The 288,358-nt window shown below is 41.4% G+C and overlaps 2 protein-coding genes, 3 long non-coding RNA genes, 2 other non-coding genes and 2 pseudogenes across 10 annotated transcripts in view; 1 reads left to right on the top strand and 8 right to left on the bottom strand.

The window, feature by feature from the left end:
• Akap6 (A-kinase anchoring protein 6) overlaps positions 1–3,423 on the bottom strand; it is a 441,797-nt gene extending 438,374 nt beyond the window's left edge. The window contains 1 exon segment of the mRNA XM_052738516.1: positions 3,234–3,423. The gene's annotated coding sequence lies outside the window, so the exon portion shown is untranslated.
• A 51,515-nt stretch (positions 3,424–54,938) lies between these two features.
• On the bottom strand, positions 54,939–55,855 carry LOC128110611 (aldo-keto reductase family 1 member B1-like; annotated as a pseudogene).
• A 42,008-nt stretch (positions 55,856–97,863) lies between these two features.
• On the bottom strand, positions 97,864–102,011 carry LOC128110475 (uncharacterized). Its single transcript, XR_008218221.1, has 3 exons — positions 100,868–102,011; positions 99,374–99,510; positions 97,864–98,493 (listed from the first exon to the last, which is right to left on the bottom strand). It is a non-coding gene; the product is annotated as an uncharacterized LOC128110475 (long non-coding RNA).
• Positions 102,012–102,298: 287 nt separating this feature from the next.
• Positions 102,299–102,405, top strand: LOC128111404 (U6 spliceosomal RNA). The gene has a single exon (XR_008218642.1). It is a non-coding gene; the product is annotated as a U6 spliceosomal RNA (small nuclear RNA).
• Positions 102,406–103,005: 600 nt separating this feature from the next.
• Positions 103,006–103,112, bottom strand: LOC128111403 (U6 spliceosomal RNA). Its single transcript, XR_008218641.1, has one exon. It is a non-coding gene; the product is annotated as a U6 spliceosomal RNA (small nuclear RNA).
• Positions 103,113–139,248: 36,136 nt separating this feature from the next.
• Arhgap5 (Rho GTPase activating protein 5) lies at positions 139,249–222,373 on the bottom strand. Of its 4 annotated transcripts, none has more exons than XM_052738513.1 (7): positions 222,265–222,373; positions 203,785–207,670; positions 174,774–174,921; positions 151,159–151,236; positions 148,536–148,667; positions 146,415–146,520; positions 139,249–141,927 (listed from the first exon to the last, which is right to left on the bottom strand). In XM_052738513.1, exons 2-7 carry the CDS (start codon positions 207,502–207,504, stop codon positions 141,600–141,602), a joined length of 4,512 nt encoding a protein of 1,503 aa, XP_052594473.1. In that variant the 5' UTR covers positions 207,505–207,670; positions 222,265–222,373; the 3' UTR covers positions 139,249–141,599. The 4 variants fall into 4 exon arrangements, with proteins under 4 accessions (XP_052594473.1, XP_052594472.1, XP_052594475.1 ...); XM_052738512.1 differs by lacking the exon at positions 222,265–222,373 and adding an exon at positions 222,028–222,115; XM_052738515.1 differs by lacking the exon at positions 222,265–222,373 and adding an exon at positions 221,613–221,730 and having other exon boundaries at positions 174,774–174,918.
• LOC128110743 (5'-AMP-activated protein kinase catalytic subunit alpha-1-like) lies at positions 156,056–160,662 on the bottom strand (annotated as a pseudogene).
• Positions 222,374–236,321: 13,948 nt separating the features above from the next.
• LOC128110741 (uncharacterized) lies at positions 236,322–254,785 on the bottom strand. Its single transcript, XR_008218306.1, has 2 exons — positions 254,511–254,785; positions 236,322–240,256 (listed from the first exon to the last, which is right to left on the bottom strand). It is a non-coding gene; the product is annotated as an uncharacterized LOC128110741 (long non-coding RNA).
• Positions 254,786–259,865: 5,080 nt separating this feature from the next.
• On the bottom strand, positions 259,866–267,548 carry LOC128110740 (uncharacterized). Its single transcript, XR_008218305.1, has 2 exons — positions 262,973–267,548; positions 259,866–261,277 (listed from the first exon to the last, which is right to left on the bottom strand). It is a non-coding gene; the product is annotated as an uncharacterized LOC128110740 (long non-coding RNA).
• Positions 267,549–288,358: the final 20,810 nt, after the last annotated feature.

Genomic DNA, 288,358 nt, shown 5'->3' with positions numbered 1-288,358 from the left:
GCAAATATCTTAAGATTAACAGAATACTACAGATCTGGCTAATAAGACGGGTACAACGAACTTGAATCTCCAATGACTCTGGCAAGACCCACTTTTAGTGAGACTCCGTCATGCCTACTCTCATTCACGTAGCCTTTTCCATACACAGATCCAGCTAAAGCAATGTGTCGAGCCAGGGTGGTGGCAAAGGTCTGAGCGTCAGTTCCACGTTACTTAAACACCTATGGTCAGGGTAGGTATTCACAGCTGACCAAGATTCACGCTCATCCTTACAGTAAACTGATCTGCGTGGAGTGAGGTTGCATTCCACCTGATCTTCCAATCAGAATTAGGAGGGGTGGGGCATGTGTGAGAAAGTAGGAATGACTAAAACAGTTAAGGTGTGGTAAAACTGGAGGGGCTTAGAAAGCATGCAGGCTTTCCAGCCAGAATGCTCTGGCTTGGAATCCCAGCCCGGTCGTTTATAAGATATGTGACTTTTGCCCAATGTCTAACCTAAGAACTGATGCTGTAAAATATGAATACCAGCGCCCAGTCTTATGAAGAGAGACTGTTACCTTCTGCCTCGTAATGTCATCTGAAGAGCTAAACAAGCCAATACACAAAGCTTGGTCCAGTAAAACTGATAAATAATGAGTTGAATAAATATTAGTTATAGTTGCTATTATGATTATTATTTTTACTAGCCCCACTATGGCCTAGTTATCTGGAAAGAATGATTGAATTCATCATAACTTTGTAATTCAGTAACAAAATCCATAACTAATTGCAGAGAAGAGAGTAACTGCGTGTGAGACTTACACAGTCTGAACTTGGCCACATAGTCAACATGGTTTTGATAATATTGCAGTCATTATGGCACAACAAAATACTTGAAAAATCTAGAAAATTTCACTGAGGCACCAATAAATCCAGCCATGGAACAGTTTCTCTCTCCCTCCCCCATACACACACACACACACACACACACACACACACACACACACACACACACACACCATCCCTTGGGGATATATTAAAGCTACAGCAACTGAAATAACCTTCGCTAGTAATTAAGACACAGCTAATCAGAGTGCAAGCCAGGCTGTGGCCCTCGAAGAAACAGAACACCCGGGTGACAGCTCCTGCTATCAAGGCTTTGTTCTCCTGGAGCAAAAAGCACAAAAGCATAAAGTTGAGGAACTGTAGCTGCACGCTGTGGGGGCTGGGAGGATGACAGGCTGGCCTGCCCTGGGCGGATGTTCCACTAGCAACTGTGCAGCAGCCCGCACCCACCAGGGCCCTTCCCCACCCTCCGAGCATGACTTCACTTTTCGAACACTGCCTTTAAGGAATCTGGGCCCTGTGACTTCCAGTAATTGTACACTTCACCCACGATGATGCAGCTCAAAGCACCGGTGGACAAAAGAGGTAAGAATTAAGTCACGAGAAGAAAGCCCGTTCAAACACTGCCTTGAGTTATTTTATCACAACTAGCAACGCATGTTGCCAAACACGTCTTTTCTCACTGCTTGTCATTGGAAGCAACACTTCGGAGGGAGTCTGATGGGTGCTGGGCATGGTGTCCAGACTTGTACTTCAGCAGCCAGGCACACTTTCCCTTCCCCCATCACCATCTCGCTCCTCCCCTTCACCTTAGAGCTTCTGGCTGGACTGTGTTCACACCCAGCAGTCCCAGCAGAGCTTTCTGCTCACACTGCGTCATTAAAAAAAAAAAAAAAAGCAGGCAGTGAACATCCATGCTCCTAAGTGCTTGGGAGAAAGCCAGGCTGAGTTGATTACCTCTTCCATTCCATACAGCTGCATGCCAGTCAGTCATACATGCCTAAAAGACTGGGGACAGCATGTGTGTGGTGTGGGATAAACAAACTCATTAAAATGCAAGCTCTCCCACTTGAGCTAGTGCCTAATGGGACTGAGAGGCTCAACTCCACAGGAAAATAAAAAATCAATCCAAGCTGGCTAGAGATGTTGCTGTTCCTGCTTCTTGTGATGTATCTGTTTCCGGCTCCATCAACAGTCTAACCTAAATGAAAAGGAGCGAGCGCAAGGGTGCTATTCTTTCCAGTAAGACTCTATAAATAAAAACTGTGAACGGGACCAACCACACTGAAACACAAGACCACTCCCTGGCTGTAAGCAGGCAGGCTGATCAACTGAACTGACAGGGGCCTTCTTTCCCTCCCGGAGTAGACATCACTTGCACCAGGGAGATCCATTTCATTTCCCAAAACAAAAGGCGATACACTGTTCCCTACTGGCCTCTCAGACTTGCTTTTAGAAAATAATACAAGTGAAGATGCTTAAAGACGAGCTCTGGATTAACTGTAAACAAGGCATGTTTATTATTGAGTACTCAGGGTCCAGTTCCAGAATTGAGTTGATGTTATGAGTGCAGAGATTGGCATTCCTAACAAGTATGAAGGACCCTGACATTTATGCATCACACCAGTTTGGGGCTAAAGTTAAGCAAGAGACAGCAGTACCACCGGCCCTCCCAGAGTCTCTCGACTGGTTATTAGTGACTCTAACTGCCGCAGAGAGATGTGTTCCTCTCCCAGTAACAAACCAGCCTGCAAACAACTCCAGCTACAGCCCCTAACTATGGAGGACATGAATTGAGGACATTCTGTACAAATCAAAGGACATAAACAATTTATTTCATCTGGTTTCAGTCTTTATGCTTTTAATAGATTCTTTCTTGAACATGCAAGAGAATCCCTTTCACATGGTGGTTATGTCAAATGCTTATTCAGCGCTCATTCCTCGCCACGAAGAACCTGAACCCCAATGGAGGTAAATCCTGAATTCCATTCTGCAAGTCACTAAATATTTCATAAATCACAGAGGCAAATGGGACCAATTAGCCCTGCCCCATAAAAAAGAAACATATCTTTACAATGTTAAAATACCATGAACTACACATTTTAGAGCTTATGGAGGCTTTTGCAATAGAAAATTATCCTCTGTTTTTTTTTTTTTTTTTTAATCCAGGAGAACACTAAATATAACAGGCGGAGATGGCGTAAGAAATCCTTACACTTGGATTCTTACATGATGCTTACAGGCCTTTGTCTTAACACAGCAGCCTGAAAACAGAATTAGGCAAAACAACCCTCCTTTTCTCCGATCCGTTTTAAACAGACAACATCCCCCCATCTCTGCTTTAGCAGCCGCCCCCGACTAGTCAACGAAACAGCCATGCAATTAAGGCCCGGGCATTTAACACTCACCATCTCCTGCTCCGGGCGTCTTCTTTTGATGTTTACAGCACATCTGTAGGATGCAATACTAGGAGATGCCTTGTTTGACCTGCTGCATGATGCTGTGACATCAGTTCAGATGATGCAGCTCATTATGGGAAAGACTGCTGTTGCTATGGCAACTGGGATGTGCTAGGAATCCTTGCTGCATTTCCAGTGGAGCCTGAGACAATACGGAAGCTCTGTAAGAAACAGACAATATGCAAAATCTAGTCCAAAGGAAGAGGGTTCCTCATTGGACTAAAATCTGTTGAGTTTAAAAAGGGTTTTCCTAGAGGAATTTGGGGAAAAAAATTAAAATCACCTCTTTATTTGTTGCTACAGACCTAGAGAATAAGAATGGGAGTGGAATGTACATTCAGCACTAAGAAAATACAAACTCATATTCATGTTTCCCTATCAGGTGATTTGATCATTTCTTCTCTCTGGCTAGTGACAATACCTCTTTAAAAGTTACTAAAAAGAGTTTTAGTTCCTGTTCAATCAAAGACCAAAAGAACAAAGCAAGGAGAGAAAAAAAAAAAACAATTTAAAATGCAATAAACAGCTGACCAAGTGAGCCTGGTTCTCAAGAACACAGACTAATAATTCTCAAAACACGGGCCAATCCTCAGCCAGCTAAGCCTGCCCTGATGGTGTTCCCTGATGGACAGCAACCCACAGAACTTGCAGCTGCAGAACTCAGCTGCCACCTAACCTTCAGGGGCAGTGGGAAGGGGTTCCAGTCTAGGGACTGTTCCCTTGTCTGACAGAGAACAACTCTCACTCACAGGCAAAATGCAAGTATCTTTGGGGGTTTAAACACAGAACAAGTGAAAGACCTGTAGAAATCTCTTGTCAGGGCCACTCCCAATGCTGGGATTTGCTGTTCTCTGGATACAGTAAGACTGCCTATCCTAGAGACCACTCCCTCCCCTCCCCCACTGGGCACATTAAAAGAAGACTCAAGAAGGGATTTCTCCAGTTAGTCAAAGAAAAGGAAATCCAAAGTAATTACTTATTTCCACTCTGAAGCATAAACAAACATCATGCTGAGACACTGAGGCGAACTAAGCATGGGACATCTCTCGTATATTTAATACTTGCAGGCCACTGACAGAGAAAGGCAGGATCAAACTGACCTACAGCCATTCCATCTTTACAACTCTGAAGAGAAGCAACCTTCTGAAAACCCAGTATCTAATGAAGCAATTGTATCGCCCCCTCCTCGCTGAGATTTTAAACAGCCCTGTTCATCAGAAGCCTGGAGGGTGGGGCTGGGGAGACAGAAGGAACTAAGGCAGCCTCCCTGTGAAGAGAAACTGATCAAATGCAGGAGGGGTGCCAAAATCCTAGCAGGGTGCACAAGCAGCTTTACACAGAGCAGCCCTGCCCTGGATGGGAAGCCATGATTGTTCTGGCATTCCCTAATCAAAGAGAAGGAAGGGAAAAGCAGGAGGAGAAACTGTCTCCACCCTCAGCAGTGCAGCAGAGCTTGACTGCCCTGTCTTAGACCACACAGTGCACACACACACACACACACACACACACACACACACACACACACACAGGTTAGCACGGAGCCCCTGTAGAGCCAAAAGCACTGAGCTGGGGCTCAGCCGATCCACCTGGGATGCTATTCCCCCTAGAGTTCCTGTGTGCTGCTGCCCAATCCAGGAACCTCTCTGGGGCTCAGGGGTTTCATCTGAGGGAGGATGGACTTAGCTAACAATCATGGTTTGCTAATACTACTAAAAACGCTTCTTTGATGATACAGAGCAAAGCTGGACTGCCTCCGTGGCGGTGGGGGTAGGGGGATAAGAGGCTCAGAGTCAAGACTCTTGGGCCCTTCTTACCACAATTACTAACCCTACATACTATAGAGTACCACGGGCCTCTCTGAAGAACTCTTGGGCCTCCACAAAAAAAAAGTGTGAAAGCCATAGAGCTAGAACCAGATTAGCCTTTCCAGAGAAGAAATCTCAAGGCCCTGTAAAGAGGAGAGGACAGGCCAACAAATGTACAGATAAACGATAATGTCATTTTACCCAGTCATAAGGAGAATGAAATTATGTCATTTGCAGGAAAATGGGCAGAACTACAGATCAGGACATTAAGCAAAATAAGCTAGCCAAAGATAGACAAATTCACATTTTCTTTTATTCACAGAATATATATGATATATGTAAACATATCACATATATTATATATGCTATATTTATACATATGATATGTTTATATGTGATATATTTTCATATATGATATATTTCACACCTGAATATATTTTTCTGTCCACAGTTCCAGGCATGGTAGGAAAGAATGGATAGAAAAATAAATCTGACACCAGGTCAGATTTTTAACATCCTAGACTAGCTCACAACAGTAGCTCACAAGTTGACCCAGTTGGCTAAAAATGGTGACCATTTTTAGTAGAAGAAAGCCATAAAGTATGTCCTTGCTTTGTGAATGGGCCTATGGTAGTTCACTCTGGACTTCCCTGTGGCCTTTGCTCTGCTGCTCACCTCCTAGGATTGTTTTTGAAATTATATATGGCATATAAGGTATATAATGGTGTCTTAGTGTTCTATGGCTGTGAAGAAACACCATGACGGTGGAAGCTCTCACGAAAGAAAGCATTCAATTGGAGCTTGCTTACAGTTTCAAGAGGTTTAGCCCATTATCATGGCAGGGAGCAGGGGAGCACATAGGCAGACATGTTGCTGGAGAAGCAGCTGACTACATCTGGCTCCACAGTCAGCAGTGTTGTGGGATAATCTTTTTGTACACCATGAGGATGTGTCTTTTTTACCTCATCTGCCTAAAGCAACTTCTGATTGGTTGAATACAGAGCTGAACTTCCCATAGCTAGGCAGAAAATGATAGATGGGACTTCCAGGGAGACAGAGGAACTCAGGGGAAGAATCTGAGAGGCAGGGATTCATCAGCCAGACACAGAGGAAGTAGTAAGCAGAGGTGAGGAGCCACATGACAGAATGTAGCTTAATATAAACAGGTTAATTTAAGTTTTAAGATCTAGTTGGGAACAAGCCTAAGCTAAGGCCAAGCTTTCGTACTTTAAAATAAGTCTCTGTGTCATCATTCGGGAGCTGGTGGTCCAAAGAAAGACCCGCTACACAGCAGGGAGAGAAAGACATTGGGCCTGGCATAGGCTTTTGAAAGCTCAAAGCCCACCCCCAGTGACACACTTCCTCCAACAAGGCCACACCTACTCCAACAAGGCCACACCTCCTAATCTCTCTCAAACAGCGCCACTCCCTGATAATCAAGCATTCAAATATATGAGCCTATGGAGACCATTCCGACTCAAACTCCCACATTCTACTCCTTGGCCCCCTAGGCTTATAGCCATATCATAATCAAAAGATGCATTCAGTCCAACTTTAAAAGGCCCCATAGTTTTTCAGTCTCAAGACTGCTTCAAAGTCTTCAAAGTCTAAAGTCTCTTCTGAGATTCAAGGGGAGCTCTTAACTGTAACCCCTGTAAAATTAAAATTTAAAAGAAGATCTCATATTTCCAACATACATACAATGGCATAGAATATACATTATCATTTTCAAAGGGAGGAAAGGGAGCACAGTAAGGAAATACTGAACCAAAACAAGACCAAAATCCAGCTAGGCAAACTCCACACTCTGCATCTCCATGTCTGGTGTCAAAGTGCTCTTCAGATCTCCAACTCCTTTTGGCTTTGTTGACTGCAACACACTTCTCTCCTTTGGGCTGGTTCCACACCCAGTCTGCAGCTCTCCTTGGCAGGTATCCCACCACTCTGGCATCTCCATCTTGGGGTCTCCGGGGCAATTCATGATTCACATTCATGGCTTCATGCAATAGCCACTTTGGACCTCTACGCAGGGACATCCTTGACACACACCTGAACTTAGCAGCTTTCCTTAGTCACTGGGGGAGATTCCATAACCCCTTTCTTATATCCTTACTCTAAAGCCAGAACCACATGGCTTGGCTAAAACTGCCCTGTTCTTCAGCTTGCTGGGGCTGGAACTTCGTCCACTTGTTCAAAAAATATTTTCACCAGCTTTCTGTTTGCTACGATTTCCTTCACTGCTTAGCTTTTCTCTAGCTCCTTTTCACAAGTTGGATGCTTAGCTGGGTGGAGTCTTGCCCTGAGTTCTCCACTCTCTTTATTCCATTTAACATCACGCTTTTCTTTAAATTTTTGTTATCTCCTTGAGCACTAGACTTAGCTCCATTAGACTTCCTGATGCTCTTTTTCTCTTCAAACTATACATTTTGTATTTTTTCATCAACTTGCTCCTTTTCATAAAAGATCTGAATAAGATTGGTAGTGGCACAGGCCTTTAATCCCAGTTGGGCAAAAGCAGGCAAATACCTGTGAGTTCAAGGCCAGCCTGGTCTACAGGTGGAGTTCCAAGACAGTCAAGATTACACAGAGAAACCCTGTCTGAAAAAAATTGGGAAAAAAAAGAGCTGGGTGGTGATAGTGCACACCTTTAATCCCAGCCCTTGAGAGGCAGAGGCAGATGGAGCTCTGTGAGTTCAAGGCCAGCCTGGTCTACAGAGTGAGTCACAAGACAGGCTCCAAAGCTACACAGAGAAACCTTATCTCGAAAAAAACCAAAAACAGAAAAGAAAAAAGAAAAAAGCTTGACAACTACTAAGCTATTTTGAAATTTCCTCTGCCAATGCCATTAATCCCAAACTCTTCAATTTAGCCTATGGCAGACTTTTTGTACAAGGGAAGAAAGCAGCCACATTCTTTGCCAAAATATTACAAGAATGGTCTCTAGGCCACTTTCTAATATTCTTCCCCTCTGAAACTTCTTGAACTGGGTCCCCACAGTTTCAATCACCCTTAGCACCACTGTCTTCCATGTTCCTACTAGAATGGCCCACTAAGCCCAGCTTAACACATTCAACTAATTTCCTAATCAAAGTTCCGAAGTCCACATTCTACCAGCAAGCAGCATGGGCTGGACTGTCACAGCAATACCCCACTCCCTGGTACCAACTTCTGCTTTAGTGAGTGTTCTGTTGCTATGCAGAAACACCAAGACCATGACAACTCTAATAAAAGAAGGCACTTAATTGGAACTTGATTACAGTTTCAGAGGTTTAGTCCATCATCATGGCAGAGAGCATGACAGCATGCAGGCAGACATGTTGCTGGAGAAGTAGCTGGGAGTTCTACATCTGGATCCACAGGCAGCAAGAAGAGAGACACCAGACCTGGCTTGGGCTTTTGAATGCTTAAAGCCCACCCCCAGTGACACTTCCTCCAAGAAGGCCACATCTCCTAATCTCTCTCAAGTAGTGTCACTCCCTGATGACCAAGCATTCAAATACATAAGCTTACATTCTTATTCAAACCACCACAAATAGCATTTTGGAAGCCAAAAATATCAGTCTTTGTTTATGCCATTATCAAACTTGTACCATTAGTGGAGGCTCCTTAGCACTCAGATTCCGGGCTCTAGGATCAAATGGTTGGAAAACAGACACTAAGGTCTACACAGCTACCAAAGAAAACCAGCCAGGCAACATCCACTGCAGAGATCAGGAGAGGTTGAAGGGCGGGGGTGGGGGGTCCTTTCAGATGCCACACTATAGCTTTGGGCTACCAGGTACAGATCAGTCACTCCTTGAGAACAGAACTAGCAGGATCAGAGGAAAAAAGAGAAATAGGAGCCTCACGCTGAGTGATTAGAAGGTGCTGTGGATATCACTCTATATAAATAAAATGCTGATTGGCCAGTAGCCAGGCAGGAAGTATAGGTGGGACAAACAGAGAAGAGAATTCTGGGATGTTGAAGGCTGAGGCAGGGAGATGCTGCCAGCCGCCGCCATGACAAGCAACATATAATGATACCAGTAAGCCACAAGCCATGTGGCAACTTATAGATTAATAGCAATGGGTTAATTTAAGATAGAAGAACTAAATAGCAAGAAGCCTGCCACGGCCATACAGTTTGTAAGTAATATAAGTCTCTGTGTGTTTACTTGGTTGGGTCTGAGCAGCTGCAGGACTGGCAGGTGAGAGAGATTTGTCCCTGACCTTGGGCCAGGCAGGACCAGAAAAACTCTAGCTACAAGAAGGCTTTCCAAATTGCAGAGAGGCCTGAAAAATAACATGTGAGTAAATACTTTTTACTGTTGGCTTTATTTATTTATTTTTATGTGTATGGGTGCTTTGCCTGCATGCACCACATGCCTAGTGGCCACGGAGACCAGAAGAGGAGATTTGATTCCCTGAAATGGAATAACAGATGGTTGTGAGCTGCCATATGGGTGTTGAGAATTGAACCTGTGTCCTCTTGAAGAGCAGCCAGTGCTCTTAACTACTGAGCCATCTCTCTAGCCCAAGGTATCATTTTATATGGAATATAAACAGTTGTCAAGCGGCTCTAACTCAGAAATGTATTTAAAACGCAGCATGTGGTGCTATTCTGCTCTTTTTAGAGATGACTCTTTACCCTCCAGAAATACTAGACCTGGGGCTGGGAAGGGCAGTGTGGGGAATGGATAGTGGTTGTTGCCCAAATATGAGGACGTGATTTTGAATCCCCAGCACCCACCTAAAAGCTGGTGTGAGCCTGTGCCTGTATCCCAGGAGCTGGAATGGGGAACATAAGAGAATCCCAAGGTCTTCCTGTCCAGACAATCTAGCCAAAATGGCAAGCTCCAAGTGCAGAGAGAAACCCTTTCTCTAAATAGATAGATAGATAGATAGATAGATAGATAGATAGATAGATAGATAGATGAGTGAATGAACCAGAGTATATAAAGGAAGATATTTGACACTGACCTCCGGCCTCCACATGCACTCCCATGGGCAACCATGCACATATATGTGCACATGCACATTATACACACATACACACACACACACACACACACACACACACACACACACACACACCACAAATATGTGCACACTTACACACATGAACTTCTGGGCTTTTAAGTGAATGCAGAGTACAGAGCATTTTAGGCAAATAACCTGGGATGCATGTCCTTCATGGGTGTGTTCTTTACAGAGAAGGGAGAAAGAAACATTAGGAGACCAATAGGACAGACTGGAGTGGACAGTTCACCTATACCAACACTCTCCTGTGTTCTAGGCACACCCCAGTGCCATTACCTCCAGGTAGGCCCTGAGACTGGTTCTAACCAATGGAATGGGAGCTAAGGGGAAATTGCTACCTTAAAAGGTGGCTAAAAGTGAATGTGCATTCTGTTTTCCCTCCCTTGCTAGCTGGATACAAAGAACCCAGTGGATCTCTGAAGTCCTGACAGATAGTGGAACCACACTGTGAGTGTCCCTGTGTCCTGGAAGGACTACATGGGAGTGAAGCACCTTCTTCCAACTGTACACTGACTTTCACTGGGATGCAGTGAGCAAGAAATAAGCCATTGTAGTGGTTAATCTTGACTGTCAACTTGACTCAACTGAGAGATGTCTAGGAGATTAATACAGCACACATGTGAGTGTGTCTGAAGATGTTTCCAGGAAGAATTATCCATGAGTGGTCTGACTTAGTGAGTGGGCTGATCCACTGAACGGGCTGATCCACTGAACGGGCTGATCCACTGAACGGGCTGATCCACTGAACGGGCTGATCCACTCACTGCTTCAAAATCTGAGGAGAGGGGCCATAGGGATGGTTCAGTAAGTAAAGATCTTGCAGCAGAGTGTAAAGACCCGAGTTCAGATCCCCAGCACACACACAAAAACCGGATGTGACAGCACATGTCTGTAACCTCAATGCTGCATGTAGGATGGGGAGGGGCAGGTCCCAGGAGCTGGCTGGCCGGGCAGTCTAGTCAAAACAGCAAGTCCAGATTAGATGAGAGACACTGCCTCAAAATAAAACAGAGGCTATTCAAAAGTCAGGTGACATCAAAACTTCCGGCCTCCATACACACCTCCACGTGCAAGCACAGTCATCCGCACACATACCCACACAGACACAAGAAAAAGTACGGGAAGACTATGGGGAGCAGTGGTGCTGTGAAAGGAATGTGGGGCTGAGCTGGAGGCAGCGGCCATGGGGGCACACCTTGGAAGTGTATGCCTTGACTTTGGCTCCTTCCTGCTTCTCATGGTTGCTTCCTGGCTGCCATGACGTAAGTAACTTTCCCTCACTACAACCTTCCCCTCTGTGATGGTATTGCTTTCCCACCTGCCAGAAAACAACACAGCCAGCTGATATGGACCTGAGTATCTGGAGCTATGAACCCAAATCAATCCTGCCTCCTTAAATCGTCCTTCTCAGGAATTCTGTCACAGTAACAAAATAAATGAGAGTCACTGAGACTTCAGGATTTTATAATGGGCCAACAGTCTTTTGGTAAATAAAATTGTTATGATTTAATAAAGCATTCATGATAAATAGAAATAATAGACAAAAATTGTCAGTTGTAGAGCTAAGGTACATTATAACTTTATTATTATTATCATTATTATTATTATTATTATTATTATTATTATTATTATTATATGACAAACCCAAGAATAGATTCCTTTATTGAAGACTTTCTGGGAGCCTTTAATCTACTAACATGTATTGAGATTCCCATAGGAAAAGACATAATATACAATATTTTCCTAATTTATTTACCACAGAGTTCTTTTCTTGTGGACTAATGTCCCATTGGCTGTCCCATCTACACACAACATGGGAACATGGTTGAATCCAATGGGCTTGAAAGTCCATGAGTCATATTCCAGGGAGGGGGGGAGATACATGGAAAGAAAAAACAAAACTTCTCTAATCACCAGTATAATTCAGCCTTCCTCCAATCCTTGTCTGCAATCCAACTGACAAGACAGAAATTATGTGAGAGCATTAGAAATGGTAACGTGTGTAAATGTTTCCTCCTTGCCAGTTCTTCAACTAATAAGTAGGAGCTATACTACAAATTCTTAGGGTTCCAGAAGAATCTTTCCCAAATCAAAAACTCATGATGAAACATATATCTTGTGTTTGTATTATAAGATTAATATATATATACATACACACATATGTATTTGTATGTGTGTATATGATATATGTGTATATATGTCCATATATACATATATTTGTGTATATATGTTATTTATATAATTTAATATATATGTATATATATATTAAAGCTGGGCTAGAGAGATGGTACAGTGATTTAGAGCACTTGCTGCTCATTGGTGAGGACCAGCATTCAGATCCTGGTACCCATTTAAGCCAGCATTCACAAATGCCTCTAACTCCAGATCCAAGAGATCTGACACTCTCTTCCGGCCTTCACAGGTATGAGCACACACACAAAATCAAGATTTAATTTTTTTTTTAATCTTAAAGCCACTTCTGAAATACATCAGGCCTAGTCTTCTTAGTGTTTAATGAGAATAGGTATAGATCTGAGAAATGTTGGGGAATCTGAGCTAGCTGGAAAAGTACTAATGTATTTCAAGGTAAGCCCCCACCCCACCCCGAGGCACTGTTTAATATAATAACCACGTGTCTTGCATCCACTTGATGCCTCAGTGGATACTCCTATTCACCACAGATCACTTCAGGGACTCCATGTTGGGGTTTCATCATCCTCCAGCACCTGAGTCCTTGGAATACACTGATCACGTGGAGAAGAGAGATGGGAGATGACACAGATCAGGTCTGAAAGAACTAGTCATTTCCACCACGTTACAAAACTTAGAGGAGATTGGGAGCATTCGGGTGCATAAGACAATCACAGCCAACAGGCAGCATCAGTCGAGTCAGAGAACTCACCAGCAGTGCGACATCAAGCAGTCCTCTTGCTCAGCAGCCATGCAGCAACCCATGCAACAGTGCAGGGTCCAGCAACCACCATATCTGGCCCCCAGTGACAACAAGATGAGGGTACGTTAGGTCACAAAGCAGGCCCCCAAAATGGCAGTGCTACAGACAATGTCCTGGGACGAGGGTTTGACCCAAGCCAGGCTGGATTCTTACCGAGCCAAGAGAAGGGCTCCTAGCAGGTAAACAGAAGCCTCAACTCAGCATTCCTTAGACAGCTGAAGTGGGTCTCCGCTTATCAGAAAAGCCACAGCTTCCCTTCTCCTCCGCCAATGGTCAACTCCCTCGAGCACAGAGCTTCATGTTCCTGACTAAACCCAACAGCCTCGGGCAGTTCAGAGTCCCTGGCTAACTCCCAGACAGTTCTGGCCTGCATGCCAAATCCCACCACCAACTTCCCAGTAAAACTGACAAGGCTTTTCCCGCCAGCTGCTACCCTCTCCTCTCTGGGGCAGCACGGCAGTTTGCTCCCACAATAAACTGTCCTTCTACTCACGGAGGGGTCTAGTTGGGGGGGTTCACTTCACTTTGCTTACAGGTACTGCCTATCCAAGGGTACGCAGCCTTAAAACTGTCCCTTTTCACATGATCCAATATCTCTGTATCAACTTCACAGATAGAACTTCCATGGATTTCCATGAGAGACTTGCCCAGTCATGAGTCTGCACCCAGAGAAGACCAAATGTTGACTTCATGGATCTAAAGTAAATACATGAATATAACGTGATATATATATATATATATATATATATATATATATATATGCCACAAAAGAACACATTCAATATTATAAAATAATAAAATAACGTAGTAAAACAATTGCTTTATACAGATCTATGTTTATAGTGTTTATCAGCCCTTATATCATATTTTTTCCATAAAGATAAGACATTTTCCTAACTACACAAGATTGGGAGCTATCCCAGAGTCTGTTGTATTGGCATGTTAGTCCTTGGCTTAAGTAAAACCACCCAAGAAATGCGACGTACCTATGGAATAAGCACTGTGGGTCAGACGGCACTGTAATGCCATATGGATTGGATTTGGAATTGTTAGTGGTATACTGCAGAATACATCTGGTCGAAGAAGAGTGAAGAGTGAGGAAAAGGATGGTATCCCAAGATGATAACCAGCCAGCACCACTTTGATATGTGAGATTTGGGGTGTTAACTTTTCCAACTGTGAATACCAAAGCCTCTCCTGTCCTGTCCCCCAGAAGGGGTGAAGATCTCAATGGAAGTTTTGGAACCAACTTTGGTGTCCTTGTCTCAGCAGAAGCTGACCTTGTGAGTAACTGCCACTCACACAGCGAGACTTGAGGAAAAGCCAACCCCAGACTCACTGTGTCCCGCTCAAGTCTGACCAGGTCCCTACATCACCTCAGGTTTCAGTGCACTGAGTTGTAAACCAATAAATATTTTGGATGATTCGATGACTATCAACCGCCACCAACCAAAGCAGTAGACGCTGTGGGAAGGACACTGAACAGGTAGGGAGACACTGGACAGATGTTCTAGCTATAATTAGCCACGGGAAATGGGGCCGAGGTTATTTAAGCTCTTTCAGATTCAGCGCTGTAAAGTGATAAATAATTGCACGGCTTACCTAACATTTCTATTACAACCCAAGAAGTAAATTGTGCCAGACATGACAGCTCAAGCCTGGAAGCCCCATCCAGGGAAGGCTGAGGCGAAAGGAGCGTACATTCAAGGCCAGTCTGGATAGACAGGAAACCCCTCCCCTCCACCTCACACCACCCGAGAACGTGGAACGGAAAATAAAATGCTTTCTTTAAAAGCACTGTAAAACAAAGGCAGAGTAAGTACAGGGAAGCAGGAAAAAAAATTACAAAGTTAAGAGACGGAAGAATAAGAGTGATAGAAGAAAGAGGGAGAAAGGGGCAGAGAAAAGAGGAAAGAAAACTGGAGAAAAGGAGAGAAAGAACTGAGGAACCAGATGGGAAGAAATCAAAAAAAGGGAGAGTTTTGAAACATAAAATAATGTACTTTGAGAACCCAAATTCCCGCCTAAGCTCTGCACCCAACTAATGTACATCCATAGACGTTTCTATCTCAGCTTCAGAATTTTCTCTAAGAAATGAGGATAATAAGGGCCTTGTAGGGCTAATAAAGACTTGTGGTCACTCATTAGAAGCTAGTTTTATTAAATAAAAAGAAAGAACCTTTCTTCATAATATTATAGTTAAAACACCAAATATACAGACCAAGATGGCATATTGCAAACAGCAAAAGAAAACCAGAAGGGCTTAGACTGCTTGCTATACTTCAAGTACTGAAAGGTAACAACAATAACTTCTAATACTAATGATCTCAACTACCCCAAAAAGGAGCTGGAGAGCTGTCTCACTGTACTGCTCTTCCAGAAGAACTGAGGTGGATTCTCAATACTCACATCAGCTCACAACCATCTGTAACTCAAGCTCCAGGGTGACCAGACTTCTCTGGCCTCTGTGGGGACCTGCACTTACCTGAACATACCCTCTCTGCCCCCCATAGTTAAATAATTAAAATCAACTCTTCACCTAAGCCCTTCTGGTTTTTTCAAGGTTTTAAAGAAACATACTAATAAATTGTATCAAAAACCTGGATATATGTGTGTGTGTGTGTGTGTGTGTGTGTGTGTGTGTGTGTGTGTGTGTGTGCGCTGTCCAAGAAACATACTCACCATCAATGACAAATACCACCTTGGGGTTAAAAGAATAAAAAAGGTATTTCAAGTAAATATAACTAAAAAACAAGTAGGCATAGCTATTCTAATATCTGACAAAAGACACTTCAAACCAAAACTAGCCAGATGATTGAAGTATGGACATACCACACTTATTAAAGGAAAAGTCCACCAACAGGATGTTATAATCCTAAGCATACATGCATCAAACACTGAGTTACCCAGTTTCATACAAGCAGGACTACCAGACCTAAAATTACAGAATTATCCCAACACAGTGAGAGTAGGTGATTCTAATCCTCTGCTTTCAGGAATAGACAGGTCATCTAGAAAAAAAAAATCAAACTCCAGAGTTAATGAGATCAAATGGGCCAAACTGATATCTATAGAACATTTACCCAAACACTAAATAATACACCTTCTTCTCAGCAGTCAAGGGAACTTTCTCCAAAACTGACCACAAATTAGGACACAAAGAAAGTCTCAAATATAGAAACTTTGGAATCATATCTGTGCTCTATTTGACCACAATGAAATAATGCCTGATACCAACAGCAACAGATCTACAGAAAGTTCACAAGCTCATGGGAACCAAACAACACACCACTCAAAGACAACTGGGTCAAAGAAAAAATCAAAAAGGGGAATTCTCAATGCTTTTAATTGAATGTAATGAATCCACAACATACCAAACTCTGTGCTACAAAATGAACACAATCATAAGAGGAAAGTTTACATCACTATGTGCCTAATAAAAACATTTGAGAGACCTCAGATTAATAACTTAATGATGCGCCTGAAGTCCTTGAAAAAATAAGAACACCCAACCCCCACCCCAAAAATAGCAGATAGGGAAAGATAATTAAAATCAGGACTGAAATAAATGAAACAGAAACAAACAAAACCATTACAAAGAATTAATGAATCAAAGAGTGAGTTCTTTGAAAAATATTGACAAACAAATTAACCAGAACACAGAGAAAGGGGGGCAAGGGGCCCCAAATTAATAAATTAGAGATGAAAGGAGGCATTACAACAGACTCTAAGGGAATCCAAAGATTTGTAATGACATTTAAAAGCCTATATTCTACTAGATTGGAAAAATCTGAAAGAAATTGACAAATTAACCTACCAAAATTAGATCAAAATGAAGTAATTAACTTAAGTAGACTCATGAGAACCAGAGATGGAAGAAGCAATTTAACATTCTCCAACAGCAACAAGAATCTCGGGGCCAGATAGATAAGTCCATCACAGAATTAGACCAGAGCGTTAAAGAAGAGCTACACCATACTCCCAAACCATTTCCCAAAACAGAAAAGGAGGGAACATTGCCCATGTGCTCTTATGAAGCCAGAATTACCATGACACCAAAACTGGACCAAGATCAAACAAAGAAGGAGGGGAGGGAGGGAGAGGAGAGGGGAGGAAGAGGAGGATGGGGGAAGAAGAGGAGAAGGGGGAGGAAGAGGAGGAGGGAGAGGAGGAGGGAGAGGGGGAGGAAAATTTAGGCCAATATCTCTGATGACTATAGAGCAAACATTCTTTTCCTTTTTTATTTTTTTATTATTTATTTTATTTATTTGTTTGTTTTTTGTTTTTGTTTTTTTTGAAACAGGGTTTCCCCATGCAGCTCTGGCTGTCCTAGAACTCACACTGTAGACCAAGCTGGCCTCAAACTCACAGAGATCCACCTGCCTCTGTCTCCCAAGTACTGGAATTAAAGGTGTGTGCCACCACCACCTGGCTGCAAAAATTCTTAATAAACTATTTGCAAACTAAATGCAAGAACACATCAAAAATATTATCGATCATTGTTGTCTCGGTTGATTATATTGCTGTTGTAAGACACTGTGACCAGGACAACTTATAAAATAAAGCATTTAATTTGGGGCTCACAGTTCCAGAAGGTTAGAATCTATGACTGTCATAGTTGAGAGCAGGGCAGCACGCAGTCAGTCATGGTGCTAGAGCGGCAGCTGAAAGCTTACATTTTGATCCATCAGCACAAGGCGAGTGCTAGCTGGAAATGATTTGGGCTTTTGAAACCTCAAAACCTACCCCCAGTGACATACCTCCTCTAACAAGGCCACACCTCCTAATCCTTTCCAAACAGTTCCACCAACTGAGAACCAAGTATCAAATACATGAGCCTATGAAGGCCATTCTTACTCAAACCATCAACAAGCTGTAACCCATTCCGGGCACTGACGATTTTACTTGCAGCATAAGATGCCTCGTTAGGGCACTGTTTCCCCTATTATTTTATGACTCCATTTAGAGCCCCTTCATATATGTATAATATATTTTAGGAAGCTTCTATAGAAGTATGTTTCCATATGGTTTTTCAAATGACCCTTTGTGTTAGCTGTCCCTCCCATAGTCCCTTCTTTAAACTTGTTTCCCTGATCCCTTCTGTGTTTAATACCCTTATTTCCACCTTTTTCTCTCCATACCTCCATATTCTTTTACCTAAATGGGACATTTATATCAATGCCTTGGCTTGGGGAGCATCACTGACGATGGCAGAAAGAAATGTAAGGACCAGAGGATGAGAGGAATGCTGTGCAATGATGCAATGGGCATAATATGGCTACTGCACAAGAACAAAGCCAATATTCCAGCCTGAGCGTAAGAGGAGATCCCGAAACTGAGCAACTATTGGTTTCTGAGGGCTGCTAGAGGACAGTCATTTTTTTGGAACTGTGACCATTGACAATTGTTCAACCCCTGTCGGGTGGCCCCACCCTCATATGCACACAGCATCACTAATTAGACTCAGTGGATTATTTTTTTAAAAAAAAAAAAAAAAAAGAGGATGTGATGAGAGAGTGTGTGGGAGAAGCCCAGAGAAGCGGGAGGGGAGGGCTGGAGGATATGAATAAGATATATTGTAAACACAAGTAAAATTCTCAAATAAATAAAAATACTCTAGAAAAAGATTGAGAAACCAAAATAAGTAATTAGCATGTGAATAATTGAGTTACTTTGTTACACCATGTAAAGTACATGCACGTGATTAATATACATGACTCATTATGAACGTTTTGTGACTAGAACAGGAACTTTTGAGATTTTCTGCTAAGGGTGACATGTTTGTACTGCCCTGACTTCCCTTCTTCAAATGCACAAAGTGAAGAAGAATGTGTAAGATAAGGCTGGGGGAGCCGAAACGGAAGGATCTCAGATGAGGCTCTCAGAGCATTCAGTCTGAGGGGAGCAACTCTATATTAATTTATGAAAAGGTGAGGACACTGGTCTTCAGATGGAGATAAAAGTACTTAATTTCCTTGTGGGATCCTAGAAAGAGGCTCTTCTCCTCATCTCTAAACCAGCGTGTCTCTGTGGTGGTCGATACTCATTTGATACTTGATCTACAGTTGGTGACACTGTTTGGGAAGGATTAGGAGGTGTGGCCATGTTGAAAGAGGTGTGTCACTGCGGGTGGGCTTTGAGGTTTCAGTTAGCTCACTCTGCCCCATGCTTTCACATCAGTATGTAAACTCTCAGCTACTGTTCCAGTGCCATGCCTGCCTGCTGCCATGATGGCCTCGGACTCTAACCCTCTAGAACCATGAGCCCCAAATTAAACACTTTCTTTTATAAATTATCTGGGTCGTGGCATCTTAGTACAATTGGAAAGTAACTAAGGCAGCTCTCCCCTTACCTGCAAGCTATCTTAAACACAGACTCTATGTTACTGAATTACCGAAGCAGCACATTCAGAGACGTAGAAGACCTAATATCCAAATTTGAAAAATCGAATATTTCCTATTGAAAAATCTATGACCACTTTGGTTACAGTGCATCTGTTTGCAGCACATTAGTGACACGATTGTTCTTGTTGCTGTATGTCTACTTCCACGTGTAATGTGTACTCGTCTATCCCAGTGCAATGCACTACTCCTGAAAATGTGGGTGCTGCCGTTATAGTTCAAGTGTGTTCAGAGCCATCTGAGAGCACACCCCTGTGCTTAGTTACACATGATCATCAGTTCACACAGCAGTAACGGTACAGAGGTCTCTGCAAAGGTGCCATTGTGGGGTGCTCTACTAGCACATTCATGTGCAGTGGCACTCTTAAACATAAGTACAGGTTTTTAAAGAAAACAGCTAACAAAGAGCCACCACGCTCAAGGTTTGACAATTAACCGTAGAGAGAGACATCTTTCCCATAGAGGAGAAATCCAACAGAGAAAACATGTTTATCTTGTTGCAGACATACAGAGACATTAGAACAATCATCAAAACAGATGTACACAAAATTCAGTTCAGTCGGCGAAGCACACCAAGATAACACACACTATGGGGTAAAGTTCCTAACGGAATAACCGGAAGGGGTTAAAATACACAGGAAAGCCCTCACTTACCACCACTTATTAACGTGAGGGTGGGAGACAACAACCTGTCCTTTGGGCAAACGAATCACATGCCTTTTCTGTACAGGCCCGATGAGCTCTCCAAAGCGCAGCACTTTGTCCTGAACAATAGGAAGCCAGAGGTCACAGGGGAGGTTCCACTTGGCTGTATCCCGAGGAGAGCAGCAGCTTTTCTCAGAGCAGTCGGAGTCGTCAGCCCAGGGCAGAGAGAGTGTGGGCCTTCTCCTGCTGTGCAGTGGATGCTTCAGTGCTGCTGCATTCCGAGAGCAGTGGAGCAGAACGCTCTCGGACTCTAGCTTGTCATCACGTCACCGAGGTCTTGAAACTTCCCTGGACCCTCCCAGGAACAGATTTCCTGATTCCAGATCCCTGATCTTGCCAAGTTCACTCTTTGTCAGGCATGGACCTGAGCTGAGAAATGGAAAAGTACAAACTCCCGGGGCATCAATTTTTTTGTTTATTACAAATGTCCATCAAGAGGCCGACTGTGAGCCAGGATGAATCTGTAAGGACAATGATGTGGGGTGGCAGATTTGAGACGGTTGTCTCACAGACTGCTCTTTAGTGGTGCCAAAGGTGCCCTCCTCCCTTTTTAGTCCCCAAGGGAGATAGTGGCAGGTCGGGGAGTGTAAAGTAACCCAACAGAAGCAGAGGCAAAACTGGGTAAGAAGGGCAAAGCTAGGTGGCCCGGAACCACAAAACATCACTGTGTTTTCCTGCACTGCGGCGGGAAGAGAGTAGCAAAGCAGAGGAGTTCATGTCATGTGGTCAGGGTAAGATCTGACCCCAAGGAGTCTATCTCCAAAGTCCTCAAAGTCAAAATAGATCTGGCATTTTTCAAAAGTCCAAATCCAAAGTACCTAACATGAAAATTAGTATTACATATTCTCAAGAAATAGTGGCAGAGATATAACGCATATTCACATTGCCAAAGGGAGGACCGGAGAGAATGATAGGGAAGAAGTTAATGACAGCAAGACCAAACCTCAGCAGGACGAGCACTAAATCCTGGGGTTCCTTATCACCGGGCACATGGTGTCCCGACTCCTGCAGTCTTGTCCATTACAGACAACACGGCTCTTCTTTTAGGCTGGCTCCACTCGCTGCCTTGATTTCCCTCAGCATACGTCCCATGTTCCTGGCATTTCCAACATCCTGGAGTCTCCACTGCAGCTTCACCTTCAAAGTCTAAGTTTCGCCCTCTCATGGTCTCCCTTTACTCTGACCATGCACATGATGCCAGACGTCTCGGTTCGCCCTCTCATGGTCTACCTTTACTCTGACCATGCCACACGTTGCCAGACATCTCTGTTGGCCCTCTCATGGTCTACCTTTACTCTGACCATGCCATACGTTGACAGACCTCTCAGTTCGCCCTCTCATGGGCTACCTTTACTCTGACCGTGCTGCACATTGCCAGTTGTTTCTGGCTTCCTCTGATGTAGCTAGAGTTTTCCTGCCTGGCCCACGGTCAGGACAAATCTCTCTCACCTGTCAGTCCCACAACCGCTCAGACCCAACCAAGTAAACACAGAGACTTATATTGCTTACAAACTGTATGGCCGTGGCAGGCTTCTTGCTAACTGTTCTTATAGCTTAAATTAATCCATTTCCATAAATCTATACCTTGCCACGTGGCTTGTGGCTTACCAGCATCTTCACATGCTGCTTGTCCTGGTGGTGGCTGACAGTGACTCTCTGACTCAGCCTTCCACTTCCCAGCTTTATTCTCCTCCTTGTCCCACCTATACTTCCTCCCTAGCCAATGGCCAATCAGTGTTTTATTTATTGACCAAACAGCAACACATTTGCCATACAGAACATCCCACAGCACTCTGAAATCTGGGTACAAGCTCAATTCAGTTCTACCGCTGCTGCCCTTGCTGGTGAGCATGCACGACTCCAGCTTCTTCAGCCTCTCATCATGGCTTCCCACCAATGATTCTCCTCAGTCTTCCTTCAGCCTTTGATCAGGACAGCATCTTTGGTGCTCCTGAGGCTTCCAGCTTCTTGACAGCAGAGATGCTCAGTTCTCTGCCTTTCCGACTGACAGAGGGCCATTGTTGAACTTTCCAGCCCCCAATACTGTAAATCTGTTAATATGTATCTTTCTATAATTTTATATAATGTAATTTACCTAATGATAGATATCCTGCTCCTTTGAAGAACTTTAATGCAGTGATATCCCTAAAATGGACCTAGTGGCAATCCACCAAGCATTTTGTAAACTCTGAAGCTGTGTTTAAATGTTATTTGCTATCTCTGTTCCTATTACTGAAAGGGTAATATTCACACTCAGCTATTTGAAGAAATATATTTTAATCTTATTTATCATTTTAAGCTTTTAATGTTGTAAATGGTTTCCTCATTGAATATTGGAGCATATTTCAGCTGTGTTAAATATATTCCATTGAGATTCTAGACCAATCAATCAATGGAAGGAGGAAAAACATTTAAAATTGCATCTCTCCCTTCAAGAGATGCTATTTCCTACTACTAAAGAAAACTTTGGATAGCCTGACACATTGATATTTTTGCTCAGTCCATCAATATCCAAGGCTATTCCAAGTAACAAGGAATCTGTTCTTTTCTTTGTAATTTATTTCTGTTTTACTTTATTTAGGTGTGTGTGTGCCTGAGAGTCTGTATCAATGAGTCCACGTTCTCATGCCCAAGGAGGCTAGACAGGGGCATCAGGTCCCCTGGAACTGGAGTTAACAGGCAATTATGAGCTGCCTGGCATGGGTACTGGGAACTGAACTCAGGCCTCTGCAAGAGCAGCAAGTGCCCTTAACTGCTGAGCCATCTTTCTAGTCTCCAAGAAATCAGTTCCTTAATTAGAGTTAAACAACATAAAGGGGGCCTTGAAAACAAAGAGAAAGATTATTCCAAATATTATTCCCATTTCTTCCTGTTATACATACACACACACACACACACACACAAAAAAAAAAAAACATTTTTGGCAACTTTAGGGGAAGGGTTTGGCCTGTCACTCCAATCATAGCAGTTTTTAAAAACAGCCTCAAAGAGTAAGGTAGCATGCTATGCACAAGATCTGAGCAAGACAAAGCTAGTAAATACTCTAGCATGAACAGAGAGGGATCCATGAAGCTCCACATCTAACAGAAGAGCTCTTGACAGCTGACAGCTGCTGGGGACAGGGTGTCAGTTTTCCTTAGGGACGTGGCCCCTGAGAGACTGCCATGCTCCAGTAGATGGTTCTACATCCAAGAACATGCAGGCAGCATGAAGTGGACCCAATGAGTTCTAAATATTTGTTTTTACAAGTAAATAAAGGGCTGAAGGGTTGACCCAGTGGCTAAGAGCACTGGTTATTCTTCTAGAGAACCCAGGTTTGGTTCCCAGCATCCGCATGGCTGCTCACAACTGTCCACAACTCCAGTTCCAGGAGATGTGCTGCCCTCTTCTGGGCTCTGTAGGCACTGCACACACACAGTACACATACATGCAGGCAAACACCCAGGTATGAAATAAAACTATATAAATCTAATTTGTTTTTGGTTTTGTTTTTGTTTTTTTGAGACAGGGTTTCCCTGTATAGTTTTGGTGAAAAAGACAGAGGAGCTGGAGGGATGACTCAGTCAATAAAAAGCACTAGTTGCTCTTCCAGAGGACTCGAGTTCAGTTCCCAGCACCCACATCAGGAGGCTCAGGAGCTCCAGGGCATCAGAGACCTCTGTCCTCCACAGGCACGTGCACTCACAGGCACATACACATATGCAGACACATACCTGCACATGGTTAAAGATAATAAAAATAAGTCTTAAAAATAAAAATTAAAAAAGAACACATTAAATTGGGACTTGAGGAGGATAGGGAAGGGATTATATGCATGTATGAAATTCTCAAACCACAAAAACGAAAACAGGTATCATGTTATATGATGTGATACTAGTAGCAGGCAACTTCCTTAAGTGCTGAAAGTATTTCTCTCCTTAAAGATAGGGGAACTTGAATTCTCTTGGAGGTGAATGGAGCCTGTGTTTGAAAAAAAAAAAAAGATTTTGGAAGCATCTACTAATTTCTCTTGGGAAAAAAAGTGAGAAAAATCTTAGAAAAGATGTTCAAATTTAAAATATAAACATTGTTATTGTGGGTAGAGGTTATTTTCATTTTGAGATGTGTTTAAGTAGGAAGTATGTGTGCCTGTGTGTGTGTGTAAACATGTACATGTTCATGTGGATGTGTACCATGAGACAGAGCACTGTATCATGGAACATGGAGTGCACCAATTCAGCTAGACTAACTGACTAGCAAATTCCAGGGATGGCCTTGTCTCCTTCTCCCCAGTACTTGAATTACAGGTATACAGCACCACACTCAACTCTTTCACATGGTTATTGGGGACCCAAACTCAGGTTTTTGTGCTTAAGTGACAAGCACTGAACCACCTCTCTGGCTCCTAAGTAGTTTTTAGAGACTTTTTCTCTTTTTTGAAGGAGGCCTATGGATTGAGGGTATGTTCTACTAAAAGGAATATGTAGTCACTGGATGGGACAGAGACTTAAGAAAACAAGCAGGGATTGAGAAAGCTGACCTTAGAAGATAAATAGAGAAACTTCCTCTCTGTCTGGGCCTTGTGCAGACATGCTTAGATTTTTATTAGTAGGCATAGCCAAGTCCAGGATTACCCACTAACCTTTGCCACATAGAAGCATGCATAGAACTAAACAGGCTGGCACTAGAGGAAGTTCCTAGACCTGTGTAGACATGTCTACACTGAAGGCAGCCACACTGTGGCTCTCTCCCCTAAACTCCTATGTTGAACCCATAATCCCTAATATTTGGAGATAGGACTTATAAAAAAAGATAATTGAGACCAACGAAGTTGTAAGAGTAGGACTCCGAGCAAACAGTACTGGTGTTATCTTAAAGAGGGGAGGGGGAAAGAGAGAAAACTCATCTCCTTTTTGACATCCGAGACACAATAAGAAGTTGACCACCTGAAAATCAAGAAGTCATCAGATTCAAAATTGCTCAGAACATTAATTTTGGATTTTTCTAACCCCTAAAACTTAAAGAATATAAATTTCGGTTGTTTTAAGTCATCTAGTCATTGGTATTTTACAACAGCAGCCAAAAAAAACCCATGAAAATCTGCTTTAATAAGAATATACCTAATTGTAATCCTCAAAGATAATTCAAGTAGCATTGAACCAAAGGTTTGTTTAGTGAACGACAGTGGGACACTCTAAATGCCTCTTATCTCTCTCTAGCACCCAGACTCTAAGGAATCCGAAGTTTCTTCTGGGAAGAGGGATCTGAAATTTCCTTTGGAGCAAAAAGAAAAAACAAAACCACCTTTTCCCATTCTCTAGTCATATGGTTTTAATGGAACCAAACCCACACGTAGAGGGGATCTCTGACTGAGTTAAAGCGATAGCACATCCCATCGCTGTGGCTGCGCTGATTAGTTCCAGAATGGCTCATAACCTACCCACAGTCAAGGAAACATGTTTACTCTTCCTCTAGAGTTGTTAGTGCAAGGAGGAAGCCACAAGTCTGATGGCTGGATGAAGCAGACAGAGGCAGATCCCGTCGGTGGTCCCTCAGCACCAAATCCAACTGTACTAGCTCAGCCTGATTGTCTACTTTCATACAAACGAATACATTCCCATCTTGCCTAAGGCACTTGGGGCTGGTTTTTCTCCCACTTGCAATTTGAAGAACTGTAGAACTGTAGAGGGCACAGGATTTGATTACCCTGCCTTCCACTTTCTTCCAGGTTGAACCACACTGAAACAGAAACAGTGGGTTTCCTGCCTTAGAACTCTGGCCAAGGGCTGCTCTACTCCTCTGATAGGCTCTACAGTCGTTCTTTCAGTCACACATATCACAGGAAGGGTGATACAGAACATCCGTGTAGTGGAGGGGTCCAGCTTATGACCTCCCCTCCCCAGACTTGTTTCCTATGGCATGAAGGCAAATGTTCAATATGCAATAGATAAGCAAATCCCAGGGCTTGAAACTCAAGAATTATTGTTGCAATAACAGATACCAGCCATTTTTTGTTTCCTGACCCACTATTTTGTTACCATAGCTACTCAAAACAAAGAGATGGGTATTTCAGGCCCAGATGGAATGATAGAAACAGGGAGCACAGACCCTGTGGGCAGACAGGAGGTTCCAGTTCTTCACATTGCTAAGAGATGAAGGCTAAATGCCCATTGCCTTTTCCTCCAGTTTTCCACCACAAATGTCTAGCACTTATCCCTATCCTTATGGTCATAGGATTCTGTGCACAAGATCAGGTTTCCTCAAAACTCATACATTGAAACCCTAACCCCCAAGATAATTGTATTTGGAGTCAGAAACCATGAAAAGTCAACAAAGATTAGGGGTTATAATAAGGGTAGAGCCCTAACCTGATGGGACTTAGAGTCTTATAAAAGCTAAAAGAGGAAGAGACACTGGGCTCATGTGAGAACACAGTGAGAAGTCGGAAAAAGGGTCCCTCACCAGAAACCAAATTGGCTAGTGTGATGGTTTGAGTAAGAATGGCCCCCAGAGGCTCACATATTTGAATGCTTGGAGTGGCACTACTTGAAAGAGATTAGGAGGTGTGGCCTTGTTGGAGGAACTGTCACTGGGGGTGGGATTTGGGATTTCAAAGCCAGTCCCAGTGTCTGTCTCTTCCTTGCTGTCTACAGATCCGGATGTAGAACACTCAGCTACTCTCCAGCACCATGTCTGCCTGCCTGTATGATGCCATGTCCCACCATGATGATAATGGACTAAACCTCTGAAACTGAAGCCCCAAATAAATACCACCTTTTATAAGAGTTGTCATGGTCATGGTGTTCCTTATAGCAATAGACGGCTGACCAAGACAACTGGCATCTTAATCATGGATGGAATTCTATCTTCTAGAATCGTAGCAGAATGAGTTTCCAGTGTTTAAATCACCATCTTTTCAGAATGGTAACCAGAGGTAACTAATACATAGGAGGTAATAGTTACCTAGAGCCGATGAGAGCACGTGGTATAAGGTTTTCAAAAAAGTAATACCATCTCCACTGCACTGAAAAAAAGGATAAAGTATTTTCAATGGACAGTAATATTCCATTACTGGTCCATAGTCATGGTCTATTTTTTCACACATAAGAGTCAGTCAGTGGGCCAACCAGGTGATTCACCACTGACAGAAAGTACAACAGCTGACTCAGAACAATGGTCTCAAGATCTGGTTACAAAATACCCTCAGAGGGCTGGAGAGATGCTCCGCCATTTGTCAGGGGACCATTTGTCTGACCTCGGTTTGACTCAAGGTCAGAGAGTCAGAGTTTATGTTGGAATCTTTGTGGGCTCACCCAGCCATTAAAGACTAGGCTTACAACTAAAATGCCCTCAAAGGCTCATTTGTTAAAAGGTGGGATGCCCATTGATGGGCTTTGGGGAAATAACTAAATCAGAAGGGCTTTAGTTTCATCAGTGGATTGGACGATCTACTGAGAGATTCATAATTTGATGGTACTATTGGGAAGTGGTAAAAGCCAGGGAGTAGGGCTGACTTGGAAGAAACAAATCCATTGGGACATGTCTTTGAAGACTATGTATTGTGCCTAGATCCTTCCTCATATTCTGTCTCTCTCCCTCTCCCTCTCCCTCTCCCTTTCTCTCTCTCTCTCTTCTTCTTCTTGGCCACCATAAGATGAACAGCTTAGGCTCAACACATGCTCCCATGTTTTACAATTGGATTTCCAAGGGCTGACGTGCTAACAAGGAAGGAAGACAAGCTTTCTCTGTGTACCTCAAAAACAAGAAGCCCAAAAGCAAAGAAAAAGATGAAAGTCGTGTTTTAGTTACCACAAAAGTTACCTCATTGGGCCGGTGAGCACCTTGTTACCAACGCAGACAAGTAGATGCTGAATAAACTTTCAAAAAACAGTCGTTATTTCCACAGCAAGGGTAAGGTTGAACTATAAAACTTACATTTCTTCTCTCTGCTTTATGATGACATGAATCAGCATACCTGGTTTCAAATCCTAGCTCTGTCCTTACAAAATGTGACTATGAGCATATTACTCGGTACCTCTTCACCATCTGGTGGCTAAGTTAATTGTTGTACATAAACCATCCTGGAGGCATAGGCCCCTGGCCTATCACAAACCCTCAAAGTGTTAACCATTGCTTTTGGGAGGTTAGCAGCAAATTTGTGTTCCTTCCCATTATAGCTAAAATAGTCTTACAAAATACACATGGACCTGGTCTTCAAAATGCATACGTTAAAAATAGGAACAAACAATGATAGGTATCAGTTTTTGATTTCCTACTATGAATTGAACACTTCATATATGTCATCTCTAATCACCTAGCAAGTAGAAAACCAGCCACTGTTGTTCACATCTGTCCTTTTCTCTCTGCTATGACCAAATGCCTGAGAAGAAGCCACTAAAATGACAGTGTTCTCTTGGCTTCTGGTTTAGGGTACAGGCCATCGCGGAGGGGAAGGCATGACCAGGACATCTTTCTCACATCTGCATAAAACAGAGAACGAATACTGATGTTTTCTCCTTTCTCCTTTCATCATCCCAGCTCATGGGATGATGCTGTCCACATGCTAGGTAGGTCTTGCCTCCTCCATTAAACCTCTTTACAAACACCCTTACAGACAGACCCATATATGCACCTCCTTAACTCCTTGTCTGTTTCTTAATGCAGTCAAATTGACCATCAAAATTCACTATCACATATGTAAGAACATGTTTTTTTTTTTTTTTAAAGAGCAAGCTAGTTCTAAGGTGATGGTAGAGGTTCAAGTCCATCTTTGCCAGGTTCTTTCCACCCTAGCAGTCTTTTCAAAACAGTCTGTTCATCTCTAGTATCCAATTTCATCCTCACCACACTTTCGACATAGAGTGGGCACTAACCTGAGTGTTGGAAACACAGGCTCTGAAGTTAGGCCATCTGGAGTCAAATGACAGCTGTTATTTACCACATGTATCATATGAACCTGGGTCTCAGCTCTTTCACACTGTAAAATGAATAGGATGACAGTAACACCTCATCCCAGGATTTCTTGATGACTAGTGAGCTAATACAAGGGAAGTACCTGGCACCTAGCTACTCCTAGTGATGTGTTAGCTATTATCATTATCATCCTCGTTGATGGTTGAAGGAACCAAGGCAACTCAGTGAAAGAACCAGAACAACCAATCAGGTTTCATGTTTCCCAGTCATTTTTCTACTGAGTCATATGTAGTCATACATCACTTAATGATGGAGATACAGTCTGAGAAATACATTGGTGAGTGATTTCACTGCTCAAACATTACACAAGCCCGGATGCTGCAACCTACTACCTATTTGAACTATATAGTATGTAGATACAGCATGACCTCTTGCTTGTAGGGTCATGGTCCACAGAGTATCAGAAGACTGAATTAAGCACAGGTGGAAATAATGCAGTCAAGAGATACAGTCAACACATGTGTTTGTGGCTGCTTCTGGGTAGCACGGCTCCTGGAGTAACTTTATACAAAATAGCTTTTGGTACATAGTGTAGGAAATATATAAACTGGCAACAGAGTCATTTATTATCAAATACTGTGGAGCGTGTATAATTGAATGTGCTTTGTTCTCATTCTACAGGAAGCATGGTAGATTTCATGCGCCAGCATCATCACAAACTTAAGGGCAAGGCTTAGAGCTACAACAACTACAGCCACCCCAGGACTGCTAGGGTTCCTCTGCTAAAACAAAGTACAACATAGTTCTACGAGCTTGGATATTCTGGATACTGACCCCTGAACCCGAGTGCCTAGCCATCAACACCGAGCTCTACCCTTCCACAGTGCCCCTCTTCTTCCCACCCACTCAGCCCCACTCAGTATAAAAAGGCAGTTTCAGATCCTTGTGGCCCAGTCGCAGCCTCCACAGTCAACAACACTCCAGGGGCTAGTGAGATAGCTCAGCAGGTAAAGGTGTGAGCCATCAAGAGTGATGGCCTACATTGGACCCCCAGTACCCAAATGATGGAAGGAGAGTGCCCAAGTTATCTCTGGGCTTCATGTGCACACCATGACACACCTACTTCACAGAGAGACCGACAGACAGATAAAATGCGATCAATTTTTTTTTAAAAAAAGGATACTCCAGGACAGAGCCTTTGCTTTCTGCCTGGCTACCAGTCTACTGTCATAGAAATGTCATTTGCTTCACTTTTATTTTTCTTACTAAATGATATTTTCTGTCCAAGGCTTTTTGGAGGGGGGGGCCACCAATCAGCTCCCAAATCATTCCATGGAGACTTATTAGTTCTGAATACTCGGCCTAGCTTAGGCTCGTCTCTGGCTGGCTCTTTTAACTTAAATTGCCCTGTTTCTCTTTATCTATCTTTTGCCTCGGGGCTGTTTACCTTTCTTCCTTCTGTGTATCTGACCCTCACTGCTTCTCATGTCTGCTGGCTGGCGGCTGCCCGGCTTCTCGCCCCTTTTCTTCTCTCATTCCCTTTTCTCTCCTCAAGCCTTGATTTCTCCTCCTACTTATTCTCACCACCTATCCCTCCCCTTCCTAGCTATCGGCCATTCAGCTTTTTATTAGACCAATCAGGTGCTGTAGGCAGGCAAGGTGAACCAGATGCAACACATCTTTATAAACACACATCCTTACGTCGTTAAACAGATGCAGCATAAACATAAGCAACACACCTTTACACAGTTAAAGTAATATGCTGCAGCATAAACAAATATAACCTATCTTTGCCTAGTTAAAATAATATCCCACAGCAATTCTCTTTTCTAATAGTTATTTATTTTTATTAAAACTTTATTATAAAGAACTTGCAAATAAAAAAACACCACATAGTGAAATTAACCAGACCCAAATTCTATACATCCTGATGAACTCCCATATAATTAGAATAACCTTTCTGAAGCTGTGGGGACTCATACTGGATTTTGTACTTTCACTTTTAAATATATTGTTATGCACTTACATGCCACAAAATAGAAAAATCCGTGATAGAGCTATAACTAGAAAACAACTAGCCCTTTATCACTTCATGACTAATGCCCAGTATCTGCATGTATTCCTTTCTCATCACCTAATATTTTTCCTTTATTTTTCTCCTTTCTACATGTCATATTATGTTCACATGTACATTTGTTTACATGTACACATATATACACATACTACATGTTATGATCTGTATGAGGAAGAATATAACAGGTATTTTTTTCTGAGACTGTGTGACCTTGCTTAGTATTATACATTCTAAGTCCATCCATTTTCTTGCAAGTTTTTTATTTCATCTTTTTTCTGTATAGCTGAATAGTATTCCATGCTATATTCGTACCAGATTTTCAGTATTCCATGATATATACGTACCAGATTTTCATTACCCACTCATCTGTTGATGGACAACTAGGCTGGTTCCAGTTCCTTGCTACAGTGAATGTAGCAGTGATAAACACGTAGATAAAAATGTCTCTATGGCAGGGTATGGACTTCTCTGGCTCTAAATGATGTTTTCATTTTGTGTTTTAACCCTAATTCTTGATGAAGTTCTGAACAAACCCACTATAGCCCCTGATAAGGAAAAACAATGCTCATGCTCCTCTCCTGTGGCCCAAATAGTACTTCAAGCTAAATTTTTTAAACAAGAAGCAATTAAGGGTTAATAGAACTATTATTTTCCTTCTCAAATCAGGCCTCTACCTATACTTTCACATAAATGATGGAGCTTGGAGATCCCAATTTCATGCCAAATCCTGCTCCCCCATATGGCAGAAAGGGCTGTTGCCACACAGGACAGCTGCTAAACTGTGGTTCAATCTGACATCGAGCACTCACTGCCCAGAGGGTGTCACCTCCAGGATGTTCAGGCCTCCATCTCTCCCTTCCTGCATGCCTATTAGGCTCGGAAGCAGGCGTGCAGCATAATCACCCTGCATCTCCAGAATCCCAGAGGATAGCCCCTCCTCAGGGTGGAGCGTCTGTCATATGGCTACCAGGCATCTGGTTTCAAGCAGCTTTTTGTTGAGGGGTGAAATGGTGCCAGGATTGTACTGTTTTCCCTCCCTGTGGACTTTTATAGTCAATGATGAGAGCAGAGTAAGCCAGCAAAGACCTGAGTCGTACTTGGCTAAAATGGATTGTTTGGAGCCAGAATCTTAAACCTCAGACACTAGAGAGCTCCGTCAGTGTTAAAGTGTAAGAGGAAAGGCTGAGTTGTCTTCTAGAGTTTTCCACTTACCTCTCACCAGAGGTACATTCACATTTTGCAATCTCTAGCTGGCTTAACTTTTTTTTCTCCATTTACTCTCTCCATGTCCTTGTAGTTACATCAAAACAGCCCATACTTTAAACTCAGGTTGATGAATGCCACCGTTTTCAACTATCTCGGAAAAGGCTGAACAATACTACCGTCAAAAAATGTGATTTCTTTCATTTGCCCCAGAAAGGTCTGGAACTAGAGACATTGGAAGACTAGCAGACATAAAAGTAGAAATCTGGGTGAGAATGATGTTATTCAATAAATAAACCAAGAAAGAGAGAGAAAAGAGATAGAAGGAAGCCAAAGAATAGAGACACTATGCAGGGATATGCACATTAAGTAAGCATCTACTGTGAACCAAACCTTACAAGACAATTCCAGGTATGTTTAATCCCCATAATAGCCCTGTAACAGAGGCAGCCTTCCATTTCAAGAAGGTAATTTCCCTGGTATTATGGAGTCGCTACTAAGTGTGACACAGGATGCAGGGTCACATTTATTCTGTTTAACACCTCTCTCTTTTAAATGCATTGCTCTGCCTCTCTAAAATCCAAATGGCTGGGCTCAAGCCCAGTCACTAAGAGATGAATGTAACTATGGATGCACTTCACTTTCACATCAGAAAAAGATGGGTGACGGGTTTATAAAAACTATACTACCCTTGCAGCTCCTCGGCCGCACTAACTCTGTTTCTGAACAAACGGTTTTTAAAAAGGAACATAACTGCATTTCACATGGCCCATAACCTAGATTAGGAATCGCTAAAGTGGTACACTAAGCCCAGGGCTTTGCAGATCAATAGAAGACTCAATATGATTTACTCACCGCCCCTTGACCTCAGATGCTAATAAGCCCAGCTAGTCCTTCTCACTAAAATGAAATGCTTTAAAAACTGCTTCCCATCTTAAGATAGTTCCCAGAAAAAAATCTGCTAATGAGACTAGTTTAAGCATTGTATCAAAAATTGCAATTATTCTTAAGGCCACACATATAATGATCATCTTATCGCTGGGATTTATGCCCAGGAATTTCATTCCTATTATGAGCAACTAAATATATTAAAATATTTTAAGTTTTTTAGACAATGCTGTGGCTTGAATGTATATGTTAGCCCAAGATTCAGTATGATAGCATTCCTGATGGGTTGGGTCGACAAAGGGACATGCATTCTGATGGCTGCTATCACTTTCTACGACACTTTGCACAAATTCTTCCAAATGGAATCCCTGAAGCTAATGGCTTCTGTCCTTGCAAGATCTTACTTTCTGTTTATTCGTCAGCTTCTCCTAGAGGATCAGAACAACGTATCTGGAAGACATCTTAGGAATGATTTAAGAAGAGCATACCCTACCCCCAACCATTATGTTGAAATTGAAGAAAGTTACTTTAATTTGCATTTAGTCTTGCTAAGTGAAAAGTCAATGATTTTGTCCTTGAGATTAATAGCACACTAGTATGAACAGTCTCGGAGGGCTTTCCTATAAATATTTCACTATGTTGCTATTCAGGGGGTGGGGGAGAACTTACCTTGAAGAGTTATGATGCCATGAACTAGTTTTCTCCCTAAGTAGAGACCTGACTACATAGACTATTAATATTTCCAGTATTTTCTGTTAGTGAAATGAGTTAAAGAATACAGAAAGTACCTCTGAACTTTATCTTAAAGTAGATCCTTTTAATACAATATTAGAAGAAACTGTTTTAAGAATTCCCAAATCTCAGCCGGGCAGTGGTGGCGCACGCCTTTAATCCCAGCACTCGGGAGGCAGAGCCAGGCAGATCTCTGTGAGTTCGAGGCCGGCCTGGGCTACCAAGTGAGTTCCAGGAAAAGCACAAAGCTACACAGAAAAACCCTGTCTCGAAAAAACAAAACAAAAAAAAAAAAAAAAAAGAATTCCCAAATCTCTGTGGCTTAGCACATTACTGTATTTCTTCTTGCCCAGATCAAAGGTCAGTGAATATTATCCAAAAGACTACTCACAAAATTATTCGATACCCAGATCCCTCCATCTGTAACTGTGACTTCCTTTGAGTCTTTGGATCTTCTGTTCAGAAATGGAGAAGAATAGGGCTTCTCCACGGAACGTTTGTACAGGTCAGGCCCGGGGTGGGAGGTATTTCCCACTCCCTTTCCACTCAGCAGCCCAGTCACCAGGCAGCTCCTAGGAAGAGGTGTGCAGCCTTGACTACAAGGGCAATGTGGAATGAGGTCTGACTGTGTGCCCAAGAAGGCAAGCGCACAGACACTAGTGTGCCAGCTCTGCTCTATGCAGAAAGTTCCTTGACTTAAAAAAGACCAAGTCCAGGGTATTGATCTGAGTTAAGTTCTGTGGCATAATTTATCACATAGACATGCAGAATCTTCTCTGCTTGAATAAGCCACATGCACACATGCATGTACACGCACATACTTTTTAAAAAAAAATAGATTTATAATGATATAGAAAAACACTGAAATTAAGCAATCAAGATATGCAAAATTTGCCTCTTAAATAATCAAAGTCAAAAAATGTACTAGAAGGTAAAGAAAGCTGAATGGTTAGGCCCCATTCAGAGAAAAGTATCTTCAAATACCCACTTTGGCCTTTCCTGGCCACCCCACCACCACCATCACCACCCCCAGTCTCTTTCAATGCCAGGATAATCACTGTGAGTAAAGAAGTGGGCAGAGAATCAGGCCACATCAACTACAACCAAGTGTAGTCCTCAGAAAACACCTAATCTCCATGATCCGACCCTGATGTCCCCTGAGCTAAGGAAGCATGGTTCTGGTGTCAGGAGCCATGAGGGACCTTCCCAGCAGAATTTCCTGTCTTCCGTGGGCAGAGTGACCCTGTTGTCACAGCGCTGCCCCCAAGCGAGAACCTGATCCCAGCGTTCCTTGTGTGATGAACTGCCCTGACTCACTCTGCTGCTGCGCCACCTTCGCATTAATCAGTCTTTGTTCTCTGTCTGGTCCTCCTTCTTTGGGAGTCTCTGGGATCATCCCTACTACGGGGGCTTCAGGTTTACAGGAAGAGCAGCAAACAGCAATCCTCTTTCCTAATCCAAATACCCAAAAGCAGAGAATGGTCGCCAGGAAGAACATGTTTCCCACCCAAATAAAGCCATTGGCCCTGGTGATCACAAAGATCACAGGTCTGGGATTATCCCTTAATAAGAGCCCAGGGTATGAGCGCCTCCCTCCTGGCACACCCCACCCTGGAGACTAAAGCCTCTTAGCTCCTGGTGTTTCCTAATGATTACCCAAAGCACAATGGCTAGGAAAAACAGGGAGGGGAGGCCAGGGCCGGCCAGCAGGTCAGCCTGGAAGCAGTCAACGGAGGGGCTGGCAAGCTCTAAGCCTGCTGTTCTCCAAAGAGGGTTTTTTACTGACCTGATCAAAATGACAACGTGAGAAGGGGGCAGCTGTGGCTGGAACCAACCTAAAGCCTTCTTAGCTAATGAGCTGGAAGGATCCAGAGGGAGTCGGGGAAGAATGAGTCCCCGGGGACATGTGGGAAGGCCTCTCCATCCATGAATTTTCCATTTTTAATTAGGCTGGATGATTTGGTGAGGATCAGAGTCTTCAGGGAAAATACAGCCAATGTCTACCTCAGCAGCTCTCTCTGGGTATTTTGATGGAGCCAAAGAAAAGAAACAATATATTTTAAGTATATTTATTATAAAAGGAAAATACCATAATTATTTTAAAAAATCAAAACATATAAAGTATAACAGATAAAGAAAATGTAGTCTCCATGCATCCATCCCTGACAACAGTTCTTTCATTTGGCTCGTTTTTAGATACTTAAAAACACTTACATGGGCTATCTGTATATATATGTGGATAGTTAAGACAAGATGGATAAATTATGTGCTTTTTTACAACTTGTTGTGTTCTGATTATTATTGTTACTTGATAAATATACTTCCTTTACTCTGATAGCTAAAAATAGTATTTTGTTCTAAGTATGTGTTTATCTAACCAATCTTGTATTTACTGGTATCATTACTACTCAAACTATTTTAGTAAACTAAAATTCCTGACAGAAGGATTACTAGATCAAAGGATGATATATTAGTATGCATTGATGTTCTATTTTAATGGGTATTTCTAAATGATGACTTTATATGTTTTGTTAATTATAAGTATCCTTCCAAAACAAGTCTAAGGCAAGTTACTTGAATGATATGGACATTAGATAAAACAAAGGCATCAGAAGAATTCTTGCCCATATAAGTTGCAAAATCCAGACACGTGGCTAAGGAAACAGGCGGCATGACTAAAGTAAGATCCGTCCAAAATAGACAAAGCGTAAATGTCTATATGAGCATGCAAATCTGTAAATTGTTTTATTTTTAATTTCAGATTCTGGAAATTATTTTAAAATTGTACAATATCGAATTATTTGAAAGTAAAAAACTTGTCCCTTACGTTTCTATTTAAAAAATAAGTATAGCCGGGCGGTGGTGGTGCACGCCTTTAATCCCAGCACTCGGAAGGCAGAGCCAGGCGGATCTCTGTGAGTTTGAGGCCAGCCTGGTCTACAGAGTGAGATCCAGGACAGGCACCAAAGCTACACAGAGAAACCCTGTCTCAAAAAACCAAAGGAAACAAAAAAGTATGAACCAGAAATAGGGACCATGGAGATGGGCGGCTGGGGAAGTGGCTCATTTGGCAAAAGGCCCGCTGTGCATGCCTGAGGACCAGCGTTCAGTACTCAAGCATCCATTCGGGAGCCGGGTGGAGCCAGGCGTGGTTCTGCGACACCAGCACGAGGCTGATAGAGACAGATGGAGATCAGAAGCTCCTTGGCCGGCCATCAAATCAGTGACTCCCAGGTTCAGTGAGAGACCCTGTCTAAAAAAAAAAAAAGGTAGAGAGTGACAGAAGCTGACACCTCTAGCCATCCACATGCACACATGCTCATGCACAGGCTAGCTCATACATGCACCACACACATACATGCACTTGTGCACGTGCCCACACACGCTCACGTATACACTACACACATACACCCACAAACAAGCAAAACAAAACATAGAGATGAAACTAAATCTGCCAGAGAAAGAAGGCAACGTCTACTCCACAATCTCCAGGCATGATGAGGAATGGGGACGGGACACAGCCCGACGAACTTCCGTTGCGTGTGGGTGGATAGATGACCCTGGCCTGGGCACTGAATGAGGATGGCGGGGATGGTACTGTCTTTGCGACATTACAGAAGGTGACAAGGAGTGAGGAGCACTGGCCCAAGCTGCTGCTTCTTGAACCACAATCCTGCAGCTCACAGGAAAGTCAGTTTTTGCCTCCCTCACCTTCCTCAGCAGTGGAGAGCGCCGCAGGACGTGAAAACGTTCTGTGTGGTTCCTGTCACTGAAGACAAAGAAACAAGCCTGGGAAGTTGTTTATAAACCACCCAAGTCTTAGCAAAGCAGAGGAAAAGGGAGCAAAAGAAGCCACCTAAAACAAAAAAACTGGAAATACTGATTTTCAACCAGCCCTTTCTTTCTCTCCATTCTGATGCCAGAAATGAAGCCTTGAAGTACTTACTGGGTGCACATTACTCACTCTAATATCAGATTTATAACCTAGTGTGTTAAAAACGCTCACATGATCCAACAGAACCATGCCTGGTAACCTGAATTCAATCCCCCAAACCCACATGACTCCACATGAACTATGGCAAACATGCATGTGCACATACATTAATAAATAATTAAACGAATGTAATTAATTTTAGGCTCAAAATGTAAGGAAGAAATTTGAAAAGTAGCTCAGACTCCAAGTTCATCAATTACTGGAATCTAAGCAAGATTCAACTGATATTAAGAAAGATCAGAGACAGCAGAACTCTGAACAAGTTCAGTCTATCCATGATGGACTCAGGATGGTCAGCTTTACATCACTGTAACAGAATACCTGAGGCAAATCAAGCTAAAAACAAAAAAGGAAGAGTTCCTTCAGTTCAGAATTCTGGGGTTCCAGTCCCTGGTGACTTGGTCCGGTTGCTTTCAGGCTTGCACTGAGGCAAAGCATCATGGTGAAAACACACAGCAGGTAAAGGTTCTTCCGGTCACGGCAGCCAGGGAGCAAAGAGAAAAGGAAGTAGCCAGGACCGAACATAATCTTCCAAGGTATGTTTTTTTTTCAGTGATCTGTTTTCTCCCATTAGACCCCACCTATACATATGCAGGCATGTGGGTGCATATACATACACACATGTGTGTGAAGGAATCTGTTACAAGGATTGACCTTGGAGTCACTGTAGGATGCAGACAGATACATATTTCTCAGGCAAACCCGGCTGATATGAGAAACATAGACTTAAAGTATGCTGATTATTTTCTTCCCTTTAATATCATAAATACCATGGTCTTCATGAACATGGAGATGCTTGGGGGACAAAAATTAAATGAGGGGGAGGTGACTCAGTTGGTCAAGTGTCTGTTACACAACATGAGGACCGGAGTCCGGATCTCCAGTACCCGTAGAAAAAGTCAGGCATGGCAGGATACACATGTGATCCTCATGTTGGGGAGACAGAGACAGGAGGATCCCCAGGACCCACCAGCCAGCCAGCTGAGCCAACTAGTGAGCTTGAGGCTCGGTTAAAGCCCCGGTCTCAAATATAAGTCGCAGAGCAACAGAGGAAGACTCCTGATATCAACCTCTGACATCCACATGCATGTACACACACGTGCACATAAACATGAACACATGCCACACACATACCCACACATAAAAAATAAACATTCCCTCTCCCTTAGTTTATGAGATCATAGTCAGTCCCCTACATCGGGGTGATAGGGGAAGGTAAAATATATCCAAAAGGTATTTTCTACTGTATGATTCAGCTATCAGAGGTCCACTGGTCCCACGAGAGGACGTACCTGCCTCAGCCCTAAAAGATAAATCTCCTTTCTTGATTTTATAATTGTAATTATACATATTTACGAGGTATCGTGTGACATTTCAATACCTGTGTACAATATGTACTGATGAGATCAGGGAAGTTGGCATGTCAGTACAAACTTAAGCATTTATTATTGCTGAGAACACTCACAATTCTCTCTCGTAACTACTTAGAAATGTTTTGTTATTTTCAACCATAATAATCCTTTGGTGCAAAACAACATGAGAAGTCATTCTATCCTGTCTCCAGATCCATCCCTCCCCACACCCCTCCCGTCAGGCTCCGGTCACCAATAGTCTATTATCTACTTCTTTGAGATCAACTTTTACGAGAGTGCAAACATATTTTTTGGCACCTGACCTATTTTACTCCAGTTCCATCCCTATCCTAAAACTGACATAACTCCATTCTTTTAGAGACTAAGAATATTTCACCATATATATATATATATATATATATATACACACACATACATATATGTATATATGTATATATATACATATTCACATATGTGTGTGTCCTATTTTCTTTAGATATTCACATGTTGCACAACAACTAGGTTGACTCCATAGCTGAGCTCCTGTTCATGTGCTGCATTATCATACCTTCTCCTCAAGAAGCAGATGGTGAACAGCCCCGAGTCAATCACAGTTATGATTGATTGACTGTCTGACAGTGACTGGGAGAGGAATAGGCAGGTGACATAATTCTGGAAAGTAAAATAGCACTAAAGAGGCGTAAGGAAAAATTCCCCATTTCACCCAAAGACAAACTAGACTTTACAAATTATTGATGCTTTGAAGAGATGGTTCTTGGAGTCCTATGTCAGGTAGGATAATACCCCCAAAGACATCCTCATCCTAATCTTGGGAACCTGCAAATATAATATCGTAGGTCTGGGGGATCAAGAGACAGCTCAGCGGGTAAGAGTGCTTGTTGTGGAAGCATGAGGACCCGGGTTCAAATCCCTAGGAGCCAAGTGAAAAGCCAGGCACGGCCCTACGCACATATGTAACTCCGGTACTGGGGGAGGTGGAGACAGGAGGATCACTGAGACTTGGTGGCTGCCAACACAGCTCCCGATTCAGTAAAACACCGTATCTAGCTATGTAACAGTACATGTTGGCTCACACGAAAATGGGAATTAAGGTTGGAAACAGATGGTTGCTGTTAACGACATGACTCTGAAACAGAAAGGTTACCTTGGTTTGTTCAGGAAAGCCCGACATAACCACTCAGTTTCTCACGGGGAGGAGGAGGAGGCGAGATGGCTCAGAGGGTAAAGTACTTGCCACCAAGGCTGACGACCTGAGTTCAATCCCCAGAACCCACATGGTGGAAGGAGAGATCCAACTCCAGAAAGTTCTCCTCTGACCTCCACATACATGCCGTGGTACATGTGCACACACACACACACACACACACACACACACACACACATACACACACAAGAAATGAAGTATAATTTTTTTTTAAATTGGGCTTATTTTATGTGTATAAGGGTTTGTGTGTGTGTGTGTGTGTGTGTGTGTGTGTGTGTGTGTATAGACATACATACACATGTATGTATAGGTATATATACATATTTATGTATGTGTGTGTATACGACGCCTAAGGAATGACACCAAAAGTTGCCCTGTGACCTCCCCGTGCACCTGCACATACCTGTGTGCCCTCCCCTCCCCCTGACTCACACACGAAGAAATAGTAGAGAAGGAGCCGACAGAGACAGGTTATCTCGGTGTCTTAGAAGATCACATTCAGTTTCCACAAGGACAGTCGGGGGCCTGTGGGCTTCCACTTGCCATGGAGGTCACAAACAGAAGGAAGAATGAAGCAGCTATGCCAAGGGACAGTAAAGAAAGAATCGACATGGCATGTCATGCCTCGCTCCACCTCCATGGAGGCCTGGATATATTCCAACTCGGGGTTCACGTGCGTCACCCCTGTATCATCAACATTATTTTTTCCTTAGCTAGGACTTTCGTAGAACTGAAGGTTGAACCTAGAACCCTGTACATGCTAAGCAAGTACTATACCCTAAGCACATCCCAACCCTTCCTTAGCTGATTTCAACGGCAGTCTGCTACCCACTTAAAAACACGTGTACAGGTAGAGCACCGGACACTTGTGGTGGCTTTGTGATATGCCAACATGGCTGAATGACTTACTTCCTGTGGATTTCAGTAAAGGTTGGATGCAGAATCTTGCCTATGGGAGGCAATGTGCAGGAATGATGTGGACAGCCGTTCTGTTGCTCAGGACTGTGGTGATATTGTGTCCCCCAATATATTTTGCACCCTAATAAACTTATCTGGGGTCAGAGAACAGGACAGCCACTAGATAGACATAGAGGCCAGAAAATGGTGGCACACACGCCTTTAATCTTAGCCTTCTGGAGGCAGAGATCTATCCAGATCTCTGTGAGTTCAAAGCCACACTGGAAACAACCAGGCATGGAGATACATGACTTTAATCCAGCACTTGAGATCTCATGTCTTGCTTGGGAAAGACACATGTCTTTAATCCCAGGAAGTGATGGCAGGAAGCAGAAAGGTATATAAGGTGTGAGGACCAGGAACTAGAGGTCTTTTTAAGCTCTTAGGCTTTTAGCAGCAGTTCAGCTGAGATCCATTCAGATGAGGACTCAGAGGCTTCTAGTTTGAGGAAACAGGATCGGCTGAGAAGTTGTCGAGGTGAGGCAGCTGTGGCCTGTTCTGCTTCTCTGATCTTCCAGCGTTCACCCCAATACCTGGCTCCTGGGGTTGTTTTTATTCATAAGACTGTTCAAGATTCATGCTAACAACTTGCTCTGCTTCTTCCTCGAACTGCCTTCCGCTGATCCGTTTCCTGTGTCGTATGTTTACTTGTGAGAGGAAGAATTCTAAGAGCTACTTTTATCCACGTACTGTTTCATCCAATGGAAACTAGGCTTACCGCCCAACCACTTGGAATCATTTTGCTTATCTGTCACTGAGTACACTGGCTTTGGTCTAGCCACACACAGTCTGACCCCCGGCTGCCTTCCCCATATCCTTATTAATAATCCTAGGGAGCCTTCACCTTCTAGAAATATGTTAACTGCAGTGAGCAAGAATGGAACGAGGCCAAACATTTCAATGTACATCCCCTCCCTTATTTATTTAAACAGCTATTTCTGAGGATAAGGACAGACCAAAAGGAAACATCAGTTAGCTTGGCTGGGTGGTAAAAAGGGCCCCAAGGTAAACGGCTATCTGATCTGACGACTCCTGTGAACATGGGCCACCATGCCAGCGTCTCTCATCTTCTCTTACAGTTGACAGACATTTCTTCATCCTTTCTCTTCCTTCTCAGAACTGTGAATCATGTGGTTATGGAGAATGCCCAACGTGTTCCCAGACTCATCTCCTCACACTGCCTGCCGTCTGCCTGGCGCAAGTAGGCACTGGACAATAGTTTTGCTTTTGTTGCAGAAGCTTGCACAAAGTCAGGAAATCCTAACCACCCCTGAAAGTCTGCTCCACAATCAGCAGATCCAAGTACACGCAGCAAATACATTCCAGCCACTGCCTTGGGAGACTTACGAGTAAAAAGCAGAAGAAAGGAAGGAAACATGGCGGTCGCTTCTTTTTTTTTTTTTTTTTTTTTTTTTTTTTTGATTTTTCGAGACAGGGTTTCTCTGTGTAGCTTTGCGCCTGTCCTGGGACTCACTTGGTAGCCCAGGCTGGCCTCGAACTCACAGAGATCCGCCTGGCTCTGCCTCCCGAGTGCTGGGATTAAAGGCGTGCGCCACCACCGCCCGGCGACGGTCGCTTCTTATCAAGCCCACAATTCCAACTCAAGACTCCACTTGCTGCTGTTAACAGAGGACTTGGATCCTTCTGCCCACATGGTGCCTCATAGCCGTCTATAAAGGGAATCCCAAGAGTCCTGATGTCTTCCTCTTCTGGCCTCTGTGGGCACTAGGCACACACATAGCCAAGCACTCATACACACAAAATAACAACAAATAAACCTGCTCAAAAGGGAACCACAAACAACTGAAAACTTTTCAAGCCAGCCACATTAGTTTTGTCAGTAGCAAAACACTGCGCTTCTTGTGTGGAGTTGGGAAAATGAGTGATCATTTTGATGTTAAGAACAGATTTCAATGTTGAAGAAAGGAGAGGGGAGTACAAGATCATTTAGGGATAAATAGCTAAGCAATTAAGAACACTTCCAGAGGACCCAGGTTCAGTTCCCAGCACCCACATGGCAGTTCACAATTGGCTGTAACTCCAGTTCCAGGGGATCTTATGTCTTCTTCTGGCCCTGCTGGGACAGCAGACATGCACATGGTACACAGAAATACATGTAGGCAAAACATTCATAGAATGAAAGTATTTTTAACTTTAAAAATTCAATTATATTAAATAAAACTCATCTTTCTAAAACTAAAAGCATCACTATGAATTCATATTGTATTTTTACTTTAAATTTTTTCCTGTATCTGTTTCCTGAAAAAAAAAGCCCACTAGAAATAATGAATGAAATAAAATGAAGGCGATAAGCACCAATAGTACCCAGGTAGTGTAGCCTCTAAGACACTCAGACTTTCTGGAGACGTGGTCAGCCTGTCACAAAGTAGAAAGTCATCAAAAACTACTAGGGTTGCACCCAGAGAACTCAGGAGCCGCCCGAGTGTTCCAACGGACCAAATAAGGAAAAATTTAGAGCCTGGTAATGATTATATATACAATGGCTGTGATGGGTTAGAACATATCCAATGTGTTTAGGTATACGTGTTTATAACAATCCTATAAGGAAGCATTGGTTGGCTGAGTGTGGTAGCAATCCAGTGAGTTCGAGGCCAGCCTGGGCTACAGAGCGAGTTCTGTAGTCTAGCCTGAGGTACAGAGATACTAAAAAATACAAACAAGCAAGCAAACAAAAGAAGCGTTGGCCATCATGAGCACCCTGTAGGTACTACTTACTAGTTTTACATTGGTGAACTGAGGGAAGGGAAAGGTCCTCCTGCCTTTCCTTTATGAAGTGTACCTCAGAGAGAGGGTAATAGCTGAGGGGAAACATTCCTTTGGCTGGAAATATTGCAACTAGTAAAGGAAGAAGTGGAAACAGAACGCCCTCCTCTAGAACGCCTTAGGAATTAACAGGTCTAGAAAATAATCATTAGCAGCAGTTAACATCCTTAAAAGGGAGAAGACACTGTGTACCTCCTGGTGATCCTACACTCTAGGAAGTATCCAGTCTGATCTGCCACTACATTTACCTATCAATTTATACAAAAAAAATCACTAATAGCATGGAAATACAATAAGCAAAAATCCAGATACGAGACATTCCACAAAGACAATGATGGTAACCAACCTGCAAAGGGGCGGGATCGGAGCAGAGCCGACTAAGAGAAACCTAAGAAGTGCAGCCTCAACAGTTAACGTTAGATCCTGACTACACCGAACACTTACAAAAGCACGTGATGATGTGGAACATGACAGTTAGCAGTTTGGGTTTGATTGGATTTGAATTGAACCTAAGGTCTCATGCATGTTAAGCAAGCACCCTACCGCTGAGCTGCATCCTGAACCATTTCTAACTTTGTCCTTTGGAATGGGATCTAAGTTGCCAAGGCTAGCCTTGAATTCACTCTATAGCAAGCCTTAAACTTAATATCCTCATGTCTCAATCTCCCAAGTGTCTAGGCTTGCAGACCTGCACCACCATTAGGCCTAGCTTTTACATTTTAATTATTGCTAATAATAATATATTTTAGGTAAAATAGGTATTCTGACAAAATGTTATAAAAACAACTTAGGTATTTAGTTGCCTCTTAAGTATAATAATAGTTTGTGGTTATGTTTACTTATAAGAAAGTGTGCTGGAGAGATGGCTCAGAGGTTAAGAGCACTGCCAGTTCTTCCAGAGGTCCGGCTAGCTCAGTCGGTAGAGCATGAGACTCTTAATCTCAGGGTCGTGGGTTCATGCGCCACGTTGGGCACCAGATATTGGTGAAATTATTAAGGCCACTCCACGTAGTTAAAAGGAGATTTATTTAATTGCGTAATTTACAAATTAAGGGATAGGTAGGTCGCGGGGTCCGGGGAAGGTGTATCACAGTCCAGCGGTGTTCTCTGGAGCTCTGCTTGGCCCACCTTCACCGTTCAGGGTCCCGGAACAGAGAGAGAGCGCTGGCCCATCCAGATCTCGGGTCTCCAGGTGCCTCCCTTGGCCCTGCCTTGTAGGTATGACAGTTGCCAAAGTCTCAATGGGGGTTGGAACTTCCAGATCAAAGCTGAAATGGCTACCCACTACAAGTGCTGGTCAGTGCAGACAGCCAGGAGGACAGTGCTGGTCAATGCAGACAGACAGGAGGACAGTGCTGGTCAGTGCAGACAGACAGGAGGACAGTGCTAGTCAGTGCAGACAGACAGGGGGACAGTGCTGGTCAGTGCAGACAGACAGGAGGACAGTGCTGGTCAGTGCAGACAGACAGCATTCATGTTTTGAAGCAGTTCTTATTAATGTGGACTGAAGGGTCCATGGACTGGACACCACTGAAGCCCTCGCTTTGAGTTCAGAAGAGCATCCCTAAATATCAGTGGCATGTTGGTGTGCCAAAAGATAGGGAAAGGCCTAAGAAAACATTCAAGAAAATTTTTGGAGAAGCCCATGAAGTTTAGCAGGAAAAAAAAATAAGTTGTTTAATTTACACAAATTAGTGGAACCAAAACAAATAACAGGATGTCACCAAGTTTTTACATTTTGAATATGGTACTTAACAATATAACATGAAATAAGCTGTTTATTGACCCTTCCCCCAAGGAGAACCAAACTGGTAAATCAGTCCTCAGAAGTGACTGCTTATATATTCTTAAAGAAAAACTAGAGAGCATTTTAGAAAACAAACATACCAAGGCCCAGAGGACATGTTGGGACCATTCCCCAAGAAGAAATATCAGAAATTTTCTCTCGGAATCACTGTCCCAGTAAACCAAGGATAACACAGAAGGAGTAAGGCTTTCTTACACATTCCAAAAGCCTACCTGCCAAGAGACGATACTGCCCGCTGTTGGATGGGCTCTCCTGTATCAATTAGCAATTAAGAAATGCCCCCACAGGCACAACCACGGGGCCAATTAGCTGGGAGCAATTTCTCAGTAGAGCGTCTCTCTTCCCAGATGTTTCAAGTTGACAACAGGAACTAACGGACACAGGCCTTTTTGGAGAAAATGTTGAAATGAATTAAAATGGAGACTGGTGCCCAGATATGGGGATGGTTTCTCAAGATTTAAACTTGATGTTTATTTTTCCTCAACTATGTGCCAAACTTTTTTCCTATAGAGACAAGAATTTTTAACAGTGCACTTCATTGAAGCTTTCGAGTCTGCAGTCACGCCTTCAGAAAGACAAATACTGCTTGATTGAACTTCTATGAGGAATCTGAGCCAAGGGGAGAGGAATGTGGCTCTTGCTTCGAAGATATGTAAAGCTTTAGTTAGATGATGAGTGAGAACTGGGACTCGGCTGCACAGCATCATTAACAGTTGTTCACACTGCATCTGGCACAGCACCGAGAAACGTGTTAAAGAATATAAGCCACTTTCTTGTCATGTAGCAGAACACCTGACTGAACTAACTTAGGGGAGGAAGAATCTGGGCTCATGTGGTAAGAGAAGAGAGTCCGGAATGGTGGAAGACATGGACGCATTCACAGTTGTGGGAGCATGTGGCTAGAGTACTCACATCTTGGAGGACTAGGAAGAGGAAATCTCTGGCTGGAACCAGAGCCAGCTGACAGTCTCTAAGCTCCATCCACACTGGGCCTCTTGTCCACAAGGATCTACAACCTCCTAAAACAGAGCCAATCAGCTGGGGACCACGGTTCAAACACATGAGCCCACGGAGGACACTAGACATTCAAATCACAAGGGGTAGGTTTTATGTTGTCTTCTTAGCACAATTTTAAAAAAGAATAATTGTTTGCAGAAAGAGGTAGGAGAACTATTTCCCTCCAAAGTCACTATAATTGAAACTGGAAAGAAAGGTCAGTGCTTCAGGGTTTGGGGGGGCCTCTATCATGAAGAATGGGATTCAGTTCCCAGGACCCATGTAGAGCAGCTCACAAAATGCCTGAAACTCTAGCTCCACGAGATCCATCACCCTCTTCTGGCCTCTGCAGCAACCACACAGACACTCACACAAACATACACACTCATAAAAAAAATAAAATTAAAAATGTAAAGTTTCCATAACTAACCCAAGGTGAACAAGTTCTTCTATGTCTACCCAGTTCAAGAGAGGTCTGAGAACTGCGGTTTCCAATGCTGTCATGATTACTCTGTGTGAGCCAGCCCTGAGGGCAAGAGAGCAGGAGAGCTGACCCCTTACCCCTTGTATTCCTCCTACAGTAACCAGTAGGGAGGGCCCTGCACCTTACCTGAACAAAACAGTAGAGCTGGCCCTGTGAGTGAGGGGGACCTGGATCTGAGGGCCTGAGAGCAGAACTGGCCGCACTCATTGCTGTAGGATGCATTGGGGAGGCAGTGCTGGAGAGCTCACCTGGGTAGTGAGGATGAGGGAAAGCTGGCGAGCTGACCAACCCAGCTACCACCCAGGCCCAGAACCAGGGCTGAGTTGGCCCACCCCAACATCCACCGAATCTGTAAACTGTTGGAGCATGTGAAGGGGAAGAACCTACAAATGCAAACAGCAGGATCTCCATGACACAGGACAACAACAGGATATCCAAGAAGAGCCCCAGTGAGGGCCCATTATCAGTACTGTAGCGGAAACCAGAGGCCTGAACCAGAACAATGACTCACAGCAATGAGCACACGCAAGATGAACGGACTAAAGGGTAAACTGTGACTCAGTGGGCCACAGGACAGCTTCCAGGACAAGATTCTCCTTCCTTCCTTTTTTTGTTTTGTTGGGTTTTTGGTTTTTCTTTTAAATTTAGTTTTGATTGGGGGAGTTGCAAGAGCAGAGGGCAGATTCGAGGAGACAGGGAGATAAATAGGATTGGAATGCATGATGTGAAATCTACAAAGAATCGATAAAAGTTAAAAAGAAAAGAAAATGCAGAGTGATTTTTATTAATGAAAAATTACAGTCATTGTTCCAGCTTCTGACTAGTCCATTTCACCTCTAGGCTAATTTCAGGAAAGTCTGTAAATAAAACACGATACTTAAGAGAATATTTGTCCTCATCATCCACAGCGGTATATACGAGGCAATTAACGGTGAACAGATAAGGGAATGAGTGGGAAAACAGATGTGCACCCGAAACACTACCCCTTCCCTGAGACACCACTCAACGCTTCTAAGTCATAACCAAGAATGCTGAGAAGCGGCTTTTAATTCAAGCAAAGAAAACTAATTCAATATAAAATACAACATGGATCTGCTGTGAAGATTTATTTTTATTCTTGATTGTGTGTCTGAGTGTGGGTTTGTGCATATGTGTGCAAGGCCTATGGAGGCCAGAAGAGGATGTCAGATCCCCTGAAGCTGGGGTTGTAGGCAGCTGTGAACTGCCCAGTAGGGGCACTGGAACCCAAACTCAGGGCCTCAGGAAGAACAGTACATACTCTTAACCACTGAGCCAGCTCTCCGGGCCCCAGATCCACTTTTTAAAATCTTCTCTTTTGATAGATTATAAATAGAAATTGTAGAATCAGAACCGTCACTAATACTTAACAGAACAAATACCCATTTTCTGACCTAAGAGCGGTCAGGTTATCGCCTCGTCTGTTTTTCTTTGTTCACTAACCTTGGCTGTCGCCTGAGTGGGGGCTTCTTTGGCCAGCAGCATTTTTTTAGTGTACAAGTGTTCATGGAATTTGCCTGGAGATAATTAGAATTAGTCAGACGCTCGCATGGCTGCACTTTTTCATTAATAGAAATGTCTGCGTTTTAGAAAGCTAATTGTCATTTTCCAGATGACGACTCTTCTCATCCAAAATTCACACACTCTGTGGTCAGAGACAAGGTAGGAAAGGTACGATTTTAGTACTAAATAAAACACACTTCAGCTTCACATCAAAGAAAGCCTGTTTGCACCAAATGAAAGAAGATAAATCTACACAGACCTGCCATTGTTCATACGCATCCCTTCCCTACCTCAGGGTGGGGGGGACATAAAAGTGGGGAGCGGTTACAAGGAGACAGTCGGTGGCATGTATTTGTTAACCTCCATCCCGAAGACCTTGAGTCCTTGAAGACACGGAGCAAATGCGATTCCCTTCCGATCCTGCACCCAACATAAGATGTTTTCTTATTTATCTTGGGGAAATAAATCAGTCTCTTCTGGGTATAAGAGTCAAACAACATATTAAATTGGCCCAGGGTCTGGACAACCACCTGAGACCACGTTGGTGTCTGAGGGCCCGCTGTCACCAGGGCCATACTGATCTGGGTGGCCTATGTTGCCACCAGGGCCATGGTGATATCTGGCCTGGAGCTGCTGCTGAGGGCCATATCTGGATCTAGGGTCCTGCTGCAGCTGGGGTCTGTGACGATGTCCATGGCCCATGTTGCCAGAGAGAGTCATAGGAACCATGCATGTTGCTGTGCTGAACCGGCCCGGCCCCTCACTGGCCTGAGATAGTTGACCCTGCCCCTCACTGGACACTGCAGCAGAAGAGCTGGCCCTGCCCTCCATGGGAGAGCTGCCCCCATACTCAGGAGAGACAGACCCACCCCTCACCATGGGCATGGGAGAGCTGGCCCCGATGGCATGGGCCTAGGAGAACTGGCTCTGTCCCTCACCTGATGGGGGTGGTCCCAGTGGTCTCAACCAGCTCAGCTACCACCCAGACTCACATCCTGGGCCTTGGGTTGGCCCAGCCTAACATCTACCCCATCTACCTATGACCTGCTGCAGTGCATGAAGGGACTGGTCCTGTGGAACAATAAACACAGGATCTCCCTGACTGCGGCAAAAGCAGGACATCCAAGGGGAATTTTAGTGAGGGTCCAGTGATGATGGAGTGCCAGAGGCCTCGAACCAGACCAATGACTCACTGCAATGAGCATTTTGTGGGTGGGGCTGCGTGGACAAAAGGGTGTACTGTGTGACACACTGCAGCTCCCGATGCCTCTAGGATGAGTGAAGACGCAAAGATGGAGGAGGGAGATGGTCTTTGCTTGTTTGTTTGTTTTGTTTTGTTTTTAACTGATTTTGGGGAACCTGGGGGGTGCTGCAGGGGTGAGGGAGGATGTGGAGGGACTGGGAGGTGAGCAGGATTGGGGTGTAAAATTCCCAAAGAATCAATGAAGAATTACGTTTTTTAAAAAGATATTAGCCAGGCAGTGGTGGTGCACACCTTTGATCCCAGCACTCGGGAAGCAGAGGCAGGTGTATCTCAGTGAGTTCGAGGCCAGCCTGGTCTACAAAACAAGTTCCAGGACAGCCAGGGCTACGCAAAGAAATCCTGTCTCGAAAAAACCAAAAGAAAAACAACAGCAATAACAACAAAGGATATTAAATTGTAGGGGATTTGCTATATGCTACCAGGCTATGAGCTTAACATTCTCCTCAGATTTCTAGCTTGGAAAGTCCACTTTTTCACCTGGCAAACTTTAATCAACTGCTAAAACAAGGTGCCGTTTGACTCCCTGGAGAGAGACGAAAACAAAAATTCCTTTCCCTACCATCTGCATTCTAGTAAAGGGAAACAAGTGATCAGGAATAAGTATAATAACTCATAGCCAGTGTTAGGTGGTAAGTACTATGGGGGAAAATATAATACAACTGGCTAATGGGTACCATTATCTACCACGGGGTGGGGGGGCAATCAATTGTACAGTGGGGGGTGACTTTGATTTGAAACACAGACGTCAGGATGGACTTCCTTACAAGGGGAAGAGCTAAACAGGGACCAGGAAAATGTAAGAGAACAGCCAGGTGGGCGGGCACTGGGGGAAGGTCGGTGAGACGAGACGCTTATGGAAAGGCTCCTGTGTGGGAGAGAACCTGGCTGGCCTGGAAGCTAAGGACGAGCACCCAGAGCAGGTGGGCAGAGATGGCCTGAAGCCTTTGTGAAGACTGCTTTGTAAAACATAGTCTGATTGCAAATATTTGATTCATATAAGTTATAAGTATGAATTATTTTGTGGTGAGAAGGAATACAGTCTGCCTTAGATGAAGGGAAATCACTGCTACTGCCTAAAATCCCCTCTTCCTACCTGCTCTCTCGCCCCAGCTTCAAGTGTGTCTGTGTAAGTCTGCAGGTGCAGATAGGAGAGAGGGGATTTCTACTGGAAGAGACTGAATCAGCGAATAATGGGAAGCTGTCGTCATAATATCCACGAGAGACGGTGTCTGCAACATGTTCTCAGAGCCTCTGTCACAGAGCACAGCCTGGGGACTTAACGCAACAGAAATCTGCAGTCTCGTAGTTCTGGAGGTTAAAGGTCAAGAATCAAGCATTGGCAGGGCGGTGCTCCCTCCCTCCTGTTCCGGTCCTGTCTCCTTGTTTCTGGTGTTTTCTTTTTTTAAATACCGATGTAGAGAAGAGATTTAGTTAGTTAGTTAGTTAGTTAGTTAGTTAGTTAGTTAGTTAGTTAGTTAGTTAGTTAGTTAGTTAGTTAGTTATTGTTAATGTGCACTGGTGTTTTGACATGGGTGTCAGACTGCCTGGAGCTGGAATTACAGACAGTTGTGAGCTGCCATGTGGGAGCTGGGAATAGAACCTGGGTGTACCTGAAAGAGCAGTCAGTGCTCTTAACCACCGAGCCATCTCTCCAGCCCCTGCTTCTGGTGTTTTCAAGCACCCCTTGGCTTGCAGATGGCATCTTCTCCCTGTGTCTCTGACAGTGAGGGTAGTGAGAGCTAATGCCAGACAGGACTTCAGAGTTTGGCCACGAGTTGTCTTGACACATTTAGAAGTGAGGGATCTTTAAAAATGCAATGCGATCCTGTGATTTTTGTCCTATGCAACAGGAAATGTAGCCACTCATAAGGGACAACCAACTGTGGGGGTACCATTTGGGCCTCCCTGCTTTGGGGTGTGTACCCTGGTAGTACCCAACAGATTGCATGCTCGGGCTCTAAGGCAGCATTCAGACCAAGACAGCAGTCTCCCTGAACTGCTCTCAACCAATGCCCAACTACCGCGGGAGTTCAAGGGTGCTTCCAAAGGCTCTCTCCTCTCTGTCTCCTTATTTGCCGGGTAAGACTTCCTGGGAGCTGCAATCAGTCTGTGTTTCTCCACACCCGTCCCACAGTCTTTCTTTTCACAGGTATCCGACAGACATGTGCAGTCCATGCCTTCCTTTCTCCCCTTTCTCCTATCCACATCTGTGGAGCTTGAGCAGACACACTTGAAGCTGGAGTGGACAAGTAGGTAGGAAGAAGGGATTTTTAGGCTGGATCATCCACTACTCATCTAGCAGAGATTTCGTTCCAAGTGATTTTAGATCATGAATAGTCCCTGGCACAAGGTAGGGACCAGCTGCTCAAGTTTTTACTGGTAGTGATGTGGGAACACGTCCCATTAAAGAGCATTCTCCTACTATGCAGATTCGAGCATAAAGGACAGCAGACTTGGCTGGTCATCACTGTTACACTGCCCTACACAAGAATAGCTAAGCACCTGAGCATGCATGCTAACAGTTAAGTACCGCAATCTAATGGCCTTTTGGGTAATTTACAAAGAGACTCTTAATGCCCGTAGTGGAAAAGGAGACACTGGGCTTGCCCTATAAATATGTATTACTGTTGTGTAAATGTAGTGTATGTACTATACATATTTTTTGTTCATTTGTGTGTGTGTGTGTGTGTGTGTGTGTGTGTGTGTGTGTGTGTAAGCCATGGGTCACAGCATTTGTCTTCCTTTATTACTGCCAATCTTTATTTTTTTACTCTTACTGATCCTGGAGCTCACTGACTGTTTAGGCTGGCTGGCCAGAAAGCCCCTAGCCCCTCCTCTCTCTGCCTCCCTGGAGCTGGGGTTACAGGTGTGCACCCTCCATACTTGTCTCTTTTCCATGGGTGCTAGCAATCTGAACTCAGGTCTCATGTTCGCATGGTGAGCACTTTGCTGACTAAGCCATTCCAGTACCTCCAGTAAGCATTTAAATGTCTAGCCAAAACAGGCATATTTTATAAAAGGCCTATTCTAGCAAGCCTTGGAACCGGATTGATGTCCCTGACCACTGTGAGGCATCTGGATTAACGTCCCTGACCACTGTGATATCTGCAGACTCACTGGAGCACTCAGAGCATACAGAAGTAGCCCACCTCTGTCTACTAGGAGTCAGCCTGTCTCCCACACGGGAAGTTTAGCCAGAATCTTCTCTGCTACAAGGCAAACATGTCACCTTTAGGTGTTGCCCCACACTGATCCCTGCCAAGCTGATAACTAGGGATAAATTCCAGCACAAGCTGTGCTAACACGTTAGCACTGACAAGAGAAGAATGAAATTACACCCCAAGGGAGCTGTGAAAATCCACACACATGCCCCAACAGGACCTTGGGAGGACCTCTGTAGCTGGATTTTGAGGGTGCCTGATCAAGGCGGATGAAACACAAGACTCATATGAAGAGTAAAGTGACTTGGGGATGCAGAATTTAACACCCAAGCAAGGACCACAAGGATCCGGTAAGCTTGCTAAGGTTCTACCAACCTGTTGGCTTGTTGATGCCTAGAAAATCCACGACTGATGCTCAGAAAAGTGGACATGCTGAAATACTGACCTATGAAGGAGGAGGAAATAAAGAGGCTGAAAGAAGTGGCCATGCTGGAATAGATACATTCTGTGATGCTGAACGCTTGGTAGAGGGCTACAATTCATAGAAGAGCCAAAAAGATGCTTAATTCTCTGAGACCACCAGAAGTCTTCTGGTAAAGGTGAATCACCCAAAACTTCAGTCCTTCAGAACCTATAGTAGGCGAGGAAGCTGTGAAACTTGATCATGATTTGAGAAAACCCAATACCAATAGAGGCCAGGGGGCAGTACAGAAGCCAAGTGACCAAAATTATTTCAATGATTGTCAAGGTTAAACATATAACTATTTAACCAAAGGCCTGAAAAGAAAAATCTATTGGAAGACAAGAGATAAAAAGGTCCACGTAAGCAGACAGATCGTTGAGAACATAAAGGCAAAAAGTGTTCCATTCATGGATTCACCCTCCCGTAGGCATTGTGCATTCAAATGGGCAAATGTTTGGGCCAGTAGACATACACTGGTCTCTGTCGTTAATCGCCTGAGAACAACCTAGGGCCAGCAGTACAAGACTCTTATTTACCAATCCCATAACTATTTTATCTTCCTACTTAAAAATTCCTCATCCTGGACTTTTTTTTTTTTTTTTTGGTCACAAAAAGCAGTGTTTATTTGAGACAAAGAGAAGTCTAACCCAAAGGATCACAGTTCTAAGCACTCAAAACTTTAACTGTTAGTGACACCACTTGAACTATAAATCTTGCTTCTCTTTGGTTGGAAAGGGTACTTGTGTTAAACGTTCTCCAGGGGGTTTAAGAAGAAAGACAAGAACATCTGGAAGAAACACCTCAGCTACTGATGCAACTTTCCAGAGCCTACATCAAACTACATCAAACCCTCATTGTCTGATCTGCAAGGTTCCGCCATCACAGAGGGACACAGGCCACACGACACCTGCAAAAACAGACGAGGCAGGAAAAACAGGTGCCAGTCGCTTGGGGAAGAGCAGGCATCCACAGCATCAGACTTCTGTGTGGAAAGGGCAGTCCTTGTGTTCAGCGCGGCTCATCAAGGCACACACCCTCCAGTTCCTGTTGTAGCTAAGCAGAATGGTCACATCCTTGTGGCTCAGCTCAAAGCCAAAGACCTTCAAGTTCTCAACAATGCATACTGGTGTCATAGACTTGGGGATCGCCACCAAGTTCCTTTGTATGGGGATCCAGACCAGCACCTATAGTTTTATTGTACTTGGATGCAATTGCCTTGATCCTGGGATCCTCCAGGAGACAAAAGTCTTCAGGCTTGGCCCAGGGCCTGCCAAGAGAACCAAGGAGACTGTACACAGTCAACATGATGCTTCTCCTGAAATAGGTACGAGTGGCACTCCATCTGATTAACTGCAGGCTTACATTGTAAGCCAGGTTTGTTTAAGAGCCTCTTCGTCTGAAGAGGGTTAAAGTTGGAGACACCAATCCATTCCACCAAACCTTCATCCGCCAGTTGCTCCATGGCCATCCAAGTGTCCACAAAATTGGTGTCACCGGGAATCATGTTTCCTGATGCATCCAGTGGGAAGTAATCAGGCCCAGGCTTGAAGCCTGTTGGCCAGTAAATAGGGTAGAGGTCCAGGCAGCCCAGCTGCAGACTGCTGAGCATCTTCTGGAAGGCTCCGTTCACCATGCTCGTCAAACCTCCACCCCAGCTTGCAGACGACAAAGAGCTCCTGGTGCTTCACCACCAGCTCTTTGAGCTTCTCCTGAAGGGACATTTCCACCTCTCTCTCATTCTAGTACACCCGGGCGCAGTCAATGTGGCAGTACCCAATGTCAATAGGGCCTCAGTCACCTGGCCAGGAAGGGACTACCTGGTGCCCAGGCCCACGTTGGGCATCTTGGCAATGTTGCTGAGCTCAGGTGGCTGGCCAAAACTGCTGCGCATTACACACCCTGCCCAGCAACCGTGCCTCATCCTAGACTTTAAGTAAGTTAACTATAATATGTCCCAGTGAAGGTCTCTTGAGAAACGCTTTACCTATCTGCGCTTTAGGAATCTGTGGGTCTGCATGTGTGTGCCCAGCACCTCATTTAGAAGGTTTTAGAGTTCATAGGTGACAAGGACTGCATCAGGAACTGAAATTAAGAATGAAAGAAAGAAAGTAGGCAGTTTGAAAAGCAAATGTGAATGGTTGTTTGGTCAAAAATAGATGAATAACAATTAGTGTCCTCTGTGTGTCTCCTCCAACTGTCTTGCACATGAGGAATTTTCTAAGTTATACAAATATTTAATACAGCTTGGTCGTCTGAGACCCCATGAGGTCTAGAAACAATTTGACCTAGGCAATCTCAATGCTGCTGGAAGCTTCTTAGAAGACAAACAAGGCAGCTACCCAATTAATACAGACCACGAGGTCCCTCTTTCCTGCCTTTCACTTGCATTGTGAAGTTCTCTTGGAGCATCAAGTTAGTGTGATGATAACTGTTGATATATAGCCATAAGACGTTCTAAAAGTAGGGGTGTGTGTGTGTGTGTGTGTATGTGTGTGTGTGTTTATATCAACACCCAGCTACAAGAGGGGCTAGTATTAATTGCTGTCATATAGTTCACCTCATCAACAATATGCTGTCTGCATGATCTGTGGAGTAATTGAAATCATAACCGTTCTCCTTCAAGAGATAGCAAAGGTGATAAGAAAAAAGTCATAATCCTTGACATAGACCTCTATATATTTGATTCCTATGACTACCATACAGTCCCCAGTATCGACTATCTGCCCACACCCACAGAAATGGCTGTATGTTCCCGAGCAGACACTGCCTGTCTTGATCCTGTTCAGTTTCAGATTGGTTCCCTCCTTTCCCATGTGCCTTTGATTTTGCAGTGCTGTGAATGTGGATGCTAGGCACATGTCATACCTCTAAGCTGCTTCCCCAGCCCTGATCTATTCATCCTATGACCCAGTGTTCACAGCTTTCTTTAGTATCATAGGTACATGTTAAATGTAGATGCCCGTGTTCCCCTTCTTCAACTTGGGGTTTAAGATATAGACAAGATATCACCAACTATACTTCCATGGCCCCTGATCAGACAATATGTACAAAGTAAAAGTCTCAGGTTTAGGGTCCCTTGTGTCTCTGGCCCCACCACTATTTTAGAATGTTTGATACATGAAAAGGTTATCCTCTGGTTTACATATATGTTGCCTATAAAACTGTCAACATACTTAAATTCTTCCTTGATGGCTGTTTCCTATACAAATGCGCAGTTTAGTGAGGGATCAGAAGAACCACTTGTTGCCAGAGGCCTGGGCTGGCCTGGTGGTGAGTCACAACTTGTCTATTTAACTCCTCTACTTGTCAGCTGTGAGTGATGCTACCTGCTCTTAGGAAAGAGGGGAAACAGCATTATAATGAGCATCTGAGGCCAGATGTTTAAAATAATTGGCTTTATTCCCATCTGCTGCAGGAGGAAGCTTCTCTGGTGATGGCACTAGGAATGAGCCCCATGTGGTTGGTGCACTCCAAATCCCACTGCCTGTGTTACTAGGAGAGCTGAGGGATGATGCAATACAGAGACCCACAGCCAGACATTATGCAGAGAGAGAGTGGGGTGGGGGGGAGAGAGGAGAGGTGCGGGGGGAGAGACCTTTGGACACACAGCTCTAAATGGAATGTCTCCATCAAATCCCTCCTGCAGAGCTCAGGGAGAAGAGGAAATGGGAAGTGTGAGAGCCAGCGAGATGGAGGACACCAGGAGATCAAAGCCCCCGAGATCAACTGAGCAAAGCTCGTATGAACTCCCAGAGACTGAACCAGCATGCACAGGGTCCGCCCTGGTCTGCACCAGGTCCTCTGCTGTGTATTATAGCTTTCAGTTTTGGATTTTCATGGACTCCTGAGTGTGCAAACAAGGTCTCTGATTCTTGTACCTTCACTTGGGGCTCTTTTCCTCCTGTTGGCTTGCAGTGTCCAACTTCGATGTGATGGGTTTTGTTTTTCTCATAATTTATTTTGTTGTGTTTGGTTGATATGTCTTAGAACCTATTTTTTTCTTAATGAGAGACAGAAAGGGGGTGGATCTGAATGGGAGGGAAGAAACTATAATGAGGGTATATTATATGAGAAAAGAATCTGTTTTCAGTAAAAGGTGAAAATATTACATAAAAAAATAGGCTTTAGCCATAATGAAACATTAGAAATTAAGTCCATAATATGCAAAAGCTAAAATGAAAGGCCTTTATTTTCTGAAATGAATTAGAAAATAACCAGCTGCTTCTTGACTGATGGGAAAAGACAGCACCTTGATCACACCTTTCTTTTTAAAACTCCTATTAATAAAATATTTTATTAATTCCTTGAGAATTTCATACTGTGTATAGTTTTCAATATTTTTGAGATTGTAATTCAATTTCAATCTCTCTCTCTTCCCATTCCTCCCTCCAAACCCTCTCATATACCCCTTCTCACTCCCCTTGAAATCCATGGCCTCTTTTATCATGATTGTTATTGTATACATATATGTACTTGTGTATTCTTATGTATTATATATATATATATCCCTAAATATAACCTGTTGAGTCTGTATAATGTTATATGTGTGTGAATATGTGAGTGTGTGTGTGTGTGTGTGTGTGTTTGTGTGTGTGTGTGTGTTCTCAGGGCTGATTGTTTAGCAATGGACAAACAATTGTTGTGTTCTTCCCTCGGCAAGGACGTCTCTCCAGCTCCCAGCTTTACTTAGTTGCCTGTAGTTCTCTGCCTGGGGTGGAGGCCCTGTGGGCTTTTCCCCATCGGGTTTGGCATGTTTGATGGTGTCCCTTGTCTAGCTCATGTTAGGTGGTTATGTTGGCGAGACTCTACAGCCACAGCTTCCAACATGCAGTGTATTCTGATCATGTTTACTTCGCCTTCTAAAACTCCTAAGGCACTTGTGATATTTTGTTGTGATGAGTAGAGGAGACATTTTAATTTTTGAGGTATTCAAAGAAGTCATGGTCTGGATAAGGCCTATGAGATGATGCCTATACATTGAGAGGCCATCTCAGAAACTTGTACATCTGAGAAGAAAGAAAAGAGAAATATGTAAATGCTTCTGTCCTTCTGAAAATGAGACATTTAAATATCTTCCTTTAAAGTGATTTTCTCACAAGGTTCAGAATATACATGTTCCGTAAAACCATCCTTCTAGATAATTCATAATCAATTAGACAGCTACTATGCTTCAAAAACAGAACCAGTCCAAAATGCACCCACTTTTTAGGATAAGTTTTATACCCAAATATAATTTCACGTATACAGGCCTATGGCCTAAAACACAAGGGATAGTTTTCTAAACACAAACTAGAAAGCCCAAAAGGCATCCCCCAAGACATCCTTTTCTTGGCATCAGGTACAGTTAATGTTTATTTGGTTAGTTGATTTCTTTTGGTTTGTTTCCTTGTTTATTTGTTTTAAGACAGTCTCTCTATGCAGCTGCCCTTGAATTCAATCCAGCCTGCCTCAGCCTCTCTGGTGAGGCCTGAAAACAACAGCTGTTGGTGTGAAGGCTCTTCTGCGGAGGTTTCATTTCCTGGAATGTCTAGAGAGGAGAGTCCAAGCCAGCCTCGCCTATCCTTTCTGAGAGGCAGCCAACCCTGAGTGATGACCTAATTAGGGCAGCCAAAAAGTTTTAGTTTTGATCTTTTGTAAAGAAAAGTTGAGACTTTGCCCAAGTCAGCAGAAAAGGGAAAATATCATGGTGAGTATAAAGTCTCAGATGGCGTTTGCCTCCACGCTGGGCAGGCATGTTCATGTGGAGGCTTCCTGCTTGCCCACCTAGGCAGTGGACAATAATGGAGCTCCTATTGTCTGCATATTTACATAGAAAGTATATTTGTGGACTGTTTCACGTGACTCCAAGACATCTTAGATAAGGGCCTTCAGGATGGCAGATGGTCCTGAGTTAGAGAGCAAGACTCTTTGGCCTTTGTAAGGCTCTTTCCTGGGACCTCTAAATTAGCTCCTTGTTTCTTTCAGTGTTGGACATGGAGGAGGGTAATGAACGAGATAGCCCCTGCTGATGGGCAGCTAAGTTCTACAGCCTGGGAAAGCCCTTTCTATGCAGCAACCTGCCACCTGGCTATATGGTTTCAAACCCAAGTCACAAAATCAGAAATGTATCAGTCCCCAGCTCCACTTGCTTGCTGTGTAAACCCCGAGTTTTTAACATCTCTGTGGGTTATTCACTACTACAGAACACAGGACAGGAACAATGTATGGGGATAAAGTTTATTTTGGCTTACCATTTCAAAAGTTTCCATCTGTCATCGTAAGGACGCATTGCAGAGGTCCTGGTGGCTGGAGCGTGTACATGTGAACACACGTGAACAAGATAGCAGACCATGAGCACAGGACTAGACGAGAACCAGGGGTGGGTATGACCTATGACCTCCAGAGGCCCATCACTAGGGACCTATTAGCACTAGCCAGGACCAACTCCTGAAAAGCTCCACAGCCTTCAAAAATATCAAGCTGGGGCCACAGGCTTGAAATGTGAGCCTATGGGAGACATTTCAGATGCAAACTCTAACTGCTCTCCATAAGCCGTTCTTTCCTTACCTGGAAATAAAAGAACAAACCGACCCAAGAATAACTTATACACGTGATACATTAATTACACGTGTGATACATTTAGCATATAGGAAGTTGTTGACAATTTATGTCACCCTTCTGAACCAGCAGAGCAATGACTGAGGAAAAGGGAGACAAGAAACCCCCACTCCTCAGCTGTAACACTGTTGCAAGTGTGGAAATGGTAACACTGTTGCGAGTGTGGAAATGGTAACACTGTTGTGAGTGTGGACATGGTAACACTGTTGCAAGTGTGGACATGGTGACACTGTTGCAAGTGTGGAAATGGTAACACTGTTGCGAGTGTGGAAAATGGTGACACTGTTGCAAATGTGGAAATGGTAACACTGTTGCAAGTGTGGAAATGGTAACACTGTTGCAAGTGTGGAAATAGAGGCAGGATCACTCTCCCCATTTACACTAGCTGATACTTTTTTTTTTTTTTGGTTTTTCGAGACAGGGTTTCTCTGTGTAGCTTTGCGCCTTTCCTGGAACTCGCTTTGGAGACCAGGCTGGCCTCGAACTCACAGAGATCCGCCTGGCTCTGCCTCCCAAGTGCTGGGATTAAAGGCGTGCGCCACCACCGCCCGGCTATACTTTGAAAGACAAATGAAACCACGGAACTGAACCCACAGGGAAAGAAGCACAGACCGTGTCACTAACAGAAGGCTGTGACCTCAGGACATAAAGGCACAACCTTGATATTTGCCTTCTTCCTCATTTTCCTAGGAAATTCACAGTCCCAGTTTTGCTGAAACACACTGGGATTTTAAGATGTAAGTGATATTGAGATCCCATTAGCTCTTTAGTGCAAGAAAAATTGAAGAAAAGTACAGGGTTCCAGGAACTGCTATCTGGAAAGACTTTGTTAACAGGCCAAGTTCTCTCCAGTCACCTCTTAAAACAATCATTACATTTTTTTTTCTATTTATTGTGGGGGAATCATACACCCCACAGCTTGCCTGTGGAGGTCAGAGGACAACTTGTAGACTTTGGTCCTCAGCTTCTATCATTTGATTTCAAAGATGAAACTCAGGTAGGCAGGCTTGGAGGCAAGTCCCTTTAACCGCTGAGCCACCTCCCCGGCCCCTACCTAGTCACCTTTAGTAAAAGAGTTTAAAGTAAATTAATTCTATCAGCTATCTGACTGGGGTGGATGAGCAGGGAAATACCCGGGTCTTTATCAAAGTTCTAGCTGCAAAAGTTTGGTTTTGTTGAGATTCTTTCCTACACTTTAATGCCTTTCTTTGAAAACATTAAAAAGTCCAAAGTATTTACCAGATGATATAGATCTGAAACAAAGCAGGGGGCCTTTTCTACCTTCTCCACGTGGCCTTGAGGATGCAACTTCCTGTATATGTTCATGAGAAACCCATAGCCCGAGATCATGGTGATTCTCAATCGTTCAGAAGCTGCTGTTATCAATAAATAAATATACAAAAAAAAAAAACCCACTTCATTCCTTGGGAACATCTATTTACAATGAAGTCATCGTGTGTTCTGGCTTCAGTACGAATCTATTTTCCCAGCCTCCACCCACTCAGATCACAACTATCTATGCTTTTTTAACTAAAATTCTTCTCAAAGTAAGTTTTAACTAAGGTTTTCTCTACTACCAATGTTCAGTTCTGGTTACACGAAGCCAACTTCCAAGCCTGCCTCAATCAGGGTAGCTCTACATTCCCCTCTTTTATTGTCATGAGCTTGCTTGAATTAAGGCTTCGAAACTTCTGGGGGGAAATTCATAATGCTATCCCTTACGAATGAAGTCAGTTTTATTAATTTAGTTGCTGGTATTTTCTTTCAGCTAGCCATAGATATTAAAATGCTCTGTTCCTGTGTGAAAATATTTCGAAAGTATTGAGTGTTTGAGAAATTTCAATAGGCAGGGAATCTGGGCCTCCACATCCTGTCCCAGTTGCCTTGAGGGCCTGGCTGCCAAAAATCTAAGATTTCCCCCATGGGAGTCCCATATACACATCCAACCAGGAAGGTCACACTCCGGTCAGAACTCCAGGGAAAGAATGATCCAAAGGGCTGTGAAATCAGGCCAAGCATTTACTACAGACCAGAATCCATCTCTAATGCAGCGACCCAGTTAGTGAAGAAACATTACCCTCATCCCAGCACACTATTATTTTTGTGTTCCTATGTGGGTCACGGCACAGAAAATTCTATGGAGAATTTGCTGGGGAAAATATGGAAGTTACAACTGAGAATTGTTGGCCTTCCTTTTCTGCACAAGTTGTCTCTCGAAAGACAAGGTGAGGTCATAGGGTTTAAAATCTGTGATCATCCAAACAGGGGATTTCATAGATGGGGAAACATTTGTAAAGAGTTCAGAGACTGATTTATGGTTGTTAACATTTTCTTTTGCCAGGAAAATGAACATTTTTAACTTGTCACCAAAATTCCTTCCCTGAGGGAAATGTAAAAATGTCTACCCCTACACACACACCCCAAGACTCAATGACAAACCAAAGCTTTGATTCCACCAGATTTTACCCTGGGGAACCCAAAAGTTTACTGAACTTACGTTTGCAGCATGAGTAAAGGGACACTGACAGAACCCCAAAACAGCCACACTGGGGCGTCGTCACCCATCATGGACGATGGCTTCCCCATAGCTACACAGATGGATGCCCCCCACCCCCAATCTTCCCCAGTGTGTATACTCCAGCCCTTTCCAAAGACTCTGAGGCCATGTTCAATGGGGGCAGAACTGTATGCATCTGGCTGGGGAAAGCAGTCAAATGCAGAAGTGTGGGTTCAGTGACTCTCGACTCTCCCACATCTTCCTTCCAGGAGGTAAAGTCAACAGTCCACGGGCTCCATCATGATGCACTCTAGCAAGTACATAGAACATATCTCAAATTCTGAAAATGGCAGTAGTTTGGCTCAGAGGGTAGTACTTTATACCTCTTATCTGCATCATTTAATAAAAAGCCATTTTGACACTCAGGAGCAGGGAGAGAACAATCTTAACAGAAAAAAAGAGGGGTATTTCTTTGTTGAGTAGGTCAATTGCCCCTCACCTACTGATGAAGGCACCTAACCTGGATTAAATATTTTGTTGTGTTTTCATTTTCAACCAATGGGAAGTAGTTTAGGGCAGCCCCAGTCAACATACTGGATCCCCAGAGTTAGGAGGTTTGAAGATGATATGAGACAAGTTCCCAACACAGCCTGGGCCTGAGCTGGGAGAGAGAGAGTTCAACAGGACAGAGGGGAAATCCCTGTGCAATAACCAGCTCCCAGCTTGTGAGAGTCGATGGAAAACGGCACGCTTAGACCTTAGGTCTTCACCTTCTTCTGCCCAGCCTTGGGAGACGAGCAGAGGGACTACAACTCCACACCAGCTCTGCTCTGCTTCTCAGTGTTCCAAGCAGGTCCCTTTCCAGCAGGTGGCAGAGCACACACATAGAAGATTCCAAAGCCACTCAGCATTTTCTATTTATTTATTTATTTATTTGTTGTCTCTCAGTCGGTCCACGTTAGCTCTTGAGAAGTCAGCAGGGTTACGTGTGTGCTTAGGGAGCACAAGACCTTGAGCTCAATCCCCAACATCGAAAATAGTTGTGTGTGTGTTTTGTTTAATGGTCCAGGTGTTGGAAGGGATTCTGCAAGTTTTAAAAACCTCGCTCACATTCCATCCTCCGATCCTGTTCACGTGACACTTTGGTTTTCACAGAGAAGCAAACACTGCAGAAAGAAGAGCCACCACACAAGGAAACCCTGCCAATGACCTGCAAAGACCGGGCTCAACACCCTCCACCTGCTCAGGAACCCAGCAGGTGGCTTCTGAGTGGACAAACAGCACCAGGCCTCATGGAAGTCTTGGCTAGTCCTTTATCGCCTGTGTCTGCAAAGTTACAGTTATAGTAAAGAAATAAAATAAAATAAAAAAAGAAGTCCACAGGTTTCACATTGTCTCCTTTTAAGGAGAAAAGTTAACAGTTGTAAAGTTACACACATGTCAGAACAACCAGGAACCAGCGAGTGTCTCTGTACTGGAACTCATATGGCAAGCTGAAAAGCCATTTCCTAAAATATCAACTAACTGGGTTTTTCAGATACAGCACAAAGTGGGTGGCTTGCTTTCTAGGCATCAGAGTCCCAGGCTGCAGGACTTGCCCTTAACAAGAATGCTAATGGGAAAAACAAAAACAAAAACAAAACAAAAAAACCAACAAAACCACCCCATACAGCAAGAAAACCCACATCACATAATTCTTTTAGCAGCCATTGCAATTGGGAATGGGGACCACAGTTGGGGGCTTTGTGAGTAATTCTGAAAAATAATTTGAACTACAGAGGTAAAACTAATTGTGCTTCTCCAAACCTACAACAATCACAGTCACATTCCCACCTTCACGCCCAAGCAATTTCCAGCAGAAATTGAATCTGGGAATAAATGTCCTAGAAACATGTTTAAGCAGCCTGGATTTGATCATCAGATCCATATTCCCTCTTCATGTTCCTCTCTTTGCTTTCCAGCTTCAGTCTGGTCTTACCCTCGTCCCCAAACAATAGGGTCCCCAAGATGTCCTGTGCCCTGTACCTTCTCAGATGGTACCCACCTCGCACGACAGAATGCTTCCTAGAGCTAGAAAGGGTCTGGCAGGAATCAACGCAGCTGTTTCCACGGGAGAATAAAACTTGCCCCTGAGAAACACACTCCACAAAGCCACAGCTCACTACTCCTAGGCTCAGGATTCACACACACACACACACACACACACACACACACACACACACACACACACATTCATACACTCTCACACACTCACACTCATACACTCTCACACACTCACACACACACACACACACTCATACACTCTCACACACTCACACACACACTCATACACTCTCACACACTCACACACACTCATACACTCTCACACACTCACACTCACACACACACATACTCATACACTCTCACACACACACACTCACACACACACACACACACTCATACACTCTCACACACTCACACTCACACACACACCTCATTGTTGCCATCCTGTCTCCTTGCGTTCTTCATTTTCACCAGGCAAAGTAACTGGCCCATTATGGCTTCTTTAGAAAACAGCCCTTTAATGGGCAAGGCATTTGGGGTTAAATATTTCAGAAGAGACATACAGGGCAAGCAGGAGACAAAGTCTTGAGCTATGGATGCTTTCCACACCCTCAAATCACATTCTGCCTGTGTATGACTCACGCTTGAAACATTCCAACACCAAGGTCTGAGCTGTGAGGAGCTGATCCTTGGCAACTGAGCAAAATATGGGCTTCATGAAAGTGGGGTCTGTTTTACCCACCCCCACATCCCTGTTTCTTCTCTCTGTGGTCCATCCTCACCACCACCTCCTTTTTAGTTCCCTGTCTTCCTTGGGCCTAGTCCTTTTCATCAAAATTCTATTATTAGTAAATATCTATCAGCTAGTCACACTTTGATAGTCTTATTGCTTGGCATCTCTAGAATTTCAGTTTTTGGTCCCCATCACAGACCTCCAATCTGAGTGACGTTTGTGACCCAGCCCTAACCACTCTCCCTGTACACAGCAGCCAAGCTTTGCAGTCTTTGGAAGAATGGCAAATTGTTCACAAGCACAGCTCCCTTCCCCAGTGACCTCCTACTCTATGATCTGCTCAGCCTCTCATTTTTCTACAGTAATCTAAAGCTGACCTTCCTGCTGCCTTTTCTCTTTCCCAGCTGTCAAAACCTAGAAACCGCGACGATGTTACATATCCAGACCTCGCTCCATTTCTTTATAAACACCAAGCCGCCTGTTTCTCACATCCTGCTCCACCTCACTTTATTAGCTAGAATCCTGTTTTCACCCTGGAACACACTAGGGGTTGCTGTTGCAATAGCCAGGCCCAAGGAGCTTGGAAACAGCGAGGAGGAGCAGCAGAGCCTTCAGAGTCCTGGAAAACACTCGAGCTAGGCCTCTCTCTCCACAAGATCTCTGCAGCACAGAACCCCTGGTCAGAGCTCGCAAATAGTGCAACTTAGGAGAGCTGAAGATCTCCAAGCCGAAGGCTTCGGTGTAAGGCTCATCCGCATGACCACTCGTCATCTTGATAACTGCTGGATGGGGTCATCAATCCTTACTTGCCACCGCCGAGTTCTGTTTAGACAACCCAGGGGTAAACACTGTCAGGCAGAGTTACACATACCAAACGTACCCACAGCAGCTGGGACGCTCTTGAGCTTGCCCCTGCCTTTCCCAATCCTCTTTCTTGGTATGTGATCGCTAAGGCTTCGGGAATGAATTCTTTATATACACATGACTGTCCTCGACCTCTGTCAGCCCCCAGCATTTAGCTACATTTTAGCTACAGCAAAATGCTTACAGACTGCCCGTCTCTGGCTTCAGTCAACTGTGCTTCCATGGTGGGCGCATACGGCAGGGAAAACTGCACCCTATATCAAAGGCCTTTTTCAAATTGCTAAGCAAGTTGTTATGACAAAGGAAGCATTTTGTTCAACTTGTGAATGTTTTAAGGTCAACAAAATGATTGCGTGTGCTTGTGTGTGTGAGTGTTTTGAGGAAAGGTCGGAGGACAGTTTGCAAGAACCAGTTCCTCCACCATGTAAGTTTCAGGTACCAAGCTCACGTGGCAGATTTGACAGGAAGCACCTACACCAAATGAGCCACCTTATAAACTCAAGTAATTTGTTTTGTTTTAGTATACAAATTTTAAAAATTCATTAATGAAAAAAAAAATGACAAACTTACCTACTAGTATGAATAAAGATTTCCACCTAGAGAATGGATCAGTATCAAGAGTAATAACTCTGGTATTCACCCAAGAAGAAACAATATCCCCCATGACCACTGCCCCTCCACAGCCTCGTGGTTCTCACCCTTTGAAGGCATGGTTCAGTTGCTCCTCACAAACACTAATGACAACTCTCCAGCCAAGTCCCAGATTTGAAGAATCTCAAAGTGACTCAAGAAGAACTCTGATGCAGACACCATTCCAGGGCCAGTCTTCCACAGAACGGTTTCCTTTTTGCCCTGACCCCCACCCCAAGAAGAGAATTCCAGCCGTAGCTACATCATACTTGCAGATAAAAAACAAGGACTTTTGCAAGTACTGGGTTGGCGGATCCACGAGAGCTTTGCTAAAGACAAGTGTAAATATGTCACACTTCATAAAGCGTGCAGAGAGCTTGAAGCAAGTGACTCTCGATAGGCCCTCACATATTCCAGAGACGTACTTCAGCAGTTACCGGGGCTGACGTCCTACAACGGAGACCCAGAACAGAACAGGGTGGGCACGGTGCTGGAGCACGAATGTTGAGAAAGCTGTAGCACTGGCTAGTTTGATGTCAACTTAACACCAGCTGGAGTCATCAGACAGGAGGGAGCCTCAGTTGAGGAAATGCCTCCACAACATCAGGCTGTAGTCAAGCCTGGGGGCATTTCCTTAATTAATGATTGATGAGGAAAGGTCCAGCCCATCATGGGTAGTACCACCCCCGGGCTGGTGGTCCTGGGTTCTATAAGAAAGCAGACTGAGCAAGCCATGAGGAGCAAGCCAGTAAGCAGCACCCTCCATCACCCCCATCAGCTGCTGCCTCCAGGTTCCTGCCCTGCCTGAGTTTCCTTTGATGATGAACTGTGATGTGGAAGCTTAAGGTGAATAAGCCCTCTCTTCCTCAAGTTTCTTTGGTTATGGTGTTATTTGGTTACGTTACTATCATAACAATAGTAGCCCTAACTAAGATACCTGTACTTAGAAAAAAATCAACTCTGGCTAGCCCTCTAGCAGTATTCTGCTCAACCTCTGGGAAAGTCGCTCTGGTTAGCACAATCATACATCAAAGAGAAGACTCGGGTGGCAATAGCAACGTATCCATGCCCTAAGGTCCCGGTAAAAGGCCAATAAACATTTCCAGCCCTAGGACCTAAAACTCTACCCCCTTTAAATAAAAATCCAGAAAATTTCATATGTAAAATGATTGAAAAGTAACAACGTAAAGCAAATTTCAATTTAATGTTCTAACTATATTTTAAAAATTCTTTTATACTAATTCATGTAATTTTCTAATCAAAACAGGAAAAAAATAAAAGGGCTTGCTTCTTCGGTAAACTCAGCAGTGACTTCATGTTTGCCCTCAACCTCATCTGGAAAGATTAAAATCCCATGACACTACCACCTGATGGATTGCTGCTTTTAACCAGTTTGGAGTGGGATCTAGAATTTTTTTTTCATTCCTCCAGTGTATATAACCAGAATGAGTACATCTAGGTCAACCAGAAGAATAACATTTATTTGTTTGTTTGTTTGTTTATTCTGAGACAAGGTATATAATCTTTATTTATTTATTCTGAGACAAGGTGTATAATCTTTATTTATTCTGAGACAAGGTGTATAATCTTTATTTATTTATTTATTCTGAGACAAGGTGTCACATAGTTCAGGCTGGGCCTTGAACTCATTACATGCTCAAAATTGACCCTGAACTTCTGATTCTCCTGCATTTACTTCCCTCCTGGTGTGCTAAGGTTACAAATGTGCACCACCGCCCCTAGCTTATCGGATGCCGGGGATTAAACCCCAGGGCTTCTCTTGCTCGGTGAGCACCCTACCAGCTGAGCTACATCTCCAGCCTCAAGCGGTGTGTGTGTGTGTGTGTGTGTGTGTGTGTGTGTGTGTGTGTGTGTCTGTCTGTCTGTCTGTCTGTCTGTCTGTCTCTGTGTGTGTGTGTGTGTGTGTGTGTGTGTGTGTTTTAGTAGGGACTGAACCCAGAGCCTCACACATGGTAGGCAAGCACTCTATCACTGAGCTATGTCTTCAGCCCTCAATATAGCTGAGAATGACCTGGAACCCCCAATCCTTCTGCCTCTTCCTCCCAAGCGCTGAGATGACAGGAGTTTACCACCATCCCCAGCTCCTAAAGCTCTCTTTAAATTCCTGTACCTGGATTTTGTTCTGAAAACTGGCATTAATCTTTCTCCTTCAGGAATAGAGTGGAGATTAGACTGGAATCATAAAGAACTTTGAGGTGACGAAGGAAGGAAGTTGTAACCAATACCTTCATGTTTGAAGGCGGATGTTAGCGCTGCTGACAGAGAAGCCACGAGATTTTGATGAGATAGTGAGATCACATAAGCAAATGTGCAATAAATCTGTAATTCTGAGGTATAAATGTACATCTCCTTACCAAAAAACTGATCGAACTGCCCAGCTTAATATTCCCTTCAAACCAAAAAGTAATTAAGATACAAAGAGAAGCTGGGGTTAAGAGGCTTGGACCGTGACGTCTAAATGAAGATCCAGGGGATGGTGGAAGACAGGCCGGGCCTCCAGCGTTATTACGGTACCACAGCAAAGTCACCTTGGGAAGAGAAGGCTGGTGTCAAGGCCTGCCTGGCTCGCTCTCCTTCCTCTTGCCCTCTGTTCCCTCGCTGTAGGACGGACAGACTCAGTGGAGCTCCTGACTGAGGCCATCCCTCAGATACCTCTACCTTTTCAGGACAGGCCCCTCACTGCTGAGAGAGAAGAGAGAGATCACCCCACAGACCTAAAACATCACTCAGGGCCAAATCAGACTTCACAGTAAGAATCCACAGTCTGAATCACAGAAACTGGGTCTCTGTGAACTTCAGTGTGTTTTTTTTTTTTAAACTCCTCCAGCTTAGGAGAATAAGTCAAGTGTCCGCCTTAGATACAGAAAGTCTGCCTTGGCCAACTTCACCTTCTCTGAGAATGAGATTCACAGAGCCACTTGGCTGCAGGGGGTGGCAGATTTCTACTCACCCACAGCTGATACATCACCATGACACCAACTCGGCTAACTCCAGAAGGACAAACCCAGAAAAATCCTTATGTAATGACAGATATACTGAAACGTGACAGGTATAGACCTCTGTCAGAATTTCACACGGGCAAAATCTCTAGCTCCTTCTGAATGCAACATTTTTAACGACCTAATTTGGTCAAGAATTGATGATACACCTTAGCAACCAACACAAAGGAGCTTCGGCATCTCTCCCTGCACTTTACCCTCAGCCAACCTGACTCCACTGTTCTCTCACTCCCCTCCTGGCAGCAGAAGACCCAGGTCTTCAGTTTGCTAAACAGGGCCTGGACTACTGCGCCAGTTCCCCAGGAGGCAACCGACAAACTCCTTCTGGGCTTTAAAAGCCAACAGTCACCAAACGTGCAGTGTGTTTGGATCCTCATCTCACATTGCCCCTCACAGCTGATGAAAGAGTGCTCTGTTCCTGTTTGAATGAGAAGTGCAGTGTAGAGAAACTGAATCATATCTGTTCAAGAGCCCATAAGAAAAGCCACACGACAGGCTCTGAACTCAGTTGTGTCTGATCATAAGCCCATGCTCTTTAAAGTAATAATAATAATAATAATAATGGGTTCTCTCCAGCATCCGTCGAAACACTCTTCAAACAATAACTTGTTTGTCACAAAAGCCCTAGGAAAGAGGTTTGGTTTGACCACAGCCATTTTACAGATGAACAAACCAAGGAGTAGAGAGGCCCAGCAACTCCCCAGCCTTGCAAAGCGCTGCGCTAACCGCACCAAGATTCAAACCCAGGCAAGCTGGCTTATGCATCCATCGAGGCTTTAACTACTGCGCATATTTGCCCCCTTTCTCTCTGCAATTTAGTGTGTTCGATATTCATTCATTCAAATATTGCTTACCTTTCCACTTGGCCAGCTGTTGCAGAAAGGTAAGCAGTATTCCCTTGGAAAGCAGTAATACGAGAGCAAGACTAAAAAAGTTATCATCAGGATAAAAGGCCAAGCAATGCGTTCAGGATACCAGAAGGCCCTAAGCACTGGGAAACGATGGAAGACTTCCCCTAGCACCCAAAGTGAGAACAGATAGGGGATAAGTGAAGGGGAGTAAAGAGACTGGAGGTGCAGCCGGTGACCTCCCACTCCACACTCCTGCTGCATCTGTGTTAGCTCATTCAGTCTTCCTATGCAGCAGTATCATTTAACAGGTAAAGACACTGGGGTGTGTGGAGTCCAACAACTGATCCAAGGTCACACAACAACCTAGTGTCAGAGCTGGGTTTGTTACATCTGCCTCCTCCTGATACCCTTTCCTTAAACCTGGAAGCTATTCACAGGGGTAAACACAAACTAAACAAGCCACGGTACTGGGCAAGCACAGACGGAGCCAGGCAGAATTCGATCACTCTCATTTCTAGGCTCCTTAGAAACGAGCTGCGTTCTTTGCCTTCCTTCCATCTCCCAGAGGGATAAGTACACTTTCAACCCCGAAGACTCTTCCCTATTGGGTTTCTACAGGAAACCAGATTCTTCTCTACATGCCGACATATAATGACTTGCCTTGCCCAAGTACAGAACAGCACCCGTGAGCCAGCCAAGCTCCCCAGGGAAGGACCAGGTTGTGAAGACACAGGCAGCGGATTCTGGAAGACTCCCTCTGTTAGAGGGAGAAAAGCCCAGAGTTGAGTGTGAGGTAGTCAAAGCTGTACATTCAGCACCCCAACGCCCCCCTCCCAAAAACACCTTCTGGGTTCCCTGAAAATGCTTTGGCAAGCAGAGATCTGAAATTCCTGCACCAGCGTGGAGAGGAGGTAACTAAGGATCTGCCTTCCCACAGACTCTGTCTTTAGACTCAAATGCCGCTAAGACCAAAAAAGAGCAAATCTGTTTTCTTAGTTGACTCAGGTTCTGTGTTGTGAGGAAAAGGGGTAGGAGTGGAAGGGCAGCTAGGTGTGAATCATCAGCTCTGCATCAGCACCCGGGGAGGGGGTGTTTGGGGGAAAGTGTACCTTCTGGAGACCTTGCTGGCTCTCTTCCCACTACAGGGAAAGAAGGTCCTGATGTTACAGCGCCCACTCGCAGCCCCTTATAGCACGCCTTTTACAGTACCCACTGCCTACAACAGAGACAAACAGAGCTGCTATGATGCTTCTGCCACTGTGCCCTTAGGCAGCCCTCTAAGTAGATTCGAAATAATGGATCCAATCACTCAAACGAGAACCCGCTAGCCAGACAGTAAAAGAAGCACCCATTACTTCATTGTCAGAATGGTTAAAAAGGGTATCAAGGTCATCACTCCTCAAACCTCCCTCTGGGAACAGATTTAGTCCGCTGCTCTTTGTAAGGCCATAGGACTGTACGCCGCCTTCTATTAATATTTCCTGCCATTCTTCACTTCTATTCTCATCAATCATCACATCAGGCAGTAGCAAAAAGACATGACCTTTAAAAAAAAAATGGACCTACCTTAATGCACTCAGAGTATTTCTAGGTTGCTTTCCTTGCTGGCTAGTATTTGTGAACTTGTACAATAATAAATAAAGAAAATTTTTTCTCATTGCCTTTAGCGTTAGGTAAACATCATCAGAGATCAGAGCCCAGACAAATGTAAAGAAGATATACCAATGACCTTTAGGCAACGTCATTCACACAGCACTGGCTGGACGGGTCTTCTTACCCTTCCCCCAGTATGGGAAATTTTGATCATGGGTAATCTAAAATATTTGGGGATGTAGAAACAAGATGACTTAAAAGTGAAGAAGCTATACAGTTCCCCTTTCCTTCAAATTCTTCCTTCCCAAGCCCACTCCCTGTGTGTATGGATTACCTCTCTGACAACTCATGATTAGGTTCTTTATATATCTATATCTATATCTATGCCTGTTTCTGTTGGCGTACACTCGATCTCCCTCCCTCTCCCCCTCTGCACCTATGAAATGTCTCACAAGCTTCTCCAAGTCAGGCTATAGAACCCAGAACTCGTCATCTCCCTCTCTCACCTCCCACGTCTTCTCTCTCTCTCTCTCTCTCTCTCTCTCTCTCTCTCTCTCTCTCTCTCTCTCTCTCTCTCTCTCTCTCATAGCACTACTTACTGTCACTGTTCAGGCAAACCTGCAAGTCACACATCACTCCTCTTCTTCACTCAGGGTCCCTCGCATTCAACCAGTGTCAGGGACTGTCAGTCCCTCTGAGATAGAACTATGTGTCTCCAGTCTCGTTACCACTAGCCTAGTTCAAACCAAAACTATAATTCCCCAAAATCGCCCTAACAGCCTTCCAGCTGGTTTCTCTGTCCTTACTTACAATCTTCTAACCCAAGACTTACAGTTCATCTGGTGACCTTCCTTCAGCTTACTTAAGCATGTTACAACTGCTCACTAAAAACCCTTCTATGGTTCCCTTTAGGACGAATCCCAAAGGCCTTGGCTGAAGGGCACCTGCCGTTCACCTCTCTCCAAACTCATCTGTCAGATGAATTCCTTCACACCGCATGTTGTATCAACAGCAAATCTCTTTCAGAATCCTAAACCTGCCTTTTGACCCTCCCAGAACCACAAAATTGTCCAGGAGACTGTACAAGGGACTGAACATCGAAGTCAGGGTTTTCTACCAACATCATTCTTATCATCAGAAAACTCTACACAATTGATTAGTGAGGGTTCACTGGGGGCAAAACAGTACTTTAGTAACTACAAAGACACTTCGTTCAGACCCACCATGTCTCAGTGTTGTCCTTACCATTGAGTTTCATCGCTTAAGTCCTGAGCTGTGTGTGGTAGTGCCCACTGGATCTCAGTACTTGAGAGACTGAGACAAGGACATTGTGACTTTAAGGCCAGCCTGGTCTATTATGTGAGACCTTGCCTGAGGAAAAAAGGTTCAAGTTCCTAGAATAGTTCAAAACACACTGAGAAACTGTCCCTGACACAGTTGGCTTGGGCGTCTATATAGGTTTACCGGGATATTTCTTCTTTCTCTGCTAATCCAGATCCCACGTGTCTCCTCCCAATCGCTATACTGTAAGTAAACTCTCTGCCATAGCCCACACGGCTGCTCATGCTCAGTTTAGAAAGCTTAGTTTTTTTCTGTTGGCTTTCTCAGCTGTTGCCTAAAGCACAGAGCTAATGACCAGAAACCAGAAACCTTGCATTTAATAGGTATGTGTGGCATTGTATCAATCAGGGCTTGATAAGACTTTTTTTCTAACAAATAGTTTAAAATTTATTTTTATTACATTTATTTATTTTATGTTGGGGCTGGGAGGGAACCACACACGTGTCATGAAATCCATGTAAAGGCCAGATGACAACTTGCAGAAATCGGTTCTCTTCTTACACCATGTGGGCCCTAGGGACCATTACCCATGAGCCATCTGGACAGTCAAGGATGCTTGACTCTAAAATCATGATGCTCAATAAAGGGGGCAGACAGAAGAGCTTTTCAGCAGATTTTTGATAGCATTTCTAGATTGTTGCAGGTCAACAACAGAGCAAAATAGATAAGATGATAGGCAAGATCATCACTCTGTAATCAAAAGACTGTCTCCTACATCCACACTGTTCCAGAAATGTGCCTTAAGTAATGGAGACATGGGTTTTTTTTTTTCAGTGCTGGGGATTGGATCTGGCCAGGCTCTGAGTTACATCCCCAGCCCTGGATGTGGGTCTGGGCTGGTGTTTTCCTTCTGGTTGTTAAGTAGACAACGAGACTCTTAGTATTACTAGAACTGCAAAACAACATCCTACGGAGGCAAATGACCAAGTCTCCCCTTCCTTCTGACTAAGGGCAGGGGTACATCCTCACTCGCTGGAAGCGAGTTCTGGGCAGAACCTGCACATCGTGCACAGAGTCCTAGATGATACCTCTCCGCCTGTCCCAATAGTGACTCTCACCACATAAATGCAGGTATTGTGTCAAATTTCTCACTATTCAGTTCTAAATAAAAGGAAGTCTACTTTCAATAAAGAGAAAGTGGATGTAATCCATTTTTCCACATTTCTTTATCTTTCCATAATGCCCAATTTGTGCAACATCACCCACCACCCGCCTCCGCAACAGGGAAGCAGAAGTTTTTATGACTCTCAATAGGAATAGAAATTCTAGCAAGCAGACTTTGTCCAGAAATTGGAACGAAGCACAATAATCCCGGGCTAACGCAGTGACTTTTAATAGAGAGGAGCAACAGGAAAGTGTCAGACAGACAGACAGCATGCCACAGCAGGGTTGAATACCACCTCATCAGGAAGAGGATGGAGAAGTCAGTGGCCATCTTCCCTTTGTTTTACGCCCTTTGGGTTTTCTCAAGCATGACTCATTCAAGCTCAGGATTAAATAGGACACATATTAGCCTCAGGGAGCTAGTAAGGGAGCCAGCTCAGAGTTCTAGATACTCCTTGTCTGGGGCCCTCGTTTAACCAGGCATTACTACGTTAAGGTGTCTACTCTACCCCCCACTGCAAGGAGAATGTGTATGTGTATCTTAGATTGCGACCGCAGTAGACAAAAACCCACGATGTTTAATGTGCGCCCAGCACCACCGTTTGCCTGCGTCGCTCGAGAACTGAAGAGTCTGCATTGAGGGTGCCCTGGTGGGTTTGGTTGGTTGGTTTTGTGGTTACTGTTTGTCAACTTGACACAAATTAGAATTCTCTGTGGAGAAGTTCAACTGAGAAAAATGCCTCAGTCACACTGGCCTGCAGGCAAGTCTGCAGGGAATTTTCTCAATGACTGACTGCCGTGGTGCCACCCCTGGATGAGCGGACCAAGGTGGTACACGGAAGTGAATTGAGAGAGCAAGGAAACAAAGCAGTATGCATTTCTCTCCCACGGCCTCAGCTTCAGTTCCTGCGTCCAGGTTCCTGCCTCAAGTTCCTGCCCTGACTTCCCTCAGCAAGGCTAACAAAAAATGCCAAGGAGGAACAGACTCCAGGTATCTGGCATTGCAGTTGCTACAATGGTACCAAATTTGGAACTTTCCACACTAACAATACTTCCAAAGCATTTTTCCTTCTTCTGCAGTAAAACCTTTTGCTTGCCAAGGATTCAAAACTATGACAAACAGAAATATTTAACTTAGGGAAGGTTGTATTATTTTGCTATGCCCTAGACAGAAATACTGAGGCCTATTTTCAAATGCAACTGGTTTTGATATTGGTGAATGACTTAGTTATCAAGAAAATAAACTAGCCAACAGACACAAGGCCAAGAGAAGTCCACTGAGGTGAAACCGTGATCCCTTTTACCACCAGGTACCACAGTCCGGCAGGCAGGCTGGGGGAGCACAGGCTTACTGATCCAAAAGAATGCTGTCATAGCATGTCCCCAGGCCCTATCAGGACTTTAGATTCTGGAGAAGCCACGACTGTGGTCCTGGCAGGGAGGTCTGTGAACAAGCGCAGCACCTCGAGAGCATTACACTAACCAGAAGGAGGCTTTGCCGAGAGAAGAAGAAAGGCATTCAAAAAAGCAGTGTGGAACGCTGGGAATCCTCAGCCAGATACACCTCAGGCTGATTACAATTCTTGACTCCAGGCCTAGCTCTGAAAGACAGCAGATACAGAAAGGGGGGGTGAAATACTGAGAAAGTTTATGCCATTTGGGAGATAAAGAAGAAGACATGTAACAGATGACATGGAGAAGGGCAAAGGGTTTAATGAGATTCATTATAGGATTAGGTGTTTATTTTATTTAAGTCGGCCTATGCAGGGCAGAAACAGAAGGAAACCACACTGCTCTGACTTCTCATGCTTCAGAGCGTACAGCCACTGTCAGGTGGGGCAGAACCAGATGGGGCCCAACATGCACGAGCTATGGGAAGAAGCATCCTAACGGGTAAACCGGACTGTGAAGGTTGTGATTGCATGAATCACCATTATGAAAGTCAAGGCCAAGGACAGAGCAGCTCAAAGAACTGACAAATGTAATAATAACAAGTTCAAAAAGATTCTGCACTACAAAAGAAACAACCAGAGAGTAAGGAGACAGCCTACAGAAGGGGAGATAATCACTGCCAGATGTTCATCGGACAGGAAATCCATATCTAGAATATATAAAGAACTCAAAAAAATGAAGAAAATAGTAAATAACACAGTCAATAAATAGAATGGACAATGATGTATAAGTGGCTAATAAACACATGAAAATAAGTCCAACATCTCCTTAGCCACCAGGGAAATGCAAATAAAAGTTACATTGCAATTTCTTTTTTTTCCTTTTACTGAAAATACATTTTCCCCATAATATATTCTTATTAGGGTATGGTTATTATTAATATTATATCCTCCCTCCACTCTTCCCAGTCCTTCCCCAACTCCCCTCCCACCCAGATCCACCCCCTTTCTCTCATTAGAAAACAAACAGGTTTCCAAGGGATAATAATAAAATACAATAAAACAAAAACCAGCACATAAGAATAGGATTAAAAACAAATAGAAAGAAAAGAGCCCAAGACAAGACACAAGAAACGGATACGGATGCAGAGGTCCATTTGTTTACACACCCAGGAATCCGACAAAAACCCTAAACTGGAAGCCATAGTATATACGCAAAGGACCTGTAGGGTAAAAAAATAAATATTCCTGACATAACGTTATGAGACAAAGAACCTCTAAAGATTCCATTAAGTTCATTTTCTGTTGGCCATCAACTGCTGGGCATGCAGCCTACCCTTGAGAGTATTTGTTTCCTCAACAGTCCTTGAGACTCCCTTTGAGAAAACTAAATTTTCATTTGCAAGTGTTATCAATTGGCTATAGTTTCTGGGTTAGGGATGGGGTCATGTGTCTGTAACTCTCCTTTCAGCTCTAGAACCCCATCTGGTGCAGATCTATGCAGCCCTGTGCATGCTGCCTCAGTCTCTGTGAGTTCATTTGAGCTTCGTTCACGCTGCTTTAGAGGGCCTTGCTTCCATGGTGCCCTCCGCCCACTCTGCCTCTTCCACACTTTCCACCTCCTTTCTGCAGGGTTCCCTGAACCCTGAGGGGAGGGATATGATGGAAACATCCGATTAAAGGCTAAGTGATCCGAAGTCTCTCACTCGCTGCATATTGTCTGGCTGTGGGACTGGGAGAGGTTGAATCTGTGACCGTATGTTCAGGTTAACCTGACAGTCTCACAACTTTGCATCAGCATTAGTAAGGGACACTCTTCCTTGCAAAAGCATGTCAATTTAGATGGCATATTATACTATTCCACAGGTGTAGTCGATCACTAGAATGATTGGTTTCTACTAATCTGATTATGACAAATATCCTTGGGGCCCTGCACTTTTCCATCAAGTTACTCTTACTTACTCCTGGGCCACTTTGGTAAGCCTTTCTCTCTGTTCTCCTTTTCTATTCCTCTTCCCATGTCTCCCTAATTTTTTCTACCCATATCTTTCCCATAAGTGCCTTGCTCTGTCTCTGAGGAAAAGGAATGCAAATCAGCTTTATCCAGAGTCCTTCGGAGTCTCAGAGGTACAACACTTGCAAGACCACCATTCCTGGTACCACCACGATTTGACATCTTACCAGTACAACTTCATTCAGCACTCTATTAAACTGACAGAGCCCCTCCTAAGAAAGATAACAAAGAAAAAGAAGAAATCCCCCATGTTACTACATATGAATAAATAAAAAGCAGCTTGGGTGAAGGGCCTACATGCAGGCAACGAGATGGATTATTATCTCTATGAATTTTTTCTACCTACCAGAAAGAAAAGGCTAACTTATGTCCTTATGTAAGCATTCCAATTTATTCCTGAGACTTTTATCTGTTTCCATTTATTTATCCTAGAGTTTACACCAGCAGGACTCAAGAACAAATTCTATTTTGCTCATAACAAATCATCATCCACTCCAGGAAGCCCAAAGGCATCACCAAAATAAAAAGAAACAGGGAGAAAGAGACGAAGGTCAGGAAGAACAAAATCCATTCCTAAGCTGGGATTTTCTGCATTTTATTTTTTATATAAAATATTTTTAACTTTTCTCCCAGAACAGGAGTAGGAATTTGCCTGGTTTGTAAACTTAGCATGATCTTCTGTCATCATTACTAATAAGGAAATTAATCGTAGACCCATGATCTCTTCCTTAGGAAAAGGCAGGGGTTCTAGCCACATCCAATGCAGAACTAAATTAGGAATCTTCAAACGATGATCCAACTGCACAGAGCATGACTCTGAAAACATGGCCTGAGACGCTCCTGACTGCTCCTCTGTGGCCTCGGACAAACCTCTTGGAGCCTCAGTTTCCTGCCTGTGGAGGCTGGGATTTTTTTTTCTTGCCGTAGCACCTCCTATACACAGTTCTCTGTGTATCTACGGCTTGATCATTTGTTCAGGAAATTTTTCTTTCTTCCATCATCTCCCATCAGGGAAGATGGTTCATCCCCATCTCCTATACCCCACACTGCTGTCTTTGGTCTAACACCTCTGTGGTGGCTAATCTTGGTTGTCAACTTGATGGGATTTAGACTCACTACAGAAACAAATCTGTTGGCATGTCTGGGAGAGATTATCTAGAGCTGGTCAACTAAGGTAGGCTAACCTACCCTAAATATGGATAACGCTATTCCACATCCAAAAGCCTCCCGAGAGAGTGAAACGGGAGAGGGGAACCAGAACCTTGCTCAGCTGACACACTGCGTTAGGGTTCTGCTGTCACGCCTTCCCGCCATGATGGACGGAACCCTCAAACTGCACCAAAACAAAGCCTTCCTGCCTCACGTTGCCTTTATTGGGTATTTTGACCCAGCAGCACACAGACAGACTAGCAAGTACTCTAGTAAAAGCAACCAAGATCCTGATGCACGCGCACTGCCTCCGTCTTTCCTTCAATCTGATATGCTGCATGACACAATTCCTTGATGCTGATTTCTGGCGAGTGAAAACTATGTTTGCCTATACTGACTGCGTAGATATCCCTTGGCCATTAGTTCTCAGCACAAATACCTCACATCAAAGAATCCATATTAAACTATCATACAGAGTTTGAATACCAAACTTACTACAATGGGCCTCTTTGGGTGAGTGAGAAAATACCGCTGAGAAATTAATTATTCACGCTTCATGATTCTCCTGAGGCAGTATGTGGATTCAACATATACTTTCAGGCTCAATGGATTCAACAGTTCCAATCCCTGTTCCTCCTTTGCAAGGGACTTTACATCATTTCACTTGCCTAGAAAGGCCCCAACATTCCCTGACTTGCAATCAACATTCATTGATTCAAATCTGACTCCAAGACATATTTGCTCATTTAAAAGAGACCCAAGAAAATCATATGTTCCTTTTTCACTAGTAGAAGATCTTCTTTAGGGAGTCTTAAACCCGTTCTAAAAATAGTGGTCACAGTTTGCTTGCTCTCTGTATCTGTGAGATGGAAATCTCCTGACATGGTCAGGACCAGGAACATTAAATACCACTTCGAGATTTTTTGAAAGATCTCATAATAATTTCATCCTTATTGGCCAACTCACAAGACTGCTGAAACCATGAAATAAGGTGCTACATGTGAAAAACATAAAATGCAGCACTTTTCAGAACAGGATTTCCCCAGTGGGGAGGAACGATGCCTTAGGAGGAAGTCAACTGCAAAAGCTTTTTAATGATAGTGAAGGATGATTGTGAGCAGTTGATTAAAAAAGAAATGATTAAAAAGAGAGAGAAGTAGAAACATTGTGTGTGATATGAGCACAACACAGCTGAACTCTCCAGGCTCTGGATTTTCAACACTCCAAATGGCTACTATCGTGAAAACCTCATTTTCTGGTGGATCTCAAGTTCTAATCTACTTGTAACACCAGTGTCTATAGTCCATCTATAAACTTCCTGTGCTATTCTCTAAAGGCAGCAGACATCAGAGCATACTCTCTGCTCCCTGATACTTCTGCATAGCATCTCTCCTGTGGTACCAATGTCATCCATATATCTACGGTAATGTCTGTGATCTACTCAGAAACAGGTGCCTCAGACTCTGTTTGACAAGCAATTTGGTGAGGTCCATGATGTCAGGGTCCCAAGCTCTCTGGGGATTTTATTTCCCACTGCTCTGCCATACTCACGTGATACTGTCTTTATAGTAATCATGGAATTAATATACAGACTTCCAGGTGTTCTCAGGGCCTGGTTGAAAACATGGATGCTGATGACCCCCCACTGGCCAACTCTCTCCAGATTAATATAATGCTGTCTAAGAGAGAAGCTCATCAAAGGCCTCCCTACTTCTAAACCTAAAGTCTTAATAAGTGAGCTCATCGCCTTCACCCCTCAGGTATAAGACACATTCCTCATGGTCTCTGATTCTTACTGCCTGGTCCCTACAAGATCAATTTGGGTACAGTGTTACCAAAAGGAGACTTCTGCAGAAAAAAAAAAAAAGGCTGAGAGTCGATCTCATCAAAGGTAGTTTGTGGGAGTTACTAACTAGAGAAAATGACTCAGTTATAACTCAGCTTAAAAAAAAGGAGGCTTACACTTTACCTGTCAGCTCCACATCACGATAAGGAAAATCCCAGCCTCTGATGTTTCTCCTGGCAACCAACAGTTTGGCATGACAACCTGGTACTAGGCCCTCACCCTGTCTCCAGCACAACCTACTGAGACCCCCAGCACAGGATTCAACTGCATCCTGTCTGTAAAGATGTCAGAGAGGATGTTAACAACCTGACTCTCTTACCCAAGGCGTGGACAAACCTGGAAAGAGACTGTAGATGTGTTCTAGTAGAACTATCCCAGTTTGGGTACGGGCTGGATTTCAGTCTTCATGCACAACACACAGCCACACAGACGTCCCAGCCCTTATGCCAGAGGCTAAAATTAAGATAAGTTTTAAACAAAGTTCTAGAAAAGACAGCAGGTCAGTCTAACCCCAAAGCACTTCTCTCATGGCCCTCTGCATTAGGGTACCAATCAATGCCAGGCAAGACAAGAAGAGAGGGTATTATGGAGAACAAGGATGGAGAAAGCCCAGTGTCCCTGTCAGGATTTGCATTCCCTACCCTAACGACACCCTGACATAGCTCCTGAGATCCAACACACTCCTATCGTCACTTTTAATCGCCACCATTTACCTCTAAAGAAAATCAAGAACAACTCGGGCTTGTTTGCTCTGCTTGCATTTTGAGATCCAGCAAAGACATGGATAATCAAAACCGGGCAGAGCGATGTAGTGATCAGGGAAGATGTCAAAATGAACAGGGACAGCTCTCAAATCAAGACAGATGGTTCCTAAAAGAGGAACGGGGCTGTCCTGTAAACCCAGAGAGACAAGAGGAAACCCACAGTCCTGACATCAAGATCACTACAGACAGACCCTAAGTACGCTACTCACAAAAGCGGGAAGTAAATATGTAACCTATCACCCTATCACAAAGGACAGGAGCCCTGCCACCTCTGTATCAGGCACCGAGAGAGCCAGCTGTCTTCCGCCCAGACCATCAGGCCTGAGCTGCTGCTGCTGCTGCTGAGGGCCATGTCTGGGTCCGTATTCCTGCCGCAGCTGAGGTCTGGGTTGACGTCTGTGGCCCATGTGACTACAGGAGGCCACAGGAACCATGCCTGATGAAATCAGAGGGCAGTGCTGAGCCGGCCCTGCCCTTCTCTGGCCCTGGGATAGCTGGCCCTGCCCCTCACTGGATATCGCAGCAAAAGAGCTGGCCCTGAGCATCACTGGAGAGCTGGCCCCTGCACTTGGGAGAGATAGCCCCAGCCCCACCATTGGCTTGGGAGAGAGGAGCTGGGCACACAATCCCACCCCAAGCTGTGGTGTTAGTGTTGACCATTAGCTGCTGGGAGAGGAAGACAGCTTTCTTTAGGAGTATAGCCTCAAGTAAGTCAGACACTTCCCAAAGGAAGGCCACACACTCAAGAGTCTCTGGGCAGCACAAATTCATCTTTCAGGATTTTATTTTTAATAATACAAAGCTGGGTAGATATAAAAGTGAGGACAAGTTGGGGAAGAATTGGGGGAAGCATGATCAAAACTCTCAAAGAATTGATTTCTTTTTAAAAAGAGTTTATCTCCAGTCTATACACACTCAAAAAAGTATTGAAAACATGTACTAAGAACATATTCTGGGAAGAACCAACAAATATAAAAGGCAGTTCAAAGACATGGAAAATATATTGAGATGTTTCAAAATACATGCAATCAATCCCATAAACATAGAGTTAATGGAAGATAGGCAATATTTGGAGGGGGTTTGAGCCATAATTTTTAAGAACTGGAGAGACATGAGTTCAAAGTTTGAAGACACAGTCTCAGAAGCAATATGAAGAATCAACTTAAACAAATCACATTGTGGTTAAACTACAAAGCTTTGTAAAAGCTGCTAGAGAGAAAAGACAGATTTGTCCAAGGAAAAGACACTCAGACTGCCAATAGATTTAGCATTAGTATCAATCAATATCAGGAGAAAGTGGAGCAATATCAAGATACCAAGAGGAAAATTTTAGGCACGAGAATTCCATACCCAGATGTGGTGATATTTTGTCTGTGCTCTAACAAATAAAGCTTGCCTAGAGATCAGAGGACGGAGCTAGCCACTAGTTAACCAGAAAGGCCAGGCAGTGGTGGCACACACCTTTAATCCCAGCACTTGGGAGGAGGAAGCAGGAAGATCAGGAGTTCAAGGCCACCCTGGACTCCATGAGAGTGATCCAGTCTAAAAGAGAAACAGGGCCAGGCGGTGGAGGCTCATTCCTTTAATCCCAGCAAGAGGGAGGTGGAGTCAGGAATATAAGGTGGTGGAAACAGGATCTGGGCTCTTTTGGTCTGAGGGTTGGTAGAGGTAAGAAGTCTCTCTAGTAAAAAAACTGGCTCCTTTACTTCTCTGATCTTCCAGCATTTACCCCAAAATCTGACTCTGGGTTTTCACTGTTAAGACCAATTAGAATTCGCACGACACCCACATACCTATGTGGACACAACAACTATGAGATGTATCTGCCACATTCTCTTTTGAGGAAAAAACATGGAGACTGTTCTTTACATGGATGTTATTGTGACCAAAGTCTGGGCTTCATCAATAAAGATTTCAGGAGAAATGAGCACAGAAATCTAAAAATACATGATGTGTATTTCATATTCATAACGATTTTTATGTTTCTTTAAAGTTAGAATAAAGCCACGCACTGCCATGAGAAAGATATATGCTGCATTAGTTGTGGGGGGAGAGGAATCGAGAGTTTCTTTTCTTATCTGTAGAGAAGAGATGTACTAAATAAGCACCGGCTTTATGGAAATCTCAAAACTTAAGGAAATATGTTAGAACTGCAAGGACAGCTACTAAAATGAGGAAATTTGTGTGTGTGTGTGTGTGTGTGTGTGTGTGTGTGTGTGTGTGTGTGATCCAAGCCAACAGAGAGAATACAAAGAAATAAGAGAGGATCAAGCCTGCAGAAATCAGGGGTTGGGGGGAAGGAAAAGCTAGAGCAGGAGGAAGGGAGGAGGAAGAGAAAGACAGAACAAGGCAGCGGGAAAGCTGTGGCACAGGCACCTACATGTCTTCCAAAAGGTTGTTCTTCTACTCAATGAGGAACCGCTGTTAGGAAGTGGCTGCTGGGCCATTTCCCATGTTCATCCTGCATCCAGGTAGGTCTCATCAATGAAAGGTGAGCAAAACTTATCATGACGTATTGTCAAATGTGTTAAGAAGCAGGTGTGCCTTCTCCACTCTCCCTTTCAATGCTGACCTTGGAACTCAGACCCTGGAGTAGCAGAGCCACTGGATGGAAATAGTCTGAGTGACTGCAGGAGACCATTCCTCCGGGCTTAAATCATTCCCAACACAAGCATCTTCGTGTCGACCAAGGACACCGAAGTATTGCAAGAATGAAACATTTATTTCATAAGGATTGGCTATGTCTCCTGAGTTTATGAATAAATCTAAACTTGAAGACATGTCAAAACTAAGCTTCAGCTTAACTATTATAAATAAATCTAGCTTCAAACTTCCCATGTAGCAGAGGATGACCTTGAACTTCTCATCCTCCTGCCTCTACCTCCCCAGTACTGTGACCACAGGCATGCTGCCAGTAATCATGTGTAGAGCTAGAGATTAAACATAGGGATTCCTGCATGCAAGGAAAGTATTTTATCCAGTAATTGTCATTTCCAGGCCATGAAATGTTTTTTTTAAGTTACTCCAAACTCAGTATGTATGTGTGTGTGTGTGTGCACGTGTGCATGTGTGTGTGTGTGTGTGTGTGTGTGAGAGAGAGAGAGAGAGAGAGAGAGAGAGAGAGAGAGAGAGAGAGAGAGAGAGAGAGCACACGTATGTGTGCACAAACACTTGAAATTTTCCACCGGGAGGTGAGGAGATGGTTCAGTGGTTAAGAACACTTGCTGCTCTTCTAAAGGCCATGAGTTCCCAGCACCCACACCAGGCAGCTCACAGCTGTCTACAACTCCATCTTCAGGGCAATCTGATGTCTCTGAGGGTGACTGCACTCGTGTACATACCCACATGCCTGCGCGCGCGCACGCACACACACACACACCTACACACACATACACACACAAATTATGTCAGGAGTGCTGGCACACACCTATAATCCCTGCACTCAGAAAAGTGAGGCAGTAGGATTGCTGTGAGTTTAAGGCTAACCTAAGCTATAGAGAAAGAATCTGTCTTTAAAAAAACAAAATTTAGATTATGTATCAGAAGGCAGTAAATTGCTACAGGGAAAATCAAACAGAATACTTGCATAAGAAAAGATACTGCTGGGCCAGGCATGGTAGCCCATACCTTTTAATCCCAGCACTTGCTAGACAGAGGTAGGAAGATCTTTGTGAGTTAAGGCTAGCCTGGTCTACATAGCGAAGTCCAGGAAGCCAGAGATACATAGTGAGACTCTGTCTCAAAAACAAACAAAACAAAAAAAAAGATACTGGGTATCAGTCATCTTAGGCAATGATATGTGGGACCCAGCTGCAGGAGCCCACACAGGCCACCACTGGTGCTCTGTGTCTTCTATACCCTGTGTTCAAGGACATCATGTGACAGCTCAAAATCGTCCCTGGGAGCATTCACACCACAGCAACCAGGAAAGCACACCTAGAGAGCTGGTTGTTGGATCTCTACCAAGACAGGACAACGTAAAGGGATGGGGATAGGGAGAGAAACCTAGAGTCATGGCATTGGCATTGGAAATGCTTACTGGTTTTCTAATGTGGAAAGAACTTTCCCCATTGCAGACTCTCTTTCTTCAATTCAACAGGGGAAGGGAGGAAACCTGAAGAGGGTGGCTTGAGGCAAACCACCGGAAGTGACTTTGGGGTTCCTGGGTCCCCTCACTCACTTCCCCATCCTCACCACATCTAACCTGTGCTCTCAGTGGGTTTCCTGTGCTACAGAGAAACATGCTTATTTCCTGCACATTGTCGACCAGCTTCTCGTTTTGTTTGGTTTTATAATTTTTGACATTAAAGGATGCAATTTGTGAATAATTAATGCTTACCTTGTTTTATACCTTGTTTACACAGGCATAAGTGACTAATCCGAGGAGTAGTATTGTATTTTAAAAAACGGCAGGAGAGAGACCTTGGTGGGTTGGAGCCAAGGAGCCCCACCGGGGATAAGAGACAGAGACACGCCATGTACACAGCGATCTGGTCAAGAGTTTTATTAGTGGTGGAAGGGGGAGGGAGATGGAGGGTGGGGGGGAGGGAGGTGGGGGGGGAGGGATGGGGGGGTGGTCAGAGCTGCCGCATGGGAAAAGAGAGGGAGGGGGAGGGAAAAGGAGAGGAGGAGAGAGAGGGGGAGGGAGAAGAAAGAGAAGGTGGGCGGGCCCCATCATTTATGAGGGGACTTCATGCGCATGTTCAGAGAGACCAGGTAGTAATGAGCACTGGACGATGTCAGGACCCTGCCTGCATATTGGCCAATTTTCTGTTCCTTGGGAGAATCTTGTTAATTGTTTTTTTGTTTTATTCTTTGAATTTTCATACTATTTGCAGTGGTGGGAGATGTTTTATAGGCCTAAAGTTAGTTCATCTAGATGTTTCACAGAACTTGTTTCTTCCAGAATTGCAGTGTTTGGGGACATATTTCTAATTTCTGGTTCTAGTTCTTTAGAGGTTATGGGACTAGTTGGTTATTTTGTGTGTGTGTGTGTGTGTGTGTGTGTGTGTGTGTGTGTGTGTGTGTGTAATTCAGTAATTCAGTTTTGTTATATTTTTCCAAGAATTGTGTATTTTATCACAATATACATTTAAGGCAATACACATTTTAAATATACGTTTTGAAAAATGATTGAGAAACTGAATTGGTGCCTGGGGTTTTGTTGTTGTAAGCTTTGGGGTGGGGAGAGTGATTAGCCTCAAGTGTGCTTCTCCTAAAAGTTAAAATACCTTTCCAGTGATTTTTTTTTTTTAAAAGGCCAAAGTTTTTACAGTGTAACAAGTTTAGAGCTGTTCAGCTGTGGCCGTCCCAGGGGTTTGTGGGAAATTCTCTATAGGATATAGTCAATGTCCTGGAGGCAAACACCTAAATGTTCTTGAGCTGAATCAAAAGAAAGGCAATTGCTACAAGCCTTCAAAATGTAAACCTTCTCACGCAACAGTAGTGACGCACGTATGCAACAGCAGTGACACACGTGCTCATGGTGCTCCCATTTTCGACAGATGCTCTCACAGATGTTATCACCATCCCCGCTTGACCAGATGTGAGCAATCCAAAGCCTGCAGCTGGGGTTGGACCTCTGGCCATCAGCTCCTAATCTCTAAGACACAAAAAATCCATAGTTGATTAAAAACAGATCATTTTCCCTCTTTTAAAATAAAGCCAGAGCTGAATTTACTGGCATACTCCTTTAATCCCAGCACCTGGGCTACAAAGGCAGGCAGAGCTCTGTGAGTTCAAGGCCAGCTTGGTCTATAAAGCACGTTCCAAACAAGCAAGGGCTATATAATGAGATCCTGTCTAGAAAAGAAAATAATATAAGTAACTAAATATTATTTTTAAATAAAACTATAATAAGTCAGAGAGGAAAACCTGACTGGTAAATAATTTTGGTGCAGTTAATATTAGCAAATACTGTAGTCTATGATAATGGTAATGGGGGCGGTGGTTGGCTCATTGGTAGACTGTCTGCCATGCAAGTATGAAGACCTAAGTTGGATGCCCAGCACCCATGTAAAAAGCCCCATGCCGTGGAAACAGATAGGTCTCTAGGGCAGCCAGTTTATCCTAAGCATCCAGCCCCAGGTAAGAGACAAGGTGAAGGCTGGAGAGATACCTCGTGGGTTAAGAGAAGTGGCTGCTCTTGCAGAGGACCCAGATTTGATCCCCTGCACACACATGCTGACTTACAACCGTCTATAATTCCAGTTCCAGGAGATCCACTACTATCTTCTGGTCTTCTCAGGCACCAGGCACCCAAGGAGCGTAGAGACATACATGCATGCAAAACACCCGTAACACATAAAATAAGAAATTAAAAAAGAAAAAAAGAAAAACAAAGTTAATGGCTCCTGAGGAAAAACACTCGAGCTGAACATGCACATACAAAAATGATAAGGGTAATAATCTAATAATGGGACCAGCCACCGTTTTTCTGGTAGAGCTGAAGCTTAAATTTAAGCTTAAGCTTTATATTTGCTTAGGAGCAAAAATCTCAGCCTGTGAATGAACTGAGATGACAGGAGATGTGAGGCCACGGAATGGGGGAGGGGTAACGAGAGGGAAGTGTTTCATTAGAAAGTAACTCCCACACATGTGCATCCAGGAATGTCCGAGCCACTCACAGAAGCAGTGAGGCTTCCCGATAATCTTACAGAGCACAGAGGTGATCTTCTACAGAGACCAAGCGGGTCTGATGAGGAAAGAGAGAATTCAGACTCAAAATACGGGTTGGTGGTGCCACATCCAGAATAAGTCCTGGCCGGTACAGAGGTGGCTAAGACAAAATGAGCAAGTTCAAAACAGAAACTGTTCAACATCTTCCTGAGACACTGAGAACACACAGCAGCCCTCTTGTAGCCCTGTTTGTGCTGAAGGGCCATATGAGAGCACCCTGGGGTACAGAAGTTACCTCTGACATGACCCCCACGTGGGCACAGGGTACTCTGCCATGGAGCGAGTAGGACAGACTCATGGAAATCTTATGCTGTTGCTATTGTATGGCTTTACTATGCATTAATGGATTCAGATAGGCTTGAGGTCAGACTGCAGCAGTTTGTTACAGGGAGGTGAAACACAGTAGTGAACAACACAGATGAAGTCTTGACCTTCGTAAGTCTTAGTCTAGGAAGAGAAGAAGTGTGTGTGTGTGTGTGTGTGTGTGTGTGTGTGTGTGTGTGTGTGTATGTAGTATACATGTGTATATGTACATATATAGAGAGAGAGAGAATTATAAGGTGCAGCTATCATAGAAAAAAAGTAGATCAAGATTAAAAGGAACACGGCTTTGTAAAACACAAATTGTGTGTCTACTCTAAATGCATTTTAAAGAACCACTAAAAAACTATCTGACTGATCTTGGTTGTGACTTTTAAGAAATGCTTCATAATCATAACAGCCTCTGCACTGGCTTTGCCTGGTGAACTTCCCAAAACCTCACCTAACAGCACCATCCACCCGACAAGGCTTAGCTCTGGCCGAGATGCTCCGGTGCCAGTCTCCCCGGTGAGTTCCCTCAGAACCAAGCCAGCTTGCACAGCCTCCACATTCCCAGGCCTAGCCCTAGACACACAGTCCGAAAGGCCTTTGCCTGGCGGGCTTCCCAGGGTCCTGCCTGCCCCTGCCGTCCCCGAAGCACTGGCTCAGCCTGAGGCAGGCTAGAGTCTCATATCTGGCATACAAACAGTGAAAGAGATCCACATGTCCATGTCACATTGCAAAACTACAAACAACACGAACCGCCAAGACAGTATCCATCCCCAACCCACTAGTCCTATGGAAATGTTCTCCAAAGAGAATTACCGTGAACCCCAGGACACAGAATGTCAAAGATCACAGAAGCCTGGCAGAGAAGTGAGCAGACCAAAGAAGCAGGTAGATGAGCTTCAGATGGTCACTTCCTCTCCTCTCCTCCAGATCCAATCCCCTAGTCCCATTCCCAGCTCTGTAGCAGACTATTTGTGGTGGCCTTCCCTCAGTCCCTGTCCCTACTCCCATGGAACTAAGCAGGTCCTAAGTTCCCCCCATTTGTAGACCCCCATGGCCCCCTTCAGCCCATCCCATTCCTAAGTGTGAGCTCCCAATACCTAGACACACATTTTACCCAGAACCCCCATACCTATCAGGATCTCAGAATTATGTACCAGACAACACACAGCCACCACACCCTCCTAAAAACCAGAAGGGGCAACAGAAACCAAGGAACAAGACACACACAGAACAAAGACAAGACCAGATATCATCATCTAAAATTACTAACCCAGATGCCTATATACCAGCATAAAAACACAAACAATAACAGCCAGGACAATATTTCTACCACAGTAGACCCTGTGTGTTGCAACATAGCTGAAATACAAGACAAAGATTTAAATGGCCTTTATGAATAGGATAGAAGTCCTTAAAGAGGACATTAATAAATCCCTTAGCCGGGCGGTGGTGGCGCACGCCTTTAATCCCAGCCAGGCGGATCTCTGTGAGTTCGAGGCCAGCCTGGGCTACCAAGTGAGTTCCAGGAAAGGCGCAAAGCTACACAGAGAAACCCTGTCTCGAAAAACCAAAAATAAATAAATAAATAAATAAATAAATAAATAAATACATAAATAAATAAATCCCTTAAAGAAATCTATGAAAACTCAAACAGTGGGAGGAAATGAATAAAATAGTGCAAGACCTGAAAGTGGAAATAGAATCGATAAAGAAGACCCAGCCTGAGGCAAATCTGGAAATGAAAACTTTAGGAACTTGAACAGAAACCTCAGAGGCAAGCCTCAACAATAGAATGCAAGAGATGGAAGAGAGACTCTCAGGCAGTGAAGACCCATTAGAAGAAATGAATACTTCGAACAAAGAAAATGTTACAACTAAAAAACTCCTGGCATCAAACATCCAGGAAATCTGGGACACTACGAAAAGACCAAATCTAAGAATAATAGGAATAGAAGAATGTAGTCAGACTTTCCTTTGGGCCGTCAGCTCACAAAAAATGACATAGAGACTTATTATTAATTATGAATGCAAAGCCTTAGCTTAGGCTCATTCCTAACTAGTTCTTATAACTTAAATTAACCCATATCTTTAAATCTATGTTCTTTTACATGGCTTAGTTACTTTTACTCTGCACTACCCATCCTGCTTCCTCTGCACCCTGCTGGCGACTCTGCCTCTCTTCTTTCCAGAGCTCGCTCTGTCCAGAAGTCCCTGCTACACCTCCTGCCTAGCTATTGGCCATTTAACTTTTTATTAAACCAATCAGAGTGACATAACTTTGCACAGTGTAATCAAATACCTTTCAACAGAGGAAGGAGAAGAAAGTCAGGTCAAAGGCCCAAAAAATATTTTCAACAAAATCATAGAAGAAAATTTCACTAACCTAAAGGAGATACTTATCAAGGTACAAGAAGCACACAGAACACCAGTAGACTAGACCAGAAAAGGAATTCACATATGCATATAATAATCAAAACACTAAACATACAGAACAGAGAAAGAATATTAAAAAAGCTACAAGGGAAAAATTAGAATAACACCTGATTTCTCAATGGAGACTCTAAAAGTCAAAAAAAAAAAAAAGACTGAAATAAAGTTCTACAGACTCTAAGAGACCACAGATACTAGTCCAGACTATTATACCCAGCAAAACTTTCAATCACAATAGACAGAGAAAAGCAGACATTCCATGAAAAAAACGAATTTAAGCAATATCTATCAACAAATCCAGCCCTATAGAAGGCAAACTCCATCCTAAAGAGGTTAATGACATCCAAGAAAAAAATTAATCCTAGAGCAGCAAATCATAAGAGGGAAAATACACACACACATGTATACACACACACACACACACACACACACACACACACACACACACTCATACACACATACACATCCCACAACAGCAAAAAATAGGGATTAACAAACATTCTCATTGATACCTCTCAGCATCAATGGTCTCAATTCCCCCTGACACACACATCCAATAGACACTGACTAACAGAATGGATGCAAAAACAGGATCCATCTTCTACTGCATAGAAACATATCTTAATATCAAGGATAGACATCACTTCAAGGGAAAAAGATGGAAAAAGATTTTTCAAGCAAATGGACATAAGAAGTAAGCTGGTGTAGCCATTTTAGTATCTGACAAAATAGACTTCAAACCAAAACTAATCAGAAGAGATGGAGAAGGACACTACATACTCAAAGGAAAAATCCACCAAGATGACATTTTAATTCTTAACATCTGTGCATCAAACACAAGGACACCCAACTTTGTAGAAGAAACATTACTACAGCTTAAATCACATGTTGACCCTAATACATTGATAGTGGAAAACTTCAGTACCCCACTCTCAGCAATGGACAGGTCATCCAGACAAAAACTAAACAGAGAAATGCTGGAGCTAACTGATGTTATAAACCTAATTCACCTAACAGATATTTACAGAATATTTCACCCAAACACAAAAAAATATACCTTTTTCTCAGTACCTCGTGGAACTTTCTCCAAAATTAACCATGTACTGTACTCTGACAAAAAGCAAGTCCCAAAAGATAAATTGAAATTTTCTGATAAGCAGAAAATTGAAATAACACCCTGTATCCTATCTGACCACTATGGATTAAAACTGGATGTCAACATCAGAAAGCTTACAAACTCATAGAAATCAAACAACTCATTACTGGGTGAAAAATGGGTCAAGATAGAAATTAAGAAAGAAATCAAAGACTTTCTAGAACAGAATGAAAATGAATACACAACATACTTGAGCAAAGCCCTCTAAATCAACTCGATTGATGCACATATGAACTCCTGGAGACTGAGGTAGCATGCACAGGACATGCACAGGTCTGCACCAGATAGGGTTCTATAGCTAAAGGGAGGAGTCAACACAAGCCCATCCTTAACCCAAAGGCAATCTCCACTGGATAACCACTTGCAAATGAAAATTTCGTTTTCTCCAAGGGAGCCTCACTGGGGAAACAAACTACTCCTAAGGGTAGACTGCATGCCCAGCAGTAGATGGCCAAGAGAACCCACACTGAACAGCATCTTTGGAGGGTCTCGGTCTCATAATGTTGCATCAGAGCTCTTTCTTTTCTTTTAAATTTAGCTTATTGTTTTTTATTTTATTTTACATCCTCTCTTTTTTTATATTGTTTTTTATCCTCTCTACAGGTCCTTCCTATATATAATATGTCTTCTAGCTTAGTGTTTTTATGGGATTCCTGAGTATGCGAATGAATGGGTCTCGGCTTCTTGTGTATTTTGGGGGGCTCTTTTCCTTCTGTGTAGGAGCCCACAAAAGCTTCCTAGTGAGATCTGAGCTTGCTTTACACAGCAGGGCTGCATTAGGGGATGGCTTGACCAGGTACCTGGGATGGTCTGCACTTCGCTGTGCTGGGGGAGGTCTTTTGCTCCACCCCTTGGTGTTCCTTTAAAAGCCCTTTAGAAGAGACAGAAGGGGCTGGTGGGTTTTGACCCAGGTCCTCCCGAGCTATCCTGTGTTTCTGTCTCTCTCCTGTATACTTGTATCCACATACTTCTCACTTCTCCCTCCTCAAGAGTACCCTGGGGAAAAAAGAGGGGCCAGGTTTCCCTCACTTCTGTTTGTTTTATCCGATTCCAACGTGTTAGTTTTTATTTTATCATATTATATTATACTATATTATATTTACTATTGTCTCTTAGGAGCCTGTTTTCTAATAAGAGACGGAAATCGAGTTGATCTGTGTGGGAGGGGAGGTGGGGAGGAGCTGGGAGAGTAGAGGGAGGAGAAACCATAATCAAGATATATTATATATGAGGAAAACAATCTATTTTTCAATAAAAGGGGGGGAATGCTTTCAAAACTAGAACAACTTTTGAAAATTTTCTAGATCCTTATTTTCAGGGATGTACCGGCCAGTTTTGTCACCTTGACATAAGCTAGAGTCATCAGAGAGGAGGGAGCCTCAGTTGAGAAATGTCTCCATAAGGTCAGGCTGTAGGCAACCCTGAAGGGCTTTTTCTTAATTAGTGATTGATGGCAGAGGGCCCGGCCCAGCCTATTGTGGGTAGGGACCCCCCTGGGCTGGTGATCCTGGGTTCTATAAGAAAGCAGGCTGAGCAAGCCATGGGGAGCAAACCAGTAAGTAGCACTCCTCCATGGCCTCTGCATCAGTTCCTTCCTCTAGGTTCCTGCCCTGCTTGAGTTCCTGCCCTCACTGAGTTTCAAGATGTTGATAAGGAACTGTGAGTGAAATAAACCCTTTCCTCCTAAGTTGCCTTTGGTCATGATGTTTCATCACAGCCACAGGAACCCTAACTAAGATAAAAGAATTACAGGGGTATTTTACTTATATATCTCATAAACTGAGAAGAAATCTTAATTCATGAGATTTAGAATCTAAATAATTTAAATCATCTTAAATCAATGAGAATGGGGTTCCTTTAGGATATTTCACAGCCTAAGTTAGTAGCATTACCTGGTTTTAGGAAAGTATTACATGTTCACCAAGAGGCAAATACCTTTCTGAATGATAAAAATGCAGACATAAAGCCCCCAAATTACAATCAAAGGTGAAGAATTAGGGCTGGAGAGATGGCTCAGCAGTTAAGAGCACTGACTGCTCATTTGTGGGGGCCCACAGAGGCTCCCTAGTAAGGCCTTACTCAAGGTCTGAGAATCTGAGCTTGCTTTGCCCAGCAGGGCGGCGTAGTGGGATGATTTGGCCAGGTTCATGGTTACAAGGTGTTTGGAAGGGTCTACACTTGGCAGTACGTTGTGCGTTGATCTTTAAAGGGGGAAGTCTTTTGCCTCTCCCCTTGGCAGTGTATAAAAAGCCCATTAAAATAAATCTCCGGGTGGCTGGCTGGTTATTGAAGCAGGGCCCTCCTGAAGCTACCCTGTCTGTCTTTTCTCTCCATCTCCCCCTGTATTTCTATCTCACACTTCCTCATTCCTCCCATGCTACCACCAAGAACCCTTTGACAGGCCAGAGCTGGACTCCCACTCTTTCAGAGGACCCGGGTTCAATTCCCAGCCCCTACATGCAGCTCACAACTGTCTGTAACTCCAGTTCCAGGGGACCTGACACTCTTAAACAGACATACACACAAGCCACCAATGCACATGAAATAAAAAAACCTAGATGCCCGTCAGCCGAAGAATGGATAAAGAAAATGTGGTACATATACACAGTGGAGTACTACTACTCAGCAGGGAAAAACAATGACATCATGAGGTTTGCAAGCAAATGGATGGAACTAAAAAGAATCATCCTGAGTGAGGTAACCCAAACCCAGAAGGACAAACATGGTATGTACTCACTCATAAGTGGATTCTAGATATAAAGCAAAGAACAATCAGACTCCAACCCACAGAACCATGGAGCCTATATGTATATATAGCATGGGGGACCCTAGAATGACTGTGGCTTATAATAAGTTTTGGTTTTACTCAATTATGAGCAAGCCTCAATGAAACATTTCACTATTAAAATAAGAATTTATACTGTATCAAGCTGATAATAGAAAAATTAATTAATTAAAAAAATAAAAAATAAAAGAAAAATTTGAACTATTAAAAAAAACCAAACAAACATATTTTGCTAAAGTAAAAAGGGGGAACTAGGGGCTCATCCTTCCTCTCCACATTCTATTCTTTCCCTTGTTTTATATATTTTAAATTTCTTATCGGTGGATTCTGCTGGAGTATCTGCTGCAGATAAGCACTGGAGGGCTCCTGTTGCAAATCACCCTCTGGAGCAATGGAAGGATCTTTCTACTGGCACTTGGAGGGGACCCGACCTGGTGTTGGTGTGGGCCCGGGGTTCTGTTTATATCTTTTCTCAGGACAATGAGGTTCCTCTTTGGATTCCTGAGCGCTGTGTGCACCCTGTGGCTGCTGCTGAAGCTTGAAATGGCAGAGACCTATTGGGCCTTTGTGAAAAACTCTCCCCTTCTGATGCCAATGGGGATTGAGAGCCCAATATGGCCAGCTTTGGCAAGCATTAATGTAAGCCTAGGAACTGTAGCCATGCGGTTGGATTCTCCAGAAGGTAATGTATGGTAACTGTTTTTTCAAGTATGTTTGAGAACATGTCACCCAGACACCTTGGAGATTAAGGATAACCCTGAAGGTCACTGACCTCCATTTGTTAACAGTAGCATGCCAGCTAAGCCTTTTCATTTTCACAATCCTCTTCAAGCTGGTGTAGTACCTACTTTTCAGGAGTGGCTCTGTGCAACATTTATTGGCCTCCTGAAATTCATTTAACCCCCTTTGAAGATACCTTAAAATTTATGAGCCTGAATGTAGCCATTATGAGACCATTAGTTCTGCTCCTTGTGAGCTGCCTGTTTTTTCTTTATGGTTCTTAGTTGCTCTTTTGCACAGCTGCCAGCCTAAGTCGTGCTGGGATTGAGAAAAATGGGCCTTGGCAGTTCGTGTTCCTGGAGTTGTGTCCATGCCCGTGGATGCCCACACGCTCCAGAAGAGAATTTGACATTGCTGCTGCCGTTATTGCTGTTATAGCAGTGGTGGCCACTGTTGCTACTGTTTCTGGGATTACCATTTCATAATTGTTTACTTCAGCTAGCACAGTGGAGACCCTGGCAGCAAAAATAGCTACCACAGTTAGTTAATCTTTCATTCTATTGGGCATGATAAATTTAATTCATTAGTTATACACATTTTGATTGGCTTTGAAAATGATAAATTTATAAACTCAAGTTCCATTTGCTTTTGGGATACTATCTTACAAGGACTCCAGTTTGCAGTAAGACTCATTAAAGAAGGGAATGGCTCAGTTGCCTTTAGCCTACTGGCTATGGGTGGTTTAGGACTTCTGTTGGTCTTTTCTGTGTCGAACACACAGATTGCAAGCCCAGCACCACTTTGAGATCTTTGGCTACAGTTAACTCTGCAGCTCACACACAATTGAGCCTGTATGATAATGAGTATTCACAGACGGGTAATGTCTGGGGGACGCTCACCAACCTAAGACAGAGCACCTGTGTGACCTGGGCAGGCATCTCCATGACGGGTAAGGTGACCTGCTGATGTCCCATGCAACCTAAGTCAGAAGCTCATTTTTTAGTAAAAGGGGGGACCTGTAGGGCCCTGGTCCCCATTTTGGGTAACTGTTGCCTTGCTTGCTGACCTTGACCTTGATATCCTCCCTATGCTAATTCCCTGCCAGTTCCACCCTCCTGAATGCTTAAGGGAAGTTCCTTGTCTGTGTATCCTGCATATTGGGTGTTAACAGCTTAGATGCAAGATTGTAAAACATCAGTAGCAAACTTCTGCCCTCCGGGGTTCTCCCACTGTGCTGTAAGCCTGTATTTAAGACCACCTCCCTCCTTCAATAAACAGCATTTGGCATTAAAAAAATAATAAATGAATAAATAAATTTTTTAAAAATTTTTTTTAAAAGATGAAGAATAAACAGTAGCCCCTAAACTTAGCAACTCTGGTATCTTAGAGGTCCCTGCTAGTGAGCACAACATCTTTACCTGATTGAGTCTGAAGTAGATGAAAGTCATAGAAAGATAAGTTTTTCTGGAGGATTTTACACAACAGAGACTATATCTCTAAAAATCATTAGTCATAGAGTTTACTCAATAAATTGTAACACCAAATTTCCAGTTATTGCTATCGACTGTGAGCACTGATTCAACAGTTACAAAACAAAGAAACTGTAAATTAACAGAGAATATTTAAATGAGAAAGTCATCAAATTTCTATTGTCATTTAGAAACGAAGAAAAATATGTCTGAGCTTTAATTAGAACAGAAACTGTACTTTCTCTGATTAAAAATATACTCTGTTTTGTTAGCTGAATCCACTGGGAAACTCAGTGGAAGAACTCCAAATTTATACAAAACTATTTCTTAATTAAAAACATGCCTCTTGTGTGGATCAATAAAATGCATCAGAGATTTTATGTTATATATTAATCAAAAGAGACATATGGTAGGTGTTACAGCCGATTCACAGGAGAAGTTTTAGAATTATGTAGACTAAAGGAACGTTGAGATCGAGGTGCGAGGAGGTGGCGGCAAAACCAGCTTCTTTCAGGGAGGTCAGCTGAAGGTCAGGCTGGCATCTAGAGGTCCATAAAGAATACGACTTTGTATTGCTGTAATTTACCTTCAACTTACATAGTTGTAAAACGGCTCGCATGGAGTTGGAATTAGATATCACATTCCAGACAAGGAAGCTTCCCACCCACGCATTTCCCCCACACAAGGTTCACCTCTCCTCTGAAAGAAAGAGGGGGGAAAGGTGAATTTATGCACAAGTTAGTTTAGAGTAACTCCAAGATATTAAAGGTATTTGTCTCTGATGGCTTCCCCCAAACCTCCGGCACCTTCAGTGAAACATTTGCTACAAATTAAGGGAACTGCTTACTGTGAGAAAACTCTATGCACAAAAAATATCTCAAGCCAGTGTCAAAGGAAAAACACAGCTCTCAGCTCAAGGGATTGAAGAGAGAGTCAAGAACCAAACATGAGTGGCCATGGCCCAGGAGTACAAATTCAGGTTCCAAAAATTATGTTCCAAAATGGCCATCGTTTTATCAAGTTTTTACACTAACAGAATAAAGAAAGCCATAAATCAAGGCATTTAAAAACCTTTTTTTTTTTTTTACTTTTGTGTATGTTCACAGTGTGTGTGGCCACCGTGCCGGTACTGGGAGCTGGACTCAGGTTCTCTGAAAGGGCAGCAAGTGCTCTTAACTGCTCAGCCATCCCTCTCTGGACCCTAAAAGTAGCTTTTGAAAACACAGATCATCTGGGAGAGATTCTGGATCATTCTTTGAATGACTACAATAGATCAAACCTCTAGAAGCTGTCAGAAATTGAGTCAAGGACTCTATTACTAGGCAAGTTTGGGAAGTGGTCCTCCAGCATGTTTTAGTTTAGGGAGTTAGACACCAGAAATTAAATAAAGTGGTATACCTTTAAAAAAACAAACAAACAAACCTATAGTTCTTTCCAGGAGTCCTTCATGACCACTGGAGTCTTCCCAAATATGGCCATCAAGAGGGAGGGGAGGAGGAAAGGCGGAGGAATGGGGTTGGTGGAGAATTCAGGACAAGCCAGAGCTGCTACACGTGCCTCTGAAAGAAGAGAGGAGAGAAAGAAAGATAATGGCCAGATGCAAAGCAAACCTTACAGAGACTGAGAGTTCCAGGAGAACCCACGACTGCGCAAAAAGACCTCACAGAAACTCGAGCCCCACTCGGGACAAGGAAATCAGAACCTCCACAGGCTGGCTCCTGCACTGGTGTTTCCAAAGTTCTCACGGCTACAACCCGGAACCCAGGTTGAGCACCTCAGTCTCCCAGCTTGAGCTCATCCATTTCACCCCGATGAAGCATGTCAGAGGCGCGGCGGATTCAAGGGACTCAACTCTCCCTGCTAAAGAGGATGTGAGAATTGGGGTTTTATTTCTTGGTTTTTCGAGACAGGGTTTCTCTGTGTAGTTTTGCTGCCTGTCCTGGATCTCTGTAGTCCAGGCTGGCCTCGAATTCACAGAGATCTGCCTGGCTCTGCCTCCCGAGTGCTGGGATTATAGGCGTGCGCCACCACCGCCCAGTTTAAGTAGCTGTTTTTGAGTAAAACAACAGAATTACTGTTTATGTGAACAATTAAGATTATTACAACAATAATATTTACTAACAATAGAGTCCAAATGTTCCAGAATACAAAAATAAAATGTTTCCTTATTTTAAAAAATCTGATCTGGGAAAATCCTTCAAATAAATGTCTGCTAAAGCTAAGTTGTTAATCACACCTATTAAACTTACCATTCTCACAAAAGCAAATCTTAACTCAAGATTACAGTCACTTTAAAAGACGCCTACCGCATCACTTTCCTAAATGCCTCTTAAAAGATGTGATTAAAAAAACAAACAGGGCCTGGCGGTGGTGGCGCCCACCTTTAATCCCAGCACTCGGGAGGCAGAGCCAGGCGGATCTCTGTGAGTTCGAGGCCAGCCTGGGCTACAGAGTGAGTTCCAGGACAGGCTCCAAAACTACACAGAGAAACCCTGTCTCAAAGAAAAACAAACAAACAAAAACACAGTATTTCCCTCCCAAAAGACTGAAGATTCACATATACTTCATCAAGGGTGAAAGAACAGGATTTTTAAAATTAAAACCTAATTGTGGGAACTTAAATGCATTTTGAGTTTAGCAGGAGTTAAGCGTCTGAGCGTTGCAAATGTGTAGTGTAAGAGATGAGCATAATATATAATAACAAAAGCACGATGAACTGAGTAAACATGTTGAGTTAGTCATGTGTGCAGTGTAGACCGGAGGAGTGCGGGATGGAGAAAGGAAATCGGAAAAGGCGATAGGGAAAGACAAGAGCCGTGGAAAACAACAGCAAAGGCAGCCGTGTAACGGAACAGAAGGGAAGGAAATCCCAGACGTGAAGTTTGAATGACCCTGGCAGTAAATGTATAGACTGACCGAAAACAACGTGTAGAAAATATCCAGGGAGAATCACTCCAACCGAGGGTATGGAGAGGAAGAAAGGCTGTTTCTGCTTGTCCACTGGATTCTACAAAAGTCTACACTGCTTTGCTGTAGGGCGGCAGCCCTGGAGACCAGGACTCAGAACCAGCACTGCAGGGCTCCGGAAGAACCATTCGGTGAGGAAACACAACTTCAGCCTTGCCTGAGGATTTTGTTAGCTCAAGGAACTGCACTTTGGAAAACGCCTGGATAAGGAATCCAATGATCCAGAGACTCAGAATCAACGCTCCTTTTATCCTTTTCTTTGCCTTTCTTTCTCTTAATTCTCTGGCAGGAAGCACAGAGGTTGGCCACCAGAGACCGTCCTTACTAACTCATGAACCAAGGGTTAAATACAACCATACCCCCAGGCCTTCTACCTGGGAAATGTTCGTTAGTGCCGAAAACCATTAGGTGGAAGGTTTGGAAAGGCTTGACACTGGAGGTGTCAGGATGCTGACCCGGTGACACATACTTCACATGTCAACATCACATGCTCCTGTCGAGATGCAAGACCAAGTACACGCCCGACCATCACTACTGCATACAACATTTAAAAATAAAAGTCATCAGAATCTCCGCCTCTATGCCTAACTATACATTTTCAAGAAACAGGGCGAATAAAGCGAATAAGCAGCATAAATTATGGACCAGATCCGTAACAACACCATGGGCCACATCTGAGGCATACCCATAACAAGGTATTTCCTCAGTAAGTCAACAGCCTAAAAAGAAACGAATAAAGACCACTGGAAAACAGAACCCCGAGTGCATCCTCATCAGACACAGTGCGAGCCTAGGTTAGCCCCTGATGGCAGTTGCTAAGACGGCACCCTTGAAACCATCAAGGAAATTTGAGCGCGAGCTGAGCAGTAGGCGACATAAAGGACTGCTAGTAACATTTCCGTATTTCCTAATGGCCGGGTAGTTAGGGATGGTTTTGTTCCCTGGCGTCTGTTTTCGAAGTACTCATCACGGGAACTTTCAAGCGGCGAAACCACCACGCACTCGAGAGCTGGGCGGTCCGAGGCTAGCCCCTCCGCGGCTCAGTGTCGGGGAGGCTAACCGGCGCGCAATCCCGGCATGCCCCGCGGGCAGAGAGCGGAGAACTCACTGCACTCCCTAGGCGAAGAGTGCTCGCAGGCCTCTTACCCGACGTGCACCGGGCGCTCATTTGCATGTCCCCAGAGGTTAAACCACACGGGTCCACGCTGCCACGCGACCTCCGTTCAGTAGCCGAGGTCACGAGCCTAAACACAGGATTCTGGTGGAGAAACTTCCTTTCCACTCTCTCAGAGCTCAGGAACACGCGGGGATAAAGTCACCCTAACTGATAAATTTATCAGCCATTGGCCCTTATATAGCCCGCGGAGCGGTCTGAGACCCGTGCTCGCTTCGGCAGCACATATACTAAAATTGGAACGATACAGAGAAGATTAGCATGGCCCCTGCGCAAGGATGACACGCAAATTCGTGAAGCGTTCCATATTTTGCAGCCGCTACACTTTTTTACGAACAGGGTGATTGACCGAAAAAACGAACTGTGCAACCCTTGACCTCTTCCTTTTGCAGTGGATCCTCCGTCACAGCCTCCCGCATCCCCAAGGCAGCACAAGCACGTCTCTCTGAAATGCCCGGCTTCATTCGTGGATTTGGACCCGAGTGCTTGCTGCCATCCGCTGAGCAGCCCGGGCTCGTGTTCCCTCCAGGCTGCATGCCGAGAGGGAGGGAGGCCTTGGGAAGCCAGATCCCAAGGGCTGGCTGCTTTGTAGCTGCTGCACACTCAGGGCTGCAAAACCTGGGGGGAGTGTCGGGATGCAGGCGAAGAGACGAGCGAGGTTGCTTCCCTGTGGGGCCTCAACCAGGTATCAGTGGAAATCCGGAAAAGAGTCATCAGGTTTGGGTTAAGGAAGGAAAATTCTAAGTCAAGTTTCCGAATTTAAGGAAAGGTATATTGCTACATTCTTTTCCCTTCAAGTGTTCCCAGTTTGGGTGAAATTCATGCCCATTTTATAATGGCCGTACACAATTTCAGCCTTGAGCGCAAAACAACGTGCTTTCGTACGACCGACTAATAATTGAAGTCTAGATTGCAAAATATGGAACGCTTCACGAATTTGCGTGTCATCCTTGCGCAGGGGCCATGCTAATCTTCTCTGTATCGTTCCAATTTTAGTATATGTGCTGCCGAAGCGAGCACGAGCTCCAGTTCGCTCCGAGGGCTATATAAGGCCCAGTGACTTATAAATTTATCAGTTAGGGTGACTTCATCCCCGCGTGTTCCCGGGCTCTGAGAGGGTGGAAAGGAAGTTTCTTCACCAGAATCCTATGTTTAGGCTCGTGACCTGGGCTACCGAACGGAGGTCGCGTGGCAGCGTGGACCCGTGTGGTTTAACCTCTGGGGACATGCAAATGAGCGCCCGGTGCACGTCGGGTAAGAGGCCTCCTCCGGAGTCCCAGGTTGGGCGGGCAGTTCTCTTAGCGATCGGCTCTCCGGGCCCGCGGGGAGGGAGGCTCGCCCTCCTCTGACTTCCGCGGGGGGAGCTTGGGAAACGCGTGGCGGCCAAGTCCCTAACGATCGCCTCTCCCTCCCCGCAAAAACACGGAACGTGTGACCAACCTCCCACTGTGACGTGGGAGCCCCGGGCCGGCCAGGGGATGCCTCCTCCCGAGCTCAGCCCAGAGCCATCGGCGCCGTCCTGCAGGGACGGAGCCAGGGCTCCCCTGCACCGCGACAGTGGGATGCCGTCTAGTCCCAGCAACCTGGCCGGGCGACCACGCCCTCCCACTCTCTCCCGGCGGCCGCGCGCAGGGGACGCCCGCCTCGGCACGGTCTGCGCAGGCGCCGGTTAGGGCCAGGCCCCAGGCTCTGGGACCCAGGGCCGCACCCCTTCGCAGGTGTCTGGCAGGCGCTTGCCTGTTGCCTGGTAACCAAACATCCGGAACGCAGATGGAGGGGCGGAAGCCCACCTCCTTGGCCGGAGAGGGGAACTGGGAGGATGTCCAACGGTGCACTTAGTTGAACAGCCCAATCGCTCTTGTACTTCCTTCTCTCTTCCCGCGTATTAAATGACATTTGCTCTCAATATGGTAGGCCTGGGACGACGCCAATGGGTAAAACACACCTACTGGCCGGAAATAGTTACTGTAATTTTAAACAGCAGCAAAGCCCGTTCAAGTCGTAACTCTGCGCGCTGTAAAATGAGGGACAAAGGTCGGAGCCTCTGATAGTTTGTGGTTTCAGGATTTCTCAGAATGAAGTCGGGGCAAAGGTTCTCCTGCGTGCTTAGAATGAGCACCATTCGTCGGCTGTGGCGTGGCACATACCTGTCATCCCAGGACTTGGGAGGTAAACACAGAAGAATGAATCAAGCCCAGCCTGGGGTAGTCCAGCTAAAATTCCTTCCAAGCTGGAGAATGATTCCTCCAGGGTTCACTCTGGGGAACCGGGGAGCTGAGCTGCCTTACTAAGACCCCGATGAGTTGCAGGTGCACATCCCCCAGAAGTCACAGGAGCACATCCCCCAGAAGGCTGCACCTGGAAAGCCTTTACCCAGCAGGGAGGAAGACTTCCTTCCCCACAGCCAGACAGACGGAACCCCACTCTCTTGGTCGTCCCAGCCCACAGACTCCAGCCCCTCCCCACCGCGAGGCCGCTCGTAGTTATGGATAGAGAGAGCTGCACACAACAGTGTAGGTAGGGTGGATACTCAGGGAAGGGTCTTTAGGAGCAGGTGCCAACAGCCAAGGGGCCCAGCTGAGGTGATCTTTTGGAAGTAGGCACAACTGAATGTAGCCCGATGGATTTTGTTGGGTTCACAGGATAGTCCTGTACAAAACCTCTGCAAGCTATCTCCAAAATATAAATTAAATGCACTATTAATGAGGAACGAGGCATGTTATTTAATGTGACTAGAGTTTCACCCCCCCTCCTCCTTATCATCCCACTTTTCCTCTAACTTGACACATGAAGTCATTTTGAGAATTGTTTAATTGGCACCCAGTTTTCTGATGCACAAAAAGGAAGTCGTGTGGAGTCATATAGACATTCCGCACTGTGGAGACAAAGGCAGAGCATAGAAAGCCCGCATGCGCGGCTGGTAAGCACAGCTTACTTTCTCTGTGTGTAGAGCTGAGACTGTTTACTTTTACAACTTTTGAAAAGTAATAAAAACACTGTTCTTTCACAAAAAAAAAAAAGCGAAAAATGACGTGTCTGTTGAGTTAAATCATCCATTAGAAGCTTTTAAAAAGGGTTTTGATATACTTCTACTGCCTGTCTTTCCAACAGGCTATTTCTGGTCTCAAAGCTGTTAAGAAGTAATAAATTGATGTTCAATTTTGTGATTTGAATAAATGTATCAAAACCCTTTCATGTTCTCACACGCCTAAAAACTTTACAACTAAATGGTCTCATATAGAAGCACAGAACAGTTAGAAGGATGGTCAGTTACGAGGTCATGACCTTGATGTTCCTCCTCATGTTGTTCACTCCTTCAGAGTCAAGCTACACTCCCCAAAGATCACTTATAAACCTTTCATATTCTGAAAAGACAAGAAATGTTTACTGTATACAGGAAGAAAAACATTTTTAGGTTAACATCAAATCTGTTGAGCAGAGAATCTTTCCAAATGTGTACAGTTAGGGTGAGCGGAATCCCTGAGTGAATGTGTATTGTTAACGGGCACAGCCATGTCAGACCCCAAAACCTCAGACCCATGGGAGTGGTGAAGGCTTCCTCAGGTAAGGCTCAGAGGAGTGCCAGCATTAATTTATTAATTAACTTATTGCAGTAGATGATGTTTGGGGCCCAGTTCCTACTGAAAAGACAACACACAATAATGTATGAAATAATTTAAGAAAATCAAGCCTCTAGCTTTAAAAGTGCCAGTGAAGAATCCTAGCAGTAATACCAACATGCTGCTTGGTAAATCTTTAAAGCTATAGTGCTTAATTCAACATGGAGTTAACATAACACAGTTGAAGTAAAACAGGCAGAGGCCAGCTTGGGTCTACACAGTGAATTCCAAGCCAACCAAAGCTATATAGTGAGACCCTATCTCAAAGCGCCAAAATAAATAAATGAATAAGTAAATAAATAAATAGCATCTACTACTGAAGTCAATGTATAACTTCAGTATTTCTGTATTTCATCTTATAACTCTCTGTTCACCCCAAGGTTGCAAAAATACTTTCCTATGTTTTCTTCCATAATCTCTATTTCAAGTTAATTGTTCACTTGACAGAAAAGATAACTAAATTGTACCCACATGCTGTGGAGTTCTCAGAAGTCTGAAACCGAGGAGATGGCTCAGTGGGTAGAGGTGCTTGCCATGAAGCCTAATGACCTGAGTTCGATCCCTGGAACCTGCTCGGTGGAGGGAAGGATCTAACTCTCACAAGCTCTCCTCTGACCGCCACACACGCGCATGCCACATCCGCCCACACATGTGCTCAATAAATAAATAAATAAATAATGCAATAAAAATGTTAAACCAAAGTACCCAAGCTCCATGTAACCTCATGAGGAAGATTGCGATGGAAAAGATTAGATTAAGACAAGTTCCTGCACCAGAACATAAAGCTGGCTTGATTACTCGTTCATTCAAACAACTGAATGTCGAGGCAAGTCTGAATCACTTGTGTTCATGCAGCATAACATGGGAATAAATGACCCGGTTTTGGTCATTTTAGTATTTTATTTATAGCTTTGAGTTTTTCCGTAACAGGCATAATAATATGATGATGATCATATTATTACATTTTGTTTCATTCACACACTTAAGTAGTCTAAGCAAGGTAGCCCAAAAAACAATTTGAAAAACTAAAATAATCTAGAGTGAGATGGAAAATTTTTTTCTTTATCAGCTACAAATTAAACAAGTAACCTTGACTGGAGTTTTTATTCCTACAGTGTTCCATATATTGACCATCCAAGAACTTCATAATAGTGCATAATGATTTTCCTCTCAATATTAACTTGATAAACCATATTTCAGCGGGCAGTGTTTTTAACTGGGTGCAGTTGTTAGGCTAGAGTGTCCTACTACGTAGACAAAGCATGGCCAGCGTCTGCTACTGTACTTACACGGAATTATTTGTCTATGGAGGCAAAACTTCTTCCTCCTATAGTATACATATGAATAACATTTTCAGTGACCCACCCAGACCTTTATTTTCTTGTGTTTGTGATAAACCACATCATGGAAATGATACGCCTCCGAGTAGTGTGGTGCTCCCCAGGGGTTAATGAGAAACACACACAGGCAGATAAAACAATGCCAATAATGTGTTCGCACCGAGCAAAAGCCCAATGCTTTCAGGACGGGCTGCACACATAAAAGTTTAACATTAATTTGAATAACCCGAATTGAAACAGAACGGAAGCAATAATCATAAGATTTAGTCTATGATTGCTTTTGAAATGTTGTAAGAGTAACTTTCAGTATCTACTAACTGCCTTTGTGAAATCCTACCTTCTCAAGCTCCATGCATAGCAGACCAGAAAACAGAACACAGCACCGCCCCCTCCCCCAACAAAACCCCCAAATAACAAAAACCAGAACCACAGGAGAGATCCCGTCCTCAGGCGGCTTTCCCTGCACAAACCTGTCTGCCTTGTTTTGTGGAGAAAGAGGGCATTTCTGAGGACACGGCCCAGTAATCCATTTCTCTCTTGAAACAGTTGCTGAAATAATGGCCAAACTGAGAAATATGGCTTCTTCCTTGTTTTCAGCAGTCAAAGACTCTGAAAAACTTGTTAATCTGGTCTTTATCAACACAGAGTCCAACTGAAATACAAGACAAAAACTGAAGAAAATAGTAAGAATCCATTATCATCAGGAATGTGTCATGAATAAATCAAGATGGGGCTGGAGAGAAGGCTCAGCAGTTAAGAGCACTGGCTGCTCTTCCAGAGGACCCAGGTTCATTCCCAGCACCCACAGCATGGCTCACAACCATCTGTAACTCCAGTTCCAAGGGATCTACCTCGTCTTCTGACATCTGAATACACCAGGCATGTGGTGCACAGACAGACAGACACGCAGACAAAACACTCATACACATAGAATAAAATAAATCTAAAATATGTTAAATAATAAATCAAGAGATGTTTCTACATTCCAACATTAAAAATATGTCAAAATATGGGCAAAAGGTTTGAACAAACACTTCACAAAAATATACACAAATGAAAATCAAAATAAGACAAGAACAAAAAAATGAAAAAAAAGACATATAAATGCCTAACAAGCAAATGAAAACAAATTCAACACCATTAATCATCAGAAAATTGCTAGTGTCTACTGAATACCATTGCACAGTACTGAAATGGCAAAAAGAATAACCAACACCGAACTCTGGCAACCGTGGAACTGTGGCAACCGTGCAGAGCAACTGTAGCTCCTAGGTGACATTCTTGGGGCCAGGGGTAAGTGGTACATTTTTGAAGAATTGTTTAGCTTTTCCTATGTTCATGCTAATTGTCAACTTGGCAGAATCTAGAATCTTCCGGAAGGTGGGCCTCTGGGGGGGATTCCTGTGGGGAATCATCTTGATGATATTAGTTGATGTGAGATCCATTTTCTTTTTTTTTTTTTTTTTTTTTTTGGTTTTTCGAGACAGGGTTTCTCTTTGTAGCTTTGCGCCTTTCCTGGATCTCGCTCTGTAGACCAGGCTGGCCTCGAACTCACAGAGATCCGCCTGGCTCTGCCTCCCAAGTGCTGGGATTAAAGGCGTGTGCCACCACCGCCCGGCAAGATCCATTTTCATTGTGGGTGCAACCATTCCCTGGGCAGAGATCTGGACTGTATAAAATGGAGAAGGCAGACTGAGCAATTCCCTCCTGTTCCTCATTGTGGACGTGACGTGACCGGCGACTTCAGGCTCCTGCTCTCCGCACTTACCTTCAGTGTGCCTTGAACTGTGAACCGAAATAAACCCTTTCTCCTTAAATCACTTTCCCCAGAGCATTTTATCACAGCAATAAGAAGCTGAGATATCTTTATCTTACAAAGAAAGGCATATTGTGACCCAGTGGGTTCCAAATACTTATACAGGAAAAATGAAGACTTAAGTCCACAAGGATTCATACAACAAGGGGAAAGATCGTGACATATTAACACAATGGAATGCTATTCAGCAGTAAGAAGAAACACACTGCTGATGTGCACAGAATGGCTGGATTTCACAGGCCTGGTGCACAGAAGACGGCATTTGAAAGAGGTTGTGTATCGTGACTCCATTCACACACATCTATGAACAGGCCAGTGATGCTGTGGGATGTTCTGTATGTCAAATGTGTTGCTGATTGGTCAATGAATAAATCACTGATTGGCCAGTGGCCAGGCAGGAAGTGTAAGTAGGACAAGGAGGAGAATAAAGCTGGGAAGTGGAAGGCTGAGTCAGAGAGACACTGTCAGCCGCCATGATGAGAAACAGCATGTGATGTGAAGATGCTGGTAAGCCACGAGCCATGTAGCAAGGTATAGATTAATGGAAATGGATTAATTTAAGCTGTAAGAACAGTTAGCAAGAAGCCTGCCACGGCCATACAGTTTGTAAGCAATATAAGTCTCTGTGTTTACTTGGTTGGGTCTGACGGCTGTGGGACTGGCGGGTGACAGAGATTTGTCCTGACTGTGGGCCAGGCAGGAAAACTCTAGCTACACAGTGAGCTGGCTCAGTGAGCAAAGGCACTTACTTGCCACTGAGGCCGACAGCCTGAGCTCTGTCTCTGGGATCTACGTGACAGAAGGAGACAGCCAGTTCTGACTCCACACGAGGCCATGCTGGGCATTCCCCTCTTCCCACCCACATGCATAAATAAACGCAAAGCATGCTGAAATCTATAAGTAAGCAAAAATAATCTAATAGCAATAGAAATTGAAATAGAATGGGTAGAGGGAGGAGGGTGTCTGGACTACAGTGTGTTACAGGGAGGAGAACTTTCTAGAAGGGTGTAAAGTTATTCATCTCCATCAGCATGTAGTTTGTCAGAGCATTTCAACTGTACACTTGAAATCTAAACATCGCCATGGTCACTGACGCTGCCCCAACACTATGCTTAGGTAAAGAAAAAGATTCAAATTCAAAACTGCTGCTGAGGTCTCTAACCCAGGCGTTCCCTGTTCCAAACAGTTAAACCATGGTTTCTGGAACTTTAGCAGTATCCTCTCACTACATACATATCGATTCCACACAGTTAGTAGACATCTTGACTGTGGACATTTCAGTCAAGTTGAGTTGAAAAATATCTCTGTAACTTCATGGTGTTGTTAACTGAATACTTTGCAACTGATATTAATTATTTATATCTAACTTTATTTACAAAGTACCTATGTGTGGGCAATGTTCTTGGCACCAGGGTACAGCAATGATCAAGTCCTTACACCTCTCGCCCCACAGAGTGTGTAGAAGAAACAAACAATGAAGAGATATGCAAATGAAAGAGTAGGTAACTCCAGCTGTCCAAGAGCACAGTGAAGATAAAACATTTAAAGAATGAACTGCGTGACTGTGTTTTACTCCTGGCTGAGGCAGGGTATGTGAGTCACATGTGTGTGCACGTCAGATTATCCTATGTTTAGCTCCCTCGTGACCACAAAGCCCGACTCTTAGAGTCTTTTACTCTCACTGTGCTGTGAAAATGCTGTTTCAAAATACAAAGCCATGTTTCACTTTTGCACATTTATTTCCTCACAGCCTTTGAGAAAGGACAAAGTGACAGTTCCTCAGATCATTAAACAAAAACTAAAAGCACAGGAGTGTGTATTGAGAGAGAAAGCACAGGACATTATGCCGATCCACCGTTTTCATTTTACCGAAACTTCCAATTCTCCTCTGGGTTTAAATATCTAAGGAGTGACCCTAGTCAAAAACGTGGGAATTTCTAAATCTGTTAGTTCGAAGTGCCCGTGAAAATGAGACCACACACCAACTGCCTGCACCACATCAGACATAGGACAGGGGGTAAACGTTTCAAGCTCTAAAACTCCGCTAGCACTTCCGACACTGGCGTGGTTTTAGTCTTTCGGGTGATCCACAGATCACCAATTTTTAAGCACCTGTTATATACTGCTATGATAGCATTGCTGTTTTTAATCTCTTTATTTATTTTGGTCCTCATCAAGAAAGAGACAGAGGATTCAGACCCTTAGAGGTTTAGCTATGATGGACACCAGTGAAAAGCCAAAAATTGGGGTAATCTCAGGTAAGATTGCAAAGCGTGTACAAACCCAGTTTTGTTCTTATTCAAAGCCAACTACTGTACAAACTAAGACAGGTGAAATTATCTCCTGTACTTGTGCTTTCTACAGTGGCCGCAGGAATATCCAGAAAAATAGCACTGCTCTTATTTAGAGAACTCTGGCAGTCCAGGCAGGACAGCGAGCATCATTAGTCATTGTCTGCTCGGAAGCAGAGACCTGGAGAGGACAAACCCGATCTGCCGGGTGCTCTCCTCACTGTAAGAATGGAAACCAAAGCAGGAAACCTGAGTTGTCCTTTCTGGGTTCATCTTCTAGCATTTCCTCTGAACCAAACAATTCACGTGGGAGAGACACCGGTGCTGATTGTCAGCTGACTCGTCCTAGACGAAAGACTACACTTGTGTTCGTTTGTCTTAGGAAATGGCCACTGAGTGACGGTAACTCTTGAGAAACTGTGAGGCAGGGATGTAAATGAAAGCCAGGAATTGACTTGAGGCAGACAACTGTGCATTCTTGACACTTGAACAGAACAGAAACTGGGGGTCTTCATGTAAAAGATTATTTACATCAATCTTAATAGTTAAGAAAAAAGTAGGCAGGGGTAAGTTACACAGACAGAAGAGGAGGGGGAGGAAGAGAAGGAAAAGGACTCTCTTTTTCCTCCAGACTCTGAGACAAGATTAATAAGTGTCTCCTGGGCTGGAGCTCCTTGATGGAGTGCCTGCCTAGCATGTGGGAGGCCTATATTCAATCCTCCGCACTATAAAGGCCAAGAGAATCTCCTCTGTCGATTACATGATTCTTAATCTGTAAGGTTGTTAGGAACACAGGCTTGAGGCTGGATGGGTCAGAATTTGAGTCTTGGCTCTGCCATTAGATGGTGGTATCCAGCAGTCTATGGTTCCTTGAGTCAAGAATAAACCAACTCATACTATGTTGTAAGGTTAAAGTGAGACGGTGCACGCAGTGTGCCTGGCTCACAAAAGATACTCAAATAACTGCTGTTTCGTTTCCTCTCCCCTTTCTGTACGGTTCTTATCACCCAGCGCTTTGTATAGCCAGGGACCTGGGTGTGTCTTATCTTTTCTCCTCATTGGACTTTAACCTCTGTAATGGTGGGGACACCAGCTTACTCATTTCTGTTCCTCTGAACATCGTCTTTACACAGAGAAGGCTCTTGACAAACTCTATGTTAAATGTTACTTTTTATAACCCAGCAAACACTCAGCCTTTTAATGAATAAAACCATCCCCAAATCCCCAGTGAGCTCCCTCTTCATTAGGTGGGAAGCTTTTATTTATTTTTTTGAATTTATTTGTTTATTTATTTATTTATTGGTTTGTTTGTTTTCTGAGACAGGGTCTCTCTGTGTAACAGCCCTGGCTGTCCTGGAACTTGATCTGTAGACCAGGATGGCCTCAAAATCACAGAGTTCGGCTTATCTCTGCCTCCCAAGTGCTAGGATCAAAGGTTTGGCCACCACGCCCAGCTAGGAAGCTTTTTGTCTTTCTGGACCGTTTAATTAAATCAGTAGCCTTTCTACTTCAGAAGATTGAGTGTGTGGGAGCCCGTTTTCAGGTTCCTCATGGCTTTTTCCAGCAGGTCCGCATAGAGGAGGATGATTGGACCACGGACCTGAGTACAAGTGTCTGAAATGGTCTGCACTTGGCTGTGCTGCGGGGGAGGAGGTTTTTTCGCTCCACCCCTTGGCGTCTCTACTCTGGGGCAGAGACAGTCAGAGCCCATTGGAAAAGGTTCCAGGCCCTCTCAAGGCTATCCTTTATTTTCTATCTGTTTATCTCCGCAAAATAAATCCTTCTATCTAGTATTTCCTGCTGCTCACACTCAAGAAAACTCTGGGGAGCTGTGGGGTTGGTGGGTAAATGCCCCACATGAGTGGGCTGTTTTCATGAGTCAGCTGAGGCTTATTTCTGTCCTGATTAGCTTGTGATATGCACCTTTACCCTATCCTAAGAAGTACAGAAGCAATCCTTTCTTCTTGTCACCAGAACACCCATGATCTGCAGTGACAGACTTTTAGCATGGTTGCCCACAGACGCTACCCGGTCACACGCTACACGCCATTTCCCAGAGAGACCCATACACAGCAAGGGTCTCCAAGATTATAAAGTGCCTGGATCAGGAACATAGAGCTGGAGATTCAAAGAGAAAAGGGAATGAGCAGGAGAATTAAAAGTAACCCCAAGAAAACTCACAGTTGACGGGGTTAGAAGAAGCTTTGCAGACCTCGATGAACCCTTTAAAGTGAAAATGGGGCTGGAAAGATGATTCAGTGGGTAAAGCAGCTTGCGGCCAATCCTACATGCTGCCAACCCTAAATGCCGCCAATCCTGAACGCCTGAGTTTATCCCCACACTGGGAAAGGAAAGAACTCCTACAAGCTGCCCTCTGACCTCCACACGTGCATGCGTGACCACACCACACACACAAATGAATGAAATTATAATTGTGTAAAAACGTAGAAAATACGGAGGCGACCGTGAAACATCTTCAATAGCGGGAACACTCAGCACCGCGCTCTCTACTTAGAGGCAAACCTGGGATGGAAAGAAGCATGATCCCAAGAGAACCACGAAAGCCACGTTTCTGAAATGGCACCTCCTCACAAAAAGCCCCAGGCACACCCTTCGGGGAATGTTATGGAAGATCTTGTCATCCAGGAAATGAAAACTCCGTTTGTGTTACTGCCTGAACCTTTCAGCAGGGCAAGATGTGGAGGTGGAAGTCGGTGATTCAGAGCATCCCGCTTTAAATAAGCCTCGGCTAATCTGTGTGTTTGTTTCTTCAAAAAAAAAAAAATAGTTTTTTAAAATCATAACTTCTTTATTGATTTTTGGGATTTTCACATCATGCACCCTAATTCTGCTCACCTCCCAGTCCCTTCATGTCCTCCCCTCACCCCTGCAGCACCCCCAAAAAGGAAAATTAAAAAAAAATTAAACCAAAGCTAAACAAAGCAAGCAAGCAAAAATAAGAATAAGACAAAGCAAAACAAAACAAAAACCCTTCGCTTCTTCATCTTTCCTGCCTCTCCAACCCCTCTTCATTCCTCCTGGTGGCATTGGGAGCCACGGTGTGTCACACAGTCTACCCTTGTGTCCCATCAGCTTTACTAGCAAGTGTTCATTGCAGTGAGTCACTGGTCTGGTTCAAGGCCTCTGGTTTCTGGTTCACCTTCATCACTGGACCCTCACCATCAAACTCCTCTTGGAGTTTCCGAGGCTACCCCTAGTTGTCACGGAGATCCTGCAGGTATCTTCCACAGGACCCTTCACGAGCTCCAGCAGGTTCTAGACAGGGTAGATGTGAGGGTGGGCCAACCCCAGGCTCGGGTTGTAACTGAGCTGGTCACTGGGACCACCGGTCCCGGGAGAGGGGCGGAGCCAGCTCCCCTATGCCCATGCCTTCTAGGTCAGTTCTCCCTCCCCTGCGGTGAGGGGTGGGGCCATCTCTCCGAGGGCAGGGGTCAGCTCTCTGGCTGCAGTGTCCATCAAGAGGCAGGACCAGCTTTCCCAGAGCCAGTGAAGGGCAGGGCTGGCTCAGCATGGCCCTCTGATTTCATCACACATGGTTCCAATGGCCTCCTGAGGTGACACGGGCCACAGACGTCAACATAGACCCCCAGCTGCAGCAGGACCCAGACATGGCCCTTGGCAGCAGCTCGCAGCAGCTCAGGCCTTGACAATATTGTGGCTCCCGGTGAAAGCGCAGGCCACTCAGACCAGGATGCCTCTGGCTGTGGCATGGCCCCGGGACACCAACAAAGACACAAGTTGCTGCCCCAACCCCGGGCTTCCGTGTGACCTTTGGTGGCAGTACAGACCTCAGACCTCAACCCAGACCCCAGCAGCGGTAGGACCATGGACCAGACCTGGCAGCAGCCGAGGCTGGATGAAAAAAGTATTTTATTAATTATAATAGAAAAAGTCTATAGAGTCGTGATATATGGAAAGAAAGAATATTTTATACAATATGAATATATGTTTTAAGATTTGTTTTATTATTTACTTATGTGTATTTGTATGCAGCTCTGTGTGTTTATGCACACACGTGTGTACAGATGCCCACAGAGGCCAGCCCAAACAATCCATATATTTGAAGCTAAGCATTTTTCAAAGAGTCCAAAGTTGTTGTTTTTTTTTGGGGGGGGGGTTTCTTTTCTTTTCTTTTTTCTTTTTCTTTCTTTCTTTCTTTCTTTCTTTCTTTCTTTTTTTTTTTTTTTTTTGGTTTTTCGAGACAGGGTTTCTCTGTGTAGCTTTGCGCCTTTCCTGGAACTCACTTGGTAGCCCAGGCTGGCCTCGAACTCACAGAGATCCGCCTACCTCTGCCTCCGAAGTGCTGGAATTAAAGGCGTGCGCCACCACCGCCTGGCGAGTCCAAAGTTTTTAAATGCAAAAGTTTATAAAGTAAAAATAAAAATTATAAAAGTAGGCCGAGAGCAGTTAAGAGTGTACTACTCTTGCAGAGGACCTGAGTTTGGTTCCCAACACCCACATCAGACAAGCCCATAATCACCTGTAACTTCAGCTACAGGGGATCCAACGCCCTCTTCTGGCCTCCTCAGGCACCTGCACTCACCATACACAAACACACACAAATAATTCTTAAAAATTAAAACTTTTTTTCAAGTAAGAAGGCAAAAATACTTTGCTATTAAAGAAAAATGTAAATAAATGTAGTGTAGCCGAAGTGAAAAGTCTACATGGGTCACAGGAGTGATCTCAACCTTCACATCCACTCATGTGCTCAGTGACTCAGCTAGGGAAACTGAATCCTACAAGCTCCATTTATGGGAACACCCTGCACAGGTAAGCCATGTTTTATCTTTTACACTCTGTACCTTTTCTATGTGTGGACGCACACATATCATGTTTTACTTACCTATGGTATTCAGAAAAAGAGCATGCCGTATAGATTCTTAGAATAGATGCAGCCGCCTATACACTGTAGCCTAGATGTATCATCATCCAGGCTTACAGAAGTAAGTACACGCCACAAAGTCACAACTGTATTGTTTCTCAAAAAAAAAAAAACCCTTTTTGTTGGAAAAGTGTATAGGATTCTGTCTCATTAATTCTGGTGGAGTGCGTAGGTTTGTACAATCCCTTTGAAAACGGTCATGATCTGTTAGAAAGGAACAAATACACACTGGTATAGCAATACCACACCTATGTCTTTACAACCAAATACTGCAATATGTCAGAATCTTGAGAACAAAACACTGATCTAAAGAGGCCAAACAGAAATAGATATTTATTTTGTTAAATAGTCTGTTCTGCTTTTGTGACTTCTCAAAAAAAGGGAAATTTTTACTAGGGATGGCCATTGTCTCTGAAGAAAAACAGTGGGGAAAGACAAGACACAGAGAGACTACAGAACTATTCGGTTCTGTTGCCTGGGTGCTGTATACACCGGCACATTCATCTTTCAATAAATAAACCACACACTTCTCATTTGTGTACTTTCATATGCTTTGTACTTCAGTAAAGTATTCATTGTAAAAAAAAAAAAAAGACCAGCTAACTACTTTGTAATAAATAGCATCTCATCCTGAAGCCTTTTTCATGCACATAAACGTTTCTATTTTTCTATTTACTTTATTCCCGTTTTTTAGGCACTTCTCCACTCTTTTCCTGGTTGGAAGTGCAGGTTAGAAGCTGAGTGTTATTTGTCCTTTGGTTTCCTGAAAATCTTCGCATACAGTAGACACTTAATAAATACTGCATTGAAATGAAAAAAATAGTATATTAAAAAGTTTTACAAGAAATTGTAAGCAAAGATATTACCAAACAATTACTTCTGACTCACCTTTGCCTACCAATAATACTCTCTTCATCATGTTATTATTATATTCATGAGAGAAATATTCAAAACCTGTGAGGATTCCACCACTGTTGCTGTAGAAAACAACTCTTTTTAAACAAGTTTCTCTGAATATTAGAGTTTGTTTCTGGATTCCTCCAATTTAGCTGTGTGAAGATGTTAAAGGCAGCAGCAAGGCAATGTTCTAATTATCAATATATGAAATTTGCATCCCGCTACCCTACCGACGACGACGTCTGTTCCCTAGAGTAAACATCCTCTCTCCTTCGGTGATGTCCACGTTTCCATCCACACAACTCATGGAGGCATCGGCTCTCGGCTGCTTTGAACAGTGAGGGCAGGAGTGGATTCCATCCACCCATCTCTTTCTTGCTGAGGCCTGTGGCTACCATCTGCTAACTTGGATTCCTGGGAGTCTGCTCAGAAGAGGAATAGCTGTCGTGATCACATGCCATGGATAAGATAAGCTTCCGTAGAAAGGAACACGTGAGCTTGCTCCTAACACTTAGTCACGCTAGCCAGCTGACCAAAGGTTTGGTTAATCATTTCACTGATGACAGCCCTTGTGTGCTTTCAGAGTGCTCCTCCTCTGCGGGAATCTGGGCAGAGGCTCTTCCCTGAGCTTTCTTGACTCCAGGCAAACCCTTTCATAGTGCGATAAGACGGAGTTGAAACCACCTCTTCAAAGTACTGCCTCTGAAATTCTGAGACCCTCAAGGACCGAGCCTCTGCATTTAAAAAAGAAAATCCATTTTATAACATAGTACCTAGAATAAAGTTAACACAGAAATAAAATTATGTACTTGAATAAGGAATTAATTATAGACTCAGCCCATCATATTCTTAATTAAACAAGGCTTTGTAGCAGGATATGAACTATGAATACACAAATCTGAATTAGTGGTTGAAGTCAAACAGTACAATTAAATTGGGCATCTCAGAAGCATAACATGGAAGTATTGATAAGACTCAATTCTGTTTCTAGCAATATGAGAAGAAGATGCCTCAAGGAATGCTATCAGTGCAAAGTACTAAGGGGGAGAGAGGGAGAGAGGGAGAGAGAGGGGAGGGAAGGAGAGAGGGAGGGAAGGAGGGAGGAAGAAGCTCAAGAAGGAAGGAAGGAAGGAAGGAAGGAAGGAAGGAAGGAAGGAAGGAAGGAAGGAAGGAAAAATGGGTAAAAAGTAAAAAAAAAAAAATCTGTAAATACACAGCTGGAAGATGCCAAGACAATCACCTCCACAGAGATAATGAGAATTGGGGATGAGAGACAGTCTTTGGAAGACTCGGTTTTTTTGTTTGTTTGTTTGTTTGTTTGTTTGTTTTTCTGAGATAGGGTTTCTGTGTGTAGCTTTGGTGCCTTTCCTAGAATTCACTCTGTAGCCCAGGCTGGCCTTGAACTCCCAGAGATCTGCCTGCCTCTGCCTCCCGAGTGCTGAGATTAAAGGTATGTGCCACCACCACCCGGCCAGACTCGTTGGTTTAACTGACAGTGTTTGAGTTAGGAGAGAGAACCTGGACCTGCTTATGATGAGAAGTCCAAGGGATATAAAATGTCGGCATAAGTTGGGACACTGAAAGGTAGCATTCTAACGGGAGGATGAACTTTGGAGAAACTCCTGACACACAGAGTGACATGCCCATCTCAGCCTTATTTAGAATAGAGTTGGGGGAATTTTTCTCACAAGATAATGTGTGCAGAAAATGCCTACCATAGCATTTTCCCCCTGGATATTAACAGCCTGAGGACTTCTCTTCTATAGAGACTGCCTGTTGTAGAATATTATTTTAACACGTGTTACAGTTGTTTATGCTGTGGAACATTTGTTTAATGATGCAAAGATGTGGTGCATTCTTTTATGTTGCATTTGTTTAACTGTGTAGCTGGAAGTTTCTTGGTCCTGCCTGGCCCCGTGGTCCTGCACCCATTTATAAAATAGACACTCAGAGGCTTGTATTAATTACAAACTGTATGGCCTATGGATTCAGCTTCTTGTTAGCTAGCTCTTTCATCTTAAATTAACCCATTCCTATTAATCTATATGTTGCCACGTGGCCATGATGTTACCAGTCTGCTGGCATCTTGTTGCTCCTTTGGCGGCAGCTAGGGTCTCTCCCAACTCCACCCTTCTTCTCTCTGTATCTCTGCTTGAATTTCCCACCTGGCTATAAGCTTTCTTGCCATAGGCCAAAACAGTTTTATTATCCAATGAGAGCCACACATATTCACAGCATACAGAAAGACATCCCACCACAAAGCTGTGTTACTGGGCCTGTCTAAAACACCTGATGGTCTAATAGAGAACTGAATGGCCAATAGTGAGGCAGGAGAAACAAGAGAATATATAGAAGGAGAAATCTGGGAAGAAAAAAGAAGTATCAGAGAAGGAGAAGGACCCAGGGGCCAGCCACCCAACTACACAGCAAGCCACAGAGGTAGAAACAAAGAAAGGTATACAGGAATAGTAAAGGAAAAGCCCAGAGGCAAAAGGTAGATGGGATAATTTAAGTTAAGAAAAGCTGGCTAGAAATAAGCTAAGCTAAGGCTGGGCATTAATAAGAAAGAATAAGTCTCTGGGTGTGATTTATTTGGGAGCTGCGTGGCAGGCCCCCCAAAAGAGCAACTTCGTCTCAAAGGAGAGCAGGGAACAACATCAATAAAACTGGTCAAACTCCAGCAAAGCGAAAAATCAAGACAAAAAGAGAAATGATATTCAGAAGGTAAAGGAGGGTATCACAGATAGGGCCACAAAGGGATAATAAAAGCATTGAACAACTTTGTCAATAAACATCAGAACTTACATGAAAGAAACAATTTCATAGAAAAATATTAGCAAGCACAGTAGATAAATGCGTCACTAGTATGGGGTAAACTGGAAATTCATTGAGAATTTTCAGCCCACACCAAAGATGGTGTCTCCTTCTTTGTCTCAGAAATGTGTTTGAATGGGTTCCTGAGCAGTCTCAGGTTTCACATTGAGCCTAAGGGTATGGAGGGGGAGCGTCAAAACACCAGCAGAGGGAGAAGTGAGGGGGTGGGACATCCTGCTGTGGTGGAAGGTCGTACACATCTTGTGAGAGCATCTCCACTGCTCATTTCATCTGTGGAACCCCAGAAACTCAGAATTCCAGCCTTGACTCTGGAGTTGGCCATGTTCCAGCTCGATCTCACCCGGAAGAATACCAGCTTTCAGGCTTACACCCTCACCCCCCATTTGCCCGGGGCAGTAGGAATTTGTAACACTGCAGACATATTTTCACATGACTCAGTTCCTGCTACCTCTCCACAGTCAACAAGTCAAATAACAGACGTGGAAGAGATGGTGCAAGAACATGGGACTTGACGTCAGAGAAACAAGGACCGCATCTTGTATTTGCGTAAGATGTGACTGTTCACAGACGCGCTAAGCTGTGTTCAGAAAGTGGCGGTCCTATATAACGAATACTGAATCCTGCCTTGCTCCTTTTCCTGTGACAGAGTCATGTGGTCCAGGGGATCCAACTCGCACATGATGAAAATGATTCTCCTAGGATCTGATTTAGGAAATTCAAAGTATCATATACTTGATAATCATATTTTAAAACCAATATTGTTCATTTTAAGACATTTGGTGGTGGTTTGCTTGTCCAAGAAGACTTAGTAATACTGTAGTTAGCATTAATATAAAAGAGAATTTCCTGATGTCTAACTGGCCTCAGAAGACGATAACAGAGGAGGACAGCATGGGCATCAGCAGAGTGACTGACTGCCCAGCTCTCACGTAGCTTTCCTATGAGTAGTGTTCTCTTCCTGCACACACACACACACACACACACACACACACACACGGACAGATACTTTAATGACCTGACTGGTTTTACCCCCACTTAGCGGGAAATGTAATTTTAGTTTAAGCAACTACCTATGTCTACGTTACTGTGTGCGTGGCATGTGAGGACTGGGTCACAATGTTAGAGGATTTCTTCATCTGGGTCTTGGTCAGGTAAGAATGAAAGCTGCTGCTTCATGTGACACGTGTGAGGGTCCCTGCCCGTCAGTTGTCCTGCAGCTTGGAGGACTGAACTACACACATCCCCCACACACATCACCCTACACAGTAAAGACTTCTCAGTATTCCAGTCTGTACGTTACTTTTGAGGGGCTCAGCCTATGCTAGGTAAGAAAAACGACTTACCAAAGCAACCCATGAATGCCTCTGTATCCTCCGACGTGCTTCACAACACTCTGCAAACCACGTGCAACAATGCTCTCCACGGGGCCAGGGCGATCATTTTCACTTTGTGAGTTGAGAGACTCGCTAATCTGGTGATGTCTCTGGTTAAAACGGTCAAACCTCTGGAATTAGATGCCTTATCAGTGAAAGGAAGAGGACTGGTAAGATTTCTTCTCTCTCCACAACATGAGCCCCACACCTCTGCTCTGGGCAGTCTTCCTCCTCACAGAGGGACAATGGGAACGGGCGATGGGAAGAGCACAGACAGAGCATGAATTATGAACCATTTCCCAGATCCGCTATCACTAGTTAGTTCTCATCACTGCTTGCTACTCCTGGGAAACCCATAGTTTTCTTTCAACACAGATAAAATAAGTGTCTGAGTCAAAAGACGACTGCCTAATACAGGAGATGATCAATTTATACATAATATCATAAAATACCATTGCATAATGATACTTACAAATATACTTGTTTGGCTAGAAATATTCTAGACTGACAAAATGAAAACAAAAGTGTCAGGTGTAAAGATCTGAAGTGTCTTTTTGCAAGGAATTATGAAGGTTAAAAAAATGATAAAAAAAAAAAAAGATGAAAATCTGCCAAGCCTTCAGTCTGGCTTGGGGTTGTTAGAAAGCATATGGTTTAGAGAGATAGCATGCCTTCTGGTTTCTTACAAGATGGAGAATTCATTCTGATTTGGAACAGCTTCACCGAGATTGATAGAATGGGTTTTTGAACTGTTCTCCTTATAAACGTGAGTGTTAGGATCCAGAATTTATTACCTAAGCTAGGGTCTCAGTTTCCACTCACAGAAAAGGTACACTTAATTCTGGGCATATTCAGAAGGAACTACGTTAGCAGTTGCTATTGTGATCTAAACCTAAAGCCAGGTCATATAGCTTCTCCTGCAGGTTCGGTGTTTCCTGCAACTGAGGGATGGGTGAATTAAGAATCACATAATGAATATACAGTGATTCTGAATGAGGCCAGTTTTAAAAGTTGTTCTGACCCAAATGTTCTAGTTTCTGAAAGACTCATGTGTAGCGATTGTGAATAGTCCCAGTATCTAAATAACCATGGTGTTCCATTACCTTCATTTCTTGCTCTACTGTTCATTCTAGGGTCCTGTTTTAGCCTCAACCATCCTCATGAATTCCAGGTCCCATGGTTGTGTCCTTTGTTGAGGTTTATACCCTGCTTGGTCAGCACACAACCCACAACACTTTCCAAGTATGTATCACAACAAGGGGTCTTCCTGTGTTTACTGTGGCTATTAGTAAGTGCTTGCCCAACTCAGCCCAAGTTCCTCACCTGCCGCCTAGCCTTTTCTCCTCCAGGTTAGATGTTTGCCCACTAGAATGCCCCACTGTACTGAGTTTCCATGGACTCAGGGGCTTCTTGGGTTGCAAAACTTTTGATGCTAAAACCAAAAGCCCTGAACAAATCAAGAAAACCTGTTTCCTTCTAAGTTTCTCTATGAATTTGTACTATCAATCCAGAACCTCTTCTGTGCCTCATTTGGACATAAGAATAGATAAATATTAATGACATGTTTTTATTACCTAAATACGTGAATAGGAAGTCATATTTCCTGAAAAAAAAAACAACAACTCAGGCACAGATATACAAAATTTGGTCGTAATGGAAAATTGGAAATTCAGAGTAAGTACATATAAGCCTGACGCCATAGATTAGCCTTTTTTTTTTTTTTTTTTTTTTAAGAGCTAGCCAGAGCCGGGCAATGGTGGAGCACACCTTTATTTATTTTTTTTAAGATTTATTTATTATGTATACAGTGTTCTGCCTGCATGAATCCCTACAGGCCCAAAGAGGGAACCAGATCGCATTCCACAAATGGTTTTCAGCCACTATGTGGTTGCTGGGAATTGAACTCAGGACCTTTGGAAGAACAGCCAGTGCTCCTAACCTCTGAGCCATCTCTCCAGCCCTAGATTAGCCTTTTTAAGTGAAAGTCATGCTATCAACCTGTATATAGCTTCCATCTCTGCCTCAGGAACCACTGTGCTCACAGATTCATCACGCCACTTGGATGTTTGACAGGCTGCACAATGATAACTAAATGATGCGCCGTGTCTATTTGCCTCGTGTTAATTCTTTCTATGGACATTACTAAATAATAATAAAAAGTGATGCTTCAGACTCATTCCCATATGTTCATCTCTATGCTTCCAACTAGATCTCCCGATTTTCTAGTCTGTTTCCTTGAGGTCCTGACTATCTAGCCAGGCTATTTACTACTGCACTTAGGTATGTGAATATTGTCACCTCCAGCTACAGACAGTGTTAACCAAGAGTTCTGGGACCATTCTCCCCTACCATTTAATATTTTTTAAATTAATTACTTAAACTTTCATACAATAGAGTTTTATCCTGTACCTCCCCCTCCCAACCCCACCCAACTTTGAGTTTTGTTCTTCCCCAAGTCCCATGAAGTCCAGTTTTTATTGACCAGCTAATCTTAGGAGGGGCTCTACCTTGGAGTGTGGAGAACCTAGCAGGGGACACATCATTAAAGAAAACTGACTCCTCCTCTCCTAGTAGATATCAATGTCAACAGTCTTCAGCAAGTGGTGGGATTCCACGGCCACCTCAAAACCTTCTTCCGGCTGGAGCTTGTTCAGGCCTTGTGCGTGTTATTACAATCACTGAGCTCATAGGCTACAGTTGCTCTGTTGTGTCTAGAAAACATGGTTTTCTTGAAATTATCCACTGCCTCTGGCTCTTATAATCCTCCCAGCATCCTCAAAGATCTGTAAGGCTTGTGGGGAGGGAAATGATATGTATGTTCCATTCAAGGACTAAGCAGTCCAGAGTTTCTTATTCTGTGCATGTTGACCAGTTGAGGGTCTCTGCTAACTACCATCTTCTGCAAGACGAGATTCTGTAATGAAGGTTGAAAGATGTAGCACAAAATGGTACATGGTCTTATTAATAAAAAAAAACAGAGTCAGATATTGGGGTGAAAGCTGAAAGATCAGAGGAATCGAACAAGCCAGCCACAAGTTCTTGCCACTAGGAAATTCTCAGCCCAAGAGAGCTACTTCCTATATACTCACGCGTTATATAACTTTCTGTGCCCTGCCATCTTACTTCCTCTCTCCATCCAGCTACATCACTTCCTCTTTCCACCCAGCTCTATCACTTCTTGTCTGTCTGTACAGACCTCCAGACCTCTATGGTTAATTAGTGCTGGGACTAAAGGTGTGTGCCACCACGCCTGGCTCTGTTCCTAGTGTGGCCTTGAACTCACAGAGATCCAGATGAATCTCTGCCTCCTGAATGCTAGGATTAAAGGCATGTGCTACCATTGCCTGACATCTATGTTTAATATAGTGGCTGGCTTTGTTCTCTGATCCCCAGACAAGCTTTATTTGTTAGAGCACAAATAAAATATCACCACAGAAAGATGCATTGATCTCTGGGTAGAGAGAAAAGTGATTAAGAATACTTTAAATATATATCTATTTAGCAGAATAATAGTAGCAGGTTCTTCCCTAAGTTACCTAGGTCCTATGACCTACCTAACCACAGGTTCCTGGATCTTTTAACATTGCCAGGTATGGGTTCCATCTCATGGAGCAGGCCATTGATTCAATCAGAAAATGGTTGGTTATTCCCATGACATTCATAGCATTATTGAACTACTTGTGACTGTATTTTTTATTTTTATTTTTGAGAGTGTGATACAATATTATATCAAATCTTTCCCTTCCCTCCATCCAAACTCTACTATATACCCATTCTTGCTCTTTCAATTTTGTAGTCTGTTTTCTTTTATTGATTGTTGTTACACATATATATGTATGTATATATAATCATTAGTATTCCTAAATATAATCTGTTCAATCCATGTAATATTACTTGTTGTATGTTTTCAGGGATGACCATTGGTATTGGATAACCAATTGGTGTGCTCTTCCCTGGGGAAGATATCTTCTCCCACTCTCAGCTTTTCTTAGTTGCTCAGAGTTCTTTGTGTAGGGTTGAGGCCTCAAGGTTTTTCTCCTGTCCATTTTGGCATATCTGTTGTTGTTGCCCTTGTTCAGCTTATGTTTAGGCTGTTGTGTTGGTAAGTGTGGTGGTTTGCATAGGTATGGCCTCCATAGACTCACGTTTGAATGCTTGGCCTATAGGTAGTGGCACTATTAAGAGGTATGGCCTTGTTGGAGGAAGTGTGTCACTGTGGAAGCAGGCTTTGAGGCCTCATATGCTCATGCTACATCCAGTGTGGGACACAGTTCACTTCCTGTGTGAACTTCACTTCCTCTTAGCTGCTTCTCCAGCACCATGTCTGTCAGCACGCTGCTTACTTCCCACCATGATGATAACGGACTAAACCTCTGAAACTGTAAGCCAGCCCCAATTAAATGCTTTCCTGTATGAAAGTTGCCATGGTCATAGTGTCTCTTCTCAGCAATAGAAACCGTAAGACAGTGAGACTTTATGGGTATAGCTTCTGACATTACTAGGAGACCATCTCACAGCAAATTTCCTGAACCTTTGGCTCTTACAATCTTTCTGTTCCCTCTTCTGGAATGTTCCTGGAGTCTTAAGTATGGTACCTGTTTTGTAGATGCATCCATTGAAACTGGGCTCCACAGCTCTGCATTTTTTATTGGTTGTGATCTCCTGTAATGGTCTCCATGGGTTACAAAAAGGAGTTTCCTTAATGAGGGTGGGACTACACTGATCTGTGGGTGCATGTAATCCTCAGGCAGGTCAGTTTGAGCTCAGGGTCCTTTGGGCCATACACCTGAAGGGCATATCATCTTCAGTACCTTCAACTTCTGGGGTACCAAGGGCAGCAGCAATAGGTTGTATGTTTTGGGAGTCTCTTACACAGTCCTGGCCAACAACTCAAAAGAGGGCTTCTCATGCCTGGTGTTGGGATTTTTGTTAGGTGGTCTTTGGCTCTTGGAAGTATTGTCAGCCCAGATAAGAAACTTTTATTTAAACTATATACGTATATTTATAGACTTTATGTGTACTACAGGTTTTTAAGGTAAATAGTTAATAGTATGATTCCTTATGACTTTTTCAGACATCCTTTCTGTTATTTTACACTATTCCCTCCTTCTTCAGTATTTATCTCCCTCTTCCCTCATTAATTAGATCCTCCTTTTCCCATTCCTCAATCCGATCACTTGTACACTACTGTCCCCCTTCTATTTTTTCCCACCCCCTACTCTGACATTGGTCCCTTTTTAGTTTCCTGGTTTCTGCAGTTATTCCAAGAAATATACTCACACCTGAAGATTTGGAGCTAAGAGCCTCTAATGAGAGAGAACATGGGAGCTTTGTCATTCTTGGGCTGGTTAACCTCGCTCAATATGATCTTTTCTAGTTCCATATATACTTACCTGCTGAATTCAAGATTTCATTTTTCTTTACATTTAAATGGTATTCCACAGTATATAAGTATCACATTCTCATTGTACATTTGTCAATTAAAGAACATTTAGGATTTTTCCATTCCCTAGCTATTGTGAACAGAGCAGCAATGAACATGGCTGAGCAAGTATCTGTGGACTAGAATGTCAAGTCCTTTGGGCAAATGCTGGTAGCCCATATACCCAGTGGTACAGCTGAGTATAGCTTTTTGAAAATGATACACACTGATTTCCATGGCGGCTGCACCAGTTTGCAATCCTAACAACGGACAAAGGGTTCCCTTTTTCTCACACCCCATACAGTATTTGTTGTCAGTTGTTCTGTTGAACTTGGCCATTCTGACGGGGGTCAGATGAAACCTCAAAGCTGTTTTGATTTGTATTAACCTATTTGGTATGAACAACGAACATTTTTGAGATATCTATTAGCCATTTTTCTTTTCTTCTTTTGAGAACTCTGTTCAGGTCCCAGCCCATTTTTCAAATGAGTCACTTTTTAAAAACTGTTTTTTGAGTTCTTTATATATTCTAGATATTAATCCTTTGTCAGATTATATAGCTGGCAAAAATCCTCTCCCATTCTGTGGGTTTCCTCCTCACTCTGTTGTTTGTTTAGCCGTGCAGAAGCTTTTTAGTTTTATGAAGCCACATTTGTCAATTGTTGCCTTAATTCTTGAGTAAACGGAGTCCTTTTCTGGAAGTCCTTTCCTACATCTGTATCATGTAGGGTACTGCCTATCTCTTCTTCTGGCAGTTTCAGGGTTCCAGGTTTCACATTTAAGCCTTTCATCCATTTGGACTTAGTTTTTATGCAAGGCGATAGATATAGGTCTAATTCCATTATTCATGTGGACATGTAGTTTTCCCAGCACAATTTGTTGAAGATGCTTTCTTTCCTCCAGCTTATGTTTTTGGCATCTTTGTCAATTTTGTTTTTGTTTCATTTTGTTTTGTTTTTCGAGACAGGGTTTCTCTGTGTAGTTTTGGTGCCTGTCCTGTATCTCGCTCTGTAGACCAGGCTGGCCTCAAACTCACAGAGATTCGCCTGACTCTGCCTCCCAAGTGTTGGGGTTAAAGGTGTGCGCCACCACCACCCAGCCTTTGTCAAATATTAAATGGCTGAAGTTATGTGTACTTATGTTTGAGTCTTTGATTTTTATTATATTGGTCTATATGTCTTTTTTTTGTGTCGATACCATGTTGTTTTTATTACTATGTCTCTGTAACACATCTTAAGAACTGGAATAGTAATCACTCTAGCATTGCTCTTTTTGCTCAGGGCTGTTTGGGCTATCCAGGGTCTTCTGTGCCTCCTTATAAGTTTAGAATAGTTTTTCTTATTTCTATGAAAAATAAGATGGGGATTTTGATTGGGATTGCATTGAATCTGTAAATAGCTTTGGTAAAATGGTAATTTTCACAATATTAATTCTATCAATCCATAAGCATGAGATATCTTTCCATTTTCTAGTGTCTTTGTATGGCTCTTTCTTGAGAGGTTTAAAGTTTTCATTGTAGAGACCCTTCACTTCCTTGGTTAGGTTTATTCTGAAATATTTTATTTTCATTGAGACAATTGTGAATGGAAATGTGTCCATGATCCTTCTTTGTATGTTTGCTGTTGATTTATAGACACACTATTGATTTGTGAGAGTTCATTCTGTATCTTACCACATTGCTGAGTTTGTTTAGTTTCCAGTTTTCTGGTAGAATTTTTGGGATCTTGAACATATGGTAGTACCGTGTCATCTGTAAACAGGGATAATTAGACTTCTCTCCCTATTTGTGTCCCTTTAATCTCCTTCTCCTGCCTTATTGCTCCAGCTAGTACTCTGAGCACAGTGTTAAAAAGGAGTGGGGAAGTGGACATCCTTGTCTCATTCCTGACTTCAGAGGGGCTGCTTCAAGCTTTTTTCTACTTAGGATGATGTTAACTGTGACTTTCATCATATTGAGGTATGTTCCCTCTAACCCTACATTCTCTAGAACTTCTATCATGAAGGCATGTTGGATTTTGTCAAAGGCTTGTTCTGAATCTATTGAAATGATAATGCAATTTTTGCCTTTTAAGTCCATTTATGTGGTTTATCACATTTATTGACATGCATATGTGGAACCATCCCTGCAGTTCAGGGATGAAGCCAATTTGGTCATGGCGTATAATATTTTTTATTTGACTCTGTATTTGGTTTGAAAGTATTTTATTGAGCATTTTGGAGTCTGTGTTCATCAGGGATATTGGCCAATGGTTTTTTAGGGTTTTTTTTTGTTGTTGTTGTTTGTTTACTTGGTTTTGGGAATAGTGTGATTCTGGCTTTGTAGGAGTTTGGGAGTGCTCCTTCTGTTTCTCGTTTCTCTTTTTCTTTCTTTAAAAACAGTTTAAGGTTTGGCTGTATATCTTCTTTGAAAGCCTGGTAAAATTCGACTGTGAATCTCTCTGGTCCTGACTTTTCTTAGTGTGAAGATTTTTTATTACTGTTTTAATCTCCTCATTTGTTACGGGTCCACTTAGGATTTTTTTTTTTTTTTTTGGTTTTTTTGAGACAGGGTTTCTCTGTGTAGCTTTGTGCCTTTCCTGGAACTCACTTGGTAGCCCAGGCTGGCCTCGAACTCACAGAGATCCGCCTGGCTGGGATTAAAGGCGTGCGCCACCACCGCCCAGCCCACTTAGGATTTTTACTTCTTGATTTAACCTAGGTAGTGTGGCTAAATCTAGAAAGTCATCCATTCCTTTTAGGTTTCCCAGCTTAGTGAAGGACAGGTCTGAAAAATACTCCCTTGTGATATTCTGAACTTTGGTGTGTGTTGATATTTATGGTTGATTGTGAACAGTGTTGTTGATTTTTGGTGGGTTTTTTTGTGTTCAGTGATACTTTTGGGTTTTTTGTATGTCTGTTTTTTTGAGACAGGGTTTCCCTGTGTAACAGCCCTGGCTGTCCTGGAACTCACTTTGTAGACCAGACTGGCCTTGAACTCACAGAGATCCACCAGCCTCTGCCTCCTAAGCGCTGGGATTAAAGGCATGCTCCACCACTGCCCAATTGATATTTTGTATTTTAATAATTATGGGTTCTTTCTTTCCAGTCTTTCTGCTATGCTCATTCCTCCCTGAAGCTTGAAATGTTGCTTCCTGTATTTTCCTTAGGTTTAGTTTGTTTGATGTAAGTATTTTTAGGTTGTTTATATCATAGAAAGTTTTTCTTTCTCCTTCAGTTATGGGAGATAGTTTTTTTTTTGGTTGGGTATGTTACTCTAAGCTGGGCATCATAGCCTTTAGAATGCATTGTTCCAGGCTTTCAAAGTTTCCGTCAAGAAATAAGTCATTATTTTGATGAGTTTTCCTTTGTATGTGACTTGCATTTTTTTTTATCTTGCAGCTTTCAATACACTTTTTAAAAGTATAGTTATGTTTTAACTATCATTTGCTGGCACAGCCATATCTGAATGGAATGGCAAAAGTCATAAAGCCAGCCCAGCTGCTTGACAAAGATCCAGCAAAGATGAGCCGCCTTTAGTTTTCATCCCCACCTGTTACATACTTGGGGCACTTTCAATATTTGTACAATTTGAGGATATTAGATCGATGGAAAACTCCTTATGAATCATTTATGCCTTCTTTCAGGAAGCACTGCTTCTAAGCTTCCCCAGGAAAGTCCTGAACATACTACCCTTCCCGGTTTTAGGGAGATATCCTTATCTACTTGAAGGTCTTCCTTATGCCCTGGAGGTTATGACACACATAAAGAAGCCAGAGGTCTTTTTATGAGGCTATAAGATATTCTAGAAATATCTGTCCTTGTACTTACTCAGAAACAAGATATTCAAAACAAAGTAAACTTAAAAAGGTCAATATCATTCAGTGGGCTAGAGGAGTTGGCCACAGATCAGATTGCAAGCCTCTTCCCACTATACCCTCAGGCAACTAAGTGGCATATACAGCAACAAAGTTAGATTGGCTGGAGTTACCTCTGTGCTACACAGAGACTTATTGGTAAACAATGAATGATGTAAAAAGATATAAGAATGAGATGTCAGAACCTCCTTTCCTTAGAAAAGTTAGCTCATACAGAGCCACTGTGATGTCATATGACCAAAGAACAGAATGCCAGGATTAGATATGTAAACACATTCTATAAATATATAAAAAGTAAACATTGTATTATGCCAGAATTTAAATAACTGCAGCAGCTTTGGCCTGAGGATTTTCCTTGGGCACTCTGACCATTAAGAGTTAATACACTGCTTGGGACAAGGCAATCTGCCTGGGCTGGCTTGGAAATTTTGTTTTGGTCTAGCATCTTTGAAGCCACAAAAGATACTAGCCCAAGAACAGGCCTCTAGATTCTTAAAAATTGGGTTATGGGGTTAATGAGTAAAAATGGCTATAAAAGACAGCTGTTTATCAATGATGATGAGGGAGAATGATTGTAGAAGATAACTCTGTTCTGTCACGGTTTATCAATGACGACTAGAAGATATGCAAAAGGAAGTGAAACATGTCCAAAACCAAAAATGATTTGATCTATGTTTTGGAACAACTTGAATGTATTCCTGCTTACTGAATTCTGTATAAATGAACACTCTGGCTGCTAGCCAGTCAGGCTGCAAGATTCTCCCGACCATCATGCCTGGCTCACTCCTTCCCTCACTGACTCCCTGCCTCCTTTCTAGGACCTATCTACTGCTGGGGATGGTTCCTGGCAATTTGCTGTGGGGGATTTTCTTTTCTGGTTTTGTCTATTTGGTGTTTTGTGTACTTCTTATATCTGTATGCGTGTCTTTCCTTGTTTGGGGCGTTTTCTTCTATGATCCTATTGAAGACCTTGTCTATGCCACTGACTTGGGATTCTTATCCCTCATCCATGCCTATAATTCAAAGGTTTCATTTTTTTCTGTGGTGTCCCACATTTCCTGCATGCTCCCCTTTCTGTGCACCCCAACCCCATATTCCTTGCTTATTTGGTCTAGATCCTGATATTTATCTTCAAGTCCTGATATTCTATCTTGTTTGATTCACTGTACTTGTAAAGCTTCCCTTTGGGTTTTCTAGATGCGTTATTGGGTTTTTCAATTGTTCTTTTAAATTGTGTCCTGAGGCTCATCTAGAAAATTCTCATTTCAATTCTACAGGACTGGTCAATGTTGGAGAGAAGACACTGACTTGATCTATCATACTGTTGGTATTTTTGTGATGAAATTGGACATGTGGACTTCTTTTGTTAGTTCTAAGTCTGATGTGGCAGACTTGGGCCTGCAGGTTGGAAATAGCTTGGGTGGAATGAAGTCAGATGGATAGAGGGGACTGGGCTGGTGTACAAGATGTGTCTGCTGATCCAAGCCTGGAGTGTGGGGGTAGATCTGGCTTGGTGGAAAGGTTGGATACAGTGTGGAAAGAGATTGGTGGGCTAGGAAATAAGTAACAAGGGTCCGGGCAGAGGCCTAGAAATTGGTTGTAGAGCAACTACAGAAGGCCAGACTAGGCAGAGGCACTGGATATGGGACCCAGGCTAGAGCTGGCAGGTTGGGGAGACTCACAGGGCTACTTTGGAGGAAGTACTGGCTGGCTGTGTGGAGAGGTTGGATGTGTTGCAGAAGGGACCTGTGGGGTGGTAAGTAGGGCTGATCCTGGCAGAAGCCTAGAGGTTGGCTTGGGATCAAGCAGGGGTAGCCAGCCTGGGCGGGGGCACCAAGTGTGGAACAGGAGCTAGATCTGGCAAGATGAGACGCTCACCACTGTTTTTAAAGACCACCTGAGGGTTGTTGTTTTTCAGTTCTTTATATGGTCATTCAGATGCAACTAGAAAAGAGGAGAAGCTCAGGAAGACCAAGTTCATCATACTGACAGATCCATGGACAGGAGACACATGGTACACAGGGAAAACATTGGGATGGCCAGGAGGCAAAAACAGGAGCAAGGGGAAAGCATTAGGCTAATTCTTTTATTGGTGTTTAAGAAAACACAAGACAAAGTACAGCTTAGGATTGGGTACTCTGTACAATTTGGAGGCCTCTAAGCTATTGATCTCTCCTTGTCTGATAACTGGGCCCTGGCTTGATTATGGCAGAAGTATATTGTCTCCTGGACTGATTTATCCAACCACAGGCAGTATGCCTCCGAATTAGTTTGCATATCAAAGATATGCTTCTAGTTTATAAATCAAACCTAAAAAATATTTCCATCTGGTTATACAGGGCCTTTCACACAACCATAGGTGTTAAGTTGTGGGACGGAAAAGGTACAAATGGGGTATCTATCTATCTCTATATCTATATCTCTGTATCTATATAGTTCAGTTCTGTTCAGGTGCAATCCCAGATGGACTATCTTCATTTCACAATGGACTACTGCTAGGCCTGCCTATCTGTTTGCACTGAGGTCTACAAACCTCATATTGGCAGTTCAAGATGCATGGTTGTCAGGCATTCCTTTGTGTCTAGAAACATTCCAGTAGCTGTCTTCCAGACTATATGGCCTTGTTTCAGAAACTTATTGCACGTTTCCATGGGGCTTTTCATAATTCTTCATTTATATTATCCCTGCCACTGATCTCTCCAAAATGGCTGGCTATATGATACAGCTCAAGTGTAAGAGCTGTTTGAACACAAACTTGGGTTTTCTGAAGTTTTCCATGACTGCTGGGGAACTTTACTTGGGAGTATAGGTCATAGCAGAATTCAAAAGTAGAAACAGACTAGATCTAAACCATGGTTAATTTTGTCTTGGAAAGAACACTAGGAAAAATCTGGAGCCATTTTGGATCTTTGCTCTTGTGGTAGATAGTGCTCATAACATTAGTTCTATTAATGCTCTGGCCTCTGTTAAAGGCCAGAAATGTTGCTAAAGATCTTACAATGCACAAGATGGCTCTCTATACAAATAACCATCTGGTTCAAATGCCAACAGTGCCAAAGCTGAGAGACTCTTGTGTACAATGTTTTGCCTTCAAAGGATGTAAAAAGCCCACCAGATGCTGTACTGTGCTTGTCTGTAGTAAGAGACAAAAGATGCAGCACATTTCAAAAGGCCCGTTCTGACTTAGGTCACAGTAATTTACAACTGCATTGTCCTGCTGAACTGAACCTCCTATTATGATCAAATGTCCTGCATATCCAGTGATGCTTTTTGCCTTACATTTGACTATGAGAACAGCATGGCAACAAGAGCTGATGGTATTTATATACCCACACAAAATGAAATAAAATGCTTTTTACTTATCTATTGACATAATTGCAAAATTCTCCTTTATTCTTTTATTCTCCTTTATTCTGGTTAACTTTTCAAAATTAAGTCAACTCTTAATTATAATTTTCATGAAATATGTTTAAAATATTTACATTTATATTCATGAATGAGACTGCCTACAACTATATTCTTGGTGAATTTTGTTATCAAGTTTATGCTGTGCTGATCAAATCAGAATTTCAGTTCTAGTAAAAGACTATTTCTTCTTTAAAGATTTAATAAGACTCACTTGAAAGCCACATGGAGGTGTATCAACTTGGAATTACAAGTTCAATTTAAAGTGGCTCAGACTGCTTCTATTTCCTCCTTTCCCCCCAGAGTAGCTGATTTTTTTCCTTCTTGTATGTACTTCAGACCACGTGAAGCAGCAGTATGCACCTCTTAAAAATATATTGATACAGAAAACCCTTTAATCCACAAGGGGTATGAATTGTGCGTATGTGGGTGTGTGTTTGATGGCATACAGGTAGAGGTCAGATGGTAACATGTGGGAATTTTCTCCTTCCTTCCACCCAGTGAGTTCTAGCATCCAACTTAAGTCACTAGATTTGGCAGCAAGCTCCTTTACCAGCAGAGCCACCTCACGGACCTGAAAGTGCTATATTCAAAGCACATTTTTGTTGGACATTGAATTCTAAATACAGATGTAACTTCACTGTTATGTTTTGGCCCTTGGATTTTGACTGGGAAGGCAAACATGTTTATCCAATTCTAGCTTAGTTTCCAGTCAACTGGTGCCTTGTGTCCACAGAGGATGCCTGTAGTCACACAGAATAGCCTTAGACAACAAAGTAGGAGGCATACACAATGTGAATCCTAAGAAGTGACATCACTGGAGATTGCTTTTGGAGGCTGGTTATAAGAAGTCTGATTTGTAGTTGAATGCCATTTTCATTCAGTTTGCAAGATTTTCTTCACCTTGGAATTCTGGTGTATGATTTCTGGGTGAAGGCTTTTCCATGGTCAATGCATTCATTTTCCAAGAGTGAATTCTCTGCTCTGCCATCAAGTTTATTTTGCTACGACCAGCAAAGACATAGTTGTGAAGAAGATATACGAGCTGGTGATTTTTCCCTCTATATGCAACATAATTTCTCTACTGATTAGAGATACTGAGGTACAACTTCAGTTTCCTATGATTACATGTATATTCTCCATTTTTGACTGTTCAATGTCCAGTAAAACACACCTCCTGAATGTTCTGCTCAATCGTCTCTCCCATGATTTCCTACAGGACTGAGTACTGTCTGGTGAGTGAGGTATACACGCTGGAGCTGGAGACCACTCATTAATCATCACATACCTTTGCAATCATTAGATATGATTTTGATGTTCAGCAATCCAAAAACCTATGCTGTAATGGTTACTGTGTTGTCATTATTAATGAATACTATATGGATATGTAATTATCATCCTCAAAAATCTTTAAGTTACCATTCAGAATATAAATAAGAACCTTTATAAACAGCTCTCCTTACTTATTTCCTACAATTGAAAAGACGATTTCCTTTGGAAAAATGGTAAGAGGGTAGTATCATTGTCACCTGCAAAATTTTACTTCAATCTGTGTTAAGAATTAATCATCAATTATTACATACAGATACAGATTGGAAGCTTTAATTTTACTTACAATCTATGCCAGTGACCAGTCAACTAAATTCTACAGGCCAAATAACTTCATTACAACACTTACATTCATTTCTATTTTGCTAATGGCTACTCATATACTGAAGTAGAAGAGATGAGCAGTGCTAAAGTGATCAATTGGCCTGCAAAGTTTAATGTATTTACTATCTAATTTCCTAAAGGGGGAAACTGTTAATTCCTAATCTAAACCATGAAAATAGTGATTTTAAGGTAACTCAATAGTTATTCTGTAAGTGAAGTACTAGATAAACCAATTTGCATTTTAAAAATACACTGGTAGAAAGTTTCACTTAAAGTACTCCAATTAAAAAAAACAAAAACAAAAAAACATTCCACAGGCATACATGACTGCCAACAAATGCCAAGTATAGAAGCAAAAGTTTTAAGAAGTAAACCTGGGAAGATAACAGCTAGCTTTCTATTTGTTTTTAAATAATTTGGAGTCCTACAAAAGTAATAATAGTAATACATATTGTTTCTGAACCTAGTTATCATTTTAAGGAACCAGTGTTCTATTTGCTTCTTGAACACCTACATTTATTTGGACAAAATGAAATAACAAGAATCAGGAGAAAAAGTAAACTAAGAGCTCCAAATGTAAAACTGATAAAATATTTTAAGACTTAGAACATACTGACCAAAGCATCCACAATTCAAGTACACACACACACAAAAATGATCTAATGAGGATATACAGATAATTAAAAAGATTTGGTGAGTCAGTCGCTAAATCCGTTATCACTTATGTTGAAATAAAATGAATTTTAAACTAAACACCAAACTGTTATGATAGGAGGACCATTACTAAATTACTTACAGCAACTTTACTATTTCAAGAAAATAAAACTGAACAGAACATCTGCACTATGGCGATTAACAAGTTTGGTTTTCAACCACACATTCTGACAGCTCCTTAAAGATGTATATATACATATGAAATATATATATATGTATATATACACACAAATATATATTTGCAAGTTTTAACATTCCTAACAACTGGTAAACAAGAATCGTCAATGTTTTATTAACTTCAAGGACTATAATTCTGTTTAATACTTAACATATAAAAACATTAACTTTTACTGCCATTCACTGGCTTTTTAAAATCACTTTACCACTAAAATTTTCATAAAAATTAATTCTACATCATTCAACTAAGATGGGAATATGAAATTCTGTAGTTCTTCATATCTCAATCCTCCAGAAGGTAACAATAGCAGATTGTCTAAGGAATAACCATGTATATAGGATGAGTCAACTAAGTAGTGAAGATTTCTCTAAGTTCATTGAAGTTAGATTTGAACTGTATTATAAAAAACTATTGGTACTTGTAACAGCAAATCACTGGATATAAGGATATGCGGCAAAAACATACAGATGCTATCACTGTTTATTTTTAAATCCATGTGTATGAGTATGTGCATGTGAGTGCAGTTGCCTGTCAAGACCTGAAGAGGGTGCCAGATCCACTGGAGCCTGAGTTACAGGTGGCAGAACAGCCTGATCTGAGTGTGGGGAACTGAACTGGGCTCCTCTGCAAAAGCAGTGATGTTCTTAACCATGGGGCCATCTCAGCAGCCCCAAGAACATGGTTTTGAAGAATGGTGTCTTCCTTAATTAAATATTATTATTTTTATCTTCAGGTATTTGGTGACTGGAAAAGGCTAAGAATTCAAATCCAAGATATGCACAAAGATTCAACTCAAAGAGAACTCACCAGGTCCACAGAATCTGACAGCATATGCCCATAAAGTTGGGCTTATGTTACTTTTAAGCCATGAGACAGCAAAAACATGTATTTTTCAATATTAATAGCTATGCTATAACTAGAACAGGTTTAAAAATATTTCCAGTGGTTCCAAAGAATGTCTCTCAAAATCCAGACTCATGTGTATGTTTAATCTGTACATTTTACCTTGTTTTCCTATTTTTTTTTTACTCTTTTTAAGGGCAGGGTCTAATGTGTTCCAGGCTGTATTCACACTCATTATGTAGTAAAGGATGATTCCAAACTTCTGATTCATCTGCCTCTATCTCCTGTGTGGTACGATTGCAGATATGTACCAGCGGGCTTGGTTTATGTAGTGCTGGGGGCTGAATCCAGGTCTTCATGCAAGCAAAGCAAGCACTCTATCAACTGAGCTACATATCCTTAGTCCCTCCTATTTTTAAAAACTTATGTTCACAAATACCCAGAATGAGTTTTTGATTTCCTTTCATGGTATAAGGAAAGTCCAATTAAAAATCATCCAGTAAAATTTTAATTATATTAATATAAAGTTTTAAATGTTCCTATTTTACCTAAAATTAGTTGATTTTTACCAACAAAATGGTAAAAATAGGCAACTTTAACTTAAAATTGCACAGCTTCTTAATGTTTTATTTAAAGCATTCATTACATTGGAACTTTACTGATACTTAAATTACTGCATCATCTAGATAAAGCATAAAATTATGTTAACTATAAAAAGAAACAAACCACTTGATTTTTTAAAATTATATATACATATATTTATATCCAGTTGACAAATAGCATCACAATTATTACACTATTAAAAAAAATGTGAAAATAACCATGGAAGCTAAGGTCTAAGTTTTTTATTTCAAATGTCCCCTTTGTTTATATCTAAGAGATATTAGAAACTCGATTTCAGTACCTCAAAACAAAACAAAACAAAAAACAACCAGAAAATCTTTAATATTTACATCTACAAAATAAGAGCTGCTTTTTTGGCTAAGTTAGATTGCTGTTACCTACAGTATTTACACTGTAAATGTTAAGGGGGGGGGTAAGTACTACTAAAAATACCACTTTAAACAAAATATTGTGCCTGGACTTTTATTCTTACGATATCTGTATACCCTGGACAAGCGCATATCAAACAGAATTTGATTTCTAAAAAAAAAAAATCTACTCAAAGTCCGAAACAGAGACCCCTCTATGCTTCTTTATGTTGTTTATCTAAACACTGATGAGCCTGATTATGGTGATATTTTAATTGTGCTAAAATGTGATTTTATTTGTATGTTAATAAATAAAGTTTATCTGGAGATCAGAGGTCATAGAGGGCCAGGAACAGAAGTCAGGCAGTGGTAGCCCATGCCCTTAATGCGATCACATGGCAGGCAGAGTCTCTGTGTGGTCAAGGACACAGCCAAGCGTGGTGATCCGAACCTTTAATTCCAGTACCAACCATAGAGACCTGGAGGTCTGTACAGGCAGTGATGAGGAAGTCATGTGGCTGAGCTTAGACCCAATGAGAAGGCAGAACAGGAAAGCAATAAAAGCGCAGGATAGGCAGGAAGAAGCTCTCTTGAGTGGGAAACTACGGCTTGGTGGTAAGTTAAAGGGTAGTCAGTGGCTCTTCACTAATTCTCTGATCTCTTCGGCTATTACCCCTGTATTTGGCTCTGTGTTTCTTATTTACTAAGACTGTTTAGAAATTCATCTACACCTGATATTGGAATAATAAGCATTGAACTTTAAATGAAACAATGGCAACATGTATAGATGTAATTTTTTTTAATATTGTAAAATGTCTTAATGTTGACCCATAATTGTAAGACTATCTACTATTCTTTTAACCCATTAAGTCTCATATACACATGCGTATATGTCTGTCCCTAAACAGTGAAATGTTCCAGGGACTTACAAGGAATATATGATTCAATTATGTTATTCTCGTCTTAGAATTGCTTTTCTAGTACTTAAAACACATCTATATCCTTGGGCAAAAACAAACACAAGTCAGTGTCACAGACTGAGCTTTAAAGCGCACTTTAATTTCCAATATCTGTAACCTACCAGTAATGAGCCAGATGTAGAATACTGAAGTGATTCACTATGTAGTAGTGTGTCAAATCAATGATAGAACGCATAGAAAAGTAAGAGATCAGTTTTGGGAAAGGTGTTAAGGTGGTTAATGTGGAAACTTCTAAATGCTAACTTTAATAACAAAAATAGCTCTAAATGTAAATGAATGTTAAATTAATACATTATAAAAGAGAAAGGCTTAAATAAACTGGAACTTATATATTACAATAGTAAAGTTAGGACAGAATAAACCAAAGATATGAACAGTTCCGAAAATTCTCTTTTAAGCCTACTTCCAACAGAAATATTCAGGCTTTTTTCCTGTACATAGTTGATGCTTTATCTATACCATTTATAGTAGAAAAATAAATTCTTTAGCAACCTAGAAACAGTTTATAAAACTCTTAAAGTTTAATTTTCTTTGCCAGACATGCCAATGTTAAACTGACAGCTATAAATTAAAGCTATATAGACATAGGTATTAAGTAATATAGAACAAGTTAAGAATACTACATTTACCGGATATTCTTTTTTAAAAATTACTGTACTTTCTTAATTCCTGTGTGCTTTGCAATAGGAATAATAGGGACTTTGTTCTCTTAGAAAAGATAATAACATGTAAGCATATGACACAAATAGGGTAATTTATAATATACATGTACTTCAACAGTAGCCTGGTTCATGTCGACATCTTGGTTGAAATTGGAAGTACAATACCTAAGATATAACAATTGGGAAAGAATATTTATTTTAAGACAAAATGGAGCAAATCAAACTCTTAGGAGCCTTGAATCTCAAAAATCATCGATTTACTATAATACAAATAAGGAAACCTTAACGTTGAAATATAAAGATTACAATATTGACCAAAGAATTTCTTCCTTACTACACAAAATATGACCCAGCAGTAAAAAGCAAATCATTTTCCTTTTCCCAGTAAAACAAATGGTATGGTTTGATAATAAAATAATTTTGAATACAGCCCAACTAAATTTACCTATTATCCAGTCAGAAAGTTTTATCATAATTTAGTGTTCTGGTTTAATCTTCACTAACAAAATATTTAACCCCTAAAGCAGCAGTCATTTATAGCAACTCTGGTACCAACATCAAAGGGGGGGAAACTGGTTTAAAAAATGGTGCAAAAGCCATTCTGGATTGTAGAACAACACATCACAGAAAGAATATGAATACAAGTTTGTGATTTTATATATACATACTCCAAGGAGTCTGTCAGTACCCAAAGTATTTTTATTGCTGTATTAGCAATGGATTTTTTTGGGATATATTCTCAAGGGCCACATAAAAATAGATTCAAGGAACAGATTAAATTGAAGTCCTGGATTAAATGTTTGGTTTAAAGAACTTTCTACAACAAATTTCATGTTTATGTATGAAAAGTTATATAACCTTATATGAAAATGTCATGAAGTATTTTTCTACACTATACTAAATGTATTCCCCAAGAGGGAAAAATTAAAATATCTAAAATATATTAGATTAAGATTACAAGACCATCATAGATCTTTTGAACATGCATCTGTTTACAGAATTAACCGTATACAAAATGTATTTTTCATTATAGATCATAAAGAAATGAGTTGGTGACAACTATCCTTTACACCACATTATCAACTCACTTTAACCACAAGTGTGTCCTTGGTATGTGAGTAAAAGAAACAAGTTCATTCACTCCTCATCAAATCATCCACAGATTTACTTAGAAGATGAAGGTGCAGAAATGTGAAATATGTTACATGTATTTTTTTCTTTCTTTCTTTCAAACAACATCCCAAGCACGGCACAGTAGCCTGAAATTATAAAATACTTAACTGGGCTTTAGTTAGCTATACAGACTGCTTGAATGTAAATTAAGTTTCCAAATTAGCACATCAAATAACAAAACCAGCCATAAAGCAGGCTGAAAGCATTAAACGTTTCATATATGAGTTTTTAAATCATTTAATTTCTATAGAAAAATTTTATTCACAATATAATGTGACAGAAATCGCCACAGGAATGATATACTGATTGCAATAAGGTTGCATGCAACAGCAGCTTTGCATTTTTATAACTATTTTTTGTTTATAAAAATTAAACCTCTCCAGTCATGCTTACCATGTTTTTAGAATTCGTAATGTAAGTGAACAGGGAATACCATATAGTTCAAAGAGAAAATGTCTCATCATTTTGAATGTGGATTATCTGTATGAAACATGAAATATACTACTAAACCCTGAAACATGCATGTCTAGATTTGCTTTTGTCCAACTTCAGGCCATTTGCAATCACACTCTACTCATATAATACCAAGAGGGTCTGCCTGCAATTGCGGTTGAATCAGCTGAGGTTGCAAGGGTGGTGGTAACTGAAGCGGTACCATTGATTCCACCAACTGTCCTGGATTTGAAGGTGGGGGAGGAGCCACAGCGTTCGCAGTTTCTACAATTTCTCCATTGTAAAAGAAAAACTGGCACTGTTGAATAAATGTTTCAACGACAGATTGATGGATTTTAGTGGTAGACAGAAACTCCCGATTTTCAAAATCAGGTCTCATCAAAGTCGGCCAAAAACAGATGGATAAGTTGTCTGCTGTCATTAGGTTGATTTTATTTTGCTGACTAACCCTGAAATTATGAAACGGGAGGGAAAAAAGAAATCAGAACTCATTGAAATTACAGAACCCCAAAGCTAGTTTATCATTTATGCTAATTTCAAATTTAAATTTTTCTTAGCAGTATATATACAACTATATTCTAAAACAAGAGAGCAATGAATACCTATTCTTCGTGAGAATGCCAGACAGTCTAAAAGATGCTGCACTCTGGGGCTGAAAGGTTTATACATGCCAAGTCTTTTCAATTTGAAAAAATCCTTTTCTTCTAGGTTAAGAAGGCCAACTGACAAACATTAATGGCTTTCCAAACAGCAAATTCTAACTGTGGATCCAAATTTTTAGACTACTGTGGGAGATTAAGAAATAAATCAAGGCCAGGCAGTGGTAGCACCTGCCTTTAATCCCAGCACTCGGGAGGCAGAGGCAGGTGGATCTCTTGAGTTTGAGGCCAGTCTGGTCTACAGAGCAAGTTACAGGGCAGCCAGGGTTACACAGAGAAACCCAAAAATCAGGGTATATCATCCCTTTTAAACCAGCTTAGGAAAACTAAGCATTATCTAGCACCTAGCAGACTATGAACATCTTTTAAAACATTATTTTGTATACTGTTAAAACTTTATCTTAAAGACAACATTCAATAAATTATACTTTAAAATGTCTCACAATTCAACAGCAATTTACAAATGATTATACAGTATTAAATGATTTTCATCTAGTCCTTTAAATACCTGAGTAAGCACTTCTATCACCATCTCATATAAACTATAAATTATTATATTACGTTTATTCAACCCTCTTATTCTACACATAAACGAACACTTCGAACTGGGCATAGCATTATCCATCTGTAATCCCAGTTCTCAGAAGCTGAAGCAGTAGGATAACAGATTACAGGTGAGCCTGAGCTACACAAGAAAAAAGAAGAAAAACTGTCCAGAAGTCTGTGGCATAGTAGCAAAATCTTTAAGATTAAAAAAAGAAAACAAAAAACACAAACCAAAGGAAACTTCCAGATACAGAAATCACTCACCTAAAGTAAAATATGTAGCCTAACATTGTGTTCTGTGATGAAAAAGTCACTATTTCTAGTAAAAAAGAGACTCAACTGAACAGTGAGAATCAAGTCAACCATCTATTGATAAGCAGTAGGTGGCTAGTACGTAGAGTGTGGTGTGCCATGTAGCAATGACGTGCTAGGTTCAGAACTACCTACAAAGTTAGAAGACAGTACGGAGAGTCTAACTGAAGGTATTGTATCTGTTAGAAATTAGGTTGATCAGGGCAAGCTTCATGGACAAGGTAAAGTTTAAGGTTAAGTCAAAGGTAGTGGATGTGGGAAGAACGGTAGGAAGGAAGGGAAACTGAGTGACAACAGTGGCTATAGCATTTGTCAGAACCTTCTGGAGGGCTTGTTAAAACATAAACTGCTGGTGACTATCTGAAGTTTGTGATTTAGTATGTCTGTGGTGAAGTTGAATAGCATACACTGCTCAGAAATTCTCAGCTGCTGTTTTGGGAACCATACTTTCAAACTATTGGCATGTGCCACAAACTGATACTCCTGGGTAGCTGCTAGTAAAAGTTTAACACAGCGTAACTGCTGTTTATGGGGAAAGAAAGGAAGTGTAACCACTTAGAATTACTAGTGTTTATCAGTTTAGAGTCTATCCTAAAGAGATAGAGCACTATTTTAATCTTGAAAAATCTTTGGGGCTGGAGTGATGGCCCAGCATTTAAGAGCACATGTTGCTCTTGCAAAGAACTGGAGTTCAAATCCCAGCACCCACATTGTGGTTCACAACTATGTGGAACTCCAGTTCCAGGGCAACTGTTGCCCACTTATGACCACCACAGGCATCAGGAACACACGCGGCACACAGACGTGCATTAAGTAAAATATACAAAATAAAAACATCTAAAACATATCTTTGGCCAAGATTTTTTTTTTTTTAAAGACAGGGTTTCTCTGTGTAGCTTTGGAGCCTGTCCTGGAACTCGCTCTGTAGACCAGGCTGTTTTAGAAAGATCATCTTGACATTAGAATCAGTGGAGGGTAGGAATAAAAGTTGGTAAAGACAACTGTTAACATTAGTAGTTCCTGAATGAGAAATAGTAAATAACGTTGTGGTAAAGGAAAGAAAATAGAAAAATTAGAAAAATGGACTTGATAATCCTTGGATATAAAGAGTGGAAGAATATGATCAAATAATCATTCCACAGGATAACTTTACAATCTTGTCAGTCTGTCAAAGAGATGTATGACATGTATTTGTCTTTCTCCTAGAATTCCAGGCCCATCTGTTCACTGCTATATCCCTAGTAATGTGAGAATATGCGAGGGTGGGGGAATGGGGGGTTAGGGAGTAGCTCCTAGTTAGCTTCAGTTATCAACCTGAAACTCAACTGGAGTACTGCCTCAAACAGATTGACCTGTGGGTATGCCTGTAGGCTGTTTTCTTGCTCCAAGATTCACGGAGTAGGGCCTAGCCCACTGTGGGTGGTACTGTTGCTAGGCAAGGAGTGCTGGGTTGTACAAAAACTTAGCTGAGCAGGAGTTGGGGAACAAGTCAGCAGGCAGCATTCCTCCACAGGTTTCTGCTTCAGCTCCTATCCTGACATCACCTTCAATGACAGACCTGAGGAGCATAAGCCACATAAACCCTTTCTTTGTCTAAGTTGCTTTTGGCCATGGCATTTATCAGAGCAACACAAGAGAAAACTAAACTGTGCAGTAGATTGTTCCTTTTCAAACTGAAGTCTGAACAGCTTCTGCTCTATCTCTAGTATTTCTCAGAACTGCAAAGAATGCAAATCATATAATGCTTTCTCAATAAAGCAATGTGGTTCTCCTAGCAAAAAAGAATAATACATATAATAAAAAAGATTTATATATTCTGAAATAAACTTCTTATCATTATAAAGACTAAAAAGCAATAAAACCAGTCCATGAGTCATAATGTGAACAATACTGTTCGCTATAACCCGTCTCTTGACTTTTTCCATCCTTATTTTGGTCAGTTCAAACAAGACCCTTTTTGTGTTCTTCAAACATCAAACAAACCTTTGCCTGTGCTGTTTACTATTGTACATAGCCAAAAACACTTCCAGAATACAGCACTTAGGATAACTTTGAAGGTGGGACAGTACTATGATTCTCTGAGTATGCTCTGCCGTCCTTTTTTCATAATCTTTTAAGTCAAGTCCAATTGTTAATTCAACCTGTTATGTTCACAAGATATTGCTATTCTCTATATTCAGTAAGGTTTACAGCTTCCATGTACTCTGTTAACAAAATATCAACCATTATTTTTCAAAAGGGGAAATTCTACCATCTTACTGTATTTATCAAGTTGACAGGTTTTTTTTTTTTTGTTTTTTAAGAAGGGGACTTGGAAGAAAGGTTATAAAGCCAGTTTAATTTTATATTGCACACTGATAGCAATAATAAAACTTCAAATGTTAGTGAATAGTCTCTTTTAAGAAGAACAGATTAGAATACACTTCATTTGGGCCCTATTATAATTATTGAAGTTTTTATTTTGGTGGAGGGATCAAACTCAGGGCTTCCCAGATACTAGGCAAATGTTCTACCACTGAGCCACACCACAACCCTACAGAATTCTTTAAATTGCCACTAAAAATGTTTTAAATAAACTTTTGATAAGAGTTTATTTTATTTGTATATGTGCAAATAAAATTTTACAGAAATTCAAAACAAAAAACAACCCCCCCCCAAACACTCATTTATTCTTCAGAACAACTTCAATGACGTGTTATTTTCTCTCATTTGATAACTGAGAAATGGGTAGTTTCTCTAAGGTTACAAATAACATTGCAAACCGACACCTGCTTGACTACATTGTCTGAGCAAGTCTTAATACTCAATACTACAGTGCCTGTTACTGAACGACAATTCCAACCGGAACATATGTAGAGTTATGAATACAGGAATTAGTGTCTCTTATTTTGAGTAACAGGATAGACATTTTGCGGTAAAATTTCCACATGTGGAATACACAAACTACGCAACACAGTCTAGAACACCAGGTGAAGTGAACCACACAACAGTTGCACTCTACTTATCATCCCCTCTTCAAACCCCGATGTCTCCAACTCCAAAGATGTTGATTTGGTTATTTTGGTTACTGTCATTTTTTTTTCCAACTACAATTCTAAGATTCCACACAAGAGAAGTACTAAAGAAAACTAAGAAAAAATATATTGTTGGGCTGGGTATATAGTTCAGTGGTAGAGTGCTTGCCCAGCATATGGAAGGCCCTGGGTTTAATTCCTAGTGTAATAACTAAGCAAACTCTGATTATACGTGCAAAATATTATCACAAAGCTTTATAGATATGAATTAGATAATATATACAACCATTACAAAGGATCCAAACAGAACCTGGTTAGTCAGTATTCCCCTTAGTAGAAGTTATAATTATCCAGCTTATAAAGGTTACAGGTTTGAAACACAATGTGCATTTTATTTGCAAGTACCTGTTTAGATGTGTTATCACATATCTGAATACATCATAGTTTACAGGATGAAATTTCTTAACAATTTCTTTCAAGGCGTGAAGGCGTTCTGTTTTATCTGGGATTTCTGTAAAAGAAAAAAAATTTGTATAAAATGAATAAACTTTCAAATATCTAATACAAACTTCCAGTTAATATTTCCTATGAAAATTAAGACTGAGGTATATTGTACTTCTATATATACAACTACAAATTTATTTAGAATTCTAATTACTTAGAAGTACGTTAGTCTCTTTAATATTTGCACAATGGATTGTAAGAATTTCAGGCTTTATGTGTACAACTACTCAGTCCTACAGCTGAACAACAAAAGCAATAACCCACAACACTGATAAATGAGCCTTGTGTATCTTTCGATGACATTTCTGAAACATGAACTTTTTAATTTTAACGTGTCATCAAGGTTTTCTTTTGATAAAAGTATGTCCCTCGGGTTCAAAGACTTCCAAAAGCAGTGCTAGGCACAATGTAACCCTGAATCCATAGTTATCCACATTGCACTGACTTGCAATTTCCTTTACCAGTAGCATAAACATTTAATGGAGTTATTTTCCTAGTTAAAGCAAATATAAAACAGGCTAACTAACACACAGTACAGCAATAAATGGGAGGTAAGAGATTTATTTTTTCTCTCTCACTTTACATCATGGTAGAATTATCAAGTCCTAAAAATTCTCACTTGTCACATTTTACTTCTAAACTAGGCCTTTAAAATGAACTTTCTAAGTAGGAAGTTCTAAGGCTAATGTTTATAACCAAGAGATGACACCTGGGAATATGTATAAGGCAACTATACCCTGTGACAATATATTGAAAGTTTTTTGAATCTTTACTTTTTAAAAAGAGATGCTATGTTCCAGATTTTTATTTTTCTATAATTTGTGTGTGTATGTCTTTGTAGGGAGGGGTATGCTGCACAAGTGCAGGTGCCCCACTAGTAAAGGAGAGGGTGTTGGATCACCCGGAGCTAGACTTATAGTTGTCTGTGAGCCACCTGGCATGAGTGTTGGAAACTGAACTCAGGGCCCCTACAAGAGCAGGAAGTGCTCTTTACTGGTGAGGTATCTCTCTAGACCTCTTCTAAAACTTACTTTAAAACTGATTCACTTATTTATGTGTGTAGAGATGGGAGAGGGGAGGCATGTGCCACAGGGCATGGAATAAAGGTCAGAGGACAACTTGTTCAAGTTATTTCTCTCCTTTCACCATGTATGTTTGGGGATCAAACTCAGATTGTCAGGTTTGGTGGCAAGCAACTTTCCCTAAGGAGACATCTTGCTGGTTCAGAACTGTATTTTAACTAAAAACAAATAACTGAGAACTTTTAAAATAAACTAAAGAAGTAATCCCATTTAAAAGACCTTGAATACTTACACTAAAAGGAAAAACCTAGAAATTACATTAATTTTAGCCATTAATTCAAATTAAGCATTCGGTTTCTTGATGCTCAAATGGACTTTAGGTTCCATTTTCAGGATAAATGATATGTGCATACTAGAAACATCTGAGTGACTGATGTAGGAATACACTTTGAATCAAGTACTCTGACTCACTGCCTTACTCCAAAGTACTTAACAAGTAAAAACATCCTTATCTTCTAGGAGCATTTAACTTCTCTAGGAGGGGCTGTGCAGGCATGCATGAGGACCCAAGTGCAGAGTCTACCACCCATGTAAAAAGCAGCAACATGGGTAGTTTCATGTGACCCCAGGACTGTGGGAAAGAGGAGGAGACCAGAGGATCCTAGGACTTACTGACTGCCAACCTAGCTCCACGTTCAGAGCAAGAGAGAGAACTTATCTTGGAATAAGGTGGACAGTAATAAAATAGCACACCCAATATTCTCTTCTGGCCTCAAAGTGCACCTTCTCCCTGCCCCTCATTATCTGTGGAAGTAGCTAAAAACAAATATCCCTAAGGACATCCATGGGCATCCTGACTTTATTTAAATTTGGTGGAAATCTTTAAGACATATTTTGAATAAAGTGAGTTTTTAACTAAAAATTCTAGTGCATAGTTGATTCTGGCAACCAACATTCAAAACCACTATCCCCATCCCCGCAAAAGGAAGTTTTTGCTTACTCGCTGCTTCCAATAGCTCTGGATGGAGTGAATATGGAATCAAAGGATCTGGCAGATCAGCAAAGAAAGCTTTGAGAGCTCCAGCTACTGCATTAACTGTCACTTCCATGGATACTAGATTGATATTATGATCTATAAGACAGAATCAAAATTTAATTTATATAATGACATTTTAACTTACTGCAGAGATACAGTGAACACGCATCTTTCTGCCAAAAGACATTTTTCATTAATTGCTTTTCCTCACAGGCCAGCAAACTATAGAGATCAGGAAGACAACCCCATGCAAAAAGCATTTTATTCACAAACACTGTATGGTATATATCAGCATAGAGTTCATTAAAGAATTTTAATTACACTGTTATTTTAATTACTTGTTTATACACAGACTATTTAAAAGACTATAAGAAAACAGAAAGACAAACAATACAAATGATGTATAACAATTCTAATTTGGACCTTTAAACTTTACTTTGTAATGTTTTAAGTAAACAGGTTAAATAATTACCTCATCAGTAAAGGGCTGATTTAAAGAACAAGAATGGACATGCTAAAAGTGTATCAAGTCACTTACATGTGAAAATACAGATGAGAAAAAAATCATCCCATGACTTAGAGACAGCTGTTATTATTTTATAGCATTCTTTCTTTGAGCCCTTTCATGATCACTTAAAGAAAACATGACCCATTTACACATCTTACTGGACAACCATTATCTCATTAGCCTTATATTTATTCTTTCATCTCCACTGTGTGAAGAAAAAATTAGATCTAGAAAGATTAACTTGCTTGAGGCATAGACAGTGGCAAGACTAAAAAATAAAACCACTAAACTGAATCCAAGAGCCGCAACTATTACTCTGCCCTCCTCACTCAAAGTGGAATTGTACCAATTTGACATAAAATACAGTTTCTCTAATAGTTCTTAAAAAATATGGTAGAGTACTTTTGGCAACACGGCATACTTTTACACAGGAATATACAACCCAACAAGTAATGTTTTGTCATTTTAACAAACATAAATAATTATTCTACCTCACTACAATATACAACATTCATAGACACATAAGTAGTTCTCCCTCCTCTCTTTAAATTACAAATACTGCAACAAATACCTTTAACAAGATCATGCAAAGGCATTTGGAATACAAATTCCTTGAAGTAGAATTTCTAAAACAAAGGAATCTGAATTTTAATATTCACAAACTGCCTCTCAAAATGTACCTACAACAGATATAGAAAATATGTTTGCCTACATTACCAATAATCTTTTTCACTGATAATAAACATAATCTTTTCTTTATTTATTTTTTTTTTTGGTTTTTCGAGACAGGGTTTCTCTGTGTAGCTTTGCGCCTTTCCTGGAACTCACTTGGTAGCCCAGGCTGGCCTCGAACTCACAGAGATCCGCCGGCCTCTGCCTCCCGAGTGCTGGGATTAAAGGCGTGCGCCACCACCGCCTGGCAATAAACATAATCTTAAAATAAAAATTTGTCATTGGTAGAGGCTGAGTATATATATATATACTGATGGTTTATCTGTATAAGTTACTCTATATTCTCAAGATTTTGTTCTTATATTCTTACACAGAATTTTTTTCATTTTTAGGTAGCCTAGATTGTTATTCATTTATGCTTTCTAGGTTTCTTACTAAATTTAGGCCCTTTCCAGTCAAAGACTATAAAAATATTCACTTATTTCTAGTAAATTGATTTTCATTTTTTAGTTTGATCTTTGATCACACATGGAATTCCTTACTAGTACAGGCTCACTTTTGAATTTACTCCTAAATATTAGTTATCTGTTACATTACATAGTGCCATTTCTGATATAACTGTTGCTAATTCATCATAAGTAAATGTACTGCCTTTTTAATTCTGGCATTGACTTTATAGATTCTATTAATCTTCTATTTGTAGATAGCTTATTGGATCAGAAATATAAAATAGGGCAAAAACGTACCAGTGTCCATAATCTATCATAGCTTACCTCAAAGTGTTTGCTTTACATTAATCACCACAGTCTCAGCACATAAAGAAATTCTCACTTCTAAATAAGACCTATAAATACTCGGTTTTAATTCTGAGTACCCTTCTTTTCAATAAGTTCTTTCTTGTCTTCTAGCCTTCACACACCAAAATATAGATGCAATACCATATTCTCTGAGCCCATCTGTTTCAACTGTGTCAAGTCTTTGTTTTATTCTAAATGTATTTTAAAAGTTAAATATTTCCAACTTCCTCTTCCTGTTTCCTAATATCCACCTTCCTAAGAAGACTCTAAAAGAATCAACGTTTTCTTTCTCTTTCCTTCCTTCCGTCCTGTTTATTTTTGATACAAAATTTCACTATTTGGCCTTGGCTGTTCTTGAACTGCCTCCGCCTCCTGGGAATAAAGGTATGTACCACCATGCCAGGCTCCGGATTTTCTTGTTAGTATGTAGACAGACCTCTCTCAGTTCTTCTATTCCTTTACTGTGGCAACTACCATATATTTAATATTTCTAATCACACTTTTAAATGCTCTCCTCTCCACATCCACTTCTATAAGAAGTTTCAAATAAAATTTCTTACCATAAAATTCTAATAAGGAAAACAGTAAGATAATTTTATTTTGTAATTACCTTGATCAAACTGCTTTTGAATGTTGTCTTGATCAGTTTTATTTCCACTAACGCGGTACAGTCCTTCAGTACATAATCCTAAGAAATTAAAAAATGTTTTTACAAACACATATATCCATAACAAAGAATATGCTTAACTCTAAATCCTTAGCAACCAGTCACAGTTTACAGAAATATTAGAAAACTGATTCCTGTCTAGTATCATTCCAGGAGCAGTATGTCAGGGCCTTTGCATAGGGAAACATTACTTCTCTCTGTTTGTCTGGTTACAAGTATTTCATGCTTTACAAAGTGTTATACTGGGAAAAATTTTCAACTCTCAGAAATCTGTGAAGATAAAATGATCAAAGATTTACTGTCATAAAATTTATGAGGACAAGGTCCTATCCATAAAAACTATGAGTTAATTAACACTGACACAACCAACATGAATTAGTCTCGTAAGAACTCAGGTATGTGAAAGAAACCAGATTATGTCTGATGAGGTGGCACATGCCTATAATCATAGCCCTTAAGAAACTGAGGCAGAAAGATCATGAGGTTCAACAGCAAAAGTCTGTCTCAATGAATGAATGCATGAATGGAAGGAAGTCAGAAACAAAAGAATATATTTAACTTATATAACATCCTACAACAAGGAATTCTTACCTATATTATGAGCAAAAATTTCTAAAAAGCAATTGTTTCTAATGGCTAGAAAATCAGTTATGAAAGGACAAAAATGTGATGAAGATGGTTTTATTCTTGACAGGTACATATATTTGTCAAAAATGCATGCATCTGTACTTGTAAGATCAGTATACTGTGTTCTATGTAACTCATGTCCTTAAAAAATAAAACAAGCAAATCCTGAACACTCTACAATCAGAAGCTGAGAAAATGGCTCAGTGGATAAAGTGCTTGCCATGCCATTCTGAGGACCAGATTTCCAATCTCCAGGACTAGGTAGGTGTGGCAGCCGCCCATCATCCTAGCATTCTGGAGGTAGAACTGGGATTTCTGGGGCAAGCTGGCTAGACAGATTAGCTAGATGAGGCAGTCGGCAAGGTCTGGGTTTAGTGAGATATCCTGCTTCAATAAATAAGGCAGAGAGTAACTGAGGAAGACACTCAACATAACTTTGAGTCTCTGCATCCACACACGTGAGCTGGAGCACATACCAGTGAAAACACACACACACACCCCAAATCAAAAACTCATTCACAACCAGATGACATTAGAATCAATCATTTGGGTAGACCCTAGTATTCAGTTAGAAATAATCAAGAAAACTGAAGTTTCCACAATGAAGAAATATCACATGTGGATGTAGTGTTAATGCTTGCTACCAGCAATTCTTGACTGCTTACCTTCTGATACTGAAATTAATCAGTCTCAAACAGTAGTTAAACTAATGCAAATTATATACATAAATACACACACACACACACACACACACACACACACACACACACACATATATATATATAAAATCACTTATATTATCTCCTACTGGTTATTTTTCTGGTAGAAATCTGAAACAGGTAAAAGTTATAAAAGAAGGGGAGAAAAATAGCTATTATCTTTCCTTTATGATTCAAGCATGCTAATATCATAAAAGAAGACATACTATCTCTCAAGAACACATCACTACTTACTGCTAATGATTTAATGTCCAACTCTTCTTTAAGATCTAGTGCCAGTGGGTTTTTTCTACTTCTTTCATTTGCATTACAAACAAACACCTACCAAATGCATTGTATCACATTCTCTAGATCATTACACCAATTAAAACACCTCTTCCTCATTGACACCTTCTTTGCTATTTCCACTTCGAATCACCTTCTTTAGAATTCCCACAGCACTGTGAAACTGTAACTATCACCACTAAGTACTTTTTATACACTAGAGTAGAACATACTCTGTACGCCAGCTGTAAATGTTAACAGTATTAGCAACGCCCTGTCATCTTCAAGGTCCTTCACACCTTGTAGTGGTTCTCAGGGGAGACAGTGTACTTCAGGGACCACTTGGCAATGCCTAGAAACATTTTTGGATGTGATAACTGGAGGAAGGAGTAAATTAGTTCTTTTGTCGTTGCTGTGACAAAACACACAACAGAAGCAACTTGAGGAAAAATGGCTTTTATTTGTGGGTCACTGTTTGAGAGCAAGGTCCATCAAGACAAGGAAATCACACGAGCAGGAATAGAAAGCAGCTAACTGCATTTTGTCTAAAGTCAGGAAGCATGGCTGTGGAGGGGGATGCAAAGCTTGTCTTTCCCTTTTTACTCTGTCTGGAACTCTCCCTAGCCTAGGGAATGGCTTCCACCCAATTTGACATCATCTAGAAATTTCCACAAATATATTCAGATATTTATCTCCTAGGTGATTACAGATGAAATCAAGTTGGCAATATTAACCATTAAGGGGACCTAATGAAGTTCTGACAATAACAAAGCACAGAACAACAACAATAAAAGAAAATACAGCTAAGCGCATAAGCCAAATAACCGTTTCCACTTTGACTTATAACTTCTCTTTTTGTTGTGATACATTTATACCACAAATGCATAAATTTAACAAATTTATATTAACAGACACCTAATTGGCAAAGATGTAATTTCTGGCAATACCAGAAAGGGATGGAAAATATCTGCAGAGGAGTTTTTATTTACTTTGAAACAAAGTTAAATTGAAATAAAACATGACTGTTTATAGGTTTCAGATGTGCTGGGTGTAGTGGTACAAGCTTTTTTAATCCCAGCACTTGGGAGGCAGTGGCAGGAGGATCTTTCTGAGTTTGAGGCCAGTCTGGCCCTACATAGTTAAGTTCTAGGACAGCCAGAGCTACATAGTGAGAACCCATTTTGAAAAACATCAAAAAAGTTATAATGTTATTTATAACCCCTGGTAAGAATTAAAAAGCTAATTTAAACTCACCTTTTCTCTCTTAACAGATTGATTAAAGAAGAAAAACAAGATGCAGTCTATAAGATACCATCACAGGCCCAATGACACAAATATTTGAATGTAAAGAGATGGAAGACTTACCAAGACACTAGTGCCTGTGCCTGTGGTATCAACTATTTATTTATTTTATTTATAAGTCCAATCACCAGCAACACAAAACAAAGAAAGAAATAAACAAGCACTTCATTTTAAGGTTAACTTTAAGAATCCTAGAAAAAAATAACAAGTCTATACTCAAAGCAAGAAAAATAGTGAATTATAAAATAGAAAATAAAAAAAAAATAGAAAAACAACACCAACACTCAAAAAGTTGGTTCTTTGAAGAGATCAATGATCTGGGCAAGCTTTTTAAATAGACTGACTGAGAGAGATCAGGGGAAGGAGAAGATTCGAATTACCAAAATCAGAAATGAAAATAGTGATATTATTGAAAACAGAGAAACAAGAAAATACAAGACAGTATACTATGACATTTTTATGCCAACAAACACGTAAGTGAAGTTACATGGGTACATTTTTTAGCAATACACACTACCAAAATTCACTAAAGAACAATCAGAAAAACTTAAAAAGATATATTAGTAATAAGCACTAGCTGATCATAAAAACCTGGCAGTAAGAAAAATCCAGAACCACATGGCTTCATTGACTAACTATAATATTCATCCCTTAAAAAAATTATCAACAGGAATTAATCTCAAATTATTAAAAAAAAATTGTTCAGGAATATTCTGTAATTATTTGTGAGAGAAAGTGATTATCCTAAATACCAAAGATAAAGAAATCACCAGAAATGAACACCATGGACCAATATCCCTAATAAATACAAATACAAAATCTTCAACAAAATACTAGTAAACCAATCTAATCAGCATATTACATTTATTACATCAAGCTGGGCGGTGGTGGCGCACGCCTTTAATCCCAGCACTCGGGAGGCAGAGCCAGGCGGATCTCTGTGAGTTCGAGGCCAGCCTGGTCTACAGAGTGAGATCCAGGAAAGGCGCAAAGCTACACAGAGAAACCCTGTCTTGAAAAACCAAAACCAAAAAAAAAAAAAAAAAAAAAAAAAAAAAAAACAACAAAAAAACATTTATTACATCAAGACCAAGATTTATTCAAGGATAACAAATTCAACCCACAGAAATCAATTAATGTAATAGACCACAGGAGGAAAAATCTACCTGAATATCTGAATCCATACAGAAAAAGCATTTGACAGAATTCAACACCTTTCATGATAAATTATCAGTAAGGGGAAAAATAAGACTAACTTCTAATAAATCTAGAATACAATCAACAGACCAAGCCCAAGACTCCGCAGCACAAAAATTTAAATACTACAGACATAGACAATCTACTTAATGAAATTATAACAAATTCCCCAAATCTAGAGAAAAAAATTAATATCCAAACAGAAGAGGCACTTGGAATCTTAAACAATCAGAGAACGCTGCCCTAACTACATTCAGTGTCACGAATACTAAGCAAAGAAATGATAAAGCAAAGACATCAATTCACAAAGGCAAACACATCAGAAATCAGCAGCCCTGAAAGCCAAGAAAGCCTGGATTGATTTATTTCTAGCCCTGAAAGTAACAGCCAACCAAGATTACTATATTCAGCAAAGCTATCTTTTAAAGTTGATGGATAAATAAGGACATTTGAAAAAAAGCACAAACTAAGGCATAATGGATAAATAAGGTGTAACACCAAGCCAGCACTACACAATACTTAATGGAATACTATAGACTGAGAAGAAAGTCTCAATAATAAGCACATGAGAAAAAAATTTCTTGAGAGGAGTAAGTGGTAGGAATTCATCATATTCAATATCAAACAAGAAAACCTTTAATAATGATGGGGAGAAATCAATGATCAATCAATAATCCAATCTCTCTTCCCTCCCCCCTCTCTCCCCCCTTCCTCCCTCCCTCCCTCTCTCTCTCTCTCTCTCTCCTGAGATTAAAAAACTAAATCCAACCACTGTCTCCATGAAACAGGATTCACTGGTAAAGACACCCACAAACCAAGAATCTCTAAGATAGGACACAATCTAGGCTACAAATCAATGGAATCTAAATAGTATCTTAGTATCTTATCCAAACATATGGCAAGAGAATTAGTAATCAATAGTGAGAAAAACTTCAGAAACTACATGAATACGGATACTGAACAATAACATCTGAATGACCTGTGGGTCACTGAGGGGAAAAAAATTTTGAAATTAAAAACTTTCCTTGAATCTGATTACAATGCAAGGGTAACTTAACCAGAACACTGGGAATATAGCTAAGGAAGTTGGGAGAGGAACCTTTATAGCTATGAGTACTTTATTAAATACTCAGAAAGATCTTGTGGTAGTCTGAATGAAAGCTGTTCCTTAGTCTCAGGCATCTGGACAGTTGGTCCTTGGCTGATGGCACTGTTTGGAGAGGTTGAGGAGGTACAGCCCAGCTGAAGTCCATCACTGGAAGCCAGCTTTTAGATTACAAGCCTCATGCCACTTTCAGTTCACTCTCTGTGCTTGCAACTGACAGGGTCAACTTTTGGGTTCCTAAACCTGCTACTTGCTGACATGCCTCCCATACGACAGAACCTCTGGAACATAAAGCCAAAAGAAACTGTTCCATACATCACTTTTGGTCTGTGTTTGTGTTGAGTATTTTCTTTTAACTTTATAAAAGCTAGAGTTGTTTGAGAAAGGGAACCTTAAGTGAGAAAATGCCCCACCAGACTGACCTATGGCCAAGCCTATGGTGTACTTTCTTAATTAGTGACTGATGTGGGAGGTCCCAGGGCACTGTGGGTAGTGCCATCCCTGAGCAGGTAATCCTGGGGTGCGTAAGAAAGCAGGCTGAGGAAGCCTTGGGAGCAGATTAGTAAGAGGCACTCCTCCATAACCTGTTTCAGTTCCTGCCTACAAGTTCCTGCCTACAAGTTCCTGCTTTAAGGTCCTGCCTTGGCTTCCCTCGGTGATGGAGTGACCTGAAAACTGTAAGATGAAATAACCCTCTATCTCCCAAAGTTGCTTTTTGGTAGTGGTGCTTTATTACAGCAATAGAAATTCTAAGAGAGTTTGATCACAGATGCAGCAAAGTAACACTGACCTCAAATAGATAACCTAATAATGAATCAAAAGATCTAAAAAACAAAAACAAAACAAATCAAAACTCAGACAATTCAAACTCAGAGCCAGCAGATGACAAAGAAATCGTAATGATCAGGGCTCACAGTATCTGATTTCAAACTATGCTACATACTCATAGTACTAAAAACAGCACAGTACTGGCACAAAAAGAGACATGTTGATCAGTAGAAGAGAATAGAGGATCCAGAAATAAACCCCCAGAGTTACAAACACCTAATTTTTTATCAAGTTCTCAAACACACTCCCTCTCCCTCTCTCTTAAAAACCCAAACCATATACAGGGGTGGGAAGGCAGTCTCTGTACCAAAAGGTGAAGAAGGAATTAGATCTGTGTTTCTTACTCTATTTAGAAAAAAATCAATTCCAAATGAGTCTAAGACATGAAGCTCTGAAAGTGCTAGAGGAAAAAGATACTTCAAGATATAGGCATAGGCAAAGAATTTTCAGAAAAAGACAGCACTAACACAGTAAATAACCTGAAGAATTAGAAAAAGGGATCATACAAATTTATGAAGCTTCTGCACAGCAAAGAAAAAAATTAGCAGAAAAGACACATGCTACAGAACAGAAGAAAATCTTTGTCAACTACACACACACACACACACACACACACGAGAAAGGGACAAATACCATTCTATACCATAAAGTTTTACTATCAGGCTGGGGAGATGGCACAGTTCTCAAAGTGCTTGCCATGCAAACGTGAGGACCTGACTTCAATTTCTCAGATGCCATGCTAAAATAAGTAAATTAATAAATAAATGATGGTCCGAAGGGGAAGCTCAGTGGTTAAGAGCATGTACTACTCTTGTGGAAGACTCAAGTTCAGTTCCCAGCACCCATATGGGGCATCCTACAACCACCCGTAACTCTAGCTTCAAGGAATCAAATACTTTCTTTCTTTTTTTTTTTAGGTTTACTGTGCAAGAATTTTAATTAGATTTGCACACATTTCAAAAAATTCTATTGTGTGACTTCCTGGTCTTGGAGCTAAGTCAACAGGAGAAAAGTCGAGTGAGGTCACAGACGAGGTAAGAGAAACTTCTGAGGGCTTTCCTGGAGCCTCAGCATCGGAGTCACTCCTTTGGCAAGATCGATAGTTGCTGATGGATCCCGATCACTGTGGAGTAGCCGTCCCTGATTTGGCTTCTGCAATTTCATCAATACTACGGAAATCCAATAAGTAAGTCCGACTATCCACTTGATATAGCTGTAGACTCATTTTGGAAAATGTGCTCGTCACAGGATTCTTCCTTCGTACATGCAAATAGGGGTTTACAACCTTCCATTCATAATCCAATTGCTTGATTGCTCTACATACTTCTGCCATGATATCATTTGGTCGACTCTGACTTCTAATTCCCAGATGTCATTTTGCTTTCCGGACACCTTGGTGTTTGGATTTCTGTGGGTTTAACTCATCAAGGGTATGCTGTGCCCTTGGTGTCTCAGCAACCAAGAAGGGGACTCTTTCAGGATGGGGCCGAGTTAAATGGTGGTCATCGAGGAAAGAATCGGGCGGGCTGGCTGCCAGGTAGAAATCCTTGGCCTCGTTCATTATCCTCCTGTTGTCTATGATGAGATGGTAGGCTACCGCCAGCGGGTCCTGGTGATTTCTGTTGTACAGGCAGCTGAGAACCTCCTCTTCCGAGCACTCGAACTTCTCACACACTTCTTTTAAGGCTTCATCATCAATCATGGTTGAACTGTACGATGGATCCTCAGGAAAGAGATATTTTGGAAGGTCCTGTTTAAACCATTCATGTTCCCTGATATCTTTTATTGTGGCCCTCTTCATGGGATCTACCTGCAGCATATGCTTCAAAAGGCTGATGACAGAGGGATTTAAATACTGAGGGGTATAAAAAAATCCCATCGCATATCTTCTTAAAAAGCGTTGGCACATGGTCATCGTCAAAGGGGAGGGTTCCACATAACAAGGCATAAAGAATGACACCACTAGCCGGGCGGTGGTGGCACACGCCTTTAATCCCAGCACACGGGAGGCAGAGGCAGGCGGATCTCTGTGAGTTCGAGGCCAGCCTGGTCTACAGAGCGAGATCCAGGTAAAGGTGCAAAGCTACACAGAGAAACCCTGTCTCGAAAAAAAACAAAAAACAAAAAAACAAAACAAAACAAAAAAAAAAGAATGACACCACTGCTCCAGATACCCACCTCGGGGCCTGCGTACAATCTTCCTGAAATCACTTCCGGGGCAGCGTAATTGGGTGAGCCACAGCTTGTTCTCAAAAATTCACCATCGGACATCATGTTTGAAAGACCAAAATCAGCTATCTTTGCATTCATGTGTGCATCAAGCAGGACGTTCTCAGGTTTCAAGTCTCTGTGGACCACCATGTGCCTGTGACAATAATCCACACCAGAAAGGATCTGTTGGAACAGACGTCGACTTTCCTTTTCATCCAACCTTCCATTTTTACAGATATAATCAAATAGCTCTCCTCCTGAGACATATTCCATCACCATGAAAATATCAGATGGTAGGTGTACTGATGACCTGGTACAGTTTAATGATGTGAGGATGCCGGAAAAGCTTCAGGTTCTGAATCTCTCTGCAGATTTTCCCAACCACGTGGAGGCTCCGGATCTTCTGCCAGTTGAGTATCTTCACAGCCACTTTATGGCCAGTTAATTCATGCTTGCCCACCTTCACTTTGCCGAAGGTGCCGACGCCCAGCGTGTCCCCCAGAATGTAGTGCCCGATCTTTACCCACCCGTCGTGCTTCTGCTTCTCGGCGGTCGCCATCTTTCTCCAGGAACTGAGTCTGCGCATGGCCGGAATCAAACACTTTCTTATGGATTCCATGGGTACTTGGACTCATACATTCACAAAACCACAAAGATATACAAAATTTAAAAAAAAAATAAAAGAAATCTCAAAATAAAATAAAACAAAGCCCGGCATAACAGGACATGCCTCTAATCTCAGTGTTTGGGAGTGGAGACACGGAAGAAAATAACACAAAATAAACACAAAAATAAATTATCCAATCGACTAATGGGATAATCAACAAATTTCAAAAGAAAACAGATGTCCAAAAAGTGTGCAGTATCTTTTGATACCAGAGAAAAACAAATTAAACTTTTCAGAATCCATCTTTACCCTAGCCAGAATGGCTTTTATGAGAAAATTAATTACAGGCTGAATTCGTTGCTCCATTTGTAGACTGCTTACTTATCATGCATGCACAAAACCCTGGATTTGATTCCCTGGCACTGCATAACGGGACAGGATGGCACACATCTATAATTCCAGTATTCAGAGGTAGAGGTAAGAGGATCAGAAGTTAAATGTCATCTTTGGCTACAGAGTGAGTCTGAAACCAGCCTTGGTCCAGACTCTCCTCCATTCTCCAAGAAGTAAAGTCTAGAGAAATGCTTAGTTGTTAAATTAAAAAAAAAAAAAAAAAAGCCGGGCGGTGGCGGCGCACGCCTTTAATCCCAGCACTCAGCACTTGGGAGGCAGAGCCAGGCAGATCTCTGTGAGTTCGAGGCCAGCCTGGGCTACCGAGTGAGTTCCAGGAAAGGCGCAAAGCTACACAGAGAAACCCTGTCTCGAAAAACCAAAAAAAAAAAAAAAAAAAAAATCTGTACTGCTCTTGCAGAGGACCTGAGTTCAGGTTTCAGCACCCACACTGAGTGGCTGACATTCGAGTGAAGAGAATATATACTGCTGGGGAGAATGTCAACTTGTGTAGTCACTATGGAAATCAGTATGGATGTTTCTCAGAAAACTACAACTAGTCACCACATGACACAGCTATACTATACTCTTGCTTATACACCCAAAAGGCTCCTAACACTCCAAAGAAATATCACAATCCGTGTTTATTGCTGCACTACTTATAAGAGCCAAGAAATGGAACCAGCTTAGATGTCTATCATCAGATGAACAAATACAGAAACTGTGATACATACATATATACAAGGGTATTCAGAGGCAAAGAAAAATGAAATCATTTGCAGAGAACTGGAAAGACATTAAACAAAATATTCTGACTCAGAAAATACATTTTCTCTGTATGCTCATCATTAAGATTAAAAATGATACATGAGTATATAAATATACACATATAATAAAAGAAAAGCTTCAAGTACTAGGCTATGAAATTTCAGCCCCAGATGGCCTGAACTTACTATATGTAGATCAGGTTGGCCTCAAACTCAGAGAAATTCACCTGCTCCTGCCTCCCCAAGGGCTGGGATTCAAGTGCAATTGCACTTGGCCCCATACACGATGTATTTTTAATTAATTAATTAATTATTTATTAATTAATTATGTATACAGTGTTCTGCCTGCATGCCAGAAGAGGGCACCAGCTCTCATTACAGATGGTTGTAAGCCACCATGTGGTTGCTGGGAATTGAACTCAGGACCTCTGGAAGAACAGCCAGTGCTCTTAACCTCTGAGCCATCTCTGCAGCCCACATACACTATATTTTTAAAGTAAGAGTGAAGAGACAACTAGATAAGGAATAATACAAATGTGATTTAATAGACCTTAATACAATGTATTAAAAACTGATATAAACCGGGCGGTGGTGGCGCACGCCTTTAATCCCAGCACTCGGGAGGCAGAGCCAGGCGGATCTCTGTGAGTTCGAGGCCAGCCTGGACTACCAAGTGAGTTCCAGGAAAGGCACAAAACTACACAGAGAAATCCTGTCTCGAAAAACCAAAAAAAAACAAAACAAAACAAAACAAAACTGATATAAGACAAAAGTTGCTAAAAAAACAGGCAAGGCTTATCTATTAATAGTATAGGCACAATGGAGAAGAAATCAGATCAAGAAGGGGCAAGAAAGGAAAGGGAAGTGGGAATGCGGGGGAATTGCTCAAGTATGCTATGTACATTACATATATGCAAATGGCCTATGTAACCCAGTATTTTTTAAGTCAGATTTAAAAGATAACTCAACTTGGACTAGGAAAACACAACTGTCACTATTATAAATAAACAAAATCAAAGGGAAGTAGTTTGGGGGAAGATGAATTACATTTTGATTTTGTCAAGTACAAGCCATCTCATTTTAACTAGAAATGTTCAATAGGCAGTTCAGAATATATTAATACATTTGAAGTACAAAAAACAAAGATCTGGAGGGTAATTCTTATAAATGTGATGGCCCCAGCCAAAAAGCAAGTATCAATCAGATATGAATAAATGGCATCATAAAGGTGATGGCTATAAATTACTGAAGCTGTAAGAAGATATTTTAGTAAAAGCAAAAAATAAAGAAATGTCATATGCAGAAATATGTTTTTACTTAAAACAGGATTTAATGTTTCTTAATCAAATGCCCACTGTGTGTCACGTAAAAGGATATTTGTGTGATACAAGATATGTAATGTATTGTCCTGGGTATTACACAGCATACAGTTCAAGAGGCCAGCTATTCTGAGCGTCAGAACACTGACTGAAATAAATATGTTCATGCTATTTTTAATTATATTAGCAATGAAACTCACTCAAACTAAGTGAGGTTTCTCATCTACTAAAAGCTGGCAGTTGATGAAGTTAATATTAATGGAAGAATTCCTAGCAGTACTATGTGACATTTCCGGCAGAAAACCATTACACGAGTAAGACTAAAGGCAGTGCTTTCCCAGCTTATCAAGTACAAGTTTCTTTCTTTTTTTAATGCCACAAGGCCAGGAGTCCATGTCAATTATTTTTACTTTACTGAACTAAAATGTGTCCCTACTTTTTAAAGCTATTTAACTGATAATCATTAAAAATAACAGTGGCTATTGACATTTGTTATTTCCATTACATGTAATTAAAATTTCACAAGGCATATATTATGTACATCATTTTCATTCAATCTTAAAAAAAAAAAAAGACTGTGGCCAGGATCTCCACAACTTGGGGCGGTGCAAGTCTTGAACCCAAGGAAAAAAATCTATACCCCTCTCAACTTGGTGAGAGAAGCTTCTTCATGCAGCCCATACTTGTTAATACAGAGACTCGTAGCTCGTCAAATGCGGAGTGCCGAGTATAAGTAACTGAGTGCTCATCTATATCCCCCCCCCAACTCTCAAGGCTCAGGGAACATCACAATAGAAGAGGCAGAAAGAATTTAAGAGTCAGTACATGGGGGTGGGGGTGACTTCTAGATATGACATGTCTGTTGAATACGTCAACTCACAGAGCAAGCCAATCAAAATTCCAGCATGCGCCGGGCAGTGGTGGTGTATGCCTTTAATCCCAGCACTCAGGAGGCAGAGGCAGGCGGATCTTTGTGAGTTTGAGGCCAGCCTGGTCTACAGAGCGAGATCCAGGAAAGGCGCAAAGCTACATAGAGAAACCCTGTCTCGAAAAACCAAAAATTCCAGCATGCACAAAAGGGGCCAGGGGACTCCAAAGTTCCACCCTAAGCCACGTAGCTACTAGCAAGTAATGGCTGCTAAGTAGGAGGAAGTCACTCTATTTTGGGGATTTTCTCTGGTTGGCTGGCCATACTCCAGTAGATGGCTCCAAAACCCACCTGAATATGGAAAACACTAATTGGTCTTAGGGGGTTATTAATAACAATTAAACACGGAAAGTTGGGAGATGGGGCAGGGTTCACTAATGGGAGTTTGGAGGGAGGTAGTGGTGGATAGATATGATCAAAAAATACTGTATAAAAATATGTGGAAATTTCAAAGAATACACAAAAAATTATTAAAGAGCATTTATTAAAGACACACGATTAACACAGTAAAAATAAATTCCTTAGTCACATGATGAACAAGCTAAAATCATTAGTTGGTCCTATTCAAAGCATAAGAGATATCCTCTTGAAATGCCTCCCAATGATATGGGTGAATGGTTTCTTCTCTCTACAAGGTCTCTATCTTTGGGAGCCAGATAGCAATTTTATAATTACCAAAAAATACTGAGCATTTGAAGATTTACGTGAGAGGTTACTAAAATAAACTAAAATTATCAACATATCAGAATGTGATAGGATAAGTCATAAAAAGAAATTCCAAAGATCAATGCCATGTATCATTAAAAACTGCTTTTGGCCGGGCGGTGGTGGCGCACGCCTTTAATCCCAGCACTCGGGAGGCAGAGCCAGGCGGATCTCTGTGAGTTCGAGGCCAGCCTGGGCTACCAAGTGAGTTCCAGGAAAAGGCACAAAGCTACACAGAGAAACCCTGTCTCGAAAAACCAAAAAAAAAAAAAAAAAACTGCTTTTGTATAACAAATATTAAAAAAAAGTTTAGTTTTTCGTTTTGAAAAAAGTATGAATGTTTAAATGTGTATCATGTATTAGATAATCACACAGAAAACTTATCTGTATGGAATCATAGGTGATTTTTAGACTGCTCTTTATGGATTAATTGGTATGTTCTATTCTGTTACTTTCCTAGAAACTTCTGGTTATCAAAATCACATGTGGGGCTGGAGAGATGGTGCAGAGGTTAAGAGCAATGATTATTCTTCCAGAGGTCCTGAGTTCAATTCCCAGCAACCACATGGTGGCTTACAACCATCTGTAATGAGAGCTGGTGCCCACCTTCTTCAGGCATACATGCAGACAGAAACTGTATACATAATAAATAAACAAATCTTAAAAAAAATCACCTGTAAACAGTTAACAGCTGTGAGTCTAGACTAGAGTCGATTATAAGTCAGTTAAGTTTTTGGGTTTTTCTTCCTCTACTAATTCAATGTAACTGTACACACATTTGATTTATTTCATATCACAATGAAGGTTTATGCAAACAGTAAACATTAAGCAAAATTGATTCTATTATCAATATTTTCATTTGGGGCATTTAAAAGGGTAAAGGATCAAGTGTTTCATCAGAATTGGACAACATTCCTTTTCCTGTAGAAATTCTGTCATTAAAAATAAAATTACTGCCAGACTCAGTGGCACACACCTTTAATCCCACCCACACTCAGGAGGTAAAGAAAGCACTCTGAGCTTGAGGTAGGCCTACAGAGTTAAGTTCCAGGATAGCCAGGACTACCTAGTGAGATCCTGCCGCAAAACGTAATTGATTTAAAAGTATTGAGTGCAGCAGGGAAGGAGAATGAGAACCAAGTACAATGACATGACTGTAAGAAGCTGCCATGAAGCCCATTGCTCTGTATGCTAACTCAAATGTTTAACGAAAGAAAACCAGGTGTTCATGTAACTTTAAATTATGAAAACTCTAGCACAAATATGTTAGCCTTTTGTTCCTACAATAAGATAGACAAGGACATTTAACTTTCTAACGAAGATGGTTTTAGTACCAGCATCAGCTCTCAGCTGCATCATTACAGTAGAAATGTAATCTTAACAGAAAGGAAGTCAGAGAGCTGGAGGGCCAAGCTCAGGCTTTTATAACCTTCTCTCAAAAACTATCCTAATCACCTTAGGAAAGGATCTAAGGACTTTGAAACAGCATTCATCTCTTGAAGGTCCACACTACTTCTCAACACCGCCACATTAAGGACCAAGCTTCTAACATATACAAGGCAGTTAAGTCCAACCCCATTACCACCAATGCCTGCAAAACTTCTACTACAAGGTTCTTTGGCAAAAACAGACTTCAACCATAACAAATGATCCCACTCTCTGAACTTCTTATCTATCTATCTGTCTCAGTTAGGGTTTCTATTGTTGTGAAGAAGACACAGTGCCCACAACAACTCTTATAAAGGAAAACATTTCATTGAGGTGGCCTCTTAAAGTTCAGAGGTTCAGTCCATTATTATCATGGCAGGAAGCATGGCTGTGTGGCAGGCAGACATGGTACTGGCTACATCTTGATCAGAAGGCAACAGGAAATGGTCTCAGTGTCACACTGAGTCAAGCTTGAACAAGAGATCTCAAAGCCCGCCCCCAGTGACACACTTCCTCCAGTAAGGCCACACCTACTCTAACAGTGCCACACCTCCTAAGAGTGCCACTCCCTGAGATTATGAGGGCCAATCACATTCAAACTACCACGCTACCTACCTATCTACCTATCTAATTTTATTTTTTGAGACAAGAGTTTTATAACACAGCCCTTGGCTGGTCTCAAACTTATATAGCGGTCCACCTGCCTCTGTCGCCCAGGTACTGGGATTAAAGGTGTATGCCACCATACCTGGCTTTCTTTTTAAGGGGGGAGGGGGAGATAATTCCGATTTTAGTTTGGAAAATATTCTTTAAAAAAGGATTTTTAATTTTAATTATATAGTATGTACGTGTGTTTGTGTAGGGGTATGTGCACATATGTGAAGGTGCCTGCAAAAGCAAGAAAAGGGCATTGGATGCCCTGGAGCTGACACGGGTGCTAGGAACTGAACTTGAATCCTCTGCAAGAGCAGCACATGCTCTTAAGGACCCATCCCTCCAGCTCCCCAAAGCAGAAATTTAAAAGAAATATCTGTGTGTAATGTCACAAGGGCAATCATTTGGTTATAAAACCTAAAGGATTAATTATGCACAGACCAGGTACCACTACTTTCATGAGAGTATACTCTAATGGATGGTGGGTAAAACAAAAACACACAAAGTTTAGCTTTTTAACCAGTTAAATGATCAGATATTTCAGTAAGACAGTGTTGTTAGTAACAAAAATAAGATAGCCCAAAGCTAGAAAACCAAAAAAGGTAAAATATACCAGGAGGCCTAAAGGAATTTGTTGCTGGACATAAGCATTTAAAAACAATCTGAAGAAATGTTTCAAGGGCTAATTTACAATTCTTCTGTGCTAGGAAAGAAATACCCAGACTGTTTTTAGTGGCTCACTCCTTTTTTTAAAAAAATATAATTAATTTATTTTTGTGGATGAGTGTTTTGCTTACATGTATTTCTGTGTATCACATGTATGCCTGGTACCCACCGAGACCAGAAGATAGCACTGGCTCTCCAGGGACTAGAACTACAGGCAGTTGTGAACTGCCATGTGGGTGTTGGGAACTGAACCCAGTCTTCTGGAAGAGCAGCCAGTGCTCTTAAGTGCTGAGCCATCCCTTTAGGCCCAGCACCTGCATTGTTAAATTCAAGGGTCAATAACAGCAACTTCTGACAATTACTGGACAGTGAGTTGAGGGTATTTAAAGATTAGAATTCTAAAAGCAATTGAAATAGTTCTTTAACAATTGTCACCTACTGTGTGATATGTTAAGGATACTTCAGCCCTACCAAAAAAAAAAGTCCAAAGCCAATCAACCAAACAAAAAAAAAAAAACCAAAACCAAACCAACAAAACCCAGAAGCATACATGACATGAAAACAGACATAAGTAGGATGCTGTGGGATGGTCTGGTATGTCAAATTGCTGTGATTGGTCAATAAATAAAACACTGATTGGCCAGTGGCCAGGCAGGAAGTATAGGCGGGACTAACAGAGAGGAGAATTAAGGGAACAGGAAGGGAAAGGAGTCACTGCCAGCCGCTGCCATGACAAACAGCATGTGAAGATGCAGGTAAGCCACAAGCCATGTGGCAAGGTATAGATTTATAGAAATGGATTAATTTAAGCTATAAGAACAGTTAGCAAAGCCTGCCACAGCCATACAGTCTGTAAGCAATATAAGTCTCTGTGTTTACTTGGTTGGGTCTGAGCGGCTGTGGGACTGGCGGGTGACAGAGATTTGTCCTGACTGTGGACAAGGCAGGAAAACTCTAGCTACAGTAGGAAGCTATTTAAAAAAGTGTAAAAGCATACCAAAAACTATAATGGAAGGTCCCTGAATGGATCCTGGTGAATAATTCTTTTAATGTTTTCCAGAGCTCAAAAGTGTAAGAAAAGACACATAAAGCTGCCATGCTGTGCCATCTCTGCCATGAGGAATCTATCCCTTTGTTACCATAAACTAATATAATACCTTTGTTCTTTGTTTTGTGTTTTTTGGTTCATGGCAATAGAAAAGTAACATAATAAAGCTTAACCAATAAACCCTCAAAAGATGACTTTGATTATTGCATATATAATTATTCAAGGAAAGAACATATTGGCTGCAGCTGGGTGACTGTTTCACAACCCAATGTGATTGATACCAACAAGAAAAGAGAAAATGGACCAGTGAGATGGTTCAGTGGCTAAAGATGCTTTAGGATCCACACAGGGATGAAGAACTGGCTCCCCAAGTCGTCCTCTGAGTTCCACGTGCACGTGTGCACGTGCACGCACACACAAACACAAATAAACAAACACAATTATTTTAAAAATAAGTAAAAAGAGAAAACCCCCAATGAGAACGCCAAAGGCAAAGACTGTGACACATCTGTGAACCAAGGGATCATAACTGAAGTCAACAACAAAAAGGAATTCTACCTAGACTTTCAGACAGCAAAACCCTGCTGATGTCACTCATGATTTCAGAATTCTAACCTTCAGATACGACACGTGATTTTGTAATTTTATTCTAGCCACTTTCTAAAGGTCTTATAGAGCAGCCTCAGGAAACTAACAGAGAAGAAGCTTCCTCAACAGGGTAAGTAATAGTTATGAAATCCCAAAGACGACAAAAAACTATCTATCCCCTAGATAAGGAATATGACAAAGGCCCTGATTTCACACTGGAACTCACCAATGTGTTAAAATCCAGTACAAAGAAACAAAGCCATACAAAATACAAAGTAAAGCTATACCTACTTAGAAAACATTATATGTATGTATATATATATATACATACATACACACACACACACACTCACACGCACACACAGAGACACACAAGAAATTCCAAAGAATACATACAAACCAAAAACTAATAGAGCTAATAAAAATAATTCAGCCAAATTACAGGGTTAATATACAAAACACTGTATATGCCAGGATTTCACTAAAAAAAAAAAAATTAAAAATTTACAACTGAATAGTACCCAATAAAATGCTCAGGAATATTTGTACAAAGGATTTGGGGGGAAAAAATCAAGGAATAGTTAAACAAGTGAAAAAATACCAAGCATGCATGAATTGAAAGACAATATTGCTTATGGCAATACTATCAAAATAATCTACAGTTTATTTTTTTATTTAATTATTACATATTAAAAGGGAAATAACAGTGAGAAAGAAGACACACAGCACACAGAACACAAGTGTTAGTGATGTTGTAACCGGTGATGACCTTTCATGCACTGCTGGTCAAATATAAAACAGTATATTTTGGAAAACTCTGATAGTTCTTAAAAAAGTGAAACAGTTACTGAATGACACAGCAATTCCATTCCTCTAAAAACCTACTGAAATAGAGAACACTTGAACAAATCCTTGTATATGAATGTTTACAGTACAACTACTCACAACAGTCAAGAGGTAGAAGCCATCTGAATGTGTCTACCAAATAACAAAGGAGATAAAATATGATACATGCTGCAACATAGGTGAATCGCAAAAACATGTTAATGCTAAGAACTAGAAAAATATTCATATACTATATACTTATATGATATATGCAGAATAAATAACCCACTGGGACAGAAAGCAGATTAGTAAGCTGGACAAAGTGGGGAATAGGGAACTCTTATAAGGATAAGAGTTTCTTCAGGGTTTTAAAAATGTTCTGGGTGGCTTTACAATACTAAATGCAATATGGATCACTGGGTTGGTATACTTTAATAAGGTTAGCATTAAGTTTGTGAATTTTACCTTAATAAACAGTAAGAAAATTAAGTTATTTAATACTTATAACCATGATTCTTTATTTTCTTCTCTGGTTTTAGGACCTCTGTTTTGCATAGTCTGCTAACATTCTGAACTTTTCTTCTCTAAATGTTGATCCTGAATTTCATTAACATAAAGCTTACATTAGTATTTATAAACTGACAATTATTAAATTAGCATCTGAAACTCAAAACACTTTCCTGACCTCTGGCCACATATGCAACAGAGTCTTGGCCTTTTACTAGGATATTCCACAGGCACATTAGATGCAACATGTCCAAACTATTTTGCAAAGTTTTATTTTACTATGATTCTATGTACATTAATATGGACATTGCTTCTACCATGAGGAATTAACTGCATGAAAATTACCCTCCCATAATAAATAACTAAAAACAGGGGAAAAAAATAAACCTTTTTTAAAAAAGTACTAAATACGCAGCTCAAAACTGTTAACTAGCCGGGTGGTGGGCACGCCTTTAATCCCAGCACTCGGGAGGCAGTGCCAGGCGGATCTCTGTGAGTTCAAGGCCAGCGTGGTCTACAGAGTGAGATCTAAGACAACATCAAAACTTCACAGAGAAACTCTGTCTCGAAAAACCAATAAATAAATAAATAATGAAATAAATAAATAAATAAATAAATAAATAAAAATTAAAAAAACCCAACTGTTAACCATAGGGAAAAGCAAATGAGATAAGCCATGTGAATGCCTAGAGAATCTTCAGATGATAGTGAACGGAGGTGGAAACCTCATAGGCCAAGACAATTTAGCAGCTATAGAGAAGAGGTCAGAAAGACTGAAGTCTAATTTGTGGGCCACAGCACCAGAAATGGAGATACACAGTTAAGAGCCCCCTACATGTATGGACAAAAATCTCTACAAACTGGTTGAAAACTGTACATGTATGAAAAGAAAGTTCCCGTAGCCAGGAATTAAAAATTATTCTGAAAATATCTTTTAATAAATAGGGAGTTAAGTAAAATCTTCTTGCTACAGTAAGTAATTCTAACTATGTATAGACTAAACAGTACTCTGGATCCTTAACATTTTAGCAAATTTAATCTAGCAATATATAAAAAGTATAAAACATTATGACCCAGGGGTATTTGTCTCAGGAATTCAAGGTTAGTTTACTTGAAAAATCAACCAATGTAATTCACTATATGAAAGCAAATAAAAACATTATAATCATCTCTGAAGATGCAGAGAAACTTTGTCATAAAATTAACACCCAGCCAGACTGAAGGGTTTTCACCAAAACTGGACTCTATGGAGATGAAACAAGATGCCTAAGGATGTGATCTTCATATAGAACATCCTCATTTACATGGCCCTGATGCAAGTCCTCTGTGTATCTTAAAGTAATCAGACAGTGTATGAAAACTGGGAGTCATCTGAAGGTAAGACATGAAGGATCTACTTACAATTTCTTCTACCTGATAGTAGACTGGCCCAAAGGGCCAAGACTCTGAACAGACATAAAATCCTTCTTGGTAAGAACAAGCTGCGTTGTAGTAACTGACCTTCACAGTTAAACTATAACACGATTTGGGAAGTACAAAGAAATGTCTTGTGATCATAGTGTGCCCTTTGCCCCCAATATCCAGCCACTATGAATGTTGATGTAACTGTAAATAATGTTAAGCCCCACTTTTAAAAGTGTTAATTATAGGGAGACTATGACTAAAATGACACTGTCTCAGTAGCCACTTCTATTTACTCTTGTTTTTACTTCTATCCAGAGTATCATTTGTGAAGGGTTTTATGGATGTAGGCATGTAACTGCAAGGACATTTAAGCACAGGACAATTAATATCTATTTTATTAAAATACTGGTGTATAGCTGGGCAGCAGTGGCGCACGCCTTTAATCCCAGCATTCGGGAGGCAGAGCCAGGAGGATCTCTGTGAGTTCAAGGCCAGCCTGGTCTATAGAGTGAGATCCAGGGCAGGCACCAAACCACATAGAGAAACCCTGTCTCGAAAAACCAAAAAATTACTGGTGTACAAAAAAACCAACAACATCCATTGGGGAAAATTCTAGGAACATTAGAATATTTTCTCAACATAACAGAGCATTAAAAAAAGATTTTAAAATGGCAACAGGACTTGGATGTAGCTCATTGGTAGACAGCTGGCCTAGCACACACAGGACCCCATCAGGTCTGACCTTCAGCATCAGAGATAAAATACAACAGCTAACATTATACACAATTATAGAACACTAGATGCTGTCTGAGGCAAATGGAAATTGTCTATATAATACATAATATTTTTTTATGTAAATTCTGACAATAAAGTTGATTCATTGACTCTTAAACCCATCATGTTTTTATCAAGACTGTTCAACATTTAATCTTCTAAACAAGAGAGCTGATTATAATGAATGCTCATGACTTATAACAGAGCTTAGAATCTGTAAATGGCTAAAATAAAACTTTAAAATAATGACTACCATTTCTACATCTTCATTTATTATAAACTATAAGCTGGACTTTATGATGGTTACTATGCTGTAGGTCACATAAGAGCTGTCAACTGAACTCTCTTTTTTGAGACCAGGTCTCACTACCTAGCCCAGGCTGGCCTGACACAGCGTCATGAGTTGAGGAGTAACAGGGAGGGGTACCACCACCACCACCACCACCACCACCACCACCACCACCACCACCACCACCACCACCACCACCACCACCACCACATCACCACCACCACCACCACCACCACCACCACATAAATGGGATTCTTTTTTTTTTTTAAAGATTTATTTATTTATTATGTATACAGTGTTCTGCCTGCATGTGTCCCTGCAGGCCAGAAGAGGGAGCCAGATCTCATTACAGATGGTTGTGAGCCACCATGTGGTTGCTGGGAATTGAACTCAGGACCTCTGGAAGAACAGCCAGGGTTCTTAACCTCTGAGCCATCTCTCCAGCCCCATAAATGGGATTCTTAAGCAACTGACAATCGGTGCCAAACTGATCATCAGTTTAAAAATCAGTAATAAAAACAAGCAATATACAAGAAGATTCTAGTTTCATTCTTCTATTCTATAGGTATTGTATTTCCATATATTTAAGTATATTTCTATCAAAGCACATTACTTATTATAATAATAATGTGCACATTACTTATTTGATCTATAGACTAATTCAAGTTAAAAACTGAATTAGAATCGCAGTCACTTCCCTCAAGATAGGTCACTCGATTACTATGAAAATACTCAAGAAACTGGCATTTTAAAAATAATAAATTTTCATTCTATTGGTAAATGCTAAACCCATTGTTATTTTAATATTTTTCAATCACTGAAGAAAATCATTTTCTAAATCCTCAGTCATATCCACAGGCCTACAGGTGGAATGCAGTTCAGTTGGTAGAGATGCTTTCCTAGTATTTGGGAAGCACTGGGTTTGATCCTCAAAACCAGATAAAACAGAATCTAGTTGTGCATGCCTTATATCCTAGCACTTGGGAAGTAGAAGAGTAGCAGAAGCTCAAGGTCAGCCTAGAATACACGAGATCCCTTCCCCAAACAACAACAAACATGTTGTATTCACAAGGCCTAAATATATTACTACAGAAAATGAGAAGTCAGTAAGTCCAAAGCAGAGAGCTAGTATTAGAAAAATCTTTGCATTTGTTTTTCCTGTCTTAACTTCGAACAAGAAATTTGTCTACCACTCATTTCTTAAGTGTTTGTTGAAGGAAAGAAAATGTAAGTTAGTTCACATCAAATGTAGACTCTAAAAATTAACATGTACCAACTGAATGGAGATATATATTATGTCAATCATGATACTAGTGAATAACAGTACTTTACTATATTCTATCCCTTACTAAAACCAGAAGTCATCATTCAAATAGACAAACTGGTTATGTATAGAAATAAGCTGATAATTGGAATAAAAGGTAGGGCATCCATGAGCAAAACTAAGCATGATTATTTAGATAAGACATGGCTATTATACTAGTTCAAACAAACAAAAAAACCCAAAAGCTTATATATCTCAAAAAGAACATTACAAGCAAATAAAGCTAAAACTGATGTAGCTCGTGTTTTTAAACTTTTTTATAATTGAAGTTCATTCAATCACTCAGGTCCACGGTTAACTTCGAGCTCATTTAAAATATGCTCAATAGTCAGGTATGTTGGCAAATGCCTTTAATCCCAGCTTCCAGGAGGTAGAGGCAGCAGGATTTGTGTGAGTTTGAGGATAAACTGGTCTACACAGTTCCACAGATACAAAGTGAGGCCTTGTCTCAAAAACAATAAATAAAATACACTCAAGCACATTTTTTTCAAATCTATTTCCCAACACTTACTATCCCAACTCTGATTTTTTTCAGCTTTAATGATCTATATTACAGCAAAGCAAACATAAATGCAAACCTGTTTTTAGAACTGTGAAGATATCTATACATTCCTTATAAACACAATTCAAACCATATAAAACGACACCAAGCTAGAACTGCTGAATAAATAGTAAATCACACACAGAATGAACTGCCATTTGTAAATACATAATTATGGCTTTAACTTTTAAAAGAAAATTACTCATGTGTAAAATAAGTAACATAAATAGTATTAGGTTGAAAATATTTTTAAAAAATTATAAAAGTAATCTCTTAATATTATAGCTATTATAAATTTCACAATTAGGTAAGTTTAATATTTTAACTTTCAACATATTTATTATGTTCAAGAAGATCTTCAAAATTACTACTGATCAACAATAAAGTTTCAGATAACTACCTTCAAGGTGACTGAGATGACACTAATGGGAACTATAAGGCTCAAATAAAGCTTTAACATACCACAAACATCTGACAAACTGTTATTGTACCAAAAATCCAAATACAAATCAAATCTCATGTATTGATTCTTCTAGCCTACCTGTGTCTTCAATAAATTCCACACATTTTTCAACAAACAGTGGTATAGGCTTCTCAGCTGTAACCAGATCCTGGAGGGGCATCCCAAAGTAATTACTTTCCCAATTTCTACGTGTTGGTGGATTGAAGGTCTTAGTTTTCTTTTTCTGCTACAAGAAAACATATTCAAATTAAAACTATTAATGTTTATCTTCTCCAGAATATTTCCAAGCAAGGTAAATAAATACTTTGGACCAAAAGAAGTAAAAAGTCACATCCAATCCAAGTGCCCAGTAATATTTGCCCTGATAAATGCTGCTGGATGTAAACTGAACAACAGAGACAGAAATGAACAGGGAAAAAAAAATAAAAGGCTGACTAGAAGAAAATGGTCTCTTTGAAAAATAAATGGACTGGATAAATAAGAGATTGGAAAAAATAATTTCTCAATGTTAACACAAAGGACAATAACTAACATCCCTCCTTGTTTTATATGTGGTCAACTTTATTTAGCCTTCGAGGTAAACTGTGATTCTGTATGAACTTTTCTTTGTAAGAACAAGTTATGCTCGACTGATTATAAACTTTCAATGTTACCACCACCCTTCTCTCACTCCCTTTCCTTCCTATCTATTCCCTTTACATTTTAACATCATTTTCTTAAGGAACACACACAACATCTTCAGAAAAGTAAAGAAATGAAACAAAATCTAACATCAGAGAGAAAATGGATTCTTTACTAGGAAGTGAACATGTTAAAAACACAATGAACACTGTCTGAAATCCATCTGTTCAGGAGATAGATACTAACTCAACTTTCTGGACTAGATGTTATCTCCAAAGATGATGCTGTTGCAAACACCCAGTTGGGGTTTCTGAAGTATAGGAAGATGAAGTCTTCAAACACAAAAAGAAACGTTAGAGCACTTTCATTCACAACCTTAGATTCTTTCAGTCTAACTTCATATATAAATTTTTTATTTTCCCTGGTATAAACCAAACCAAACAAACAAAAATAAATAACAGCATGCACACCCCGACACAAATCTATTCAAATAGTGAGTAAGTATTGTTGCAGACTTACAAATAGGACAAAACCACACTCTGTAGTCAGCAAAGTGGAGCAAGAAGAGTAAGCACAGATACCATCATCTTATCTAATGCCCAAAAACATCTCTCATTTTCCCCATTCTTTCTACAGGAAACTTGTTTTAGTCTCTACACTGGACACCTTGAATATGTTAGTCCTTTCACTCAGCAAACTGCCAGAGCTCATGAAATCTAACTTTCAAATCCTCAGTCACTAACACTTCCTAGTAAGAAAAAGAATACACAACTCTTAGTAAGCAAAGACTAGTTACAATAGGTCATTAGTATTCTGGCTCAAAACCTAACTTACCTAGTTAAACAGTCTGTAATCTTATTCTCCAACTGACCATCACCAAATGTCCAGGAAGTAGCAGAAACTGTACTTAAAAGCCAGGTAGAGGTAAGTGGCTAAGTTCTATTTTCTTGGAAGTAAGGTCCTTTTCAAGTTACAAACTAGTAGCTGCATTACAATTTGAATGGAAAAGGACAACCTGAAGCAAAACTTTTTTTGTCTGTTTATTGCTAAAGAAACTGCACCTCTACTCAACAGCAATGCCTAGGATATAACAGTGTAACAGAAATGAAGAGGTAAAGAGCTCTTAGTCTGCAAAGTTAAAGAGTTACTTTTTTTTTAAGTGTAAGATATCTGGGACTGGAAAGACGGCTCAGTGATTAAGAGAATGTACTGCTCCTGAAGACAACTTGAGTTTGGTCCCCAGCACCCATTCATAAGGATCTGATGTCTCTGGCCTTCACAGGCACCTGTACTCACATGCACATAACTATATATGCATGGACACACACACATATATAAAATTAAAAATAATTTTTTAAAAGTAAGCTGTCTAGTTAATCTTAAATGTTGCAATTCATTGTTAAGAGATTACATTTTTATTATTGGCCATTCAAAACCAATTTAAACTCTGAGATGACTGAAGTAATTATATCCCCACTTGAGGTTGGGGAGAGGAAAAAGTAAAGTCTTAACTTTGTTTTAGAACACCTGAATATTTCACTAAATTTGGTGGGTTAATAAAAGGAATCAAAATAAGGTAGATTATCTGGCATAAGCTCAAAAGTGTACTTCTAGGCCCTAAGTTAACAAGGCAGGGGATTTAATTCTGAAATCACCAGGTATGGTGCTAGTAATCTACTACAATAAAAAGGCAAGATCTTAGAGCAAGGACTTTTCAGCAGCTCTAAGGGACACTTTAATACAGGTCTGCTCTGATAATCATTACAGGGGAGGAGGCCAACCTATATGACCAGTCTGTTTCCTAAGGATACTGCCACAAAGAGGTTTACAAGCTAAAAAGTAATCTGGGGCAGGGCATATGGTGTACACCTATAGCCTTAGTACTGTGGGGCTGAGCTAGCCAGAATGCTGCTAGTTCAAAGTCAGTCTGGGTCACAAAGTGAACTCAACCTAGGGTATGTAGATAAACTATTTAAAAAAAGAAAGAAGAGGAGTTTTAGATCAGATACACCTTTCAAAATGAGTTACAATGCATACAGTTCTTTTTGGTCTATAATTCATAGTTCTTAGCCAGCAGAATCACTCCAGGGAGTTCTTCAAGAATTCAGGGATTTGTTGTTGAGATAAGGCTCCATTCTGTAGCTCAAGGCTGCCCCCATGTTGTGGGCTATTTGTACACTGTGTGAGATATATTGCTATGATTGGTTTAATAAAGAGCTAGATGGCCAATACCTAGACAAGAGGTATAGGCAGGACTTCCAGAAAAAGACGAGGACTCGGGGAAGAAGGTGGAGTCACCAGTCAGACATGGAGGAAATAGCATGGACAGTATGGAGAGATGAGGTAATGAGCCACATGACAGAATGTAGATTAAAATAAAACATAGGGCCAGGTGGTGGTGGCGCATGCCTTTACTCACAGCACTTGGGAGGCAGAACCAGGTGGATCTCTGTGATTTCGAGGTCAGCCTGGGCTACAAAGTGAGTTCCAGGAAAGGCTCCAAAGCTACACAGAGAAACCTGTCTCGAAAAATAAAAATAAAATGTAGATTAAAATAAATGGGTTACTTTAAATTATAAGAGCTAGTGGGACAAGTCTAAGCTAAGGCCAAGTGTTCATAATAAGTCTCCATGTTGTTATTTGGGAGCTGGCTGGTGGGACAGAGACTCATTACAAATGGTGTACAACTTGCGGGCATAAACACAGAGCCCACTGTTCACAGCATACAGAGGTGAGGCTCTTTAAGAGGCCCTGCTGTGTGGCAGAGCACCTGAGCAACTGGCATGCTAGGTAAAAATGCCTGCCACTGGGACTCAGCAAATCTCCAGTGCTAGGGCAGTACCATGCAGTACTGCCCAGTACTGCTGAAGCTGACATGAGGCTAGGTCCTCAGGGAAGGGGAGGGGGGAGTGGCAGCCAACAGCCAGAGCTGCTCAGCAGCCACTTAGCAGTTTAAGGTTTGGCACACATCAGAGTACACTGCAAGTGAGTGGCTACTGGCACTTAATAAAGTCAGGTCCAGAATGAGAAAATCTCTGAACAGATATAGATGCTAATGAAAATGGTTATAGACAGTCATAGGAAAAATACAGTTTAAAGATAATAAAGTCTTTAAAAAAGGAATACAGTAATATAAAAAGAATAAGCCACAAAAATATTGGATATACCCAGGGTATCTGGATCCTGTACGGTAATTTGTTGACTCTGAAATTTTTAAATGCTCATGTACAAAAACACAATAGTTGCTGAGACATTGGATTATGAAAACTGCTAAATTGAATCAACCTATTTATTTTAAGATGTCTTAACTTCAAAATGGAAGTCAGAAAATATGTTGCATTGGGGAGAGATTATGCTTTTGTTTCCATAGGAAACAAAAAGTTACAGTTCTCTTCAAAATTAGTAAGGATCTTGGCTACAGAAATGAGGGGGGAAAAAAACCAAGAAAGACAGCAGGACAGATAATGTATAAGCTGATCCCCTGACATGGGAACAGCTCTGAGACTGGATGAAACATGATAAACCTTGTTGGCTAGAGTCCTCATGACTTATTATAAGCCATCCTTTCATATGACATGGATAGAGATTTATATTAGTTTGGTTATACAGTCCAAATGGACTTATAAAGTAGATAGGTGCCTTTTACCTGCTCAAACATAGAATAAAAAAACATCTTTAGCTGACTTCTGCACATTGCACATTCCATATTTGTGTTAATGCAGATATATGTTACCTTTAAAAGCTTGTGTGTTTTCAGAAATAAAAGGACCATACACCAATGAAAACAAGTAGCCCAGATAATCCAGCCTCTCAGAATGCCTCTGTTGCAGTTTTCTCAAAATCTGCATCCAGAACAACTTCAAAGCTGCTAGCTGAGAAGGTCCAGCTTCAAGTGATATTCCAATCTAGGACTTCAGATAAGATATGCACTGTACTTCCCCAATACACAGAGACACTACAACAAACTATACAGCTAGCTCTCCCAGGACCAGAGCAGTATCCCAATTTTCTCAGGGTCCCCTAAAGATGCCACTGCCCCCAAACAACAGGAAGCAGTCTAGAGAACATGATGTCCACATTCCCAAGAGGCGAGGGTTTTGGTCATTCAGTGGGTTATAGATGTTTGTCATTGTTTAGGGGGTTGGTAACAAGTTGTTATTGGCCACGATCAGGAAAAAAGCTGAAAGAAGATTATATTCAGGGATCTCTTTCTGAAGGGAAAAAGGGGGCATATAGTATAGAAATGATGGGATAAAAGGGTGGATTGTTGAGTTTACTTTTCAACAACCACTAGTCTCAAATACTTTACAGTGGTATGGATTTTGGTATACTGATACAAATTTAACGTTATTTTTGTTATACTGTATGTATGTTTCTATTGTACCTATTCTGCTCATTTAAAAATGTAATATATAATTAAGAAACACAGGTTAGTAGTTAGCCATCTATAATAATCAAACGTGTAGTCATGTTAGGTATGTTTTCAAGGTTAAACAGAGATATATTTTAAATAGATAGATGGTCTTCAAGTACTTCAAAGACCTATAGAATATGACATTTAAAATGTTTCAATAACCTAAGGCTTTTCATGACAGTGAGACATGTCTACTCCTGGCAGTACCAATTTACTTTAAAAAAAGAATGATGGTCATTGAAGAACCTCCATATGGAGTTTACTTTCCTTTTTTTTTTTTTTTTTTTTTTTTTTGTGTGTGTGTGTGTGTGTGTGCATTGGGTGTTCTGCCTATTTGTATATCCGTGTGAGGGTGTCAGATCTTGTAGTTACAGACAGTTGCTAGCTGCCATGTGGGTGCTAGGAATTGAACTCATGACCTCTGGAAGAGCAGTCAATGCTCTTAACCACTGAGCCAACTCTCCAGTCCCGGGGTTTACTTTCTTTGCGGCAAAAGTTAGTCACTGGGCAAGAAATTGCCCTTGCCTCAACTGCTGACAGTATGTTGCCCAAATGAGACAACCAAGACACAAAAGAAAGCAACTGATACACTTTGCCAAAACAAGGTAGAACAGTCCTTCAAAATTCCTGCTTCACAGAAAAGTCTGTCAGATATCCTAGTCCTGAAGGGTGAAGACAGATGCTTCAAAGTTGCAGAGAAACTTTGGGGTAAGGGGTAACTGTTCAGATAGCTGTTTCTGTCATTTCTATAGTTCTGGAAGTCGTCTGCTCTCCACTTCCTGTTTACTCAGATAATATTATATCCTTCTTGGGTCTCTGATGGAATTGAAGACTAGATAGTTATAATTAGTCCTCCTTGTTACCAAACTCAAAAAAGAAACTTATATAAAAGATGTAAAGTTTATAAGATTGAGAAACATAAAAGCTTAAGTTGTTTATCTAAGAAAATGTTTTGAGACCTAAAAAGATAAATTTGCCAAATACAGATAGAATGAACATTGTAAATGTATTTCTTACTTGACTGTCCTTATTGTATATGATTTTACTGTATTAGAGTTAAAATCTCCCCTCACCCCCCTTTTTTCTTTTTGTTTTTTTTCAGACAAGGTTTCTCTGTGAAACAGTCCTAGAACCTTTCCATTTTATTTAGACAAAAATGGGGGAGGGGGGAATGTTGTGGGCTATTTGTACACCATGTGAAGATATATTGCTGTGATTAGTTTAATAAAGAACATCCAGTAGCCAAGCAAGAGGTATAGGCAGGACTTACAAGCACAGAGAGGACTCTGGGAAGAAGGCAGAGTCACCAGCCAGACATGGAGAAAGCAGCATGGGCAGTATGAAGAGATGAGGTAACCAGCTACTCGACAGAACATACATTAAAATAAATGGGTTAATTGAAGTTATAAGAGCTAGTGGGACAAGCCTAAGAAAGGCCAAGCTTTTATAATTAATAATAAATCTGTGCCATTATTTGATAGCTGCTGGCAGGACAGAGACAGACTTGTTACATATGTCTCCCTCCACTTTCCTAGTATGAGGGAGACTGACAAATGTACGTATCTGACAAATGTAGGATTTTAAGCTCTCCACATTGAGATTCATCCCTTGGCTAGAGTTACTGATTTATAAAGCCATTAGTTCACACTAACTCAAAATAACATATAATTTAAAACTGATAAACTAAGACTAGATAACTACAACATTTATAAAATGCTACCTGGTTCTCTGAAATAAGAGAAAAACAAGGATATATGTTGTTTATATAAATAGCTTGTTTGGTTTTTTTTACATTTAGTGAGAAATGAAGTCTCCAATTAAAAAATGTCAATGAAAAACAAGATCTGATTTACAATGACACAATTTTAATTGTTACTACCTTCATAAGCAAGAATTTATGCTATTTATACTGCTATTTTTAAAACAAATTTTATGTCTGCAAAAACATGCTTATAATATATTTGCAAATAATGTAAACTATCTTATTAATTAAATGTATAGCAGATAGTTTAAATTCTCAGTATAAATGAACAGACAAGGAAGACAAATAGTTTTCTCCCCTCCCCCTTAGTGTAGCAATATCAGCAACATACTCATATAAACATTATAATGAATAATATTAAAACCTTATAAACATAAACTCTGAACAAAACTTAAGCACAGCTAGGCTTTCAAAGAACTTAAGAAAGCAAGAAAATCTGGAACTCTCTTAGACATTGTTTTTGAGATAAAAATTAAATGCAAAACAAGATAAATGAAGAAATGTAAAGAAAATCTTTTGGCAGCAGCAGCAGAAAAGAAAAGACTATGACTAAAAACACCAGAATAAAATATTAAGGATCATTAGCATGCTACCTTTTTAACAGATCACTCCTATTACATATACCCAAATACATGGAGTTTGCTCTCAATTTTTTTAAAATTTCATGTACATGTACTTTATTTACAATATCCCTTTCCCCTCCATCTTTTCCCTCCAGTTTCCTCTCTAGAAACACACCCACTACTCTCTCTCAAATTCATGGCCTCTTTTAAACTTTTGTCATACAAACACATGCATATATACACAAATTAATATATATACAACTTTCTGAGTCTACTTAGCTTTACTCATGTGTATATTTTTAGGGTTGACCATTTGATATAAGATAACCAATTATGGGGTTCATCCCTGGGGAAGATGGATTTTCCATCTCAAGTCATTAATTGTCTATAGCTCTTTATCTAGGAGTAGGGTTTGCTCATGTTTAAAAAAGAAGTCTCTCTCCTTGTTAGCTGCTGAGCTAAGATACTGGGTACACTTCTGACAGACAAACCATGCAGACATCATTTGTACTAGCTGGCTCCAATTTTCCTTCCTTCACTCTTTTTTTTTTTTTTTTTTTTGGTTTTTTTGAGACAGGGTTTCTCTGTGTAGCTTTGCGCCTTTCCTGGAACTCGCTTTGGAGACCAGGCTGGCCTCGAACTCACAGAGATCCGCCTGGCTCTGCCTCCCGAGTGCTGGGATTAAAGGCGTGCGCCACCACCGCCCGGCTGCCTTCCTTCACTCTTAAACATGCACTCAAATTAGTCCCCATGACACTCAACACGCTTCTAAATCCATCTGATAAAGAACAGATGATTGTTTTCCAACAGTTCTCAGTTCTCATTTTCCTTGACTTCTCAGCAGTCTTTTTAGTGGAGTTCAAGGAGACCACCCTATTACTTCATGGCATATTTTTCAGCATACTCTGGAATAATGGTATGAATGACTCATACCTCACCCTTGATTATCTTCTCCATATACACTCACCCTCTTGGTTATGCCATCTACATGCTGATGATGCAAATGAATAGTCGAATGCACCTTTCTCCTGAACTCTAAGTAATGTAAAATAACTTTACTACAATGTCTAAGAGAGACTTTTTAACATGTCCAAAACTCCTGATGTTTTCCATAAACTATATGTTGCAAGATGTTTGGTTACACTATGTAAAGATATGTCACTCTGAATGGTTTAATAGAGCTGAATGGCCAATAGCTACGTAGGATTTCCAGGCACAGAGGGTACTGGGAAGAAGAAGGGCAGAGTCACAAGGAGACATGGAGGAAGACAAGGAAAACATGTATGAGATGAGATAATAAGCCATGTGCCACAAGACAGAAAGTAAATTAATAGAAATGAGTTAATTTAAGTTTTAAGAGCTAGTTAAAAACAAGCCTAAGCTATCGACTAAGCTTTCATAATTAATAAGTCTCTGTGTTGTGATGTGGGAGCTGGCTGGCAGACAAAGACTAACTACTTCTATACATGTTAATGGTTGGCAATTCTATTTCAAGTTGCTCAAACTAAAAATACTTAAGACATCTGTTGTGGAATCCTGTCCTCTGGGTATGATATGGCCACTGCCATCTGTAAGTCATTTTAACTGTTATTACCCACAGAAGACTTTCATAACATTAGGCCTATGTGGAATATTCCTTTACACTGTGTGAACACATGTTACTGTGATTGGCTTAATAAAAAAGTTGACTGGTCAATAGCTGGACATGATAAGGTTAGGACAAGAGCTAAACAGAGAATGCTGGGAAGAAAGGTATAGTCAGAGGAATTACCAGCCAGAGATGGACATGCCATAGTGAGAAAAGGTACCAAGCCATGTGGCAAAGTGTAGATAAAAATATGGGTTAATTAAAAATATAAGAGTTAGCTAGTAACAAGCCTGAGCTATTGGCCGAGCGTTTATAATTAATATTAGCCCTCTGTGTTAGTTACTTGGGATCTGGCAGGTGGTAAAGAAAACTCCACCTACAGGCCTACTAACATTCTCTTACAGATGAGGTGGCACATGAGGTGGGTCACAAGGCAGCCCTACAAAGCATTTACTAATCATACGAGTTGCTCATCTAACCCTGAGAATATATAAGTGGTTAACATTTCTAGGATCAAGGGAGATTCCGGTGGTGTAGTTGCCTGTGCTTCCACAAGTAACCTCCCATCTGTGCTCCTGAAAGTAAACCCAATTAAGCGCATTAGCTCACCAAACTAGAATAGAGTGGAACCATTTCTTTGTGCTACTCTCTGTGACATATGAGGGGTTTGTTCCTTGTCTCCCTAGGAAAACTTATTCAACATAATCCTTTATCTCTCTTTTCCTCCCACACCTTACTTCCAGTTGCTAAGCAGATGTATAGATTAGTAATCCAGATACATGATATGATGATAGCTTTGTGAACACAAGGAATTAACAGTAAAGATAGTAAGAAAAAAATAACATGTATTTCTATACAAGTGCTTTTACTGGTATTCCCTATAAAGCTAGGCCATTCTCAAGAGAGCAACCAGAACTCCCCAATAGATGGCCTGCAAGCCTTGCAATGCCACTTTAAATTGACCTCATTCTCCACTGTTTTCATTATTTATTCCCTCCAGCTACATAGCTTCTTCGACAATTTAACATGTCAACAATGTTGTTGCATTAGTACTTTTGCATTGGCTGTTCTCTTTGTATCCTCAAGGAAGCCCACAGTAAAAGCCATTAAATATTGAAATCCTGCTGCAGTCTTCCCCAGCCCTCTTCCACTACTAATCCCCACAACACTATATAACTTACTCATATCTCAATGCTATGTAATAGTCATATCTTATTTTTCTTTCTTTTTAGGGGAGGGGGAAGGATGTGGGAGGAGAAGACTTATCCTGACACAATATACAGGCTCTAACTAAGGAAAGGGATTTTCACCTATTTTGTCGATATACACCCAAAGATCAGAAACACTGCTTGTGAAATAAACTGGTACAAATGATAAAAAAAAAATTAGTTTTAATTTTTAATCTTTATTAATCTAATTAAATCTAAAATTTAATCTTCTAAACTAACAAACTTAATTTTTATGTAATAAATCCAGGTGAACCACTGAGATAGAGTCATGCTGAACTCAACAAATGTCAAAGAATATTAAAGGCACCCAGACAGAATAAATAAACCACCAATAGTGGAGATGGGGAGGAATATACAGCTAGCTTCAAAGTTCTCAAGACAACTCTAAAAAGATTCTCTGACAAGAGTATACACAGGAAAAGTGAGTATAAAAGAATTCTACAGTCATCTTAGCTTGGTGGCTCATGCTTGTAAAACTCCAGCATTTGGCAGCTAGGGTGAGGAGAATGCTCCAAGTTCAAGGACAGCTTGGGCTAAAAAGTGAGAACTTGACCCAATAAATTAATCTCTTTAAAAGTTATAAACATATAATGAAATATCAATAAAAGAACTTAGCATAGATTTTCTATATTAAAACCTAAGAATGAACACTGTGTACAGTTAAACATTTTAAAAAAGCAACCAAAATCATGTTATTAAATAAAACCCAGATCTGGGGAAATGTCTCAATGGGTCAAAGTATACAAGCCTTGTACCAGTGTTTGCTCCCTGGAATCCAGGTAGAATGCTGGATGCAGTGGCATGCACCTGTAATCCTAGCACTTCTACTACAAGATGGGTAGTAGAGACAGAACTGGCAGGAATCTCATAGCCAGCTAGCCTGGAATATGCGGAATAGCAGAAACAAGACCCTGCTTCAACATGGTTGGCAGGAACTGTCTATGGAAAGTTTTCCTCTGACCTCTTCACACTCATATACAAAAAATAAACACTAAAGACAAATAAAATATGATTTCTACTTTTTCAGGTAAAGCTATAAAAATTTTTGTTAAAAAGACTAAAAAGCCTCAACCTACTCTATAAGAAATGATCATAGGGCCTAGGAAATGGCTCAGTGGGTAATAGTTCTTGCCACCCAACCTGAGGTGAGTTCACTCTCTGGGATCTACATGGTAGGAGAGAACTAGTCCCAGCAGGCTGTCCTCTGATTTCTGTGTGTTCATGCCATGTATATGCCCATATGCATACATACAAAAAAATTTAACTGCTATTTAAAACTTCTTAAAAAGGAGATAACCCTAATATATATGGTATAAATATACATACGAATATATTAGGTATACCATATTTATGAATATAACACACATATGGTCGAGTATTAGAATATATTGGTGGCTGAGTTAAAAATAAACTGAAATGGGGCATAATTAAAGATAACTTAAAGATAAAAATAAGAAGCATACATGTGGCTAGTTTGATTTTTTTGGTAGGTTTTTTTTTGTGTGTGTGCGTGTTTTTGTTTGTTCTGTTTTGTTTTTGCTAAAGATGCATACAAAATAGAAAACAAGAAAAAAGGTAAACTGAAACATAAAATAAATATAAATAGAGTAAGAACATCTATTTTAAGTCATGCAGACTAAGCACAAAAATAAACCTAATTAACCATTTAAAGAGAATCCAAAGCCTTAAAATGGAGAACTCAACAAATAATGTAGAAAAGGATCATATCTCAAAGTAATAAAGGCTATACTCAACCAACCCACAGCTAGTATCATACTGAACAGACTTCCTCTAAGATCAGGAAGAAAAGAAAGGCGTTCACCACTCCTTATTCAATATACAAGGAGAAACTATGTGGGGCCAAGCAGGCAAGAGAAGAAATAAAGGACACACAAAGAGGAGCAGAAGTAAAATCATCCTTGTTTGAGATGATAGGACACACAGAAAACCTGAGATGCCATCAAAAGCCTATTACAACTGATGAGCTGAATAAAGTAGCAGCATTTAAAAAAAAAAACAATGGCTTCTCTATACACTGATAAATTTTTGAGGACAAATCATGAAAATAATTCCACCACAACACCTATAATAAAACAAAATACCTAAGAGTAAACGTCACCAAGAAAAGGAAAAGCATCTAAAAGGAAAACTACTAAACACAAAAGAAAAAGAAACTGAAGATACAAAAAGAAGTAAAGATTTTACAAGTTTCTGGGTTGAAAAATTATTAAAATATCTACACTACACAAAGGTATCTACGTATTCAATGTAGCCTCCATCAAAATACCAATGATCTTCACAGAACTAGAAAAATATCCGTATGGAAGCACAAAAGATCTCAAATAGTCAAAGCAATCCTGGTCCAAGAGAACAAAGCTGGAAGCATAATAATAATATTTGATTTCAAGAGACACAGAAGAACCCACACATTCCACTGTAATATGTATAAGGTCATGCTTTATGAAACAAACGGATCAATGGAAAAGAACAGAGATCCCAGAAGTAAACACACATTCCTATAGCCAACTACTATTTTCCAATCAGAGTGGAACAAATACACACTGGAGAAAGGACAAGCTCTTCTGATTTCTTCAGAAGACTGAAATTTAACTCCCATCTCTCAACCTGTATACAAACAATTCATGGGAGATTAAAGACATAAATGTAGTAAGTCTAGAAACCATAATCAGTGTAAAAAAAAATATACAGAAAACACATCAAGACATCACTATAGGCAATGGTTTCCTAGAAAGAACCCCAGAAGCACAGAACTTTTTAAAAAGTGAAAGCCGACAAACAGGATTATATGAAATTTTAAAGCCTTCACACAGAAAAAGAAGCAAAGAATACAGAGCAGAGACAACCTATACAATGGGAGAATATATCTGCCAGCTACTCATCTCATAGAGGGTTAATATCCAGTATGTATGAGGAACTCAAACTTAAAAACAAAGACAAGCCGGGCGGTGGTGGCGCACGCCTTTAATCCCATCACTCGGGAGGCAGAGCCAGGCAGATCTCTGTGAGTTCGAGGCCAGCCTGGGCTACCAAGTGAGTTCCAGGACAGGCGCAAAGCTACACAGAGAAACCCTGTCTCGAAAAACCAAAAAAAAAAAAAACCAAAAAAAAAAAAAAACAAAAACAAACCAACTAAAATGGGCAAATGATCTAAACAGGTATTTCTTAAAAGAAGCCATTCAAAGCCCAACAAATTTTAAGAAAAAGTGTATCTTACACTGCCTATCAGAGAAATGCAATCAAAAACAGTAAAACACCGTCTCACAGGGCTGGGGAGGTGGCTCAGGAGGTAACGTGCCTGCCACACAAGCATGAGGACCAGGGCACTGATCCCTAATTAAAAAGCTGATCACGGTGGTACATGCCTATAATGCTAGCTCTAGCCACTGAGTTTATCCCTGGCACCCATGTCTTCTGAGCTCCATAAATATGCCCATACCCACATTTTTAAGTTTAACTTTAAGAAAATGAAGACCTTTATTAACAGGCACCTGTAGTTTTGCTTTTGAAAAGCAACTGTTTGTGAGCACCCACATATGTGTGTTGGGTGGGTACATTCATGCCAAAGCACATGTGTGGGAATCAAAAGACAACTTGCAGAAGTTGGTTTTCTCCACCATACCGGTTCCAAATATCAAACTAAAGTCATCTAGGGTTGGCAGTAAGTACCATTACCTGCTAAGCCATCTTACTGGCTGCTGGTTTGTTTTGGTTTTGGTTTTGGTTTTTTTTGGTGGGGGTGGGAGTTGCCAACATGGTTTACAAATGAAATTTAAAAATAAAAATCTTAGATATGACCAGATATAAAGCAATTTGAAAATCATTAAAGGTATATTGGGTAAAAATTTTGTTCTACTCAAGACATTTAAAGTTAAAATAATAAAAAGCCTTATCATGCAAAGACAATACGAATTTAGTTAATAAAACAAGCAACAACAGTGTGTTCACTTCCAATCTTTTCTTTATTTCTAACTGTTGGGATTTCACTGGAGGATAACTGTTAAGAGACAGTAAACTGCGATTGCCCAGCCTTATCCTAGTCAGCCTCTGGGACAGATGGATTCTCAGGTGGAAGGTGTGTGGATCAGCTGTTTCTTTGTCTTGTGGGATAGGAAACTGTGTCAGTTATCAAGTAGCTGAGTACCAACACTGAAATGTTTGCTGATCTTGGGTTTTAATTTTGATAATTCTTACTTTCTTCAGGCAGTCTTTGGCAAACACCAAAGAACTGTGGCCATGACTCCAATACATCTTTCTGCTCTGCAGCTACCTTTCTGTTTTATGATGTCAGAATCCTCCATCATTCCTCCCTGAACAGAACTGAGATAGTATTCACAGTTATCTCTACATGTAGTGTTAAGAACCTTTCTGCTAGCCGGGCGGTGGTGGCGCACGCCTTTAATCCCAGCACTCGGGAGGCAGAGCCAGGTGGATCTCTGTGAGTTCGAGGCCAGCCTGGGCTACCAAGTGAGTCCCAGGAGAGGCGCAAAGCTACACAGAGAAACCCTGTCTCGGGGAAAAAAAAAAAAAAAAAAAGAACCTTTCTGCTGTGGGATGGTCTGTATGTCAAATATGTTGCTGATTGGTCAATAAATAAATCACTGATTGGTCAGTGGCCAGGCAGGAAGTATAGGTGGGACTAACAGAGAGGAGAATTGAGAGAACAAAAAGCTGGGTGAAGCCGGGCGGTGGTGGCGCACGCCTTTAATCCCAGCACTCGGGAGGCAGAGCCAGGCGGATCTCTGTGAGTTCGAGGCCAGCCTGGGCTGCCAAGTGAGTTCCAGGAAAAGGCGCAAAGCTACACAGAGAAACCCTGTCTCGAAAAACAAAACAAAACAAAACAAAACAAAAAAAAAAAAAAAAAAAAAAAAGCTGGGTGAGGGAGACACTGCCAGCCGCCATCAGGACAAGAAAGATGTAAAGTACCGATAAGCCACAAGCCACGTGGCAAGGTATAGATTAATAGAAATGGATTAATTTAAGCTGTAAGAACAGTTAACAAGAAGCCTGCCACGGCCATACAGTTTGAAACCAATATAAGTGTCTATGTTTACTTGATCGGGTTTGAGCGGCTTGGGACTGGCGGGTGAGAGAGATTTGTCCTGACTGTGGGCCAGGCAGAAAAACTCTAGCTACACCTTTCCCTAATTAAGATTGCTGTTTGCTAGATCTGGACTTCTGGGGCATTTGTGCCTCCACTATCCATTCTAATAATGATAATAATTCTGCTGGTAATTGTATGGAGGACTCTTAGAATACGGATAGCATTTATAATGGTTACACTTTTGATACATCTTTGAAGTCCTGGACCAGTACTTCACCAGGCTCTATAACATGTACTTTCTCCACATTTCTTCCTCTTTTAACACCAAATCCCAGTTTATCCATTTCTTACACTGTAAATGTGTTCCCGGGGCTAGTCCAGACGTCACAGCTTCCTTGGTATCAGTTTGGTAGGATACCATATCAGTTTCTTACACCAAACCATTTTGCTGTTTTCCAAACCTTCCTGATGATAACCTTCTAGTCTTTGTCACTGAACTTATCCTTCCCTTCCATCTACTGATGACCGTGGGGTTGGGCTTGGTGCTGGAAGCAATGGAAGGAGTGGATCGGTTGCAGCCATTAGACACGCTGTACTTCTTCCATGGTATAATCATAGCCTGGGAAGCAAATAGCTCTCAGGACTTTCTAGAGTTTGTTCTCTGCTCCTGATAAGCTCTACAAGTTTTAACTCCTCTAAAACTTAACTACTAGCAGCTTGCTGTTAACAGAAGGAAGCCTCATAGATCACAGTCAACACATACTTTCTATGTTGTATATACTATACATGGTGAAAAATAAGTGAGAATTGGGCACCACTTTTGATTTTGATGTACAATGGACTAGAGAGACAAGTGCTTACTCAGGTGGAGAAAGGATCTCCCCCAAATCAACAGGAAGTGGCTATGCAATTATTAGACTCCTGTATGAACTATAGTTAATTTATGAAGCAATGACTGAATAGCTTTGTATCTGCCTATATTCTCTTGACTGTAAATGGTGCCATAATCTGTTTGTGTGCACTGTTAGTAAATTCCAGTTTTTCATATAGATGGTATATTTAATAGTATTAAATAATGAACCTATCTATATATATTTTATGCATTCAACACATACCACTTGAACTGTGTTCAAATGCAATTCCCCCCAAAAAACTGTCACAAATCTCAAAGAATACATCCCACTCTCTCAACTCCTTATATATGGCTTCTCTTACCACTCTACTAACATGCTATTAAAGACTTTTCATCCTTCTTAAGCTCTCATCGACATTCTTTCTTAGACTTCTGCCCTAAGTACTTGCTCTTTTTTTTTTTTTTTTTTTTGGTTTTTCGAGACAGGGTTTCTCTGTGTAGCTTTGCGCCTTTCCTGGATCTCGCGCTGTAGACCAGGCTGGCCTCGAACTCAGAGATCCGCCTGCCTCTGCCTCCCGAGTGCTGGGATTAAAGGCGTGCGCCACCACCGCCCGGCAGTACTTGCTCTTTTGACTTCCATGTAGGTCACTCCTCTTTGCTTTCCGTTTCTGCTCCACTGCTCACTACTCTTCCACATAAACTCAATCTGAGCTCTTCTGTCCTCTAGCTGTTCCACACCCTTCAGTGAATAATCTAACGCCAGTTTTAAATCGTTCTCTTGGTACCAGAATTCATAAATCTAACTTGAGACTGACTGTGTCCCCTGGGATGTTAACAGATACTTTAAACACGACATAAAAGGTAAGAAGGAATAAGTGTCTTCACAGGAAAACCATCCAGTCGCTCAAAGCCCAAACCCCAGAGTCAATCCTGATTTCCCTTCCCTTCGGCTCTTCCTGGTGAACAAATCAGAAGCATGGTAGTACCACTTTCAGAACACTATTTAGAATCTGGTAACCTTTTTCTCTTTTTTAGTACATGTATCGGACAATAACACATAATGGATATTTGGTTCATCACTAACAGAAAAACATAAAACTATAGGCAGTAATCCAATGGCTCTCTACTACATAAGGTTTTTGTTAGTAAATGCATAAAGTACTGTCAGTTTATTCACCAGCTAACTGGAACTTTAAGATTTATTTTTGTTTTACGTGCATTAGTGTTTTCCCTGCATATATGTCCATGCATCATGTCTGTGCATTGTATGTGGAGACCAGAAAAGGGTGTAGATCCCCTGGAACTAGTTATAGTCAGTTGTTACCTGTTATGCTGGGAACCAAACCCAGGTCCTTTCCAACAGCAGCATGTACTTTTAACTGCTGAGCCATCTCTCCAACACCATTCCCCGTCAACCATTTTATTTACCTAATTACAGATTCTTTTGACTGTCACTAAATGACTGTTCCTAATTTTAAGGATCCCATCTGAATCATACCAAAGAATTATTACTTGTAAAGACACAAGTCAACCTTAAATGAATTCATTTGGACACAACAGCATATAAAAACTGAAGAATTTTCCTGTGTATCATACCTGGTTACTGTGAAGGACAGAAAAATTAAGGACTTTAATGTCCTCAAGAAACACCTAATCTACATGAAGAAAAAGAAGGAAACCCCACACTTCACTACCAGCTATTTACAGTACATATAAAATAGTTTACTAAATGGGAAAATGACTGGATGCAAGCCTTAACTCCAGACTCCAGAAGGCAGGGTTTTTTTTTACATGCACGAAAAGACATCAAAGAGTCCAGAAATTTAAGTATCTAGTCTCTTAAGTCATTTGGCCCCCAAATATCTGACTGCCTGTTATATTTAGGTTAAGGACTGAGAAATCAGAAACTGCCGTTTACTGCTCATTGTATATTAGACATTTGTTCAAAGGATGTGCACAATCCTAATCTTCACGACAGGAACACTGACACAATTGTATGTTGTACCTATCTGATATTCTTAGAATTTCCAACTGTATAGGAATGAATGACAAGGGTAGAAAAGCAGACAAGAGTCACACTGCAAATGACTCTGGGGGCCTAACTGAGGAGTCTGAATTCTACAGATACCACAAGTTGTAGGAAGAAAGACGAGGCATTTCCATTATAAAGTAATAGAGAGTCTGAACTAATGCTGACTGGAGCAGAGAAACTCAATTAAAGAATAATTACACTGTAAATACTGGTGATGATGTGGAGAAACTGGATAGACCATCCACTGCCAGTGGGAATCTAAAATGGTACACCCACTCAGGAAGAGAGTAAGGCAGTTTCCTTACAAGACCAAATATGAAGTTATTCTATGACCAAGCAATTGTAGTCCTATTCTAGAAACACAAGAACTCATTATTTATTTAAAAAAAAAAAAAATCTAAGGCACAACCCAGTGTCCTTCAACAATTTAAAAACTGGATATACTCACTCTGTAGAATATTATTCATCAATAAGAGGGAACAAATCATTGAAAAATACAACAATTTGAATAAATCCGAAGGGAATTATGCTAAATGAAAGTCAGTCCTAGAAAGTTACCTACTGTTTGGTTTCATTCTTGTAATTATTATTATTATTATTATTTTGTTTTTTCAAGACAGGGTTTCTCTGTGCAGCCCTGGATGTCCTAAAATTCACTCTGTAGATCAGGTTGGCCTTGAACTCATCGAGATCCACCTGCCTCTGCCTCCTGGGTGCTGGGGTTCGAGGCGAGTGCCACCACCGCCCAGCCTCATGTAATATATTGGTTGTCACAAAACTACCCAAAGAGAAAGCAGGCTAGAATCTGTAGGCAGTTAAGACTGGGGAAAGAGTGAGGAGGAGGAGACTATGGTTAGAAAAGAACAATAGAAGGACTGGCTGGGGGTGAAACTGGTTTTGAATCTTTACTCTAGTGACAGATATACAAATTCATGCATGTGAAAATATTCAGAACTAAATACACACATAAACAATTCAGAAACTGGGGAATTAAAAAAGCAGACATCTAATACCAATGCAATGGTTGTGATATTGTACTATAGTCTAACAAGATGTTATACTATTGTAGCAAACCTGAGATCTCTGTATGTCTTACAATGACGTAAAAATCTACAATTATCACAAAATAAAATATTTAATAAAAAAAACATGGCAATAGTCCAAGTAAGAAGTAATAAAAACTCAACTAGGATTGCAACAATGGAGTAGAAGCAACACATGTGATAGCAGAATAAAGAGCAGCTGAGTATGATGAATAGCAATAGTATGTAGCTCTGATCCGTAGCAGCACGCTCCTAAAAACACATTCTTGCTCAATCATGATGAGGACAGAGAAGCAAAAGCTATGACCTATGAGGAAAAACCTGCCTTTCTTACCAAACAGGTACAAACATGCCACATATAGCTGCCTTCTTAGAATCACAGAGATCTCCTTAAAGACTACATTCAGCTGTACCAATATTTCTCAAACTTCAGCGCTACCTAATCCATAGTTGTGAGAAATAGCCTATGAATTTTAGAATATTAGCAGCATCCTTGACTTATATACTGGAAGCAACACTCAAACCCAGTGGTGACAGGCAGACACTGTCATACGGCCCCTGAAAAGCAGTTAATTACACTGAGAACCACTAGTCTAAGTTGGTGAAAATAAGGATGAAGACCTCAAGTCTGGTAAATGGCTACAGATAACATTCCTGAGAAGTCTGAGAATTTTAACTTAAAAAAAAAAAAAAGAAAAAGGTCCTAAGGCCAGGCACACGGTAATCCCAGCACCCAGGAGGCAAAGGCAGGAAGAACATGTGAACTCAGTTTGGGCAACACAGGAAGTCAAAAAGAAGAGAACAAATAAAGTCTGTTCATGAATCAAGATGAGGAATTCTAGTGTGGTGCATACAAAGATACATGATAATCTTAACTGCCTTTAAAATGCTTACAGTGGAAGGAAAAAACATCTAGCCATAATATTTAAAAAACAACAACATGGGAAGGGAGATGTCCAATGACATGTCAGTATAAGAACTCTTTTGTGGACTTTGGATTCTATGAAAGTTTATTTAACTCCATTTAAAAGTAAACACACAAAAGTTCTGGGTATTGGCTGGGAGTCCAAATAGGCAATGAAAAACAAGAATGTGTGCCTTCTAAGACAACTGGTTACTTTTCAAGCTAACCAAGTAAAATGAAAGAAGAAGAAATAACTGTAGTGAGGGTTCTTATAGACACACGTTAGACAAACAGCTTCTGATTTTAATTCAGAAAACTTCAAGATAGTATCTTCCTAAAAAATGGTTTAAACATCTCTAAGCCACCTAGTAGACTGGTTTAGTAATGCCATCAACAACAAATAATAAAATATAAACCAAGAGTGACCTGGACAAGGAACTGTCACCACATCTGGTTCTACAAGTGAACGGGTATTTTTATCAGGGTTCTTCAAATATCTACATTCTAAAGAAATTAAGTTTTATAGTATACATACAATTTCATTCCTAAACCACTGGCATTCCCTTTGACTTTCATACCTATCAAACACCTTTCAGTGCTTGAATTAACTCCAATATTTGCCAGTCAATGTATTAGTGAAGAATGAGAAAGAAAAAAAAAACTGAATAAAGAAATAAAGAAAAATGTGAGTGTTTTCCACCTCTCTCACATTTTATAACAAGAACTCTTCAGCTAGGGTCCACAGGTCTTGTGAAAATATTAAAACTCCAGTAAAATTTGATGTATGTACTTTTCCAGGAGAAACATTCAAATCTTTCTTCAGATTTTTAATGACTAAAAACAATTTCCAAAAATTCAAAACAATTATTTTATACAAAATATAAAAACTGTTCCTCATATTTGGATAACACTAAACAGAATCACAACATCACTTTTTCATACCCATGTATTCTGTATTAAGTATTGGAAACATGAACACTACTTTTAATTAAAAAGCCTTTCTTTCTACTGAAGTCTGCCTTGTTTTGTTTTGAAACAAGGCCTCCCTATGCAGACAAAGCTGGCTCAAGGTGGTCCTGCTTCATCCTCTGAAGTGTGGAGATCTCATAGGTAGGCATGTCACTCCATCCAGCTTTGGTTTTTAAGTCATAAATTAATTTCTGTTTACTTGAGGATCCCTTCATCATTTCAGCTGAGCCACCAAGAAAACATTAGAGCTAGAAATCATAAAAATGTATCTACTGTTTTTCCAGGATTGAATACGATCATTTATAATACACTGAAGTTAGTAGTATATAAACCAGAAATGCTATAAATTCACCTGTCTTCCAATAGTAACAGCTATCCATCTATATACTAGAGCATAGCATCCTGCATTAAAAAGTACCTCCTTGACGCCGGGCGGTGGTGGCGCACGCCTTTAATCCCAGCACTCAGCACTTGGGAGGCAGAGCCAGGCGGATCTCTGTGAGTTCGAGGCCAGCCTGGGCTACCAAGTGAGTTCCAGGAAAGGCTAAGCTACACAGAGAAACCCTGTCTCGAAAAACCAAAAAAAAAAAAAAAAAAAAATTTAAAAAGTACCTCCTTGACACATACTATATTCTTAACAATTATAATTAATCTGATGCCGAAATAAGCAACTAATTTATAGGTCTCAGTAAAATATGAATTAGAAATACTTTAAAAATTAAGCATAATTCAATCTATATCTGTCAAATGTATAGTATAGGACATGCCCAAGAAATGAGAAAAGGCAAAATATAAGTGAAAATATATATTATATAAGTGAACTTATATAATACCATAAATTGGTGTGACCAGCACTGAAATGCTATTAAAGAAACAAATCTTAAGACTGCTTGTCACTCATGTTGCCCAAGATGTTCTCAAACTCCTAGGCTCAGGAGATCCTCCTGTCTCAGCCTCACATAGTTAGGCTACATAGGCACACGCATGCCATCATATATGGCAATAAACCATACTTAACTTTATACAAATTATAAACCCTGCATACCTAGCAATGATTCAAAAGATAATTTTAGCTTACCAGTATAAAATAGAAATAATAGCAAAAGCCAATGTTTTCCAGGTAAGACAAAGATAGGGGAGAATTTACAAGTTCTGATACACTGATACATCTTGTTGAAAATAATTTAAAATCAATTTTACTAGACTTAATTCCTTGAGAAACAGCCAAGGGATAAGTTGTATCTGTATGAGCTTCTAGTATTGTCAGTCATATAAAGTATTCAGTAAAAACCTTATTGGATAAAATCACTATCCTCTTTTGAAATAAATTATAATTACTAAACAGATTCTTTTGTTAATATATGTATATATATTTTACTGTGACACATGTGTGTGTGTACATGTGTGTATATATATATATTTACTATGATAAGTATAAGAACTTTCACTTATACTGAATTCAGCTGATCATACTGCAATATATTGTTAGGTCAGGGACATGAATTGTAAATATGGTATCAATTTTTCCCATAGTAGGCATTCTAGTTTATCCTTTAGAAATTACTCAGTGCTCTTGGGACAAAAGCTGAGACACAAACTCAGTATTCCTCTGACTCAATTCAAGACAAAAGGACTAAAAACAGTGTTAGCTGGAGGGTTGATGGGGAAAAAAAAAACTTTCTCATTTTCCTAAATATACGTTCTTCATAAAGGTGACTCTGGATCCTTAAGAGCAGAACTTCAAAGTAATAATGGTTAAGTAATTGATACCTTCCTCAACTGCTAATTTAGCAATAAATATTCCTCCAAATAGGCTAAAAATTAAGAGAAAAATAAACTTTAAACAGTTTCAAAGTTTTGTTAAATGAAGACCTGCAGTAAGTTCAATCCCCAGCCCCACCAAAAACAAAAACAAAACAAAAACCATGAAGAGATACACCCTTCAAGGCCCTAATTTCTTCAGATGTCAGGAAGTTAGCTGATACAGACTAAAAGCTGAAAGTACACTGTGCCTAAATTTATACTGGATATAAATTTGAAAAATTGTATATAGTTTATTCCCTTTATACCGAAAAAGGAAGATTTACATGTCAAGTGAAAATGTTGGCTGCCCTGGTGGGAGGTTCTAGAAATTAGCATAAAAAGCAGGTGGCACAACCTTTCTTTCTTAGACTGGCAGCTCAGTCTATCCGATGTTCATTCAAACACGGGAGCATGCTCTGCAAAGTCCACATTCCAGGAATGTGGGAGGGGCAGGTACTACATGAACGACCGGTAAAACAGGTCACCTTTGCCTTTCCCCCTTTGTCCTCTGGGTGCCAGTCCACAGGTGGAATATGGTGGACTTCCCAGCTCCTTTGTTGTCTTCCCTGAATAAAGTAATGCTTTCCTTTAACTATCTATGTGTCTCTGTAAAAGTCATTGTAAAGAGGCACAAGAATTTGGAAACTCCAGCTTCTGCCCTCTAGACTGAGATTCATTCCCATAACAAAGTACTTTATTAAAATTGTTCTTCATACAGTATAGTCTGATCGTGTTTTCTCCTATCTCTTCCCATACCCTCCCCAACCTCCTTACCTACTCTATTTTCTGTGTGCTTTGTCCCCCCTCCCGGAGGGGGAAGATCTCAAACAAAACAAACAGCCAACCAAACAAAAAGCAAAAACAAACAAAAATCATGGAGTCTGTTTTGTGTTAGCTAACTACTCCTGGGCATGGGGCCTGCCCTCTGGTGTGGCTGACATACAGTGTGACACTCCATTACAGAAAACTGATTTTTTCTTTGCAAGTAGGTATCAACTGCAAACAGCTTCTTGGTTAGGGGTGAGACCCCCTTGTCTACTTCCCACTCAGTGCTGGGACCCCATCTGACTTGAACATATTCAGGTCCAATAGTATTTATTTTAAAAAGGCAGTTTATTTAATAAAGACTGTTGAGGTTCTAAAGGCATATATTTCTAAACCTATGATTTACTATACTCTAAAGCATGTACTTGGCCAAGTTCTCATCTATTCCTAAATTAGTAGTCTTTTCATGATGAAATTTTATCAAGCATTTTTTCCCTCCATGTACCACTATCATGATACTTTTCCTCCCTTGTTTATAGAGGAACTACATAAATCGAATTCTTAATATTAAGCTATCTTCTGTATATGCAGTATAAACCCAAATTGACTAAGATTTTCCTTTTCTATATTGTTAAATGTTTTTTGGCCACTAACAGCCATCTGAAAGCCAGCCATGCATTGTAAGGCATGCCTTTAATCCTATCACTTGGGAGATAGAGGTTGGAGGATCAAGAGTTCAGGACTAGCCTTTGCTATTAAGACCCTGTCTCAAAACAAAAGTCAAATTTACAGTAAAGGGTTCTGTAGACCTGTTAACTTTATTTAAGAATTTTGTATAAATACTCATATGTATCATTTCTTTCTTATACCTTCACTATCTGGTTATAAAATTAAGGACAAATATAAGAATGAAGAATGTATTCCCTTGCTTTCTATTCTCTGAAATAACTTGTATAAACACCAGAATTACCTGTCCCATAAAATTATCTAGACCAGGTATTTCTTTGGTGGGAAAATTTAACTGCTATTTCACAATTAAATCAAAGTTTTCTTATTTAGGCAAATTATCAAACTGTAGCTTTTAGATGTTTATTTCAAACTTTCAAAGTAGTATGCACAACACTACTGACAGCATTCTCTGGTTATCTTTTATTTTCATGCACTTCTAACTGTATATTCTTTTTTATATGTGTGGGTTTATTTTAAAATTTTTTAAATATACTTTTATTAATTCACTGAGCATTTGGTACTTATCTTGATGATACCTATACCGTCCTTTTTATTCTAAAGTGTTATTTATGGCTTCTGTATTTTCCCAATCTTGCCAACTTTATCTATTTTCTAGTCTTTCTGAAGAATCAACTTTTAGCTGTTGATTTCCCATGTGGTTTCTGAATCTGGATCACTTTATAATGAAATATTTACATATTTCTCTTACCTATCTACATATGTGATCCAAATCTCTTCCTTGAGCATTCTTTATTTGAAATGCTTGGAACCAAGAGTGTTTCACATCTCAATTTTTTCTAATTTTGTAGTATCTGCATAGATGAGATTCAAGGCTAAACATCAAAGTCATTTGTTTCACATATACCTTATAAACAATCCAAAGGTAATTTTGTAATCCTATCACATACAGGCCTTGCTTAGCTCCAAACTAGTGCTACAGGTTCAATAAAAACCCTTATAAATGCAATATTAATATTACAGTACCCAAAAATTAAGACAATTTCTGTATCATCTTTCACTTTATCCAGACAATTTGATGCTTCTGCATAATTGAAAATTTTTCTCCATCTAAAACTGTTTCTTAAAACATATCAAAAAGAAAACCACTGATTTACTTCCCTTCATCAAGTTTTGTGAATGGCACTCTATGGTGATCCTTTTCTACTTGTACACATTTAAAAAAAAATGTTTATTTAGACTACAGTTATCACAAAATAACAATTCTTTGTTTTCCTCTTAAACAAATGTAATGTATCCTAGCTACTGTTCTAAATAAACGTTCCTCTTTTTATCACAGCAATGCTAAGTATGATGTCTCTGTTTTCCTAGATGGCAATGCAGAGGCTGAACAGCAAGCAGTTGAGTCTGAATTCAACTCGGTCTATAGAATACCACACTGATTGCACCTGTTCTTGTCTAAAGTTGAATAACCTATATTTATCTTTTGAAAACTATGGACTAGAACCACTTATATAACTAAAAACTTAACAAACCTAAAACCTTATAAAACAATTTCTTCACTTTTTAAAAGTTCAAATACACAAACTATGGCTCTAATAATTAAAGCAATGTTAACATCAAAGTCTAACACATTTCTGAAAAGAAGTCTGAAAGATGGCTGAGAAGGTGACTTTAATCAAACAGAAGGAGTAAAAGTGTAACTTAAAGCTAATTCAACACTAGAGCAAGTGTAGAAAAGACTGACGTCAAATGGAGGTAATTAGCAAATAACAAAAATTAAAGGCAAAGTATCCTATTTGCGAAGATGCTAGTGATTATAAACAGAACGATTATCTTACATACTCTTAAAAAATGAAAATCCTACACCATTTCAGTTATGATATATTTTCAAACTCTTGAACACAATCAGAACTGAGAAGTGAAGGGGGAAAAAAGGACTTACAATCAAATAATTAGAAAGCCAAAGCACTACATAGGTGAATGAAACTTAAGAAGTGACACTCAATCCAAGGAGTTGTGTAATTATTCAGTTGGCACGACAGACCATGTTAAAAATTCCAAAATATATTTGGTATATTCTTACCCTGCGCTCATGAGAATGTAACTAAAAGAACTGAATAATACTGAATCACTAAAATATAGGTCTTTTGAGTCTGGTGATTACAAATGTATTCTGAAAAATAAGCCTAGAACAAACTTTCATGAAGAATGACTTATTCACTGTAAGAACAAAAAGATAGCAAAATTAAAACCTTGGAAAACTTGCCAGTTTTAATCAATTTGCTACACAGAAAACACTGAAACACTACTTCTAGTAGATAAATTTTTGCATAGGGAATACACAATCAAGCACTTAATAGCAAAGATGCCAGTACCTTCAACTTAACCTCCAAATGCTTAAACAAGCAAACAAACATACCCGCACTTCATGCTCAAGCACGAAGGGATAAATGTAAACAACCAGGAAAGCCGATGAAGGGCATTCAGGAACTTTTGGCCATTCCTGCAACTACTGTTTAAGCTGAAATTATACTGGAGGATGGAGAGTTGGACCAGTTGGTAAAGTGCCTGTTGCAGAAGCACAGAGACTTGAATTCTGATCAACAGCCACATAAAAGCTGGCCTCATGACTAGACAGCCTAGCTAACTGGTGAGCTCCAGGTGCAGTGAGAGACCTGTCTTAAAGGACAGAGAACAGGCCAGAAAGACACCAAACATCAACCTCTGGCTTCCACAAGCATGCATGTACACACGTATACACACACACAGTCTGTTTCTCTCTTAAAAGACAGCCAAACAATTAGGATTTGTGAATCAAAACAGAAAATACACATAAAGACATTATTGAAGTGGAAAGATTATAAATCAGTGGTTCTCAACCTGTAGTGGGGATAGCCTGCATGTCAGATATTTATATTACATTCATATAACAGTAGCAAAATTACAGTTATGAAGTAGCAACAAAATAATTTTATAGTTGGGGTCACCACAACATGAGGAACTGTATTAAAGGGTCACAGCATTAGGAAGGTTGAGAACCAACGCTATAGATTCTTGGTGTTTATGAAAGTCTGAATAACAAAGTTGAGTATTTCTTATTTAAATTGCTTGGAACCAGGGAGGTTTCATATCTCAATTTTTTTTCTCATTTTGTGATGCCTGCATATAGAAAATGAGTCATCTTGAGGATGAAATTCAAAGCTAACATCAAATTCATTCATGTTTCACATATAATTTATAAACAGTCTAAAGGTAATTTTGTAAGTATTTCTAGTTTTCATTGTAACCTATTAGATATGGTAAGATATAAAATTTTTCCATGGGTAGTTTAATGTTGGGACCCAAAGGTTTCAGATTCTGGAGCATTTTAGATTCTGATTTTCAGATTAAAGATGCTCAATCTATGCAAATTAGCAGAAAATAAGGTTTGGTAGTAATAAAAGATATTAAGACATGGCTGGGTTGGGGGGGGGGTATACTCCTATAATTTCAGGAGGCTGAGACAGGAACACCACAAGTACAAAGCCAGTGAGGAGTACATAGTTCAAGGCTAACCTGAGGAACACAAGTCCCTATTTCAAAAACAAAACCCAAACAAAAAAACCCACCTCATAATTGTAGACAGGACTAACGATAAAAGGTGGTATGTGTAAGATGCCAGAGATTTTTACAGTCAGTATCATGTGTCATGAGGTCATAAGAATATTTGTTACATGTCTAGGCTACATGAAAAGACAATTTAAATGTTTAGTCTACCAAAAAAAAAAAAAAAAAAGAAAATAAATACTATAGCTTAAACTTTTAAAATGTCTATCCAAGTCATTTTTTTGGGGGGAAGGGGGGGTTGAGAAAGGGTTTCTCTGTGTAACTTTGGCACCTTTCCTGGAACTCACTTTGTAGTCCAGGCTGGCCTCAAACTCACAGAGATCCGCCTGCCTCGTCCATCCAAATCATAATGAGCAGTTTACTATACGCTGATAAAATAGTATTATAATTACTAGAAATATCCTTATCCTTAATTGGGTCTGATAAATAGCAATCAGATGTAGGAACTTCATATTAATAATTTATTAAGACCATAAATCAAACTGATGAAATGCTCAATGTAGAATAAAAATATATTGAATACTATCTTAATAACCATAAAATCCTTGAATGAAGGCTTATATGAAATCAAATCACATAGTAATAGAAAGTCCTGAAATACTACTGTGAAAAACAAGTAGAAAGCGCCGGGCAGTGGTGGCGCACGCCTTTAATCCCAGCACTCTGGGAGGCAGAGGCAGGCGGATCTCTGTGAGTTCGAGGCCAGCCTGGTCAACAGCGCGAGCTCCAGGAAAGGCACCAAAACTACAGAGAGAAACTCTGTCTCGAAAAACAAAACAAAAGGAAAAAAAAAAAACAAGTAGAAAGCATTAAATGTAACTTTAATACAAATCTGATACACATAAAGGGTCTAATGTTTAATACTATTAGATGAATTAAGTTATTGAAAATATAAGAGAAAAGTAACATCCACCCACAATTTTCATGCTTAAGAGTAAAAACTCAAACTTCTATTCCAAAAAAAGTATAAAGAAATAAAATGTACTAAAACTATAAAAACAAATCTGTTCCAACAAAATATTTTAAATTTTTAAAAATTCAAGAGATACTATATTTACTTACTGGTCTTAAGTTCTTATTAATGGCAAACTCACTATCTTAAACACATATATGTATGTATATATATATATTTTTTTTCCTTTTAAGGCAAAAGTGAGCACTTTTATAAAGATAAACTAAACTTACCTTTTTATCTTCCTTTACTTTGTGGGTCTTCTTCTTTATCTTCTTATCATCTACCTCCTGGTCAGATGTGATCGCAGGATTATCGATACCACCTTTCCAGGTTTCAACAGGTGAAAGCAGTGGGTCTTCTTCACTTCCACGATGTCTTCCTTTTCTTTTTGTTTTAGAAGTGGTGAAGGCCTCATCATCACTTGCATCTGAATGTGTTCTTCTATAGTATGACTTGGCTTTACTAAACAACGTTTTAGATTTATATTTGTATTTTGAAGGCCTACGTTCCCCGTGACCTTTGGAGGTTCTATCAGAAAACCCATTTTCTTCATCTCCTTGAGTGTTATTTACAAATGAGTTTCGAATTTTAATAATTCGATTCTGACTATCATCTGGGACAACATAAATCTCATCAGAATAGCCCTTCTGTTTGAAAATTGTGTCAAGGGGTTCCGCATAGTTATCTGAAGAATCCATATCTTCAGGATGTGGCAAAGGCATCCGGGAAGTCTGTTTTCTTGGATTTTTACCAATACCAGCTTCAATTGTTTTTAAAAGGTTTGGATCCAGTTTTTTCACATTTGTTTTAGGTACAACTGGTTTAGGTTTAATAGGTGGAGGCACTTTATGGTTACGTTCATGATCATGACAGTTTGGGGTGCTATGAACAGGATACTCATTTCCTTCTAAATCTAACCTGTATCTGGAGCGGTCACTGGGTGTTGGAAGCAACTGTACATCATCCCCAATAGGACTATAAGGAGGTGGTGCTTCTGTGTCATCATCTGAATCAGGGTAGTTGTTATAGGGAAAACAGTCTCTTGGAGATGGGAGAAAAACATCTTCACTTTGATGGGTGGATTCCCTTGTGTTATCAGACAAATAGGAATTTTCTATCATATTTTTTTTCTCTAGAACGTCACTGAAAAACAGAGTAAAGACCTCAGTTTGCCGATGATACTGAGATAAAGAATACAATGCTGTAAATTTAGCAGTTATCTCAGTTGCAATGTGTTCTCCTTCAGTCATTAACTCCTTGATGGCCTCATTTTCAAAAAAATCTGCTTGACTGTCAGTAACTGCTACCAGTTGCACAGGAATGGTATCTTGAACTTCTGACAGAAATGCGCGAAGCATTCCCATTGATGCTTTCCGTTTTGCAGAATAAACTAATATATAGCCATGAACCAGTTCATCTTTTCTTACTCCAATTGAGGAGTGGTATGACAATATTGTGATCTGTATGCGCCTCCTTTTCTCACCAATAATTTTGTCAAGCATTAAGGAATTACTCTGTCCAGCTGGAGCAGCACTACAAGAGTGAGACTCAAGGAAGGGTGAGAGAATGAGATCCACACTAAATGGGTCACCACACATGGCACACATGACAATCCTCAAGTCAGCTTCCGACACGTCCTTATTGATAGGAACTGGGCTCACCACGTCTAAATTGTGTTTAACTGATTCCAATACTCCTCTTAGAGCTTGCTTGATTTGTGATTCATTAAATTTACGAGGATATGTACCAGTAGGTACATCTACAAAAGGACACTGCAATTTGTTGGCCAACTGCTGTCCTTGGTGCCTGAGAATTGGTAGATTTTTACTAATGGAGTCCCTCTGATTAGCAAGAATTAATGTAAATGGAAGATTAGCCATATATTTATCTCTTCTGATCTGAGAAGCTTCAGTTCTTATTTTTCCAATAAATTCCCCAATAAAACTCAGTGACTCAATGGAATTAAATACACAGAAGCACCCATGTGGTTTAAAGGCTGCAGTCCATAACTGACTCAAAAGGTAAGGCGATTTGGCATCAACAGGCCGAAGATCAAGTTCATAAATTTTTCCATCTAAGGCATACTCATCATCAGTGGATTGAGTCCTTATCTCATTTGCTAGTTCCTGGGCAAGGCCATCTTTCCCTAAAATGAAAAGATTAACTTTGTCTATATTGGTACTATCATGATACAAGCGTAAGCGGCCATGATCCAACTGTAAAAGACTACTGGCAAGTAAGTGTTCCACTTTAATGTCTGTACAATATTGGCCACTGAGGCAGGTTTCTTTAGTGGGATGATAAACAAATCCTATATGCTTAAGTAGAAGAGATTCCCTATCAGGTGCAAGTTTCTGTAAAGCTTTATATCTAGGTTCTTCACTTAGAACGGTATGAATTTCACTCATTTTATCTGAACTTGGTGTTGCATTAAGATCTAAATCATAAAAAAGTTCCGAATGCTCAAAAAGCATTTCCTGAAACTCTTCTTTGGCTCTTTCAACTATCTCTCGCTGATGCCGACCATATACTTCTTTGCTATCAGCCTCAGTGATGTATTTGAATGCCTCATCCTCCATAACAAAACACATCACTTCCTCCCATGGTTGCCCAGGTGAAATGAACTGAATTTTTTCTAACGTCTTCTTGAATTTCTCCTTCATTTCCAGTCTTCTTTTCTCTGATATCAGATGTTGCACATGGTTCTGATAGACCTTTTCTGCTTCTAAAGTGCTCAGGAGGTCGAATGGGATCCGTCTATCATTGATTTTGTCGATGTGGTCAGTTTCATCCCAAGGGGTTTTTTCTAGCACCACAAAACATAACTGGAAATCTGCTCTCTTTTCCATTAACTTCAAAGCTTCCAACCAATTCAAATGTTCAATCTCTTCTAGATCAGGCAAAAGAGTATTGAAAGCCCGTGGTAAGGAACTTATATAGTCTTCTCTCCTTTTTCTTATATGTTCCTGCTTGAGTTGTTCTATATGCTTTGAGAACGTATTTCTGGCCTTTCTTGTACCCTCTAAGTTGATGTATTCTTCATAATCAGGATGATTTTTTAATTTATTACTAACAGTTTTCCAAGTTGCATGATAATCTCTCACAGTCTGTACAAGTTTTTCGAACTTATCTGTTGCTGTGACAACAAGTTGTCTCTGTGTTTTATAAGCATCCAGATAGGGAATAATTTTAGGTTTGCCACGAGTTTTATCCAACATTTGTACCAATGCAGTGAAACATGTCTCAATGTTGACATTAAATCGTGCTGATGTTTCCACTACAAGAAGGTTCTTTTTGTTTGAAGCAAATGCTTGAACTTCTCTAAGATAATGATCCACACATTCATCACATTTAGTTGCTGCTATTATCACAGGCTTTTTGGATTTTGATAGCTGGACAAAAAGGTTATTCACAAATTTAAGTTGATCATCAAACTTCCTATTACATCCTTGACTTACGTCAATACACAATAAAAATCCATCTACATTGAGCTTCCCTTCAGGCATTTGCTTCTGTTCAAAGTCTTGCTCCAAGCCTAGCTGATCAGTGCAAATGTACATTAGTTTTTCTGCTGACTGCAATTTAGAGGCAGCTGCACGTTTTATATATGGTTGTAAATTTGTACTTCGATGAGGCAAGAAAGTCTGGTCATCAATGAACTCTGTTTGTTCAATGACATGAATTTTGCATTCTACTCCATCTTCACCATTTTGAGTTATGTCACCCCAGTATAAAAAGTGATCATTGTTTACTACTCGGCCTCCAAAGTCAATGGTGCTAAGCACAGAAGTATGCTCTGGATAATATTCATCTGCCTTTGAGCGTACAAATCTATTGCACAAACAGGACTTTCCAACTCCACAGTTCCCTTTGTCTTTTTCAGTCCCAGAGAGTCCAACTACACTGACAGTATAGGCTGGAGGACGAGGCTCTTTGTTTTTTGCCATCATAACTCTTTTCTCATGTCTCTACATTCATAAAAGTAACCATATATACTTTTCATTCTGAAAATAAAACCATCTCAAAATACAGATCCTGAATTTCAGAATTATATTTGGTTCTTTGTAATTCCTTCATCACCAAAGAAAGGTCTTCAAGATCATATGGATCATCTTCCTACAAAGAGAAAAAAAGATAAAAAAATCTTATGTGAGTTACTGTGTACACAAAGTAAAAATGTCCATAACAAGGTATTACGTAAACCAATAGTTGTAATACTGTTGCATATATGTAAAGAAACCACATAAACAATTTATAATTTACTTTTATAAATGCACAGTGGCCTCAAATGTTACAATAAAGCTAACAATAAAATATTAAATATGTAAATCTGATAGCTCACTAACTTTAAAATGAACTCTCTACAGCCTCTATTAACCAAACATGAATTCTGCTTCTAATTACTCCATCCTATAGATCTGAGAAAATAAATTTCCCTTCTTTCTGTACTAACATGTTAGTAGTAACTACACTGTGCTGCTTTATCAACTGTCTTACAACCCTTACTCAGTTTTGATTTGACTGTGTCAGCAACAGCACCAAGGCCCTAACTCCAGCATGCTCTAAGCAAGTCCTCTTACAGCTGTCTCTCCAGCCTCATGACTTCAAAGTGTGAAATAACCAGCTTCAGGTAACAGAATTTCTCAAAATCTACTTTCCCAAAATTTTTGAATTTTAGGTTTTTCCCCCCCCCCCCATAACTTTCAACGCTCCTGTGAAATCTATTAGATTTCATGTTCCTCCCAAAATTGAGAGAACATAGCAGAGCAAAGAGGAGAGGAAAAGGGAACAGGAACAACAAGTTAATAATGTAGAAAACTTTTAACTAAAACCTATTGCTGTGGGATGTTCTCTATTCTGTGAATGTGTTGCTCTGATTGGTTAATAAATAAAGTGCCGATTGGCCAGTAGCCAGACAGGAAGTATAGGCGGGACAAAGAGAGAGGAAAATTCTGGAAGGAGGAAGGCCAAGACAGGAGACGCTGCCAGCTGCCGCCATGAGTACCAACATGTAAGATACTGGTAAGCCACGAGCCATGTGGCAAGGTATAGATTTAAAGAAATGGGTTAATTTAAGATATAAGAACAGATAGCATAAAGCCTGCCACAGCCATACAGTTTGTAAGTAATATAAGTCTCTGTGTGTTTACTTGGTTGGGTCTGAGTGGCTGCGGGACTGGTGGGTGAAAAAGATTTGTCCTGACTGTGAGCCAGGCAGGACTGGAGAAAACTCCAGCTATAACCTATTCTCTATCAAAATGCTTATACTTTTTAGTAATATCTCTTACATATGCTTATCCAAATACAGTGTAACTCTAGATATCATGGCTTACTGAGAGTTCAGACTTGGGGCTGGGAGACATAGATTAGTGGTAGACAACTTGCCTAATATTTATGGGCCCCTGGTTTTGATGCCCCAAACAGCAAATTTCTTTCTGTTCTCCTATAGCAACCCCAAAACAATGAATACACACACACACACACACACACATAGACATATATGTAAAAATATATTTACATACACCTATATACATACACAGACATATGTGTATACATATAAGTATACATACATATTTACATTTATGAGTGTACTCTATAGCTTAAAATGAAAATGTAAGAAATAGAAGAAAGCATTACCATAAAAGGTATTTTGAAAGTTTAAAAAAAGTAAAGGGTGATAATATTAAATGAAAATGAGTATACCTGAGTTTTATATATGTCATCATATCATTGGTCACTGGGAAGTGAAAAGCTTTTTATCTAAAAGGTAAATAAAACTCTTATATTGAGGCCGAATCAATTGGGGTTTAATTTTAAAGCTTCTGCACATCCTAATTAATTTCACAGTGACGATTTCTGAATCATAAATATAAAATTTATATTAAAAATAAGGAAGTTTCCATAACTTTTATGGTTTTTCACACCAATTCTCGAGAGTAAACTGCCAATTAGACACAGTGAGGAATATCCTAGTCCATCCTTCTAGCAGAGCTCAGGTAAGCTACTTTGAAGTCAACTCCAGAGCTTATGACATGAATCATCACATAGTGGTTTTTTAATTATGGTTGAAAAATTCACCTAGGAATGGGAAACAATAATATTAGGCAAATAGGTCTCACTTTCTCAACTCTCATCAGAGTCTTCTTTATTTACTAGCAAGTTTAACACAGAAATCTTAGTTTGAGAAATAGTTTGAGAAAGCTAGTCTAGAAAATAAAATTGTATTATCATCTGAATTTCATTGGCCTCTAACAACCAGATCAAAATTATCCTCCATTAATTAGTCAACATGATTTTGGTATTTTTAAGGGCAAAGGGCAAAGTCTCTAATAAACTAATGATCCAAACACACTGCTCTTCAACTATGAAGGTGGTGTTTAGATTTAATTTGAAGCTTTCTTTCAAATATGACCAGTAATAATGTTACTGGGTCAATAACGCATATAGCTTCATTTCTCTTGAAACTTTACTTTCATACACAGTAACTTGTCTCATAACATTTAGTAAACTTATTTTTACTTAAGAGGAAAGCAAGAAAACAGTAATGGCCTGCATGAAAAATACACAGTTGGGATCAGTTTTTACACATTCAATCAGTTTTGCTTTTAATAGTACACAGTGAGCGTTCTGATTTTCCTTTAAGACTATCTTAGAAACCTAGGTTTTATGTCAAGAAAGTTATGTCAAGAACGTCAATTATCTTTATAGAAATTAATGATAATACATATATTTGGGTGAAATATACCTCTATGTCAAAATGAAGCCATTTCCTAGAACTATAAGTTTTCTAAAATTTTACTAGGGCATTCATATATTGCATTCTCTTTTAAATAAGGCTTAATAACATGAAATGGCTTTTTACAAATTAAAAACTATACAAGAAATCTAGGAAAAATGAAAAATAGACTTTTAAGAATTCACAATTCAACCTAAAGTATTTTTAGAGACTATACTACTACTAACTGGATCCTGGGTAAAGTGTAAGGGTAGAGAAAAATGGACAGAGGACAGTTAATGGGTACTGAGGTACAGTTGGATAGTAGAAATAACTTCTAATGTTCTACACCACAGCAGACTAATCAATCGACAATTACGTATTTTAAAATAGCTAACAGAGAGATGTGGATAGCTAATTTTGGTTAAAGGAACCTCAATAGAGAAACTGCCTCCATTAGACTGGGCTGTGGGCATACCTGTGGGACACTGTGTTAATTGACACAGGAGGACCTTACCTACTGTGGACAGGTGGGCATGAGTTGTATAAGCTGGCTGAGCAAGCCAGGGGAAATAAGCCATTATTGTGCTTTCCTCTGCAGTTCCTGCCTTGACTTCCCTCAATAATGAACTGTAACCTGCCCATCAAATAAACCCTTTCTTCCTCAAGTTTGCTTTGGGCAGTGTTTTATCACAGTAACAGAGAAACTAACTTGAGCAGAACTGTACCAAGAAAGTGGGGTATTGTAATGAACCTGACCATGTTGTTTTGGGGGAGGATTGTGGCTCATTTGGGAGCTTTTGGCTAGAAAAACCACTGAGTATTCAGAACTTAATGAACTGTTGCTGGAGCTTGGAAGATGTAAATGTAGACAGAAATGCAGACGAAGGCCTGGCTTGTGAAGTTTCATAGGAAGGAGTCTCTCAAAGACTCTACTGCTGTTCCTGTGATATTTTAATTAAGAATCTATGTAAGTAAAATCTTTGCTTTACTGGGACAATCAATGCTGGTTAGCTGGTGCTGAAAAATTAGCCATGATCAGTAAGAGACCAGTATCACTGAGGTGAAATCTGGGAAGTAGTTCCTCAGGGTCAGCACACAGTTGAGGGTGGGGGTAGGAGCTCTATCTTAAGCTGAAAGTAGAACTTGGCAATGTGTAAGTCTTCCATATGGTACTGGTTTTGAAGGCATGAAGAGGTCACAGAGACCAGCTGAGGCCTGGCACTATATGGCAAGGTCAAAGATTCCCTGAAAAGAGGCAGGAGAGGCTACTGGTCAAAGTTCAGCCTCAGCTGCAGTAGAAACCCCAGGACTGAAACAGTCATGGACAGCAGCTGTGGCTAACACTGTATGAAGCCAAGAGAGGTCACTGGTAAAGATACAGCCTGTTACAGTAGAGACTAGTATACTGGAGATGCCAGGACCATAGGATGAAGACCAAGGACAGTGTAAGGTGCATAGTGGACTTGGCCTGAGACTAGGAGACAAGCTGCAGGGGCTGCGAATGGTGGAATCAAGTTGTGGGGCTATCTAAGCCCTTTGCAGCCCAGAAGCTCATGAGTGAATCCCAGATGTTAAGACGTACAGCTTTCGTTGGACTTTGGTTTTGCTTTTATTTGATTAGAACTGTGTCTAGGTTCTTCTTTCCTCTTAAAATAAATTACATCATTTATTTTAGATTTTACAGAAATCCACAGTTAAAAAAAGAGACTTGGGATTTTTAAAGAAAATCTGGACTTTAAATGTGTTGAAAATATTAAAGACTGAGACTTAAAAGTTGGACTGTGTTTTATATTATGATATTAATATTAGCACAAGCCACAGGGAGCAAAGAAAGGAAGGGTTACAGATTTCACAGTGATGGGTTTGTGTGTCAAAGTAACACACCTGTGACAGCCAATCTTGGTTGTTAGCTTGCCATGCTTAAGAAAGAAGTGAAATTGAGGAACTGCCTCCATTAGACTGTCAATGAGCACGGACTGTATAAGAAAGGTAACTGAGCAAGCCAGGGGAAATAAGCCTAGAAGTTTCCTCCATGGTTCTTGCCTCTGTTCCTCTTGAATTACTGCTCTGATTTCCTCAATGATGGACTGTGACTGGAATGTATAAGCCAAATAAATCCTTTGCTCCTCAAGTTGGCTTTAGACCACATTTTATAACAGTATTAAACAGCAAACCAATACAAGGGATTCTGACTGTTCTCAATACAAAAAAAAGGGGGCCCAAGGTGGCAGAGATATGTCAATTACCCCGATCCAATCATTTATCATATATACTAAAATGCCACACTGGATTCCATATACACACAATTTCTGTCAATTAAGACACATAAATCTATAACCATTAACCTTTAAATAAAATTTTAATCCCTTTTCATAAAATTGTTGTAATTAGTAATAAAAGTATAATTTTCAAAATGTTTATGCCTTTACATTGTTGTACTTTGTCCTATCTTTAAAGTACACATATAACTTAGGAGTTTCTGACACCTTTACTACAATAACCTAGATTCCATTCATCATCATGTTTGGTAAATTATTCCAATTTCACTTCCTTGCATAATTTCTGTTCCCTTTCTCTGGTCTGTTAATATCAGAGCAACCAGGTTCTTGCTAAAATATAAACCAGAGCCTTTTGTTTAAAACTTTCCAGTACTTTTCAAAGGAAAAGCCAAATCTTTAATGTTCTGCTACTACACTATCTGCCTTCCAGAGTGTTCTCATACCTGAGCTGCTCTAGTAACACTTTCCCAAATTCTCATTCTGCTTCAGTCACACTGAGGCACACAACATGCTTAACACATTCCTGCCTTTGCACGTTCACTAGTATTTCCCAAACTACTATATAACATATAATCATGTCACTAACTCTACCCTTCTCCCATTTCAGTCTAGATTTAACTAAAGAGCCAAAAAGGCACAAATCTATGTTCACTGCACTAGTCTAGCCCATAAGCCTAAAAGTACTTCACAAAACTGATTCCTAGATCTTAATATTAAGATGAAAACTTTTCCAAAAATGAAGGTATCTGAATCAAGGTAAATTATGATGCATAATAATGTATTTGGCCAGAATAAGCATATATTTTTATAATATTTAAAACTAATTTTAGAAAGACAGAGATAGGGGCTGGAGTGACACTCAGAGAGGGCTCAGCAGTTAAGAATACTTGCTGCTCTTGTAGAGGACCTAAGTTCCACTTCTAGTGCCCACATGGCAGCTCACAACTACCCATCACTCCAGTTCCAGGAGCTCCAACACCCTCTTCTTCCTCCACAGGCACTGAAGGCACATGATGCATATTGGTGCATGCAGGCAAAGCACTCATACACATGAAATGAAAGCTAAATTTAAAAACCTAAAAATAAGAAATATAATCCTGAATGTAACTGATTTTAAATATTAGTCTTTTTTAAAGTCACAGTATTTATTATAGGAAATTACATTTCTAAGATCTGATTATACAGAAATAACTTTATAATTACTTAATAATTCAATCTTAAATACCCCAATGTAACTAAAGATAGATCATTCACAAAGATAGACCTAACACAAAGATCAAGCTAAGGCAAATTTGTCCAGAATAACCTAAGAAAAAAGGAGAAAATTTCATACTAAAAAAATTAGTGTAAACTTGATACAGTACTTCTGTTAATGGTGCTAGTTCTTGTTGACAAATTTATCAATGTTATAAACAAAAATAGGTAACATTTTAGCATATGTAAGATACCTAAGTAATTCAACAATGTAATACTTAGTAAAAATCAATCACGTGTTATTTTACTTTTGAAGCAAAATTTCTGCCACAAAAGCACATGCTCTTTAGATGTAATGTAGCTGCGAGAAGTCAATTCTATGAATTGGTCTTTAGATAAGACTATAATTAAAGTGAATGAAGAGAACCTTTCAAAACTTTACACAGTTATGTAGTAACTAGCTTGCAAAATCTCGAATTTCTGTTTTTACTCAGTCTCCAAGCTCCCAGAATACCTGTCCAGAAAACCTGACATACATGGGGAACACAATAAATTTTACCAAGTAATAAGTGACCCAACCTCCAAGCTCAATGCAAACAACTCTAAAACCATTATAAAATCCTCAAGTAAGTCCCAACTGTTGGCACAATTAATATAAATCCACACACTGCTGTAAGCCAAAAAATCTACAAAGAATATTTTCATCTCAAATGTCCAGCATCTTTCTAAGGCCTATAGTTTGATCACTAACATACACTATAGGTTTATAAATAGTACAGTATCTCCAGGAGGTGGAGGGTAAGGGATCTAAGCAGGGACTCTGGCTTCCTAAGCTCTAGTCAACAAAAGTAATTCCACTTTTATCTATTTCTATCTTTTGACATTTCAAATTACTGTTTGGGGTATGGGGGGGGGGGCAGGAGAGAGATTTCATCGACGAAAGCAAATCCAAGCCAGCTGAACTATTCCCAAACTAACTAATTGGAGACCTTACTACTTAATCTACATCTTTCTCTGATAACATGTTTTCCTATGCTTTTACAAGAAAGTTATTCCAAATTTATACTGGTCTGTTCCTTATTCTAGAGCAGAAATTAAAGCATACACCATCTCATTTCTGTTAGCCTGAGAGAACAAGCTGTATTGCCTATGTTTAGCCACTATCTGCTTAAGCTTATGGCAGAGACTCAACAGGTCCAAAGGCTCTAGAAATCCACTAAAGCCAGTACTATGAATATGCTCACCCCTCCTGGAAACACCAAAAAGTGGGAGAAGGAAATACTTTTACTCTCTGTATTTGTAATGCTACACAGAAGAGGACCCATCATTTTCATTATGTGAAGGATTGTAAGCAAGGTTCCACAATGTTTTAAACTTACATTCATTTTGTATGTGTGTGTGGGCATGTATGCCATTGGTGTGTGTATAGATCTGAGGAAAATTTGCAGAAGTCAGTACTCTCCTTCCATCATATGGGCCCTAGGGATCAAACTCAGGTTAGGCTTGACAGCAAGCACCTTTATAAACATTGAGCCATCTAAGTGGTCCTCGGTGTCATAATTTTTTTTGATGGGAAACTTGATGATGGGAATAGTAGCAAGCCAAATAATCACAGGAAGGGATATATTGGACATTTTTAAAAAGGTGTCAGAAGGTTAAAAAACATTTTCCACACTATATATAGACTCTTGCTGGTCAAGGTGACCCAATGTCTGTAATTCCATCATATGGGAAGCTGAGGCAGAAGGCACATCCAGTCTTGTATACACAGCAAGTTTTGGAATAGCCTGGACTAAAAGAGACTGCCTCAGTAACTCTAAAAAATAAACAAGCACAGTGATATGTACCTGTAATCATAACACAATCACAGAAAGCAAAGACAGGAGGATCAGGAATTCAAAGTTATCCTTGGCTAAAGAGCAACTTGGAGGCCAACTTGGGATACATGAGACTTTGTCTTAAAAATAAACAAATGCACGCCTTTAATCCCAGCACTCGGGAGGCAGAGGCAGGTGGATCTTTGTAAGTTCGAGGCCAGACTGGTCTACAGAGAGAGATCCAGGAAAGGTGCAAAGCTACACAGAGAAACCCTGTCTCGAAAAACCAATAAATAAATAAATAAATATAAAAAAAATTAAAAAAGACTTTCATACCACTAACAACACCGCCCCCCCCCCCCCCACACACAAACACATACACATACACCTTTATAGTACTAAGGAGATAAAACCAATGACATAGATCGGGGAGTTGAAAAACGCAGTGTAAATTCAAATAATGAAAGGTAAATTGCAAGCTGTAATAGGCCAATGTTTGGAAAATGTTTTTCCACAATGAGTTAGGCACTAAGTAGGTTTTGCATACTGTCTAATATCTGTCCTACTACTTACTTGAGAAAGTGATCTTGAGATATTATAATAAAACTTTATTTAGACACACAGATATTTGAAGTCTATATAATTTTCATACACTCCAAAATATTCTTACAATTTTGACAGCTATTCCACAATGTAAAAGGGCATTGCATTACAGAGAAATAAATAGGCCAGATTTGACCCAAAGGCCAAAGTTTATAAGGCTTAAATTTTTTATTTGTATTTTATGTGTTTAAGTATTTTGCCTGTATGTATGTACATGCACCACATGTGCATCGGTGCCTGTGGTAGCCAAAAGAGGGTGCCAGGCCCACTGTAAGCAGCCATGTATGCGCTGGGAATCAAACCCAGGTCGTCTACAAGAGTAGCCAGTGCTCTTAGTCACTGAGCTACTTCTCCAGCCCTGTGATGAAGAATTTTTGTGAGCAAAAAAGATTTGAATAAAAGATTTGATGGGGTTTGGTTTTCAAAGAGAAGACATTCCAGATGTGTGATTCATGTGGAATAAACTGAGCACAGCAACAGATAGGAAAGCAGACAAATACAGTTAGATACAAAATATGCTTAAAACATCCTTTAAAAGGGCAAACAGGAGGTAGATCTTGTAAAAGGAAACAGCAGAGTCTAAAAGTAGAATACAAGATGGAACCTGATGGGCTTACAAAGTCCAAGCACCTGAACGTCTCAGAACCGAGAAGAACAATGTTAGACAGAGAACTGCGTGCCTGGCACTAGACACATGAAATAAATGAGTCAGTGTTTCTCAATGGAAAGCTAATCAGTTTAGGTGTTATCTCCTAAGACACGGAACTCAGTAATGAAATGCGGTAAGGGCAAGATGACTAACGAGACCATAAAGTTCAGAAAATTTTAAGACCTCCTTGGTATTCTTAGAAATATCTGAAGAATCCCATACACCAGCCATTTCTTTAAATAGTCAACAGCCAAGCCAGGCGGTGGTGGTGCACGCCTTTAATCCCAGCACTCGGGAGGCAGAGCCAGGCGGATCTCGGTGAGTTCAAGGCCAGCCTGAGCTACAGAGTGAGTTCCAGGAAAGGCGCAAAGCTACACAGAGAAACCCTGTCTTGAAAAACCAAAAAATAAATAAATAAATAGTCAACAGCCGAAAAGAAGTGTCACCTTGGCTTTGAAAAGGTAAACATAGAAATAGTAAACACAGAATATTTAATCAGTAAAAGGGCATAATCAACAAGAAAATGGACAAACTATACCAAACCAGAAGCCAAGAATTCCCCAGGGCAATTTGATGTCAAATACAGTGAGAATAGACAGTTTATTTCTCCACGATCTCTTTATTACTCTTGTATTTTCTCCTAATACTTCAATTTACTCATGAGGTACAAACTGATGTTCTTACACTTGTACTTTGCATTTTCTTCTCACTTGCCAATCTGGCCTACACCTTCCCCACACTTTTAAGGTCCACAGTCATTACTACTTCAATGTCTTTTTTTTCCTCCTCACTATCCTTACTATATACTACTTTCAGATAGTACCTCTTTTATAGCAATTTCTTTATACCATATTTTATGTTTTTTTTAAGTTTTATTTAATGTGTACAGGTAATTTGCCTGCATGTATGTCTGTGTACTGAGTGGATGAAATGCCCAGAGAGGCCATAAAAGGTCATTAGATTCCCCTGGAACTGGAGTTACAGATGTTAGCTACCATATGGGTGCTGGGACTAGTCCAGAAGAGCAGCTAGTGCTCTTACTGCTGAGCCCAATCTCCAACCCTTTATATCAAATTTTAAATCAGCAATGTACTATCCTGTAGCCAAATTCACCTGTTATGTGTTTGACTCACATTTAAGTATTTTTATATTGCTCCATGTCTCAAATTCCTTCTTTCTCTCAAAATTATAAGCTCTAGGGGTGGAGACATGGCTCAGCAGTTAAGAGCAGGTACTGCTCTTACAGAGGCTGGGAATTTGGTTCCCAGAAGCTCACCACCACTCTAGCTCCAGGAGAGCTGATGCCCTCTTCTGGCCTCCAAGGGCATCTGCATGCACATGTGCATAGACACACACATGGGAAAGGGGGCTTCAAAATAAAGAATAAATAAACTCCAAGCAGGAGTTAAGGCTATAGTTCAAACACACTTTCTTGTATTACTGACAGTGCCCAGGTACTCAATAAATTTGCTAAAGTTAATAAGATTAATCTGAAGTTAAGAGATAAAATTAAAACTAAGGTTTGACAATAACTCTGTATGACAAAAAAGCTTGAGAAAAAAATATGACAAATTTTAGTCATGTTTTAACTATGAAGTCATAGTTACATATAACTTTTCCTAACTTCTAATTCTGATTAAAAGTTAGTGTTTTACTGCATAGCCTTGTGGAGAGTCAGCTTCCAGAACCCAGAGGGGGTAAAAAGAACTCCCAAGGTTTTCTTCTGTGAAGGATTCCCAGAGACAATGACAGAAAGAGTTGTTCTCTTCTCTGTCCCTCAGGTTCTTCATCTGGTTAGTCCTTTAGAGTTACTACCTCTAATTCATCATTTTATCCCCATGGCATGTTATTAAGTGCTAAATAAAAATAATCAGATTAATAAATAATATATCAGAGGTTTTAACACTTCTTAATACAGACTACTTTCATGGGTTAAAGACAGAAACTGCCTTAGTTTGGGAGGGAGACTTGCCAGAGGAAGTCTCAAGGCATGCAGGGGAAGGTCTGAAATTCAAAGAACAAACGTATTTTAAATTCATGTGTTGATTTCTTAAAAGTCTAGCCTTTCATTCTAGTTTGTTTGCAGTACTAGGGAATGTACCAAGGGCCCTGTCCATACTTGCTAGATAAGTACTCTACACCAACCCAACACACTAACATTTTTCCCTAGTTTGATAAAATCAACAAAGCCTTGCACTTAAAGGGCTCATTATACAAATTACCAAATGGATGACATATGACTTTATTAAAATTTCTTCACTATTCTTCTAGACACATTTCTTTCTTGTACTTAATATTACAAACACAAAACAACACTACAGAATGCTTCTTGAGTCAATTCACCACAGTGCCTTCCTGATGTGCAAAGAAAAACCTAGTAATCCAAATAAACAATTGGAAAAGTTTACTACAGTATTCATGAAACACACTTTTGTTCAATCAAAAAAGTTAAGGCCTAAGGATGTTGGCAGTGACAGCCTAGTATGCTCAAGGACCTGGGTTCAATTCCCAGCGGTGTGTGTGTGGGGGGGGGAGGGGGGGTTGTTACATAACTATTATTCAAAGCTGAACCATAACCGTCAATAACCCCCAAAAAGCAAATACAGCACTTTATTTCATAAAAAACCTTAACGTTCAAGGTGAAAATTATTGTCTCCAACAAAAGTGTGCTACATCTGCCATTCTAATGGGTCTCCAAAATAGTCAAGGTAAATACCATGCAAGAAAATCAAGATATTCAGATATTGGGATGATTTTGAAAGGAGCCGGAGATATAGCCCTGCGGTAGAGCATTGTGCAAGGTCCTGGTTTCAATGTCCAGCACCACAGGAAGAAAAAAATCTAATTACCAAAACAGTTTAAATGGAAAAGGGTACTTTAGAAAACTAATAAGCACAATTTTGTGACATTTTTTTTTATCCACATGTAACCAAGCCCCCTCTCAATGCTCTTAATAATGAATATGCAAAGAATGGTATAGGCATGCTGACCTGGGTTAAAGAATATACCTAGAGAAGACAACCAAATCAATAGTTATCTAATTACCTATACTGTTGGATTCTGCTTTAAATCAATCAGATCAATTTCTTGACATTAAAAAGCCCATATATCCCTAGCCTTTCAATCCACAATTTATATAAACTTCTCTAATGCCTTAGCAGGTTTTTGTGACCCACACTTATAACTTTCTTCCTCTGCTCTACCTTCTATAGGTAAGAGAAATGTGGGGCAATTACAAAGGACAAAAGAGCACAAAATGAGAAATTTAAAATTAAAGCGAAATTTCTCTTGAAGCTGTAGTTTACCTATAATATTAATATCAATATGTAACAATACTGAAAAGGAGTACCATGCAGTATAAACTGGAATTGACAGTAAAAACATCTCCAAACACATTTTACCTAAGTCCATATTGAAACCAAAATATTTTTCAGGAATGGTTGTTGGAAGAATCGTTTTAAGTGGAGATTGAGATAATTAGTCCATGAAGTGAGTGGTCTCCTCGATGCAGGTAAACATCTCCTAACATCCTGTTCAAATTGGATATTGGATTTGGATTTAAGTAGAGTGGGCAATTCCCACCTCAAACACCTGCAGAAGACACCATGCACAGACACCAGTAAACAGAGAGGCAAGTCACTGTTTCACACTGGACCAGTCTGAAAAATGCCCTTGCTTCCTACCTGCACAAAAGAAAAAGTAGACTGATAAAATTTAAGTTTAGAAAGGCTTCCAAAAAATCCTCTCCTCTCACTCTTTTGGTTCAGATTTAGTACATTTTACGTGTCATTTGCTAAGCGCTGGCCCAAACTGGATTTCCATCCTAGGGTAAAAGTACGAACGTCTCCCCTGCAACTTCCTCGGAATTTTATCAGCCGTCCTAAGAGTTTGTCCTTACTTTCTAGCACCCTTCAGCCTCAGCTATACACACACACACACACACACAGAGCTTGCACCTCACTTGCATTTCCAATAACGCCGGAGAGGGAGGGTGTGAGCGAGTGTATTTCTGTGTGGATAAGTGCACGCGCGCTCCCGAGCCGCTCCCCACCCCCACCCCGATACTTTTTTTTTTTTTTTTTCTTTGCTGGGAACCGAGGGAAATTTTAGAGGTTATTCCAGCGAAAGAAAACTCGGGATCAAAGCCCAGAGCCCCGGGGAGCAGCCCAACGCCACCGCACGGAAAGGAGTCGTGGTGTTTGGGTTGCGCAGTGCAACTTCTCACTCCCTAACCCCGGGCTGGGAGCAGATGGGAATGTGGCCGTGGAGCTAGGGAGGAGTCGAGGCGATAAGGAGGAAAAAAAAAAAAAAAAAGTGAAAGGGCCGATCCCCGGGAAAGGCGGTTAAGTTTGCAGCCCAGCTCGGGTTTCTGCGGCTCTCGGCGCCCCCCGCGCTCGCCCTTCCAGGTGGAACTCGTTAGCAGCCGCCGCCGCCGCCGCCGACCCCGCCACCTTCCTCTCCCCGCGCACCCTCCGGGCCCCGGACAAGTGAAGGTGGCGCGGGGGAGCGGACGCCTGGCGGGGCCGGCGCGAGCTGGGCGCCCCGCGGCAGCGGCAGCGGCAGCGGCAGCGGCGGCAGCAGGCCTCCGCCGACCCCGGCCCGGTCACCTGTGGAGAAAGCGGCCCCCGTCGCCGGCCTCTCTGCCCTTCAGCCGCCCGGCTCCCCGCGGCGGCCCGGCCCCAGCCCCTTGAACTGGTTACAACCGGCGGCGGCGGCGGAGGGCGAGCGGGCGGGCGGGCGGGCGGGCGGGAGGGGAGGGGAGCGGCAGGCCCCGCGCAGCCGGCTCTCGCGCTCCTACCTAACAACGCCGGGCTCCTCCGTCGCCTCCTCAACGGCAGCGGCCCCGGCGGTGGCGGCGGCAGCGACATTCCTGGGGAGCGCTCCCTCCTCCTCCGCCTCCTCCTCCGCCTCCGCCGCCGCCGCCTCCTCCACTCTCGGCTCGCCTCTCGCGCCCGGCGCGCTCCCCCCGCCCTCGCCGCCACACACGCCCCGAAAGCCCGAGCCCCGCGGTGGTGGCGGCGGCGGCGGCGGCGGCTCGCGCTGCCTGGGAACCCGCCCGCCCGCCGGCAGCGGCCGCCCCGACCCTCCCCCCGGCCCTCCGCGCCCGCCGTCGCGCTCCGCTCAGTAATGGCGGCCACCCGGGCTTCCCTCGCGCTGACGGCTCTCCTCTCCCTCTCTCCCTCTCTCTCTCTCTCTCCTCTCCCGAACTTTACCTCAGCATCTCTCCCGGCGCGCACCGCCGGAACGCGCGCCCTCGCGCACCCGCGCGCGCGCGCCCGGCCCCCCCCCCCCCCACACTCTCACACACACACACACACACACCCGGCCGGGGGCGGCGCGGGCAGCACGGGGGCGCGCGTGCGTGCCCGCCCCAGAATCTCTCCCCCCCCCCACACACACACACCCCTCCCCACCCACCCGCCCCCCGCCCCCCGCCCCGCGGCGCTCACCTCCGAGACGCCTCCCGACCCGCGCTCCCGGTTCGGCCCCGCCCCTGCCCTGGTCTCCCGGGAGCCGGGGAGGCGCGAGCGGCCGCGCCGGAGGGAGGGTGGGAGGGTGGGAGGGAGGGAGGGAGGGAGGAGGGGGGGGCGCGCGGGGCCGCGTCCCCGCTCGGGGCCCCCGGCTCCCCATTGGCTCCCGCCCCTCCTCCCCCCCCCCCCCGCCATCCCCGCCTCTCCCGGCCATTGGTCCCCGCTCCTCCTCCCTTCCTTCTCACCTTTTCCCGGTTACCCATTGGCGTGAGCGCCCTGCCTCCGCGCGCCCCTTTCTCCGCGCCTCGGCTCCGCCTCCGTCCCATCCTCCACGCGCCCAGGCGCCCGCACGCCGCCGCCGCCGTGCAGGGTCGCCGCGCCTCCCCCGGCCCTCTTCCCTGGCCTGCGTTCCGGCGTCCGGCGCTTTTAACTCCGAGTCCTGCGGAGGGACTTGGGCCGGTGTGAGCCGTGGCGAGGCATGGCCCGGGAGCCCAGCGCTGCTCCCCGATTAAGTCCCTCTAAAGCCTTGGAGGCTACGATCTCCCTCTGAGCACTGAGGAATGCAAAGGAGGGAAGAATGCACCGGAGCTCCGTGGCAGGACTCGCCTCGTGTGTGTGTGTGTGTGTGTGTGTGTGTGTGTGTGTGTGTGTGTGTGTGTGCGCGTGTGTGTGTGTGTGTACACACCGCCAGTCCTGCCTGCTAATGGAGCTACTCTCAGCCAGAAGCCAGAGCTAGACAAGGGCAAGAAGAGGAGTCCTTCCTCCGCGGGCACGACACAGAGACCCAGGCCCTCGATCCCTGGCCATTCTTAGGGAAGTTGAGTGAGACGCCGAGATTTGGGTGGTTTAGGGTGATCCCAAGGGCCCCAGCTCACAATCGGCTCAACTTCAGAAACTATCTGCCTCCTGGCTTTCATGATACTGCTTTAAAATGTATTCAGCCTTTTTTTTTTGAGACTTCTAGAAATATCACAAGTTCGGGAGTACGTTGAGCTTTCCATGTATTTTTTCTTCTGTGCATAGAAAGAGAGAATGAACGATAGAAATCACGGCCTTTAATCTCTGAAAAAAAACTGTGACTTTCCCAAGGTCACCCCAATTTTATACGGGGATGTTACAGGAGCTGCCAGAAGATAGAAGAATAAGGAAAAGCATAAATCTGCTCCAACTCATTGGTTCATGTAAAGTAATTTGGGGAAGAATTTCTCTTTGGGGAAAGATTTATTTCCTGCACTGAAAATAGTTTATCGGCAGTAAACATAAAGATGCTTTAGAATTCAAGTTATTCTTATGCTACATAAGGTACTGAAGCTAGCCAAGGTCGCTTTACTCTTATAATGGCATAGCTGCTACCACCCAGACCCAGAAGTATATTTACAGTTTTCTGTCAGGAAAGAAAACAAAAAGTGTCTGTTGGTACACATTTGTTAGAAAATATTTGTCAGTATATCTGTCAGAATATTCCAGCAGAAAGATCTGTTCGTTTGTTCCTTCCCCGTGTCCCTCCACTGTCCGAATTCCTCAAAGGTTAAAGTTAAAATAGTTTAAAAGCAGAGACGACATTTAATTTCTCTGTGTATAGTTCACTCCTTCCTTTTTTTTTTTTTTTTTTTTTTTGCCTTTAATCCCAGCACTCCTTCCTTTTAAAGGTAAGGGTAGTCTGTGGTCTGCGGATGCTTACAGACACTGCAAGGGGAGAGAGCTGAGGAGCATTTGCCATGGAGGGAACACAGAAGTTAGCAGGGAAGGAGAGAACTCAGAGATTTGGAAGATGAGGCACCAATCCCTTCTGTAGGCTTGAGCTGAATGTGTTTTGTGTATTTTTTATCTTTGTAGTAAAAGCCCTTAATGAATGGAGCCAGTTAAAAAACATAACCTGAATAAAATATCAAGTACTATAGGGTACCCATACTGAGAAAATTTTGGAATTACTTTTAAACAACCAGAAAAGTCTTTAATCGTGGGTATTTATCAGCATATCTGAAGTCAGATAAATCAGGACTCATAAAGGAAAATATTAGCATAAGAAGGTGTAATTTTCAGTTGTAGGACATGATACTAGGCGCAAAAAGGACTTGAAATCTAATTTATTAATAAAGGAACCCCCACCCACCCATTTTGCCATGGTTTTTCAAGCAATAATTTTCATAGCTGATATTTTTAGTCCTGCATCATCCATCTTGACTTAGAAGATCTGGAAATGTAAAAGTCTGCCTATTGTTAATAGTAAACTATTTACTAATTACAAAGTTACCACTGCTGTTGTCTGTCTGTTTCTTATTTCTCTCTAAAAAACGAGGCGTGGTCTTCTGTTGCCATAGAAATCTGAAAGTGGGGGTTAGAGGCCAGAGTTCTGTGATTGATAATGTCTGTTTATTTATAAGTGAGAGGCATTTAATAGTGTATGAGGGGTGCCATCCCATAAACCAGAGCTTTGAAACACCCTCCCCACCCAAAAGTGACTGTTTTCAGAAACATGAGGAAATGGTCTTGAAACTCATTCGTGGTACTGTGGGGGAATGTGCTGGAATAAATATTACCCAGCTTTCTCACGTCTATTACTCTTCTTATCTAGAATTAAAAATTTAAACACTTCTGCTGTACTGGATAATTAAAATCACCCAGAGCTTTGTTCTTTTTTTAACTTTGAGGGGGGGAAAAGGGCAGAATAACATTCCAGTCGGGCATTTAGGGTTTTAATTTAAATATTGGTCTGTACAAATGTCTAGTTCTTCAACATATCCTAACAGAGTATTAATTTGCATTGTTGTTTTTGAACCGAAAGATAAGTCAGTCATAAAAATGTTACCAGAATTCCACCTCTGTTGGAAATGCATGAACTCTGGTGTCCTCACAGGAACTTACCCTATAGAAGCAGTTCCACCCCCTGCTGGAATCTTTGCTCATAACAGCATTGTCTTTGGTAGCCTCCACCAAGAACACACACAAAGTCACACATAGGACTTTTCCACTGGTGACGCAAGTAACCAGTATTTTTGCCTAGCTCGCACAAGCCGGGTTTTCCGAGAAGAGCCTATCTCGGAATATTGTCTTGATTACAGGCAAAATACACGACGAAGATGGAGGCTAATGATAGAAATGGCTACTCAAAAGCACGTGCAATATTGTCTCGTTTCCTGCTGCATTTCTCAACTTGTTTCCAACCCTCCTAACCTAATCCCACCTGCCCACTAGAATCCTCTGTCTCTGACAGGTAAAACGGGTGACTCGGGAAGGCATGGCAAGATAGGGCTTTACTCCTGCAGATGAAAAATGATGGCATTATAAACAGCTCCCGCAGCCCTCTGCTGAGTTAAGATGCATAGGGCTTTCCTCATGGTTGGTTTTCTGCTCCCAATGATAGTTGAAGAAAGAGTGCTAATTGCGTCTTGGCCGTTCTGGTAGGAAATATTTTGACAATAGTTAAGGTAATCATGAGTATGGGGATGGGACAGAGGAGGAGAAATAATACATTGACCTTCCTGGCTTTGTGTTGCACTGAGCCTTGTCCTGTTGACTCTCCAGAACCATAATTTCAGACTGAAATCCCAAAGATGACATCAGAGTCCAGCTTCAAAATGTCATGTTCCTGACACTCTAGTCCAAGGATATAACTGAAATTGTCAAAGTAGCACTCTGCTATAAAACAATCACTATTTTCTAACAAGTATTTGTAATGCAGACTTATTCTTAAGGTAATAATAATTCACTCAGGTCCCACCAGCACAAATACTTTAGACAAAAAGGTCTTCAAGTTATTTCCCATCACAAAAGGGGGTATTGCTAGGCCATCCGGACCCTCCATTGCGTTTTTTTATGAAAGATCGCAGCTTGAATTTAATCAACCCCAATCAGGTTAACTCTATAAAGCTGAAAAATAATTGAAAAGGTGACTAAAGGAAGGATTCCTTGACTGTCTGGTCACGGGCACATTATTTTAATTTTTGTGAATTCTCTCATCCTTAGTGTAAACCAAATTCAGATTGTGAGCTCTTCCAGATGGAAATTATGAATGTGTGTTTGACTCCATACAATGATAAAATACATGATTATTGGTCCAAAGCTTTGTAAATATTTGCTAATATGAAACACTCTAGGTTTTATGGATTTCTAGGATTTATTACTAACAGAAGGATTTAGATTATGTTTTGAAGTACCAGCTGAGATAATCACTTTAAGGGGGGGAAAGCCTATAAAAGTTGATTTAGTTGTCCTTCCCAGCGTACAGCCCACACTTCTCCACATAACATCTCTCTGGTATGTAAGTGTGAGTCACTGGCAACAAGATAACTGAATCTGAAACATCAGGGGCCATCCTAAAGAACTGGTGCAGCATACGAGCTTGCTTTCTGTAATCAACAATAAGGTAGCTAATCACTCTGCAATTAAGGCTCTGTCAGTTCTCCTTATTATAAACCACTGTAGATGGTAAATATTTGCTTCGCCTGCCCATGCTTATGCATTTTCTTGAGGAAAAAAAGAAACCAAAAATAGTATGGTTCTTCGATTATTATATATTTCTAAATGCTTTTTTTGAGACAGGATTTCATGTCTTATCCTACATTTAGCTCTGAATACTTCCTCCTCCTCAGTACTGTTAGACAATAAGGAATATTAATCAAAGTCTTTCCATAATCAGGCTTTCCATCCCTCCTTAGCAGAGCCCAGAACAGGCCTATGTCACATACTTTGTTTCTAACTCTTGTTCATATGGGAATGGCTATTAAATAATTGCTTTTTGTTTTTTCTCATTAAAGTATTTACATTATTAATTCTGAGATTTTTAATATGACAAAATAAAAGTGATAATGTCAAAAAAATGTATGAAGCATTTCATGTGCCCCTTACGTCAAATAAGTCAAATTCTTACAAGATTAAGTTTAAATGGAGTTCATCGTTGTCACCACCACCACCACCATCATCATCATCATCATCATCATCATCATCTTTTCTGCAGGGCTGAGGAGGGAACCCAAGGACTCACAATGTTAGGCAAGCACTCTGTCACGGATCTATGCACCTAGCCCTGCAAGCAAATGTTTAAAAATATATTTTAGAAGCATATATTCACTGAGAAAAATAACCACAGTATTTTATGAAGAGTGAAGTCTCACTAAAAAGCAATCATGCCATAATGGTTTGTGTAAAAAGAAAAGGTTCACAAACAAGATGGCAGCATTATTGACCAATATGTTCATATTTAATCCACGCTGGGGAACTGTAGCTAGTGTTGGCTCTCTTCTTTTCCTCATTGGTCTTCTCTTTTCCTTTTATCCATTTACTCAGCTTCTAGGTGTTCCTTCCACTTTTCTGTCTTCTAGCTTTTAGCCTTTCCATCTTTCTCTTTGTCTCTTACAGGCTGGCCACTTCGGGCATTTTCCGATTCTATTTATGGTAACTCCTAGCAAAATGAAACAGCCTTGGTAAGCACATTATTGCCACATGTAGATTCTAGATAATATCGCTTCGATGGCTTTTTAAAGTTTCTACAGAACACACTATGCCAACCAAAGGACTTCCTTCTATTTGAGGATTCAACTCTACTTTTAAATTCTGAAGTCAATAGTGTTACCCGAGGCGGGAGATGTGGTTCAGTTGGTAGAGGGCTCGTCTAGTATGTATGTGGTTCAAGCGCTAGCCCCACATAAACCATGTGGGGCAGTCAGTGTCTGTGATCCTAGCACCTGGGAGGCGCAGACAAGAGGATCAGGAGTTCAACGTTATCCTCAGCTACACAGCGAGTTTAAAGCCAGTCTGGGCTACATGAGACCCTGTTTTAAAAATAGCATTATCCAGACTGAAGATGGTCTCATGGAACATCCACTAGATAGTTTTCACAAATGCTGATTAAAAAAAAAAAAAAAATGGATCCTTCCAGGAATTCCCATCTTTCTCTTTTGGAACGAAGGGTTTACGACAGAACATCTTTCATTCAGATGGTCTCCCATTTAGCTTTGTTGCACACAGTTTATTTTTGCATTCCACTATCCCATGTCAATGAGGGCTGCTCTTCTAAGCTGAGGCTATTCTTCTGCAGCTCTCTGTACTCGGGCATGCTCCTGAACACAGCGCCAGTTTAAGAAAAGAAAAAATGATCTTAACTACAGTGCAAAAGAATTATACAAATCTGTCGTGAAAGAGCACTGAACTGGGAAAGCAGAGGACCTCAGATAAAAAGCCCAATTGTAGCTCAGGTTCTGCTTGCTGTTGGGATCTCCAGAGGTCTTTAGCTGTATCTGTGCTTCTCCAGGCAACAGTCCTCTATCTACTCTGGTGTTATGTGGTGACGTTATCTTGAACAGTGAACCCACAGACCAGGCTTCAGTTCTTCCTGGTTTACTATGAATGTAACTCACCCACACCCACCGCCACACCCAGGACCAAGCTGTGGCTCCCGGCTTTGGCTTCCGTTTTAGTTTTGTTCTTCCTGCATCCCTCTCCACAAGGATTAAAAGTGAACCAAATGAAGCAAATTATAACAACAACAACAAAGCCGACCTTCCACTTCCTCACCTTCACTCCAAGTAAATGGATTCTCATTCAACCTCAATTCTAAAAGAGGCACGGTGCCTCGATCCTGTAATCACAGCACTTAGGAGGGTAAGAGATCAGTCATTACTACACATTCAAAGCTAGTCTGGGCTACATAGTGAATTTCAGGCTACCCTGGACTCCAGGGTGAAACCCAATCTCAAAAAAACAAAACAAAACAAACAAACAAACAAAAACAAGCAAACCATAGCCTAACCCCTATTCCATGTCTTTAGGTTTGGATTTCTAGACCTTTCTGAACAAACTTTTCCTGTAGCCAGAAGTTTTTCTCCAGTCCTGCCAAGCCCCTGCAGTCCCGTGGCCCACTTATAAAATAATCACTCAGAAGCTTATATTAATTATAACTGCTCAGCCATTTAGCTCAGACTTATTACTGACTAGCTCTTACACTTAAACTCAGCTCATTTCTGTTAATCAATATGTCACCACATGTTCCATGGCTTTACCTATGTGCCATTACATGCTGCTTCCTGGACAACAGGCTGGTGTCTCCTGACTCAGCCTTCCACTTCCGAGAATTCTCCTTGTCTGTTTATCCCACCTATACTTCCTGCCTGGCTACTGGTCAATCAGCATTTTATTAAATCAATTTACAAGAGCATTATCCCACAGCATTTCCCCTTTTCTGTCTAATCAGAAAGGAAGGTTTTAACTTTAACATAGTAAAATTACATATCATAACAATTATCAAGCAAGAATCACAGTTACAATATCTAGTCTATTTGTATTTTGTAAAATTAAAGAAAATATTCTATGTATCCCATATTTGTGAGTCTAAAAGGTTTCATATCTAATTTATCTTTTATCATAACCAAGGAAAATTATAACTATCTAATCTTCAACTACATCAAAGACCTCAGAAGGATATAATATTACCAAGTAAATAGGAAGAGCATTGTAAGCAACTTCCAAAATTCTGGAAATGACAGAGACAGCTGCCTGCCTAGACAGTTACCCAAAGTTCCTCTGCAACATTGGGGCATTCATCTTCAGCCCATAGGCCTAGTCTCTCAGTCATTTTTTTCTCTGTGTCCTGTAGAATGTCTGGAAGTTTCTTCTGTGAAGCAGGAACCTGAAGGACCATTTTGCCTTGCAAAGTTCAGTGGTCATTTTCCTGTGGGTCCTGCATTTTCCCATTTATGTTGTAACATCTACTGATTCATACCATCTTTCCTCCCCATTACCTTGTATTTTCTAAGATGATAGGTCTTTAAACTTCCCAAATTCATTCATTACTCTGCCTCCAAGCAGGATAGCTGAGTAACCCATTCTGGGTCCCAATAACTATGTTTAGTAATCTATTTAGGCTACATGTTTTCTATTTTTGCCATTTATGATAAGTTTTGTTTCCATCCTTACCTCCAGATAGCCACTAATGTACTTTTTTCCAGATACTTGCTTATTCTGGACATGTCATGTAATGGCATAATACTCTATGTGATCTTAAGGACTTGTCTCCTACTTAGCTTGATACTTTTGAGGTTCATACATGTTTTTAGCATGGTTCAGTAGTTCCTCTTCATTACTGAGTAGCATTCCATTTTATGACCAAACTCTAATTTGTCTGGTCATCATTAAATGCTAACCAACATTTAAATAGTTCCCATCAATTGCCCTCTGTGGGTAATGCTACTATGAATAATAACATACAAATATTTGTATGGATGTAAGTTTTAATTTGTCTTCAATGGGCAGTTAGTTGACAGGTTTTACAGTAAGCCTTTATGTTTAACCTTACAAGAAAATCCCAAACACTTTCCAAAGCATTATTTTATATTTCTACCAACAATGTATGAATGTTATAGTTGTTCCACACCCTGGTCAACACTCGTTATTACAGACATACAGGCTTGTATTATAGACATTCTAATAAGTATATATTGATATTTCACTATTGTTTGAGCCTGCATGTCTCTGTATGGTAAACGTTGCTGAGTACCTTTTAATGTGCTTATTAGTCACTGGTATCTCTTTAATGTATCTCTTCAGTATTTTGCCCATTTTAAAACAGATGGTTGTTTTATCATTGAGATGAACCTCTTTAGAGCTTACGTTGTTAACTGAGTTTTCATAACAAATCCTTAAAATGTTTCTTAATGCAGTGATAACGTTAGGTTTCCATTTTCCCCGTAATGCTTCCTACACCTCATTCCCATGTCTATATTTGCAGTGCTTGAGTTCTTCTGTAGCTAGAGTTTTCCTGCCTGGCCCATAGTCAGGACAAATCTCTGACACCCGCCAGTCCCACAGCCGCTCAGACCCAACCAAGTAAACACAGAGACTTATATTGCTTACAAACTGTATGGCTGTACCAGGCTTCTTGCTAACTGTTCTTACAGCTTAAATTAATCCATTTCTATAGATCTATACCTTGCCACGTGGCTCGTGGCTTACCGGCATCTTCACATGCTGTTTGTCATGGTGGCTGGCAGTGTCTCTCTCACTCAGCTTCCTGTTCTCTCAATTCTCCTCTCTGTTAGTCCCGCCTATACTTCCTGCCTGGCCACTGGCCAATCAGGGTTTTATTTATTGGCCAATCAGAGCAACAGATTTGACATACAGACCATCCCACAGCACTTCCCAACATCCAAAACTTGTAAAAGATGTAACATCACCAACTGAAACCTCTGTCCCTCGCGTGCTCTTAGAGTCAGTCTTCTTCGGTAGTACTTGGTTAGCTAGACTTGCTTTTGCTGCTGCTCTTCCTTGCACGTTACTCATTCTGTTTGGCTTTTTATTTATCTGCTTATAGAGATATTATAATCATTCTATCAGAAAATCTAGGTGAAGGACTAACATATGTGCAATATGCATCTGGGTCCACTTACTCTTGGGATCCTCATCTCAATATCCCAAGCCTTGAGGGGACTTCTGAGGCACAGTGATCAAAAGCCAGGGACCACAACCAGTCTCCTTGACACCTAATTCACAGCCAGTGCCTTTGAAACGTGCTTAACTCCTTTAAGCCAAGTACAATTTTCAGAGTGGTTCAAAGGGATCTTTTCAGTTCCTACAGCCATACCTTTGACTATTTTACAGGGCAAGGCAACATCTTGGCTCCAAAGAAATCCCACGCCACAGTGAGTTAGAGATGAGAAAGAAAATAGGTTACTGCTGTTTGGCTATTCACTTCTGATTTCCTCTGTGTACATCTTCAGTATGGCCTGTGGGTTTGTGTTATTTTGGTATACATCCCAAGTGTCTTCCTGATTCTAATAAAAGAGTGCTGGTTTTGACAGTGTCCTGTGTGTCTGCCTTGCCATGGGATGGGCAGCTGACAGTTCAGGTAACTTACATAAGGGTAAAACTCCCAACTCTCCCCACCATCTTATCAGTCAGCTCATGATGCCGCTCTGGATGCTGCCACAACTGCCCCTTAGTTAAACATTTTAAGTTAAATCATCTGAACAAAAGACATTTGCAGACGTATTCTCACCAGAAGCCTTAGCATAGAACCCAGCTTCTTAAACCATAGGTCCCAACCCCCAAAGGGGTCATGAAACTTAATGTTAGGATCATGAAATGCTGGCAGCCATATCCAGGTCTCTGAACATACAATGGCCAAAACAATAATTCAAAATCAAACGTCTATGGAAGCTGTTTGTGGCAGTGCTCTCCCGTGCTGCATCACATGACATCACCTCAGTCTAGATTCTAAGCCACTTGTGCACGTCACATGGTGCATGCCATACAATGCCTCCACTCAAACTCAAGACTCTAGCATGTCTTGAATTGCCATGCTTTCCCTGTCTGCAACAGAGTTTTTTTGCTCTTATAGAAACATAATGATTTCATTACAGGGAATGACTTTTAATGTTTTCCACTGTCATTCTTCAGCAGGTGAGTATGAAATTAGTGTATCTTTGGATTATATCATTATGCTTATTTTAAAAGTTGCTGTTTGAGCTCCATGAAAAGACCATTAAATTAATTTTTGGCTTGAGTGTGGGACAGAAGCTCCAACAATTTCTGAAGTGACCCTAAACATTTTAATTGCTGTTTGTTTCTTTGCCATGAGACAGTTATTGTTCTGTCACTGAGGGTGACCTGAAACACAAGTTCCTTCTGCTTGGGCTCCTGAGTGTCAGGACTGCAAGGTGCATCAATGCGTGGTGGGAGCTTGTACTATAGAAAAGTGAAATGTATTACTTATAAGCTGGCTATAGGCTAATCATTTCTAGTTTACCTTTAATTACTGAAATAATGCTCTACTTAGGGTTGGTATATTCTGAAAATTCAATTATGATTTTAAATTTGTATAAAAATACGAATAACTAAATAATCCAGAAGAAAATAAATAAAAACATTAACAGTAGCTATATCTGAGTCTAAAATGATGCACTCCTCTTATGTGTCTTACAAATTCACATGACATATCTATAAGCGCCCTTAGACTTGAGAAAAGAGCAGATATTTTGTAACATTGCACATGCTAATCACATCTTCCTGCTTAAAACATCCTTTATTGTATTTATTGAGACAGTATCATCGACATGAGTTTTGAGTCCTGGGTAAACTTTTTCTCTGGAGCACTAGTCTGTGTCACCCTCTCCTGGAACAACTATCAGTTCATACCCACTGTCTGCTGGTCTGTGGTGCCACCAATAGAGAAAAGGAAAGGCATGATTCCCGCCTGCAAGTTCCTCTTCTTGTTTTAGGACTAGTAAGATGTAGAGCTACAGACTATGGCTTTGGGTGAGGAACAAACAGACCTTTCCATGTCTGTCACACTACAACGGCTTCCTCGTTCATGATTTCTCATTCTAAACACAACGGGCCCAGTAAGATCTTTCGGAGGATGAAGATGTAAAGGACGGTAATTTCTCTTCTATCAAACTGACCACTGATTTACTCAGATAACTTCTGTGCTGAGGGTACTTGCAGAGCTCGTGGCTTGAAGGAACCCTGTTGTTTCCTCTTCTATGGTCAGATTTGTAGTCTTGTGGTTTTTGAGTTTTGACAGTGTTCAAGTTAGGACCATGCCACCGAGAGGCATAGAGGCCGCTCTGAGACTGAGTGAAGTCTTGTTTTAACTGGCATATGACTGTTTTTATTTGGGTTTCTGTGGAATCTGGAAGCCTGCAACTCGTCCAGAATAAGGGCATTCCACAAATTCCATTTCATGAAAGCCACACCTCTTTCATATACTGTTTCAATTTCCTTCAGTGTAACTCAGCTTTTAGCAGACATTCCAGGGAAGGTGACGAAGGGAGGCATTTCAAGATAAGCAGAACGGAGAACTCTCGCCCTGCAAGTCCTCCTGGGTGTGGGCAAAGTACCAGACACAGAATTATAGCAGCAAGGCAAAGAAAAATCACAATATATTTAAACAGTTAAAATGTCAGGTCTGTTAAAGGGAATTCACAAAATCCCAGAATTACAAAATGGCATTTATACATATACTAGATGATCTAATACAAATAAGATTCACACTTCTTCAGCGACGTGTACTGTCTCACATAGTTTAAATAAAAACCAGGTTTTGTGCATGGTCAATTTTTTTTTCTTTTAAGGCAAAAATTTATTTGGAACTCAAACACTGTTGTTGTTGTTGTTGTAGCTTTAATTTCTTGGAATGGTCTCCTGTAGTCCAGGCTGTGCTCCAACTTGCTAGTAATTTTGGATTATCCTGAGCTCTAATCCTCTGCCTGGATTTGGTGAATGCTGGGATTCCAGGCTCATGCCACCAGGCCCAGTGGAACAGAAACAGCTGCAAAGTGAAATAGAGGAACGCATTTCCACATGTGGGCCTCTCTCTCTCTCTCTCTCTCTCTCTCTCTCTCTCTCTCTCTTTCTCAGCTAAGATAGTGTCTCTCCACATAGTCCTGGCTATCTGAGAACTCTCTCTGTCACTGGTTCTCAACATCTGGGTTGTGACCCTTCTCACAGGGTCACCTAGGACCATTGGAAAACACAGATATTTACATTACGATTCATAGCAGTAGCAAAACTACAGTTATGTGGTAGCAATGAAAATATTTTTTATGGTGGTGGTGGGGGGGTCTCCATGACATGAGGAACTATTAAAGGGTCACAGCATTAGGAAGGTTGAGAACCACTGATCTATGATCTGGTGATCCGCTCAAACTCACAGTTTTCTTTTAGTTTTTACCTGCCTCGGCCTCCCATGTGCTGTGATTAAAGGCCTGTTCCACCACACACGGCCCCAGGGCCAGTCTCTTCTAAGTAGAGGTAAGGGACACACTCCTAAGTGAACATCAAACCCACAGAGGGAACTCAGGACTTTCTGATGTCCAGTTGGTTTGTTAAAGAGCAATGAGGTTGTATTCTGTTCCCTGTCACACCTTTACTTTATGGGATCGATGACAGGATGCTTTGTGCTACTAGCCCTTCCCTGAGTGTGACTGAACGGGACCGCTGTGAGTGCACTAATCTGGGGGCATAAACCCCATAAGAGCTGAAGTAACTTGGATGCTTTTGCTTGGGAAGGAAAGTGTTCTTTAAGCCTATGAAGGACGCAGTGAAGAAGGAACACAAGAAAATGAGCTTGCACTGTCATAACGTGGAAGGGAAGGGGGGGTGTCCTGACTACACTGAATCTTATGATTCTGCTGGGTTTTGTGAGATTTCGCTGGGGGTGTTTAAAAACCAGGGGGACTAGTGACATCGAGCTTCTTCGTAGTTGTTGACAAGGTGTACATCTTTTGAAAACTATCTGTTTAGGTCACATGCCCATTTGCCAAATAGATCATGTGCAGTTGTGGTGTTTGCGTTTCTTACTCGTTCCGGTGTTGGCCAGTATTTTCTCCCATCCTTCACTCCGCTGACTGCTTTCTTTTCTCTGCAAAGTATTTTTAGTCTGATAGAATTCAAATGAGTTTCCTATCTTACAGTTAAGTTTCTAACACATTTTGAGTTTTTTGTTTTATTTTGTTTTGTTTTAAATATGGTGAGAGATATGTCCACCTTTATTCTTCTGCTCATGGACACCCGATTTGGTCAGTACTATTTATGTAGGAAACTATCCTTTCTTCGACACATGATTGTAGCATCTTTGCTGCAGGTCAGCTCATTAGAGATCTGTAGGTTCCCTTCCTGGCCACTCTGTTTTGTTCCTTTGATCTATGGGTATCTGTTTTCATGCAAATGCCATGCTACTTCGATCCCTATAGCTTTGTAATGTGTTTGCAGTTAGGTAGGATCACGCCTTCTGCTTTGCTCTTTTTGCTCAAAATGACTTTGGTCACCTGGGATTTGTTTTTGTTGTTACATATGAACTTTAGAGCATGCGTATCAATGAAACACTACCTTATGCCTGTTAAAAAGACTCTCTTCCAAAAGGCAAAAGTCACAAGTGTTTCAAGGATATAGAAAAAGAGGGCACTTACACACTGGTGGAAATGGAATTGGTGCACCCATATGGAAAACAGTATGAAGGTTCTTTAAAAAATTAAAAATGTAACTATCATATAATGCACAACACCATTACTAGTTGTAAATCCAAAAGAAATGAAATAAACCTGTTGAAGAGACAGCCTTATATTTATGTTTATTGCAGCATCATTCACAATGGCCAAGAAATAGAAACAATCTAGCCATCAACTGAAGGAGAGAATAGGAAGCAAATGGGCAGATGAATACTATTCAGCCATTACAAGGATGAACTCCGTTTCATTTCAGTAACATGAATAGAATGGGAGATTGTTATTTGAAAGTTGGGCACAGAAAGACAAATACTGTGGGTACTAAGTCATTCATAGGATTGAAAAGTGGATCACAGAGAATCTGACAACAGAAGAGTGGTTATCAGAGGCTGGGGATGGAATGATAGGGAGACACTGGTCAACAAATGTTAAGTTATATTCATATAGGAGAAAAGGAATCTGGCATTCTATTGCCTAGTGGCTGCAGATATGATAATGTGCTATGTGTGTATATATATTTTTTAAAGTTAAAAAGATGGATTTGACCACAGTTCTCATCACAAAGGAATGACAAGCATTTTAGGAGATAAATTACCTTGATTAGAGGGTTGCACGTGTATCAAAACCTCGTGTGTCACACCACTGATGCGTAGATTTTTTTTTATATGTTAACTAAAATAAAGATGTCAGGTGTGCTGCTGACTGGATCAAGATAAAAGCCTAAGTGTATGTTCCTATGACACTTCTGTCAAGGGAAAGCTCTCCACTGAAGTCAATGTGTCTTCATGTGCCTCTAACCCAAGGCTGGCTGCTGCTTAGAAAATCTGCATGGCGGCCAGGGCTCTTCTGCCAGTGCACTGTAAACACAGCAACAGAGCAAGATGCGTGCTTCCTGGGAGGACTTGTCTCCGACAAGTCCTGTTTGCATCCACACGACCAGCCTCTCCTCCTACAATTAATTATGTGAATACATAATGTGAATAACAATAATACTGTGAATTTATGAGGTGAAATCATTATCCCTTTCCAATATTTGTAATATTTTGAATTATCCAATATTTTAATCAACAGTGTCATAGTTCCCTACATTTTCATATTCACTTCAAAAACATAACTGATTTCCATATAATATTTTAAGAATTTTTGACAGGTACAAATAACTGCAGTGACAAAGTCTGGGTTTCTTATCCTGTGAAAATAAATGAGTGCCCAAGAGCAGTGGCACATCTGAGAGGTGGGGGATGGTAGATAGAAGGTTCCAAGTTAGCCTGACTAACCCGTGCAAGCTGTTCTGCATAGCGAGACCCCTTCTCGTCAAACTTTAATAAAAAGGCGGATCTTTAAAAATACATTTATCTGCATTGAAGGAACAGGACTTGTGTTACTTTCTGTATTTAATGTCCAGATAGTGGTCTGCAGACATATATGTAGGACGTATATTTCTTTAGTGAAATCAGTCCTCAAAGGGCTTGGACCCCTTGGGCTGTATTAGAAGAAACATGTGGGGATGATGGTTCTGATTCTGCGGTAACTCCCCTTCCGTGGCCGGTGTTTTCATCGGAAAATGGAGGGGACCGGGCTTGCCGTCAACTCTTGGTGCTGTCCTCAACCACTCTCCACTTTATTTTTAGACACAGCATCTCTCGCTGAACCTGGAGCTCACTAATTCAGCCAGGCTGGCTTACCAGAGCGTCCCAGAGCTCCTCGTGTCTCTGCTTTCACAGCAGTGAGACTGCTGTCCTGTAGCATCTCATCCGATTTTAAGTGGATGCTGAGGATCAAACTCGGGTCCTCATGCTCTCATGATAAGCACTCTATCGGCTGAGCTTTCTCTCCAGCCCCAGCATGCCTACTCTTAATGCTTTATATTGAACTTAGTCAATCAGCGTCTTCGTGTCCTTGGGCTGAAATAACAGAAATACTCACAACTGAGATACTTTAGAAACGTTGGGGTCTGTTGAAAAGATCACGTATTAAGTTAGAAATGGAGTTCAGAACCATGCTGTCATTAGAAATGATTTCTAAGAACACAGGCTGGATGACCCAGAGACCTAGGATAGAACCAAACACGACCGGAGGGGGAAAATGTCAATGTAATGATGGCTAACAATATTCTGTTATACTCATAGATCAGTGCCTAGCCCAACTGTCATCAGAGAGGCTTCCTCCATCAACTGATGGAGACAGATGCAGACCCACAGCCAAACATTAGGCGGAGTTCTGGGAATCCTGCAGAAGAAAGGGAGACAGGATTGTAGGAACCAGAGGGGTCAAGGACACCACAAGAAAACCCACAGAATCAACTAACTTGGGTTCACAGAGACTGAACTGACAACCAGGGAGCCTGCATGGGACTGACCTAGGCCCTCTGCATATATGTGATAGTTGTGTAGCTTGGTCCTCTGGTGAGACTCTGACTCTTTTATAGGCCTTTGGGACCCTATTCTTCATACTGGGTCGCCTTGCCCAGTCTTAACATAAGAAGAGGTGTTTAGTCTGACTGCAACTTGATATGCCATGCTTTGTTGAGATCCTTGGGAGACCTGCACCTTCCTAAACAGAAACAGAGGAGGAGTAGATAGGGGGCAGGGGGGCCCCCCTGGCCCCTGAAGAGGGATGGGGGATGGGACTGAGAGGAGAGGAGGGAGGGGAAACTGCAGCTGGGATGTAAAATAAATAAATTTAAAAAAAAAGAACATGCAAAGAGAATCTGCTTACATTCCCATCATAATAATGAGTAAGTTATTGAAATAACAACTGGAAGTAATTTTCTCCTTCAAAATAATTACTTCTTTAATGACTGATGACTATTGACACTCAGACTGTGTCTATTTTATGTTACTTGATTAGAAAAGGTTGATAATAATTCTATAGTATCAGGTTTGTCTATGTTTTAAAATGTTGCCTTAAAATGCTTAGCCAATACTGCTTATATAAGGAGGATTTGCAGGAAACTTTTGAGATTAAAACGATCTAGTAAAATACTAAAAGGTGTTGTTTCCAAATATTAATTCTCAATAAAAATATACAATTACATTTCAGTAATTGTATCTTTTAGTATCTATAGACCTACTTGATATGTTCTCTTCTAGAATTATGATAGCATTTACTTTACCTTTCTGGCCATGTTTTCTCTCTAAAGTACAAAACTGTGATGACTTTATACTCAAATACATATTGAAATGCCATACATCCATATCTCCCACTTCTTGGTTATTTTGAATGTCCAGTGGTTATTTTAGGTGGCCATGGGAATATATTTTATTCCTAACTATACCATTATTGCAAATGTTAACTGTAGAAACACATTTTGTTTTAAAGCAGGAATTTAGAAAAGTAAAGATTTCTTCTCTAAGAATTCAGCCAGCAGATGCTTTGATAGCAAATGAGTACCCAATGTGCCAGGGAAAGTAGTTTTTGATGTGGAGCCAGAGAACGACTGTCCAGGATAGCTCACTCAGGTTTAAAAAGCGATCATATGTTTTGTTTTCACCCAGATTAAAAAAAAATCACACTGAAGAAGCATGGTAGCAGATGTTTGAACTGTTAGGAAGGGCTGAGACAGTACGATCAGATATGAGGCTAGCCTCAGCTATCTAGTAAGATGCTATCACATATACATCCAAAAAAATGTCACTTAGAACAAAGAGGTAAGAAGTCATAGCAGATAAGCAGGAGGAAGTTCCAGGGGTTAACAGGCAGTGGGAAAGAGAAAAACAGCCAGGGACCTAACCCTAGAAAGCCTCCAGCGTGGTGCTGAGATGTCTGTCACGTGGCCTGTCCTCCCCTTCATCCGCGTCATCCCTGAATGAAGGATGAGGACTGAACCATATTGTCAGCCCCTGTGAGGGGTCAGCCTCTCACAGTCCATCTGCCAGGAAGAGATTGATGTATTGGCAGAAGGTGACTCCGCAGATCAGATCGGCAGATGAACTCCATGTCCTGAGCAAGCCTTGTAGATTCAAGGCTTCTGAGCGGCCTCTTCAAGATGCTTTCCCGGGATTGCTCGGCCGAGTCAGCAGAGGAGGATCTTCCTAAAATATACCGAGTAGGAAATGGCTGAGATATAAACTGCAAAGTGCTGCATGAGATAATTAGGGTCAGAAGTAACTAGTCAGGAATTCAAAAGGGTATAAATAGGCCCTTGATTAGAAGTGCATGATGAAGAGGACGCCAAATGGGACTCCAGACGCAGACACAAACCAGGCCCTGAGAAGTGCGACTAGTTTTTAAAGCGAAAAGGAAAAAGTTCAGCCATTAATTTCAACTTTACATAATCACATAGGAAACAATTAAATGAAACAAGACGACCTGCTTGCTCAGAAATTAATTTCTATGCAAATCTTGAACCCTAAATTTGTTGCTAATCCTACTTGAGTTTAATCACCGCACACATTTAACTATGTTTTCTAAATGCCACTGTTTCAGAGTTTTCATAGCACATTTAGTCTTGATACAGGCATTATTATTCTTATGCTCCTCCTAACAAACAAAAAGAGGCACTCAAACCTAAACACAATCTTCCTCCCCGCCCCCCCCCCCTCTCTCTCTCTCTCTCTCTCTCACACACACACACACACACACACACACACACACACACACACACACACACACACATTTTGGGAAGCTAGTACATGCCCTAAAATAATCAAAATTGTACGCATCAGTTTGTCCCAGACCAATTGATCAGAGAATCCTGTAACAAACCTCTGGAACGTCTCCTGTGACCTAAGTGAGAATCCAGAAAATTATTAAGTGAGAGACGACAGCTGCTGTCGTGATTCTGTGACGTCACCAAGAGCCACAGGATCATGGAGTAATCATTTCCGAAAGAATCGTTTCCCCCTTGTAAGAGCCCTTTTGGTTGCTGTAACAAAATAGCGGAGCTATTAAAGTTGCAAGGAGGAGAGCTTCGTTTAGCTCATTTCTCAGAGGTTTCAGTCTATGGTTGTTTGGGGCCTGCAACGGCACAGGAGTACATCATGGCAGAGCACGAGAACTGTCCACCTTTATAGCGGTCAGGCTGTGGAGAAAGGAAGACAGGAAGGAGTAACTTTTGGTATTTTCAAGGACATGTCCCCTGAAATCTAATTTCCTTCTACTGGGCCCCTAGAGGTTCTAGCACCTCTCAGGAGGGCCACAGGCTGGCAGCCAAGCCTTCACCAGTAAGACATGTAAGCAGTCATCTCAGGATGTGGAAAAAAATGACCACAGGTTTAATGGAGACTCAAGCAGGTAGGGACTACTAAGCAAGTTTTCTTCTTTAGATAAAAACATACTTAATATTATACTTAATAAATACTTAGTATTTTCATATATAATACGTATGTGTTTAAAGTATAATTAATAAATAGTTAGTATGTAATAAAGATGACCAATTCATTAAGCTGGCTTTGAGATAAAGACACAGCCAGTCAGCCATTGTTGAATGTGAGCAGTAAACACAGCACATCACAGCGCTACCATAGCAGATCACAGTCCAGGGAGAGAGGTGGGGGGTAGGAGGAGATCTGGTGTGGAAAAGAGTCCTAGGTCTGCGGAACAGACATGTGTCAGAGGGTGTGCACAGAGGGCAGTTTCATTTGTTTTAGTTTTATTAAATTTCGTTCTGTTTTTATTATCCATAATTTTCTTCAAAAGTTGTATGGACTTACTTCTTACCATGTCTGTGCGGTATCTGTGTCTGCGTGTGGGCACTTGCATGTGGATGCAGGTTCCCACAGAGATCAGAAGCAGCAGTTTACCCTGGAGCTAGAGTTGCAGGCAGCTATGAGCCTCTCAACATGAGTACTGGGAATCAAACTTGGGTTCTCCAGAAAAGCACTAAATGTTCCTCACTGCCGAGCCATCTCCACAGCCCTCAAGTTCTCTAAAGGCGAAAGGAAGAAAACAAACCTCACTGGGAATCATTTGGAAGGACAGATGACCTATGATGACATGTGTTATCAACACAGTTTCATTGCTCCAGGCCAGAGGAGAGTCTATGATCTCCAAGGACCTGAAGCCACAGCACAGTCTTTAATGATAGATGCTATAAAAAAAGGTCAGCTCCTGTGTGTGATCACAGCGCCTGGAGTAGGTACAGGAAGGCAGGCAGAGAGACGGACTACAGGAAGAGACCCAAGAGGCCATGCCACATGGCTCATCATCCAACAGTTTCCCAAAACCATACCACTACTTTGGATCCTCAACCCCTCTGAACATTCCCTGCAACTTCCTTTTCGAGAAGTTGGGATGTTTTCCCATTCTCCAAATCCTCCATGACCTTTTAAATTCAGAACATGATCTGTACAGTTGCATACTAAAATTTTCATTCTCAACACTTAAAAATGTAGAATTTTTTGGATCTTTCCCTTTCTCAAATACAGAGGAAATGTTTGTTCTTTGACACCCCCCACCACCACCAAAAAAAGAAAAGAAAAGAACAAGAAACAATTAGAAAGTGCGTATTAAATTTAACCCGTCATTTTGTGGGACTTCACTAGACAGGGATTGCTACTGTGTCATCCATGTCACTTTATTTTGACTTGCCCCTTAAAATCTATGCTATGGAATCATTTCTGAAGTAAATTTAACTGGTTGAACTTATTTAACTAGTTAACCTCTCCTTGAATGTAATATGAGATGAATGCAGCCAAAACTTAAACTGAATGTGACTTGAAAGCAGATCTCTTCGAGAGGACAGCCCCTAAATGAAGATATAGTTAAACTTTTTCATTGAATTATCAGAAGTGGCAAAATTTTTTCTTTGTTCTCCTTCTGTTTAAGACACTCAAGTTCCTTTCTTTTTTTTTTTTCTTCGTTTTTCAAGACAGAGCTTCTCTGGGTAGTTTTGGTGCCTGTCCTGGATCTCGCTCTGTAGACCAGGCTGGCCTCGAACTCACAGAGATCCGTGTGGCTCTGCCTCCCGAGTGGTGGGATCAAAGGCATGCACCACCGCTACCCAGCCTCAAGTTTCTTTATAATGGCACCCCACTGTGTTTCAAAGATCGGTTAAGGCAGAGCAAATCACATCCTTATATAAAAGAGGGAAAAATAATAAAGGACTGTCACCAAGTGTTGAGATAGATTCTTATGGTTGGCACTCTGAATGGCTCTGCGCTTTAGTGTGGCCGTCCCACTTTGTGGAGAGGCAAAAACACAGGATCGAGCACCACACTTCACTATTTGCCTTGGTTAAAGGGGCAAAACAGATTTCTTCCTACCAGAGGAGGGATTGTTGAGTCATGTTAGCAATGCATGGAATACTACATAGTAAAAAAAGAAGAAGAAGAGTTTCACTCCCGTATACTGACCTGGAAAGACTTCTAAGATAAAGAATGAGTGCAAAAAATCTTGCTGCTTGCTAATATACAAAGCTGGGACCACTCACTAGCCACAGACTTGCATCTGTCCATATACTTGCGTATTCCTGTGTGTAATAAGTGCGTGTAATATATGTGTGTGATAAGTGGGCAAAGGCTTGAAGGCGTGCACCGCAGAGGAGGGGGACTGAGTTGGAGGGAAAGGTGAGGAGGCAGTGAAGAAGAATTTGTTACTTCGTTTGCTTTTACATTACTTACAGCTTTCTATGCTGAAACCTTTTAAAAATAATTAAATACACATAACCACATAACCAGTATCAATTGTTAACTAGAGAAAAGAGTAACTTCAAGCAGGTAGATAAAAAACCCACAGGGTGTGCGAGCATACATTAGAGAAAGGGTGGAAGTCTCCTTGGGAAGGCTGGGACTGCCTCAGCGCCAGCCTCCTCGCTCTTTCCTTGGTATCAAATGCAACATTTTCAAACTCCAAATTGTGTAGGCCCAAAGCACAGCTTCTCTGGTTGGTGTGCACTGCACTGCGACTTTACACGACACAGGCTGGATCGTTTCATTCTGTGTGTCAAGTGCGTCAGTTAAAAAGCATAAGACACATGCATTTTACCTGAGATATATCACCCTGACGAGGTCCCAGAACAAATAGGTTGCAGACTGTCAAGTTTTCTAAGCACTTAAGAGTCCTGAACATTGTGATGCGCCTCACGTGTTGTAGACATACATGACACAGACCGTCAAATGCACAGCCCTATCTTGCTTTTGTTAAATTTTTGACAAGCAATTTTTAGTCAGTAATGCTTGTTCATTGGCATAATACAAAAAGGACTTTTAAGTACTATTCACTCAACACTGTTAGGATTAAATATGTTCGTGTAAGTCTATAACTTCTCAGAATTATTAGAGTTAATATACAACACAAGTAACTAAAACATAATAACAGTGTAAACTGTGAGAATTTTCGTCCTGTGTATTCATGTTTGCCTAGTTCTCAGTTCCCTCCTTTCCTCCCATTCTTTTTCCTTTTTTTCTCTCCTGTCTTTTCTTCCTGATTGCTTTCCATAAACATACATTATATATTATGTGTCACTCAATGTACTGGGCACTGGAACCAAGGCTGAGTGTGACAGAGTTCCCTGCTCCATGTGAGTGTGCACTGTAGAAGGGAAGACACGTATGTAAACAAGGGAATCTGAATAAAACAGTGTCATAAATAAACTTGCATGAGAAATGAAATAACACTCGTTGGGCATCTCCCATATGCCAAACGTCAAACACCACAGGGGACAGTTTAGGCACATCATGCATACAACTCACAGTCAGCTCTCTCTCTCTCTCTCTCTCTCTCTCTCTCTCTCTCTCTCTCTCTCTCTCTCTCTCTCTCTCTCTCTCACACACACACACACACACACACACACACACACACACACCTCTTCTAAGCTAGAAACACAAAGTTAAGTACTAAAACAATTCTGGAGCACCTAACACATAATCAGCAAAGTGATCAAGGTCTTTAGGGCGTTACATTATAAACTCAGCCAAATTAATTGACTCCCAGATACCTGCTCTAGAACTGGATCCCAAATCTTGGTACCCACTATCTAAGCCCACTTTTAGAAAAAAAAAAGAAAGGGGGGGCTGGGGAAGGCCATCACAATGAAACACAGTGCTTGTCTTAAAAACTGAGTACTAAACTTCAAGCCTAAGCAGACAGCAATAGTTGTCTCAGGTCCTGTGAGCAGGATGGGTCTGGGCAACACCGGCATTCTGTGGTTATAAAATGGGAAATCTAAGTATTAACCGAAAGTATTAACTAAAAGGACAACCAATGAAACTTCCAAAAATATGGCTTAGTTTAACATTTTTTCTTTGTTAATAAAGATGAAAGCTTATGTGCTTTCTTCTTTCCTTCCAACAAATGTAAATCAAATATCTATTATGCCCTGGGCTTGGGGATAGACACTCCAGACAGTCCAACAATGACAGACTGCAGAGAAATTATTCAGTGACAGGAGAGGTGCTGCTGTCCTATGGACACGGTCACCATGCTAGAGCATTGCCTTATGTGCCATACGAAGATTATCTCAGTTAATACTTAAAACTACTGTGTCAGGTAGGTATGAACATTGTCTTCATCTTATGAACAAAACCACAAGATTAACAGGCGTTAAGTCCTCACTCAATCTCACAAATTCAGAAAGTTGCGTTACTGGGCATGTTTGTAGTTCAACGGGCACATACTGCTGCTGTGATAGAATTATAGAGAACTGTGGAAGCTAGAAAGATGTAAAAGTGGATGACCCACTTAGCTCCAGGCAGCCCAGGGATGCTTTATCCAGAGATGCTCTACAAAGGAGATAACATTTGGGATTTAGCTTGAAAGAAGAAATAGGGAATATTGACTTGGTGAAGAGAGGAAGGGTATTTTAGGCTGAGAAATACACCCCCCCCACACACACACACCCCACACACACATTTATATGGCCACGGAGTTATGAAAGGACATGGCAAGGTTAAAGAAAAATAAGTCAATAATCTAAAGCTGAAAGAACAAGGTTTGCATGCTTCAGCCAGGAGTTAAGTCCATAGGCTACAGAAAACTAAGAAGAAGTGAGCAGAATAACAAGTGTGTGTGTGTGTGTGTGTGTGTGTGTGTGTGTGTGTGTGTGTGTGTGTTGCAAAGTGGAGAGCGGGCTGGCCTATGCAGCTGTCATAGTCTAGGAGCGATCCAAGGAGCTGCCCTGAGACTCTGGTCCTGAAGATGACCAGGTGTTCAGGCTGCCTGTGTTGTGCAGGATGCTGAGAGTGTGTAGAAAATGAGGGAGGCAATGGTGGAAATAACACAGGTACACACCATTTATAAGCCATGTTATCCGAGCAAACATTTTTATATGTAATACCTTACTAACACCCAGTACATCCCTGAAAAGTTTTCTCTGTTCTTTACAGAGGAGAATTCTGATTGTTAAGAAAGTTATCCAAGGTCATACAGAAGGTCGCCAGCAGAGCTGGAATCCAAACCATCCAAGTCTGCCCACCCACACGGTCCACACCTTTTGATGGGGACACACACACACACACACACACACACACACACACACACACACACACAAGGAAACTACAATTTACAGTCTCATTCATCTCATTTGTCTTTACTGAACTTAAGTAAGGTAATTCAAGAGCTAAAGTGTGGAGGCATTAAGCAAACACAATACAGTAAGGGCCATATAATAAGCAGATGCTTAAAATGTAGGACTAGTCAGGGATTCTTGGAAAAATATGCCTTCTATTTCACCTCCGCTGGCACACTGCCATTCTCTTTACTCAAAGGGGAATTTATAGAGATGCATGCCATTTGCATTTGTGGTTTTGGCAACTTCTCAGGAAATGATGGCCTATATTAGACATTAAAGTAAAAATTACACCTAGTAACCCAACTCCAAGAACAACATCATCACAAATTATTTTGAGTAGATTTTATGCATATATATGTACACACACACACACACACACACACACACACACACACACACACACGCATATGCAAGAGCATGAGCAGTGTTTATTTAGAAAAACCAGGCTACTCTGCTGCCTATAGGACCTACTTACAAGATTGCATTCCATGGCTGAATACCCTTGATATGTTCTATCAAGCTTCACAATGCTGTGGCAAAGCACCATGATGCTATTCCTACCATCCACTAATGTTTACACACTGGAAAAGGCAACCCACATGGTGCAAGTATTATATAAACAGTCGGTGTCATTGTTTTTGTTTTCTTACTTATAATCATTATTGTTATGATTATTTTTCCAATCCAATCAGTGCAGTTGGTTTTTTTCTTCTCTTTATTCTTTGGGTGCCTACCACCCAGCTCCCAAATAAATACATGAAGACTTATTCTTTCTTACTTGAGAATGCCCAGCCTTAGCTTGGCTTGTTTCTAGCCAGGTTTTTTTTTTAACTTAAATTATCCCATCTACCTTTCACCTCTGGGCTTTTACCTTTCTCTCGTCTCTATTCCTTTCTTTCCTTCTTGCTCCGTTACTAACTGAGTGGCTGGGTGGTTGGCCCCTGGTGTCCTCCTCTCCTTCTCCTTTCCTCACTCTTCCCTCTTCCCCCTAGATTTCTCCTCCTGTTTATTCTCTCTGCCTGCCAGCCCAACCTATTTCTCTCTCCTGCCTAGCTATTGGCCGTTCAGCTCTTTATTAGACCAATCAGGTGTTTTAGGCAGGCAAAGTAACACAGCTTCACAGTTAAACAAATGCAACATAATAGAATGCAGCACCTCTTTGCATCATTAAACAAATATTCCACAACATAAGAGAATGTAACACATCTTTAATATTCTATAACAAATCAGTCATCAGCATTGCTATTACCAAGTGTAGACCCTGAAACCTGGTGAGGAGGGTCTAGTAGCAGGGATCCTACATGCTTTTATTTAAAAAAAAATCTAAGTGCACATGATTTCAAAAATGAAAAGGGGCTAGGATACAATTCAGTGGTGCAACACTTGCCTAGAATATGTGAAGCCCTGGGTCTGGTCCCCGATTCAAGACAAAACAAGACATCTTTGATTTGAAGAGCACATCCTTCAAATAACCAGATTTGTCCAAACAAACTAAGTACTATCTCATGGTTTCTCTTCATTTTACCCCTCTTTTCTTTTTCCTTTCAACACATACCATTTAATCCTGAGCTCTAATTCATACATTTACCCAACACATGGTTATTAAAGGCTTCATTGCTGCCCTGCCACTACACTGATCTCCCCAGGCATCTTAGCCAGACCTCCTGTCCACTTGAGGGACAAGGTCTGACAAGAGAATAGTGGGGGAAAGAGATGAACCATGCCAGAAAGCTACCCGGCCCACAACCTGCACCCCCTGCCAGAGTGTGCTTCACACCCAAGTGGTTAAGACACACTTCCTCTTGTCACACTCATCTTTGGGTGATGCTATGGTTTGTTACCACCTGAGACTTCTTTTCTTGTAGCTGAACTTGAGGCTCTCTCTCTCTTTCCCTTCATCATTTCCCCAGGCTGTGCAAGCTCTGCATGGACACCTTCTCATTAGGTTAGAGGCCAAACCGTGAGGCTCCGCTCCCCAGGACTCTGTCCACATACAATCCACTGCTGCTGATCTGGAACCCTATGTCAGCCTGCTGAAGGGCATATGACCAGGGAGGCTGGATCTGACCTACTTTATACACACTTCTCTCTCCCTTGGATCTTAATGAGTTCCCTCAAACTGTATCTTTTTGGTTTCCCTAAAATGCAGGGAAAGAAACAAGATTAAAAATATCTCTTCATCATATGCAATTTTATTAAAAGCTCTGTTTTAAAGCAAGCATATTTCAAGTGAACCACTACCATGAATCCATTATATAGGAGCTGGGACACAACCTGTCTTTTAAAATGTAGATTAAACTCTCAGAAAACACAATAAATATTTTGGCCAGTGACTCAGCCTTTCCTTTTAACCAACCTTTTGCGAGGAGTAATAAGGTGAGGAAAATAGATGTTTTGAAATGCATTTCATGTTTCCCTCTCCCCCTCCCACTTAAGGAGACTAATGAACAGTGAAATGGCCAAGAGGTAAGCAGGCAGGACGCCAGGGCAGAGAGCAGGAAGAGCAAAGGACAGAAATAAGTCACAATGGGTAGTTAGGTCTGAAACAATGTAGAATTCTGCAAATTCCCACTTTACAAGGTGAAAGGAGAGACGGGGAAATAACAGTGATGTGATTTCAGATAAAGACAGTAATTAACAGCTGCATATATTTTAACACGCCAAGCCCAATGCTTGCCAGGTATTTCATAGCTATTACTTCTCAGCAATCCTGCAAAAGTAGCATTATTATTACTACTCAAAAGAAAAATTTGGAGCCCCAGGATGTTCTGTAGCTTGCCCAAGTCTGCACAGAAAGGTGGTAGAGCCTAGATGGGAATCAGAGTCAATATTTTTCCCTTTGGCAACATATCTCCTCTGTACATACCTGAGAATCTACTGCAAAGCATTATACCTTTCTCAAATGGGACTATTTTGTTTATGCCAATTAAAACATTAAATAACATTCTAGTAAAACACATCATTGGCCTATAGATATAAACCTTAATGTGTACAAAAATCACCTCAGAGAGCTGGTTTACAGTACATGTTTCTGTGTACATCCTTAAGGATCAAGATTCATTAAGTCTGGGGAAGGGTCTAAAATAAAATCTACTTTTTTTTTTAAGCTATCACTATGTAGCCTAGGCTAGCTTTAAATTCACAATATTCCTGTCTTGGCCCACCTAGTGTTGGGATTACAGACATGTCACACTAGATATGACATAAATCTACCCTTCAGTGACATAAGTCATTCTCAGTTCACAGGTTGAGGAATAGTGCCATGGACCTTATCTCCAACTGCCAGTTCTCAAAGTAGCGTCCTTTACATTCTTGTTCACTTCATGCTAAGACATATGAGCTAGGCCTTGGAGATGCTCTGGTGTAGATGGAAAGAAGCATAATGCTTATGAAAGGAGTCCTGGTCAGGTAAAGCTCTGCTGCTAACAACTTCAGAAACATGTAGAATCGCTTGAAATTTTGTGGATCTTTGTTACTTCATACTTAATATAAAATGAAGAGTTCCTAAAATCCAAGACCTATGATTTTATTTAGCACGAGAAAGCCAATTGTTAACATAAGAAACCACAGAGATTAAACATTTTGGTGTTGAGATGTAAGTGGCAGGATTTAGTTTCTTTATTAATTGATAACAGCAAAATATCATGGGTCTGGAAGAAGAAAATGGGTTCCCAAAGATGGAAGCAGCTATAACTTTAGTTTTATCTTTGAGGCAATTCAGTTGTTTGCTTAGCAACCAGTTCCTTCAATCAGGTGATTGCATCTATGCCCAGGAATACTTCCAGTATAATATATTAAATCCTACAAATCAAGTTATTGTCCAATCATCCATTCTATTTCCAATGGCATCTTAAAATTGAAAGCTATTTTGAGTTCGCTTTTAAAGAACTAAAGATAGCTCTTGGCTTATATTAACATGCCCTCAGATATTAAAAACACAGGTTAAGAACTGCTGATTTACGACTTGGATAAATGGCCACAATGTGGCACAGTGGATAGCTGGTGTCCACAGGGACAAACTTAACAAGTGAAATGAGTCACACAAATGAAAACACAGTCACAAGGGCACGAAGACCCCTGGAAGAAGAGCTATACGGTTCTAACACACCAAGAAAAATCATGAAGTGCATCACGGCCCCTTCAGAGAATCATGCACACATTTACTCCCATGGAGCGATTCCTCTTCCATGGCTTGGTAACACCTCCCTAGGAGGCATGAATATGCTTCCTCAAATACAACAATCTGGCAAGAGAATTCGGTTGAAGAAATGGATGATGAAATGACATGACTGCGTGGAAAATCTGAATCATCAGAAATGAAGGAACCAATTCACTTAGCTATGAACTGAGTTGAGATGCACTACTTACAGTAATGCTCAGGGAGACATTGATTTCACATTTAGATAGTATGTAATATTTTCCCCAGTACTTTGTAGCATAATTTAACAGATCTTATTTAAAACGGAACTCTTCAACTCAATTGATGCTAGTTTTATCTTCAAATCTTTCAATTATACCACAGTCCCCAAAGCATCATATGAAGTAAACTCAATGCAGGCATACTCTAACACAGCTTATACAGCAGAGTCACTTAAGGAAGTACACTGAAATTATTTTTCGTATTTCATAAGGATAAATACAATTTCTCTAAGCATTTGCTCGTGATTTCCTTAGCAAGATTTGTAGGGTTCATAAATTGACTTTGACTTCTTCAGTTTGATTTCATAGCATCCAAGAGGCTTGAGATGTTTTCTCCTGAACAATAGAATACCACTGCAGGCTCTGTACTTAGAAGACAGGCTCGAAAGTTAAAATGAGAAGATTATTTTTCAGGTCAAGAGTACAATTTTAAAAATACTCTCTACTAATCTTTAATGGCATCCAAGAATCCTATGACCTAAAAAGCCAAGAACTGAACTTTATTTTCTGACTTATAAAAACACAATTCCAGCTCCTAACTTGTAATCCACACACGACTCAAAACCTGACTTGAGATCTGAAGCAGAGCCATCAATGGGGAGCAGGCTAGACAGACGCTAACCGAGGCATCTTGGGCCTTCATGTTTCCCTCTTCCTTTGAAGTGGATAAAACAGCTCCGTGAGCCTGAAAGGGACTGGGGAAACGACACAGCCTCTCCACCAAAACAAAGAGACGACTTCAAACTTCTATAATAATGACTTTCAGAAATCACTGCAGCGCAACTTGACCTGCAATTTTTAATTTGATTATCTAATTTCTGACAGACTTTGGGCCCACTTAAACTTTAGGAGTAATTACAGTTTAAGGAAATCCTACCAGTGCTGAGAGGAACACACACACACACACCACACACACACACACACACACACACACACACACACAGTGAGAGAGGGGAAGCGATATTGTTGGGAATGTATATATTTTGTAACTAAAGGGTAAATCTAAATTTTCTTATTGTTTCTAGGTATTCAGATTTTCATATTCTAAATAATTCTTCACAGCAATCCCTTGAGGCAAGTAAAGTTATAGATTTTGTTTTGCAGATAAGGAAATGGAGGCTTTCCCAAAGTTAACATATCAAAAGAGTTATAGCTTGGACTAGTGGAATCAGTACCCAGGCGGTTAGGTTCCATTTCTGACATGTTTAAAGAGTATGGTATATATGCCACCTTCCAAAATGGGAGAATTAAAATCAACTCCCTTTTTACTTTCCCAAGGTGACCCTGTAACGGTCAGCCTATCTCCTACCTACTTGTCATGAGCTGTCAAAATGAGGCAGTCATCTCTAAAGTCAGCAGTACGACACATTTAGAAGGGACAGGAAATGGGAACACCTTTCATTTATGATACATTGCACTATATTAAAGACAATGTACTTCACTTGGTACTTAGATGGCATGCTGTTGACACAGATCAGAAGACATGCCACATTGAACCTGTTCTTCTTTTCAACAAGAATGTCCTTAGCATAGTGGAAGCAAAGCTCAGCAGCCAAGGATTGCAGTTTCTTTTTAAAATGTGTTTGTGTGTGTGTGTGTGTGTGTGTGTGTGTGTGTGTGTGTGTGTGTGTGCAATCTCTTCTTTCCTGGTCTTCCTTTGTCTGACGCGGGGCTTTCTGTTGTTCATTACTGTACATGCTAAGCTAGCTGGACTGCATATTGTAAGAATGCTCCTGTCTCTGCCTCCCCACAGGCAAGCTCGGATTGCAGATATAAGCTACTGCATCCCACTCTGGTCCTCATGCTTGCAGGACAAACACTTTATCCACAGAACCATCTCCCCTGGCCTGAATGATGGTTTTCATGGACAGATTCCAAATCTTCATGTCGGGAGTTGAGGAAACTGGGGGAGCTCCACCTAGAATTTACAAGAGTGAATTCTTATGAGTGGCCATAAGACAGAATTTGTGTTCACACCACTTCCTTGATGTGCCTGCAAGAACATATTGCCATCTCTAACTAGAAAGCTTGGCCCAGACTTACTTTGTTAGCAGTGGAACCTTAATAGTTCATCTCTCATGTCTGGGGATCAAAGGGATTCAGTCCCGGTAGAGATACCAAAGATCCCAGAACCTGTGCAAATCCACATCTTAAGGGCACAGCCAACTGGAGTACACTATTCGCCTAAGGTCCTACTCAGCATTGCAGGTTATTTATTATCTGCTCTCACACAGATGCCTCTGTACAGTGACAATAACCACGCTCTTGTATTTTCAGTTCATTTGAAGCTTAAAGTCAAAATAGAAAAGGAAGTTGCTGGAAAACCCTGGAAAGGCTAAAAGGATTTTAATAAACCATGTCATGTTTAAAATTCCTAAAAATGCAAGTATCTTTTCAAAATTACCCCCATTAGTAATCACATTCTTACTGACTACAAGTCCATCCTATATTTCACAAAACATTTTATTATTTCCTTATTGGGCAAAGGTTATTCTTAAACCCGTGGTCAGATTAGAAGGTTGGGCAGATGGTACTTTCAATTCAAATGGATTTTTATGCCATTAAAAGGAACGTTTGCTCTGCCTAAGCAGAGTATTGACTCTAAGAGTCACAGGCTCCAGGCCATTTCCTGTGGGGTTTTCTTCCACCACCCTTTCAATTAGTCAGTCCAAGTGATGGTTCTCTAAACATGGTCATTTATTTCTCTCTGGAGGGTTGCCTTCTACCCCAACCAAGAAAGCTGATCATGCAAACTAGAGAAGGCTCTCTATACTCCCGCACCCCCAGCACAATATTTAGGATTAATCACAGTTCCTCAATGAGTGACAGAAGAAAAATACACTGTTTCCTTGTTCATCTCACACAGAAAACCATTTGTTGCAGTTTGAGTCGGAGCCAACTTCCATTGTTTAGACAACAATTAGTCAAATTATACCAATCACTAGTAATAATAACAGAAATTATATAATTGTAATTTAGACCAACGACCTTGGACTTATGAAAAATAGAAGTTGGGGTATTGCATTGCATAATACATTATTACAGTTCTATACTGCTAAACTCAAGGCTTTTGTATTAGTTGATTAACTTACAATACCCTTGACCTAAATATCTCTGAAAGCAACAAAACTATGCTAAGCTCCACAAAATGCTCGAGTGGCACTTTATTTGAAATGTGTCAGTCCATCGTTAAAATAAAACAAGACGGCCATGTAAACAACAACGTTAGCTATTTCACAAACACAGACTGACTTTGCAGAAAACATTTCAACTGCATCGTTTCTGAGAATTGGCCCTCGTTCAAATTATTGACTGATTACAGCAAATCAACATCGGGAGAAATGCTGAAACTGTGGTACACCCACTGTCGGTGAAGTTCACTGTAAGTAACAAAATGGGCTGTGCATACAAAAACCAACCTCAGGCTGCCTGCTTCACATCAACAGAACGAGGAATAAAAGCCTCTTCCAGCGCGGTAGGCAAATTTCCCCTTTAATAAGCAGCCAGGAAAAAGCAATATTTCAGTGTTTGCTCTCCTTCCTCCGAGGGAGAAGGTTTCACTAGGACTTATTTGACTTCCTTTTTACTCTGTCCTATTTTCTTGGCTCTCACAGTCAGCTCCAGTAGCAACACGACAATACCACTTTGCACTTGCCCAAAGCGCCTTTTCTCTCAAAGTCTCAGCTGTGGTCTATGCGAGGAGAGTATAAAACAGGGTGAACAATGCAAACATCTAAGTTCATCCTCTCATACAAATGTTTGAGAGACCTAGAATCATATTAACCCAATGCACGGCATGGAGGATCCCTGCCGGCCCCCCTAACCCCGACTCCGGCCCACTGAAAACCCTAACGAATGAGCAAACAAAGTCTCCAGAAAAAAAAAATGTTTAGTAGCCATGAGGCCTCTGGTAAGATTGGCCATTATCTTTACTGTGTCCCACATATAAAACAGAGCATGCCTTCATGAAGATGTGAAGAGTACTCAGCCTGAACCACCTAAAGCAAAACTGGGCAGAAGGTAGGGGATCCAGACTTTCAGAATTCTAAAATTAAGTCTGAAGTGGGTACCTAGAAAATACTCATGTTTCTGGAATAGGGAACATTTTATTTTTAATTTTAAAAGTGAAAAGGCTTACTTGTTTAGGGAAGACACATCTCAAAATTAAAATGTTTTAGAAAATAAAACTTAGCAAAAGATTGTCAATGCTCTCTCTATCTCTAGCCCCACAAATCTTGCTCTCTGATGTAGGTTTAGGGTTATCATATGGCAGAGCATTAGACACCCTCAGGACTCTTTCTCTCTACCCTTGGCATCGATAATGGCCTTTAAACATAAAAGAGTTTTCCCTTCGCATTCTGTCAAAGAAGCAACTAATTTTTTTCAGGGTTTATCAGCTAATTAGAAGAGCTGGTTTGTGTGGGCTAAAAATTTCTCATCTCTCAGCCCAAATTTGGAATCTATTTTGAACTTGAAATAAAATACACATAATACTTGTCTACTCCTACACCAAAAGAAACGGAGAAGAGAAAAATCTACTGAAGTACACAAAAACATCTTTTCTTATCTTTAGTTTTTACTTATTTATGTGTGTCTGTTTGTGTGTGTGTGTGTGTGTGTGTGTGTGTGTGTGTGTGTGTGTGTGTGCGCCACATGTGTATGGGTACCTATGGGGGCCAGAACGGTTTGATAGGTACCCTAGAACTGAAGTTGCAGGCAGTTGGGAGCTGCCCAACACTGGTGTTGTAAACTCCGGTCCTATGGAAGAGCAACAAGTGCTCTAAACCACTGAGCCATCTCTCCAGCCTCATGAACTTTTATTATAAGCATCTATTTCTTCTAGATTTAAGAAAATAAGAATTTTCAAAAAAGATTACCAATCTTTGTGTGTGTGTGTGTGTGAGAGAGAGAGAGAGAGAGAGAGACAGAGAGACAGAGAGACAGAGAGACAGAGAGACAGAGAGAGTGTGTATTACTGTCTTATTTTATTTAAACACACACAACAAATCAAATACAACACATATAAGAGGATAGTATATCATGGCAAGGTAAGACGTATCCTAGGAATGCAAGGCTGGTTCAATACTGGAAAATCTATCGATGTAACACACATGATCATCTCGATATCTATACATGATGCTTTTAGTAAGCCAAAAATAATAATAAATAAAAAATGGCTTCAGGCAATAAAGTGTGTCTACACTAGACCTTCAGCTAGTATCACAGTAAATGCGGAAAGAGCAAATGTCTTCTCCCTGTAAGCAAGAATAAGATAAGGATGTCCGCTTTCACTGCTCCACTCGGCATCTACGGAAGGTCTTAGCAAACGCAGAACAGCAGAAAACAGAAACGCAGACAAGCAGGAAGCGGGCAGAATGTTCTCTGTTTGAAGATAAATGAAGGTATCTGAGGTATCAACAACATTAGTTATTAGGGAAATGCAAATTAAAAATAGAGTGACATACATCTCCACACTTACTACAGTAGCGGAAAGCATGGATAAGGTGTGGTGTGTGTATGTTGGTATGTGGAACAACAGAACTCTGTTGGTGGTGGTGGTGGAAATAAATATTGATGGAGCCACTCTGGAAACAGCTTATGGTTTGTTTGGTTGTTTTTTTTTTTTTTTTTTAATAAAGTTAACTATGTATTTTGCAATCCTGTTTCTAGATACTACCCGAGAGAAATGAAAACTCATTTCCATACAAAACATTTATTTTACTGTTTTAAGGCTTTTTCTTAGTTAAAAACAAATTGGAGAGACAACACAGTGCTTTTCTTTGGCATGGAAGCAAACTCTAGTACATCCCAGGAATGAGATTATCACTTAGCAATACAAAGCCATGACCTACTCACTCATGCAGCATCAGGGATGAACTGTAAATGCCTCTTGCTAAGTGAAAGACCCAAAGACTGTACCCCAGGTGAATCACTTACACAACAGCCCAGCAAAGGAAAAAAAAAATCATACCACAGAAGATAGGTGAGTGGTCATCAGGGACCTTGAGGAGGGATTGAAGATAAAGCCAGGGATGGAGATTTTTGACAAAAAATGGAACTGTGTGAATGTCAAAGATCATAGTCTCACAGCCCCAAAGTATGACTTCTCTGTAGGTCAATACTGTACATATAAAGAGTAAGTTGGCATATGGAGATGAAAACATGAAAAACTGGAAGGCTATACACCAACATACCAATGAGGATCATCTCCTTAATGCGTATTTCAGAAGATTAAATTTTCATCCTTGTCTCTCTCTGAGGTTTTAAGATGACCCCTGAGCAGTGTGCATTGCTTTCGTTTCTAAGAGAGGAAGAAAGTCCCATTGCTTCTATCTGTCCACCCGCCCTAGTTAAGACTGGCAGTGCCTCTCAGAGACCTCCCGATTCCAGTCTGGTTTCCCTCTTCTCACCTGGGCCCCCTGTCCTTTGTAACAGTTTCGGCATGGCGGTCCTCATTTAAAGAAGCTGGATTGGTTGATTTCAACGCCCACTCTCTCATTTCTCCAGTCGAGTTCTGACAAAGTGAGATCCAGCCAAGGCAGACCGAGCTGTTATGGCACGTGAACACTGCTAGGTGCGCTGCAGAATCTCCTCTGCAATCGGAGCACAGCAGCTTAGAATGATGAGCTTTCTTCAGCCCTCGACTTAGAGGTGCTCGTGGTCACCAACTAATGAGACCAAAGTTGAGTAAATCCGGAGTCCAAATTCTTAAGCATCTTGGTGGAGTGAGGTGATTAGAAAACATGGTATTGGAAAGAAAGCTAAGTTCTAGGGCCTGGCTTGCTGCTCGTTTGCTGTGTGATCTTGGAAAAATTGCTTACCCTCCCGGAATCTGTTCTTACCCTTTTGACCGTCTAGGGGCCTTCAGTTCCCATCAAAAGGGCTGCCTAATTGTTAAGAAACAGTACCAGGGCTGGGCGGTGGTGGCGCACGCCTTTAATCCCAGCACTTGGGAGGCAGAGGCAGGCGGATCTCTGTGAGTTCGAGGCCAGCCTGGGCTACAGAGGGAGTTCCAGGAAAGGCGCAAAGCTACACAGAGAAACCCTGTCTCGAAAAACCAAAAAAAAAAAAAAAAAAAAAAGAAAAAGAAAAAAGAAAAAGAAACAGTACCAGGCTCTTGCTTCTACCTCATTGCTCTCCTAATCCCTCACCCAAGGAGAGCCTGCCTTTTCTTTGTACTTTTTCTTTTTCTATCCAATAAGATTCAGCCTAAGACGCTGGATCCAAAGCAATACTGTTTTATACACCCCTAGAGTTAGGTGGTCATTACTGACTTTATGAACATTAATTTCTACCCTCAATCAAAACGTATGGCTATTTACAATTTAATTATCATTTGTTTTATTGGGTTTGTTCGTTTGTTGAGACATGGTCTAACTTTGCAGCTCAGACTCATCTCAAACTTGTGGCAATCCTCCTGCTCCAGCCTCCCAAGTGGTAGGAATATCAGCATGCACCATCATCTGATTATTTCTCATGATTATTTCTAAATGTAATTGAATAGGATGAAGTAAAGTTTAAAATTATGTTTTTTTTTCATTTACACTAGCCACACTTCAATGTTAGTCAGCACCAATACAGACTGTGTCCTTTACCTTCAATGTTCTCTTCTAACATGTAAACCCCCAGAGGTTCTGGGAGCCCAGCAGTGCCTAACAGTGACTGCAGAGGAGAAACTCAGGTAGTGCTGTGTTTTGCTTCCAATATTCATAATTTAGTGAGAAAAAATAACACAAGCCTAAGCTATGAAATACTAATTAAATCATTAATGCAATTTTAACTTTAGTTGCAAAAGATCAAATTTCTAAACAGCCAAACCATTTCCCCCTTCCCAAAAAAGAGAAACAAAATCATCATTCTGCCAGTGATATCTTCGGTTAGGAGCTGAAGTCTTCTGTGACACATGTAATTATACAGGCTCTTAGATGTGGAGAGGCCTATGTGAAATACGCTTCTGCAAAACCTTCCTTAAAATAAATCTGCTAATAAGATTTCAATGTGCCTGGCCAACATTGCCCCGGCAACCTGCAGCATTTCAATAGAAGGGAAATGAATATGTTTACCTTATGACAGAGGTGACTAACTAAGGCCAAGTGATTTAGCCAAGGTCACCTTTCAGCATCACTACTGGATGCATTTGCCCTTGGACACCTGAGCCCCTGTGCCAGCCTCTCTTCATGAAATGCTGGAGCTCCAAATCACGCCTATACCCCTAGGACATTTTATACCCGCTAATGACACCACTTATTCTGAGTGCCTACAATTTGTAAGCTCTCTGCAAGAGCAGAAGCCGAGGCCAGTGAAACCCCCAACTCTGTCGCATAAACAGCTCTGTGACAGTTGAGTCGCTGCACAGAGGAAAGGACACACACACACACACACACACACACACACACACACACACCCCAGGCCAAGTTTCTGTCATTCCACTAACACTGCTACCGGCAAGTATGTTGTTAAGAAATGACAGAAAAATGGTAAATCTGCATTACTACACCCGCCCCCACCATATGCTAAAAGCTTTCTCCAAATGATAATACACACAAAAAAATCCATATCTCAGACAGAAGGATGGGTTGGGGAAGTGGCTTCGGGCACATGATGATTGAGATGCTCGTACAAGATAAATTGCTTTTTGATAATTAGATTTGAGGCGATTTTTTTTTTGGTCTTCTGATGCCATTGTTTAGTATAATTCAGAAAAGACATAAAATTCCAAGGAGACAAATGTCTTCTTTACATGCTCAATCTCTTTACGATTGTATCCAAGACAATTCAACAAGAAATTTCATGAAATTTATTTGATAGGCTTATTTGCCAAATATTTTCAATATTCAAATGGTTCATTTTTAAAAAACCAAACTGTAACGAAGACTTGAAAGTTAGTCCAGAGTACATCATCATTAACATTCTAAGGGACAGGAAGGGGGATAGATATGCATTTCAGCAAATGGAATTAGGAAAATGAGCCTGATTTCATGTTTTAAGTATTCCCAGATAGATCCTAGAATCGTAGCATACATAATTGGCCCCAATTGTTAAAACTGAGAAGTTTAACAAGGCACAAGATTAAAGTGCATGTACACTACGCTAACCTCTCTCTCCTTCATTAACAACTATTAAAAATGCTTTCTGCTGCCCCTGTACTTCATATTCAAGACAGTTTCTTCACTAACAGCCTTCCCTTATTGCAGCCAATTGGCTTGACTGTGGCTCTTTAGGCTGACATTCTGATAAACTAGGACTCCAGGTCCATTGAGAACAGCGGGAGAGTAATCTGCAGCCAACACTCACTTTTTAAGGGAGAAGCAGAGGACTAAGAGAATCGGGAAATCAACAGTTCCAACGAAAACTTATGGCAGCTTCTTTGCTGTGGTCCACGTGGAAACCCACTCCATCTGCAGCCCTGGGAGGTACGGTGAATCTTTTCATTAAAGATATTTGGATGAGCCGGGCGGTGGTGGCGCACACCTTTAATCCCAGCACTCGGGAGGCAGAGCCAGGCAGATCTTTGTGAGTTCGAAACCAGCCTGGTCTACAGAGCGAGATCCAGGAAAGGCTCAAAACTACACAAAGAAACCCTGTCTCGGAAAAAAAAAAAAAAAAAAAAGGTATTTGGAAGAGAAGGGAGGATAAAGACTCTGAGGGACACAGAGTATGAGAAACAGATGCAGGGAAAGGAAAAGACGGACAGTGAGGAGTGAGCGACCACAAAGAGCACAGATGGATGACCTGGAGAGGGAGTAGAGAGAGAAGTAAGACACCCTTCAGTAGAGCTAGTTTATGGTGGGATTTGAATAAAAGAATCTATTTGCAAGTTCAAGCAAGAGTAAAACGCAGGTGACGCTCAGTGGGCACTGGCTTGCTCAGCAGCCCAGTTGCTTTTTTGTAAAAAACAAACAAACAAAAACTACACCATGGTCCTTGCTCTGGGGCTGTCTTCTGAGAAACATCCAACCTTGGAGTTTTCACTCACACCATTCCTGTGACACTCCTCTCCAAACATGATGGGTACTAATTGTAATCTCCAAACTCTTCAGCTCATGAAGTTACCGTTCATTTGAAACTCATCTGTTGCTACCATCCCATAACGCAGTGGCCCACATTACTCCAGGAGCCTGGCTTCTCCTCAGTTGCTGCAGATCATTGCTTCAGACGCTTGCTTTAGTCAAGGCATCCTCGACCCCTACGAAGCAGGAGGTAGAGATATTGTAAAGGTGACGGAGTCTGGGGAAACGGCAATACAGTTGTTCAGCCAGACAGTTGATGACGTTGGCTTGGCATTCCATTAGCATATAGGAAGTAGTCCGGCCATCTCTGTGTTAATGTGCAAGCCATTAACTTGCATGTACACTATGCTATATCGGCCATTCTCTGTGCATGCATCAGAATCATCTGGAGTGGCATGTACTGAAACACAGCGCTGAACCCTTCCCAGAGTTTCCAACTCAGTATGTCAGGGGACACACCATAAAAATCATTGCTATAAGCAATACCAGGTATTTAAGAAGGGGAGGCTGCAGAGAGCCCCCCCCCCCGTGTGTGTGTGTGTGTGTGTGTGTGTGTGTGTGTGTGTGTGTGTGTGTGTCTGTCTGTCTGCCTGTCTGTCGTCTGTCTGTGTCTGTGTGTATTAGATTAGTAAATGCAAAGAAGAAAGAAATGACCTCTGCTTGGTTAGCCCAGCCCTTTTGAAACTTGAATGTGCAGATTCAAAGTGACAGGCCTGGGATGGGTTCTTTAATTCTACATTTCTAGCAAGCTCTCGGGCCACGGTGCTGACCCTAGAGTCACACTGACTTTCGCTGTCCTGATATAAGTAGGGCAGTGTTTCTACAGGCATACCTTAAGTACTATCAGTATTAAAATCCTTGTGCTGTTTGGGAGAGTGGGGGGATTCCTGGTCTACCAGAAACTTTGGAGGTGGGACACATGGTCTTCATGTCAAAAAGAGTTTCTTGAGCTCCTATCTAGATTTAGGACATAGGTCTGGCTGTTGAATGTGACAAGTGTTTAGGGACCAGCCCTTCTAGTCACTGACTGTTGGTTATTATGTCTTCATTTTACTGTTTGCTGTTGTTCAGCGCCCTACAGACCCACATTGGAATGCCAAAATGTTGGTGTTGCTCTTTGGAGGGGGGACCCACCACCCAGCTCCCAAATAAATCACACACGGAGGCTTATTCTTAATTATAAATGTTCTGCCTTAGCTTGGCTTGTTTCTTGCCAGCTTTTCTTAGCTTTAAATTATCCCATCTACCTTTTGCCTCTGGGCTTTTATCTTTCTCTATTCCTGTACACCTTTTCTTTCCTTCTTACTCCATGTCTGACTGTGTGTCTGGGTATCTGGGTAGCTGTGTTTCTGAGTGTCTGGGTGTCTGTGTGTCTGTGTGTCTGGGTGTCTGGGTGTCCGGCCCCTGAAGTCCTCTTTCCTTCTCTCTCATTTCTTGATCTTTCTTTTTTCCCCCAGATTTCTCCTTCTATTTATTCTCTCTGCCTGCCAGCCCCACCTAGCCTTTCTCCTGCCTCACTATTGGCCATTCAGTGCCTTATTAAACCATCAGGTGTTTTAGACAGGCAAGTAACACAGCTTCACAGAGTTAAACAAATAAAACATAAAAGAATGCAACAACCTTTGCATCATCGAAAAAAGTTCCACAGCAAAAACAAACGTAATACATCTTAAAATAATATTCTACAACAGTTTGTCTTTTGTTAGCCATTGATGACATCATCAGAAAAGATAAGAGGATCTTAAAATATGAGGTAAAACTTTTAATGATCTATGTTGTTCTGTATTAGCAAAAATCTCCATAGAGAAAAAAAACTGGAAACTAGACCATCTGTTAAATTTTTCACAAATTTAAATTATTTGCATTCTTACCTATTCTGTTTTTATAGGCAACCACAAATTGTTGTCTAGACTTCTTTTGTTAGTAGTAAGTGAAAAATGTTTTTGTGATGATTACTTAATATGTTGCTAAATCCAGAAGATAGAAGTGGTCTGCCAGAAAATGCCATATTGAAGTTTCCTAAACACTACAGAAAATAGAAATTATTTACAGCTAGTATTCAACATTGGCAAACAAGTCATGCTATTAAAGATGGATTTGCATATGTTATATTAAGAGGCATGCAAATGTATGTGCAAAACTAGGCATAATTAATCATTTCTACCAACGATAAATATCCCACTGCCCAGTTTTGCCAATCCCCATTCCCTTTCTTTTGGGCATGAATGTACATTTCTAATCCCCTAGGAGCTCAGCATATGTTCAGTAGATGTCTCTTCACCCCAAAATTGTGTGCTAACACCTACGCTTGAAGGACTGAACCACTTGGAGAATATTTTAGGTTCTCATCCAAAGACCAAGAAAATCAAAGTTTAAACAGCATCAAATATAAACAGTTGTTGCTTATCTTTGGGCTTCCCATCAGGACCACCCAGAGAGCTTGCTAAGGGTTCAGTCCCCAGCCACTTCAAGATTCAGATTCAGTGAGTCTTGAGTGCCCAGGAAATGTAACTTTCTGAGAAGGCCTATATCGTCCCCAAGAGCAGCCTGGGCTCAGCACTACTTGCACAGACTTTGGGCAAAGTATGGGAAGTAACAATACTATTGCTGCTATTTAGTTAATATTAGTATTCTTACGTGGCAGACATTTTACTACACACTTCCCATGTCATCACAGTAACTACCCACTTCGTAGATAAAGAAGCTAAGACCCAGAGAAGTAGCATATCAGTGTTGGGCTTTATCACTGAGTAATGTGAGGGTCATTTAAGAAGATAGGCAAGTCATTCAAGTCATTTGAAGGTGAGGGCCGTTGGACTAGCCGCTGGGTCACAGGTCAGCCTCCTTCAAGTTTTAATGTTTACCAGCGGAACTGAATTGAACTGAGACGAAGTTTTTAGTTCTGCGGGTCAAGATGCATTGGGACACTTCTTTCTCCACCTACCTATTTGTGATCAAAACCACCACTTCACCTATGGCTCCCTATTTCCCACAGAGAAAAATCTCCTTTACAGCCATCTCTAATCTCCCTTCCATGCTTCCTGCCCAGCCTTCCTTCAAAGCAAAGCCTTGAGTTACTCTGTGCTCTTGCACATGGAGTTCTTACTGACCCAGTGTCTGGCTCTCCTTGGACATGCAATAGACATCCTTCTTTTCTTGGTCAGAGAGAATTTGTTCTTTTAAGAGAGTGTTTTATTCAGTATGCCAAACACTCAAGAAGCTTGACTGAGGTGACATGGCAACTGGGCTTATGACATATTCCAAAAAGGGATAGGAATTGCTTTCATTTTGGAGAGATTTTTTTGTACATATATATGTATGCATGTGTTATATATATATGTGTGTATGTATTATATATTATAAATATGTTTGATTGTTCTTTCATATCCAGCCGCCCAATCCTCTCTCAATCACCCACTCATTGATTTGCATGTAGGTCAAGTTATAGATTCCAAGACCCCAAACTTAAATTGTCTATATTCACCACATAATCAACTGTTAATATTTTGTTACAATGCTATTAACTGTTTTTATAGTAAATCTATTGAAGTAAGTCTTTTGCTGTTCCGTTCATTTCTAGCTCTGCCTCTGAAATATTGGTTCAAAACCTTTTTTTTCCCAAAGAAATAGGTAAGAAAGTAGCAAGGAATGACAGCTGTGGAAAATGGACACAAGGACAAGAATGTTAAATTTGATTAGGGCAGCTACCGGCATAATAAAAGAGACAGAGCTGACATTGTGCTTTGGTTAAAAGATAATGATGAAGGCCAAGCTCTTCAACTGGCCCCACGCCCGGCACTGCCTTTGTACCAAGCCCAGGGAAGCAGTCAAATGGCATGTAACCAACATGACCTGTAAACAAGGGGTCACAGCAAGGCCACTGGAGTCAACCACATCATAGTGTTGTAGCAGTGAGGGAAAAAATATAGTAGACTTCTAAAAGGGGTTCTGTGCCCTTGGATAGCAAAAAAAACCAGTCTGCATAAAGGGGAATTTTCCCCTAAGTCTGAGTCCTCTTTTCATAAGGCATTTGTTGCTTGGCAACATGGGGCAGTTTTCACCGATGTCCTAAGGACTTCTCAGGCATCTTTGCATCTACACTTCTAGCCTTCCCTTCCTTAACTACCACACTGTGGTTTGCTAGGATATTATCTGTCACACACGCTAAAGTGAAAGCTCTGTGAGGACAAGGTGTAACTCACTGTGTGGCCCAAAGGCCTCCTTGATGGCATGGATAGAACACCATATAAGTTGGACGAATTGATGAAGGGGGAAATTAGTCACTTATACTATCATAGGTAGTTCCTATTAATGACACTCATTTTTTTTTTTAATGTGAAGTGTTTGTTTTGGTTAACCTGATGATAATGTGGGCTGCCTCAGACTGAAGGGGTGTGTGTGTGTGTGTGTGTGTGTGTGTGTGTGTGTGTTTTCACTCTGAAAGTGGGGAGGGTGATTTTGTTAGCCTGATGGTAATGAAGCAGAAAAGAGGTCTACATAGGATGCCCAGATGGACCGCATCTCCTGTAAAAGAGAAAGCATCAGACCTTCCTATCCCCATCATTGCTAAGAGTGGTCCTGAGCCTGACCAACTGCAGCAGGACAGGCGGATGCTTCCCCTGTCACTGTTTGTGCCCATCTTCCTGACTTTGTATGACTATGCAAAGATTCTTGGGTAGCAAATGATCCTGTTCCAGAGAGTTACAGCTTCAACATTTTCGTCCTCCCTCTCAACCAGGGCCTGGGAATCTGCAATCAATAATTTCAAAGACTAAATGAGATGGCCCATTCTTTCCAATGTGTTTTTCTATCTCACTACACACACACACACACACACACACACACACACACACACACACACACCCTGCCATTTTCTTTTTGCAATCATCTGCAATTAGTTTTCCTATTTAGAACAGAAGATACAGTCTTTTGATCACCTATTTGAATACTGTATAATTAATTCCACATTTGATGAAACCTAGGTTATTGAAAATGGTTGGGCACAGATTACCCTATTTTCTTACAGGGAGGCAGGATTAGTGGAGAGTCCCAGAAACGTTAGGAACTTTCAACATTTTCCCAGTGAAGTTTCTAACATGTCAGTCACCTTTCCTCAGATATTTAGGGTACACAGTCTTTGCCGCTGCCTTATTAAAGAAGAAGGACATAGGAAGAATAAAAGACATACAAATAGTCAGTGAGTATGTGAAAAAATGGTCAGCATCACCTACCACCAGGCAAATGCCAACCAAACACAGTGAGGTATCACCTCACTCAGGAATAGATTGCAAGTGCTGGCAAGAACATAAACCTCTTACACACTGTTGATGAGAATGTAAATGAATCCAGACAACTATGGAAAACAGTGTGGAGGTGGCTTAAAAACCAAAACCAGAACTGACACATGCAAACCACCCCACTGCTGGGTAAATATATGGAAGAAACAAAACCATTATGAGGAATATAATTTAGTTCAGCACTATAACCAAGATACAGAATAAACCAAGATGCTCACTGATGGATGAATAAATAAAGAAAATGTGACAGGTATATGAAAGGTACTTTTCAGCCATAGAAGTGTGGAATTCTGTTATCAGTAGCAACATGGATGGCATTGATGGTGCTGAGTGAGCTAAACCAGGCACAAAAAGTCAAATACCGAAACATCAATCTCATAGAAGAAGAGAGTGGAACCATGGCCATAGGAACTAAGAAGAGTGGAGATGTGGGGTACTGAAAGAGGATACCTAATGGGTATCAAAGTTTGGTTAGATAGCAGGAAGCAGTCCTGGTCTTCCATAATAATAGTGTTTCTATAATCCACAACGACTAATGGCATATTTCAAAATAACTAGAAAAGAATAATCAGAAACTTTCTGAGAGAAATTACAAATGTATGTAAATCAATAGATGCCCCAACTAGGTATCTTTTTCCAACAAGTGAAATCTCCAGAGCTTGGAATGGGTTATATCTAATTGAGTTGTTGGCTAAAGGGAGTCCCATGGAAACCCCAAACATCTCAGGCTATTTGCCAAGGCTAATGGTTGCTTCCAACAAACCAACAGTAAGGTCCGACCGTTGAAGACAATACTTAAATATCTCACTGAACATGGAGAAGTCAAGCTGGCATCTAATTAGAACCTTCAGCCCTACTGACTCGTGTTCATGGTACTGGAAGGTACTCTACACACTGCCAAAGGAGCAAGGCAAACCTCAACCCAGCTACAATCCTGGCAATCTTTACTGGTGATCTGCCTGCATGGTAATCTGGTATAATAGTGGCACAAATGTTGTGAGAGTAACCAGTCATATCTGATTGGATTCAAAACCCACTCCATGAAATGGAGCCCATGCCTGAAACTGCTTGCGTGGCTAAGAATCTGAGATTAGATAGGTTATGGGCCTACAGGAAAATCAAACACATAGCAAAAAAAAAAAAAAAAGTTTCCTAACAACAGTCTACTATACCCATAGATCAGTATCTCATTCAGCCATCATCAGAGAGGCTTCCTTCTGCAGTAGGTGGGAACTAATACAGAGACCCACAACTGGACAACGGGTAGAGAGTGAGAGACTTTGGGATATCCAGTCCTAAATGGGATTTCTTCATCACATTCCTCCCCTCAGGGCTCAGGGAACTATGTGGAAGAAGTAGCAAGAGCCAGAGAGGATAGATGTCACCAAGGAAACCTTGTCTTCCACACCCCACAGGACGGACACACGTGAACTCACAGAGACCGTGGCGACATGCACAGGGCCTACGCACATCCAAGCCAGATGGGGTCCCAGCACTGAGAGGGGGAAACGGACATGATCTCCCATCCCCAACCAAGAAGCTATCCTCAACGAACAACCATTTGCAAAGGAAAATTAATCTTCTTCATTGGATTTTCACTGGGTATACAAGCCACACTGAAGGCGAGGTCCCGTGCCCAGCAGCAGATGGACAATACAAAGAAAGCAAGTGTATTTTGTACAGTGGTGTTTTGTACATTCCTTGCCTCAGACTGCTTTGTTTGTTTGTTTGTTTGTTTGTTTAATCTTACTGGTCTTTTGCTTATATATTATGGTTTCCAACTTGCTTTTTTATGTTTTTTGGGTGTGTGTGTGTGTGTGTGTGTGTGTGTGTGTGTGTGTGTGTGTGTGTTGTGTTTCTTGTGATTTTTTTTCTAATTCCTTTTCTGACCCTGCTTGTTTTCTAAAGAGAGAGAAGGCATGGAGTTGGATGAGTGAAGAGGTGGGGAGGTTGTGGTAGGAGAGGGGGAGGGGAAACTGTGATCAGAATAGATTGTATGAAAAATTATTTTCAATAAAAAATGACAAATGTTCGAGGAAAAAGTGCTCATAACTCTGATATGAGGTGGTGTATGTATGACAATACCATATATGCGATATGGAAATGATATATATGTATATTATGTATCAACAAAACACATACAATGAAGTAGGAATATAAATACCAAGGTCCTTACTGCAGCTTCAATTTTGCATTATGTGTAAGAGATTGTAATTAATGACTGTTGAAAAATATTCAAGAAAATGTACACTGTGAGCAGTCAGTAAGTTAACACTCCCTTTCACTCTTCTAGTGCCATTCCTTTACCAAACTCACGCAAACTAGCTGAAAGTCAGTCCGTGAAAATGAAGGGAAAAATCACGTGTGTGCACATGTGTGTGTGCGCACATGTGTGTGTGCTGTCTTCACCTGTGGAGGTTTAGAAATTATAACCCCTCCACGTTTCCTTAGGTCAGGAAGCTTTACGGTCAGGTCGAGTCTAGACTGAGTTTAAAGTTGGGGGCGGGGCTGTGGCTTTCACTAGCCAAAGAAAAAAAGAGGCAAAGCACTTAAGAAAATCACTATCTACATTTAAATAGTTGAGACCTTCAAAGGATATTTTCACTCTCGACCATTCAACAATCCTGACCGTTTCAACATTATATATGCAGAAAGTATAATCCTCCTTTCCCACTTTATTATGTCTGATGGTGGTATCACAGACCACAGGATCATCAAAGTTGGAACTTAAGTCTTTTTCTTCAAAGAACTTCAAGATGAAATATATTCTTTTTAAAATCAGCTTATCACTGACGTCACTCCTTGGAGTATTAAAGTTGCAAGAACTTCCACAAGCATCATCTACTACCTACCGAGGGGAAATTTAATTAGTGTGGTAAAGAGGGAGTAACAGTATAAGACTACACAGGCCTGTTGAGAGGCACCATGGGCAAGTCATATGTGGTACTTGGCGGTACCGTTGCCTTTCAATCATTCCACTTCTGAGTCTCACCTGGTATAAGTGAAATCTTTTGCAGCTGCCTGTCTCATTACAGCCAGAAGGTCTTTTCTTCAAACTATTTAGTACACCGAGTCTCAAGCTGGTAATTTGGAGAGCATTAACCTTCAAAGTTGTGGAAGAGAGAAAAGAACACAGTGGTAGAGGCCATATTGGTTACATTGGTTACAGCCTCTAGTTTTTACATGGACCTGTGATGAGATATGTAATGAGCCCCGGGGTACTGGTTAACTGCATTCTGTTCAGATGATGTCAAAGACATTGTAAAGGTGGAGCGGGGGACTCTTAATGTTTCCCAGGCTGGTCTCCAACTTCTAGGGTCAAGTGGTCCTCCTTGTCTTAGCCTCTTGAGTGCTAGGACTACAGGTGCATGCCGCCACACTCAGCTCAAAAACATTTGAAAGCAGATTTCAACACAAGTAGAGTTCAGCTCTGGCATTTCTACCTGCGTGATTCAAAAAGTCACCTCCCTAGTCTCATTATTTATGAAATGGGCTTGATAAAAATGTAGCCTTGTCTCACTAGTTTGGGTTTTTCTCTCCTTCTTTCTACTTTAACCCAGGTAAAAATAAGAACTGTTTCTTTTTTCATGGAGATTATATCCAGTGTAAAGAACAACTTGACATTCATATCATAAGCCAGAACATTTTTATATGTAAGTGAATAAATGAACATCTGAGAAATTCCTAATATAAAACCTAACAATGATTAAAAATAATAGGTACACAATAAATATTAGAATAAAAGATAACCTAGTTCTGTGAGGTATTTCTCAAATGAAGGATCATTTGACAGACATTATCATCATCATAGACATTATAAAGATATTCTTTGGGAGCAGATTTGTATAACTGTTCGCTATCTCCATCTGCTTATATTATTTTACCAACACACCCTTTCTTCCCTCTTATGCCTATTAACATTCTATGTAACCTGTTGTACTATTGAATACACCTTGGGATATAATGGATCAGTTTAGTGTCCCTAGTTTTGAACCTTGTAAGGAAACTGAGGCCCAAATAGTAAGTGGTTTGCTAAAGTCATCTATTACCAGCATTCGTTCCAGAATGAGAGACAAATGTCCCATCTCTCAGACTGCCATCACCCTCCAACATGGAGGCCAGGTGAGTGGATGTGTGGGTAGCACACCGCTGTTCAGTATTAGGAAGTATTATATTGAAATCCCACCTGCATTCTCTAGCATTGCCGTCCGCATCACTGTCCTGGTAGCCCACCTCACATCCTCCCCTTAAAGACAGGAAGGAGAAGGACCCCTGAGCATAGTCTATGAGTTGGATCTGGTTCTCCTGAACAGTCAACCCAGAAGTGCCAGGGGCTTTGGCAAACAGGATAAGAGCTCATGGGATAGAGCTTCCCATCTGTCCTCTCGGGGGTCCTAGTGGGATCTACTCCAGTTGCTTCCATCCACAACGCCATCTACAACTGGACAGCAATACAAACTCCAAATTACCAACTTCCCCTGCCTCCAGGCATGCTGCCTATCCCTAGGTGTGTTACTCTTTTGTTTACTAGTGAAAACATCTGTGTCATTTCTTGTGAGCCCATTAAACAGGTGCTGTGTTTCACACCAAAAGGTGGCTGCATTCCGGCAGGCAGAGGTGTGATGTGGGGAACGACATCTAAATATAAGTTCGACTAGAATGGGAACCTCTAACAGATGAGAGGTGCTGCTAGGCTCGATGTTCCGCTTTCGCTCTCCCCACCCCTGGCGGGTTTTCAAGGATTTGGGGAAAGCATAAGAATAATGTGTTTACAAACACCGCTCTGTGTTTATGACGCCTTCTGGCTTTTCGGTTGTGCTGAATAAAAAGAGGAAGCTTCTCTGGATGTGGGAAGCAGTACCATCTGAGATAGCTCCCACAGTCTTTGAGCAACAGCAGTTCAAGCTGTTGGTCTGGTGTCAGGCTCTAAGTCTTGATGGGAAGAGAGAGGTAGCACAGCTGTATTAGACTGTGGGGACAGACAGACCCCAGTCACGGTTATTTTTCTATTGTTGTGATAAGACACCATGACCAAGGCAACTCATAAAAAGTGTTTATTTGGGGGATCACAGTTTCAGAGTCCATGATGGTCACGGCCAGGAGCATGGCAGCAGGAAGTGATACTGGAGCAGTAGCTGGGAGCTCACATCGTGAGACATAACCACAAATCAGAGAGAGAGAGAGAGAGAGAGAGAGAGGGAGGGAGGGAGGGAGGGAGGGAGGGAGGGAGGGAGGGGGAGGGAGGGAGGGAGAGAGAGAGAGAGAGAGAGAGAGAGAGAGAGAGAGAGAGAGAGAGAGAGAAGAAGAAGAAGAAGGAGGGGGAGGAGGAGAAGGAGGAGGAGGAGGAGGAGGAGGAGGAGGAGGAGGAGGAGGAGGAGAGAATGTGTGTTTTGGAATGGCCCAAGCCCACCCCCAATGGCACACCTCATCCAACAAGGACACACCTTCTAATCCTCCCCAAAGAGTTCCAACAGGGGACCAAGTGCTCAAACATATGAGCCTAAACCTGGGGTCCTTGGCTGAAGTTTGTTGGCCTCTAGCCAGGTTCTGCGTGGTCATTAGAGTTTTTGTTTCTATATAAGTCCAATAGTTTTGCTCCTATGTTCCAAAACCTTCTATAAAGAAGACAAGACACCAGCTTCCACCTGCTGGTCCTGGCTCATCTCCTGGTCACTTCGTGGATGTCTTACCACCACAGGGACCGTCTCCATTCTCGCACACTTTTGTGACCTATAATGTTCTCAGTTGGCATGCTGGTCTCTATCCCTTTAACACCTGGTAAATGTTCACTTACTCTTTGAGGCCATCCCAGTTGGATCTGTGGGAGACTTTCCTGGGATCCGCTGGACTCTGCATCCCATTACCGCCCTTCCTCTGTGCCAAGGTGAAGTCGCCTACCCCATACCAGATTCCCACAGCATGTAAGCAAACCTCCTTTATGGTGTTTATTTTATATCCTAGACATTCTAGAGTCAGTTCCCGGGTGCGGCTGTGAGCCTCGAAAGCAGAGAACTTAGCTATCTTTTATTTTTCCAGAGTACAAGAAAGTGTCTGTCTTACTTAGTACCTACCCAGTACCTGTATGTTAAATGATTGGAATTTTGAACCCTGACTCCACACAGCAGTCTAGATATTGTTTGGGTAGGAGCTCCACCTCAACCCTTGGCACCCTGGCATCCATATACCCAAAGAGTCTGGAATGTTCTGGTGGAAGATCTACCTCAACTCCCCTCCCCCATCTCTTTCCCCAAACCCGCCCCTTCAAAGCCCATCAAACACGGCTCCTCCGCCAGAGAGGCTCAAGACCACTCCCACAGGGTATATAAACTGCATCCCAAAAAACAGACACGTGGTTTTCTGGTCTCTCGCCCTGTCTCCTCTCTGCAGGGCCAGAGAATCACCTGAGAACACTTTACCCATTAAACTGGGGCTTTTTCTAATTCGGTCTGATTTGGTCTGATCTGGATTGCTGCGTCGGCAGAGAGGTTTACCGGGGTGCAAAAACTTATTAGATATGAGGGCAATGTCAACTCCTTTGCCTTTGTGCATGTCCTTGTAGTGCACTTTTTTGAAAACTCCATAGTGGATCTCTTTTAACCTATCCCATAGAAATGCGAAGGAGAAACAAGACTACACTTTCTATAAAGCAACATGGTGAAAGGTCCAATCTTGCCTAAGGTCTGGGAAAAGTGTACAAACATCTACTTCCCATGTGACTTTCAAATGACTTCTTATGCCTTTTCTCTTTTATACAAATGCCATCAATCCAGGGAAGAATGGCACTGACCAGATATGTTAACTGGGGATGGATGGAATGATCGGGGCATTTTGCTTTATGTCCCCACATATATATACACAGACCCTTGGGGGCTGGTGGTGGTGGTGGTGCTTGGGGGCTTGAACTCAGGGTCCTAGACATGCTAGGCAAGTGTTCCTCTCGCTGGAGGGGCATACCGGCTTGGGATTTTTTCAGAAAAAATGGCATTTGGAAATGTGTGTGGGCCCAGTATGAACAGGGGGTACACCTGGGATTTAGTAGATGGGAGCAGGGATTAAAGACCTTGCAATACATGGGACCGTCACGCAAACTGAACCACTCAACATTCGGCCAGTAGCATCCCAAACAGCTACCACTGATTAAGAGACATGGCAATGAGTAGGTAGGCTGAAACCCTTTAGTTTTTTCCTCCTTTTTCTCTACATGAGATGAGCCCAAGCCACAGGAAACTCCTGGTTCACTTGAAGATGGCTCAGCAGATTAAAGGGCTAGTGTGTGGGCCTAACAACCTGAGCTCCATCCCCAAATCCCAGAAGATGGACAGGAAGAACAGCTAGCTGTCCTCTAGTCCCCACGCTCTGCCCACTCCTAACAAACAAACAAACAAATGTTTTTTTTTTGTTTTGTTTTGTTTTTTTGTTTTTCGAGACAGGGTTTCTCTGTGTAGCTTTGCGCCTTTCCTGGAACTCACTTGAACTCACAGAGATCCGCCTGGCTCTGCCTCCCGAGTGCTGGGATTAAAGGCGTGCGCCACCACCGCCCGGCTACAAATGTTAATTTTTAAAAGGAATTTTGACACAAGAAGGTTCGTTATTTTTTTCTTTTGTGTACAAAATATGGGCTTACAGCAAATTGCTAGGAAACAGGAGACTCTGGGAAGAATCAATGGGCAAGGGCATTCAGCACGCCATCTTGCTATTAAATATGACAGAATAGAAGAATAAAATGGCCCTTCCTTTGCAGTGCCTTTAATTTAATAGAATCCCAAATTAAAGATAGGACAGTCTCATCTCACTGACAAAATTACCTGCAGAGTGAAAACCGAGACGTGCACAATTTCATTAACCTTCCATTCATAAAGCATAATGCAGGGAGAATGCCGTCTCCACATCCATGCCTTGAGAGAGCCTCACTTATTAGCATCATTTGTCAGTGTGGGTACAGGAAACACTGAGAGGGGAAAACACAGTCATTTAGAAGGATCAAACATTTATCCTCCCAACAGCCCATCCTTCGAAGGAGTTTTCCTCTCATGGAGTGCTCTATCAGCTTTTGTAGCATTTTTAGCAGCATCTAGCTGAGCACGTCACTTGTGACTCATATTTATGACGGGAGGGTTTGTTAAATCCTGACCCGGAGTGTGGCCAATCACAGACCTTTAGAACTTCAGAACTTCAAAGGCTCCAGGGATCACAAGCTTCACCGATGATGGAATCTAGTTCTCTATTTTACAGATAAGAAAACTGAGTCTCTGGGAAACTGGGGCAGCCAAGCAGATGCTCTCTGTGAGCTTTCGGCGTCTCCCAGTTACAGAATGTCTTTGCTGGGTCTGTAGTTATTTTCTGAATGGATAATAGCCAATTCAAAACTCTGCTCATTTTACAGCATTTTTAAGCTGTTAGTGCTAATACAACAAGCTCCAGAGAGAGATAGAGAGAGAGAGAGAGAGAGAGAGAACCAAGCAAATTATAAAATAGCAAAAATGTGACTATCTACCATTTGAAAAACACATCACATTTCATTAAACTACAATGCTGCATCCAAATACATCACCACAGAAGGACAGAACATCATTTCCCTTCTCTGCTTCTCAAACACAGAACAGGCCAGGTTCATCTTCACATCATCTTCTCCCTACTCCACGTGCCGTTTGCAAATCAACTCCATGGCTAACATTTGCTTTGTGCAAGGCGATTTAAGTGGAAACAACACCATCTACTTTAGCATATTATACCAACAGGCTTCAAGTTTAATGAGCTTCCTCTCTAATGTAGCAATTGAGGAGCCTCTTTGAGCTTGTAAAAATGAGATTCTACCCGAGTTTATAGGAAGGTAAAATAATCCTTGGAATGTAACCATGTATCTAAGAGGCTTTTTCTGGGTGCACGTACAGAAAATTGCCTACTTAATATTGCTTTTTTTCCTTCCCAAGGTTCTATTCTGTGGCCACTGACAACAGAACAAAATGTCCCCGTTTGACGGGTATTGCAGCATTTCAGTAATTAGCTTAAAATACAGTTGATTTGTCTGCCTGCTGCCTTCCCCTGAGGCGGCAAGTATCTAAAAGCTGGTTTTAAGCCATTCAGCAAGCAGGAAGGGCCACACCTGTTGCATCCGATTTCCTCCCCCATTCAATCAGGATGAATAATTTAATAAGACCTGCTTCTGCTCAGACACTGGCTCTCGGGTTGGAAGTGGAGCTGCCGCTGGCCATTTCACTGTGTCTGCTGGCTACCAGCAAAAGCGAGGTCTCTTCCCCCAGTGGCAGCAAGCCAAACAACCACTGACCTGGGACTTCCACCCTAGGAGGTTAGTGCGCCAAGGACCTCTTCCCTACAACAAACGCCATTGTTTTTTCTGTACCTGGGGCAGCCTATTGGTCGGCTACTCAGCTGACCTTTACAGCCTTAAGGTCAATTCCATAAAGCCGCACTTGTACTGCAGCCAGGGCAGTCATGTGACCCAGGTTTAAACAATGAAGCATAAGGTGCCGGGCGGTGGTGGCGCACGCCTTTAATCCCAGCACTCGGGAGGCAGAGCCAGGCGGATCTCTGTGAGTTCGAGGCCAGCCTGGGCTACCAAGTGAGTTCCAGGAAAGGCACAAAGCTACACAGAGAAACCCTGTCTCGAAAAACCAAAAAAAAAAAAAAAAAAAAAAAAAGAAGTGGTTTGACCCCAGGAGGGCTCTGAAGCCAAACTGCCCCAGAGCTCAAGCCTCCATTCTCTACCGTCTGGTGTCTGTGTGATGCTGAGAAAGTCGGCTGTGCCTTTGGCGCCTTGGTTTTTTTTCTACGACACAGAATTAAATGAAACGTCACATACAGAGAGGACTTAGTATAGTGCCTCCTAAATCCGCTAATCACTGTCACAACCAATAGAAAGGAGGCAGGATGAACATTCCTGCCTCCTGCCACCAACCTGGCGACCGTGGGGGAAAGGTCAAGAGAACTGGGAATTAGTCTGCCTGTCTTCGCATTGTGGAGACACTGGTCCATTCCTGGGACTGGCTAGCTCTGTGGAGATGAGATGAGATTCTCCCTTCTAGCTATCTAAGACTAATGTTGTTTAATCTGCTCTGGGAGCACCATGAAATAGGCTGTGGGACTGATAACAAGCTTGAGTGTGAAGAGCTAGGGTACAATGGAGGAGGGGCTTCATCTGAGTTGGATCTAGCAGCCAACAGCAGACTGTCTTGCCTCACTTGAGGCTGGCTGCAGGGCTCAGACATCTTAATGGGCACACAAGGCTGTGGGGTCGGATCTGGCAGCCCAAAGGCCCATCTGAGGAGCTGTCAGTCTTCAGGTGCCTCCCAAAAGGGAAGGCGGGAAGTCCCAAACCACTGCATGTTTGGGGGTGGTGAGGTGTGGGAGCCCACAGAGGTTTCCTAGTGAGATCTGAGCTTGCTTTACCCAGCAGGGCTGCATAAGGGGATGGATTGACCACATGCACGGTTACCAGATGTTTGGAAGGGTCTGCACTTGGATATGCCGTATGCTTTAATCTAGCAAGGGGAGGGCTTTTGTCCCGTCCCTTGGCATTCCTATAAAAAGCCCTTTTGAAGAGCCAGAAGGGGCTGTTGGGTATTGACCCAGGTCCTCCCGAAGCTGTCTTGCGTTTCTGTCTCATCTCCACTATCTTTCTATCTACTAATTCCTTATGCCTCTCTCCTCCTCATAGGAACCCTGTAAAAAGTGGGGGCAGCTCCCCCACAGTGAGGGGACTGAACGCCACCCAAAGATTGTATGTTCTTTGTCAAGGTCACTGTCAAACAGCCCATCTCTGCCTCCAGGGTGGGCTGTGTTCCTTCTGGCTGTTTGCCCATGTTTCTTTGTTTTCTGTATCAGTCTCAGGCAGACCATTCTGAAAAATGCTGATGATGATGGACTCACAGATAACAGAGCAAGCAGAAATTGTGAAAAGTAGGAACTCTGGGACTCGGTCCTCTCCAGATGACTAGCTTTGAGCTGAGAGTCTTACATTTCTGTTTCTAGATCCAGCTTTGATGACAAGCCCCTCAGGATTCTGCTCAGACTCTTCTTTACTGAACAATCTCAATGGAATAAGGATTAAAAAGAAAAAAAAAGGTCACCCCGAGCTTCCCTGGGTTCCAGAATGAAACACAGCTCGGGTAGGAAGGAAGCCTGAGACCCAGTTGCTGTCACCAACTATGAGACCACAGTGAACTTATTTTCAATGTTTCCAGTGCATCTATAGACACTTTTTTCCCATCACATAAAATTTAGATGAGAAGACATTTTCTCAGGGAAATTCAGAAGAAAGGAAAGTATATTAACCTATTGCCTGAATCTATTTTATAAGGACATCAAAGTACTTGTTTAGCGACACCCCATGGTGTCACATGTAAGGCTATATATATTGTCATGGTTACATTCTCAGAAGCTGATAGTTCATGAGAGCATTAGCTAATGGAGTGCCCGAGTGCGGGGCACCCTATGTTCTACTAAGTCCAGTGATGTGTTTCCCAGAGGGAAGTTGACTTGACTTTCATGCATCCCTGTAGAGTGACCCAGGGATGTAAGGGGTCTGGGTCTGTGGAACTGCCAGAACCAGAGAGTAATGGAAGCCCTCTCACAGCCTATGATCCCCAAAATCAGTCCTGCCAAGGCCCCCCGCTAAGCCCCTTCCCATGCTTCTTCAGCTTTAATCCTTTACTTGAGAAGCCTGAAAAAGAGGTCAGTGCAAAAGGGTGTTGAAAAGAAAGACCCTGGGCCTGTGGAGTGTTTCTGAACTGTGGCGCTGACACAGCAGAGCCCTGTCTCTAAGTCAATGCACATGGCAATAGCCTGTGTCTTGCTGGAAAAAAAAACAAATCTAGCTGATACCAGCTGCCATGTTCACATACCCAGAGAGAACTTTGGCGGAGCCAGCATGAGGGGTACTAACAAACCAAGCAATTATCTACGTGTTTTAAGTTTAAATAAAAGAATACATGAAACTTTCTGATCTTAGGGTGTCACACCTCATAGTATGTCAAGCCCCCCAAGCACTAAGGATAGAATATTTAGAAAGCCTCTTACCCACCTAGAATTTAGACTCTAGCAGAAAGACAAAGCCATTCTATGCAAAATACAGAAATGCTTGTGCTGGGCTGGGTGGCAGGAAGTAGCAAGGAGGAAGCTCCAGGGCTGAGGCAGTCAGGACCCTCTTGGTGGGGAAGCTCAGTCCTGCCTGCTGGTACCCTGTCAGACAGGTCCGGAATTAGAAAAGAGACCATAGCACAGTTCTAGCAACAATGGCTATCAGTGAGAGTCAGGAAGCAGGCAGCTTGTGTTGGGCTGACTCAAACTCCGTGCATAGTTCAAAGTACAATTTATATCTTCAAATGCCTTCGCCTTTCCAAGCACAGTGATGATGTAAAAGGAGGTGAGCTCTTGGGAGTTTTGTTGGCCGGCCGCTGCACAAGAACACGAAGCTGTGTAGGGACTACTAAGTATCACTGAAAGGTGACAAGTCAGGACAGCACTTCCCAGGAAGCAAGCTTGGTCGCCTACCTGCAAGAGAAGGGACAGGTGGAACCATTGAGCTCCTTCTGTCCAGTGTGGCCTTTTGTCTTGAGTGTCCAATAATGAATGAGTTATTAAATGGCAGCTGTTGAATGGTTCTTGCCTTTAATCTGACATGTGGGATAGTTAAGAGGAAAATCAAGCCACGAGAGTGCTTAAAGGGAAGAGTGCCAGAGCTTGTGATTGATTTTGATACGGATTTAAAAAAAAGGGGGGGGGGATTCTGGGCAGATAACTGACAAGGCAAATATAGTAAAACTATTAATGAAAAAATCTACATAGGAGGCACAGTAGTTTTGTTTAAACTGATTTTAACTTTTAATTTAACCATTAAATTTTTATACCCGTACGGTGGGGAAAAACCCAAATCAGTGATTAAAAGCAAGTCTGGAATTTCTTTGTCTAGTTCCTTTTTCTGGCTGGGATTATTGGTGAAAGTTGTAGAAATAAATGATGTGGACCAAGACCTAAATTTAAAGTAGCAACTGTGCATTCGATGTCTTTTTTCAAGGGAACCCCAAATCTGTGTCTACTAGCCAACTGTTGATGCCAGAAAATTCACTAACAGATGCTTGGTCTTTTGAGTTAGGGGATTATTTTATATATTTAAAAAACCCACTTGGGATTCTTGGGGAAATACCAGATTAAATTCCACTCATCATTAACGCTCAACTGCATATCAAGTCCAATGACCACTTTGAGATAATGTAGTTAAAAGGGCTGGGTGGAGGAGAGGGAGAGAGTACATAAGCACTCAGGGGAAAGTGGGAGATGATGGACTTCCGGGGGTGTGCTAGAGATCATCTTCTTTACAAGGCTAACCTGGGCTACCTCAAATCCCCATGCTAGTGTCTGCTTCTCTTAGATTCTAAATAAAGGATTTCTGAAATTCCAGTGGGCATATATTATGACAATTTAAAATGGATTTTTATTATTGCTATTGATTTACTTTTTAAATAATTTATTTATTTTTATTTTATGTGCATTAGTGTTTTGCTTGCATGTATGTCTGTGTGAGGGTGTCAGATCCCCTGCAACTGGAGTTAAAGACAGTTGTGAGCTGCCATGTGGGTGCTGGGAATTGAACCCAGGTCCTCTGGGAAAGTAGCCAGTGCTCTTAACCACTGAGCCATCTCTCCAGTCCTTGATTTACTTTTGATAGCATCTTGGTTATGTGGCCCAGGCTAGTGTTGAATCCTTCTGCCTCAGCTTCCCCAGTGAAGGATTACTGGCATGTGCTATCATACCTGGTTTCAAAAGCATCTTTAACCTGCCCTTTCTATTTTCTTCCATATGAAATCAAGGACGTAAGCCTAAATCTTGTCCACAGGGAAAAACACGGAGAACCAGAATTGTTCCTCTGTGGTTAGGCTTAACTTTTATTCCCCCATGGTTATTTTGCCCATGTGTCTGGCTGGCCTTGAACTCCTTATGTAGCTTAAGATACCCTTGAACTCATGATCCTCTTGATTCTACCCCAAGCTCTGAGATTACAGGTATGTGCCACCATGCCTGGCTTTGTCTTAACTTTTGACTTATGTTCCCTTTACAGAGAACAGGTATTTTCATTGTTATATATTTTACTATTTTCCCTCTGAGACACCATTCTCATAGCCTTATTTACTAAGAAAGCAGAGATGGTACATAAAAGCAATACTAAATGAACCCAGTAGGTTGTATATATATCAAGTAAGTGTGCATGTTTGTGTGTGTGTGTGTGTGTGTGTGTGTGTGTGTGTGTGTGTGTGTGTGTGTGTATAAAACAATAATAATTAAAGAAGAGGTAACGAATTCAAGTGTGAGTACGGGGACATGAAAGGGGTTGGAGGGGGAAAGGAAATAGTGGAAATGACATACAGTATACATGTATGAAATTCTCAAAAAAAATAATAATTTTTTGAAAAGAAAAAGGAAGCAGAGCTAGAGGTGAGATTTTGTGTGTCTCTTTCAGGACACATGTGCTAAGTCCCAGGAGGAAAGGACAGGGAAGTGAGACAGGAAGAAGAGATAAAACCATTACTAGGCAGAGTACTGAAGTAGCTACCACTAAGCAGGACTGATGGATATCCTAGGACCATCTATGAATCTCTGTAATCCAAGTCTCAGCAACAGGCCCCTAGGAGAGAAAAAGGGAAGAATTTTTCTCTTGTTCCCATAGTCCATTGATTGAAGTTTCATTCTCAGAGCTCATTCTGTAGCCAGGCTGGATGTGTGTGTGTAAGGGCTACTGTAGATTTCTTTGTCTTGGGTATCAGAGAAGTCCCAAGCTGGTGAGGGAGAGCTGCAAGGACGGGCATCGCAAGACACGGCCGCCTTATTTGGGGGACGCTCTTGGCTGCAGTAACAACTCAGAGGAGGCAGGAGAAGCTGAGAGGGCTAATGGAGTGGACAAATCTATTGCAAAGAGGCCACCACACAGCTGGCCTGTGGTCCCATCACCTGGCTCCCTTGGCCACTTTAAAGGCTAACTTTTCTGGGACTGTGAGGCACTCATTTTTTTTACCCTGAAGGGGAGTTAGGAGAGTTAGGAGTCTAATTGGCTTGATTCTCTCTCAAGATGGTGGCAGCTGAACTTTATACATATTTTTTAAACTCATATATATTTATATTCATATATTTATATTCGTATGTATAGTATATATTATATATAGATCCAAGGCAAGAGAATAATAAACTGCAGTCAGACATTTGGAACTGATCCCAAGGCTATAAGCAGCATTTACCATTTCCTTCCCCTACTTCTCATTTTAGATTCTGGTCACCCTTGACTAGTGCTTGGCCAGGGGCCTGCACTGTTTGCCTAGTGGTATGGTCAAGACCTATATGACTGTCTTAGTGAGGGTTTCTATTGATGTGAAGAGACACCATGACCACAGCAACTCTTATAAAGAAAACATATAACTGGGGTGGCTTGCTTACAGTTTCAGAGGTTCTGTCCATTATCATCATGACTGGGAGCATGGTGGCATGCAGGCAGATGTGTTGCTGGTTACATCTTCGCTTGCAGGCAACAGGAAGTCGACTGAGACATTGGGCGGTATCCTGAGCATAGGAAACCTCAAAGCTCACCCCTAGAGTGACACACTCCAACAAAGCCACACCCACTCCAACAAAGCCACACCTCCTAATAGAGCCACTCCCTATGATATTATGGGGACCAATTACATTCAAACTACCACACTTACCAAGGTTTGCTGGGCTAAGATTGAGCAATAACCCATTCATGTGACCCAAAACACATCCTTGGAAATCCTGTGGGTTTCAGACATGCTTTCCCCTGTTCAGATTATATACCAAATTACAGCTCTTCATGCTATTCAGTGACTTTGTTTGCTTGCTCATTCTCCAGCAGAAGCAGCTCTACTGACTGGATGGGAATTGTAGCATCAAGGTCAGTGGAAAGTATACTGACCTCTGGGAATTAGGGCCTCAAAGCCTGGAAAAGTCCAAGTGTGTGGGCTTGGAAAACAAAAATTCCATAAGTAGGTCATTGAAAATGATGATGAATGAGGTCACACTTATTTCCCAGGACCATGTATGCTTTTCAAATATTTTTTTACATTTAATTACGTGTGTGTGTGTGTGTGTGTGTGTGTGTGTGTGTGTGTGTGTGTCCATGTATATACGTGGTAGGAGAATGAACATGTGGAGGTCAGAGAACAATTTCCAGGAATCAGTTTTTTTCTTCTACCATATGGTTCCTGGGGATTGAGCTCAGGTCATCAGGCTTGGCAGTAAGCACCTTTACTACTGAGCCATCTTGCCAATCCCAGACTCACATGTTCTAATGACTAGAAATATAACATCATTCCTGGCTTTCAGCTAGCCACATAGTGAAGGGGCAAAGCGGGCTATTTTCCTCAAGCTGATGACTTAGATGAACCTTTAAATAGTCCATTGTGCCATCCTGGAAGACTGTTAGCTTCTGAGTGATGATATACATGGTAGGTCCCTTAGCTTGCTACTGCACCTCTTTTTATTATAGAATGGGTCTCCCAGCTGTAGATAATGTTATAAAGGCAACAACATCAATATACCAGACATCGTAAAAGGCCTGGATGGTTATGCTGTTGAAACTGCAAAAGAGAAAACAGCCCAAATGCAGATGAGGTCACTATGCAGTCAAGATAAACTGCTGCTCTATCCAGAGAGGAGAAGCCAGATATAACTGCACTGGCATGACATGCCTGGCTGGACTTAATGAATTTTTCACTTCTGACTAGTTTTCCACTGGTCAAAGGTTTAACCCAGGAACTGTTTGACTCTGTAGCATTTCTAAATCATCACCCACACTCCTAATGGGGTGGGGGCTATGCCTTTGTGTCAACAGGGAAACCTCATAAGAAGGTAAAAGTTTATGAGGCTGTCATGAGGCTACATCGCATCAGTTTGTACCTGTGTGGCATCAACTGCAGCCCATGTAGAGCTGGCCCAGGCTGGAAGAGCCAGAACAAGACAAGAAAAGAAACAGGGATAAGATACTCCACTCCTGAACGCGTTTCCAAAGAGGGGGAGCCCACCTGCTTTAGGAATCAATGCGGCAATACTGTTCCCAGTATGGCATTTTATTGGTTCATGGGACTGTACCCTCATCACTTCCTCTCCACAGCCCCACACTCCCTTAGCATTCTCCAAGTCCTGCTGAGGGGTTCAGAAGTATTTGCGATTCCTTGTGCTCCCTGTTCCCAATGTGCCAGACCCTCCATGCTGCTAACACTGCTACCACAAGGCTCTGCTGCAGGCAGAGCCTGGGCCACTTTGCAAAGGGCTGCAATGAAGGAAGTGGTACCTTCCCGGAGTTGTGCTCCTTAGGCGAGACGTCTCACTCTGCAGGGGAGTTGCTTGGGCTCTGCAGTGCTTCCGTGTGGTGGTTCTGCTTTTCCAGGCTTATTTATTCTTCTCTCTAGGGCTAACATACGACACCAAGATAATTGGGCCAGGATGGGTTCAAATAACAGCCTCTGCGCAGAACCAAGGCTCATTACTCCTTTTGATCCTTAAGGCCTGTTGCTAAGCCCAGCTGGCCATGCCAGAATTATTCTTCCCTCAAGGATAAATTTTCTCACAGGAACCACATAGCTCTTGCAGTTTTTGTATCAGAGAGATATTTTCCCCTCAAATCTCTTTCTTCCAGTTTACTAGAAGACTTGGTATAAATTTCTTGTGCAGAGGATCCAGAGATGCCTGGAAGCCATAACCACTGAGGACTGGGATTGCTACGGCCATAGTACCCCACCACCAGTGCTACAGACATTCCTGATTATCTGTTCTCAGCCAGCCTAGGAAAGGAGAACCGAGAATCCCCCACTACCACCACCACCACAGACACACACATGCACATGATCGTGACTTAAGAGCTGGTGTTGAAGGCATTAAAAGAAAAAAATAAATAAATAACCCCCCTGTGAAATGATTCCAATGCTTACAACGACACATTTTCCTCCATAGTGCAGACTTTGATGATCAGATCCTACTGGTTTCTTAGGTACCCCTCAAGGTAAAATATCTGGGCTCTTTCAACCAGGAGGTTGATAATAAATATCCTTGGGAATCAGAGAGGTGCAAACATGAACATCTACCCTGACATATTCCAAACCTAGTCATCACTCACAGTCACGACCTCTCAGGACATGGAACCCAATGGATGGGTCTATCACAAAGGGGTGCTTACTGTCCTCTACAGAGTTCTTAAGGATCATGGGCCTCGTCTTTTCAGACTTGTGGTAGAAACTTCCACTTTACAGTGTCACTGTCCCCTGGACGAAGGATATGGGATTTTATTTTAGCCATGGTTCAAGTTAACCATTACAAACCTGGCTGAAATAAGGAAGCTTCACTACCTCAGGAAGGCCCAGCCCGGACTAGTGGCCTTCTGCTGAAGAAGTCATATAAATGCTCACTTTGCTATGCACGGGCAGGTCAGCACCTGGAACAGGTTCCAAGATGTTGCTGATGTTGATTTACTGGGCAGTCATCTTGTGTGTGTTTCTTGTTGTTACCTTGTGGTAACATCTTGTGGTCTTATTGTTACCTTCTATAGACAACACAGAGGACATGGACGGTACTAAACATGTTATTAAATAACTGTATGACCAAGTTACTTTTAGAAATCACTGTTTGTATTCAATGCTACAGCTGGGCTGTGTGCATTTTCCTACATCAGTAGAACAGTTTGCACAGTAGGAAACTGTTTTGAAAGAACTGATGTGTAAGTCACTTGGATAGCTGTCTATTGATGGATATGGACTAATATGGATCCCAAGTCTACTGTTCAAAGATAGGTGAAGGGTACAATACATCCTCTTTGCAACCTCCCCTGTACATACTTCTATGCTTTAATAAGTTATATTATTAGAGCTAGCGGGGATCCTCCAGATTAAAAAAAAAATGTGGTCCAAAGAAATGAATCAACTCACCCAAGGTCACACATTAGTAGCAGATCCTGGACAAGAGCCCAGATATCTAAACTCCTGCTGGGCATTTCTGCTTCTCTTTCTTGTTTCATAACCAGACTTTATCCTTAGCTGTGTTTTTGCTACCATGTCACAGAAATGCCTCCGTCTTTGGTTCTGAGGTCCTCTGTGCCAGAGGCAGCCAGATCCACTCCTTGAGAAAGGCAGCGGAAAGCTGTATTTACATCACTAGATTGTAGTCATTCTTGGGCTCAATGACATTCCTAATGAGCTGGTGGACACACTGCTGTCTGAACTATCTCTAAGTCAGCAGCCATCCCTCCACTGCCGAGCTGTGCTAATTTTAGAAGGGGCAGTGTTACGGAGGGGAAATCTTGTTAGAAAAGCCATGAGTTTCTCTTCTGCTCTTCCCCTTCCCACTCCCTACATCCATTCTCTATTCCTCCCTCTGCCATCCCACCCTCATCACCGGAGACAAAGGCTATATGTAGCTCAGGCTGGCCTTGAACTCATGGCAACCCTCATGCTTCAGCCCTCTGACTGCTAGCATTACAGGTATGAGGCTTCTCTCCTCTTCCTCCTTTCCTTTCTCCCACCCCAGGATTTTGCTGTTGTTGTTACATTCAAAGGACTGAAAGGGAGCCTAAGAAGTAATCTAGTTTCTTCCCTTTACGCATGGCTACAGCTTTACTGCTAGCAAATCTGACTGTTTGCCCAGAGGAACCTTCTCTCAGGAGTGCCCTGTAGACACGCCTGAGCCCCACGAGCACACAGCATGCATAAGCAATGTGGGCAGACAAGGGCCCTATGAGAACCGCCAGCTCTGGAGCCCATGGAAGGCAGTGCAGATGAAGAAGGGTGGCAAGTTGACCAGCATCTACATTCAACACCCAGTGTTAAGTGTTGAAGTGTTGGGCTCTCTAGCTAGGAGCTTTTCCTAGAAGATTCTTCCCCAGAAGAGCCACACTTCTAAAGGGACACCCAGATTCATCACACCATCTTCTCAAGAAATGCTTCCTGTCCAAACCCTTGTAGGAAAGGCCATTCCTATCACTCCCCACGGAGCGTAGAATAGGTTGATTCTACTAGGGCGTCACAGTCTGTCTCATTGCTGAACCTCAACTTTCTCTAAGCTCAATCCATTACCCCAGGAGGAACAACTAGTCCCTCACAAGCAGCTACCACTGTGAAATCATCCAGCAGATATGAACTCAGAGCATCCTATGTGCTGAGCTCTAGAAGGTGAAGACATAAACTCTGCCCTTGGGAAACAATGATCTAGTAGGAGACAGTATTATTCTTGATGATGACTACAGTGACTAGTTGTCAGGCCCTGGACTGAATAATTTCATCTCCCAGTCACCCTAGTGCAGGTCCTTATTCATAAAGAAGCTGACGCTCAGAGAGGCTGAGTTGCCCAAGGTCACACAGCTAATTAGGGACAGAACAAGCGGCCTTTCTCCAAAGACCACATGCCAACTGCTATGTGATGTGTGACAGAACTTTTTCTGGGGAGACATTACATACATATCTACTGACCCCAGATAGGACGCTCATGACAGACCAAAGAACAGGTACCACTAAAGGCCACCTTGGCAAACCAGTGAGTTTTATTAGGGTCACTTACAAAAGTATGGGTGAGGGGTCACTTACTGGGGCAGAAATGACTCAAGGGCAGCTGCATCACCAAGGCCCACCCCAACATGGGTGACAGGTCACAAACGCTGGGAAGCTGGAGCACACTTCAGTCTGCAGGCAGCTTCGTAAGTTGGAGAGTGTCCTTTCCAGGTGACTTAGTTTGGTCTAAACCTCTTCAGGCAGCTTGGCTGGTCTCAGCATCTTCTTTGCAGCTTGACTCGTCTGAAAGTGACTCTCAGGGGCTTGGCTTGTTTACTCTTGGGAAGAAGGAGCCTAATGAATCTTGTCAGTTTCAGGAACTTCCTGGAGATATTCTGAGTTGTTTACCTTCCTGCTCCAGGAGCTTCTGTGTAGAACGAAATATTTCAATCCGGGGGGGGGGGGGGGACTGTAACACAACAATGGACAGAGCAGACATTTTCAAAAGGTGGGGAGAACTGTAAAGGAGTATGTGGAAGACAACTTGGGAGTTCATAGAGTAACCGTCCCGGTTGGTTATGTAGTTGTTGATGATGTTATTGTTGTTGTTATTGTTCACCTGGACACAGCTAGTATCATTCAGGAAGAGGGAACCTCAATTGAGAAAATGTCCCCACCAGTTTGGCCTATGGGAAAGCCTGTGAGGCATTTTCTTAATTGGTAATTGATAGGTAGATGGCCATTAGGTGGGTTAGAAAGGAAGAGTTCTCCAGTACACAGTATTCCTCCATGGCCTCTACTTCAGTTCCTGCCTTGAGTTCTTGCCCTAACTTCTCTGAGTGATGGAGTATAACCCGAGAGTTGTAAGCTGAACTAAAGCCTTCCTTCGATGTTGCTTTTGGTCATGGTGTTTTATCACAGCAACACAGCAATAGAAGCCCTAAGACATTAATCTGACTTACTGTGAGAAGTTAGAAAAGAATTCTCAGGAAAAAACAATCCCTAGTCCGGGGACAGAGTCACTAACGCAGACCAACAGAAGTTAGCCAGCTCTCCACCTCCATGGACCTCCTGTCACGTCTCTACCCAGTTCCTCCTCCTCCACATCTTGGCTGGATTAAGTGTGGTTGGTCCTGGTAGTACACTTGAATTCAGAGGCCGTTCATCCTCCTTTCTGCTCTGCCCCCACCCCAGGTTACTCAGTTCCTTATCATCAAAGCGACTAACCAGTCCGGGCTGGCTCAGGTGCAGCCTTCCTTTCGGCTGTGAGAGCCCCAGTGCCTGCGGAGTAAACCAGTGCATGAACCCGGATGGATCTGGACGGAGTGACTCCATTACAAACTCATTGTGTCATACTTGAACAATCTGAGGATTCTTTCCCTCTCTCAGAGAGCCACAGCTGCAATATGTCCATGCCGCTGTGCAGGCTCTTATCACAGTTTTAATGAAGTGTAGTGGGTTTGAAGTA

The sequence above is a fragment of the Peromyscus californicus genome, unplaced genomic scaffold, assembly GCF_007827085.1.
Source record: "Peromyscus californicus insignis strain IS unplaced genomic scaffold, ASM782708v3 Scaffold_15__1_contigs__length_86483966, whole genome shotgun sequence".
In the NCBI taxonomy this organism is placed as follows: domain Eukaryota; kingdom Metazoa; phylum Chordata; class Mammalia; order Rodentia; family Cricetidae; genus Peromyscus; species Peromyscus californicus.
This window is presented reverse-complemented; position numbering and strand designations above follow the sequence as displayed.

What these genes read in the sequence shown, in the direction of transcription:
- Arhgap5 (XM_052738513.1), bottom strand. Translation starts at nt 207,504, where the DNA reads ATGATGGCAAAAAACAAAGAGCCTCGTCCTCCAGCCTATACTGTCAGT. An exon ending in AAGTAAAGGAAGATAAAAAG is followed by an intron (nt 174,922 to 203,784) that starts GTAAGTTTAGTT and finishes GTTTTCTTGTAG; the next exon opens with CAGAAAAAGAAAACTAAGAC. An exon ending in GTGATAACACATCTAAACAG is followed by an intron (nt 141,928 to 146,414) that starts GTACTTGCAAAT and finishes TCATAATTTCAG; the next exon opens with GGTTAGTCAGCAAAATAAAA.